This window comes from Podarcis gaigeae (assembly GCF_964106915.1).
Source record: "Podarcis gaigeae genome assembly, chromosome: 17".
Taxonomy (NCBI): domain Eukaryota; kingdom Metazoa; phylum Chordata; class Lepidosauria; order Squamata; family Lacertidae; genus Podarcis; species Podarcis gaigeae.
The window spans coordinates 23,440,224-23,645,645 of record NC_139694.1 but is presented as its reverse complement, the minus strand read 5'-3'; the positions used below and the strand labels follow the sequence as shown (position 1 = coordinate 23,645,645).

General features: G+C 43.7%; 4 protein-coding genes and 2 long non-coding RNA genes across 11 annotated transcripts; 2 read left to right on the top strand and 4 right to left on the bottom strand.

Moving 5' to 3' along the window:
* The first annotated feature begins 9,764 nt into the window (after positions 1–9,764).
* TEK (TEK receptor tyrosine kinase) lies at positions 9,765–57,017 on the top strand. Its single transcript, XM_083718488.1, has 23 exons — positions 9,765–10,202; positions 23,704–24,015; positions 27,533–27,643; positions 28,082–28,234; positions 29,856–29,987; positions 31,531–31,671; positions 32,546–32,677; positions 33,986–34,140; positions 34,746–34,896; positions 36,592–36,747; positions 38,512–38,646; positions 40,377–40,670; positions 42,767–43,063; positions 43,724–43,890; positions 45,300–45,510; positions 47,071–47,181; positions 49,181–49,371; positions 50,580–50,693; positions 51,329–51,399; positions 53,462–53,502; positions 54,944–55,040; positions 55,658–55,757; positions 56,629–57,017. Exons 1-23 carry the CDS (start codon positions 10,130–10,132, stop codon positions 56,701–56,703), a joined length of 3,420 nt encoding a protein of 1,139 aa, XP_083574614.1. The 5' UTR covers positions 9,765–10,129; the 3' UTR covers positions 56,704–57,017.
* Positions 57,018–57,802: 785 nt separating this feature from the next.
* On the bottom strand, positions 57,803–78,597 carry LOC310834637 (RNA exonuclease 1 homolog). 2 transcript variants are annotated; one of them, XM_083718549.1, is made up of 16 exons: positions 78,256–78,597; positions 75,884–77,217; positions 75,399–75,494; positions 74,530–74,737; positions 73,219–73,361; positions 72,035–72,172; positions 69,225–69,339; positions 69,009–69,068; positions 68,400–68,549; positions 67,827–67,940; positions 66,267–66,340; positions 63,858–63,968; positions 62,912–63,027; positions 61,902–62,040; positions 60,561–60,681; positions 57,803–58,302 (listed from the first exon to the last, which is right to left on the bottom strand). In XM_083718549.1, the coding sequence occupies exons 1-16, from the start codon at positions 78,422–78,424 to the stop codon at positions 58,211–58,213; spliced, it is 3,180 nt and encodes a 1,059-aa protein (XP_083574675.1). In that variant the 5' UTR covers positions 78,425–78,597; the 3' UTR covers positions 57,803–58,210. The 2 variants fall into 2 exon arrangements, with proteins under 2 accessions (XP_083574675.1, XP_083574676.1); XM_083718550.1 differs by having other exon boundaries at positions 75,399–75,491; positions 78,256–78,569.
* Positions 78,598–80,172: 1,575 nt separating this feature from the next.
* LOC310834889 (uncharacterized protein) lies at positions 80,173–90,173 on the bottom strand. The gene is made up of 7 exons (XM_083719380.1): positions 90,006–90,173; positions 88,592–88,711; positions 86,632–86,721; positions 85,142–85,207; positions 84,021–84,086; positions 81,935–82,106; positions 80,173–81,211 (listed from the first exon to the last, which is right to left on the bottom strand). The coding sequence occupies exons 1-7, from the start codon at positions 90,133–90,135 to the stop codon at positions 80,545–80,547; spliced, it is 1,311 nt and encodes a 436-aa protein (XP_083575506.1). The 5' UTR covers positions 90,136–90,173; the 3' UTR covers positions 80,173–80,544.
* A 120-nt stretch (positions 90,174–90,293) lies between these two features.
* Positions 90,294–93,448, top strand: LOC310835293. The gene is made up of 3 exons (XR_014559517.1): positions 90,294–90,374; positions 90,805–90,828; positions 92,573–93,448. It is a non-coding gene; the product is annotated as an uncharacterized lncRNA (long non-coding RNA).
* Positions 93,449–94,809: 1,361 nt separating this feature from the next.
* LOC310835331 lies at positions 94,810–153,857 on the bottom strand. The gene is made up of 2 exons (XR_014559561.1): positions 153,606–153,857; positions 94,810–95,586 (listed from the first exon to the last, which is right to left on the bottom strand). It is a non-coding gene; the product is annotated as an uncharacterized lncRNA (long non-coding RNA).
* MOB3B (MOB kinase activator 3B) lies at positions 94,810–193,021 on the bottom strand. Of its 5 annotated transcripts, none has more exons than XM_083719922.1 (4): positions 192,523–193,021; positions 141,299–141,867; positions 107,876–108,078; positions 94,810–99,173 (listed from the first exon to the last, which is right to left on the bottom strand). In XM_083719922.1, exons 2-4 carry the CDS (start codon positions 141,714–141,716, stop codon positions 99,144–99,146), a joined length of 651 nt encoding a protein of 216 aa, XP_083576048.1. In that variant the 5' UTR covers positions 141,717–141,867; positions 192,523–193,021; the 3' UTR covers positions 94,810–99,143. The 5 variants fall into 5 exon arrangements, with proteins under 5 accessions (XP_083576048.1, XP_083576051.1, XP_083576050.1 ...); XM_083719925.1 differs by having other exon boundaries at positions 141,303–141,867; positions 192,523–192,830; XM_083719924.1 differs by lacking the exon at positions 192,523–193,021 and adding an exon at positions 192,175–192,259.
* Positions 193,022–205,422: the final 12,401 nt, after the last annotated feature.

Below are 205,422 nucleotides of genomic sequence, written 5' to 3'. Positions count from 1 at the left end.
CATCTATATAGGTGAAGAGGGTGGCTAAGAAAGGTGCCCACCAATCCGCCTGTGCTTTTATCATTTCTGGCGTAATGCCGTCTGAGCCTGGGGCTTTGGCCATTTTCAGTTGGTTTATATATGATTTCACTTCAGTTACTGAAACAGGCAGCCATTTAGCCAGTTGTTCTATATTATAATTCCATAGTGGAGGTTCAGTGTCCTCGTACAAAGATTGGAAGAATGAGACCCACAAGCTAGGGGAATTTGTGAGCTTAAGGGGGAAATAGCTTTATGGATGCCAGAAGCTACCAGTTTCCAGAATAGTGTCTGATCTTTTGCTTTTGCCACACTAATTAATTCTAGCCAACATTTTCTGGTATAGGCTTTCTTTTGGTGGAGTATTAGGTCTTTATACTCTTTTTTTAGGGCACGGACAGCAAGATAGGCTTGATGTCTGACAGAATTTTTGGCTGTCAGGGCAGCTTTGTAAGCATTTTGCAGGGCTCAAAGCAGGTGTAATCAAACCAGGGTTTATTTGATGTTGTTGGTTTAGTTGGCCTTTTCTCTGTGGTATTAAAAAGATAGGGTTTTAATTGTTGGAGCAGGCTCTCATACTTGGAAACTGGGTCCTCAGGATTATCCCCAAAGCCAGTTAAAATTGTATGGAGTTTTTCAGAGGTTTTTCAGTTTGGAGTCAAGTGCAGGGGTCCATTTGACTCGGCAACCAGGTCACTCTAATGCGGTGATCTCTGCAGGGTATACTGTTCTCAGGAAGGGTGACTCGTTTAATGGAGACACCTGGAGGTGCAAAGGGAAATGGTCCCCCTCTACGCTGACATAATCCACTGGCAGATTATTTACACAGAATTTGCCTTCCAGACCATATTGGACACCCAATAGGTTTTATTTTTTTGTAAAGTGAATTCACGTGTACCATTTGGTTAACTTGAGCAAACTGAGAGCACTATTAAGAAGCGAAAACATACATATATTAGCCAATTTCCTGCTCAACCTGGTAAATCTGTTGCATTCTGGGTTTTCTTTCCTTCATATTACAATATATCTAGATAAGACACAACAGGATTTGTATAGGCCTGAATCTGTTATCTAGGGGAAATTCCCACTAATATCTCTTCCTTCCTTTGGGGGCGAGCTTTCAGTTATTGCAGTGAGAGTCTTTTTTCCCCTTTTTTTGCTGAGGTAAAGTTGGTGTCTAATATCCTCACAGGCATCTTCCTCGGCCGCTCGGTTTGCCCACTGAAATCCCTTCGCGTTTAAAACAACACGTTTTGATGAACGATGGAAAGAACCCACCTACTGAATAAACATAAGGAATGAAATTCGCTTCTGCTCTTCTCATGGGCTCCTTACAACATAGCACTGCTTTTGCAAAATAGCATGGGAAAGTTCACCGGCTTTTGTTCTGTCCTTTGCAGGACTTCTACCATAAACAAAACCCTGCCTGTAGAGTTATATGTTCCTATTTTCTTTTCCCATGAAGCTTTTCTCATTAACCTATAGGTACTTCAAGACTGACTGTCCATTTCCTCCCTCAAAACTTCCCTCTGAAAGCAACAGGTTCTGAGGTGCTAGAAACAAGCAGTTTTGTGTCAGTGTAGCCATAAACCCCAATTTTGGATATAGTTATCTGCATAATATTTGAGACAGGAGAGAGGGGAGGAGTTGCTCCCCACAAGGCTTGCCCTACTTCTCCCCATCTAATATTTTCTCTCTCTGATATTTAACATGTGGAACATAGTTCATCCCCTCATCAGAATATGCCCCCCTATTAATTTACCCCACTCTCCACCTGGCCTGCATATATTGCTGTGTAGAACCGCATATATGTGAAAGGATGTGTGAAAATTCATATATTTTAGCTCTGGGCAGCAAGAAATAGACAAGTTTACAAATTTCTGTGTGTGACAAATTCTAGAGGGGCCATCCTGTTAGGCTGCAATGGATTGTGTTGGGTTGTTTTGAAAGTCCTTGCACCACGAGGTGGAAAAAAAAGATGCCCTCTGTCCTGTCCTGTATTTTGCCAGAACAAAGATGCCAACCTCAAAGGCTTAGGAAAGCAGTGTCTACTGCTGCAGCAAACTGCTGGGAGAGGACAAGAAAAAGCACTATGGGACTCAGTAATTTTAGATGACTTAATGGTCTTATTCAAGAGGTGCTCGTTAGAAGGTGATGTGTGGGGATATTTTTCCAGCCGGAACGCTTTACTAAGCATTCATTCTGATTTGTTTGCAAAGAGGTTAGACAATGTTGTTTCAGTCAGTTGATGTCCGACTGCTTTCCAGTGCCTTTTCCCACCTTATCACAGAAAAATCTGGGCATTGGAAAGGTGGGTTTGTGGCCTCCTAGCACCAAATCAGCTGGAATTGCACAAGCTGAATTTGCTGGTATGCAATTGAATCCCACCCCAAAATAGGAACAAGTATTCGCTGCATTTAGTAGTAGTAGTAGTAGTAGTAGTAGTAGTAGTAGTAGTAGTAGAATTTATTACCTACCTCGCTGTGGTCTCAACCCCACTGAGCCTCTTGGGCTTGCCGATCGTAAGGTCGGCAGTTTGAATCCGTGCGATGGGATGAGCTTCTGTTGCTCTGTCCCTGCTCAAAAGTACGTCAAATTGCAAGTAGATAAATAGGTACCGCTCCGGCGGGAAGGCAAACAGCGTTTCCATGCTCTGTGGCTTCCATTATGGTGTCCCGTTGTGCCAGAAATGGTTTAGTCCTGCTGGCTACATGACCCGGAAAAAGCTGTCTGCGGACAAACGCCAGATCCCTTGGCCTGAAAGCAGAAATGGGCACCACACCCCACAGTTGAATTTGACTGGACTTAACCGTCTGGGGGTCCTTTACCTTGCCCACCATTCATCCAAAGGTAATTTTTTTTACAAAAGAGCCACATTTTAAAAGGGTGTGAGATGTTGATCAGGTCAACCAAAGGTCTGGTTAAAAAGGAACATTTTTGCCTGGCGCCTAAAGGTGTTTAATGAAGGCGTCAGGAGAACTTCCTTGGGGAGAGCATTCCACAGACAGGGAGCCACTGCAGAGAAGGCCCTATTCTCCTCGTGTTGCCACCCTCCGGACCTCTCGAGGAGGAGGCACATAAAGGAGCGCACATAAAGGAATATGATCTCAGGGACCGGCTAGGTTCATATGGAAAGAGGCGGTCCTGAAGTATTGCAGTCCTGGTAAAATGTGGGTTTCTGTGACCTGTTTCCGTGGAAGGCAGCAAAATCTGATTTCTGGAGCTGTATAAATCTGAATGTCAGTTGCCTTCCCCACCCCTTCCCCTCAGCTTTCTAACCAAATCACCTCAAAATGCCAACTATTAGTCAAATCTCATTCCTTCCAAATGATAGAAGAGAAGCATCTATGCAGGATTTACTGGGCTTTGGGTCGACCTTGAACTTTAATTAATGTGTGTGACTCATCAGCCACCAAATTAGTAATTCTCTTTAAAAGATCTCAGAATTTGCCCTTGTAGTTCCAGCCTTGAAATTTCCCAGAAGTGTCACATGAAGGAGGTCTATCGTTTGACCTATCCGTTTATCATATGCATGCAAATTTGATGTTTAGGTGGGGTGGGTGTACATCGGAAACCATAAAGTCAGTTTTGCAACTGGGCACATTGCAAGAACTTGATGTGCCAGTGAATTGTTGTGTACAGAGGTGGCCATTCGAACCAAGAACAATGTTGAGACATTAATCAAGGAAGTGCCAGGAGAGCATAAATGAACGGTTTCCAAACCAAACATTCCTTATTTTTGCATTAAAACGGGAGAGGGAAGAATGAGAAGGGAAGGACGACGTGTTTCGCCGTTTTACAGAGCTGAGTTCAAATTCCAGCCTTGAAATGACACGCAGCATATTTCCAAAGCTAAGTAGCATCCGGCTCTTATTCACAGCCGGCTGCAGGACAACCAAAAGCAGTAGTTGGAACTACATAGCCATGAAAAAAGCAGTATTTTGGCTAAGAAACAAAAAAGGGCAGCCTAGGTTTTCTGAGCACAGCTCTTCTCCCCACCCCTGTTTTTTTTCTTTTGCAAAATGTCCTCTCCACCAATTTACTCACCCTTTACATGGCAAAGGCACTTAACTCTCCAACATTTCTCCGATGAAAATAAGGAGGTCCTATTCTATTATTATTATTATTATTGTTGTTGTTGTTGTTGTTGTTGTTGTCAGGGGTTCAGGAGCAGAGACACAGGAGATGGAGCAAATGGAGAGCGAGGAGGAGGAATCCGAGGGGGGTGTAGGCAGTGACAGTGGTCAGAGAGATTCCACGAGTCTCTCCAGCGAATCGGAAGATTCACAGAAAGGAGCGCCGATGGCCAGGGCAAGGGGGGTGCCAAGGGGGAAACCCCAGAAGGAAGGGGCCAGCGGGGACTCCCTGAGCAGCAGTTGGAAATCAGGACCAGCTTCCCCACCAGAGCGCAGTGGGGGGGAGGAGTCCCAGGCATCGGGACCAGTGTTCTCACCACCAGAGAGAGGAGATGAGTCAGGATTGACCACGCCTCCATCGGAGAGCGGGGAAATGGTCAAGAGGAAAGTCACAGGCTGGGCGCGCGCGCCAAGTTCAAATGTACAGGCGAGCGGCACAGCAGGTAGCCCGGATAGGGAGCCAGGTCCTAAAGCCCGCCGGAAGGAAGGGCAAGACTCAGGGGGGTCAGCGTCAGAAGAGTCCAGGAAGGAGGAAACCCCAGGGGGCAGAAGGACCCAGAGGAGGAAGGAACAGCACAGGAGGTGGAGCCGGGCTAGGATCTTAAACTGGTGCGGAAGGGATAGTGACTCAGAGGGGACTTCGCCGATCTAGAGTCAAGACGTAGGGCTGCACGCTCTGGGGTTTGAAATGGAAACTAAACTTCAATAAAGACTTTTGTACATTACATCAACCGGGCGTTGGTCCTCTGTGAGCTGGGACCTAGAGGCAGCTCTGACAATAATTATTATTATTATTATTATTCCTCACCCATCTGACTGGGTTGTGCCAGCCACTCTGGGCGGCTTCCAACACATATAAAAACATAAGAAAACATTAAACATTAAAAAAAACTTCCCTATACAAAGCTGCCTTCAGTTGTCTTCTAAGAGTCGTATAGTTACTTATCTCTTTGGTTCGGGAGTCACATAATTCCATGACCCATTAAAATAGGGACATCCCTTCCATGCCCTTCAACATTTCTCCGCTGAAAATCGGGACGTCCTAAGGAAAAGCAGGACATTCTGGGATCAAATCAGAAACCGGGATTCTGTAAATCTGGGGCTGTTCCTGGGAAATGGGGGCACTTGGAGGGTCTGCAGGCAATGTGTCCTTTTCCTCCACCATGCCACTGATGTAATACAAGGGTTGCCAGTACAGTAGTACCTTGGTGCGCACCGATAGCCATGTTCAAATATATAAAAGGATGTCACATAGAGGAGGGAGAAAGGTTGTTTTCTGCTGCTCCAGAGAAGCGGACACGGAGCAATGGATCCAAACTACAAGAAAGAAGATTCCACCTAAACATTAGGAAGAACTTCCTGACGGTAAGAGCTGTTCGACAGTGGAATTTGCTGCCAAGGAGTGTGGTGGAGTCTCCTTCTTTGGAGGTCTTTAAGCAGAGGCTTGACAACCATATGTCAAGAGTGCTCTGATGGTGTTTCCTGCTTGGCAGGGGGTTGGACTCAATGGCCCATGTGGTCTCTTCCAACTCTATGATTCTATGACCCCTCTTGCTCTCCAGGCTTCAGTGAAAGATTGCATTCGACCCATAGGACGCACACACATTTCCCCTTCATTTTTGGAGGGGAAAATAGTGCATCCTATAGGGCGAAAAATACGGTAATCCGTTCCAGACATCCGTTCTTAAACCGAAACCGTTCTGAAACAGAGGCCTCCCACCGCCAGTGCCCTTCCACTGTTTGGCTTCCGTTCTTAGACCGAGGTAAAATTTGCAATCCAGGACACTACTTCCAGTTTTGCGGAGTCCGTAAACCGAATCTTTCGTAAACAGGGCTGTTCTTAAACCGAGGTACCACTGTATAAGATGAAAAACAAATAAATAAAACCTGCATACAGCAACAGTGTTTTGTGTTGAGCAGGCTACCATGATGTAAGTCATGGGCCCCGCCTGCTAGCCCCTAAAATATCACCAGTTTGCTCATTTCTATATATATAGGGTGCCCACATTCTGCATGTGCAAATGACTTTAGATACCTATGAGGTCCATAAATTACCATACAGTGGTACCTCGGGTTAAGTACTTAATTCGTTCCATAGGTCCGTTCTTAACCTGAAACTGTTCTTAACCTGAAGCATCACTTTAGCTAATGGGGCCTCCTGCTGCTGCCACGCCACCGGAGCACGATTTCTGTTCTCATCCTGAAGCAAAGTTCTTAACCCAAGGTACTATTTCTGGGTTAGCGGAGTCTGTAACCTGAAGCATATGTAACCTGAATCGTATGTAACCCGGGGTACCACTGTATAGCATATATTCAACACAAAAAACAGCAACAATTTGTTGTTGACAAAGGACAGCTGGACATATAAAGGGCCCCATTACCTTCAGTAGCTTAGGGCCTCATCATACCTAAATCCAGGACTGCCCTGATGCAACATATGGACCAAGCGCTCAATATCAAAACTGGCTCAATTTGACCGGGCTCCATTTTTGCTACCTGCCACCATTATGCTACCTCCCTGGCCAACAATTTCTGCAGGGCCAAAGGTTCCCCATCGCTGGTATAACCCAGTTGGCCTTATTATTCTTCCATTCTTTATCACCTTCTCCTCCTTCTTGGCTGAGAGCAAGAATGAGCAACCGCCTTGTAAACTGTCCATCTTTATTTCCTCTTAGGCATACTGAGGAATACTTGCTTTTTTTTTTGCCCTGGGGAAACTTGGACAGAAATAGGATTCTAGGGCACAAGCATTTCTCCGAGCTCTCGAAAAATCTGCCTTTTGTTCTCTTGTGGCTTTTGGCATTTGTTACTGTTTCCAAAGCAGGATATGCATAACGCCGAACCAAACTTAGATTCTTTTAACTTCTCGGAGGAGATAGTAACAGGAGGAAATGAGCTGGGATAAACCTCTTGGGTCCTCTTGAGTTATGCCGTGCAAATGGAGCATCGCATGTGGGTGTCGATCCTGCAAATTCCACCCGCCTCCCCACCAAAATGCAGTTTATGGGTTTGCAAAGCTCCATTTAGATTCAGCTAAGGGCAGGTTCCCAAGCAGAATAGTGCATAGTTGTGGATTCTCACAACTGTTTACTTCCTCAAAAGCAAAAACTTCCATTACATAGATTGACTTGTTCACTGGACTGACTTACATTCTGGTGGCTGAAAAAAAAAACCCACTCATAGGAAAGATTACCTGTTGTGCAAAAATTCTCCTCTGGAGTACTTGCAGTTTTTTTAAAAAAAATAACAACCCCTTTAAACAACACAACATCAATCTTCTTGAAAATAGAAATATGCTCACTGAAACAGACTGCTGCCCATTAATAAATTTGTATGCAAATTCAGCAGAAGACACTCCAGGCGATTTTTAACGCTCTTATTTAGCAGATCATTAGAATAATTCGGCGACTTCACAGCTCAATATTCTCATGCTTACACAGAAATATGTCCCACTGTGTTCAGTGGGGTTTATTCATTAGTAAGTATGTTCATGATTCCAGCCTTTGGCTTCGATTCTATATCCACTTATTTGGAAGTAAGTTCCGCTGGATACAGTAGGACTTACTTCGGTGTAAATGTGCATGGGATTGCGGTTTTAATGTGTATTTAACCTCCCAGTGTCATTGTAGCATCAGAGAATGCTATTTGATGTTGACCTAAAAGGAAAAATGGAACTGATCTTCTGAATCACCTCCATCACTGAGGGAGGAAGGGGTGTGTAGTGGGTGCGGTGTGCCTTGGGTGTCATCCCTGGGGGGGGGGGTGACATCACCTCCCCACCTCCTGGGATGCTCGCCCCACCCCTACAGGCGGCTAGCCCCACCCCCAGGTCATAGCTGTCAATCGTCCCTTATTTGGCGGGAAAGTCCCTTATTGATGATGTCCCTTAAATTTCCCGGGTTTCAAAGGAAGCAGCTCCTCTCCCTCCCTGCCTGCCGGCCAGGGAGGAGGGAGGCTCCAACTGTGTTGCTTGGCTGCGTTGCTCACCCAATAAGGAGTCTAAGAACGACTGGGGGGTGGAGCTTGCATGCCTTGTGCCGATCAAATTGGCCGCGTTGCCTGGGGACTCGGCTTTGCTCAGCGCTTCCCAGCGGAGTGGTGACGGTGGTTTTCCTTGCTGCATCCCCTTTGCCGGGTTGCTGCGCTGTGGGAACCACCGCTTGAGGCTGAGCTTTCTGCCTTTGGCTTGGAGGGGCTCAGAAGTTGAACATAACAGTGTTAGGCAAATCCCTTATTTGGGCTGCTGATCCCTTATTTTCGAGGCTGCTGGTCCCTTATTTTCAAATCTGTAAGTTGACAGCTATGCCCCAGGTGCACAGCATGTACATAGTTCCAGGTGCCTGAGCAGCTAGCGCTGCCTCTGACCTCCATGTCCCCAAAGCATCATGTTGGAGCAGTTTATAGACGTATCTGTTTGGGAGCAATATATCCAAGATTTGCTGCTCTGCCCAGCCTACAATTCAGGCGAATTGCTGCACTCCCGTCCACCCCAAAGCAGACATATCCAGAGAAAATAAAACCAAACCTCACCAAATTAACAGCTTAATTCTGCTCACCCAAAGCCAACCAGTGCTGCTTAGAAACATCTGGCAGCTCTTTGCTTATCACATGTGAGCTCAGTTCTCAGCTGGAAATGTAGCCCGGGAAGAAACTGAGAGGAGGCAAAATGGGATGGGACATCTGTGAAAAGAGCATGACTGGCAGATCGGAACAGTGAACAAGACCCTCCATGCTGCAACATTTTGTTGCAGCTCTTTGTCTCCTTTGCTAATCTCTTCAGCGTGGGTAGGCAAACTAAGGACTGGGGACCAGTCGCCTTCTAAATCCAGCCCATGGACAGTCCTGGAATCAGCATGTTTTTATATGAGTAGAATGTGTCCTTTTATTTAAAATGCACCTTTGGGTTATTTGTGGGGCCTGCCTGGTGTTTTTACATGAGCAGAATGTGTGCTTTTATTTAAAATGCATCTCTGGGTTATTTGTGTGGCCTGCCTGGTGTTTTTACATGAGCAGAATGTGTGCTTCTATTTAAAATGCATCTCTGGGTTATTTGTGGGGCATAGGAATTCGTTCTTTTTTTTCTTTCCAAAATATAGTCCGGCCCCCACAAGGGCATCTTTGCTACATTGCTTTCTAAACAGCGTGAATGCTGATCTTACTTCTAAGGTGATGCACATCAAACCACTCTCCCCTCCCTCCCCTAGCCCTTAAAAAAATCAATCTCACACATACACCCCACTCACTTTTTCCTCTCAGGTAGCTGAAAAGCTAAGAACTGCTAAGTATGGTGCCAGCTTTGCTCTTACAGAACCTGACCATCAATGAGAACCCTGGGGGATTCCAGATCAGGTTCTGGAGACTTGAATGACCCCTGAGAACCCAGAAGTTAGCCATTATAAACAGATAAATCAAGAAAACAAAAGGATTTTTTTCCCCTCTACCCCACCCTAAAAGCCTTTTATGGGGGCCTGAAAGTTTGAATAGTATCTCTGGGAGTAATTAGAAGAGGAGGTGGACTGGCACATTTTCACATACCACACATAGGCGGAGGGGCTTGTTATTCTCTTAATTCTTCCTATTAGAGGATGTACCTATTGTTTCTGACAGCGCTGGCCGTGACCTGCTGGGGGTTCTCAAAGTGCAGTCCTCTTTCCCGCTCCCCAGAGCCGCAGATAAGTGTTTAGATGTAGGAGATGGATGGAGCTCGCAGAGAGCCTCTCGAATCCTGCCGATGCATAATGCCTTTAAGATCCTGCCTTTCCCCATCCTAATCTACAGAGGAAACAGGAAAAAGGAACTTAAAACTCCCTTTGCTTGCTCAGACAGCCACAGAGTTTTGTTCTAGCCCACTCTCGGTCTTGCAGTTAACTTGTTGCTTCCTGGGCCAGCGAGCATCGCACTGACGATGCAAGAAAAGAGCAACGACTAAGGGGTCTTTTACCACTGAAAGGGGCATCTGTTATTCCGTGAACTGGATGGATATACTTGGCAAAGCAGGGACTGTTTTGCCACTTCTGGTTTTCTGCGGGTTCAGCTTCATGCTTTCAGGTAAGACTCCTTCAGTTACTCGGGAGGGTCTGTCAGAGGATGTCAGTGAACTTCTGTAATGCACCAAGGAAGGGTCAGATTGCAAAATCCTTTCCCTTGTCTCTTTTGATCCTGGAATCATCTGTTCATTGTGTTCCAGAGAAGTCACCCGGCTGTGTTCAGCTTGTTATGACGGAATCCTGCCTGTCACATTATTATTTTTTGAGAATTTGTTTCGGAGAGGGTGCAGGCAGATAACTTTGCAGGTGTTTGCTTGAGTCCAATATACATTTTAGATAGGTGTAATAAATCCTTTTGATAATGATATTGATGACGATAATGCAACTGTTCCTAACTTGGTTCAGAAGTAGCAAATCAACCGTCTGAGAATTTGCTTAGTAAAGGACTCTCAATTTTGTTCCCCGGGGCATTTTGCAAATAAATTTGACACACCTACAATATCAGGGTGTGTTTTTACTTTTGAAATCTCTCATTACATCCCTTTCACTTAGCGAATCTAGGCACTAATGGGGTAAAACATTGTTGTGATAGATGCATTTAATGTGAGTGCTTACATTACAAACGGATTTAAATCACTTCTTAATGGCAGAGTTAGCATCCATTGTTTATATAGATTTGTGAGAACTGCAAAGTATGGCATTTATTATAATTAGTGCTTGGCAATTAAACGCAAGCTTTTAATGCCTGGAGATGTTTTGCTACTTCAGTCAAAGATGATAGTGATACTTAAAATGAGAAAATGTAGCTCGTTCCCTTTCCTTTTCCTTTTTCTCTGTTTATCGCAAGTATTGCTCACTTCCCTAATCTCCAGGCAGTCTTTCTACACTGCAACATTAAGGCTATAATCCTAAACAAACTTGAGATGGGACCAATTTTATACTCACTCAGGAGTAAGTCCCATTGAATTCGGCTTTTTAAAGGAGCTGTTTATAGGGATGCACTGTAAGGAAAGCTTTGCGAAGCAAGGCAGGTGGAATAAGAGAAGTAGAGAGAAACTTGTGATAACTAACATGTTGACTTGGGTGGTCTGGGTTCAAATCCTCCATAGCCATGGATTCACTGGATGAGTTTATCCAATACATTTTTACTTATCTCACTGGTCCATCCGTACAATAGGAATGAGAGGAGCCCATTGCACAGTATGCTTGTGAGGGTAAATAAGAAGGGGAGGGAGCAGGTTTTTTCACACGCCATCACTTATTGCTAACCATTTACACTGGAGGGTTGATGCCCAAATCATTGCCGTGTTTATGATATTTCTATTATGTTCTAGTCCCCTCTGTTAAAAAGAATACTTGCACGTTGGTTCAGGAAATTTGAAAACCAGGTTGTAAAACATGCTATAAATAACATAAAGTTTGTGAATGAGTCTAGAGGTCACCTCCAAAAACTTTCTATTCAGTTCTTTTGGGAGCAGCAAAATCTGTATCTGATGAACTACTAGAACAGCCCTTCCCTAACTTGGCGCCCTCTAGATTTTGTTGGACTCCAATGGTCAGGAATGGTGGAATTTGTCATCTGGTGCCAGGTGGGCAAAGGCTTTAGAGTACTACAACATCACCCCCACATTAGCTTCATTGAGCGTCAAGCACTTGAAGAGAAAACACAGCAGAAAAGTCCGTAACAAATGCTAACCTTCACACCTGTCTGAATACACAGTGGTTCCGCAAGTATGGCCTTTGTGTAAATATCTGTACAATGGGTACAGTCCAAGAGAAAATGAGAAGAATTTCAGCTCGTTAAAAATCAACAGGTTTAAATATGCCCGGCTCTTAGCTTGCAGCTTGCTTGGTGATTCACAAATGAGTTAGGAGAAGCTGCATCTAGAGAAGCCTCAAATTTATTCAGGCTAAAAAGTTGCTATTGAACAGACGAGAAAGCAGAGATCATAGGAAGCTTTGTGTCATATTAGGTTGTATGTTAAAACGTTACAGATGACCAGCTGCCAGCACATAGAAATCCCATATGTCTGAACAGAGGTCAGTTTTAGAGAAAGGAAGTGCACTTTTTGAGACTCCAAGGACAAGAGTGGTCAATTTCCACCAGGGAGAGCTGGGTTCGAATCCTGATCAGCAGCCATGAGGTTCATTGTGTTACCTTGACCAATCACTGTGTCTTTCTCTCAGCCAAATGTACCATCTAGGGGTAGTATGGTGATAAAAGCAGGGGGGAGGACACACCCCATTTTTCCCACTCGGTCCTCTTTGGAATAAATGGAGGTTTATTTAGTTTTTTTAAGTGAACTTAGCACACCTGCAGCTCTTTATATAAAACAACAACAGCTACTGTACCCCTTCTGCTCCCCCAGTGAGAATCTTTTCTCTTGTATGATGAGCAGCTGCCCTGAAGATACTCATTTTGGTAATTGTCCCACTGGCTCTGTCCTTGAAACCTCAACATTTAGCCCTTAAAATTACATAGGCATAGGTGGGAATGGGAGAGGAATGAAGGCAAGGAGAAACCCCAGCGCTGAAAACCCGCCAATCCACAAGGCTCAGCTGCTTTAGGTGTGTTATGTAGCCACACCCATCTCAATAGATCTGTCAGCTTTCCCGCTTTTGTTCAAGTGTGATATCATGTTTCCTGGGGCGAGCCGTGGAAGACAATGCGAATACGCCTTCCTTTAGATACAACAGGCGGAGTCCAGGAAAACAGTATTGACATTCCCCCAGAGCAGGAGAGGCAGGAGAGTCAATGGCAGAGCTTTTAAAACTCGCTTAACCTTGCCCCCAAGTGGTGGTGGGGAAGGAAAGAAGGGAGGAGGTCTGTTGCGGGTGTTGCCACAGCCGAGAAGGCGAAAATCAACTCCACCCTTGTTCCAAGGTGGGGACAAGGCCTCCGAGCATGGCTGCCAAAGAAAGTGCTTTCCCTCCCTTTCCTTCTGTAACCCCATAGATCTGCCAAAAAAACTGCTGCTGTAGGCAATACACGAAGGAATGTTTTCCCCATTCCTACATAGGTGTAACTCCGATAAACAAAAATGCCCTTAAATGCCAAGTGAAGCCATTATGTGAAAGTAACAGAATGCAAAATCTACCAGCATAGATAAAGGTAAAGGGACCCCTGACCATTAGGTCCAGTCGTGGCCGACTCTGGGGTTGCAGCGCTCATCTTGCTTTATTGGCCGAGGGAGCCGGCGTACAGCTTCCCGGTCATGTGGCCAGCATGACTAAGCTGCTTCTGGCGAACCAGAGCAGCACACGGAAACACCATTTACTTTCTTGCCGGAGCGGTACCTATTTATCTACTTGCACTTTGACGTGCTTTCGAACTGGTAGGTGGGCAGGAGCAGGGACCGAGCAATGGGAGCTCACCCCGTTGCGGAGACTTGAACCACCGACCTTCTGATCAGCAAGTCCTAGGCTCTGTGGTTTAACCCACAACCCTACCCGCGTCATGGTTTAAACTTCGTATGGCACAACATATAGCAATATTATTATTACTAGGATTTCTTATCTGCCTTTCACCATAAAGCTGCATTCGAAATTAGCCAGGCGCCAGGCGCATTTTGCACCTGGCTGTCGACCACCTGCAACCAAGTGAAGATGCCTGGGTGCCAGGATAGTGCCTGATGTCTCCACCATCTGGAGTCGCATGCCTGGGGATCCTAGGATCTGGACTATTTCCACATACAGTCAAATCTCGGTTTCCGAACGTAATCCGTTCTGGAAGACCGTTTGGCTTCCGAAATGTTCGACAATTGAGGCGCAGCTTCCGATTGGTTGCAAGAGCTTCCTGTACTCAAGTGGAAGCTGCATCGGACGTTCAGCTTCCGAAAAATGTTCGAAAACTGGAACATTTACTTCCAGGTTTTCTGCGTTCGGGAGCTGAAATGTACCAAAACGGAGGCGTTCAGAAACCGAGGTTTGACTGTACCAGCAACACATCCTGCAGAATTCTATCCGTTATATTTTATTGGCACAATCCGAATGAATTTTGCGAGCTAAAAAGTTATACAGTGGTACCTCGGGTTACATACACTTCAGGTTACATACACTTCAGGTTACAGACTCGGCTAACCCAGAAATAGTGCTTTAGGTTAAGAACTTTGCTTCAGGATGAGAACAGAAATCATGCTCTGGCAGCGCTGCGGCAGCAGGAGGCCCCATTAGCTAAAGTGGTGCTTAAGGTTAAGAACAGTTTCAGGTTAAGTACAGACCTCCGGAACAAATTAAGTACTTAACCTGAGGTACCACTGTATTGAGAAATACAACTTTCTAGCCGTCCGGCCTCAAAATGGCAACGAGGCATTCCGTTTTGGCAACCCTAACCTTGGGTTTAAGGAGGGTTTAAGGAGGCATTTGGCGCCTAGCTTATATATCTGAGTTTCTAACCCTGCCATAAAGTCCCATGATGTTCCAGGGAAGGTTTCAACAATATAAATATACATTTGAAAATCAGTTTAAAAATGTACACACACACAAATAACAATCAGAATAGGAGAGCGTGGCTTAAAAATGCCTTTCTTGGGTGTCCTAAGTTAAGCAAAAGAGGTGGGTATTCAGCATATGAAAAAAAACTATGCAATTGCATTACCAGGCACACCTCTGTGAAAAAAGAAATTCCACAGCTTAGGGGCTGCCACAGAGACCGCCCTCTGCCCACCTCAACCCTCTCTCACATTTCAACAACATTTGCTTCCTGTATTTGATAGTGGTGGGAGAATTAGGAAGGCAAGGAACCAGAAGTTGTGACTAAGCAAAAACAGTTACACTTTAGCCATCTCCGTAAATGAATTATGTGAACACAAAAGGTAAAGGTAAAAGACCCCTGGACAGTTAAGTCCAGTCAAAGGCAACTATGGGGTTGCGACATTCATCTCGCTTTCAGGCCGAGGGACCAGCGTTTCTCCACAGACAGCTTTCCGGGTCATGTGGCCAGCAGAACTAAACCACTTCTGATGCAATGGGACACTGATGGAAACCAGAGGACACGGAAACGCCGTTTACCTTCCCGCTGCAGTGGTACCTATTTATCTACTCGCACTGGCGTGCTTTCGAACTGCTAGGTTGACAGGAGCTGGGGCAGAGCAACGGGAGCTCACTCTGTTGCGTGGATTTGAACCGCCAACCTTCTGATCAGCAAGCCCAAGAGGCTCACTGGGCAGTCATGCCCCATGCATTGGATATATGGACCTCTTTGTGCATAGGCTTTTGTATAAGTCTTGCACCATCAGTAATCCAGCTTCCACTGAATATTTCATGTACAGAAAGGTCTGTATTAACAAGGTTCCCCTGCTCAGTTGTCCACACTCAACACACAGCAGTTGGGGGGCAGGAAAGCCACGCAACACCAGGGAAAGGCAGACCCATGGTGCATTGCATGTCAGCTCCCTCGCACATGTAACACAACAAGGCAGCTTATCTTTCAGCCTGATCTTAAACCTGCTTACAGAGAAGTACAGTATACACCACTGTGTTCACCGAGACTTACTTCCTAGTAAATGTGCATAGCATTGTAGCCTTAGACAAAACAACAGCAGACTGGGCAAACAGACTGGGCAAACTATGACTCAGATAGACACCCTTGCACAATATATTCATATTGCATATCTCTATTTTATAACGGTACAGTGGTACCTCAGGTTACATACACTTCAGTTTACAGACACTTCAGGTTCCAGACTCCGCTCACCCAGAAATAGTACCTTGTGTTAAGAACTTTGCTTCCGGATGAGAACAGAAATCGTGCTCCGGTGGCGCGGCAGCAGCGGGAGGCCCCATTAGCTAAAGTGGTGCTTCAGGTTAAGAACAGTTTCAGGTTAAGAACGGACCTCCAGAACGAATTAAGTACCGTATTTTTTGCTCTATAAGACTCACTTTTTCCCTCCTAAAAAGTAAGGGGAAGTCTTATGGAGCAAATGCAGGCTGCGCAGCTATCCCAGAAGCCAGAACACCAAGAGGGATTGCTGCTTTCACTGCACAGCGATCCCTCTTGCTGTTCTGGCTTCTGAGATTCAGAATATATTTTTTTCTTGTTTTCATCCTCCAAAAACTAGGTGCGTCTTGTGGTCTGGTGCGTCTTATAGAGCAAAAAATACGGTACTTAGCCCGAGGTACCACTGTATATGCCATTTTTAAAAAATAGTATGCAACGTTTTCCCTCCTCAGAAAACGTTAAATACATTTTTTGAAATCTCCACATGTCACAAGGCTATTGGACAAGCAATTCTCTCTTAATTTTGCTCAGGGTCACAAAAGCACCACAGGCCCATGGGTAGGGGGGTTCAAACAAGACATTAGTAAATTTAACGAATGCATGGGGGCGGGGGTCACAGAGCTGCATGACCCTAGGCCTTCTCTCACCAGGCACAATGAAAAAGTCCCACACATATGGCTAACAACCAAAGGGAATCTGTGTGTGAAATTATGCACAGAGCCCCCTCCCACACCCTCCCAATGCATGATGGGTAAGGGCACCACTAGCCTATGTGGTTCCTCAAGCCCCCTCATGCGTTCTTTCGATGCATGATACGCAGTTTTTGACAGTGGCTTTACACCTCCTCCCTTGGGTAGTTAGCAAAAGGGTATTGTCTTGCTTGCTTCAAAATGTGGTAAGCTAACCCTACTGTATTTGGGAGACCACCCTGCATATTCTGTTGAGTGAAGCCCAGGACATATGGTCCACAGCCCTGTCTTCCTGAGGGACGCGGGTGGTGCTGTGTTCTAAACCACCAAGCCTCTTGGGCTTCCCAATCAGAAGGTCGGCGGTTTGAATCCCCGCGACGGAGTGAGCTCCCGTTGCTCTGTTCCAGCTCCTGCCAACCTAACAGTCCGAAAGAACGCCAGTGCAAGTAGATAAATAGGTACCACGGTGGCGGGAAGGTAAACAACGTTTCCGTGTACTCTGGTTTCCGTCACGGTGTCCCGTTGTGCCTGAAGCGGTTTAGTCATGCTGGCCACATGACCCAGAAACCTGTCTGTGGACAAACGCCGGCTCCCTCGGCCTATAGAGGGAGATGAGTGTGCAACCCCAGAGTCGTCCGCGACTGGACCTAACAGTCAGAGGTACCTTTACCTTTACCCCTTTCAAATACAGTTTGATGGGCGTTTCCCGTTTCAAATTGGTTAATCTTAAAGGTGTCACACAAAACTGTTAACACGGGACTCCCAAAATGGAAAATGATTATTCCCCTCCCCTAAACTTTCCTGTATCGAAATTGGTTTTGCTTGTAACTTACTCAAAACTTTGATCGTTACCCTAAGTGGTGATACGTTACAAAAACCAAACCTTTGACTGGACTTAACTGTCCAGGGGTCCTTTGCCTTTACCTTTTTACCTCCTGACAGCACCACTGAAGGTACAGGTTGATTCAGCTCAGTGCTATTTTTCTAGAAAAAGAGGGGCTGGAACCAGTGGCGTTGTCTGGGGAAGGCCAGAGGGGCAGTGGCCAAGGGTACATTTGTAGAGGCATATTTTACTCTTTGCTGCCCTGCCAGCCCCACGCCACTTTGCAATGCCGCAGGGCTGGCTGAGGAGGATGCGACAAGCATGTGCCCTCCCTCTTCCGGCCGCATGCCTGTTGCAACCTCCTCCCACAGCTTTTCAGCATCACAAGGCAGCATGAGTGTGCCCTTTGGGTGGATGTGAGTTCTGCTCACCAAGGCCTGCGGGTGGGAAGGGGCGCAGCGCGGCCCCACTCGGTGGTGGGGAGCTGGCGGCAGCATGGGGTGGGCACAGGCTCCATTCACCCTCCACACTCTGAGCCCTGCCACCTGGATACGCGCACCCCCCTGGGCACATGGTAGGTGCCCACAATGCCCACATGCCACTGGGCAAAACTCACTACAATCACCTTCCTTGTTCTCTTATAATGGCAATGGTGCCCACCTGAGAGATGACGGAAATGCATTCAGGTGAGTTCAGGTGAAAAGAAGGCCTGGTTGGTCTCTTCAGTGGACAGCAACCATATGAGAATAATCATACTCCAATTTTCTGGATCATGGATTGGCTATATTATCTACATATTGACAAAGTGGCAGAAGAATACCTTTTTCAGATTGGCTCAGACAACTGTATCTGTTGGGGGGATTTGAATATTCTCTGAGGGGGTTCTCAACCAGCCCATGCAAGAGTTTCTTTTCAAGTAATAGTAATAATAATAACTATTATTATTATTATTATTATTATTATTATTATTATTATTATTAATTTCTACCCCACTCATCTGGCTGGGTTTCCCCAGCCACTCTGGGCAGCTTCCAACAGAAGATTAAAAATACATTAAACCATCAGTCATTAAAAACTTCCCTAAACAGGGCTGCCTTCAGGTGTCTTCTAAATGTCATGTAGTTGTTTATTTCTTTGACATCTGATGGGAGGGCGTTCCACAGGGCGGGTGCCACTACCGAGAAGGCCCTGTGCCTGGTTCCCTGTAACTTCGCTTCTCTCAGTGAGGGAACCACCAGAAGCCCCTCGTCGCTGGACCTCAGTATCCGGGCTGAACAATGGGGGTGGAGATGCTCCTTCAGGTATACAGGACCAAAGCCATTCAGTTCCGCGCCAACACTTTGAATTATGCTCAGAAACGTACTGGGAGCCAATGCAGGTCTTCCTAACAGGTGTTATATGGTCTCAGCGGCCGCTCCCAGGCACCAGTCTAGCTGCTGCATTGTGGATTAGTTGTAGTTTCCGGGTCACCTTCAAAGGTAGCCCCACGTAGAGCGTGTTGCAGTAGTCCAAGCAGGAGATAACCAGAGCATGCACCATTCTGGTGAGACAGTGCGCAGGCAGATAAGGTCTCAGCCTGCGTACCAGATGGAGCTGGTAGACAGCTGCCCTGGACACAGAATTGACCTGCGCCTCCCTGGACAGCTGCAAGTCCAAAATGACTCTCGGGCTGCGCACCTGGTCCTTCAGGGGCACAGTTGCCCCGTTCAGGACCAGGGAGTCCTAAATCTCACTGGTTACTCAGTTTTGTGGCCTTCCAGTGCCTTAATTGTGGTGCTACAGCAAAAATGCCCAGTAGGTCTCCCTACACAACAATTCACGTGTATTTTACATGGAAAAGTTAATGTGAATTATTGTCTTGCATTGATTTTATATGCATGCCCAGATTGGGAGTATCATGCCCAAGTTCAAACAATTTTATCCATGAAAATAGGGGTGGGGACGGGCTGTGTCCCTCCATATGTTGGACTACATGTCTCATCAGTCCCAGCCAGCATGGCCTGTGGTTTGGAATGATGTGATTTGTAGTGCAACAACATTTACTTGAACTTGACCTGATGCTTCAAAAAGTGACCAAACCCTCCCCTCTCAGTGACACCCGTGAGACTTAGGCAAGTCACGTTTAGATAAAGTAATGCGTAACAATCATTCTCTAATTTTATGAGGTACAAGGTAAAGACACGTTGATTTCCAGTAACAATTTCCAGTACACAAAAGTACCTAAAAGCCTAGAAAGCAAAACAATACCAGGAGAGAAAAAATATAGCATGCAAAAGGAACTAAGAGCAAAAGGAAATGCTGTTTGCAACCTTGCTCTACTTTGCAAAATCAAGAGGCTACACAAGAGGCGAGCTAAATAGAGAACTGTTTCAATGGGGGAAAATAATAATTCAAAAGCCCTGTCTGTTATCTCTCTTGGAAAGTACACGGTGAGTTGTAATCTGTTCCGCCTTCCATACGAAGCTGATAGGGAGGAAATGTGCAGTTAGAAAGGAAACTTAATGACTATTCTGTGAAAACATGTCAACAGTTTCTTAGGCAGCATGATTGAGTTCCATAATTTTATTTTGTGAGTTGCACGTGCGCACACGCATACACACACACAAACATGTTTTTTATTCTGGTTGGGATATTTTCTGAGCTTAAGCTATTTTCACACTGGAGGCAAATTGGTGGACATATGGGCAATGCTCTCCATTATTAATAGGGAATACTGCTTGACCAAGCATTGGCAGTTTGTCCCTGGTATTCAAATAGGGGGGCATAGGCATGGTTCTCTCATTTGGTCTTCAGCATTACCTGCCGACAAAGTGAACTGGTGTGTGAATCAATCGGCCAGGTTTTCTGTGACCGAATGCCTCAGCTCTGCCAATCCCAAATACGGTACTTCCTAGGAAGTGAGCAGAACATGTGGGCATACTGAGACAGAAACGGAGTCAGCAATCTCTTTGGGTGAGGGACATCGTCGTGTGTTCTGGAACTGGAAGACAAAAAGAGTGGCAAATTATACTTCGAGAAGCAAGTGGTTTTCATATAGCGCCACAATATGCGTGGAACATGGAACCTCAACAAGGGGATCAAGGTCAAAGTGCTAAAACTGGATAATGGCCTTGAATCTAGGTATTCAGTGAACTGGTTTCCATCACGGAGTCCCATTACGCCAGAAGCAGTTTAGTCCTGCTGGCCACATGACCCGGGAAACTGTCTGTGGACAAATGCCAGCTCCCTCAGCCTGAAAGCAAGATAAGCGCCGCAACCCCATAGTCACCTTTGACTGGATTTAACCACCCAGGGGTCCTTTAATATAATAATAATAATTTATTATTTATACCCCGCCCATCTGGCTGAGTTCCCCCAGCCACTCTGGGCGGCTCCAAATCAAGTATTAAAAACAATACAGTGTTAAATGTTAAAAACTTCCCTGAACAGGCTGCCTTCAGATGTCTTTTAAAGATAGGATAACTACTTATTTCCTTCACATCTGAAGGGAGGGTGTTCCGCAGGGTGGGCGCCACTACCGAGAAGGCCCTCTGTCTGGTTCCCTGTATGTAACCTTACCTCTCACAATGAGGGAACCGCCAGAAGGCCCTCGGTGCTGGATCTCAGTGTCCGGGCTGAACGATGGGGGTGGAGACGCTCCTTCAGGTATACTGGGCTGAGGCCGTTTAGGGCTTTAAACGTCAGCACCAACACTTTGAATTGTGCTCAGAAACGTACAGGGAGCCAATGCAGATCTCTCAGGAATGGTGTTATGTGGTCCCGCCTTTACCTTTACCTTGTACCTCATAAAATTGTTTCATCAGGTAAGATGTGTAGCTGTGGCATGATCTCAAATGTGATTCCAGTATTATTATCAAGCTGTGGTGCAGACCCTTCAAGTGTCCTTTTCCAGGCACAGGCCCAGATTTACAGAAGCTGCCCGGGTTTCTGATTTGATCCCAGGATGTCACGCTTTTCCTTAGGACGTCCCTATTTTCATCAGAGAAATGTTGGAGGATACGGAGGTGGTTGGACTCTTTCATTCAAATCCTTATTCCTCAAGTGGCAAGTTGTCTTCATAGAGAGGTGAAAGGACAGAAAGAACGGCTGGTATCAAAAGTCTGTTTGAAGGAGACACAGAGGAACTTCAGCATTTTGGAGACAGTTGTCTCCTAGCTCTCCCTGTGGGTTTGTTCTGAATTCAGGTTGTTTTGCTCCACGTTCCTGATAAAATCCCAACGCGCAAAACATATGGGATAAATGAATGAGTAGGACACCAAGTGACATGTCTGAGCTTGCTAGCTGGCTGAAGTGAAATAAAGGTATTAAAGCAAGACTGCTGCCTTGGAAGCCCCCTAAAATGATGGTATCTTTCCCATGGGCATCAGAGTGGCATTGAGCATTTAAAGTTGCAAGCTTTTTAAGAGTGTGGAGTCTGGAGCAGGAGAGATACACACAATGCACTTCAGTGCTCTCAGGTCAACATATTTTAATGAAGTGCGTTAAAACAGCTGCCTGCTAAACAGCTGTGTCATGTGCACAAATATATACAGTCGTACCAGTTTGCAAACATTCTTTGCAAACCAAATATCTGATGTGGCTTCCACAGCTTCCAACTGGCTGCAGAAGCTTCCTCCATCCACTCGGAAGCCGTGCCTTGGTTTCTGAACATTTCGGAAGTCGAACGGACTTCCGGAACAGATTCCATTCGACTTCCGAGCTGCCACTGTATTTCAGCTTAAGCTTTTTCCAGCATGGCTATACAATGATTGGGAAAGTTTCAACTCATGAAGGTTTTTTTGCCTGAGATGCAATTCAGAAGGGCACATTAACCCTGTAAGAAAGGAAGGAAATGTTTTATTGCAGGCTGGACTATGGTTACATTAACGAGGTGTTAACTGTGCTTGCAACGAACCATTTGCACACTGTAGGGTTCATTTTAGAGGCTGGTGAGAGCCAGGGCGCTCCTCACATCGTTGCAGCTTGACTTATCCCTGGGGGGCGGGGGAAGCCAGCTGGCAATTTGGCACACAGGAACTCCCCAGCTTTAGCCAAATGCAGCAGGAGCCAGGGAGCTCCCCAAATCGTTGCCACTCATCCGAGGGCAGGGAAGAAGAGAGGTAATGCCACATGCTGGAACACCTTCCTCTTGGCAGCAGAAGCAGCGGGACTAGCCGATTGGAAGGTCGGCAGCTTGAATCCCTGTGACAGAGTGAGCTCCTGTGGCTCTGTCCCAGCTCCTGCCAACCTAGCAGTTCGAAAGCACACCAGTGCAAGTAGATAAATAGGTACCGTTGAAGTGGGAAGGTAAACGGCATTTCTGTGCACTCTGGTTTCCATCACGGAGTCCCATTGCGTCAGAAGTGTTTTAGTCCTGCTGGCCACATGACCTGGAAAGCTGTCTGTGGACAAATGCTGGCTCCCTCCACCTGAAAGCGAGATGAGCGCCACAACCCCATAGTTGTCTTTGGCTCGACTTAACCGTCCAGGGGTCCTTTACCTTTTACCTTTTTTACCTTTCAGATGCCACAAGGGCAAATATATTGAATCTTCCATCCTGAATTTGCCCCATTGCTAGTAAATAGTAGGAATAAACCAGCAGCAAAGAAGACTTTAAGAGACATGACTTCAATAAAAGAAGTATTTCCATTAACTTATGATGAGAGGCATTTCTTTAAGCGATCATTTCTCTAGAAAGCATTAATATATTAATCGACTATGCATGTTCTTTTCCAAAGGCTTTCTTTGTCCATTAGGTAATGCATAATTATCTGTTCAAAGAGTGTGATTGTGACAATCTCATTGGGAGTGGCCAGTATAAGTGTGTTTCAATGTGCTCCAGTGGAAAAACGCTGATACATAAATGTGCCCTGCTCCCTTTGATAGAGAGCCAAAGTGCACATGTTAAAAACCTATAGTAAGCTCTGGCTTTATTCATATTCTGCATCCTAGCGCATTACTTCTATAACTCAGGAAGCTCTTTGAAAACTTGGCCACACTTAGTAGGCCTATGGAGGGTCCACTGTGCATACACAGAGTGCAGCTGACTCTAAACATAAAGGTGAAACCAAAGAGTAATCACATACTTTACTACTACCAGTGCATTCAAAATCACATATTAGCTGGAAGCACACTTGACATACCTTGCTGGAGCAGAGCAGGATCTCTCCAGAAACAACCTCAATTAACACAGACATTGCAGCAGAAGCCAGCTGTGCACAGTGCTGATTGGCAAGTACCTGTGATGTTCTCAAGAAAGTTTCGCCAGAACTGGAGCCGTTGGGCAGCTTGGTTAGAGAACGGACAGTGCTTTGAAAATTAATAACAACCAACTTTCCCCTTTCTTTGCCAGGTAATGTGGAAGGAGCATTTGACTTGATACTGATCAATTCCCTCCCTACCGTGGCTGATTCAGAGACATCGCTGACCTGCATCACCTCGAGATGGCGTTCTCGGGACTCGATCACCATTGGGAGAGACTATGAGGCCTTGATTGGCCAGCACCCCTACCCCCTGGCCGTGGCTGAAGACGAGGCGAGAGGGGCAGCCAAGAAAGTGGTATGGCCAAGGGAAAAATCCGGTGAAAGCATTGGAGCATATTTCTGTGAAGGAAAATTCAAAGAGAAAGCGATGAGGGTACATACGATGAAGATGCAACAAACAGGTACCTAATGCATTTCCAAAAAAAGGTGTGTCATGCTTGAAAATAGACTCTGAATAGATAAGCGTAGTTATCCACAGGCAAATATTAATTCTAAGTAGGATAAGTTGCTTCTCGTGGTACTTTTGAAGAGTACCAGTTTAGCTTTGGGATGGGAATGGTGCATTTTATCAAGGGCTAGAGGCCTAGCCTTGACTGCTAGCTCAGTTGGTTAGATCATGGTGCTGGTAACACCAAGGTTGCAGGTTTGATCCCCATTTGGGGCACCTGCATATTCCTGCAAGCTTATTTCCCTGAATTTGCATATTCAGATTTGCTGGACCCAGTCAGAAACAGTGCTGGAGCATCTAACAGTCTGAACAAAGAGGCATAGACCTAGGCTCTCCTCTAAAACAGAGAGACCAAGACTTTGAACTTTAAATTTGTAGCGGAGAGACTGAGAGACAGGGAAGGATGTACCCTCCAACGTTTCTCCAATGAAAATAGGGACATCCTAAGGAAAAGTGGGACCTTCCTGGAGCAAATCAGATGGATAATACACAGTCCTCCTCTACTCAGAAATTAGTTCAATTGAGTCAAATGGGGCTTACTCCCAGGTAAGTGGCAAAAGAATTGCAGCCTGGGTATTGGAAGACCAGACAAATCTTTAGACCGAGTCACCCCTAGACATTAAATTATAGGAGCTAGCAAATGGAAATGGATGTGATCAACACGAGCTCATCAAAGGTCTATGATAAATTAAAAGTTTTGAAGTAGAAGAGTTCTGAAACTTCCTGGAACCCTTGACAAAACTAAGTAGCTGGAAACCCTTTTCAGTTGTTGGAGTATTATGAAAAGCTTTGTTTCTGTGCTCCTTTGAAAGTTTTGGGCATGTTTCGGCAATGGACTGCATACTACGTTAATTATATATTTTTTTTCAAAAGGACACCAGCCCATCCTCCAGATTTTTTATCAGAGCAGACAAAGCTTTCCTTGTTCATTTTCTCGAAACAGGCAAGGAATTGTGTGTGTAGCTGAATGTCTTAATGTTTAGGACCAGAATAGAACCTCAGAATGATCTCGCTCTTCTAGCCTGAAAAAGACATTTTGCCATGTGTTCCAGGGGCCATTTGTCACACATCTGTTTTCTCCCCAGTAGAGTCTTCTGTGTTATATGTCCTTCCCATGGCCGTTCAGCAAAAATATATATAAATTAATGGTACTTTGGAAGCGACATGTCGTTTATTTGATTTAGCCCCATCATGTCAGCCAAAACCAGGCCAGCTTATCCCAAGTTTGCAAAGTGTGGAAAGTCCTATTCAGGCACTCCCATGATGAGGGACAAGGAGATCCACACACCCTTTGTCATCTGCTCTGCAAGAGGCTGGGATTACATTGGTAGCGAGGAGCACTGAATACTTCCACAGGTTCCTCGCACGATGGTTCCAAACATCTGCCTCCAGCTCGTTGATGAGCAAATATGATAATAAAAAAGAAAAATCACAAACTGATTGTCAGGGGACTGCCATCGGAACAGGGAAAGGAAGCAGAGGGGCAGTTGGGTTACAGGGAACCTCCGAAAATCTTGTGAAGCAGTTCCTCTTCCTGTGGTGGGGAAAGCCCCATCTCCAGTGGGGAAGAGGGGAAGGGACCAGAGGATGCTGCTGGGAGCCTCAGCACCACTCCTGGTCAAGCCGGCCAGGAGGGAAGCACGCCTCTTCCGTCACCCACCCTGCGCAGAGATGTAAAACGCAAAGAAGGAAGGAAAAGGCTGGGGGTGACTAAGTTCTTATGTTGGGGAAGGACCCGGAAACGACCACTCCCGGATTCTGCTAGCGATTGAGGCAGACATGAACTTGTGGTTCTGCACTGTAAATAGTTTTGCACCAAAATAAAACCTGTAAAAGACAGGTCGGAGTTCTGACTGGTTACTTGCGAGCAACCACCATTGCCATCTGACACTGATGAAGAAACGTGTAGACTTAAGACTGGGAGAACAGAAAACTGGGAGAGACCAGAATTGACACCTGTGCCCATCCCTATTTGGTGGTGATGGAAAAAGGCATCTTTGCCCATTATCCCGGAGAACAGCTGCTACTCAGAGTGGATAACAATTCATGTCCCTTCAATAACTCACTCACTCAATCTTTATTACGGTCCAGAGACCTAACAAATCATTACAAAACAATACACAATTCATACAGCCTACCTCCAGGTTAAACAAGCATTTTGTTTAGAATATATGGCTCGTTTGATCTTGCAACCACCAATAAAAACTTTGCCACTGTTAATGTTCTAACATTTGTCCAGTCTTCCAGTAGGAACCTGACATAGTGAGCCTCTGATTGTCCCAGGAAAAGTACCAGCAAGGGTAGTATCAGTTCAGCCCTGGTCTGCTCATACTTCGCACAATGCAATAAAATATGTTTTATGGAATCGATGTCTTGAGCACACAAGCAAAATCTGTCCTAGTAGGGAGCTCCTCTCAACCTGCCATCCAACACTGCAGAAGGAAAGACATTTAGTCTGGCTTTGGTAAAAAGCCTTCGATAGTTTGGTACTGTCAGGTTTTTAATGTAAGATGTTAACTTAAAGACATACCCATATTGAACTCCTACTGCCAGCAGACTACAGACTGTGTGTGATTGTGATCGCAAGTCACTGTGTGCATTACTTCAATAACAGCAGGTGCATTTGAAATAAATAGAGGCGGCAAAGAAACTGCTTCTGAAACAAGCAGGGGTGTTTTGGGACCACCGTTTCAAGGCAAGGGGAGGAGTAACGGCTGGGAAAGCCAACTCCAGCGAAATTTCATTGTGCACGGAAGTGCTTGTGTATATACCTCAAGGAACCTTTGTATCCTTGGCCAAGATGCTAATCGACATGTGATGCAAACAGCCCTCTGCTCCAAAGCCCAGTTATTGTTCCTCTCTGAATAGTGAGTTCCAGGCCATTTGTAAACTAATGAATTAACTCAAATATAGGCCACGAGCTAAAAATACGTTGGAACAGAGCCCACTAAAGAAGGTGGATTCCTTTCCAGTCCAACAATACTGTGAACCCAAGAGTTTGCAGATAAACTAAACAACACCTACAAAAGGACTAGGGCTTTGGGGTGGCTGGTTTGATGGGTGGGACTCAAGGAAGCCAAAAAGAAACATGTTTTATTCCAAAGTAATTTTTTTTGTTAAAAAAACTAACTAACTCCAAACAGCCTTCATAGATGAACCCTGCAAGGCTGGCTTGTGGAATCATTTGCAACAAACTTGTTTATCTTTTCTGGTGATCATTGCCAAAGTATTCATTGTTGTTATGCTTCCGCCCCCCGCCCCCCTTTCTGGAGGGTTTATATGAGTTTCCAAAAGAGAGAGCAAGCTATGGATTGAGGTGCCTCATCTTTTCACATTTAGATTGCTCCCCCAGTATATCACATTTCCACCTTCTGTTCTGAAGGACTAGCAAAGAGGTAAAGTTTATTAGAGCAAATGCACATTTCATTCAAACCTTTACCCCCCCCCCACCCTTTATTTTTTCATTTTAGCTACCTTTCTTCCAGTGGCTTTAACCATTACCACAAACCGCGGAGAACCTGTGGACATTCCCTTCATCAGAAAGGTTGTTAAGGAAGAAGATGCAGTTATCTATAAAAATGGTATCTACCTTTTTTTCCTGCTTTTATGGTTAACACGTGAGCACCTGTGTTGATATGATGCAGGGTTCAGTCTATGATCTGAGAAGACTCCTAGGTGGCCTCTTATTAAGGGTTCCTCAGGTGTCATCAGGTGTGGGGAAGGAGCAGGTGTATTGAAAATGATGAATTATGAGTGCATGTCTTAGAAAGGAGAGGCACTCCTTTGCTGGGTAAGTGCCTGTCTGAAATGAGCCTCTTATCTCTCTTGATATCTTGATTGTTGCTAGTTGAATGTGTGCTCTTGAAAAGTTTATCTTATGGGAAATCTCATGTCTGAGGTATGAGGCACCCTGAAGTCCTTCAGAGAGTCCTCACTCCTCTCCTTTAACCTGGCAAGCCCTTTTCCTCCGTCTATCTTCTGGTCAGTTATGTTTTTATGGGCTCTTCTCTCCACTACAGGGTCTTTCATATCTTCTGTCCTCAGGCACGAAGTCCCAGAAGTGCTAAAAGTGTCCTTGCAGAATGACCAGACTCAAGATTCAGCGGTGTACTCTGTCAGATACATAGGAGGAAGCCACTTCACTTCAGCTTATACTAGGCTGATAGTAAGAAGTAAGATTTGATCCGCTTCTTCTTAAGTTAAAACAACTACATACAGAAAGCCTTGGACTTGTGCACACAGAGGGCCTTCTCAGTAGTGGCACCTGCCCTGTGCAATGCCCTCCCATCAGATGTCAAGGAAATAAACAACTATCTGACTTTTAGAAGACATCTGAAAAGAACCCTGTTTAGGGAAGTTTTTAATGTTTGATGTTTTATCACTTTATTATTATTATTATTATTCTGTTGGGAGCTGCCCAGAGTGGCTGGGGAAACCCAGCCAGATAGGCTAGGTATAAATAATAAATCATCATTATTATTATTATTATTATTATTATTATTATTATTATTATTACACAAAGAGTTGGATCAGGACTTAGTTGTGCTTAGAGCAGACCCACTGAAATTAACGGGGCTGACATTTAGTTACGAGCAAAGTTGTGTGTTTATTAATTTAATTCGACTTTTAAACTTCCCTTCGTCCGATCTGAATCCCAGGGCGATTTGGTTAAATACTAATTAAGACACAGCAAGGTAGAAACGATGAACCGACAACCCAGAATTTAAAGGGGAAAGGGGAAATAACAGCTAGCAGAGCTGATTCTCTAGCTGTTGCTATAGCCTTTGTAATAATGGTAGTAGGTTGGCGCTGTGGGTTAAACCACAGAGCCTAGGACTTGCCAATCAGAAGGTTGGCGGTTCAAATCCCCACAACAGGGTGAGCTCCCGTTGCTCGGTCCCTGCTCCTGCCAACCTAGCAATTTGAAAGCATGTCAAAGTGCAAGTAGATAAATAGGTACTGCTCCGGCGGGAAGGTAAACGGCATTTCCGTGCGCTGCTCTGGTTCAACAGAAGCGGCTTAGTCATGCTGGCCACATGACCCGGAAGCTGTACGCCGGCTCCCTCGGCCAATAAAGCAAGATGAACGCCGCAACCCCAGAGTCGGTCACGACTGGACCTAATGGTCAGGGGTACCTTTATCTTTATATGTATCTTTCTTAGATGAAGAGCTGGAGGGGTGTAGAACTGGTACGCTGCCAGGTGAGGGAAATAGGGTACAGGTGGGTCCGATTTTGTAACTTGCGTGGCAAAGGAGCAAGTGATGGTTTGCAGAAAAAAGCCAAAACGTCAATGTTCTCTTTTTATTTTTACCGAAACCTTGTAGCAGGGGAGGCACAACTGATAGTTAGAATACAACAAGGCCAAGTTTAAATGGACAGGAAAACCCATGCTTGCTGGTTTGTTCTCTCACGTGTTCTTTCAATTTGTATGCCATTTCACCCCCCCTTAATAGACCCAAAGTCACACATGTTTAGGGGGGGAAAACATAGCTGTAAACAGTTACGAAGGAAACGTACGTGTAAGGAACTGTTCTTTCTGAATGCTTAATCAATATTTAAAAACAAACAGCAGAACACAACGTGGTTGATCTCAGAACACATCAACACCATAAATTTAAAACACATTTAAAAGCACTCCTAGCAGAGGAGGAAACAGAGCAGCGCTGGGTGGTGCTGTAGAAGCTTTTACATGAGACACCTGTTAAAAAAACCACAAACACCCACAGAGCGCTGTATTTGGCTCAGGATCTCTGTATTATTTCCCTCACTGACTCTGACACTTTTCCACGAAGGGTGTGCATCTGAAAAATGGGGACCCGACTGTAGCTCTCACTGTCCAGAGTGCAAGAACAACGGCATCTGCCATGAAGATACTGGGGAGTGCATTTGCCCCCCTGGATTCATGGGGAAAACGTGCGAAAAGGGTAAGAGACGTCGCAACATTCAAAAATGAAAGCATACGCTGCAGATAAAATCTTCCTTTCTCAAAAGTACAGTGGCACCTTGATTCTCAAGCTTAATCCGTTCCAGAAGTCTGTTCCAAAGCCAAAGCATTCCAAAACCAAGGCGCGCTTTCCCATAGAAAGTAATGCATAACAGATTAATCCGTTCCAGACTTTTTAAAAACAACCCCTAAAACAGCCATTTAACATGAATTTTACTATCTATACGAGACCATTGATCCATAAAATGAAAGCAATAAGTGATGTACTGCAGCCACACAATCAATCTATCAGTAGCTGAACTGGGTTCCACACAGTCACAAAAACAAAACAAAAAGAGCCGCAAAAACAAAAACACAAAATAAATAGCAAAAACAAACAGGCCTCAGTGTAACACTCAAAACGGAAGTGTGGCACTCAAAACAGAGCACGTTCGGCTTCCAAAAAAAGTTTGTAAACTGGAACACTTACTTCTGGGTTTGCAGTGTTTGGGTTCCAAGTTGTTTGAGTACCAAGGCGTTTGAGAATCAAGGTACCACTGTACAATACATTTTTTTCCAACAGGTAGAACGTTAACCTTCAGCCGTTCCAAATGTTCATGACCAGGCATAGGCAAACTCGGCCCTCCAGATGTTTTTGGCCTACAACTCCCATCATCCCTAGCTGACAGGACCAATAGTCAGGGATGATGGAAATTGTAGCCCCAAAACATCTGGAGGGCCGAGTTTGCCTACGCCTGGTCATGCCTCTGCTTGACAAATTGTTTGTTATGGAAATTACTGAGTTCCACATTTCATTCATGCATTCGCCTAGTTTGCGCGTCATGGTAAACCGTAAACTGTCCTTACCGTGAAGCAGCAGTGAACTGGTGCATGCTTGCTCAGTTGAATCTGCCCCTCTCCTACCTGTGGTGCACAGTCAGGGCCGGCCCACCCATGAGGCAAGGTGAGGCAAGTGCCTCAGGCGGCAGGGTTCACGGGGCAGCAGATCCAGCCTCTGAGGAATGCATTGCCTGCTGCTGTGGCGTATGCCTTGGAGGCCAGATCAGCTGCCTCATTGGCCACCATGACTGCTCTGCAGTGGCCTCTTGACAAATCTGAGTCTCCTCACGCCATTTTGTACCCAATGTAGATCCTTATTCCTGCTTTGTTTGTGATGTAGATCTTCGTTCCACCCTTGTTCCTGATGTAGATCTCTACTTGCCCTCTCTTCTCTGGTTGGGGAGGGAAGCTGGCACCATTTTGGTGTTCGTCTCAGGCGCCAAAATGTATTGAACTGGCCCCATGTGCTATGAAGAAACAAGCCAGTTAGCCCAGAGATGGAAGCAAGACCACGTTCCCGCCAGAGAGGAATGGCAGACCAAACTGATGGGCTTTGCGGAGATGGCGAAAATGACTGGGAAAATCAGAAACCAGGAAGACCAGCATTTCAATAAAGAAGGGGGCGGGATTTATAACTTACCATACCTTGCAGAGTCATAAGAGGGATACTTCATTGGTCTGACACTTTTCTTCTCCATTTACAGCTTGTGGAGAAAACAAATTTGGCAAGGCTTGCCAAGAGAGCTGTAAAGAAAAGTCAGGTTGCAAATCTTTTATGTTTTGCCTGCCTGACCCATACGGCTGTTCGTGTGCCTCAGGATGGAACGGACTGCAGTGTGATGAAGGTAAAATCATATACACGCTTTTACACTGGTGATGTGTGAAGGTGTTGTGGGGGGGCAGTGGGAGGGACAAAAAGTCACTTAAAAGCAGACTGTAGGCCAGATTGCTAGGTTTGTTTGTCAGACATTCAGAAACCAACAAGCCTGCTGTCCCAGCTATCTCAACCTAGTTAGCCCCCTAAAAACTCTGATACCCCATAATTAAATAAAATATACTCCCACAGAGACTACCTTACACCGTGTTTAAAACCAAAATCTCATTTGAATAGAAACTGTTTCTCAGGCAGCTAGACCTAGTCTTTATAACCCTGTACCTTCTTCCAGAAGGCAGAAGCTGAAAGAGATCATTTCCAGGGTGCACACTATCCTGCGCTATCTCTGCAGCTTTCTTACGGCACCTGGAAGCATAGATTTGATCCAAGGTGCTCATCTCGCTTTCAGGCCAAGGGAGCCAGTGTTTGTCCACAGTCAGCTTTCCAGGTCATGCGGCCAGCAGGATTAAACTGCTTCTGGCACAACAGGACACTGTGACGGAAGCCAGAGTGCACAGTAACACCATTTACCTTTCCGCCGCAACAGTACCTATTTATCTACTTGCACTGGTGTGCTTTCAAAACTGCTAGGTTGGCAGGAGCTGGGACAGAGCAACGGGAGCTCACCTGTTGCGGGGATTCGAACCACCGATCTTCTGATCAGCAAGCCCAAGAGGCTCAGTGGTTTAGACCACAGCGCCACCCGTGTCCCCAGTACACACAGAAATGCTCAAAGCAGATAACTCTTAACAAGCTGACGCAGTCACCTGATTCATGAGATCCAGAATGATCCTTTTATCTGATGCCACACGGTTAACTCTTATCCCGCCTGTGTGTTCTTGCAGGGTGTAAGCCCGGTTTTTATGGGCCCGACTGCAAAGTCAAGTGCAACGGCTGCAGCAACCGGGGAACGTGCGACAGCTTTAAGGGCTGCATCTGCCACGTGGGTTGGCACGGTCTGGAATGTGAAAAAGAAGGTAAAGCAAAGGTAACACTGTAGTGCAACAAAAGTCTTTTGTGCTTCGTACGAAGGTTGTTATCTCTCTCTCTCTCTCTTTGCCAAAACTTGCTTGCCGTAGCTCAGTGGCAGAGAACATGCTAATAGCTTCCAGCATTTCTCCGATGAAAATAGGGATGTCCTAGACTTGTCAATAATAAAACAAAACAAAACAAAACAAAACAAAACAAAACAAAATAATCATTTTATTATTTATACCCCATCCACCTGACTGGGTTGCCATCCACTCTGGGCGGCTTCCAACATATATAAAACCGGAATAAAACATTAAGTGTTAAAAACTTCTCAGTAAAGGGCTGCCTTTGGATGTCTTCTAAAGGCTGTATAGTTAGTTATCTCCTCGGCTCAGGGTTTGCATAACTCTGTACTCTCCAATAGGGACATCCTAGACTACTCTATTATTATTATTATTATTATTATTATTATTATTATTATTGGGGCAACCCATCTGACTGGGTTGCCCCAACCACTCTGGACAGCTTCCAATGTATATAGTAAAAGGGACCCCTGACCATTAGGTCCAGTCGTGACTGACTCTGGGGTTGCGGCGCTCATCTCACTTTATTAGCCGAGGGAGCCGGTGTACAGCTTCCGGGTCATGACTAAGCCGCTTCTGGCGAACCAGAGCAGTGCACGGAAACACCGTTTACCTTCCCACCGGAGTGGTACCTATTTATCTACTTGCACTTCATGCTTTCGAACTGCTAGATTGGCAGGAGCAGGGACTGAACAACGGGAGCTCACCCCGTTGTGGGGATTCGAACCACCGACCTTCTGATTGGCAAGTGCTAGGCTCTGTGGTTTAACCCACAGTGCCACCCGTGTCCCTTCTCCAACGTATATGAAAACATAATAAAACATTTTTAAAAATCTTCCCTATACAGGGTTGCCTTCAGATGTCTTCTAAAAGTTGTATTTCCTTGGCTTGGGGGTCGCATAAGTCCATACCCTCCAACATTTCTCTGATGAAAATAGGGACATCCTAAGGAAAAGTAGGATAGTCTGAGATCAAAGCAGAAACTTGGACGGCTTCTGTAAATCTAGGAATGTCCCTGGAAAATAGGGACACTTGGAGGGTCTGCTATCATAAGCTGATTAATCCAATTAAACCTATCAACCCTGGTTTCTTAGCTTCCTGGTTGCAAATAGGATAGCGTGTTTTTCCCCAAACTGAGCCAGGGATACCAGGCCAGATCCCTTCTATCTCTGGTGAGAATGAACAACCTACATAGCATGCTGTAAATTCTTTTATCTCCCTCACACACAGGTGCAGCAGATGAATCACCTGAGATAAAGAACTTGCCTGGCGCTGTGGAGCTCAATGCCGGTTCGGAGTTCAGATCTAGCTGCATAGCTACCGGCAAGCCACTTCCTACAAAAGAAGAAATTAAACTGATAAAAAAAGATGGGACGGTCCTTAAGGTAAGGTGCTGATCAGTTCCCTCTTTTGAGTGTGCAGGAGCTGTATTGTTGTTGTTGTTGTTTATTAGTGTACTGCCCTATACCCATAGATCTTAGGGTGATTCACAACATAAAATTACTACATAAAAACAGAAAATACATAATAAAAATAAAAGCTCATCCTGCACTTTTAATAACGGCATGGAAGAGAGGATTTCAGCAGATGTGACTATTAAAAGTGTGGTAGCCCTATCCTGCAGCATAGTGATTCCTCAAATACTGTGACCAAATAAACAAGATATCCTTTTAAGTGCGTTACTAAGCCCTCAGCTGATATGCAACATTCAAAGGCTCCATTTGTTTTTGAATGACACTTCCCACCCCACCCCAAAAATATAGAATAAAGCCCATTTGAACAGGCTCAAAATTCACCTAAATGAAATTTCTAGGTGAATTTTTGGAGTAACCTGCTTGGTCAAAATATCTAAGAAATGTCAAGGAAGGCAAAAAAGGGGGGAGGGGAAAAAAGATAAAAAAAGAGGTGTCAGTAAATCCAGTGAACTGTTATGAGTGAGGTCTGCACATGCTTAATTTAAATAATTTGTTTCTATTGTTTGCTGTTTTAGCCTAAACAAGTGGCAAATAGAAACCAGTCAGAAGTTACAGAAGCCACATTTCATGTTGAAAAAGTCCAGCCTTCTGATTCTGGAACATGGGTCTACATTGTTGAGACAGTGGCGGGCATGGTGGAACAACCTTTCCAAGTCACAGTTAAAGGTAACTGATAACCGTCTGACTTCAGACTTGACTACACCAAAATATCTCACCCAAATCAGTGCGGCCTAAGTATGCACTTAAATGATGTTGATTGCAATAAAAAGGTAAAGGTAAAGAACCCCTGACAGTTAAGTCCAGTCGTGAACGACTCTGGGGTTGCAGTGCTCATCTCGCTTTAGTGGCCGAGGGAGCCGGCGTACAGCTTCCGGGTCAAGTGGCCAGCATGACTAAGCCACTTCTGGCGAAACCAGAGCAGTGTACGGAAATGCCATTTACCTTCCCTACTTGCACTTTGAGGACTGAACTGCTTCTGGTGCAACAGGACACTGTGGTGGAAGCCAGTGTGCACAGTAACACCATTTAGCTTCCCGCCGCAACAGTACCTATTTATCTACTTGCACTGGTGTGCTTTCAAAACTGCTAGGTTGGCAGGAGCTGGGACCGAACAACAGGAGCTCACCCCATTGTGGGGATTCGAACCACCAACCTTCCAATTGGCAAGCCCTAGTCTCAGTGGTTTAGACCACAGCGCCACTCATGTCCCATCATTGATTGCAATAGGCATGCATTAATTAATGGATTGGTAAATCTTTGTTGATATTCAATGGTGATGCACCCTTAAGAGTCAGGTGTAGTTCCTCTGAGGGCAAGCCATGAGTTTTGCTGAAATGTTGATTTGAAGTAGAAAATGCCCTCAAAGAGGAGGAGGGAATTTCCCCCAGAATCCAGTCTGGTAAACACTATATGACTTTGGTGCTTGGTTTCTCATACTAATGAGAATGCCCAGAAGCAGAGGCCTCTGGAAATAATTTCAGTTGTCAAGGAAACCAAAGAACTGAGAAAGCAGTCAGCTAAATCTGACAGATGTAAATGCCCACAGATCTTAAAGGCCCTTTGAGTCTTGCCTGCATAACAGGACAAAATGAGTCACTGGCAAAGAAGATCAACAACAGTCACCCAACGTTGACTTGAGTACAGTTTTGGGTTAGAGAAGAACAGTAGCTTTCGACCAAATGACACGGAGAGCATTGCTGTCAGGGAGTCCGATCAACTGTAGGGATACTTGATTTTCTTTGGAAAGAAAAATGGAATGAGTATGAGAAAGGGAATGGGGAGACAGAGGGAGAAGAACCTTGCCTGAAAAGGAAGATGGGCAATCAGTTCAGCCATGATGGCCAATGGGAAGTAAATGACTCGGTCTCTTAGCTGTAGTGGCATTAGTCACGTGACCGAAATCGAGCACACCCTAAAATGCATCGCCAAACCTGGTGCTTGAAACCAGAGAGGCCTCTTATCCGTGGTGGCTGATGTCTGTTGGGTGTAAGGCAGGAGGTCAACAGTAGGTGGAGACAGAGCCAAAGAGAGGCAGAGCCAACTATAGATCGGTCTCCACTGCTCTCTAATGTCACCCGTTTCAAGAGCTGTTTCATAAGTTACCATTTCTGATGGGGAAACTAATCACTCTGTCTTGCAATGTATGAATAACAGGTTTCTGTAGATTCCATACTAGGGGCTCACATTCTGAAAGGATGTATCAGGACAAAATGACATGAGGATTACTCCCTCTAAGGCAGAGCAGCAGAATAAATATAATAATCGTATTCCTCCATTGCATGCCTCCTGATAATTTAGGAGACAGAAAAAAAGCTTCATTACTATTTTTGATGTTGTTAAACAATTCATCTTCTTGACCAGTTCTTCCCATGCCTCAAAAAGCTCCAACACTGGTAGAAAGAGGACATAATTTTCTCCTCATTGATACAAATGCTGATATATATAGCGGGGATGGACCGATTGTCTCAACGCAGCTTCTCTACAAAACCGCCAAATTTCAGTGGAAGACCTTGGAAGGTAAGAGTTTATCACAAGAGTTTCTGCTTCTTCATATAGGCCACATGTAGGCGCTACCATTGTTTTATTTCCCCCCAAACGATCTGGACACTTTGGTCAGTAGCTTCTGAGTATCATGGCTGCTTGCTACTTTCAGGATCCTGTCTTCAGCCACCAGTTGTGGGGGGACAAAAACTGGAAAGGGGGTTAGGGCACTCATTTCCTGTTTGTGAGCTTGTAACCACTGAAGACAAGACACTGATCCATCAAAGTTCTTCTTACAGTTCCATGAGGGAGAATTTTAGCAGAGGGTCTTCAGCCCCTCACCAGGCTACAATTCCCAGGATTCTTTAGGTCTACCTAAATGGCCTCGGTCCAGTATACCTGAAGGAGCGTCTCCATCTCCATCGTTCTGCCCGGACACTGAGGTCCAGTGCCGAGGGCCTTCTGGTGGTTCCCTCACTGCAAGGAGCCAAGTTACGGGGAACCAGGCAGAGGGCCTTCTCGGTAGTGGCACCCGCCCTGTGGAATGCCCTCCCATCAGATGTCAAAGAGAAAAATAACTACCAAACTTTTAGAAGACATCTGAAGGCAGCCCTGTTTAGGGAAGCTTTTAATGTTTAATAGGTTATTGTATTTTAGTGTTTTGTTGGAAGCTGCCCAGAGTGGCTGGGGAAACCCAGCCAGATGAGCAGGGTACAAATAATAAATTTTATTATTAATTATTATTATTACTATTACTTGAAAAGAAACTCTTGCATGGGCTGGTTGAGAACCCCCTCAGTGAATATTCAAATCCCCCCAACAGTGGCACCCACCTTGTGGAACGCCTCCCATCAGATGTTAAGGAAATAAACAACTACCTGACATTAAGAAGGCATCTGAAGGCAGCCCTATTCAAGGAAGTTTTTAATGTGTGACATTTTAAATTTTATTGTATCTTTAATATTTGTTGGAAGCCGCCCAGAGTGGCTGGGGTAACCCAGCCAGATGGGCAGGGTATAAATAATAAATAATAATAATATATTATTATTATTATTATTATTATTATTATTATTATTATTATTATTACCACCACTGATACGGGCTTTGCAGTGTTAAAATGCTGATGCAGTTAACCCTGGTTTGGGTCGTGGGCCAATGGTTAGCATCACACGTCGGTACACTGTTTGTGTTTAGCAGAGTGCTCGCAGTTGATGCGCCGCCTTGCCGTGGTTGAGGTTGCATTGGGGCCGCGCCATATGACCCCGCTGTGTGCGCATGCCCTGCAGCATGCGTGCATGACGTCAGTATGCCTCCTCCTCCTCCTCCCCCCCCTCCGTATTATATCTTTATTCATCACAATACATCAAAAACGGTCTCAACAAGGTTACAATTAAAGCACAAAACTTGTATTGAATCCCACAAAGGCGCTGCTTGTGGTATGTCCCCAGTCCTACCTCTGGCAAATAGGTTTTTACATTGTTCCCCAAAGCATTAAAATCTTTAAAATGCAGAGTCCAAGCAGAAAAGTCCCGATAATACTTTACTGAGCAACCTAGTTGAGAAGAAAGGAGCAAAGAGGTTTTGTCTTTCTTAGATCAGGTCCTGTACGTAGCAGGGAGACATATGACCAAACATACAGAGGAAAACTCCCTCAGAACTACACAGCCAACCAGAACACATGCGCCTCACTAAACATCACACAACCTTTGAGCAAAAGAAGTATATTTGTTTACAACTCTATCTTCCCTTATCACTTAGCAGTGCATGTAATTCTGTTGTTGTTCCTCCTTTCAAATGCAGTCACTGAAAGGATCTGGAAGTTAAGCGATCTGGAACCCAAAACAGAATATTCCTTCTGTGTCCGGCTGACTCGCAGAGGAGAAAAAGGCGTTGGGCATCCTGGGCCAGAGGCCAGTTTCACTACAGCTGCTGTTGGTATGCAGGTCTTCAGACCATTTTCATAAAGGGGATGCTCAATATCTTACAACTGTCTTCCTACCTGTGGCTACATTGTGCGCATGTACAGTGCTTCCTTGGTTCCCGAACGGCTCAGTTGAACAAATCGGCTTCCGAATTCCACAAACCCAGAAGTGAGTGTTCCGGTTTGCGAACGTTTTTTGGAAGCCGAACGTCCGCAGTGGCTTCGAATTGAGTGCAGGAAGCTCCTGCAGCCAATCGGAAGCCGCACCTTGGTTTTTGAACCATTCTGGGAGTCAAACGGACTTCCGGAACGGATTCTGTTTGAGAATCAAGGTACCACTGTATAGCCAGGTGCTTTTTTTCCAGCCAGAGCTCACTGGAACTCAGCTCTGGCACCTCTCGGGTGGGCGCAACTGCTATTCTGAGAGAATAAGGGAGAAAGCTCATGGTGAGCTCTGGCACCCCTTCTTCTAGAAAAATAGCACTGTGCATAGCCATTTGCATGTGGAAAAGGTATTTACCGGTACCTAAAAGCGATAAATTGAGCATGCTGGTGTGTGTTTTTAAAGTAAAAATAACAATAATTTGAATTAGAGCCATTAAAGAGTACATTGTATACAATCTCACGCTTTGTTACTGTGCCCTAGTGGCGTATCATGCTAAGTCAAACTGGTTTTGACCTTAAAAGCCTTAAACGGCTCAGGACCACAAAACCTCTTTCCATATGAACCTACCCGGACCCTGAGATCATCTTCCAAGGCCCTCCTTCGTGTGCCTCCTCCTCGAGAGGTCCGGAGGGTGGCAGCACGAGAGCAGGGCCTTCTCTGCAGTGGCTCCCTGTCTGTGGAATGCTCTCCCCAGGGAAGTTCGCCTGGTGCCTTCACTATACACCTTTAGGCGCCAGGCAAAAACGTTCCTTTTTCACTAGTCCTTTGGTTGATCTTACTGACATCCAATACCCTTTTAGAATGTGGCCCCTTTTGGAGGTTTTTTATTGGGTTGTTGTTTATAATTTGATTTTATATATTGTGATCTTATTTGTGAACCATCCTGAGAACTCCAGGTATAGGGTGGTGTATAAATTCTAATGATAATGATAATAATAATAAGAAATAAATAAATAAATAAATAAATAACATCCAGGTGTGCAAGCTCCTGGGGAGGAGATTGTGATAACTTTGCACCTCCTTCATCACTTTGCAGCTGTACAGAGCTGACCCGTGGCTTGGCTTAGAGTGTCATCCAAAACAAGCTTGTGGTTGAGCATTCTCCAGACTAACCAATGAGCTGCATTATTTCCTTGACATCTGAAGGGAGGGCATTCCACAGGGCAGGCACCACCACCAAGAAGGCCCTCTGCCTGGTTCCCTGTCGCTTCACTTCTCGCAGGGAGGGAACCACCAGAAGGCCCTCGGAGCTGGACCTCAGTGTCCGGGCAGAATGATGGGGGAGGAGACGCTCCTTCAGGTATACTGGGCCGAGGCCGGGTAGTGGTGGGTAATGGTGGTTATCTTAAATAAAAATAAATAACCATGATAGCTCAATGGGCTCTCAGAGGCTAAATGCTAGGGACACAGAGGAGGCCCTCCGCACCTTGCTACTGTGCTTTCTGGAAACCCCTGGGCAGCCATAGTGGGGAACAAGATGGCGGACCACAAAGGACTCTTGGCATCATCTTGGCAGGTTCTTCTTTTGCTCTGAGGGGTTCCAAGGGCATTAACATTCCTTCTCATGACTCTCTAAAGGCCTCCCTCCGCCAAGGGGCCTCTCCCTCGTTCCTAAAGGCACGACGGCGCTGACCTTCTCTTGGCAGCCGGTGGGGCAGCAGGTGGGAGAGGACGTCCAACTTGAAGTGCAGTGTAAGAGCGTGGATGATAAGAACGGGGGTTTCCCCATGACCGATCGGCTGGGGGGAAACAACTCCACCCTGGTCATCAAGAATCTAGAGCCCAGGCACCACTACAAGTGCAGAGTCCGTGTGAACAGCAAGTCCGAAGGAGAATGGAGCGACTATCTGGACGCGTGGACCTTCAGTGACCGTGAGTGAAGGGAGAGTCTAACAAGTCTAACACTTTGGATGACCTAGCAGGTCTCATTTGTAATTTGTACAGCATGGTCCACCCCAGGGCTGGGGAACCTCCTTTGCTCCTGGCATCGTGGATTCCAGTTCCCATCAGCCTCAGCCAGAATGGTCAATGGGTCAGGGAGGTCAAACGGCTCAGGAACGCCATACCTTTAAGGACCGCCTCTTTCCATAGGAACCTCCCTGGACCCTGAAATCATCCTCTGAGGCCCTTCTTTGTGTGTCTCCTCCACGTGAGGTCCCGAGGGTGACAACACGAGAACGGGGCCTTCTCTGTGGTGGCTCCCCATTTGTGGAATGTTCTCCCCAGGGAGGCTCACTGTTCCTCTTCAACCAGGCCTTGGGTTGATTACATCCAAGACCCTTTTAAAATGTGTTGTGGAAGCGGGGAGAGGGAGGTCATAGGTTTGTTTTTGTTTTTATTATGTATGTTTTGTGGGTTTCCCCCCTCTTGTATTTTTATGCTGTGAATCGCCCTGAGATCTCATAATAACTGAGTGCCTGCTGACACCTAGTGGCAGCAAAAGGCATTTCACGCTCCTCACTTCATTCACGCTCAAGTATCTTGAAAGGAAAATTTATTTCAGGAATTCACGGAGCTCATAATTATATTTCCTCACCAGGGCCAATACCGTTCCCTAACTTCTAAATCTGTCAATTGATGAAACGATTCTTAGGTACTTTTAATTTCATTATTAACTTGCCTTTTAAATCCACCAATTAATGCAGCTTAAATAACTTTGCATAGTGCCAAAACCTCAGCGGAGGAGGGTTTTCGGTTGTTGTTGTTTTTTAAAGAGACACTGATTTATCAAAAGCATTTTAAAAACTCTTTTCTTTAGCTTAAGAAGGTCCCAGGGAAGCTCACAAAATTACTTAGTAGGGCTTGCATCTACAAAGCATTTTATTCTAGAATAACTGGAGACTGTACTCTTGTTTTTGTCTACATAGTCCACACACAAGGTAGAGCTACTGCATCATCATTATTATTATTATTATTATTATTATTATTATTATTATTATTATTTTGCCCCTGAAAAGCATTTCTTGAGAAACTGGTTTCTTTCCTGGAACAACTGGTTCTGCATTTCAGACTGGTTCTGCATTAGCCCACATGTGAAACAGGCTAACACTTTACCTGCAAAACATTTGGGAGGTATTATCCCACATGAAGTTCTTGAAGATGTGTCAGAGTGCTTGCTGAAATCATCAGTTGAACATGCTGCATCCATTAAAAGTTAAAGAGAAGAACATGGTGTAAGATGCAGCTCAGGGGGCTGCGGATTAAGGAGTGCATCAATAGAAATGGCAGAACGACCTCTCCAAAAATAAAAATAAAATCTTTTGCAAGCTAGGGCTCACAGTATTTTAACAGGCTGAAATCAGGGGCAGCAACTATAGGGGGCAGAAGGGGCTTCGCTCGCCTTAATATTTGTGGGCAGGGGGCTGAGCCTCCCCAATATTGAGGGGGAGCGTACCCATCCCCCACTGCAGGGGAAAGCGCTCACACACCAGCCAGGGGTGGGACGCTCAGAGGGGTGCATGATGTCATGTGTATGATGTCACACAACTCCAGGCACCCTCAATGGGGGGGCAAGTCAGCACCCCTGGCTGCAATCCCATGCACACTTCCTCAGAAGTAAGTCCCACTTATAAATCTGGTACCTCGGTTCTTGAACGTCTCCATTGACAAACTTTTCAGAACCCCAACGCCGAAAACCCGGAAGTAAATGCTTCCATTTTCGAACACGCCTCAGAAGTCGAATGGCTTCCGCTGCGTGTTTTTCAATTTTCTCAATTGCAGATGCAGACCGCCCTTTGCGCCTTGGTTTTCAAACATTTCGGAACTCGAACGGTCTTTCGGAATAGATTACGTTCGAGAACCAAGGTGGCACTATATACTATTTTATTTGTTGTTGCCAAGTTTTGAACTCACAAGGCCAGCTCAATTCCTGAATCATTGCGAGTGATGAAAACAACTCCACGTGACTTTTCGTAGTGGATGCGCAGTGTGATGCGAAACAGAAGCTAATACACTTGTTTCTTTGCTAGAACGTCCCCCTGCACCTGATAACTTCACAATTATAAATGTCACCGACTCCTCGGCTGTCATCTCTTGGTCGACTGCGGTCGGGCATTCCATCTCCTCCATCATCCTCAGCTACAAAGGCCGTGGCAAGACAGAGCACAACCACATCGATGTCACCATAAAAAACACTACCGTCACCCAGTACCACCTCAAGGGTCTTGAACCAAACACCGAATATGTGGTTCAGATAAGGGCACAGAACAACGTCGGGCCAAGTGATAATCTTTCAGCTGAACTAAAAACCCTCCCAGAAATGAAAGGTTAGTTTTAGCAGAGATCAGAACATCTCATGTACCGAGCAAGTTTACGCATGTTTATTCCAAATGAATTGAGTCCCAGCAAAAGCTGCAAAATGCATGTTGTGGTTGATAGGATTTCCATGGTGATGCTTTAACTGCTGCTGTTTTGCCATTTGTGTGTATGTGGCTTATGTATAATTAGGACATTATAGACCCTAATTTCCCACGAGCAGAACTTCACTCATGCGAATGGAGGCAAACTCCTTTGCAGAACTTTTATCAAACTTTACTGCCTGTGGTCTGCAGTTATGCTCTCAATACCGATGCTTTCTAGAGCAGGCAATTGGAAATAGAATATTGTCAGCACTAGATACAAAGACAGGGTGTAAGAAACACAAGTTAAAGCACCGCAGGAAAATTATGCAGTCAGGTTGAATGCACTGTTCGGACCCACTTCTGCCAAAATGGATTATAGGCAACAATCCAGAAAACCTAAAGTCCATTGAAGCATGTGAGTGAGTCCCTTACATCCCTCTGGTTTCATAAAGGCATCTAGCTTTAATTAGCTCGCACCAATATTCCCCTGCCTTTGATTTTATGTAAAATTTGGGTTCTAGTATTTGTCGATGAGGTACTGTATTCAACTTCTTTTGATTTATTATTTTATTTTAATGCATATAGTTCCCACAGTTCCATTTGAGCACAAAGGAGGGAGAATGCTACTGATTGCTATCTTGGGCTCTGCAGGGATGACCTGCCTGACAATTCTGCTGGCCTTTTTCATCATGCTGCAGCTAAAGCGTGCAAATTTCCAGCGGCGAATGGCCCAGGCCTTCCAAAACGTGGTTGTAAGTCCTTTGGTTTTCCTTGAGGATAGATCTGCGAATGAGGCATTAAGTAAAGAGTACACACGGGTGGCACTGTGGTCTAAACCACAGAGCCTAGGGCTTGCTGATCAGAAGGTTGGTGGTTCAAATCCCCGCGATGGGGTGAGCTCCCGTTGCTCGGTCCCTGCTCCTGCCAACCTAGCAGTTCGAAAGCACACAGTGCAAGTAGATAAATAGGTACCACTCCAGCGGGAAGGGAAATGGTGTTTCCGTGCACTGCTCTGGTTCGCCAGAAGCGGTTTAGTCCTGCTGGCCACATGACCTGGAAGCTGTCTGCAGACAAACGCCAGCTCCCTCGGCCTATAGAGCGAGATGAGCGTGCAACCCCAGGGTCATCCACGACTGGACCTAACGGTCAGGGGTACCTTTACCTTAACCCTTTCAAATACAGTTTGATGAGCGTTTCCCATTTCAAATTGGTTAATCTTAAAGGTGTCACACAGAACTGTTAACACGGGACTCCCAAAATAGGAAATGATTATTCCCCTCCCCTAAACATTCCTGTATCAAAATTGGTTTTGCTTGTAACTTACGTAAAACCTTGATTGTTACCCTAAGTGGTGATACTTTACAAAAACCAAACCCACTGACAAATCACCAGATGGGTGGGCTGCACCTAGTAAAAATTAGGAGGAATTATACCAATTCATGCAGATATAATAAAAGTAACCAGATATAACAGGATTCATTCCACACAGGTATTCCTGCAATGCAGGTTCATATTCCCTCTGGAAAATCTTTGCCTACTTTCCTTCGGTCAGTTAAATTGACTATATGTTTATGGGTGCTTTTAAGCCAAGGAAAACCTATTCTGCTGCACACCGATACAAGTGGTGTTTTTTAACTCATTTTAGAGAAACTTCATCTTCACAGAACAACACCACTTCACACAACAAGATTACATAAATATGCTTTTAATGCATCCCGTTCTGAGTTGTTATCTTCTTCTGTAAAAAGGTAAAGGTAAAGGTACCCCTGCCCGTACGGGCCAGTCTTGACAGACTGTGGGGTTGTGCGCCCATCTCACTCAAGAGGCCGGGGGCCAGCGCTGTCCGGAGACACTTCCGGGTCACGTGGCCAGCATGACATCGCTGCTCTGGCGAGCCAGAGCCGCACACGGAAACGCCGTTTACCTTCCTGCTGGTAAGCGGTCCCTATTTATCTACTTGCACCCGAGGGTGCTTTCGAACTGCTAGGTTGGCAGGCGCTGGGACCGAGCAACGGGAGCGCACCCCGCCGCGGGGATTCGAACCGCCGACCTTTCGACCGGCAAGCCCTAGGTGCTGAGGCTTTTACCCACAGCGCCACCCGCGTCCCTATCTTCTTCTGTACCAACCACTAAATAGTGTTTGCCTAACTTTTCCCCCCAGAGAGATGAGCCAGCTGTGCAGTTCAATTCAGGAACTCTTACTCTGAGCCGGAAAGCCAAAAATAGCCCAGAACCCACAATCTACCCAGTTCTGGAGTGGAATGACATCAAATTTCAGGATGTGATTGGAGAAGGCAACTTTGGCCAAGTTCTCAAAGCACGAATCAAGAAGGATGGCTTGCGAATGGACGCAGCCATTAAAAGGATGAAGGGTGAGTCTTTGCGGGAGCCTCTTAAGGCGGCAAATCTGTAGGAGAGATTTGAAGGTTGCTAATACCTGGCCTCGAATCATGGTCTTTTAAATGTTGGCTTAACGGGCCAACCGTATTATATGCAAAAGCATGTAACAGAGCCTGGATGCAGTTCTTTTTTAAAAAAGTGGGAATGAGAAGAGAAGCAGTAGGATCAGTTTTTTATGACCATTTATTAATTTTCCAAAAATATAACATCAAAAATAAACATAAAACAACAATATATAAAGAAAAAATGAGAAAAGAAACGAAAAGAAAAAACCATCATAATAAAAATATTTAAACCATAATTTTTGCTTGACTTCCCTCCCCTCCCCTCTTAGTTTCATTGTTTAATGCTTGTTCATGCATGTCCTTATAATCTTAATAATCCATTTTTTGGACCTTGTTCATCTTAACACAAGTGAGTTTTTAAAAGTTACACTAACGTAAACATCTATACACAAAGCTTAAAAAGTGGGCATGAAACCTTTACCCCCTTTTTTATTATTCAAAGTCCTCTTTCTGTCTGTAGGGTCTGGATCTGCTTAACCACTTCCCTGTGGGAATATTGTTTGACATAGCGGGCTCGCCAACAGCTGAAAATCCGCATTTTTCAAATATGTTTTGTCCATCGTTAATGGGAAAGCAAATTTAAACTTAAGAAAAATCAACATGTCACCATTCCAGCAGGAACATCATATGGTTCTCCCCCCACCAAAAAAAAATAAAAAATTGGAAGGTGCAAGTAGCATACTGTACAAGGAGGATCAAGGGAGAGCGTGGATGAGCCCAGTGTCAAACAATTCTTATCCCACGCTTTCTAGCGAATCTTCCCCATCACTTTCCTTACTGTAGGAAGTCTATTTGGGGAGAGGGGTATTGAGCAAGAGGGTCAACCTGAACTTCTGGGCATGTGACCAAATTTCACCTGGAAGCACATTTAAAAAACACCGTATTTTTCGCTCTATAGGATGCACTCAACCATAGGATGCACCTTGTTTTAGAGGGGGAGAACAAGGGGAAAAAAATCTGCCCCTCGCTGCTCAGCGCCCCTTCAGTGAAGCGGCAGGAGAAACGGAGCCCCTTCCATTTCTCCTCCTGCTTGGCTGAAGGGGCGCTGCGCAGCTCTCCCTCTCTGCTGAAGCCAGGAGAGTTTTGCTCTCCTGGATTCAGTAAAAGGAACCCAAAGCCTAGAGAGCGAGAGGGGTCGGTGCGCACCGACCCCTCTCGCTCTCCAGGCTTCAGCAAAAGCAACACGAAGCCTCCGGAACGCAGAGGGAGCGCCACCTCTGTGCTTCGGAGGCTTCGCGTTGCTATCGCTGAAGCCAAGGAGCCTGCATTCGCTCCATAGGACACACACAGATTTCCCCTTAATTTTGGGAGGGGGAAAAGTGTGTCCTATAGAGTGAAAAATACGGTAAATTATTATGACATACGGTTTTGTGGGCTAAAGCGCATTTCATCAGGTGCATTAAACAAACACATGGTAAGCATTGTAGGAGTAACTGATGCACAGCACTTTCTTTTTTTAATTTGCAGAATATGCCTCCAAGGATGATCACAGAGATTTTGCTGGGGAACTGGAAGTACTTTGTAAACTTGGACATCATCCCAACATCATCAACCTTTTGGGAGCATGCGAACACCGAGGTACAATGCTTTTCAACATACCAGACAATGAAAACCCAACTAGTTTAAAAATGATTTCAAAAATACAGAAAAAGAAGTAGGATAAAAGAGGGAGAGAGAAACGGAAGAAAAAGGAGGAAAGGGAAATAAAACAACAACAACAATGTTGTGTGTGTGTGTGTGTGTGTGTGTGTGTGTGTGTATACACAGAGCTCTCAGTCACAATTAAATCTACATTCTGAATCTTCCCAGCTCTCACCTGCCACAATGCTTTTCTATAGGTGTTTGTTTTAAAGTTCTGTGGCTACATTTGTTTTAAAACATATTCAAAATAGGATCAGCTGGAATTTGTGCACAGGTAGACAGGTTGCACAATTTTTTAAACACAAAAAGGCATGCGCGCGCGCACACACACACACACACATATATATATATATATTCCTGTTTGATGATATGCTTCAGGCACCACACAAACACAAAGGCAGCTCTTCCAGAATATGAAAGCACAGATCTTCAAGAAGAATCCTTTCTCTCTGGTGAGGACTCGAAAACTGTCACTTGCCAAAGCAGAAAAGGCTCTTTCTTAACCAGTTGTGCTTCTGAGAGTGGCAAGATGCATAGCATATACACTGATGCAGAATGCCTTGGGTGGACAGGATCATATGGAACGAGGCAGTCTTCCAGATATCCTGGCCTCAAGCTTTTGACGGCTTTGTAAGAAAGAAGCATCCCTTTGAATCCTGCCCAGCAATGAACTGGGAGTGTTGCTGCTTTTTGCCCTGTTTTAAAGTTTCAGCCAGTGCAGTAAAAAAAAGAGTAAAGGTAAAGGACCCCTGGACGGTTAAGTCCAGTCAAAGGTGACAATGGGGTTGCGGCGCTTATCTTGCTTTCAGGCCGAGGGAGCTGGCATTTGTCCACAGACAGCTTTCTGGGTCATGTGGCCAGCAGGACTAAACTGCTTCTGGCGCAACGGGACACTGTGAAGGAAACCAGAGCACATGGAAATGCTATTTACCTTCCCATTGCAGCGGTACCTATTTATCAACTTGCACTGGCGTGCTTTCGAACTTCTAGGTTGGCAGGAGCTGGGACAGAGCAACGGGAGCTCACCCCATCGTGGGGATTTGAACCACTGACCTTCTGATTCTCAAACTTAATCCGTTCCGGAAGTCCGTTCCAAAACCAAAGCGTTCCAAAACCAAGGCACACTTTCCCATAGAAAGTAATGCAAAACGGATTAATCCGTTCCAGACTTTTAAAAACAACCCGAAAAACAGCAATTCAACATGAATTTTACTATCTAACGAGACCATTGGTCCATAAAATGAAAGCAATAATGTACTTTACTATAAAATAAACAGTATTGTAGATGATAAAAATTTAAATTTATTCTTACCTGCACTGATGATAGTCATTGGATGGGAGGCTTTTATCCATTTCCACAGTCACACAATCAATCAATAAATCCATCAAACAGTAGCTGAACTGGGTTCCACACAGGCACAGAAACAAATTAACCGAGAAAGCCTCAAAAACAAAAAACACAGAGTAAATATCAAAAATAAAAGCACCAAATATAAGCTCCAAATATCACCTCAGAACACTGCAATCAGAAATGGAAGGCTTGAATGGAAGGCGACAGTAAAAACGGAAGCTCAGGACTCAAAACGGAGCACGTTCAGCTTCTGGGGAAAAGTTTGAAAACTGGAACACCTACTTCTGGTTTTGCAGCGTTCGGGTTCCAAGTTGTTCAAAAACTGAGGTGCCACTGTATTGGAAACACTGAAGGCAAGAGAAGTTGTGGGTAGGATAGGATTTGCATTAGAACCTTTCATCCTGCAGGGATAGCATAGAGAGAACTGAAAACCTTTGGTCAGCTTCATTTGGGGCTGGGGTGAGGAGGGGGAAAATGCTCTGGGCCCCCCAAACCCTTCAAGAATCCCTGCCTCCAAGACTCCTAAATTTGGAAGGCCAACATTTTTCGCACAGGCTCTCTGAACTCCTCACTGTTTTATGCCAGGGTACCTCTACCTCGCCATTGAATATGCTCCCCACGGAAACCTGCTAGACTTCTTGAGGAAGAGCAGGGTCTTAGAGACCGACCCGGCCTTTGCCATTGCCAACAGCACAGCCTCCACACTCTCCTCACAGCAGCTACTGCACTTTGCAGCGGATGTGGCCCGGGGGATGGACTACCTGAGTCAAAAACAGGTAGGTTGCTTTGTTTCATTTTGCTAATGCAAGTTATTTACCGAGTCTTCCACTAGGGTTGCCACCCATCTTGTGTAATATTTCAATGTAAAAATGCTATCATGGAATCGATATAGGATATATGAATCAATACAGGATACAGTTTTGCTGATTCTCCCTCTGTCTCTCTGCCCCATACTCTCCAACACTTTGAAGCCAAAATCCAGGAGGCCATCTTGCTGGGTTTTTTTGTCGCGAGAGCACGGTGCCCATTTTCGTTGCGATTTTGCACCGTGCTCCCCACACTTGAAAAAAGATCTTTTTTACACACAGCACCCACATATGTGACTTTGGAGGCACTGCACGAATTCACATGCAGTGGGAGAAAGCACTTTGGGGGGGGCAGGGAATTGCACCACGAAATCGCACGAGATCATGGGAACCCAAATGGCCACTGTGCTCTTGTGATAAAAAATGGGTTGTCCCAGTCTGGGACACTAGCAAGGTATGCAGTCCCCCACTCCGTTCTGTCCTGTATTTTGCCAGACCAAAAGTAGCAACTCTATCAGCGACGGGGGTGAGGAAGTCCGTTGACCTACTTCCTAGGTGCAGTAACGCTGTGGGGCACTGTCACCTCCCGCCAGAGCCCCCTGACAGGAACTGCTCGGCCGGTGGATTCCTGGCTCCCCTCTGACGGCCGGGGAGATTGAATACTGCCTGCCTGCCTAATTGGCCAATCACACGCAGGCATATGGATTGTAAGCTGGAGGAAGGGAGGGCCTGACTGAGCCTGCAAGCTTTACTCAAGTCTGGCCCCCCTGCATTTGAATAGCCTGCCTCTTCCCCTACAACAGGCATAGGCAAACTTGGCCCTCCAGATGTTTTGGGACTACAACTCCCATCATCCCTAGCTAACAGGACCAGTGGTCAGGGATGATGGGAATTGTAGTCTCAAAACATGTGGAGGGCCGAGTTTGCCTGCCCTACAACAACCACACCTCTCATCATCCCTGACCATTGGCCAGGCTGTCTAGTTGGAGTTCAGCAATATTTGGAGGGCTACAGGTTCTGCGACCTCATAATTACCAGCCAAAAGCCCGTGAAGTATGCACAGGGCTTAAGTTGCAATAAGCCTTTGCAATGTGTGATGCACACATCAGAAAGATAGGACAAACATTTTCTATTTTGGGAAGAGAGAGAAAAAGCAGCAATGTTTTTGTTTCCTTTAGTTTATCCACCGGGATCTGGCAGCAAGGAACATCTTGGTTGGAGAAAACTATGTTGCGAAAATAGCAGATTTTGGACTGTCTAGAGGCCAAGAGGTTTATGTTAAAAAGACAATGGTAAGAAAGACCAAATTTGTCAGCTATGTTTCTTGCGCAGAGGTAACACCTGCCCTTTGATATTACCTGTAAAAAAATGAAATTCCTCTTCAGAAGCAGCAGAAATTAAAAATGGAGCTTCCTATAACATCTGAGAGGACAAAGGCTGCAGTCCTGTTGAAACTACTGGGACTTAAGCCTAAAGTCTAATAGTTTAGGACTGGGACAGTGGACAGTTAAGGGGGAAGTTTTCAGCTTTTGCTATTTTTAGATTTCACCCATTCAGAGTTGGAGAACCAGCTGCTACATGTGACAAAAGTTGAGATGAGTTTTGCATTTCCACAAACGTCAGAGTTCATCAATGCAGGAGCAAGATCAAAGTGCAAACTTCACAATGTACAGATTTGAAAACCTTCACCACTGCCACTCTAGATGCATCCCTGGTTCTCTTGTGCATGGGGGAACAACAAAAAACAAACACGGGGGAAGTATCCATCAATTTAAGGGCAGGGAGCCAGTCTGCAAAGGGCTGCTTACAAAGAAGTCTAACTATAAAAATGAAGGGGAAAGCCATTCTGGGTTAGGGGACTCTGGTAATGCATCAGAACAGAACTGTTGTGAGAGGCTGTAACACCATTACAAATTCATTGTTCTAGGGAAGGCTTCCAGTGCGATGGATGGCGATTGAGTCCCTAAATTACAGCGTGTATACCTCAAACAGTGATGTGTAAGTGACTCCGTTTATGTAGTTTCTGACTCTGTGATGCTGGGATTTAAAGTGACCTTCAGTAATGCAGATGCATTGGAAAGGTGGGATAAAAATTCATAAATAGATTTGTAACAATACAGTGGTACCTCGGGTTAAGTACTTAATTCGTTCCGGCGGTCCATACTTAACCTGAAACTGTTCTTAGCCTGAAGCACCACTTTAGCTAATGGGGCCTCCTGCTGCTGCCGCACTGCCAGAGCACAATTTCTGTTCTCATCCTGAAGCAAAGTTCTTAACCTGAAGCACTATTTCTGAGTTAGCGGAGTCTGTAACCTGAAGCGTATGTAAAATGAAGCGTATGTAACCTGAGGTACCACCATACAGTGGTACCTTGGGCTAAGAACTTACCGTATTTTTGCACTATAAGACACACTTTTCCCCTCCTAAAAAGTAAGGGGAAATGTGTGTGTGTGTCTTATGGAGCGAATGCAGGCTTCACGTTGCTTCTGCTGAAAAGGGATAGATCCCTCTTGCTCTCCTGGCTTCAGGGATAGCCTCCCGAAGCCTCCTGAGCAGAGGGTCACCCCGGTATGGCTCCCCTTCATCACATACACAGCCCAACAAGACAGTGACAAGAGTCCACCAACAACATACGAATCAATATGGCTAACCCGATTCAAACACACACACACCACTCACACACGAAGACCAAGTTCAGCACAGCCAATCACGAACAAACAACCGCACTGTAGGCCAACCACAATTTCTCTCACCACCAAAGGAACAAAAAGCGAATAGCAAAGAGAACCTGCACAAGCGACACTGACACAAAAACCCACACATACATTAAGCAAAATAGAAATATCGCCTCCCGACCCCACCCCCACCCACCATGGCCCCCTCCACCTCTTCTCCCCTTTTTTCTTCCTAATGTAACCCTAATGTCTCAAAAAATGAAACTGACCTATGGAAAATGTAACTTGAAAAAAGAGACCAAGAAAACTTTAATAAAATGTTTAAAAATAACAATAATCTGCCTTCATGGAATTCAAAATTGTAATGCAATGGAATGCAATTTTTAACAAAATCAATATGGATATTTAATGCCTCAGGCCACCTGATTGAAGCTTGTGGACCACTGGCAGCCCACAAACCGCAGTTTGGGAACCCTGTGTTAGAGGTTTTAAGCAGAGGCTGGTTGACAGGTCTATCTGAGACGCTGTAGCAATGGATTTTCTCCATTAGTGGATTAGAGCATGGAGAGGTCCTGTCCTGGTCTAGCATATGATGCAAATGGGAACATATATTCCATTGGTTACCTGGACATTCCATTGACTTGGCTGGGACCAACTACCATTGGTCTCCTTCTCTAGGATAGCATACAATGTTTGTCAACCATCACACTGTTAGCAATGGTTTTCAGAGCAGAAGTTGAGCCTTTAAATGCTATGCAAGTTCCCTGTATCAGCATGTTTACAGAAAGGCAAAGGTTTTACATTTTAAGAAGCGATTGTCCGATTGCGTCCTTTTATTTCTATTACTTCTGCTTCATTTCTTTTAAAATAGATGTGTTCATGCCAGTTTAACTGGAAAAAACCAACTTATTTTCAAGCACATTGAGGTTTATTTGTGGTTTTGTATTTAGTTGTCTTCTTCATAATAAAAATAGGGAAGGGGGAGGCAAAATGAATTTTTTTTGTAATGGCACAAATATCTTGGACCTGATTTTAGCTGTAATAATTATAGGTGTGTGCCTGTTTAACTAGCACTAGATATTTTATAATACCCAGTACTTCTAAATACAGTGGTACCTTGGTTTACAACCATAATCTGTTCTGAAAGTCCATTTGTAAAACAAAACAGGTTGTAACCCAAGGCGTGCTTTCGCCAATGGGGCCTCCAAAAGAAATTTGTTCATAATAAAAATATATGGTTTGTAATCCTAAAAAAGGTTGCAAACTGGGACATGTACTTCCAGATTTGACGTGTATGTAATCCAAAACGTATGCAAACCAAGTCATATGCAAACCAAGGTACCACTGTACAATTGTTACAGCTTTTCTTTTTATTCTTTTCATAGGTGGTCATATGGCGTGCTATTATGGGAAATAGTTAGCTTAGGTAAGTAATGTGTGTGCTTTTGGCATCATTATTTTGGTTAAGAATATGAGAACAGCATAGCTGGAGCAGAACAAGGGTCCATTTTGTCCATTGCAGTAATTTCTTTGCTTACATCCAGCAACTATTCTTTAAAGATACACTGTCTTTGAACATGGAGATTCAATTTAGCTAGAATCGCTCAGTGGCAATCACTGACCTCTTCACTATGAAAGCCAGCAGGTCTTGGTACGTTTGAAAGGGTGAAACTTTATCGTGCCAAAATGCAAGAAGCCCCAACTGTATTGGCATCCTGCTAGCTTTTGAAGACACACCTGTCTCTCTACCCGAGTCTCTCCCGTTTTAGTTGCTGTGTTGTTTTAATTATGGACATTCATAATGTTTGTGTAATTGGTTTTTATACTTGTAAACCACTAAGAAGTCTGTGAGCACTATGTAAATTCTTAATAACACAGCTAAAGCCCTTTGTGAGAGTTCTCGGCCATATATGATTGACGAAGTATAATATGGAGTGACAAAAGGATACAAATCAGTCGTTATTCAAATCCATCAGACCTCAGTGCCATCACTATCTCTGGGGGCAAGGAGTTCTGTAAGCAGATTATGTATTGTGCAAAGTGTTTTCTTTGGTCAGTTCTGAAGCTACTGGGTGACCCTGATTGGCTTAACCCACAACTACATATAGTATTTTTACCAAATACATGGTTACTGGGCTTGGTGCAACAGTTGTTTAGACCATGCCTAGACTAATTACCTATTGTGGTTTCACTGCTAACTGTCACGGTCCGGTTCACAGGCAATCAAAGTCCCGGCTGGGGGCATCGGGACCAGGGACAAGATGGCGGGGTGGGAGCAGGAACTGGGGTCCAGAAGCCAGGAATCAGGAAGCCAGGAGTCCGAGGGTCAGAGAGCCGGGAGTCAAGTAGCCAAGGGTCCAAGTGTCAGGAAGCAAGGAGTCACAAAGTCAGGGGTCTGAGGATCAAGAAGCAAGGAGTCAAGGAACCAAACGCAGCAAGGCAGGGAACGTGTTGCTGTGGCAAAGAGCCGAAGGGAAATGCTGACCTTATATCCCTTCCCGGCTCTTGCCACCAGCTGCTGTGAGTTACCAATCGGCCTCATCTGTGTGGCCGCACCTTGCCTCTTCAGAACAAACTTAGGAAGGCCCCAGGCCTGCAAAGTCCTACTGGTCACAGGGCCTGGCTCCTGCACACACCCCTAACAATAATACTGTACTGGCCTGAATATAAGCCTCACTCCCCCCCCCCCCCAATTCTGACCGTGAAGTTAAAGTGCAGCTTATATTTGCGACCTTACGGTATGCAGCCAGGAACATGGGGCAAACAGTGCCAAGATCGTGGCAAAGCGGTGCCCACCCTGTGCATAGTCCTCCGTCCTCTCCCCCAAGCATCCTTAGGACACTGACCTGTTGAATCTTCTGTTCTAGGAGGGACACCATATTGTGGGATGACTTGTGCAGAACTCTATGAGAAACTACCCCAAGGGTACAGACTGGAGAAGCCTCTCAACTGCGATGATGAGGTGTAAGTAACTCAATCTCACTAGATGCCCTTTTCCCCTGTGCCCTCTTTGGCTGACAACCTCTCTTAGAAAATGCATCTGTCATTGACAGGTGTTGAATATGGGGCAATTTGCTTCTGGTAAGTTAGGAGATGACTCCTAGAATTAATTATACTTTGACCAATTTAGTTTGGAAAGCAGAAGGAAGTTGCTAACCATGAAAGAAGTTGAAGTTCTAGAGTGATTACCCTGGAGCAGAAACCACAATTTCATCTGTCAATTGATTGTGTTCACAGCTTTGCTGTTTTGATAATGTTTCACATAGGTCAAGAGAAAGCTTCATGCCTTTCCCTACACACACCTGACCTACTGTTTCTCTTGCTTTAAGGCCTGTTGAAATGACTTGTGAGGGTTTTTTTTTACATCTTCTTTTAATAACAAGACCGTTTGTCCAGGAAAACCTCCCCCAGCCTCTTGCCATTCGTGTTTCTACTCCAGGGACATTGGAAAGCCTGACTTTTCTGCTTTTTGCTATCACAATCATCGCCTCCCACTTTTAAATTTTGGGCTGCTTGCTGTGGATTTGTAGAGATTCAAGTGCTGTAATGACCACCTTCTTCTTCTTCTTCTTCTTCTTCAGTTATGACCTAATGAGACAATGCTGGAGAGAAAAACCTTATGAGAGGCCATCATTTGCCCAAATACTCGTATCACTGAACAGAATGTTGGAAGAAAGAAAGGTAAAAGATGATCACGGTTGTCAGGTTGGGGTCAAAAAAGCATTACTCAGCTCCCCAGCTCACAGGTCTGCTTGGTTGCCACTGTAAATCGTTCCCCTCTGGTCAGCTCCTGTCCCATGTGAAAACTTTGCACGTGTTTGTTTGGCCATATTCACATATGATTCTTCACATAAAATGCGATGAGTTATTTGGGTGTACAGTCGTACCTTGGTTGTTGAATGCCTTGCGACTCAAATGTTTTGGCTCCCGAATGCTGTAAGCCTAGAGGTGTTCTGGTTTGCGAATGTTTTTTGGAACCCGAATGTCTAAAACGGCTTCCAGTTGAGTGCAGGAAGCTCCTGCAGCCAATCGGAAGCTGCGCCTTGGTTTTCGGATTCCATTCGAAAACCAAAGTATGACTGTACCTAGAGCTGCTGTACATCACCAGGTTCTAAAGGAGACTTTTGTCAGATGGTCTAACCCTTGGTCTGCAGCTTATAGGTTATGTCCTGACATAGGAGGGTCTGATCAGCAGGAGCATCAACAGTATCTTTTTAAAATAGGTTTGCTTTTTTAAGAGAAAGAAAAAGCATCAACTAGGGCTAGGATACCTGCCACCCGACAATTGTTGTTGTAGTCCACGATCAGGGTCAAAGCAACTTGTTAACCAAACAACAGCTGAAGGTCCTTGGCATAAACTGGTAGCCTGGCATAAACTGGTAGCCTAAAACTGTTTTCCAGTCGTGACCAGTGCAGCTCTTTGTGACACATTAGGGATAAAAGGACAGTTTGGGCTTGGGAGCTGGATGTTATCTGTAACACAGAAAATTTCTATGCATTGCTGAGGGCAAAGAGAAAATATTGAGCCTATTCTTCTTAATTGTAATTCCAGACTTATGTGAATACAACCCTGTATGAGAAGTTCACCTATGCAGGCATTGACTGTTCTGCGGAAGAAGCTGCTTGAGATGGAAAATCTTCAGTTATTTATCGTTTTGAGCAACCTCAAAGGAAGGTGAAATGTGCTGATGTACAAAACTGCATAGAACGCTTTCTGTACAATACCTTCTTAGCTATATACACACTTTTTGAGTGAGTCCTGAATCAGTATGCTGTAGGAATGTGTATGTATGTGTGTACATAGGTATGTTTGTGTGTTTATGTGTATTGTGTGCATGTGCACTATATATATCTATATAAATCTTTTGTCTGCCTATACATGCACTCACACACACATACACCTTTTGGAAAGTGACTGAAATAAATACATTTTACATTTCATAGACTGTTATGTATTTTTCCCCTATAATGTTGGAATTTACTGCAAGCAATATAGTCACACTGCATACTTAACCTCCGCCAATCCTGTGAGCCACTGCAAGCAAAACACAAAACACGGTAGGAATGTAAAGGAGACAGTGATTTGTCATGTATATTTGTGTTGTAGTACGTGGTGTTCTTTCTGCACCCATCTTCTCAAATATTGTATATTTGCTTATTTTCTTATCAAATTTTTATCATGTCCCTCCCTGAAGGAGTCCTGCGTGACACACACATGAATAAGAAAAAACCATTTAAACTTCTGAAAACAGTTTACAACTGCTTTAAAAGAATCATAGGTTATTTCAGGATTGGCCTTTAACAGACCTTCTAGCCATCAAATATATGGGGTGAACAGGAATGTTTTTAGATTCTTCCTAAAAGTTAGTGAGAGACTTGCTCCAGTCCAGCTTGGATGATCCAGTGTTGTTCTCCTAGGCTCACTGGACTAACTAGCTAAATATTTTAAGTAGTGCTGTATGCTCATCTCAAGCTGATATATACAACTGAGAACTGGAACATAGACTTGACAGAAATTTCAGTAATGGACAGCCTTTGACTCTTTATTTAAAAATAAAAATTACATTTTCACTGCTGCCTTTAATCTCTAATTGCAATTTAACTTACTTTGTTCCATAAGATTAACAAATAGATCAAAGCCATAAAGCAGTGACAGTGACAAATTGCTTACCTATGGCCACCTATGCAATTGCTAGAGAGATCTGCTAACCAAATGAATGGACTGCATGTTTAACATTTGTTTTATTTATATCAGCTTTTTTGAGTTTTTATTTCAGCAGACAATGACAGCCAGAAAACAACTTTTTTGCTTAGGACACAGAGAAGTTTCATAAAGGGAAAATAAGTACAGGATTCTTCATAAAAAGAAAATAAGTACAGTGTTCTTTCCAAACTGCCAAAATTGGGAAATGTTCGCTGTTTACATTAACAATTCTGACTAGCACAAAGCTCCCATAATCAACTCTAATATTATATTGAACAAAAATATCATAATCCTGAATAACATTAACCCAAACTTCCAGCAAAACTAACTAGTGCATATACTTATCACAGTACTTTGAATTAGGACAATAACAGGGGCAGAAAACTCTTTTCACTAGGCAATGATGAAGAAAGGCTGTTGTTGCAAAGCATCAATATCTTCTGCCTTTAGTATCCTCTTTTACTTTCCAAAGCATAAGTTCCATACAAGCAGTTGCATCTTCACTACAGTTATGACCACCAACTAGAAAAAAAATAACATTCATGAATATGTATAGTATTTAAAAGATTAGAAAGTTGGCACTGAATATTTAACATTAATGGTTGTAGTAATAAACTCAAGTACTGTATTTTTCACTCTATAAGACACACCAGACCATAAGACGCACCTAGTTTTTGGAGGAGGAAAACAAGAAAAAAAAATATTCTGAATCTCAGAAGCCAGAACAGCAAGAGGGATCACTGTGCAGTGAAAGCAGTGATCCCTCTTGCTGTTCTGGCTTCTGGGATAGCTGCGCAGCCTGCATTCGCTCCATAAGACACACACACATTTCCCCTTACTTTTTAGGAGGGAAAAAGTGAGTCTTATAGAGCAAAAAATACGGTATTTGCATTTGCTTCCAAAATTACCCATTAAAAGAGCAAGTTTGAAAATTATCTTGAAGATAATGGATCGCTAAGGCAGTCTGTACACTGTCTCCTCAACGCACATTCTTTCCCTCATAAGAGTTCTGGGCACTATAGTTTGCTCCTTGGAGCTGTAATTCTGGGAGGGGTAAAGTACAGTGCCCATAATTCTTTGAGGGAAAGAATGTGCAGCCAGATGGGTGGGGTATAAATAATAAAATTATTGTTATTTCAAATGTGTACACAGCCTAACTGTATTGAGGGTGGATAATAGTATAGAAAAAATGTCACAGTGTTACAGAAGAAACTTGAATAGGTTTGTTTCAAGGTTTCATATTTCAGTCACACTACAATATGATCTAGATCTGTCACAGAATAGGACCCATGCCCAACTAGATCAAAAGCTGCCAACTGGCAGCTGATACTGCTGGCACTTGAAGCAATCAGACACCTTTCACTCCAAAGTATTAGTTTTGTAAGGAAAAGCAGAGGAAAGTTTACAGATGCAAGAAACAGGTAGTACACATTTTAATGCTACATCACTTTTGGATTTTTTAAAATAAGCATTTGTATGCAAGGCTATGCCCAAACATACGTGTTCCATAACAGCAGATCATTCACTATTTAGAACTTCATGTGTGATTGGAGCTCGTCAGTTCATAAGAATTTGTTTGTGCAGCAAAATACACTTCAGGGCCTAATACTGAAAAATAGCATAGCCCGTAAAACAAGTGCTAGATAGGCTTTGAATATCTTTTCTAGGGCTCCAAAAGGGGCAACTCAGAAGGTACAGATAGCCTTTGGCCCTCCCAATGTTGTGGGACTCACTCCCATCATTCGTCATGCTGATTGAGCTAAAGAGAGTTGTAGTACAACAGCATCTGGAGGGCCACCAGTTCCCCACTCCAGCTCTGAATCCTGAAGAAAGGCTTTTGAACTCCTGATGACTCCAGCATTACATCGTAATGGAGCAACTGTAAAGTACATGTGTGATTATATGCCTTATTTTTCTGTAACTGTAACCCCACGAGACTTAAAAAGACAACATGCATTATGTATAGGTGAATAACTCACCATCTATTTAGAACGGGTGAAGATGCTTTAATAGCATGACAGTGCTGCAGTTGAGCAAAGATTTATACAAGCTAGACATGAAACCACTAATACTATTGCAATTTTAGCAGTGTAGCTCTTGAAAATGATGAGAGGATTGAAAGCTGTCTTCTGAGTGATATTTGTTCTAATAGTACATATTCTCTGTGCATTCTTCCACTTTCTAGCTCAACTTACGAATCCTACAAGAAGTTTATGTGTAATCCCATACATCTGTAGTCTTAATTTACATTTAAGATCTTAAAATCACTGAGGAAACCAGCTAACTTACCCTCTGCTACGGCATGCCTCTGGCCAAGTTTTAAATGTGTAGTATCTGTGTGATTAGTTTTAATGATACCAGGGGAAGTCACATGCCACTAGTTTCTTGAATTAAGGAAAAGAGGACAGCTTGTGAATCTCTTCTAATACACAGCCCATACTATTTAATTCTTGTGAACTTACAGCTGATTTTTAGATACACATGCTCATAACTTAAAATAAGCAATTGAGATATGATTAACATGTGTGAATAGACACCAGAGACCTGACATCACAGGGAGAATTTCATGTCATTCAATATCACCTCAGAGACAGTTATTTTCAATGCAGTCAGTTCACACACTCAGCTTCCAGTGATCAAACAAGGCACATGACCAATCCAATCCTTATTTTGGGAAACTGGATCAAACTGGAAAGTCTGAGTGACAACATAGCTATTGCTTGCTTCTTGGTTCTTCTCCATTAACTGTAAAATACATTGTCATTTTCGTCAGGTCTTACCATTATCTTGAATAATTCTTTGGAGATAATCAGCCATTAGATTTCTAAGTGCTCTTTTATGAGGCAGGCCTAAACGATGAGGAAAAACTACGGATGTATCCACAATCTTATTATGAAACAGCTGGAAAAGAAACAAAGCTGGATGATTCAGTGACACTTCAAACTGGATTGTGTCATGCCACCTAAAATATTCTTGTGGTTAAAAAACACGCTATCGCTTCAGTTAAAGCTTTAAGACCCTGATGTTGGGAAAGATTGAGGGCACAAGGAGAAGGGGATGACAGAGGACGAGATGGTTAGACAGTGTTCTTGAAGCTACAAACATGAGTCTGACCAAACTGCGGGAGGCAGTGAAAAGACAGGAGTGCCTGGCGTGCTCTGGTCCATGGGGTCACAAAGAGTTGGATACGACTAAATGACTAAGCAACAACAAAAACCGCATCACATTAACTTTTTCACACAGGGGCCTCTGAGCCACAGCAATGCCATTGGGAAGTGGTGAAAAGGCTGCAGCTACCTTGTGGCACTATTCCCATGTCTCTCCAGTAGCATAGCATCCAATGGCTGGGAAGCCCTGACCATTCTGAGGGTGAAAGGGCAAGGTACTCTCACAAGGGTTTGGATTTTGGCCCAACATGGCATTTTAACTAGATTTGGGGGAAGGTTATAAAAGGCCTCATACTACACATCCTAGACTCTTTCCTGGCTAGCAAGCTACACAACCCATCCTCCCATTCTCTGTAACATGTTTACCATAGCAGTTCTTTCTCAGAGCATAGTTAAACTATGGAATTTGCTGCAACAATATACTGTGATGATGACTAGCTTTGCTTATTTTTAAAAAATAGTCAAATTCATCAAGTATGCAGGCACCCATCAATGGCTATTATTCATGATGACTATATGCCTGTATGTCACCTCTAAGACTAGAGGCAGTGTGCTTATGAATATCAGTTGCTGGGGAACAATTGGTCCATTTCAGGATATACACCTAGTGCCAAAACCTGCTGAAATCTGTAATCAAAAAAGTTATGGCTTCTTTAAATTCCAATACTCCTATCCTGTTTTATTGCAATTCATGTTAGATCTACCCTCACCCACACCACACCAGTGAACCTGGACCCGCAAAAGAGAGAGTTATTGTCCTCATGTTCTGTCTCTGGGCTTCCCAGAGGCAGTGGGGTAATCACTATGGGAAACAGAATGCTGCACTAGATGGTATAAATCCAGGAGGGCACTTCTGTGTGCAGTATTAGACAGTACACAGAAGTTAAACCTGAACAGGTTTTAAGCAAAACATTTCAAATCATTTTAAATATATTATCATCCTGTATAATTTACCTTAAGAGCAAACAAATCATTCTCTAAACTATGTCCAATTAAAATTGTGTCTGCACTAAACAAGTTTAACAATATTGCCTGCACGTCCCGAACTGATGTTACAGTACTCTTCATGTCTTCTGCCGTCACTCCAGAAAACCTAACGCAAATCAGAGTGTCAAGGAAGTAAAACAATAGGGAGACAATATTTTAGAAATACCAGATTCACTTATCTCACAACTGATACAACTGAAGACTTTTGATTTTCCTCTTGGAATGAAAGATTTGGGGAAGGAATCAGACCATGGCAAAGTAATAACATTATCTGTCTATTATTTGTCTGAATCCTATTCTCTGCTGGTATATATTTTACCTACACTTAATTATTACTTATAAAATTCAATTAAAAAATAATAATAAGTAACTTAACTCCAGAGCCCTGATGCACTTCTTATAGAAATACTACAGCAAAAAGCAGTGACGCTATACAAGTACCCCATGGGTTATACATCACTGACAGCATTCACATGCAATGCTAATCAAAAATCCTGTCTTAATGAGCCAAGTTATGCACAAGGACAGCCTCCTCCTTCTCCCTTTTATGCACGCAGCTGATCAAAGTTGGGTTTCAGCACTTAAATAATAGCTTATCAGTTACACGTGAAGATTAGAATCATAATTTGTGGATTCAAAACAACTGAAGATATTAAGCCAAACACAGCTTCATAACCTAGCTTGATGTGAAGCCATTTGCTATTACACTTAGGAAGTTACGCTTTAAGGTATGCTTAATATCTTGGGTTGATTAGAAACAATATACCTGGGTTCACATGATAAAGCACTAAAATCTGGCTCGTTCAGTTGCTCACACAAGGGGAGGAGTGAAGCAAATGCAAAGGAGCCCTATTGCACTCACATGTAGCTCATGCAGAGTCCGACCTATTCTCAGGATTTCTGGTTTTCTGTTGAGTATAAACACAGTTACTTATCTTCAAACACTTGATGTTTTGGTGTTTGAATAAGACACATACCTATTATTAAAATCTATTATTTCATTATCAGGCTTAACAAACGTGTCATAGATGATGTGAAGTGAAGGATCAACTACTGTCACTCTGGAGAGTTCCAATCCACGTGTTGTGTAACACTAGAAGAGAAATGTGTTAAATAGAATTTTCCATAATTAAGTTTAGTTCCTGATTATGTTCTGAATAAACTGAAATGAAAACTAATCTAATTTTGAAATGGTGGAGATAGGTGAACACATCTTTGCTACTTTGCAAACATATTTTTTACATTGAAAATCATGGCAGTGCATGGTGTAGGTATATACTAGAAACTTTAAAATCTAAAAGTAACATTTTTCTCTGGGAAATTCCTAGAAATTCCTGTCAGCTATTATGATAAAAGATGTTTTCAATTCATCAGTTACCTCTTAGTAAGCTACTTGATTACCCAAAAGATTATACTGTTAATTTACAATGGAAGTTCTACGTCTTTTATAAGAAATTTCTTACACTGAAAGAAAAATACATAGGTAGCTGCATGTAAAAATGTGTACTTGTTTTTGCTAAACAATCCTATATATCCTATACTCTTTCCTATACATCCTGTACTTTCTATACCTAGAGAAGGAATGAACAAAAACAAAAAGCCACTAATATCCAACCCCCAGAGAAGTATATTGCCAGGATTACATATTTTATTTAATTTCAAAATATTTAAAAAGTTTTTGACCCATGCTTCATCATGTAGCAACACTAGGGTTAGATACAATCAGAATAAAAACCATGAAAATAGTTCCCAATCACAATTCAGAAGAGCAACAAAAGCAGGTGCATTTTATGAGGCAGTTTTTCCTTCTCAAGTCAGCCTGTCCTGTCCTGACAAATAACATCTGTCCTTAAGTCATACTGCTAAGAAAACACAATTGCACTTTAAATTGCATTTTTTTAAAAGGATCCTAACTTAGCATACCATTTCACAATCTAACGCAAATACACCATGATTTCCATCAAGTGGAGGTGGTTTGATGAAAGTCTTCACAAAGCCATCTATATTTTCTTTTCTGCCATCATGAACATGGAGCTACAAAGCACCAAGGAATATTCAAATTAGTTTGAGAAGTGACATATTTTCAGTAACTTTTAATTACTTAGCATTTCCAACTTCCCTTTCCTGGAAATTCACCTTAGAAATTTACTAAGTATCTTTTGGAAGTTTATAGACTATTTTGTGAGGCACTTGATTACTGGTTGATGTCAAAGAATATGAAGTTGAAATCCTCAGCGTTCATTATCTGTCTTTTAAATTTTAAATGCTACTTCTTCATGCATTTCAAATGTTCATTTTCCCCACACAGTAACCAAGATGAGGGAGGCAAAAAAATTAAACAGAAGACCACAATCTAAACCTTAAGACAGAAAGCAAAACTATTACAGCATCGGCCACTGGTCCATTAAGATACAGATTGTTTTAATAGCAGGACCAAGTTCCAGAAAGTGTAAACTAAAGTGTCCCTTAGCATGTTCAACACTGCTTTTCTCTCTCAAATTTAAATTTAAGGAAATGAGGACCGGCTTGAACCCCAACACTTTTTTAGAACCAGTTCCATCTTGTTTTCTAGCATATTATGCTATCATAAGAACAGAATTCCCAAAAACAAATTAAAAATCTACCCCTATTCTCATCTACCTTATAAGAACTTCAGAAATGCATACATTTTTGTCCTTCTGCCAAAGACTACACTTACACCAATATTCAGTTCAGGAAACTGCTTCTAGGGCCAAGAAAAAATTCAGAGCACACACTACACCCAGGCAGCCCAACTTTTCATACCAAGTGGGCCGCCAGCGTACTTTGATATGGAACATGCAAGTGGCATACTGCAGGGCAGGAAGCAAGGCCGACATTTGACACCCATCTCCTTCCCAAAGCTGGGAAAGCACTAATTGGGCTTTGGGAAGCAGGTAGGACAACTCTAGGACCCTGTCAAAGCCTCCTTCCCAAAGCCCAGAGCTTTGCTTACCCAGCTTTGGGAAGGCAGTGGGAGAGCTGCATCACAGGGTGTGTGTGTCAAATGTTGCCAAGGGTCACAAAAAAAAAAGCCATCAAGGGCTCCATGTGGCCCTTGAGCTGCACATTGGATCACCCTGCTCTACACAAAGGAGGAGGGTTGGAGCTTCTTGGAAGGAAACTTGGTCACCTATTTTGCTCTAGTTCTGATAGGTAACAAGACTAACAGAACAGCTGTATCTGGAATTCAAGAGGAGATTTTAAAACTTTGTCTTTCATGCTTGACCCTGCCAATCCCTCTCTGTGTAGACAGCCAATCAGTGGCTATAGGCAGGTTGCTGCAAGCAAAAGCTAAAACAAAATCCTGAGAAATATATATGCTGTGAAAAGTCTGAGTATACACAAAATGTATCAGGTGTTATAACAATAATTAAACAACAAACCAACAACACCAGGACTGGCTTATGAATATAAAGAACAATTTTACTAGAATGAGTATAAAACCTCATAAACCACAAGACAATGAAGAAACTAAAGTGCAAAGTGCATAACCAAGCCTGGAGATACTCATAAACATAAAATGTGGCAGTGTCTCTCATGTTGCTATACTGGTTATGTATGCGATAAGAATGTCTTAACACATAGTTCACTGAAGACAAAAGGTACTCACAGGCACAGTTATTGAACCGTGTTGAGTGATTAGCATTATGGACTGATGAAGCTTGCTACGAAACCTGGATAATATCCAGAGAACAGGTCTCATCTACTTGGCTTCAATTGATCATTTGGCTTTGCACTTCCAGCTAACGGCTTCTTGAAGAACGCTTTCTGGCAACTGCTCCCACGTTTGTGGCTTTGTGCTTCCAGTGAATGGCTACAGTTGTAACCTCGGGTTACTTACGCTTCAGGTTACATACACTTCAGGTTACAGACTCTGCTAACCCAGAAATAGTACCTCGGGTTAAGAACTTTGCTTCAGGATGAGAACAGAAATTGTGCTCCGGCGGCGCGGCAGCAGCAGGAGGACCCATTAGCTAAATGGTGCTTCGGGTTAAGAACAGTTTCAGGTTAAGAACGGACCTTCGGAACGAATTAAGTACTTAACCCGAGGTACCACTGTATTTGTTCCAGCTGTGTTAAGACATTCTTATTTCATACATAACCAGTATAGCAACGAGAGAGACAGTGCCACATTTTATGTTTATTAGTATCTCCAGGCTTGGTTATTCACTTTAGTTTGTTCATTGTCTTGTTGGTTTATGAGGTTTTATACTCATTCTAGTAAAATTGTTCTTTATATTCATAAGCCTGTTCTGGTGTTGTTGGTTTGTTGTGAAAAGTTTGAGAACAGCAACTGGAGAGTACTCTCACCTTTGCAACCTGGCATCCAGGAGATCCTACCACTCCTTCGCAACAACTGTAACGTGTTTCCAAACCACCCGGAACTGTTACAGGGTAAGTAATAGGAAGCAGATGAGTAATTTCAAATCAATTCTTATCCTAAAAATTAAAATTTTGATCGACTGTACTGTGAACTATCAGTTATCTTCTTATCCTGACTTGGTTCACACATCGCAATCAAATAATTAAAATAAACAATGGTTTAATGTGAACAAACAAGTTGATGCACACTGCTGAAATCAGAAAAAAAAATTCCCTTCACTGCTGTTAGGAAACATACCATACTTTGGTTTTGAATCATGGTTTGTTTGGAGAAAGAAACTACAACCCCAGGTTTTGACAACACAACAGTCTGTTTCCTGGCAGCAGTAATACTGAGGGATGTGTGAAGCGCCCATAATTTTAGCAGCATACACCAATACACTTTTCATTTACATTAAACCATAATTTATTTTAAATATGCAAACCAGAACACTATGGGAGCAGCTCTGCTTAAAAAAAATATCAGTTTAACAAAACCAAGTTGAATTCCGAGGATCAAATATACATGCACTGAAGAAAGGGATACTGAATTGGATTTCTAACTATCCAAAGAAATTATAGTTTTATTACAAATGTGTGTATCAGAGGCAATATGACTAAATACTAACTACTATGTGCAATATGCATCTGAATATGAGTTGCTTGATTACTTTATATTTCCCTTTGCTTTAAATTATTTTATTTTTCATATGTCATCTTATTATATTATTATTGGTTCTCTAAGACACTTGTGTAAAGTGACTAATAAAGATAATATCAGTAACAATACAAATGTGTGTCAGTTTCTCTCAAGAATGTAGCTATACTGAGAATATGAAACAACAACCTTATCACCCATCATGTATTTTACTAAAAAGAGCAGGAAAATGGAGGTGAGGTACTGTTCAAAGTCAAGCATAAATAGCTGAATATAATTTATTAGTTTTAAGTACACTACCTACATGGGCTCTTTTGGTGGTGGTGACAGTCCTGGCATTCGAAACCACCATTTAGGAAAGTTGGAAGAAGCATCAGACCTGGATGTTCCTCCCTCAGCTGCCAACTTTGGTTTAATTTAATCACCATCACAGCATCAGTTTTGTTAGATCTGAAATGGGGCACTGTGTTGTGATGTTGGTTTATTAAGCATAATATTGAAATCAATTCCAGTTTAATATCCTGGCTACTAAAATACTAAGTCACAGTTCTCTGTATTGTTATATATTGAAACAAGCATGAAAAACCATGTGTGACAGGAAGTGGTGAGAATAACACAGACTCAATGTTTGCTCCTTGCTTAAGAACATTACACCACAAATTAGTGCAAAGTCTGTATCTAATGGTAAGTGATTGGCGGCATAATAAGGAAAAATGCAAGCAAAACTGTTTTTAATCCATTGTTAATCAAAATTTAACTTGCTGGCCCTGCTTCAGTGGACATTACCTTAGTAGTCTCAAACTCACCGGCATGTCCAGTCTATGTCTGGAGAGACAGGAGTTTATCCTTACCTTTGTGCCTTAATACCCTGCCAGAATGGTAGCTGCATTCTTCTTTCCGAACATGCCTTCCTGATGAAGTTACAGTATATATTTCTCCGCATCGACAACAAATTCTTCTGGAAGCTGTAACCAGTAACACAATCCAGTAGTAAGCCAGAATTGAGACCTGCACTTACCCCAGAAACCATTTTAATCATCAGAGATAACTGCAAGAAATCTAATAGATTTGGTTCTCATTCACATTATCAGGCAGCAGAATTGCTAATACTTGTGTAATTACAGATCAAAATAGTAAAACTTTGGTAGGAGTAATTCAGATATATTCCAATTATGCATGGAACAGATGGATAATCATCCAAACAATATTAATTAAGTTGTTAAATTGATAGTTCAGGAGCAGAAAAATATATAGTTGTACTAACCAGGATGACTTGATTCACAGTACTGGCAATGAGTGACACTTACAAGCATTTTATTGTAGCACATTGTGGATGAAATCTAATGTTGGAATGCATTTTTTGAACAATATAGGAAGATTTTTCTGATGGGTTTCGATTTTTCATGCCATTCTCACTTACTCACAGTCAGATAAAGCTGCTTTTATGGCGACACTGCATAGTACAGCACTGCCAGGTTTCTCAGGATTTGGTTCAGGGAAGCCATTTTCCTTCAACTGTTCATCAGTCAAAGCATATTCTTTTAGAAGTTTATAGAGAGTAATTCCTGTAAAATCTTAATCACCCCAACAAAACAGTTAAAAAACTCTGAAGAGCTGCCATTCAGATATTATAACTATCAGAATTATTTTCAGATTTAACTTATAGGTAGTCAGTAGCAGCTAGTTTTTCTTTGGTTAAGTTTATATATGCTGTGAAACTTTACAAATTCATCCTAAATATATGCCTTTTGTCATAGCATTTATTAAATTTATATACAACCTTTCATTCAAAGATCTCAGCACTGTTCACAGCATAAAAATACAAAAAAGAAAAATATATAATAAAAACAAGAATAAAAACATTTTGAAAGCACTGAATTTTTTCCATTACTTTTCATTTTTATTATAAGCAAGTAATCAAAGAGTATTAGAACTAGAAAAAAGTAGCTTTTTATATTATAAGTACTTCAGTTGTGAAAGAATTTTAATACTTTGTGCAAATTATTCAAAGGACAGTAATAGTTTTATTTTACCATTTTTTTCTTCTTTTCTAAAGCCAGTTGAAGTAGTGCGTTTATTGTCTGAGGGCTGGCCTATACAAAATAAAAGCACAGATGTCTCACATTTTTAATGCGAAGTTATTTCTACAAACAAACATTGTATGTACGTAATTTAAATGTGCTTAGAAGAGAAATAAAATTGGTCCATTGTAACTACCAGTTTTCCCTTCCCACATCATTGGAACTTACCATTTGCTGACACACTGCTATGATCCCTCAATTTTTTAAGCTTGTTCACAGCTATGCTCAAGTATATATTTTTACTACCACAACGGTCATATATTGCTTTTTCTTCTTTCAATGCCTACATTAAAAAGAAAAGTGTGTATGATACATACTGTAAATTGCACATCTACCCTGCACTTCGTCCCCTGCAATAGAACAGAGTATGTAACGGGGAAGAGCATCCAAACAAATAATAATAATAGTAATAATAATAATAATAATAATAATAATAATAGTAATAATATGCTGCCCTTCTGACTGGGTTGCCTCAGCCACTCTGAGCTGCTCCCAACAGAGTATTAAAAACACGATAAAACATCAAACATTAACAACTTCCCTAAACAGGGCTGCCTTCAGATGTCCTTTTTAGTGGTTCTGTTTTTATACGTAAGCGACTTTAAGTCCTATTAGGGGAAAAGGCAGGATATAAATAAATATATAATAATATATTATTTATATCCTGCCTTTCCCCCTGATATATATAGAGAAAGTGGCATTTAAAGTTCAGTGGTCACAACTCAAGAGATCCATTTCAGTTGCACCAATTTAATGTTTTCATTCCCTCCATCACAAACGGCTTTTAAAGGTATTCTGGTTTTCATCAGTGGCTTTCTGTGTGGCACTGATGTGTGCTTGCATGCAGTTTGAGAAACAAGTTCAACACTCCACTAGTGATGTACTGTAAATAGTCCTATAGTTTTGCACCGCATTAAGTGTTTAATTGTGATGGTCTCACAACAGATTCAGAGATAAGTACAATCACCATATCCGCCTTCAATTTAAATTCAGAATTTATTTTAAATCAGATTCTTTATTGAAATCAATTATTTTCATTCAAGAAGATTGCGTTAGTTGATTTCCTGGTATCTCCAATTTAGGTTTCTTTTGTTAAATATGCAGTAACAATTTAATAATATATAATGAGCGTTCTATTCTTAGCCTTTTTATTACTAAGGAATGTTTATTTTTCAAATACTGTTTGGAAATAGGAATATTGATGGGTGACAGATACATTTAGTAAAGTAATTAAATATTAAGAATGAACTTTTACTTTTTAGGACAAATCCATAATGAATATAGAAAGTCCCCATCACTTCTGCCCATAAAAAAGGAAGATCTTCTAAATTTGCCCAGCAGACCAATAGGTTAATAGAAAAGAGTGGAAGCATCTGTAATCAAAGGAATTATTACCAGATTAAACCTTCAGTCATTTGCAATTTTCAAAGAACTTATTAATATACCATATTTGCCCAAATATAAGCCACACTCGATATATAAGCCACACCTTTAAAATTGGAGAGAAAAAAGAAAAAGAAGAAGAAAAAATACAAAAGACGAAGAGGTTAAAACAGTAATGATTAAGTGGGCCAAAGATTTTGGATATAATATTCAATTTGATGATTGGATAAAACTGTGGAAGGAAGGAATGAAATTCACTGCCTGTACTACGATAAAAGAAAATGTTATGAAAATGATATACAGATGGTATGTAACACCAGTAAAGTTGGGTAAGATGTATAAGGTTAGTAATAAATGTTGGAAATGTCATGAAAAGGAAGGAACATTTTACCATATGTGGTGGGAATGTAAAAAGGTGAAAAGTTTTTGGGAAATGATTTATAATGAGTTAAAGAAAATGTTAAAATATACATTTGTTAAAAAACCGGAAACATTCCTATTGGGAATATTAGGTACGGAAATTAGAAAGAAGGATGAGAAGTTATTTTTGTATGCAGTAACAGCAGCTAGAATTTTGTTGGCCCAGAAGTGGAAACAGGAAGAAATGCCTACGAGAGAAGAATGGAGGATGAAATTGATGGAATATGCAGAAATGGACAAATTAACAGGCAGGATTAGAAACCGACGAGACCAAAGATTCACCGAGGACTGGAATAAATTTACAGAGTATATAAAAAATGTATGTGATGAACAGCTAACGTTTGTTTGTTTGTTTCCAAGAAGCTCTGTGAAAATAACTGATAGAAATATTGTTTAAAAAATATGATAAGATTAAGAATGTTAAAGTGCAATATAAAATTAGGAAATGTGAGCAAAAGTGATAATACGGAGAATTGTCAGACATGCTGAGGGAAGTCTAAAAGATGTATTTGAAGAGAAGTGGATGTTAAATTTTGGTGGAATGTTTATTGAAAATTTAATAAAAATTATTACAAAAATAAAATAAAAAATAAAATAAAATTGGAGAGGGGGGAAAAATACACAAATATAAGCCACTCCATTCCTCACTGCTCTTGGCTGCATACTGGGAGTAGCAAGGAATGGAGCTGTGTTGCTGGCGGCCTTTCCCCTTCCTCCCTTGGCGGAGAGGATGGAGGAATATGTACTGGGCGGGCGCTGTTTGACGCACGCTCCTGGCTGCATATCGTCAAGTCGCAAATATAAGTCGCACTTTTTAATTTTTCACAGTTTGAATTTGGGAAAAAAGTGAGGCTTATATTCAGGCCAATATGGTACCAGTTAACACTGCAAACGTCTGTATGTTCACCTAGAAACAAGTCCCATTATGGTCAAAGGAACTTTCACCCCAGTAAATAGGTTTAGGATTGCAGCCTAAAACTGCAGTACACTGCAGGCTTCATTAGGAGCAAAAGTCCAATCAAAATAAATGGCATTTACACTTGAGTATACACACACACAGGATCACACTGCATGTTATGTTTGCAACAAAGCACTCAGCACTTATTTCACATATCCACAATTCATATAACTGTCATAAAAAATAAATTACATTGTTTTTTAAAACTACTGCAGACCTTGTCAAAAGCTTCATTGACTGTTGCACAAACTTTCAAGAATTCTTCCAAAAAAAAATTGACATATCGTTGCCTTGTGTCATGTGGTACTTTGGATCCCAGCTCAGCAATCACAGGAGGCCTTCTCCGACTTGATGCCTGAAATGTTAACTTATATTTAACTTACTACGTGCATGAATTGAAATAACATTCCTAAACTTATTGAAAAGTATTGTTTTGGGTAAAAGAAAAGGATTCTAAATCACTGAAAAGACTTCTGAACAAATACCTTATTATATAGCTACAAACTCTTCTCCCTCAAATCCTATCCCCAAAATTGCAAGAGTATGGCAAAGTCAGAATATTTTTCAACAGCAAACTATCTCTCTAAATATACTGTATTGTGGTGGTTTGTGCACACTTTAAATCCCATTGGCTGCATTCCCTCTTTGCCAGCCCATCAAGGTCAGCAGGGCCAAAAATGAGTCCTGGCCTACTCTCACACACATGCAAACATGGACATGGACATACACCCACCCACACACCCATTGACCTGGCTCAAATCTGAATGAAATCAAAATAAGCACTGTTTACTATTGGGTCACAGCACACAGGAATGGAGGACTATCCTTACACAGATAAACAACCTACATACCAAAAATGTTCATACTAGAATTAGGCTTGAACAGTCTTCAGTTTATGTCAAAGTCTAAACAACACATTGCAGTGAAGAGAAGGGGCTGTAGACTGGATGGGAAGGCTCTATTGGTCGCCTTCAACCTACAAACCACCTCTGCTTTACTGCATTGATTTTTAAATTAAAAAAAATACTATTAGGACATCTCCATTTCAAATTAGATTTGTATGGCACTAGTGTGGTGTAGTGGTTAAGAGTGGTAGTCTCGTAATCTGGGGAACCGGGTTCGCATCTCCGCTCCTCCACATGCAGCTGCTGGGTGACCTTGGGCCAGTCACACTTCTTTGAAGTCTCTCAGCCCCACTCACCTCACAGAGTGTTTGTTGTGGGGGAGGAAGGGAAAGGAGAATGTTAGCCGCTTTGAGACTCCTTAAAAAGGGAGTGAAAGGCGAGATATCAAATCCAAACTCCCCCCCCCGCATATGTCCCCCAATAACTTCTTAATAAATTTTACTATAAACCCAGAAGCCTTTTACTCTATTTTAACACAAAGGAAAATATGAAATACCTTAACTGGCATGGGAGTATTTTTTTTTACAGGATAATTGGGAAGTCTACATGGCACTGATGTTAATGCGTTTCCAGGAAGTAGTACATTCACTTGGCCAGTGCTTGTTCCAACAGGCTGAACTTCAAACACATTTAAACAAACTGAAATAGACAAATATTGTGTAGTTTGAAGCTTCATTTGTAAATGCACTTCACATAGCCAAACTATCTTCTTAAACTTCATCTGGAAGCTGAATGATTACAGTAAATGCCAGAGTGACCACTAAGGCAGTCACATGGGATGAACAGCTTTTGTGTGGTGACCATTCCTTGCCACAGGTATGACAGACAATACAACTTGTCATGTGATCACCTGAGTTTGCTGAAGGTTTCGATGCTGCTGGTTGATAATACTAGCCTTCCAACAGCTTGCTGAATATGTGTACCGGCATTTATTTTACATATAACAGCAATTACTGGTACATAAAGCAAAAAATCCCTTAAAAAAGGTAAAGGGACCCCTGACCATTAGGTCCAGTCATGGCCGACTCTGGGGTTGTGGCGTTCATCTTGCTTTATTGGCCGAGGGAGCCGGCGTACAGCTTCCGGGTCATGTGGCCAGCATGACTAAACCGCTTCTGGTGAACCAGAGCAGCGCACGGAAACGCCGTTTACTGTCCTGCCGGAGCAGTACCTATTTATCTACTTGCATTTTGATGTGCTGTCGAACTGCTAGGTTGGCAGGAGCAGGGACCGAGCAACGGAAGCTCATCCCTCACACATCACTAATTCTATCAAAGACACTAGGGGGAAAAAACAATCCAGTTCTGCTTTGGAGAAAACAAGTATTGTAAGATGCAATGTAGACTTTGAAATGCACGGGGTCATTTTTCCACAGGGTGCTTTTGTACAGTGGTTACCAATTGTGCACACCTTCTTGCAATCACTTCATTTAAAGTCACAGATACCATCTGTATACACACAGGTGGGCATGTTTTCAAATAGCATGGAACAGTGTTCTATTCCCTTTCCCCTTCATGGCTAGGGCTGATGTGAATTGTTGAAAACATCTGGAAGACACCATATTTGTCTCTCACAGATTCTAAGCTATCAATGCATGGACACTGGCTGTTTTGATGAAACCTGATCTGAATCAGAAACCTAGGAACAATCAACTACTCATTCTCTACACACCCTGCTGTTGGTTTCTTGGTCTGGGGGACTGGGAAGCAAATTAAAGCTAAATTTTATGAGATCTTGTTTTAACTCACACAAACCCTCGTATGAAACTCAACAAATATCAAAAGTGTAATATACTACTTAGTCATACCTATGGGGCCCATGCTTTGAATCTGAGTAGCTGGTATTACAGATGCAGTTCTCTTTGGGCCACAAGTTGCAGCAACAAAAGCTTGACCACTTTTAACAGCAGTTGTTATTTGTGTTGCTTGCTGCTGTGCTTGCAGTATTCTGGAATGACAGGTCCGCTGTGGAAGAGGTGCTTTTAAAGGCACAATTATTTCTTTAGTGGTATTAACCTGGTGAGTATTGAAGAATGAACAATTTCTAAATTCAGTAAGTGCAATACTGTATTTACTACCCTAAAGTTACACCCCAAGACTGTAAAGCAGTATTTCCATCTCTTCATAAAGATAAATGGTCAAACAGTTTTGTCACTATTTCAGTTACTATCAATACCATTCTGTTAAAAGTAGAGCACCTTGCATCAGAAAACGGTTTGTCCATTAGCAATTTGGACCTGTTCACCAATGTATCATTTGATATTTTGTCACTTGACATCTTAGTGTTTGGTGGCTCTTAACTTTAAGGTGATATGCAAATTGTATCTACAATCTATTGATGAAACAAACACAAATTAAGTCAACATTTGGAATCGTAGTAAAGAGAGGAAAATGCAGAGATGAAAATGCAACTTAGAACCTGCCTGACAGGTTTAACATGCTTTAACAGACAAAGTGTTAGTACCTCATTTAAGATATTAAGAACTGTTTCCCACACCACCGGCTGTATCTAATGATACTCCTACTCACAGTAGACCCATTGAAATTAATTAACATGACTAAGTTAGGTCCGTTAACTTCAACAGGTTAACACCACTTATTTGCCATTAACCTATATCCATGTTTACATAATGAAATACTAGCAAATGTTTCCCCAAACTGCTAGATTGAAACTCACATCAAATTTTGCAGTGTGTGCAATTCTTCTCTTCTGTCCAGGAAGCATACTTGTCTTCAAATCTGAGTCTACGTCCGTTTGCACTGCAAGTGCCTGCTTTTTTTAAAGAAAGGAAAATAGCCATACACAAACTGCAAAAACAATTAAGATTGTTGTTTATAAATTATAAAATTACAACAAATTACAGTTTGTTTTCATGATACTGCAGTTGTGTAATGAACTGTGGCTTCCTGAAACTTAAAAAAAGACTTTCAGAGGATGGAAATCCAAAGGCAATCTTTAATATTACAAAATACAAAGTACTACTTTTTCCCCTAGCTATTAGCTGGAATTTTATCATCTGTTAATTCCAGATCCTCACCAAGTGAATATGCATTGATACACCCCCAAAAAAGTGCTGAATGGTCAGAAAAAAGATTAAATAGAAAACAATTTGTGTCTGCCTTTACAAGGAGGAAGGAATAAACTGAGAAAAGCAAAATTACCTGCTTTGCTAATCTTTCCTTTTGTGCTTCATGTTCAACATACTCATTGAAGATTCTCCGACATTCTTCCATAGTATCATCTGATTCAGAAAGTTCATTATCCTCTTCAACGTCATCTTCTTCGGAAGAGTCTAATACTATTATCTCATTTTCCTTGGCATCCTTTTTCATAGTTTTATCAGTACAATTTTCGCCAGTTTTTTCAACAAATGTGTCCTCACTCAAAACTGGAACACAGCTTCGTTTAATAGGCAATGTATTGCTTTTTCCATGTAGCTGAATACTCCATTTCCCAAAAGGTACTGGATCTTTTTTAGAGCTTTCTTGTAGGGCTGTAACTTTATCTTTTGTACTACCTCTAGAATATAGGTTAGTAGGAGTTTTGTTTTTCAGCAAAGTTTTATGATTACTAACCTCCTCAGTCATATTGCATGCTTTAACAGAAATAACATTCAGTGACTCCTCCTTCAAGATTTCTTTGTTCATTTCAAACTTCATCTGAGGAGATACATTATTGCCTTTAGTAGCAGGGTAATATTTTGTCCGAAATTTGCTTCCTACACTCAAAGCACTCGCTTTGACATCTGCTAAATAAGCACTTTCTACTGCTGAAATTTTTATTTTACTTTTATTTCCATCACTTTGATTAACACTATGCAGGCCAACAGTGATGACTTCTGATCTTTCTCCCTCTAAATTTTTTAAAATATCTGATGTTCCAGAGTTCTGAACAGTTTCTAAATTAGCTCCAAAACTCATCTCATTTACTTCTCTATTCCACTTTTTATAGGTCTTGCTTATTCTTGGTTTCTTTGATACATTCATTGGTGGGGCATCTATTATAAGCATATCATCATCTGATTCCTGGAGATTTATTGGTGAAGAACTTACTGATCTCTTCCTTGGGGATCTGAATCTATTTTCACCTGGAAAAGTTTTTATAGATGCTTGTAAATCACTACAATGAGAGTGGCATGTGTCATTTTTATCTACTTCCTTCAAAGAAGACCCGAGATCTGCAGAATAATTGAGTAATGGGTCATATTCAAGATCAGTAGCTGGACAGCTATGGTCAAGACTATATTTACTGGACCTTTTAGATTCTTTTGAGATTGAAATGGCATTATTTTTTACTTCTACAGGACTATTACAGGCATCACCTTCATCAGAGAAAGATTTATTTCCTTTGTTGTGATTTGTTGCAAGAATCACATTATTTTTGAAATCTTGCACCCAGTCGTAACAAAATAGTTTCTTCTGCTCTTCAACTTCAGTCTTGAGTGATTGAATTGCTTTGTTGATCATTTCTAATTCTTGGATATTTTTATCAAGACCTGTTGATTAAAAGAAAGTTTTATAAATACCATAGCCTTAGGTTATACACTAATAATTCAATTATATGTAAACAGAGCATTAAAGAATACAATTACAGAACTTAGCCCGAACTCTTAGTTCTGTCATCAACTATTTTTGAAGGCCATTGGAATACTTTATTGCTTTAAAGCGACACACGATACAAAAACCCAGCACATCTAAACCATGTGCGTTGTCTCTAGGAATTACTCAACAAAGACACTGCGAAGGAGCCAAAGTGAATGAATTTTAGGGGTGCCTAAAGAAACCATATCCCAAATCACCTAAAAATAATGCCATGGCAACACAGGAACATAGAAATAAGAACTACCAAAGGAAGTTAAAAAGACTATTAACACAACACCAGGGCCAGATTTAGGTCTGATGAGGCCCTGTAATTTTTAGGTCCAGCTGTCCTTTATCAACAACAAATTGTCGCTGTTTTTTGTGTGTTGAATATATGCTATATGGTAATTTATGGACCTATAAGTATCTAAAGCCATTTGCACATGCAGAATGTAGGCATCCTATATACAGAAATGAGCAAACCTGTGATACTTTAGGGAGCGGCCAGCAGGCGGGGCCCTTGACATACATCATAGGAGCCTACACAACACAAAACACTGCTGCTGTATGTAAGTTTTATTTGTTTTTTATCTTATATTTTGGAAATGTACATCCAGTTGTTGTTTTTTTCCCTTTAAATTTTTTTGGGGGGTCCTAGATAGCTTGTTTAGTAAATCCGGCACTGCACAACACAGATGTCGGTAATTAAAAAGGGCCTATTTTCAATTTCATTTCTCTGAACGAGGAGACACAAAGCAAGGAATATCGCTTTTTAAAAGCGCAGGCTGGGATGACAACCCTTGATATTTTATCCGGCTCGTGGGGAAGAGGCTCCAGTTCGGGGAAACTTTTGTGGGGAAAAGGCGGGAACGCACGGTTCCCGGAGGCTTGAGGTAAAACGCGCATTTAAGGCCCGCCGTCCACACGCGCCAGCGGCTGCTCCCCTCCCTCACCCTGCGCGGAAGAGCCGCTCAGCGGCCGCGGCTGAGGGAGTGGGGGCTCCCCTTGAAGGCGGCGACGGCGCCGAAGGGCCTCGTGTCTGTACTGGCAGTGGGGCCGCCGGCACCCGCGGGCGTCGAAGGGGCAAGGGAGGCTCCTGAAGTAACCCGCCGAGGGGAGCATCCCGCCTTTTCCCGCCTCCCACCACGCCGCCGGAGAAAAGGCTACTCAACGCTCCCGGATAAGCCTCGTTCACGGGCGAAACCGTTGGAGGGGGCGGGGCGAGGCCACGCGCCGCTGCTACTGAAGCCCCGCCCCTTTTCTTTCTTTCTTTCTTGCTGCTGCTCCTCCCGCCCTCATTCCCCAAAGGCGCCACCTTATAGCAAGCCCCACCCACTTTCGGGGCGTGGCTTTCGCAACTGTGTTTAACGGTCCCCCGAGAGCGGTTTAAGGCACGTTGCTTCTGATTAAGCCTGCCTGAGGTATCAGGCCCCCTGCGCATGCGCCCTACTGGATTTATTCAGGCTGGGCGTTTCTGTCAAGGGTCTCGGTTTTTGGTGCTGGGTTCTATATAGCTTGGGAATTGTGGTTGGCTAGAGGTGCTGGGAGTTGTAGTTTGCTTTCGTTCTGGGTAATGACAGGGCAGGCCTCTTTGGTCAGGGAAAAATAAAGGACATAATATGTGACCCCCCCCCCCAAATACATAGTGTGGGGTAATCTGCCTTGTATAGCTAACATGCTTCTATCTAATTAATGCATGAAGGAGTTAACACCATAGAATAAGTTGTCCTGCCAGGCTTACCTGTGCTCTGACATACCAGGTGTAAAACATGGCTTCCCCCCAAAAATCCTGGTAAGTGTAGCATGTTTAGGGTGCTGAGAGTTTTTGGGAAATCCTATTTCCCTCACAGAGCCACAATTCGCTGGGAAGAGAGATTGTTAAACCCCTCAGAATTCTTTGGGGAAACTATGTTTAAGGTGGTAGAATACTGTGTTTCATTATGCATATTAAAGTTTATTTGCTCAATGTGTGTGGTTGAAGTGGGTCTAAGGTTTTGCTGTTGATGAGTTGATTGCCCCCCCCCCCATGTTTGCTTATGTCTGTGTTGAGCAGGTGAATTTATAGAGAATTACATGTGCAACATGTGGTAAGAAACATGCAGTGGAATTTGGTTGCAGCATTACGTTGTGTGTTTTATGCCATCCATTTGGATGGGTATGCACTTGTTGCTGGGAGTAGTAACCTGAGCTGGCTTCCAGGGAACAACTGGGAGCCTTAAAGTGCTCCTGATTGTTCCCTGGCCTGGGAGCCTTAAAGTGCTCCTGATTGTTCCCTGGCAAGGGAAGCTTGCTGGCCGTGCTTCTTGTAACTGCTGATCAGCCAACTGGCGGTGACAGCTAGCCTGCAGCGACCATCTGCATTATGGCATTCCCCCAAGGGAACTCTATCACAGCTGATCCCAGCAGGCTTCCTGTAAGCACTGAATTTTGGATGTTATTTCAGTGGACAATCAGAACCACACAGAGGGTTTCTCGCTTGCTGCATACGCAGCCTCCTTGCTTTTAATCACATCCCTTTTTACTGGCATGTCAGAAAAAGCTTCAGTAGTTAATTTTTTGTAGGTTAGGTTGCTGAACAAGCCCAGTAGAAAAGTTATGAACTCCACATAGGGGAGACCCCATACTAATGCTGTCTTTCGGGAAAGAATGCCTTGCTGATTTCATAAATTTCAGGATGCATGGAAAGAGGTTTCCTATAGCTCCATACCGTATTATTCCCAAACCCCACAGAAACCTGTTTTATTCCCAGGATCAGTTAACACCAGCAAGGGGACCTAGCTGACTGTCCTCACCACCATATTTAGTGACTTCTGCATTAGTCTGACCGAAAATAGCCATCAAGTCTACATCTTAATGTAGGGGAGACGAGATTTCATTCATATAGTTGATTTATTGTACAGAAAATTTATTCATGTAACGTAGCCTTATGTGGCTTTTGCCTTGGCTAGTGATTCAAAGCTTTATTTATTTATTTTCCCACATCATAATATGAAACTATTCCAATGTCTCTTGGGAGTACGTACTTTCTTACACCACTTTTTTCTCACTAAGCTCAGCTATCAATACCGTTCCAGCACGCCTTCAGATCCCTGTAGTCCCAACTTCCTTGTTGGTTTTCTCCTCACTTCAGAATCTCAATATTCCTCTCTCTCTCTCTGAATTTTGTACGGAGCAGCCAACTGTGAAGTTAGTAATCCAGATTTCTTTCCTTCTTTTTCAAAAATCATCATCAACATCAGGATTTAACCTTGTGGTGGTGGTGGTGGTGGTGGTGCTTCTGGGCCACTAGTTGGTGGTGGGGGAGCAGCTCCAGGCTCACTTGGTGGAGGTGGAGGTGGTGCTGCTGGGCCACCAGGTGGTGGTGGGGGTGCAGCTCCAGGTTCACTTGGTGGAGGTGGTGGTGCTGCTGCTGGGCCACCAGGTGGTGGCGGGGGTGCAGCTCCAGGTTCGCTTGGTGGAGGTGGAGGTGGTGCTGCTGGGCCACCAGGTGGTGGCGGGGGTGCAGCTGCAGGCTCACTTGGTGGAGGTGGTGGTGGTGGTGCTGCTGCTGGCTCATTTGGTGGCGGTGCTGCTGCTGGTGCACTTGGAGGTGGTGCTTCAGTTGATGGGGCTTGAGAGGGTGCCACTATTTCAGATGGTTCTGTCTCTCTAAGCCTGATTGACTCTAGAGTGCGGGCTGATTCATCAGAAAATGATGACACCTCATCTACTGAGTGTACAACAGGATCAAATGTTAGCATCCTTGAGGGTTTAGCCACCGAGGGGCTCCGTCCTACTGATCTTGGTCCAGACTCGTTCCATATCAAGCTCTCAGTTCTAGACATTGCAGATTCGGATGGATAGCGATGGAAAAAGGATGGCCCAAATAGTGCTTGATTTTCAGAAGAAGTAAATGAGAGCTCTGTGAAACTGGAATGCAAAGAGGGTGTTGATTTTGTGTCTGCTGTTTCTAAGGATCTCAGGGCTGTGTCACTCGAAATACCTTCCCACGTGGAAGACACTCCCATGCACAGCATTTCCTATGTAGGTTTTTCCACAATGCAGAACATTTGCCTGCAACCTACATGGTCACCTGACAAACAGTTGCTTTACCAAGCCACTTCCATGTGGAGATGGCAGCATGCAGGCATATTAGGGGAGATGCGAAAAATGTATGTTAAAAAGGGACAGGCAGCTTTTTGCACCTAGTGGCAGGGCCATGCCCCCCTTTAATATCAGAGCAAGAACATACAGGACCTATAAGTATAAAGTTGCAAGATGGAGTGTTCCCATTCCAAGATTTGAGTCAGTTAATCGTGTACTGTATTCCGCCTTCCGGGATACTCCATTCCATTGCTCTTCCTCCCCTGCCCCTATAGCAGTTAGCCACTGTTCTGCGCCCACTGAGCATGTTCTGTCTTGACTGAGTTGTTTTGCCTCTTCTACTACAAATTAGGTTTTTTTGTGGGGGTTTTTAAAAAATACTTCTCTAAACCTTTGGATTCCCCCAAGCCTACTGATGCCTTCCTCTTGTGTGTGGATGATGCCATTTTGGCTACACAAGGAACCACATTTAGATAATGTGTTGACTATTAATACAGAATATACAGATGGATAATTAGAATTCATCATTTGTGTGATGGGAAGACTTACCTAATTCTTTTGCTACATTGGTATATAGTCATACCACAAAGCATTGTAAGCAATATTAAAACACACAGAGTTGCTGAGGATACAGCCAACAGTATCTGTTCCCGGGGTCGTGGTCTTTCTTCTTCTTTGGAGACAAGTTGTATGCGCTTCTCAATCTCTGCATTGTCTGAAACTTAAGGCAGGGCAGTTGTTTAAAATTAATCAAATGGAAACAGCTGTTTACCTTTAAATCCACTAAATTGCTTACCAAATTCTGTGTGATCAGCAAGAATTAAAACAATACATGTTCACTTTATCAAGCATTATTTTTGCTAAATGATGGGGGGGGGGGAGAAAAAGATGTGGGACCAAGCATTTTGTTGTTGTTAAATTAACTGAATTACAAGTATCAACAGATTCATCGGCATAGCAATGAATGAACAAATGAATGGAAACCAATTATTCACTATATAAGTAAGTTATCATGATCAAGCTCTGAATATAATTATATAAATATATGTTGAAAACTGCTTATTGTACATCTTTGTATAGGTCACTGTTTTATCTGCAGTTGTTGCCATTGTTGCCTTTGTTGTTATACTGTAGATTTTCTGAAGCCAGCCCAGACTGGAAAAAAAATAATCCTGAAAGATTTAGCTTATAGTGGTTCTCCAGGCAATGGGTATTCCACTATGGGGGAGCAATCCAAAAACACTTTTGTGCATGCATTTGGACTTGGTGCACAGATGTCATAGAGAGAAGTGTATTCTTGGTTTATCTGAGAGATCTTGACAGCACATGTTGAAAGTATATGGGCAGGGCTGCAGGAATCCTAGATACCTGATCCTCTGGATAGAAAATTCCAAGGGATTTGAAAAAGTAACCCAGTTTACATGTCACAGTCTACCAGGTGTCACTAATATTTTTTGACTAGCAGGCAGATTTTGAACTTTGAGAGAGTGTTAGAGTACCTACCAGTCACAAAATGACTGCCATGGAGGGGGCATGGCATAACAAAATTTGAGAGACAATCACTCCCAACAACTTTATGCACATACTATGGGAAGCAGTGGCGTAGTGTGGGGGGTGCAGGGGGGGCCGTCCGCACCGGGCGCAACATCTGGGGGGGCGCTCGCACTCGCAGCTCTCTGCCCCTACCTGGCTCACTCAGGGTTAGGGGGCGCAAATTACTTGCCTTGCCCCGGGTGCTGACAACCCATGCTACGCCACTGATGGGAAGTCAGCTCTGTCTTAATGGTTCCTAATTATGGAGATTATACACACACACACTCACTGATGCTGTTGTCTAGTAACAACAGAGAGCATTCCTCAATACAGTGGAACCTCAGTCGTCGAATGCTTCAGAAGCTGAATGCTTTGGTTTTTGAATGCCAACAACCTGGAAGTGAATACTTCCATTTTCAAACACGCCTCAGAAGTCGAACAGCTTCTGAGGCACGTTTCTCCATTTTTTCAATGGATTTTGCCGACCGGCAATTGCGCCTCAGTTGTCAAACATTTCAGAAGTCGAACGGTCTTCCAGAACGGATTACATTCAACAACCAAGGTTCCACTGTACAGTACTGAGGAAAATATATAAGATAACCACACCACTCTCATTTCACAGAAATCATTTAGAAGGTACGTGCACAATTTGCCCCTTATCTTTCTTTCTAGGAGAACTTGAGACCTTTTTTTTTTTTTTTTGTAATTGAAAACTCAGTCTGGGGCACCTGCTCAGTGACACACTACTGCGGGTCACAGGCTGGTGACCCCTGCAAGTAATCCATAGTTGATGTTTAACTGTGAATGTGCTGATCTGGTTTAGCATCATGTTTGATGTAGGGATGGGTTCTTTTGCTTTAACAAATCATTATCACCAAAAGAAGCAGCAGCAGTGGCTACAGCTCATAGTTTGTTTAAGGCAAAACATACCACAATCTCTAGGCCAGAAATAAAGCTAAGTCAAAGCTGAATCCTTGAAAATTTAACTATTTTTCAGCTCTAAATATAGGCAATACAAAATGTTCATCTCTTGTGCAAATGTTATGTAAGGTAAGATCATATGGCAATTTCAGGTTTCACCCCTGCTAAATTGTGTCCTTACTTGGTACCGGTTGGAAAAAGAGATCTTTTACTGGACTTCTGTCAAAATCTTCATTAAACTTTCGTCCTGTAATAAAAGTTAAGAATGCAATTCAATTAAAAACAAACATTTAATTTGTGCAATACTTCTTATGTACATAGTTCAAGCAAAGCTAATGGACTGTCCATTATGTCCAAGCCAGGGATCATGGTTTCTTTCTTCAAACAAATTGGTCAGTAATTCACAGCTAACCTTTAACTATGGTTTATAATGACATGCAAATGCGATCAGTGTCAACTCTTTTTACTGATTCCTGAAAATCCACAGGAATCTTCCCAAAGGGGCATGGGGGCAAAGTATATACAGGCAACCCTTCATTTATGTGGGGGTTAAGTTCCAAGGCACCACATGCTTAAATAAAATCACGTATATTTGAAACACCATTGAAAAAGCCTGCAAACACCCCATTCCACCTCCACCCCATTCTGCCCCCTTTTGTGACTTTTTAGATCACTTCCAGACTTTAATGTGATAAGTGTTAGAAACTGAGATATGAAAGCTAGGAGCTGAATGGCACCATAAACTTAGGTTATGGGCGCAACAATGGAATGTCTAGGCGTGCTTTTTTATAGCAAGAATACAAAGCTGAAAATGAATGAACTGCAGCTGAAATATTATGTTCGTTTTTCACATGGTCTAGTCCTTCCCCTGCCCACCCCCTAAGGTTCTTAAGAGGGTCTCTTCTCCAATCTTCAGAGAATAGCTGGAAGTTGGGAGGCAGAAAAAGGTCCTCCTTTCCTTCCACTCTGCAGTTTTAATCTGAAATCTTAGGCACAGGACTGTGCCCAAGGCTCAGAAACTGCTCGCGCTTATGAAATTCCCTGTTGCAAAATGCGCCTAGAACAATGGGAGTTTCAAACACTGGATGTGATGTGTGGTCACACACATGTTGAATGCACATAAATGGGGGGTTGCCCGTACCCCAAATAAATAATACATAGCAAGCATCAGAGATTAGGCCTAGGTGTTCTGGTAGCTTTGGTAACTGAACAATAGTGAGACCTAAGTAGATATGGCCTCTGAAGAATTATTTGTACAGTTGGATCACATGGAAGTTTCTCCACAGCTAACTGTGCCCTTACCTGGTACCGGATGAAAAAGGACATCTTCTGGTTGATTTTTATAAACATCTTCATTCTTTGGTGGTACTATAATAAAAGTTAAGAAATATGTGATTTGGTTAAAAAAATAAATCAGATTCCTTGTTCACTAATTTCTTATGAACATAGGTCATGGGGTAGTTAATGAACTGGCTTTGTGCAATGTCCAAACTTGGGACCGTGGTTTGTTTTGCTCAAACAAATCACAATCAGTAATCCAAACTGAGATTGTGGTTTCTCTGAAACAAAACAAACAAATCCCTAGTTGATTCATAAAGGTAAGTGGTCTCTATCTCTAGATTGCAGTTGTAAAGGGTAGGTGGTGGTGTGTATTGAGTCAAAGGATTTTATATCTGTATTATTATTATTGTCTGTATTTGCATTAGAGTAAAGTAACTGCCTTTTGGTTCCAGAGAGTACAGCTACTATTGGTTCATTTAAGCTGCTGTATTTGGATCCTCTGTCTTATTGGTTTCCTCCAAAAGGCAGGACTGTGATTGCCTGATATTGTTCCCTCCAAAATGTATCCTTACTAGCTAGTTCCCTGTCCCTATAAATGTAGCTCTCCCCTCCTCAGGTCTCAGTCTTGTTTGCTTTAATAAAGAAGTGTTACTAGAGAACTCTCTCCAGCATATTATGTCAAGAGAGCTGAAATCACAAACCCCACGTCATAACAGGTGGGAAGAAAGGGCAGTAACTGAATGGGCCCCTCCTCCATGCTTTTCCCTCTAAGAGAAAAAAAAGACCGCTATGGGAAGAGTTAAACCTCTCCCCTCAGGGCAGGAAATGGTTAATATGCCACCCTCTCATTGCAGGTGGAGATTCCAGACAGGAAGGGGTTAAGCCCACCCACCCCATATAGGTAAATTTGGGATGTGCAGCCCACAGCAGTCCTAGAGTCAGGGAAGTGAGGCACTGGGCCTTGGGAAGGAGCTGTGAGAGCCCTGACAGGGTCCTAGAGCCCTCCTACCTCCTTTCTAAAAGCCAGTTAGCACTTTCCCAGCTTTGGGAAGGAGATAGAAGGGCTATAGGACCCTACCAAAGCCTCACACTTCCCTCCCCAAACCCAGTGCCTTACTTACCTAGCTTTGGGAAGGCTGCATGTTGTCAAATTTTGGCTTTGCTCCACCCCCCTCCCACTGCGTGACAAGACAGTGTGCAGTCTATGGGCTCTGTGTCCACTTGGTATAAAAAAAGAAGCAAAGCAGCCCAGAACTATGTGTTCACAGTAAACCAAAGTTTTCAATATCCATGGTTTTACTGTGACATGCAAATGAGGTCACTATCAACTCTTCAGAATTTAAATTGGTTCCTGAAAATCTAGTGATGGCTCCCTGAAAATGTAATTATGGGCCATGAAAATGCACTTTTTGTGCAAACCAGTAACTATGGTTTATCATGACATGCAAATATGATATGTAAGGTTGGACCACATGGGATTTCCAGGCTTCATCACAGCTAACTGTTCTTACGTGGTATTGGATGGAAAAGGTGATCAATGGATAGACTTTTGTCAACATCTTCATTATCTTGTAATCCAACATCTTCATGATTCTGTGGCCCTATAGTAAAGTTAAGAACTGTGCAATTCAATTACAATTAAGCAATCATTTAAAAATAAGCAATCCTTTTGTTTCTAGTTAATGAACTGGCTTAGTATTATGTCTTAACTGGGGATTATGCTTTCTTTTACTGATGAATGATCAGTAATCTAAGAATTAATATCAGCTACAGATTGTAGTTTGTTTGAGGCAAAACAGACCACAGTTCCCAGCTCAGACATAAAGCTAAGCCACAGATGTTGTTTTGTTTCTCTCGCATACTAGCAGGGAAGAATAAAGTGGCCCAGACCCAACAAATACATTGCCAACATTTTTCAGCAGTAGTACCAATTCCTGAAAACCCAGTGATGGCTCCGTGAAAAATTACATGGTTTTTCCCAGTCCTAGATATGGGCAATACAAAATGCACATACATAATGTGGGTTCACACACAAATTTCAGTTTTAAGCACTGCTGAACTATGTCCTTACCTGCTGCTCAATAGAAAAAGACACCTCTGGATGGATGTTTGTCAACTTCTTCATTATCCCATACTTCTGTAACAAAGTTGCAGAAGTATGCAATATATTTTAATGCACCCACCGCTTTCTTTGTCCATTGTTTTGTTATGTACATACAGTAAGCCCACAACTTTCCTGGGGTTCCAGGAAAAATGCCTTTGGCAATCCCACCTGCCGCTGAACCCAGTGCATTTTGATTATATGCAATTTTGGCTTTAGGCATGATCCCCAGAACATAAACCCCACGTAATTTGCAGGCTTACTGTAGTTCTTCGTTTTCTAAGTGCAGACATAGCCCTCTTCCCAGTGTGAAGAAGAAGAGCTATGACTTTGGCAGTACTCTCCTTATTGTATAGTTTGGCTGTGCAAATTCCAATATCAGCCATGAAAGACATAGATCAAGGAGAATGAACAACTGGAGCCTTGTTGTAATTAAAACAGTGCCATTATTATTCATTGGTACACAAGTGTAGAGTTTTGTTGCTCATGGCTACACAGCATGCAGAAGCAAACACTTGAAGTAAGAAAGAGGGGTTCTTTTGATTGGGAGCTACACTGAAGACCAGATGGAGCATCTGTTACCACTGCCTACTCCATATGAAAATGGAGGTCTGCCATTTTCCAGAACTAGCTGTTTCCTAGTTCTGCTGGATCTCTCAGTGGCCTTTGATACCATTGACATGACATCCTTCTGAACTGTCTAGAGGAGCTGGGGACACTGTTATACATTGACTTTATCCCTTGCAACTTGTTCATGCGCTGTGAATTTATACAAATCTTCTATCCATTTGTTGAAGAGAGCCACATTATTTTCCTTCCAGTTCATCAATACTAGTCTTTTTTCCATACTGTCCCTTAGTTAGATTCCAAGTACTGGGAATATAATTCAAAAGGATATTTTCCTCTGCAAATTTAATGTTTTTCCCTACAGTTGCATTAATCATTTCTGCTACCCTCTCCCAAAAATATATCAATGTGGGACATTGTATGAACATAAGTTTTAAAGAAGCATTATCATCTCCAGCAGCTTAGATAGCCCTTTCCTAACTCCAGTAAATTCAAAATATAATTTTTTTGTATGCGTCTTAGTCTAAGGTCCAGAAACACCCTTGTTATAGAACTTAGCACAGTTTCCCTTTGCTTGGTTGAGATTGACATCCCTAATACGTTATTCCATTCGTCCCTTAATATCTGCATATCAAACTGGTTTGCTGTATAAACATTTTAACAAGGTGACAGTGGGGTATTTTTTGTTGCATAAGTGTTGATCAGATGTTTTAATAACCCTGGTCCTCTGAGGCTGTAAAAGTTGTTGGTCTTTTGCCTTATAATTCTTTTTATTTTTAATAAAGAATAATAAGAAAGTTTACCTTCCATTATAGAAGTCTTATGTACAGCAGGGTGTATGATGATGTGCTTCGTACTTCCTGCCTCCTCCTCCTCGTTTGCTTTCTTCTCATGATTTATCCGAATAATAACTTTATGTTTCTCTAGATAAATAAGATACATTAAAAAAAATCACTTTATTCAATTATGGTTGAAAGAGCAGAAGCCTGCTATGAATTCTTCATCCAAACCCAACATCAGGCCTTTAAACAATACTCTGAGACAGTAGTCTTCAGTTTTTCCAGACCTTGGATCTACCTTTAACCCAAACATGCATTCGAGGACCCATTTCTTAATGTTATACCATATACTTGTAGGTTTGTTAGTGCTAGCGTTGCAACCCATGCCTTAGATCAGGCCATGCTCTGGCAGTGGGTCCCAACCCAGCAATTGAAGACCAATACTCTTAAGAGTGGGGTTGGGAACCTTTGGCCCTCCAGGAGTTGCCAAGCGACAACTCCCATCAGCTCCAACTCACATGGGGGTAGTGGGAGTTGTAGTACAGCACCATCTGGGGAGCCAAAGATTTCTCCAGCCCGGCTCTAAGATAATTATAGAACAGGTTTATATGTTTCAAATGGATTACTCTTAGTTTATGAGTATTAATCCATCAGAGGTCTGCTTGAGGCCACGGAAACCAGTGGACTAACTTCTGTGCTAGATTCAGTCCATTATGGCTACATGGAACCTCCAGATTTAGATATACCAATGAATATCAGTGGCTGAGGAATGACAGCAGGGAAGGGCAACTGCCTTCATGGTCTCACATGTGGGCTTTCTAAAGGAATCAGGGTGGTCACTGTGAGAAGTGGATTTGCTGGCCTACATCCTGGTCCTGAACCGGTGGGTTGCAGACTGATCCAAGGTGAGCTGCAATAGGAGCACTACCACTATGCAAATATATGCTTAAAAGATTTAAGAAGTGGGTCCCCAAATGCAAGTTTGGGTTAAATGTGGGTCCTGGGTCTGTAAAGGTTGAAGGCATACCTGGCCTATATGGAGCTATGGTCAGATCCACCAGGGTTCTTCTCATATTCTTAACATGACTACAGATGGAGACAAAAGGCAAATAATAGCTGTGGACAGGAAGACAAGGTATCCAGCCACCAACACACCCCAAATCACTGAATTTTGTTGCCAGTAGAGTGGTGTCAGAAATTAAAGGGGCAGGAGCTTAAAATAGTCAACAAAGTACACCAAATATAATAGAGAACAGAAGAGTCCAGCTGAAGAGAGGTTCTGAGTGACACCATACAGTGATTATTGTCTGATTATTGTCACTTTCATTTCCTCCCCTCCCCCCCGGCCAGCCATTGTTTGTGGTTTTGCAGCACAATAGTAGTGTACAATAAACATCATGTTCTTAGATGAGGCATATAGCTTTCAAAGAGATCATACCTTTAGTAGCTCCTGCAAATATTAATGATGATAAAAAGATAAACAGTAGCAGATTCATAAGGGAAACTGTCCAACGTCTCAAATCATTCTTCTGGGCGAGTCTCACTCTTTCCCTGCTGGAATCATTCATGTTGCATGCTGTAATATCTCATTATGACATCACCATGCCCTTTAACCTCACAATGAACCAGCTGGAGAAGAATGGAAGACTGGGCATTTTGCAGAGTTAAAACAAACACATCTAACTTGGATCAATTTCCAAACTACCCAGAATTCTTGGGAGAGGGGGATGTGCATCAAACGTACTGTAAATGTACAGTGCATGCGCAGCTTAAGTGTACAAGCAAAATCCCTGAAGGACAGAATAAAGTAAGGCTTATGAAGGGTGTGGTTTGAGGTGAGGGTGTGTGGCTGAGGCCAGGAAGTCTTCTGGGGGCCAGAGAGGCCTAGGGCGGCCTGAGGTTCAACTCTGACCATAGGCAGTGTTGTCAAAAGTATAATAGCTCAAGCTTCCTTGGAAATAATTGTTTCTGTTCATCCAGGCATTTGGCTTTGATTTGGGTGATAATCCAAGTATGTATTGCTATTCATCTTTTACTAGGGTAGGGTAGAATTGGTCCATATGTTACTGAAGGATGAGCGCTTTCAGTCAATTGTTATTTTAGCTTTTCGGTACGCTTGATTTTTTGTTACCATTTATGCTTTAATAATTGTATTGCTCTGAGACATTTTTGTACTAAGTGATAAATAAATGCAAATAACAACAATAACAACAACAGTAATATTTTCTTGCTTCCAGTGTTTGTCTGCTGCTTGTGATAAGGTAAAGGATTCTGCATATGCTCACAACTACTCTTCTTTTTAATACTGTTACCCATTTCCAGAGCTGATCCCAAGCATTTAAATGTGTTCTAGAGCTGTGCTTTGGGAAATCCTACTCAAAATAAAGCCTTTCAGAGAAGTGGGGCAGGGAGGGGAGGAACAGGATGAGGAAACAGGTGTATACAAAGAGGCATAGGGGCAAGGAAAGGAGAAAAGTGAAAAATGAAGGGGGAAGGGAAACAAAATGATTTAGGGTGTGGGGTAGAAATAGTGGGTGGGAAACAGGAAAAAGAGGCCAAGAAGGAAAAGCAAGGTCTGGGTCAAAAAAGTATATTTAAATCAACTTTTTTTGGAAAGGCCAGAAAAGAGAGAGTATTGTGTGGAAATTAGGCACGACAGGATTAGAAAAGAATGGAAGTGCTCAGATAACTTAATGCGAGAAAAGGGGAGAATGAATGACTGTGAGGTACTGAGATAGTTTTTAAAATGCAAAGAAGGAGAGGAAGAAAGGAAAAAGAAACATTTGGCACACTGAAGCATTTGGCTAAGAAGGCATTGACTGACATTTGTTTAGCAAACCCCGCTTTAAACACCACCCCCACCCCCAAACTACCATCATGGGGTAGAGTGCAGGGGCAAATACAAGAGAGCAATCTCCCTATCTATAAAATAAAATGTTACAGGGATTGGGGGGAAAGTGAAGGCAGGAAAACGACACTTCTTAAACCTAAAGCAAAAGCAAAAGTAATTTGTACGCCCGGCTATAAATGTCCAGCCCACCATTTGTCTGCACAAGGCAGACCTATTCCTGAGGGTTGCTTCAGATCCAGTCCTTGGCCAGCAGCGGCTGCTGAAGCATGCCAGCTTGGCTGGGAAGAAAAGAACAAGGGACTTTGGGGGGGGGGGGGGGGAGAAGGCAAGCAGCCACCCCCTGTACCACGTTAGTTAGCCCAGCTCTGCCTCAGCCCAAGGATGGAAACAGAATATTATTGTAAGCCAACCTGTGCAGTGTCAGACAAGGACTGGGGAGACCAGGGTTCAAATCCCCATCAAATAACTGGGCATAGCTGTTAACCTTCCCTGTTTTTTTGAGGGAAATTCCCTTATTCCAGCGCCATTTTCCACTGCTATTCCGGATTGTTAGATATCCCATAGACTGTCCCCGGGACAGGTGAGGCTGCTGATCCCTTATTTTCAAATCTGAAAATTGACAGCTATGTAACTGAGTAACCTTGGGCTAGGGTAGTTGTGAGAATACTATAGGGAGGAGGAGAGGCAGGCAATGTAACCGAAGGAGCTGTCTGAGCTGCCCTGGAATGATGCAAAAGGAAGCTGGAACTATTTGTCCCTCTTGCTTTCTTTGGTCTGGAGCTAAAAATATTACCTGTTACACGTTCTGTGTCTTTAGCTATATCCTGGAATGCAGCAAATAAAAAAGTATTTCCCCTTCGCCATACAGACTACAGTTCAGCCACTAATATCTTGCTCCTTTGAGAGCCAGTGTGGTGTAGTGGTTCAGAGTGGTGGACTCGTAATCTGGTGAACCGGGTTTGATTCCCCGCTCCTCCACATGCAGCTACCTTGGGCCAGTCACACTTCTTTGAAGTCTCTCAGTCCCACTCACCTCACAGAGTGTTTGTTGTGGGGAAGGAAGGGAAAGGAGAATGTTAGCCGCTTTGAGACTCCTTCAGGTAGTGATAAAGTGGGATATCAAATCCAAATTCCTCCTCTTCTTCCTTGGGCAGAGGCATCATGCAGTTACTAACATCCTACAGAAAGGGCTTCTTATGCGGTGGTGCAACTTTTCTGGATCGCATCCATCTCCTGGAACCTTCTTGTTTAGGGATGCAGGCTGAGTTCTAGGGATGCCTCTGTGCGTGACACTGAGATGCAGACCTCATAGATGCGAAAGGTGGCAAAGGCACCAGCCACAATGCAGCAAATGCCCACGATGTACCACCAGTTGAAGGCACCAAAGGAAACCCCATTTAAAATGCAGTAGATCCCAAAAGAGATGGCAGCAATGACAGAGATTATCTGTAGGCAAACAGGTGGGTCACTTCCTCTCTCTTGCATAGCCAGGTCAGCAAATTAAGTCTTTTCCAAGCTGAAATGATCGATGATTCTGTGTTCTGTATTGTGTTGTTTTTTAAAGTTGCTGAGAGAAGTGAAGTCTGACTACTGTGGTGTGCTCATGGTGTGTGCAATATATATTAGTACTTGGCTAGAAGGATTAAGGTTCTGTAGGCATCTTATCCTAATTTCCAATTATGTTAAGTGGTCCACAATCCATCTGATTCCATTAAGCATCTTAGAATGCACAATATCTTAATTTATTTGGTGGGAATAAGATGCACATAAAAACTTGGGTAGCAGAGGGTGGAGAAAATCAGCAAAACTGTTTTGTTGCTCCCATCTTCGACACTGGAGGGTTCTCCTTGGGCAAAACATCTGAGGAACTTCAGTGGTAGTTTAACTATTATATTAGCGTCATTTAAGTTAGGGAATGATATTAGCGTCATTTAAGTTAGGGAAGCTCAGACTTCTATAACAGAAGTGCAAGCCATGATTAGCTTACTACGCCGATGCTGGTAAGATGCTCCTAGAAGCTCCCATTTTTATTTTTTGTTGGTGCTGACCTTTAAAGCCCTAAATGGCCTCAGTCCAGTATATCTGAAGGAGCGTCTCCACCCCCATTGTTCTACCTGGACACTGAGGTCCAGTGCTGAGGGCCTTCTGGCGATTCTCTCACTGCGAGAAGCCAAGTTACAGGGAACCAGGCAGAGGGCCTTCTCGGTAGTGGCGCCTGCCCTGTGGAACGCCCTCCCACCAGATGTCAAACAGAACAACAACTACCAGACTTTTAGAAGACATCTGAAGGCAGCCCTGTTTAGGGAAGCTTTTAATGTTTAATGTAATACAGTATATTAATATTTTTTTGGAAGCCGCCCAGAGTGGCTGGGGAAGCCCAGCCAGATGGGCGGGGTATAAATAATAAATTATTATTATTATTATTATTATTATTATTATTATTATTAGGTGCTGGGTATGGTTCCCTCCTCCCCATTTCATCCCCACAACAACTCTGCGAGGCAAGCTGGGCTCAGACAGTGACTGGCTCAGTGAGGCTTCCTGGCTGAGTTTCTTGGGGATTTGAACCTCGTCCAGCACGAACCACATTGGCTCTCCAACCAATCTATGCAATAATATGCCTGTTCAGGTCAGATGTCCTTCTATGACAGGGAGAGAACATGCAGCAGTATCTTACAATGGAGGTAACTTGTGGGTTGACCCTGATTTTAGGTTCTGAATGTGCGTTCTAAGGTATGCTCTGTTCACACGGGGGCCAGAGAGACTGGTTGACGCTAGTTGTTACTCATCGCACATGGAGTTATATATCCATAACTCCCTTGCTGCAGTGTCCTGCTAGGGAACGTAATGGCAGATTAACTGCTTTCAAACTCCTTGCGCGCCATTGCTGGTACTTTCTTTTGATAAGCTCCTGAGTTTCTTGGACCAGTCTGAAAAGTATTGCAACAGATGAGGAGGCTCATCAGTTTGCTCACAGCATGAATGAATCTAGCTAGCTGGGTTAGATCCAGACTTAAGTCATATGCAGAGTAAGCCCACTGGAACAATGAGACTTAAGTTACTCATAATTTAAGCCACATTGGTTTTAATTAGTTTAATTTAAATACGACAACGTCTTGGATCTAAACTGCTCTTTTTACTGCTGGGCTGTTCAAGACATAAATCAGGGCAAGCAGATTCCAAGAAAAATGTCTGACTCTAAAACTTTTTCAACATTTTTAATTAAAGTAAAAAGGTAATGGTACCACTGATCATTAGGTCCAGTTGCGGATGACTTTGGGGTTGTGGGCTCATCTCGCTCTATGATGCAGATGCAGAACACCTGTTGGGTTGTGCTGCTTTTTGTGTGATATTTCAGTTGTTTAAAAGCATGAATTATGATTGATGCAACTTTATATCATTTTGTAAAACTCATTTTATTTCATTGACAGCATTGGTCTCATCATACAGTTGAACTCTTAATTTAATCACACACATAACTAAAATATTCTGCAAATGCATTGACTTTGACACTGCTAAAGCCCACAGTGGTAGAATTTGATCAGTTGATGGGGCGGAAAAAGAACGATGTAATCTAACCAATTACTTGCTGAAAAACGTTAACCCTAAAAACACTACAAAACAAACCATAGTCTTTGTCTAAATTAGTGGAGGGGAAACTTCCACATACCATCACAGACCAGGTAAGACACATTACCTGTGCTCCTTGGGAAACTGTTCCGACATAAAACTATACCCACTTCAAACATCTGAACAGTCAAAAAGAAGCAGCATTATTTATCAGTTTCTAATATCTGGTTTTTGCTGGGTTCTCAAAACAGAGTTGGGAATGCATGACAGACGGAGTTTCTATGCCTGTGTTTAATAAACTGTTGAAATTTCAGGCCAGCCATGTTTTATTCAAAACTTCAGAAGGAGAAAATCAGTTCATAGTGGCCACCAGATGTTTTGCCCTACAACTCCCATGATTCCTGATCACTGGCCATGTTGCTAGGAGATGTAGACCAAAACATCTGGAGGGGACCAGTTTAGGGAAAGGCAGCTGCAAAGCATATGTACTCACCTTTCACTGTCCGTAAAATAGAATGCTCCCAAAATATTTTATCATCATTAGGGTGAGCTGTTTAAGATCCAGACTTAGCTGCATTGTTACCTTCTGTAGATTAATCTGCGAACAGGGACCCCAGGGCATCTGATAAACTCCCATCAGTTTTATCTTGTATCCTGGGACATTAACCGTTGTGAAATTCAACAGAGATCTCTGGCCAGTTTGCAGGCTTTGAGCCCTCATTTATATGGACTACTTTTGAAAAACTGAGCTTCCAGTGCATCTTCTACCACTAGGAACCATGGAGAGCAACAGTCGATCCCACCCACCCAGAGTAGTGGCTTAGAATTTGGCCGCTTCACGCCTTACAAAGCAACCCTGTGCAATGAGACAAGAGCGCTTCACCAAATTGTATTAAAGCTGTCCTGTTGCCTCAACGCTCTTCCAAAATCTTACCCAGAGTGGTTCCAATCAACCCAATCAGGTCCCTGTTATTTAATTCCCCTGGGATTACATGTTAAAATAAATTCTAAATGCCAGGTTATTAAAAGAGACAGACACAAAGAATTTCGTCCTCAAAACATAAATGTGCCATCTGCTGGCATGGTACCATGGGCGGTAGGTTCAGGAAGTTGAGTATCCAAAACATTGCTTAACATATGGAAGTTGTCAGCTTGCTCTGATCCTGGCTTAGGTTTGAAAATTCTTGAAATAGCAGAAAGTTAAACCAGTAAAGTGTTGTTGTTTTTTAAATGGAAACAGTAATCTTTACCACTTAAATCCTGAGTGGTAGAAGTGGGGTAGCTCATTCACTGTGTTGTGTTTAAATGTACAATGTTATTGTCAGGACTGAGGTTAGGGGAAACTGGTTCTTACCAGTTTGCGGTAGAAACCACCTCTACCTAACAGTGACGAGATTTGCCCTTGTGACATCACAAATCCATTCCTGTAGCACTTCTGCATATTATAAACCTTCATCTTTAAATAGAAAAAAATATTACACTGATATTGTGATTCAAAACTTCACATTTTTGTGTTAACTGTAAAAGTTAATATTCAGACCATATGGGAACAAAAACATGTGCATATCAAAAATAACTTTGTGCAGATTCCCAACATCTTTTGATGCATGTTATGCTGCAAGGTTAATACATGCTGCCTCGTCCCATCAATATTTTTAAATCTTCGCCTCCTGTGGGATTAGTTTCCAAATTATTGATTTTTAAAAAGTCAAAGAATTACCAGTTAGTCAAAGGACAAATAAATTCCAAAGCTATTTATATGATCAAAGACTGGACTAAATTCCACAGAAGGCACATGGCGAATTCTACAGTACTCCTTTCGTTTTCTAAATTGCGTCTCTAAAACTGTCAGTAAACACTGGTTAATAGGCTTAGCCGTGGATATCTCTTGGCTGTTTGCTGATGTCACCAATATCAATTTCACTGGCTAAGACTGGGTGACAATTCATCTGTTTACTAAGCTTTGGAGTGAGGGTATTTTATCAGACACCAGACAAAATGGAATGAGTCTAACATCATCATCTTAATCGTTATTCTTGCAACATTCAATCATTATTCTTGCAACATTCAACAAGGAGTTTGTTTTTCATATTACGAGAAGGGATAAAATTAGGAATGAAGGACAGCAATCGGAAGAACAAGTCATGTACATAACCACTCCAGTCAGCCACACATGCAACTTATCAACTACAGATCTCTTGCACATACAAAGTGCATCGCTTTTTAACAAGCACTAGGATGCCGCCTTAAAGCCATGCTACTTTTATAGTTTCCTCAAACAAAGGTCTCCTTTCCCCCACTCAACACTGAAACCAGTATCACACTCACACCAACCACCAATTTCCTGGTAAGTGAAGTGTCAAGAAAGAAAACACGAACGTTTTAGTAGAAAAATAATTGAGGCACAGTGGCATTTCGAAGCATTTGCCAGGTCATCTTGAGTAAGGTAAAAGAAGATCTAGAAAGCTGCATAGGTGATCACGACATGTACTATGGTCTCATAGTGTAGCTCTCACTGAATCACTATAATTGCAGTTCAGAGATGGGTGTGCGCAAGCCAGCTCTCTGAAAATGCCCTACAAGTCACTGATTTCAATAAACATGGTGCAGCTGAGTGACGCTTATAGGGCTAACAAATTGGAATTCTTTATGACTCATATTATCTCTCTCTTTCTGTCACTCAGAAGTTGCCACTGCCTTCCTTTTTTTAAATAACAGCAACAATAATAATTCTCCCTAAGTCAGGAACAGGAATTTGTGGCACTCCATATGTTGGACTACAAATCCCATCAGCTCCAGCCAGCATGGCCAATAGTCAAGGATGTTGGCAATTGTAGTCCAATACCTTTTAGAGGGCCACAGGTTCCCCATACCTGCGCTTTTTGTTTCCTTAGTGGACTCTGCGTGGACACACAAACTGCCTTCCAAATTCTGAAATGTATTACAGTTGTACCTTGAATCCCGAAGGCCTTGCAAGTCCAACGTTCCGGAAGTGAGTGTTCCGGTCTGCGAATGTTCTTTGGAACCCGAACGTCCGGTGCGGCTTCCGATTGGCTGCAGGAGCTTCCTGCAGCCAATCAGAAGCCGCACCTTGGATTCCAAACGTTTTGGAAGTCGAACGGACTTCCAGAACGGATTCCGCTCAACTTCCGAGGTACCACTGTGTTTAATCCATGAATCTCATGCATCAGAGCATTCTCTATGGCCTCCTTCCAGAAACTGCCATTGCTATTCACTAACATGAGCTGGAAAACGTGTGTGTGTGTGTGTGTGTGTGTGTGTGTGTGTGTGTAAGATTTGGCATTTCTTTTCCCGGTTTGAGTGAGCCTGTTGCCAGGGGAAAGTAGAAAGCCCCCACAGTTTTTATCTGGGATCTCAGGACTGTGGTGATCATTGCAAGTGGTTTCAGGACTGAGTTAAGGTCTGTAGGTAACAATCCTGTATGTAGCACAGGCAAGAAGCACACACACACAACTCATGGTGTTTTGAAAGTCGCCACCTTTCTAAGGCATGACAGTTTCAAGTGGAAAAAACAGTTTGTCTGTTCCACTAGGCAATTGGCCACTTCCCTACCTGAGCTCTGGATAACAAAGATTGATGCCTAAAGTATCAATCTCAGTTTCTGGGGTGTGTGTGTGTGTGTGTGTGTGTGTGTGTGTGTGTGTAATGCACATCATCTCTTTTCCCTCTTTTAGGCAAAAAACAGGCTGACAGATTCTCTGCTGAGGTCTTTAACATGTACTGTACCCGACAACAATGTATTTATAACCACAGTTTAACAATAGTTGGTTTTGAAAGTACACCGAGAGACCAAACTTGCAGTAAAGCTTTAAGAGCAGGAAGGTGGACGGAATCGAATTGTAGTCTGACAAGTTCCTCCTCACTCAATTCAGGGAATACGGAAAAAAGAGTCATTTTGTCCTTTCTTTCCAAGTCATCCACATCATTCCAAGGAGGTACTGAGCAGCATTTTTAGGGTTAAGAGCATACACAACTGTGGGAAGGTGTCTGTGAAAGCAATAAACTTCTGTCCCTGACGGTTCCTGCTTTTTAAGGATTAAAGGAGGCAAGTTTTCCCTCTGAGGGCTGGCGTGTCCTCTAGGTCTTCTTTAGTTAGCAGGAAATTGTGTTTTTCGTTCATTCAACAGTGGTTCTTCAATGACACATCCGGGCTGTCATCTCTTTCTGTAAAACAATGGAAGCAGTTAAAGTCACAAGTCGCTCCTTTAAACATATCACAAATCTGGGCAGGTTTTTGACACCAGCAGCGGTTATTCTGTGCATCTCTACAGCGCTGGGGAGCCAAGCAGCAGGGCGTCTGCTGTGCATAGAGAAGGCACCATGTTCAATTCCCAGCATCTCCAGGAAGACTTGGGAAAGATTCCCGTCAGAAATCCTGGAGACGTGTTCCTAGACTGTGTCAACAAGTAGAGAAGAGTCTCAGGCCTTGGGGGTGAAACACAAATAGGCTCAAAAAAAGTTCCCCAATCCCATGCTGAGCTAAATGGACCAATGATCCGGCAAGGGGCAGCCATTTCAGGCGGGGGTTCTGTTTCCGGCAGTGTGGTGTAATGGTTAACAGCGGTGGACTCGTAATCTGGTGAACCGGGTTCGCTTCCCTGCTCCTCCACATGCAGCTGCTAGGTGACCTTGGGCCAGTCACACTTCTCTGAAGTCACTCAGCATCACTCACCTCACAGAGTGTTTGTTGTGGGGGAGGAAGGGAAAGGAGATTGTCAGCTACTTTGAGACTCCTTCGGGTAGTGATAAAGCGGGATATCAAATCCAAACTCCTCCTCCTCACATGCATTATCAGAGAGCATATAAGCACCCCTTGCCCCATGACACCCAGCCCCGCTCCCATTCTGTGTTCTTCCGGGTCAAAAAGGACCTGTGTGTCGATTGAATACGCCTAAAATAGTCACCACCTGTATTCATAACATTTTTTGTTTGTCTTCTCTCTGCCATCTTCAAGGGCAGTATCGGGAACCAGCAAATTCTGGTGCTACCCTTTTATCATTCTGACAGCTCTAATGGGTTGCTTAATTTCCTAATCTTCTGCATCCTACCTTAAAACAAGGAAATTAGCTGCACAGATATCAGGCAAAAAGCATTTCAAGATCATACAATGGGATTCCTAATATGCCAGTAACCCCTCGATGGAAGTTAGTTTTCCATCAGGGAGTGGCAGCTGATGGAACTGCAGTCAAATCTCCAATGGAATGGGATTGCACCTTAAGTGGGATAAACTATAGGTAACAAATAAAGAAATATCAAGCAGTCCCCCCCCCCATTTTTTTAAAAAAATGTATTGTACAAGTCAGGCAAAGAAAATTCAAATTTTGTTGTTTGCACTCCCCACTTTGAACTCAAATTAAAAGCCAGCTTCTAATCTAACCTTAAATGGGTGAATTGTAGGGCCTTGGTTGTGACTTGCAATTCCCCAGCTGAGGCTGGGAAGGAAGAGACATTTTTGAATTGGCACCATTTCTTAGAGGGCTTTATGCCAGGCTTTGTTGTTGTTTAGTCATTTAGTCGTGTCCGACTCTTCGTGACCCCATGAACCAAAGCACGCCAGGCACTCCTGTCTTCGTTGTCTTTGTCCATGGAGTTTTCTTGGCAGGGATACTGGAGTGGCTTGCCGGTTCCTGCTCCAGGTGGATCACGTTTGGTCAAAACTCTCCACTATGACCTGTCCATCTTGGGTGGCCCTGCATGGCATAGCTCATAGCTTCTCTGAGTCAAGCCCCTTTGCCACAGCAAGGCAGTGATCCATGAAGGGGTTTGCTAGGCTAGGGCTGTGCAAAGGCACAGGGACATGGGAAATTGCCCTAAAGCAAGTTTGATCACTGGGCCGTTCATCTAACTCAGTAATAATGTCTACAACCAGTCAGTCTGTGGCTCTGGCTGAGGACATTCCCGGATGTGCCTGGAAATGCTGGGAATAATAAGTATTCCCAACCTTCTGCCTGCTCTGCTACTGATCTACGGACCGGCTGAGGCCAGCAGCAGCCCAATAAACGTCCTGTATTTGCTGCTTGAACAGGACTTCCAAATACTCCCTGATGCCATGGCTGGTTGGCCTGAGCTTAGCTTGGTGGATCTACAAGTTGCGCAGGTCTGGTTTACAATGTCTGAAGACTTAGGACAACAGGGAAAACAATGTATTTTGCCTTGTAACCACCACAATACTAATGGATGCATGTAAAGTCACAGAGCTCCTTCTTACAGGTAACAGTGGCATTAATATATGAACCAATATAATAAAACCAAGCTGGTCCTCAAAAGACACATATCAAGAGTCAAAAGCCAGGGTTAAGTCTCTGTGGGGAGCATAGCTGTCAACTTACAGATTCAAAAATAAGGGACCAGCAGCCTTGAAAATAAGGGATCAGCAGCCAAAATAAGGGATTTTCCTAGCACAGAGGAGGGGATTTTCTGAGCCCCTCCGAGCCAAAGGCAGAAAGCCCAGCCAGCAACCAAACAAAGCCTCAAGCAGTGGTTCCCACAGCACAGCAACCCAGCAAAGGGGACGCAGCAAGGAAAATCACCGTCACCTCTCTGCTGGAAAGCGCTGAGCAAAGGCGAGTCCCCAGGCAATGCAGCCGATTTGATTGGTACAAGGCATGCAAGCTCCACCCCCCGTCATTCTTAGACTCCTTATTGTGTGAGCAATGCAGCCAAGCAACACAGCTGGAGCCTCCCTCCTCCATGGCTGGCAGGGAGGGAGGAAGAGGAGCTGCTTCCTTTGAAACCCGGGAAATTTAAGGGACATCATCAATAAGGGACAGCAGCGGGACATGGCGCTGGGATAAGGGACTTTCCTGCCAAATAAGGGACGGTTGACAGCTATGGTGGGGAGCTTCACAGTTCATATTTGCAGACAGTGAAAAACTGGAATTGTTACTGCAAATAAGAAGCGACCGAGTGTGGGATTTCTGAGGAATAGTCGACAGACTTGCTGAATGATACTTTCTGATCAGGGGTCAGCAACCTAAGGCCCATGGGCCAGAAGCAGCCCGCAGATGTCGTTTGACCAGCCCACGAACCGTCCCCGAACTGAGTTGCCCGCTACGCTAAACCGGTGCAGTGCTGCGCTGAAAATCGCACCTGCGCAGATGTTGAAAATCGTGATCCGACCCATGGAGGGATCTCTGCGGGACTGATCCGGCCCAGGCAAGATAAACCTTGCTGACCCCTGCTTTCTGATGTTTCTCAAATGGGCAAAACAGATTCAAGCATCAGCTCCTGTTTGTGTTATTTTGACTTCTAGCCACTAAGCGGCGCCAAGCCTATTGCTGTGGCTGGGAGATGAAACTTGATGCGGGACTATTTTTAACAGTACAGCCTTCCAAAGAGAGATGAATTACAGGTGGTTACTTGCCCACTTTTCCAAATTCCCTGTTTGATTCAAAGGTGCAGATGCATCCTGAATGTGGATGTTGGAATTGAACACATCTGCTCCACAAAACAGCTTTTGGACCACTCCCGGCCTTCTCTCCCAATCATTAAAAGATGATCCTCTGTGAGCTTCTCTGTTCTGAAATACCCTGGGATTACAAACAGTAGAATATCTGGAAAACAATGCCCTGCAAAATTGCTTTTGCCTCACTCACTCTAGATCCTGTCCCAGGCTCAAATGTTTATGATCAAAGTACTGCTAACTGGTTATCCCAAGCTCTGAATGCGAAAATAAACACACACAAAATAAGATTCCTATTTGGTTCTGTATCTGGGTTAAACAAATGCTGTCTCAGGTGTATTTTTAAGATGTAGGCATCTTAAATCCTTGAGTTTGTAAAGGTTTGACTAATTAATATGGTCTTTTAAACTCGGGGGGGGGGGAGGGATTATTATTATTTTTTGTTACTATTGTAAGGCATTTTGTGTTTTTATCTTGTAAGCCGCTCTGTGATCTTGGGATAAAGGGAGGTACAGAAATTCAATTAATTAATTATCATCTCTCCCTTTGCTGCAAGTGCACTAAAGGACCATACCAAAGTACCCCTCTCTTTTACAGCTTCCGAGAGATGATTTATACAGAATGAGATGAATTTTCTGCCTGTGCAACCATTGCCTAGGAACCAAGTGTAATGGTGTGAGTCTATTTATTTTTTTAAAGAAGATTAAAAAATGACCTAGACAGCAAAGCTGTCATTCACCACTAAGTCATTCTGATACATGAGTGTCTTCTCTGTAGTTTTTATGCCTATAAAATGGAGGAACATCATCTACCACTTCAGGTGCGAAGGGTCGGTCTCGATCCTGTTCTCCAGAGCATCTGGCTTCATATCTCAGCATTTTGCCATAGCTTAGGCTTCCGCAAGCTGGTACCCTCCTCACATTTTAGTTGCAACTCACATATGTGGGACACACATGGTCTACAGCATGAGTAGGCAAACCAAGGCCCGGGGGCCAGATCCGGCCCAATCGCCTTCTAAATCTGGCCTGCGGACGGACCAGGAATCAGTGAGTTTTTACATGAGTAGAATGTGTCCTTTTATTTAAAGTGCATCTCTGGGTTATTTGTGGGGCTTGCCTGGTGTTTTTACATGAGTAGAATGTGTCCTTTTATTCAAAATGCAACTCTGGGTTGCATTTCCAAAATATAGTCTGGCCCTCTACAAGGTCTGAGGGACAGTGGACCGTCCCCCTGCTAAAAAAGTTTGCTGTAAAGGTAAAGGGACCCCTGACCATTAGGTCCAGTCGTGGCCGACTCTGGGGTTGCGGCGCTCATCTTGCTTTATTGGCCGAGGGAGCCAGCGTACAGCTTACGGATCATGTGGACAGCATGACCAAGCCGCTTCTGGCGAACCAGAGCAGCGCACAGAAATGCTGTTTACCTTCCCGCCAGAGGATGTGCTTTCGAACTGCTAGGTTGGCAGGAGCAGGGACCAAGCAACGGGAGCTCACCCCGTTGTAGGGATTCATTCCCCCCCCCAAATATAGTTTGGCCCCCCACAAGGTCTGAGGGACAGTGGACCGTCACCCTGCTGAAAAACTCTGCTGACCCCTGATCTACCGCAGTCTCATCTTCCTAGAAGGCATCCCCAGAGAATCGGGGGGGTTCTCTCCCAGCCCCACCTGAAGATGCCAGGGGTCTAACTTCTGCATGAGAAACAGATGCTCTGCAGCTGGAAACATCTGAATTGGAAGCAGACTAAAAAGCTGCAATGCAACAAGATAACTCAACTGTCTAAGCAAACCCGTGAGCCTACACAGACCCAAATGAAAAGACTCTGTGGGCTTGTGAATGTTTGCAATTTCAAAACAGAAGCAGATTTTTCCTCCTCGTTTAAATCATTCCGTGCCCATAAAGGCCAATCAACAAAGGCACCAACACAAAGCCGTTTGCTAAGTGAAAAACAAACATGGCACACTCACATAATTCCAAATGCCAGCATTCCAAAATTACAGTCCCATATTTAAACATCCAATTAATTATGAAAGCAACGTGGACGTGAGGGAAAGCTAACCTGTGCACAGATTTTCAACGTGCACGGAACTAAGCAGCTGCCTTGGTATTTAGCCATCAAGAAATGCAAAATGTTCCCTTTTTAATTATATACTTGTTGCAACCTGAACCGAGCTCTCCTTAGATCTATGAACATGGCAACAAAGATTTAATGGAGTAGATTCCTGCGAAAGTCTGAAGGAAATGCTGCGCATTTGCCTGGATAGAGGACGATATAGAATGGGTGTGTAAAAACGTTGGCTCTCTAGATGTTGAACTATGACTCCCAAAACCCAGGGCCACTGGCCATGCTTCTGGAGCTGACGGGAATTATAGTTCAGCAAGATATGGAGAGCGAAAGTTCCTCACACCTGATATAGAGGGTGCGTGTGTGTAGAAAGTAGCTTACTGTATGAAGGTAAAATGCACATCTCAGGCACGCAACCTCTGGACCATTGCCCAGAATGACATTTGGCTGGGACTAAAAGTGACTCCACAATAGTAACACGAGCAGCCACTCTCTGTGGCTCTTTGCAATTCCCTGCAGAAATACTTTGAGCAATATTCAACTGAATTAGTGCAGTTACAGTAGAATTACCTCTACGAACCAAACCCTAAATATGCTCCAAAACAGATTTAGGGGGAACGCTGGGAGATTTCTCATTGCACAACGCTACGATGAACTTTGTATTTGCATATTTTATTTTTGATATATTTCTTTCCCTGAATTCCTCCAAGCACACACGCCAACTGAGGGAGGTGGGTAGCACAAAATGTGGTGATTACTCCTATTTATAAACATAGAATCAGTATCTGGCTGAGCTGAGGCTCACGTTGTGCGCAGCTCATGTGCTATAACTGCAGCACTGCCCCCAAAACCTTGCAGAACCGGTCAGCAAGACTCTCAGTACAGTGGTACCTCGGGTTAAGTACTTAATTCATTCCGGGGGTCCGTACTTAACCTGAAATTGTTCTTAACCTGAAGCACCACTTTAGCTAATGGGGCCTCCTGCTGCTACCGCGCCGCCAGAGCACAATTTCTGTTCTCATCCTGAAGCAAAGTTCTTAACCTGAAGCACTATTTCTGGGTTAGTGGAGTCTGTAACCCGAAGTGTATGTAACCAGAAGCGTATGTAACCCGAGGTACCACTGTACAATGATGCTCTTCCTCCATCAATCCATGTCCCTGTTAGCATTTTCCACCTTTTCCCTTCACCTGCGAGCTCCGTCCATAATCACATGGTCCCCCCCCCCATCCATGCAACACATATCTTTGATGTGGAGATTACTTAACAGAACATACACACCCCTTGACTGTAGGAAAAACTCAAAGAGCGTTCAAAGAAACCTCTCAATCAAGCCGCCATCATTATCAAATTCCCGTAATTAACGCCGGAAGGCAGAATGCACCAATAATGCTAAAAATAATGAAATGAACTTAATTTTCTTTTTTTTAAAAAAAAAAAATCTCACAAACAAGGGGTGAGGGAATTGCAGTCATGGCTTGGAGACTGTGGACTCTCTTTGCTTGGCGGTTTTTCTGAGCAGAAGTTGGATGGCCATAATAATAATAATAATAATAATAATAATAATAATAATAATAATTTATTTATACCCCGCCCATCTGGCTGGGTTTCCCCAGCCACTCTGGGCGACTTCCAACAAAGATTAAAAATACATTAAAATGTCACACATTAAAAACTTGAACAGGGAATGTCAGATGTCTTTTTAATGTCAGGTAGTTGTTTATTTCCTTGACATCTGATGGGAGGCATTCCACAGGGAGGGTGCCACTACTGAGAAGGCCCTCTGCCTGGTTCCCTGTAACCTCACTTCTTGCAGAGAGGGAACCGCCAGAAGGTCCTCGGAGCTGGACCTCAGTGTCCAGGCAGAACGATGGGGATGGATGCATGTCCTGGATGCTTTAGCTGAGATTCCTGCATTGCGGGGGATTGGACTAGATGACCTCAGGGGTCCCTTTCCAACTCTACAATTCTGTGATTCGCAGTTGGAAGCCAAAGGCACACAGAGCATGCCTGAAGTTTTCTGAAACTCACTGGGCTCAGTAAACTTACTTCTGTTCACTGGGAAGCTCCCTTTGTGAATCCTGCCTCCCCACTTTGTAATTGCTCAACAAGCACTAGGAAATCCATAGAGACAATAATCCTGTTCTTTATTTTATTCTCTCTCTCTCCCGTCCTTTTCTAGGAGGGGATGGGAGAGCCTCTTAGAAACAAAAGGGAAAAACCAGGACTAAATGAGTGAGCGACAAGTTAATAATTGAGCAGTATTTAGCATCGCATAAAAAAGATTAACCTTGCCGGGTCAGTTTCATGGGTATGGAGGGACACACTTGGAACAGTTTCGTTCTTAAAAGACTGGCTTGTACTACGCAAATACTAATATTTTGAGACTTCCCAGCACTTGAGCAACAATGTGCCTCTCTCACGAAATGGCTTGCCTCAGAGGATAAGGTCTGGTGGGTGTTTAGACTTGAATATATCTCTCCCCCCCCCCACCCCAATGCCCCCTGAACCTTGAGATAAAGTTTCAAAGTACGCGTTGGGTACATAAACTTGGGTGTACATTCTCAGGCCCTTTGCAACCACGTTTAGATTTCCACATAGCTAGAAGGTCCAACGAACAGGTGATGTAGTCGTTTGTTTACTTTATATTTTTAATCAAATATAAAAAGTTAGCTGCTTGGTAGCGTCTTGCTTTGGCAACAAAAAACCAGAATCTGCTTTCGAAACACTCCTTGCTCTTTATTATGATTGATTTTTCTTCCTCCCCCGAAATGCAACTCCATTACATTAATTAAACTTAGCAAAGCAATCAACTACAACCTGTAGATTGTGCAATTGTAGCTGGATTCGGTTAAAAGCCAACACACTGCCGTGTGCTCACAGGGGGGAAATTATTCATGCCGTACTTAAGCAATATGATGTGCAAGCTTTCTTACACAGATGGATTGGAGGGATGGAGAGACAAACAGGACGACCCTTCTGGGTTGAATGTAAAATCGATCTTGATACTCCCAGCAGGATCAATCCAATTCTGGAAAGACTTACAAGTCCCGGGGGAAATGAAATTACATCCGAGGCATGGGTCAGTCCCATCACTTCCCTTCACAACAAAATACACCCAAGGAAACCGACAGAAAACTGGTAGGGCTCTATTGGCCCAGGAGATCTGCAGGATATCATAATCTGGGAAGCCAACAAAAACAGATCTTTGGTTTCTTCATTCTGCCCTGGAACTGCAGAACTGAAGAGAGACACATTCTCACTTCTGTCACCAGTGAGAAATCAAGGTCCATGTTGAGTGGAAGACTGGCCTGACCAAAACCCTTGACCAAGGAAGGAGCAGCTGCCCCTGTTGGCTTTGCATTTCCCTCTGCGGCTAATAAATAAATAAAGCACTAAACACTTACCAAAGGCTCCAGTTCCTTGCGGTCTATGAGGGCGAGCTCCGTCACGAAATAATAAAAGTGCTTGTAACAGGTGTTGACGTGGGCCTCGGCCCCCATGATGATAATGCGGTCAAAGTGGTGGATGTAGACGTGGACAAAGACCCGGAAGAGCCGGCACAAGATCTTCTTGCAGATCTGAAGGAAGTTCTTTGGGAACGGCACGCCTGGGAACGGAAAAGGAGAGGAGGTTGAGATCTCCCACCCTGTCATGTTGGCGGTTGTTGTAAGTATAGGGAGGGTGATCCGATGCACACAGCGAAGAGAGGAAGCTCAACGCTGCGCACAGGGAATAAACAGCCCCTCAACAGTCACTCATAAAATTGCAACACCAAATTATCCCCAACGACTGAGGGGTACCCAATCAGATTTGTAGCCATCTATACTAACCCACCCAGCAAAAGAGGGGTGTCTTGGTTGCCCCCACCGCAACCCGTGCTCTCCATGAAGGAGAATACGCTTTGCCAACTGGGCATCCAGAGATCTCCATGCGGTCGCAATTGGACCTGAGCAGGTCGCAAAATGCGCCTGGTACCTGGCTAGTTTTGAACACTGCTTCTATAACAAAGAGGACAGTGCTCCTTCAGAAGTAAATCAGCCATGAAGCACAACCAGTTCTCCAAAACAGCCTACATATATTGATTTGATTTCAGTCTATTTATTTATTAGATTTGTATAGTGTCCTTCATCATAAGATCTCAGTGTGGTTCACGGAATAAAATACAAGATAAAGACAAGTAAATAAGTAAAGCAAAACAATTTATATTTGGGTAATTTACATTTTCCCACTTATTTCTTTATTGTTATTATTGTTATTTAAATTTGTATACTGCCCTGTGCCGCAGATCTCACAACATAATGGCTCCATTCTTCCCACTGTTAAAAATCCACACTGGCATATAGTCCATATGCACTTAATAATTCCTGGTGCGTTGTTGCAAAATAATAATCATGATTTAAAAAAGACTGAAGAAGTAGCTGAAGAAGACGACGAAGACGAAAACTTATACAATAATCTCTAACAGCGGAGATCAATTTTAATAAAAGCACGCACAGTAGGCAGACAAAGAAGGATAAAGACATTAAATTAGATCACTGAGCTGCTGTCATTATTAGGAGAAGAAAAGATGCTTGGTGGAATTTCTGAGCTAGCAGCTACTTGCTGAAATAGAAGAAAAGAATTTACTCCTGGATGAAGTAACTGGCTGTAGTTCAAGCAGCACTACTGACTCAGCCAAGATCCAGTCTCTGAACAAATGAGAATGACAGAAAGATTTGGTTAACCTGGAGTTTACAATCCTGGGGGGGGGGGCTCCAGCTATATTCCGTCCCCCCCTTTACAAATTGCCAAGTTATTACACAACAGATTTGCGAGTTTTCTAGCCACGCACTTCAGGCTCCTAAAATATCATCCTCGCAGATGTGGTGGCAGGCCTGGAAAGAACCTGAAGCTGATCTGATTCAACTTCCAGCCCTGCGGCTGGAGAGCTCATGCAAGCTGAATCCCATTCACACTGCCACAATAACTCCTGCACTGAGTTGTGCACGTGGATGCATGCGTTTGTACAAGTCCGGATCTTTTCTAGGATGGACAACAATCTAGAGCATGGGTGGGCTGGATCTGGCCCAATTGCCTTCTAAATCCAGCCCGCTGACAGTCCAGGAATCAGCGTGTTTTTACATGAGTAGAATGTGTCCTTTTATTTAAAATGCATCTCTGGGCTATTTGTGGGGCATAGGAATTCGTTCATTTATTTATTTTTCCAAAATATAGTCCAGGCCCCCACAAGGTCTGAGGGACAGTGGACTGGCTCCCTGCTGAAAAAGTTTGCTGACCCCTGATCTAGAGGGTAGGCAGAAAGTAAAGTTTCAATGTTCCATAGATGTCTTAAGAGCTGATGTACACATTATGGATGGGGCTTTAATTGCTCTCCAGGCACAATGTGCAAAATGGAATGTTCAGTGTGGTAAAAAAAACCACACAACCAGTTTAGCAGTGGTTGCGAGTTTCTGGGAATGGGCCATAGGTAGGTCCTAGAAAATCAGAGAGCGCTCCCCTTGTGCATATTGTGATACACAGCTTCCCATGCTCTTTGTGTAGTTTAACCTCTGGTTTACTAGTGTTGGAGAGCTCTACAGCAACCTAATGCTTGAGACAAGCAGGAGTGCTGCCATGGAACTAGACTGGACAAGGATGAAGAAGGGAAAAATGGAATGTGTCCTTCACAACTAAAGTAATGTTGGTCAGCATGCACTGATCTACACACATAAAACAAATTCATGCACAGGCGTCTTCCAAAAACCCAACCCAAACCCCAAAAGTCCCATGGAGATCGGCAAATGGTAATGGAGCCAGGATCGTGAAATCTGGAAGCCCCTAGTCATGAACCGGCACATGGGGTGTGGATACAGATTCAATCGTTCTGACTCAAGGAACGAGGCAGTTGAGCAGCTCAGCAGCTGTATCCATGACTGAGCAGCCCTATTTAGGATCCATGCTGTTCACCTCAAAAAGGGGAAGGGGCTAGAAAAGGTGCCCTAAACATAGTCTGCCTCCCTTTCCCCCTGTCTGGATTACCGTGCCCAGTGGGGTCATCACCTAGCGGTTGTAAAAGACAATTGCCCGCCCGGAAACCAATGTCCCCACTGTGGAAGGATGTGTGGATCCAGAATTGGCCTCCACAACCACTTACGGACTCATTGTTAAATCCGTGTTTATGGAAGCCAATCTTACTCGGCTTCGAGTGATCGCCAAAGAAGAATGCACATGGCTTTCTAAAGAGTGAGGACATAGCCATGGCTACGGTGGGGGGCTAGTCAGGTTTTTTGCCTCGGATGAAGCCTCAAGACGGGCGCCATCGAGGCCCCCACCCTGTGTGTGTGTTTATGCAAATGTGCATTAAGGTGCCAAATTGGGTCTTTGACCTGGGTGAAATGAAGCCTAGTTTCACCCCTGGGTGGGGCATAAGACCTGGGTCCAAAGGAGTGGTTCCCAATCTTTTTTTTTGGTTATGCCCCACCTAAGCATCTCTAAAATACTGATGCCCCTCCCCCCATGACAAATAATAATTATTTTTCAAAAAGTGAACTCCTATTCATGTGGAGGAAGCCTAAAAGGCCATAAACTTGGTCTGAACAAGCTTCCAAATTGCCCCACTTAAAAATGAAATTGTCCCCCTGTGGAGCGTGTGCCCCACATTGGGAACCACGGGTCCACCACTGGGAAACCCTTGTGATATTATTATTATTATTATTATTATTATTATTATTATTATTAATTTATATACTGCTGTATACCCAGAGATGTCAGGGCGGTTCACAGAACAAAAGCAAAATATAAAACCACAAAATATATAACCAAAATAAAAACAACAACCCAAGAAAAGCTGATGTTATGGAGTTAGCATAAATTAAGATCTACTTCTAAAGACACCCTGAGGACTCGTTACATTATTATTTTTTTGGTATGGATTATTATCCTGATCCATCCATCGTTTTTCCGTTACGGAGAAGGGCGTTTCATTCATTCGGTTTTCTTTACCAAATCACAGAGCGCCCTCACCTCTAATGGAGAAATTATATGCCTTCAGCTGTGATAAACACCGGCTCAGCAAAGGACTGTGAAAAGCAGCTCTAATGGCCTTAAAGCACAGAGAGCCGCTGTCAACTCGTGGAGCAGTCCTTCATTTGCGCTGCCCACATCTCTCTCTTGAAAAGCCCCCTTTCAAAGCAGATTTTCACAAGGCGATTCGTACAGTAGCCCTGTTAATGCAGATATATGTTATCCCTTGGGGCCAAGCTTGACATCTGGAGCACAGCAGGAGATGGGCAAATTTGTTTCTCAGTACAGTGGTACCTTGGTTCGCAAACACCTTGGTACTCAAACAACTTGGAACCCAAACACTGCAAACCCGGAAGTAAGCGTTCCAGTTTGCAATCTGGCCCTATTGCATCGAACTTGGCCTCATTCCCACTATTTGCCACAGTTCCTCAGATTCCCTTTTTGAGGACATGACAGAGATCTGTCCTACATTTTCTGAAGCTAAGGTGTTCCAACTTCTCTGCAATTTCCTTTCCCTCTTTTACCATGCCTTATTAAGAAGGGGGGGGGGGGGAGAGATAATCATGCAAGCAGAAGTCATTTGAAATTATTTCTAGCTAGTCCATAGCACCTGAAATGCCTCAAGCTAAAACCACAAACATTTTTTAAACCACCTGTGCTATTTTAAAATAGTCACTTTTCTAGGTGCTGCCTATTCTTGGGCATTCAAAGCACGAATGGATCAGGGTTTGCATATGCACCAACAAGTTTAAGCAGGGATCAGAATTTGGCAGCCAAGGCCATGTACTTTGCGTTATAATGAAAGAAAATGCACCAAGCACATTGCCCAAGAATTTGAAAATTTGGAATAACTGAAGGTCAGAGCAATTGCTGGCCTGTAATTCTTTTTTTTATAGAGTAACTGTGTTCTTCCCTTACATACAGCTGGCTACATGAAGCTCAATGTGCATGCACATTAAGCTACACAAATATCAATACCATCGTTGCCGTTCCTCCTAAAAATACAGAAATAGAGAGGGAGGAAGGGAGAAAGGAGTTCAAGAATTAGATGTACACCGTTATGTCTCAGATATGTTTAACATATGCTCTCTCCAAAGCCTACCAGGTACCATAGCTGTCAACTTACAGATTTGAAAATAAGCGACCAGCAGCCTTGAAAATAAGGGACCAGCAGCCAAAATAAGGGATTTTAGTCAACCAGTTAAAAGGGACCAGATAATTTTGGAGAGCAGCACTGGTTTTTAGCCCTTCGTTTCCAGAGGTTGCTGCTTAAGACACCAGCCGATGAAACACTGCATTTAAATAACTACAAGCAGCAACCACTTTTCGCGCAAAACGAAGTCCAAGCTACGAAGATGCTGCTGCAGTTCTGTATCTTTTCTCTCGTGCTCCATCTGCAGCTCTCAGTTCCATCAGGTGGGGCGGGAGGAAGGGGGGGGGGAAATAGCGCCCAAAGTAAACCCACAGATCAGACCATCTATGCTAGTCTACCACTACAAATCTATGGGAGAAGCGCTTGCGGTCCTTCCTCCGCTTTCCCCCTCTATGGTTAGCCCTTGGAACACCTGCCCCGCGCCTCCTCCTCCTCCTCTTCCTCCTCTCTCTGAACTGCTTTCTCTAGGGTTGCCATCGCTCTCCTCTTATGGCTCCTCATCAATTCATAGACCATGCCAGGCTGCCCATCTCATTCGGGTCCTTCGGCGGCACAGCCACAGTACGGCCTAGCGGGAGCAGCGGTGACGGGCAGAGGCGAGACCCCAGGCAGAGACGCTCAGTTTGGCGGTTGCGAGGAGGATGGTGGCGGAAGGACCCGAGGCTCCCTCCAGTCCTGGCAGGGAGGGGTTCCCAGGGGCCGAGGGTGGTGAGAGGAGGCCGGAGGGGGGCGAGCCGGGCAGCCAAGCAACACAGTTGGAGCCTCCCTCCTCCCTGGCCGACAGGGAGGGAGGGAGAGGAGCTGCTTCCTTTGAAACCCGGGAAATTTAAGGGACATCATCAATAAGGGACAGCAGCGGGACATGGCGCTGGGATAAGGGACTGTCCCTCCAAATAAGGGACGCTTGACAGCTATGCCAGGTACAGAGAATTTATGGCCAGCAAAGCAAGAAACATATTCAAGGGGTGAGGAATGGGAAAACAATCTGTTAAGAAAAAGGAAAGCCTTGTCACTGATGCTGGGAATTTTTCATATGGTTTCTGAAGTCTCAGTAATTGTTTGCATGTTATACTGTTACATTTCAGTGGCTTAACTGGATTTTATTTTATTGGATATTTTCAAATTTGCTTTTCTCGGCCGCAAAGCAGGCCATGTATTGAAAAGGACTTTTTGAACTGCTTTTCTGTTCCTGGAATTTCCATGAGTTGTAAAGCCCAATACTGTTTGACCCGACAGACCAAGGGTACTTTTTTGGGAATCACCCCTCACTTTGAAAATATGGACAAAGAGCCCTAAGTTGTATTGGCTCAAATGTATTCCTGCAAAGAAAATCCCCTCAGCCTGAGTGGTTGCATCCAGTGGAGGCCCATTTAAACTGATGGACCTGATATACGTATATTGTACCCTATATTTTGCATGCCATCGTTACTTGGCCAGTATCATAGGGGACTTTTACAGATTATGCAATAATGCCTTAATATTTTATGGGATCTTCTCACACTGTCCATTTCCTGTACAATAAATGCACATTCTCTGCACACAATTAACACGTTTTCCCTTGAATTAATGTTTCGTTGCAGAGATAGCTGTCAGCAGACTTTATTCTGCAAAGGCAAAGGAAAGACCAGGGCAACCAATCTCTTTCCTGTACATTTATAAGCAGAAATGAAGCCCAGCGGAACCAAAACATGGAAGGAAAGCGTGCGCTTGGGGGGGAAAAGAAAAGAAACCCTACTCTGTCATTTCCAAATCTAATTGCAACAGTCTTTTACTGCTGGATAATTACAAACCAAAGGCCTTTAAAGCCTCTGCTTTCCAAAATGTTTGCATTTTTATCTGCCAAAGAGTCGTTATTGCTTCCTGACAATAAAGAGACCAACCTGACACCCATTTCCTTTAGGCAACTTTGCATTCTCAGGAAAACATAAATGGGTCCCTCAGCCTAAACAGCAAACCAACCGAGATTGTGATTCTGAGCACATTTACTGTGCAATTCAATTCCTAAGGAAGTCCCATGGAAAACAACGCTGCTTTTTTCCTTCCTGGTTCCCAGCCACACAGGTTTCTTTTTGCAAAACCTATTTTTTAAAAAATGCAACAAATTAATTGGGATGCAGCAAATATGTAGGCATTGTAGCAAACACAGTAACTCATAAAAGTGGGATTGCATTGAAGCAACAGAACAGCACATTATGAATATCTACATATTTATGGGGTTATTCATATCATGTGCTATGAATGGTTGAAAATCTTTCCGTTTCCTAGCTGGAAGGAATACAAAAAATACCAATAACCAGACAGTGTTTTTAATTCTGATGAAGAAACCTAGACACCTTTTCAAAGCCTCACAATAGCTTCGCTTGGATCCTGTCTAGACTTTCATTAACTGCACAAAACATACATAAGCTCCCTAAACCACAAAGATGTACTATCACCAACCAAAGATGTCGTCTCATTCACACCTGGGGGGATGTTTGAAAGAAAGCCTTTTGCCCCCCAGAGGTGAGGAATAATGATGTTCCTAGTTTTCACCAATTTCATTTCCTTCCTTGTGGGAAGCTTTGGATTAGCACTGAAGCCCCGCCCATTTCTGAACCATGAAACATTGGTGGCACTCTGCCAATCTCACTGACCTGTCTCCTTCACAGATGTGTTGAGGCTGAGCTGCCAAGACATTGCTCCAGTAAGCAGCCCATTTTTGCAAATAACTCTGTCCCAAGCTGGGCTCTCTGCAGATTTGACACACACCACAACTGCCTCATTACGCAAATCATGTTCAGAATACCACAACACACACTCCAGCTGTGAAGTAACATTATATTATATATAATAAAACTGTAATTGCCGTATCAAAAAATTACAAAGCACAGTTTGTGGTGGCATTAACATATCATATTACTACAGTGGTACCTCAGGTTAAGTACTTAATTCGTTCCGGAGGTCCGTCCTTAACCTGAAACTGTTCTTAACCTGAAGCACCACTTTAGCTAATGGGGCCTCCCGCTGCTGCCGCGCCACCAAAGCACGATTTCTGTTCTCATCCTGAAGCAAAGTTCTTAACCTGAAGCACTATTTCTGGGTTAGTGGAGTCTGTAACCTGAAGCGTATGTAACCTGAAGCATATGTAACCTGAAGCGTATGTAACCCGAGGTACCACTGTATTAGCCTTCTATATGTTTTTATTGTCGTAAAGTCCAAGGATAGTCAAACCAATAGTGTAACAAACAAACGAATGCAAAGGCAAGTTTGTTTGTTATACTTTTAAGACAGGACGATGCAGAAGGAAGATATCAGTATGAAATGGCATTGCCAACAGGAACTGTACATTGTAATAATTGAACTTGACTATCCTTGGACTTTAAATCAGTAAAAACCCTTACTTAAAAACCTCTATGGGAAGTCTGTAAGAAATACCCCTCACACTCACAACCCAGAAGTTCTGAAGAAGTGTGCATGCACACAAAAAGCTCATACCCATAAAAAACTTAGTTGGTCTCTAAGATGCTACTGGACACTTTTTTAAATTGTTTTACTTATTTCGACTGCATCAGACCAACACAGCTACCTACCTGAATCTAGAACCCAAAAATTGACATTCACAGATATATATATATATTTTATAAAAAATGAGGCAAGGACTTTGGCCAAATGCCACACTAACACAAAAGTCGCAATCGCCAAATTTGGAACTTGCCCTGGAAAGGGATTTCATTATTTTTTGTCTCCCACGAGTTCATTATTTCAGTGAGCTATAAATCCCTCAAGAGAGTGTCGCAACAAATTCTCTAGCCGTCCTCAATTTAGCTGTCAAATCTCCTCCCGTGGGCCATACTGGGAGAGCGTCTAACCTCATCATCCCCATTGCCTGCCTGGTCAAATAAATATTTTAAAATGGCCTTGGCAATCGGTGCAACTCAAACAAGGCTAGAGATACAAGAAGTTCTCTGGTTATTTAGAATAATTCACTACCATCACTGAGCATATCTGAACAATTTTGCAGCAGAAATGTGTGGTCTGACTTCGCGTGTGTCGGAGAAGGCAAGTTTAACGTTTAATCAGTCTTTTAAAAAATAAAATAAAAGGGGGGGAGGGGAAGGAAAGGGCTACTATTTTTAAAACAAGGCCTGTGTATTCAGAATCTGAGCTCTGATCTGCATCTGTGAGTCACTGATCTCAAGCCACAGAAGCCAGATGGGTCGTTTTATAGGTACTTCTAGTACCCTTAAGATGCGGGTGGCGCTGTGGTCTAAACCACTGAGCCTCTTGGGCTTGCCGATCAGAAGGTTGGCGGTTCGAATCCCCGTGACGAGGTGAGCTCCTGCTGCTCAGTCCCAGCTCCTGCCAACCTACCAATTCGAAAGCACGTCAAAGTGCAAGTAGATAAATAGGTACCACTGTGGTGGGAAGGTAAACGACGTTTCCATGCGCTGCTCTGGTTTCGCCAGAAGTGGCTTAGTCCTGCTGGCCACATGACCTGGAAAACTGTCTGCGGGCAAACATCGAGATGAGGCCGCAACCCCAGAGTCGTTTGCAACTGGACTTAACTGTCAGGGGTCCTTTACCTTTAGTAGCCTTAAGACCATTTTGCAGCTCGGTGTTTATCCTTGAGATTAGGGGAGGGGAAGTAGCACTTTGCCAGCTAGGTGCTAAAACAAGCAAACACATCTGCTACAGCCTGTTGGTAGAATTCAACGGATTGATTTTGGGGATGGTAGTCTTTGCATGCCACCTTATAGTCTATCACACTGAAACATATCACTGTTCCAAATGTTTTGGGCCACGATTATGCTGACTTCCTTTTAGACTTGCTTCACTGCAGAAATTTCCTACCCCTGATTCTACCGTGTAAGAATAATTGGAATCACAAGACGGTCGCCGACAGCTGCAATGATTTCCGATCAACTTCGCCGAGCCCAGGTGAAATATGTGATTACTATGCATTGATCTACCAGTGGTCTGTCCGCATTGCAATTTATTTAATTGCTCCCCGCTCCTCCCCCTTTCTTTGCCAATTCTTCTTGGCCCTTATTATGGTAACGCGCCATAAAACTTCAGCTGGCTATAGGTCAACCTTCAGCATTGCCACGCTTGCAAAACAGCATCGATACTAAAAGACATCACTGTAATCAGACTATCGAAAGAATAAGAAAACGGTAGCTAAACCGGGAGAGGATCCAACGCCCTGGCCTTCCTCGACAAAACGGCTGGAACAAATGCAACGGGAGCTCACCTCCCGAACCGCCATCCTTCTGATTGGCAAGTCCTAGGCTCTGTTGTTTAACCCACAGCACCACCCACATCCCCTAGCCCATTTGTAGAAGGAACAAATTGCAAATATCACTTTAGCTAACGAATACTGCTGTTGCATTATGCAAATATATGCTTTTTTCCTATCGAAGGAGCAGTCAACTCAGTCCATAAAGCGTGAGACTCTTAATCTCAGGGTTGTGAGTTTCAGCCCCACATTGGGCAACGCATCTGTTGGCATCAGTCTGTCTCGGGAGGAGTGTGCCTTCATTGCGGGGGTTGGACTAGATGCCCCTCGTGGTCCCTTCCAACTGTACAATTCTATGATTCGAACATAAGAGAACTTCCACAGACTAAGTCATGCATATTATTTGTCCAGTTATGGCTACCCAATACTTTTAACTAGAAATAAAAATATATGTTCCACCACTGAGATAGGGTCACTTCCCTGTAGTGGAAGGAGCTTAAGGTAAGTTAAAGCAATGTATGGAAGATAATAATAATAATAATAATAATAATAATAATAATAATAATAGGTGATCATTAGATATGAAAACTGTGCAAGAAATTCTCATCAAGGACTTCCGATTCCACCCAGTGAACAGTTAATGGTAGAGAGAGTGAGACACCTAAACCCAAGGGCAGAGTTGTCATACATCTGGAATTAAATGTCCGGGAAAATGGCAAACCATGTCAGCAGTGTGGATTTTGGGGGATTTACTTTAAAATAGCTCAAAAACTACTACATCTTCTTCCTTTCTTTTTTTTCAGATTTTGCAATAAAAAAAAAGCTCAACAACTTTGCTAAAATGCCCAACAATTTTTGCGTTCGGACGTTCACTCTTTGAAATATGGCAACCCTACCCAAGAGTAGAGCGCGCTAAGCCATCACACGACTCAGAAAGTAAAGCTAAACGTTGTCTTTATAAATTGTGAACTCCACTGCCCTGAGGAGGAACTGCAGTACAGTACAAAAATGTTTGTAGTCTCTTTGGATAAAACAACAGGTAGAAATGAACGATTGAACCAACATGTAGATAGATGGAAGTCAACTCTCTGCCCATGAAAAGGTGAGCAATGCCAGTAGCATCTGCTGCCAGGATCTGAAGTTCTCTTAAACAGCTTACTGAATACAACGCAGGAAGTGTTCTGAATCATAGCGTTGGAAGGAATCGCAAGGGTCACATAGTCCAACCCCTGCAATCTCGGCAGGAATTACCTGGGAGGAATTAAATCATTGCCAGGATTGCAAATAAATATTCACATAAAACTATAATTGCCTAGAACAGCATGTATCTGTGGCCGAATGTTATTCGGAGCGTGAGCACTCCGTACTGTGTTCTCTCTTCTTATAGTCAAGGTGATCCTTGACACCAACTTTAAACGACTGTCATGGTCTGGTTCACGGGCAATCGAAGTCCCAGCTGGGGACGTCGGGACCGGGGGCATGATGGCAGGGTGGGGGGAGGAATGGGAGTGCAGAAGCCAGGAGTCAAGGAGCCAAGGGTCTGAGGATCAGGAAGCAAGAAGTCAGAAAGTCTGGGGTCTAAGGCATAGCTGTCAACTTTCAGATTTGAAAATAAGGGATCAGCAGCCTCAAAAATAAGGGACCAGCAGCCTTACCTGTCCTGGGGACAGTCTACGGAATATCTAACAATCCAGGATAACAGTGGGAAGCAGGGGTTAACAGTGCTGGACTAAGGGAATTTCTCGCAAAAAAAGTGAAGGTTGACAGCTATGGTCCGAGGATTAGGAAGCAAGGAGTCACAAAGTCAGGGGTCTGAGGATCAGGAAGCAAGGAGTCAAGTAGCCAAACGCAGCAAGGCAGGGAACGTGTTGCTGTAGCAAAGAACCAAAGGGAAATGCTGACCTTATATCCCTTCCCAGCTCTTGCCGCCAGGTGCTGTGAGTTACCAATCGACCTCACCTATGAGGCTGCACCTTGCCTCTTCAGAACAAACTTAGGAAGCCCCAGTCCTGCAAAGTCCTACTGGTCACAGGGCCTGGCTCCTGCACACACTCCTGACAACGAGATCCTTGGGAAAAGGGCTGCTAATTAAAATCTTGCTAGAGTTGGAAGACAATTAGGAGTGAACAGATGATTCTTGGGCATGCTGGGAAAAGCCTGCCCTGCAGCATCAGCAGAAGGAATGCAAGTATGACATTATGTGCCCAAAGAGGTAATTAATTAAGCGCTTGGATTTCAACTAGCTCATTTCAGCTAGTTGAACTGAAGTTCTGCACTTTATATTTCCTCTTGAGAGAGCTTGGAAGATTTATTTCTGCTTCACAAAATTGGCTGAAGTGAAGATGATTACCCCTCTCTATTTCTTTATGTATTAATAAAAGTATTTCTATACTGACCTATCACAAAATGCATCACACTATAAAATATCGTGTGTGTTTTTTAAAAAACAAGCAAATAGATAAACCAGGCATCTCCAAACTCGGCCATCCAGCTGTTTTGGGACTACAACTCCCATGATCCCCAGCTAACAGGACCAGTGGTCAGGGATGATGGGAACTGTAGTCCCAAAACAGCTGGAGGGCCCGAGTTTGGGGATGTCTGAAATAAACTATACCTTATGCGGAATGGTTGAAGGAGCTGGGCATGTTTAGCCTGGAAAAGAGAAGAGTGAGCCGTGATATGATAAGCATCTTCAAATATGTGTCACATGGAAGAGGGAGCAAGCTTGTTTTCTCCCGGTCCGGAGGGCAGGACTCGAACCCATGGCTCCAAGTTACAAGAAAGGAGATTCTGACTAAACATCAGGAAGAACTTTCTGACAGTAAGGGCTGTTTGACAGTGGAACGGTCTCCCTCGGGAGGTTGTGGGCTCTCCTTCCTGAGAAGTTTTTAAGCAGAGATTGGATGGCCATCTGTCATGGATGCTTTAGCTGAGATTCCTGCATCGCAGGGGGCCGGAGTAGACCAGGGTTTCCCAAACTTAGAGGCCTCCAGTTGTTTTTGGACTGCAACTCCCATCAGCCCTAGCCAGCAGGACCCATGGTCAGGGCTGAATTGTTAAAACCAAAGTTAAAACAATAACCATCTAATTGTGTTCACAGTCAGTATGAGAAGAAGCAATGATCTCTAAGGGAAGAAAGAGACCAAGAATGTACAGAGTGACACGGGAAAATAACTAAAGACACCTCAAACACACAAAATAACTGTGTTTCAGCACAGGTAAAGATAAAGAGACCCCTGACCATTTGGTCCAGTCGTGGCCAACTCTGGGGTTGCAGCGCTCATCCTGCTTTGTTGGCCAAGGGAGCTGGCGTACAGCTTCCGGGTCATGTGGCCAGCATGACTAAGCCGCTTCTGGCGAACCAGAGGAGTGCACGGAAACACCGGAGCGGTACCCATTTATCTCCTTGCACTTTGAGGTGCTTTCGAACTGCTAGGTTGGCAGGAGCAGGGACCGAGCAATGGGAGCTCACCCTGTGGCAAGGATTCGAACCACCAACCTTCTGATTGGCAAGTCCTAGGCTCTGTGGTTTAACCCACAGCGCCACCTGTGTCCCTTGTGTTTCAGCATAGAGAAAACCAGATTCATAAACCGACTCAGCTTCAAGGAACGCTTGTTCATCTTTATCAACTGACTGCCAATGTAATTTGTGCTCTTACCTCTGCTGCCTCCCCGCCTCCCATCCCATAAATATTTATTTCAATATCTAATGTTCTCATCAATAAACCAACACTCTTCGGCTGCAATCCGAAAACACGCTCAGCCGTGAGTAAGCTGCATTGAAGGCCACGGAATTTACTTTCGAGTAAACGTGAATAGGTTTGCGCTGCTAGTGAGACACCACAAGAAACTGCCAAGGGAACAGAAAACAATACAACCAAGCAATTAGGCTCCCTGTTCTAAATTGCTTCTTCTTTTCACAATACGGTAAAAGAAGCAAACTAATATGCAAGAAATAAACAAAGGAAGTAAAGAATGAACAGAAAAAAGGGACTACAAGATCCTCCCTCATCAGTATATCTTAACTTTCTAAATGTCAACTTTTTGATAAGCCCTTGCTCAAATGCTCAAGGTTATTATCACACTGGTCACTTTTCGCTCGGAAACTTCAAAAGAAAAAAAATCTTCTTTTCCTTCTTCAACACACATACAGACGCAGGATCTGCCTATATAAAATGAATGGAAGGAGGTTGACAACGTGTGTATTAACTGCTGAGTTCTCATAATCACAGGGGAAGCTGGCATCTAGACCAGCAGATGACAGAAAAGATAACAAGTAAACCCTTCATTTCCACATTCTAAAGGAAGATTCCCACCCACTTCCTACCCATCCTGGTTTTTTTGCAAATGCACCATCACTTGTTTTAATGTTTCCAGCTCACGTGCGTATGGCAGTAACAGCTGCTGCTTCAAAGTGAGAAGCCAGATCAGTATCAGAGCAATGCCATTGCCAAAATTACTAGTAAATATAGGGTTCATTCAAATAACCGATTGCTGGTTGTCAGATTTCTTAACACGGGTGCCTTTCTCTTAAATGTAGAGAAAACAATTAAAACATCATAATCTCTCCCCCACCCCAAACACCACACACAATCTAACAGACTTTAAGACACGTAGTAACTTGCAAAAAGGAGAAAAGCTGGTACTCATGGCAGACATTTCCCTTTATACCTCTGGCATGTTCTAAAACAAACATTTGGGAAGGTGATCAAGCTGTTTGTGGACTGCATCAGACGACAGGGAGGAGTTGCATGTCTGAACATTCCCTCCTGGGAAAACAGGCTTCACAATACACAGAAAACAATAGGGGAGGCCAATGTGAGAGCCTTTCTGTCTAATATCTAGTTTTCTATATGCAGTGGGTTATGCGACTTTCTGAAAATTCCCATGTAGAGTTTATCTGCATGGATCCGCCCCCCCTCTAAATTCCCATCTTTCTGCTTTGGCTGCCCTGACATGGTAGTTCATTCTGTTTCCATGAATTTCCCTTAATTGTTAAGTTCATATATCTGAGCTTTCACGTGACGCAATAGTGGAAGCTCAGGGCTCATTCCTGTGGTACTTGCTTCCGGTGGGGAAATTCGCTTGCAAACAATATGGAAATGGGTGCTGAACTTGTACAATATTCCACTATACAGTGGTACCTTAGTTTTCGAACATAATCAGCTCCGGAAGTCCGTTCAAGTTCTGAAACATTCGAAAACTGAAAGCCTCAAAACGCAAGTCTCAATACGGAAAACTCAAAACGGAAGCCGTGTTTCTTGTTCGACTTCCGAGACGCGTTCTAAAACTGAGGCACTTCCAGGTTTTCGGCGTACGAGTTCTGAAACATTTGACTACAGAGGCGTTCAAAAACCGAGGTACCACTGGTTCCAAAAAGTGGCTTTTATTAGTTCAGGGGTTGCAAATGGACTACTAGGTCATCTGTTCCATTTCCCAACTTCCCAAAGCAAATTTCAGCATCATCCCTCTCGCTTTAACCACAGATAAATGTTGTGTCAGCAGCAATATTGGCGTTTAGCAGGAAGGCAGAAAAAAACCACAGGTTCCAAGGGTCAGATTTTAACCGCAGTTTTGACTCATGTGCTTGCGACAGGCCCAGCTCTCTTTGTTTACAAAACACAGCCTTGGAGATCTCAGATCCGAATCACTGCCCAGCAACAGGATGCAGGGGAACTCGAATTCCTATCATCTCTCATCATTGGCAAACCTGCCTGGAGCTGATGGGAGTAACACCTGCAGGGCCACCCAGTCAAAAACCCGCAGAAATGCACGCAATACTGTTTCTACCTCCTCAGCTCCTGTTTGCATCAGCTTAGGGGCTCTTCCACTTGTTGCATGCCGAGAAAGCATGGGTTTATGGGTTTAAGTGGTTTCCCACTTGCCCCACACTTTTTAGGTACAGGTCCAAGTGGGCTTGCCTTTGCCCTGCCCTTTTCCCTGGAAAAAACGGCTCTTAGGATAAATATTGGAACAAGCAAACATCTGCAGAGAACCCAATTGCCATTTGCTCTGATTTGGCACCAAACTACAGGCTTCCCCCGGGGGAAAGCAGTGGGGCAAATGGAAATGTAGATCCGCCCTTATCCTGTCCCACATTAAACATGCTCACATTTCACTGGCTGCCAGGATTGGACACCCTCCCTTTCTGAACGAAGAGCTTCTCACTGCAAGCAAACATGGCAGCGGCATCCATTGATTTGGGCGAAGGGGGTGTCCACATAGTTCGATGGCTCTGTCTTTTTCAGATGCGGTAGACATTTTGGGTTATGCCTCATGCCCCGAGGCAGCCATTTTGTGGCAGGCGTCCGTCTCAAAAATCTCAAAACGTCACATGTGCTTGGGTGACCCCTGCACTCTCCTCGTTTCAAAGGATCCCCAATCGGGGGGAGGGGGAAGAACTACTGTTATCGGGACTGTAAAACATTCAAGCTCCAAGCCGTCACTGCAGGGGCCAGGTTCCCTGTCCAAGACTCCCAAATCTAACATTGGTTGCCAATGCAAGGCTGCTTGGGGGGCTTCACACAATCCACTCCCGTTTTACGAGTTCCTTTAAAAAGCTCATATAACCCTGTCGAAATGCTGAGACATTAAGAGATGCTACCCAGACGGGATTGATGCTAATCTTCTTAAGTTGCCTAGAGTTGCGACCAGCGATGACGGAGGAGGCCTAATGAAGCTCAGAGCTCAAAACAATGCATCATTATTAGCAATTCAGAGGAGCGGCCAAATGCCATGCCTTGATGAGGTCAAACTGCACAGAAATCACTAACAAAATAGCTGCAATTTAGACAGAGCTTCCAGTCGTCTTGTTTTCAAGCTGATTATCACGCCAAGACTGGTTTCATGATAAAATATTCAGCTGATACAGAGTCTTATAAAACAGCTACAGGGTTTTTTGCTTTTGCTTGTTGTTTTTAAATGTGTTTAGCTTTAAAGCTTTCGTTTAAAAGCCACTCTGGGCAGCTCTACACTTTCAAGCTGTGCCCCTGAAGGACCAGCTGTGCAGCCTGGGAGTCATTTTGAACTCATAGATGTCCACAGCGGTTAATTCTGTGTCCAGGGCAGCTGTCTATCAGCTCCATCTGGTATGCAGGCTGAGACCCTACCTGCCTGGGCACTGTCTTGCCAGAGTGGTGGATGCCCTGGTTATCTCCTGCTTGGACTATTGCAGTGTACTCTACGTGGGGCAACCTTTGAAGGTGACCCGGAGACTACAACTAATCCAGAATGCGGCAACTAGTCTGGTGACTGGGAGTGGCCACCGAGACCACAAAGCACCGGTCCTGAAAGACCTACATTGGCTCCCAGTATGTTTCCGAGCACAATTCAAAGTGTAGGTGCTGATCTTTAAAGCCCTAAATGGCTTGGCCCAGTATACCTGAAGGAGCGTCTCCACCCCCATCATTCAGCCCAGATACTGAGGTCCTCCTACAAGGGTCTTCTGGCAGTTCCCTCACTGAGAGAAGTGAGGTTACAGAAAACCAGGCAGAGGGCCTTCTCAGTAGTGGCACCCTCCCTGTGGAACACCCTCCCTTCGGATGTCAAGTAAATAAACAACCATACAACTTTTAGAAGCAATCTGAAGGCAGTCCTGTTTCGGGAAGTTTTTAACGTTTGATGTTTTATTATGTTTTTATATGTGTTGGATGCTGCCCAGAGTGGCGGGGGGCAACCCAGTCAGATGGACAGAGTATAAATAATAAAACAATTGTTGTCATTGTGATAGGAATTTTATGATTTTAGATATATGGCAACGTTCATAACCACATGTACATAGATCAGCACAGGAAAGCCAACCTGGAACCATTTTGATTCCTAAACTGAGCAAATGTTTCTCTGCATGGTCAAAATGGAAAAGTCTCCCCATTGTCTCTTTCCTCACAAATCCTGTCTTAAGGACACATTTAAGATACAAGGTGTGAGCCTGTGACCTGGCCCAGGAAATAAGTATTTTACCACTACAAAAGAATGGCCAGGCTCCCCAGGAAATCCAATCAAGTAACCTGCCAGACAGGAGATAAACAAGGACAAGAGAAAAACAACATTTAAATTTCTGTGATGTAGGTGGGATGTATCTGAGGGGTGGTCTTAGGTTACACCCCTTCTGTGATGTATGCATAATGTTTCTGGGGGTGGTCTTGATCTACAGAATGGGAATTTCAAAAGTCTTTATAAGCCCTTGCACAGCAATTTTGGGGGTCCTCTTCCTCTCCTGCGTGTGAGGGGAGCACCCTGTTGCAACAGATCAATAAAGATCAAGCTTACTAGCTGCTTTGCTTCTCAATATTCTCTGGTTGGCCTCTGTTATTTTCTCCTACCAATAGGGAACCTATGTAAGGACTCTATATGGGCTCTTGGATACCCCATAAGGGAAAAGGGCATATTTTTATTTACAACATCATCATTTAGTTTCATTTAAGTTGTGCAGGGTAGCAGTCATACTGTGGTTCAGATCCTGAGTCCATCTTGAAGCCGATCACACTTTTGAAAGCAAGTGAAAGAGGAGAGCGCAAAATATGGTTTGAAGCTCAACATCAAAAAAACAAAGATCATGGCCATTGGTCCCATCACCTCCTGGCAAATAGAAGGGGAAGAAATGGAGGCAGTGAGAGATTTTACTTTCTTGGGCTCCATGATCACTGCAGATGGTGACAGCAGCCACGAAATTAAAAGACGCCTGCTTCTTGGGAGACTTAAGCTTGATCATCTCTCCAAAGCCACGACCTGTCGTTCTTTGTGAGTCAAGTCCATGTCGTTCTGCAGATACAGGTCCTTCCTGGGTCAACATTACCGACCCTCTGGGAAGACGAACGCCTGGAAAGCAGCACACGAAATCTCACCACCCTTAAATATGCTCTCTGCAGCAGCTGCTAGAACAGCGTGAAAGACCGGACCTCTCATGTTGTGTGGTTAACATAGATTCACTAGAAGAGGCAGAATTTCAAGTTCTGAACGTGTCTGAGCAGCCGCTGTTCAATGAAGTGGCCATGTGAACTCAACTCATGAGTAGGGAGGATGAAGCACCATGCGTCAGCGGTGAGGTGTATCTGATTCACTTCTTTCCTAAAGATATGCAAAGCACTTCTTCTAAGTGCTTTTCTTGTTTACCCATTTAACTTTCCGGGTCACTTTCAAAAGTCCTCAAGGAATCACCTCGGGATTTCACTTCACAACATAATGCCTCAAGGCTCACACCCTTACCTCCACCCCCCTCAAAAAAACCAAAAACCCGCAAGCACATGAATACACACCAGGGTAGATAAAAATCAATGATTTTTTTAATTTAAAAAGCTGTTTAAAAATAGGATTTTTTAAAAAAATTAAATCGGATTGTTTTGATTTAAATCAGATTTTTTAAATAAAATGCTTTTAAAAGACAGTTTTCTATTTAAGTTACATTATAGTCCAAAGGCTATTCAACAGGAAGTAAGGATTTGTTTTAAGTTTTTCATGTGTGCTAAAACTCAGTCTTAAGTTTTGTTTTTTAAAACAAAACAAAACAAAACACGTTTAACCACGTCAGTTAACAAACATGGATACATATGCTATAATGTTATTGCTTTAGTTAAATAAATTGTTTAAATTGTTACTAATGATTATTTTCCTCCTTCTAGTAAAGTACAGCAGAAAAGTTGTCCAGATATAAACAGATAACTTATTAAAGCTCACAATCATTTCATAATTACCTGTCTATGTATTTCTAATAGTATAACCAAATCAGTCATTTTTTATATAACTGTAAAATCTACTCAGAACATTATTATTCCAAAAATGAAACCTTCCTCTGGTTGTAAATATTAAGATTATGCCAGCAAGATTGAGTCTTTCTGGAAAAACAATGATTTAAATCAAGTCTTATTGACTAGTGATTTAAATCTATTTGATTTACATCAAATCCACCCTGACACACACTAAAACAGGGATGGGGCTCCTCCAGATGTTGTTGGTTTCCAACTTCTGTCAGCTCCCAATCAGCATGGTTTGTAGGATGGTGGGGTTTGTAGTTCAGCAACTTCTAGGGGGAAAGTGGGTTCCCCATCACAGCATCGAAAGGAATCCATTCTTATCAACAAAGATGCGCTTTCCAAAACTCCCACGGATGTTTGGAAGAAGCTGATTCTTTCAACTTATGAAAGTGCCTTCAGTATCAAAGCATTCTTTCGGGTTTCCTGGTGTGACAGCTTATTTTAAGTAGCCGTGTGGGGTTTGGGGTCTGTATTTATGTGAAATAAATGGATAGCATACTGCAAGAGATGGGTTCTCTGTGTTGTTTTTGAAAGGGCCCAGCCAGTCGTGAGCAAGTAAGCCCTAAAACTGATTTAAGGGGCCCTGCAGCATCCTGTTTCTCCAATTATGAACAGGCAAGATCCTCTAAGGCAGGTATGGCCAAACTTGGCCCTCCAGCTGTTTTGGGACTACAATTCCCATCATCCCTGAGCACTGGTCCTGTTAGCTAGGGATGATGGGAGTTGTAGTCCCAAAACAGCTGGAGGGCCAACTCTGGCCTTGCCTGCTCTAAGGACTCCAGCTTTACAGGTGACCATGCAAAATGGGGGTGGCTACCCAAGGGACGCGGGTGGCGCTGTGGGTTAAACCACAGAGCCTAGGACTTGCTGATCAGAAGGTTGGCGGTTCGAATCCCCGCGACGGGGTGAGCTCCCGTTGCTCCGTCCCTGCTCCTGCCAACCTAGCAGTTCAAAAGGACCTAATGCTCAGGGGTCCCTTTACCTTTAGCCCAGGTTTGCCACCAACATCTGGTGCAAGCATGACCTGCAAAGAGCCTCTTTCACTCTCCTGGTCACCCATGAGAACTAAGAATCAAAACTTTCAATATTTCCTAGACAGTGGGGAAGTGTTTTAGCCTCAATATCAAAGGTATCAATGGACCTTACACTAAAAAAATTAGGATGCATTTTAATTGATTGCCTGAATTGATGTTAGCCACTCTGAGCCCGGTTTTGACCGGGGAGGGCGGGGTATAAATAATAATTATCATCATCATCATCATCATCATCATTCTCATGGGTTTTTTGAACAGAAACTCACAGGAACTGAGTTCCCCTACCTATTTTTTAAATTAAATAATTGATCCCCGCCAAATATATACCCAATGATTGAGCGAAAAATCCATCTATATCTGTAACCCAATAAAGTTGTGGCCATTTCTAAACTAGATCACCGTCTGCTTGAGTTTCTTAATCACATCTTACATTTAGCCTGGGGTCGTTGGCACTGCGATTGGGCATGAACCGCTTCGTGGTGAGTTGTTCCACCCTTTTTTTCAAGAAAAAAGCACTGCTTATACTACAAAAAAACAATATTAGGAATTTACTGGACTCCTTTACGTTTGTATAAAAAAGGACTATCTAAGGTAGCTTCCTGCTGGAGAAGGGACAAGGAAAGTGCCCCTTTGAAACAAATGTACAATGTTCTATATTTACTAAGTGTTGGGAGAAATTTCTGAGCTGTATGATTCTACAGAGAAAGTTAAAACTTCCAGCAGAGAATATTCTTTTTAATTATATACCTATTGTATGGAAGTTAATGGAACAGCGAAAATGGATTCTACGTGCTCTAATGGTGGCCAATTGATGGATTGGAAGAATAAAGATACAATACCCTTTAATCAACGGATTGACAATTCAACAACACTTGCAGTTTTCTGAACAGACTGCTTACAGATGGAGACTTTGCTTGGATAAATATGACATTTGGAACAAGTCTATACAAAATATAGTAGGCTATTAATATCTACATACACTAGTGGCCAAAATTCTGGAAACCTTTTGGGAAAAACTATTTCTGAGGTTTGATGGCTCATAACACCATTTATTTATTTTTTGGACTAATGCCATAAAAATATGTATCAATGGAGAGATAGTTTAATGAAGAATGTAATGCAACAAAGTTTGTCCAATTATCTGTATTCTATCAAAATAACCAGAAAAGGGAGTGTTTATAGAAAGCCAATCAGGTGTCATCTTGTTTTTGGCACCACTTTTTTTTGGAGTAATACCATAAAATTACATATCAATGGTTATGGTATTTCTCAAAAAATAAAATGGTGTTATGAGCTATCAAACCTCAGAAATACACTTGCCCCAAAAAAGTTTCCACAATTTTGGCCACTAGTGTATGTATTACAATAGTCACATATATATTTATATAAGAATTTATGAGAATATATTGCATTGTATTTTTGCATTTCTTTCTTTCTTTTTAATGTATCACTTTATTTCTTCATAATTGAAATTGGTGTTGTTGTTTTTAAACCACACACCTAAGATTTGTATCCAAGGAAATGTGGGCTTTTTCGGGGGGGGGGGGCCAGATGAGGTTAGATCCACCCCTTGCTTTTTTTTTGGCTACAAGGAATACTGGCATGCAAGAAAAAGTTGGCTCTGCAGTCAGCAATGGCCTGGATATGAACCAAAACAACCCAAAGCACATTCCTGACAAGACAAGGTTGCTATAGGTGAGTGCCCTGTTCTGTTTTAAAACTCCCAGCTGTGCTGAAAATGCCCTAAATAAAATGCACACTGGTTAATTATCTTTAATGGCAAAAAGTATGCTGAAACAGAAGTTCGTTTGCCATGTGCCGCTATCCACAAACCCCGGGCAGCCAAAATGGCACATTATGCAATGGTCTGCTAATTACGTGAATCCGGCATGTCGATTGGCGCATTTCCTAGCAACTGCTTGGTCTTGCTTCTGGGTTAGCACTGCACCAGTTGCAAAGAAAAAAAGCAAGCGAAAGGATACTTCTCTGTGTTAGACCCTCGGCTGCGATGCAAGCAAGTTTGCCAGCCCAGAGCAGAAACTCTTCAACAAGAATTTGCCTGCCTCTGCACCCCACCGTTACCTCTCTTGTGGGGCACGTTTGCTGGCTGAGGCATAGGATACTGGTTTCCACAGTGCATCTGGACAGGCAAGGAAAAGAAATTGTATTCTTTCCAAGGAGAGGCACTTCACACATGCCCAAAGCTACTCAGCAGTAGGTGTCAGAATTTTTGCAAGTGAAAACCTACCCTGTCCTTAATTCAAAAATACAGTGCTACCTTGGCAGTCGAACGGCTTGGCTCCCAAACAAATCGGCTCCCAAACACCACAAACCCGGAAGTGAGTGTTCTGGTTTGCAAATGCTTTTTGGAAGCCGAAGGTCTGAAGCTCCTACAATGAAGTCTCTCAGCCCAACTCACCTCACAGAGTGTTTGCTGTGGGGGAGGAAGATAAAGGAGAATGTGAGCCGCTTTGAGACTCCTTCGGGTAGTGATAAAGCGGGATATCAAATCCAAACTCCTCCTCGTTCTGTACGTGGGCTAAATACTGAGGAAAATGGGGGTGTTTCTGGGTTTTATTTTCCCTAAGTCGAAACACGATAACAAGAGGCCCTCCCGGTCGTATCAGGGACCCCACAAAGCCTCGTGCCTCTGTACCTTGTAGCTCTGCCTTTCCCTACGTTCCTATGTTTCCTGACGCCCACTGAGTTTGCAAGAAGCGAGTCTTGTCTAAAGCGCTGCCTGCAGATTATGGAATTCATCTGCGCAAGGCTAGAGCACCAATTAAACATGAAAGGGTGACGCGATATAAAATGAAGCGGGGTGCTTGCCATTTGCCAGATGGTGGGACGTGGAAGAAAGCAGTCGGCTGGGCTGCTGAAATTAGCTCTTCTGCTGTAGCTCCATCCCTCGCGTTTTTAACCTCTGGCATCTGCTGAGCTGCGCTATCTTGTTCCTCTTCCAGCAGGCACTCAATTGTCAGCCGAGACAAGCGCCCATTAAATTTACATAGGTCTGGCAAAAGTGATCCCCAGGCGCAAGGAAATAGCAGGCAAACTGGTTCAGCAAGAGTGAGCCGTTTCTTTGCAACCCCCCATTGCACATATGCCTTCCTCACCGTGTCTTCTCTATTCTTCCTCATGGAGTTCATTGCAAAAACCGACCCTATTCCCACGCCAGGAGTTTGGCAGCAGAAGATCTTCAGCCATTCCTTTCTGCCTTCACCCAGCAGGTTTTGGGGTGTTTTGTTTAAGTGTCAAATGATTTTAATAGTTTCAGAGCCTTCTCTGAATTACCATTTTAAGGGGGGGGGGTTGTCTAGTGTTGAGACAACAATTTTCCTCCCCAATTTTGTGTGACAAAATTCACCCTATACCAAAGGGGAGAGGGGGAAACATTCGGAGACTTTGAGGGCAACGGCACACAAAAGCTCATACCAATAACAAACTTAGTTGGTCTCTAAGGTGCTACTGGAAGGAATTTTTTTATTTTGTTTCAAGCAAGGCAGACCAAGCTGTAACTAACACTCTAATGGCATTAAGGTTGCATTCACACGGCTGTTGACTCTGTTTCCTGACGCTTCCCTGTTTGCTTCCATATTCTGTTGGAGCTTTCGCACAAGTATAAAAGCCACCTGTGGAAATCTAATGGAATAGCTCTCATTTCCAAGGAATAATAAATGAAATAGGATAAATCTTGTGTTAAATGCAAAGGGGTGTGGAAGCATTGCAATCTGTTGGAAGTGGTTGCTCTGGCCACTGTCGTGGATAAAATCCCACCAGTAACAATATTATGTTAAGCCGTAATGGCATTCCCAGGTGCACAGGTGCTGGTTTGCACCCAAATTTGGGGGCCCAAGGCAGGGCTTTTTTGTTTTTAGGAGGAACTCACAGGAACTCAGTTCCAGCACTTCTCATGTGGTTTCTGGCCAGTGGGTTTTCCTGGTGGCACTCAAAGGTACTCAGTACCAGCGCGCGCACAGCCAATGTTAAAAATGTGGCACTTCATGGTGAGTTCCGGCATCACTTTTTCTAGAAAAAATAGCTATGATCACTGCATGAAGAGGGAGGGACCCACTGTGTTTTTTCCATATGGAAAAACCGTTTGCATGCATCAGAACAGCTGCCATGCAGGAGGATGAATCACTGACAAATGTTGAGGTGTAGCATTTGCAAAAAGGCACACATGCATAGATAAAACACATACTTGCTAGTTGCTATGTGAAGGAAAGCGGCTTCTTGTCGCTTAATTAATTCAGTGGTAAGCAAGCTCAAACTTTCCAAAAGGAAATTTTATAATTGGCTCCAGTTCTTTACTTATCTGACACACATCTATCTTTTCAGTTTAGCAAAGTAAAATTTGGTCCACTAAATCCAGACAGCTCACGTGAGGCTGCTGGGGGAAGTTAACTGTAATTAGACGTAATGATTAAATAGTGTTGCGACATCTGGTCTTAACAAATACTCTGGCTTGTTTCATATAACAGAAACGGGGGGTGGAGGGTAGAATGAAAGCATATAGCTTCTTGTTCCAAGACAGGAGATATGGAACTTGGATACAATGAGAGGGAGATAGAAGGTGTTCTCTTGATTCGGAATAGGCTCCTCACAAATATAAGGCGCTGACAGAAACTGCTTCAGGGATAAGACAACGCAGCCTGGCATTATTAGCTATCGAAATGCACAAAGGCTTCAGTGTTGATTGGTGAACCCAAAGACAGTGTGCGGGTTGAATTGTCATGAATACCATCCTTGATCAAGGGAACAAGAGGAGTCAAACAGCTGTAAGGAATGTTCAAGAAAAACAGACATCTCCTCCCACCAGCAGAAGATGGTGTGGGAATGTTCAGGGAGGCAGGAGAGGATATATTGTTTATTAATATCCTTCCTAACTTGCGCTAGCAAGTTCTAGAACTTCGCAGAGTTTTGCATTCCCCTTTTAAACATACAGCAGGTAGCTAGTTGCAGGCTTGTTTAAGCCTCTGAATATTAGGTTCCTGGTAAGTTCCCATATATCCCTCTTAAAAGAATAGACACGCCACAATCTTGTATAAAGTATATAAAGGTAATTTACTCACATTCTGTTCACAGTTGGATCGCAGAAGGCAGACTTAGTTACAAAGTATATACACGTGGATCATGGGGCACTGCTGAGATTTTAAAGCCCAAAGTCCACCACTGCTGAAATTGCAACTTTATTATGAGTGTTCCTGTTAGTTCAGGGTTCAAGAACCGCAGGCTGAGGAGCTAAATCCAGCCTTCCAGACTTCTCCGTCCGGTTCTAGGGAGGCCACACCATCTTTCCAACAGCCACACCTCATTGCCCTTGCTTCATACCTTCCTTGAGTATTTTGGCCTGGCCTGAAATGTGTCCTGGGCTCAGTGGAGGATAAAGAGCTGGGAATGTGCACAGCAAGTACCCTTCTGGCGCTGTGGTCTAAACCACTGAGCCTCTTGGGCTTGCCAATCAAAAGGTCGGCGGTTCAAATCCCCGTGACGGGGTGAGCTCCCATTGCTCTGTCCCAGCTCCTGCTAACATAGCAGTTCGAAAGCAGGCCAGTGCAAGTAGATAAATAGGTACCACTGTGGCAGGAAGGTAAACGGCATTTCTGTGCGCTCTGGTTTCCGTCCCAGTGTCCCGTTGCACCAGAAGCGGTTTAGTCCTGTTGGCCACATGACCCAGAAAGCTGTCTGCGGACAAACACTGGCTCCCTTGGCCTGAAAGCGAGATGAGCACCACAACCCCATAGTCAAGTTTGACTGGACTTAACCGTCCAGGGGTCCTTTACCTTTACCTTTTTACCTACCCTTCTGCACAAGAAGCCCACTTCCATGGCATCAACTCCAGCCAAGGGAGGGGAGGGAGGAAGAAAGAAAGAAAGAAAGACAGGCCCTCTTTGTCCTTGCCTCCAGATATTTAGTTCCTGGGGCAACATATTGTTCCTAGTCCACATAACAAAGGAAGTACTTAATAGACCTGGCTGTTTACCTAATGGAATAAAATGGTTTGGCCATTTTAACTGTCTTCTTTTCCAGGTTCCAACTTTATAGGGGTAATCCCCAATATCACCCAATCCCATAATACTATCCATCATAAGGCACAGAAGAATGAGAAGGGGGGCAGCTATTTGTCCAAGCAGGCTTGGGCTTTCCCTGAAATTGTTTCCCACCCCTTTGCAACCGACTCTTTAACCAAAGCCCTACTTAACTGCGTTCCTTGAAATCCTCCTCTAAATACCGCGCATGGATGCATGCAAAATTAAAGAGGGTGGCTTTAATAAGATTAACCCAGAAAACATCTACGGCTTCTGTGAATTCCTCGCCGACTTTCCTGTTGCAAAGTCCCTTCGCTAATGGAGCACAAATCCAGCAAACAAACACAAACGTGCTTCCCTAAAAGAATCGAATTAGGGGGTGTTGCATTGAAACACCACACAGCATCAAATTGTAATTCACTGTTAACAACTAGGCACCCAGCCACACAACTAGACCCTTAAAAGTTACCACGTTGACCCATTGTGATACACAGTCTGGGAAAGTCCTTGCCTCTCACACCATCCACTGCAGCGGGGGTGGGGGAAGTCCCTTTCTAGAGACAAAGGAGCTGCCACATCCATGAAAAGAGGAACAGGGACAGGTGAAGCAAATGGGCCTCAGGGACAGGTCACCAGAAGGTCCCAGCATCACCAGGTAGGAGAAACTCCTGCCTGGACAGCTCCTGCCATTCCATGTAGGGAACACTGAACTAGATGGAACTTCCATGGTACCTCAGTTTACGAACTTAATCTGTTCCAGAAGTCCAGTTCTCAAACCAAAACTGTTCTAAAACCGAGGCGCACTTTCCCTAATGAGGCCTCCCACCCCCAGTGCCCTTCCACCGTTTGGCTTCCATTCTTAGACCGAGGTAAAGTTCTCAAACCGGGACACTAGTTCAGGTTTTGCGGAGTTGGTAAACCGAATCGTTCTTAAACCGGACTGTTCTTAAACCTAGGTACCACTCTATTGGTCTGGTTCTTTAGGCCTTGCAAACCCCAACACATGGTTATTGTTTCAACCTCCAAATTGCAGATTGAAAAGAGTACTGCTGGGTGGGCTTTGCAAGCTGTGGGGAGACTTGGAAACCCACTAGTGTGGTGTAGTGGTTAAGAGCGGTAGTCTCGTAATCTGGGGAACTGGATTCGCATCTCTGCTCCTCCACATGCAGCTGCTGGGTGACCTTGGGCCAGTCACACTTCTCTGAAGTCTCTCAGCCCCACTCACCTCACAGAGTGTTTGTTGTGGGGGAGGAAGGGAAAGGAGAATGTTAGCCACTTTGAGACTCCTGAAGGGGAGTGAAAGGCGGGATATCAAATCCAAACTCTTCTTCTTCTTCTTCCTGCTGTTTCTCATGCCCCACAGGGCAAGGCTCGCCACAGGGGCAGGTTTAACCCTCAAACGCCACTCCCGATAGTCATTTCTCATTAATACCTTTTTGAATCATTAGAAACTCAAGATATACAGTAAGCTAGGCGCCGCCGTGGCTCCTCAAACCAAGGGTGCAGTTGTCAAAATGGAATGTCTCGTTGCCACATTGGCCACAAGGTCCCTATCCCTGATTGATGAGGCACATTTGGTGACGACTTGTACATTTTATACAGTTGTACCACGAGTTAAGAACTTAATTCGTTCTGGAGGTCTGTTCTTAACCTGAAACTGTTCTTAACCTGAAGCACCACTTTAGCTAATGGGACCTCCCGCGGCCGTAGCACAATTTCTGTTCTTATCCTGAAGCCAAGTTCTTAACCCGAGGTACTATTTCTGGGTTAGCGGAGTCTGTAACCTGAAGCGCCTGTAACCTGAAGCACCTGTAACCCGAAGTACCACTGTAATTCCCAAGGCCAATGGCCCACAGAGAACTTTACGGCCACTTCCTTGGTATAAGGCTTTGAGGACCAATTTGGCAGATTCTGCCGCCTCATCACCCTGGCCGCAACTACTATGGCATCCAAAATGACGCCATGCCAGGTCATGGGTCAGATATTTCCATGCCAAGCCCTCTCCTTCCTAAAAAAAAAAAGCAAAAAAGCACACCCTTTCGAGGATACAGGAGGGGCACCCTTCCTGTCAACACTTTCCTGGTCATCCCCGCATTGAGCTCAGTGAAATCAGGAATTACAGTGGTACCTCGGTTTAAGAACAGCCCTGTTTACGAACGATTCAGTTTACGAACTCCGCAAAACCGGAAGTAGTGTCCCAGTTTGCGAATTTTACCTCGGTCTAAGAACAGAAGCCAAACGGTAGAAGGGAACTGGCGGCGGGAGGCCTCATTAGGGTAAGCGCACCTCGGTTTAAGAACAGTTTCAGTTTAAGAACGGACTTCCAGAACGGATTAAGTTCGTAAACCAAGGTACCACTGTAAATCCATTATCTGAAAGTCTCACCAGCCTCTATCTCTTTGCACTTGCAACAGCAGGGCTGTGCTTGTGAAATGAACACGGCAGTATTCTCCTGCAAGATAAACAGGAGTTTCATTTACCCAAAGAAAGAAATGATTAACAAGTGACTTGATCACTTCTGAGAAATGATTTATAATGAGTTAGGTGAGGAGTGAGGGGGAACGATGGAGGTAGTTTTTGTGAAAAAACCAGTAGCTTTTCTTTTAGGTAAAATTGGTGGAGAAGTACCTAGTGAACAGTGGGGGGGAAACTATGTATGTATGGGGAAAAGGAGGAGTTTGAGAAGGAAGTGCTGAAAAGGTTTTCACCAAATCCAATAAAACTTGTTTCAGTTTAGATGTTTTTAAAAAAACCAAGATGGGGAAAAGGAGTGTTCTTTGTGATTTTGCAAAATATACTCATTAACTGAAGTACTACCTGATGCTCAATTAACTTCCTAGTTTTCAAATGACGGAAGATTTTTACAGGTATTTCTGAGCACTTGGGAGTCAAAAGAAAGTAATTCAAAGCAGCTGCTGTTGAGATGTTTCATTCCGAATCTGCTCAGCAGTGCCAGACAGAGGATGATGACACAGGTGGGTGTCCTGTTCCCCCCAAAAAACATAAATCCTGGCTAGGCCCATGCTACAGACGTGCCTTTTAAAATAGTGGCACTCTTGTTTGCCCAAGGCTGATGCAGGAACTCCTTCCCCTAGCTATTACTGCTGCCTTCAGAGATGAAACAGACTCGAGGGAAGAGGAAGCTGGCAGGAGATTATGTATTGATTTCTTTGTTCTTGGCTTTTGTCCTGGAACAAGACGGAGCAGGCTGGGAAAGATACAGTTCCTTAAAACTACTCATTCTGAAAGGGGCAGCAAGGAATCAATCTCTCACAAAGACACTACAGGGATTTAGGAACAAAATGAAGCAGGCAATTGCTTAGGGAGACCGCAAATAATATTCCGGAAAATGTTCCTTCTTGCGTAGAGATACACCTGCTTTTCTTGAGCGTCTTAAGTATGGCAAATAGCTAGGAAATTCACTACAAAATAGTTCAGGCACATATAGAGGAGTTGCTACTGCCCCTTATAGGCCCACATTTAGCACATGTGGGGCCTTTGCCCCGTTCATTAATAATAATAATAAATAATACATTTTATTTATACCCCAGGCTCGGGACGGCTAACACCAGTAAAATTACAATAAAAACATAATACAAAAATACCCACCAATTTAAAATACCGGTTAAAATGCAATTTAAAATGCAGCCTCATTTTAAAAGGGGAGGGAAACATAAGGGTCAGACTGAGTCCAAACTTAAGGCCAGGCGGAACAGCTCTGTCTTGCAGGCCCTGCGGAAAGATGTCAAGTCCCACAGGGCCCTAGTCTCTTGTGACACAGCATTCCACCAAGTCGGGGCCAGTACTGAAAAGGCCCTGGCCCTAGTTGAGACCAATCTAACAACCTTGCAACTTGGGACCTCCAAAGTGTTGCCATTTGTGGACCTTAAGGTCCTCCACGGGGCATATCAGGAGAGGCGGTCCCGTATGTACGTGGGTCCTAGGCTGCATAGGGCTTTAAAGGTCAAAACCAGCACCTTAAACCTGACCCTGTACAACACCGGGAGCCAGTGCAGCTGGCATAACACTGGATGAATGTGCTTCCAAGGCGAGGACCCCGTAAGGAGCCTCACCGCGGCTTTCTGCACCAGCTGGAGTTTCTGGGTCAGCTTCCAGGGCAGCCCCACGTAGAGCGAGTTACAATAATCAAGCCAGGAGGTGACCGTCGCGTGAATCACAGTGGCCAGATCAGGGTGAGAAAGGTAAGGGACCAACTGCTTAATACGGTGGAGATTGAAAAAATGCCACCTTTGCTGTGGCTGCAACCTGCGCCTCCACGGAAAGGGAGGCATTGAAGGTTAGTCTAAGATGTCTTGGTCGCTGAGAATAAGATGGGGCTTGGTGTAACACCTACTGCTTTCAGAAGCACTGATCCTTCCATAAGTAGCGTTAGAAACTCAGATATATTATCTAATCACCAAATGGCATCTTAAACCCAGGTTACGGTCGCCACAATAGAATGTAGAAGAAGAAGAAGAAGAAGAAGAAGAAGAAGAAGAAGAAGAAGAAGAAGAAGAAGAAGAGTTTGGATTTGATATCCCGCCTTTCACTCCCCTTCAGGAGTCTCAAAGCGGCTAACATTCTCCTTTCCCTTCCTCCCCCACAACAAACACTCTGTGAGGTGAGTGGGGCTGAGAGACTTCACAGAAGTGTGACTGGCCCAAAGTCACCCAGCAGCTGCATGTGGAGGAGCAGAGATGCAAACCCGGTTCCCCAGATTACGAGACTACCGCTCTTAACCACTACACCACACTGGCTCCCTCTTTTTTTGGCTGTGGAATTTATCATTATTATCCATATCATTTCTATGCTGCTTTATATTTTTAAAGAACAGATCTCAAAGCAGTTTACAAACACATTAAAACATCAAATAAAACAATCCCAAATAAAAGAAATTCAAGCTTCAAGGAAAACCTTCCAGGTCCTTCTCCAAGCGACAGTTTGCTTTCCCCAGTCGCCAACCTGGTAATCCAGAGATCCACAAATGGTCGCCATTGGACCGGTACCAGTTGCAAAACGCGCCTGGCTAATTTCTAACAATGGAGTTTGTTGCCTTTCCCATCAATGCACAACAAAAAGAATCAGAGCAATCACTGGGAAACAGAGCTTCCACCTGTTCATCCAAACAACAGAACATTTCTGGCATTTCCTTGTAGCTTCTGCTATCTGCAAGTGTCTCCTAACAAATCCATCCAACAAGCCACAAGGGCATGAACATCCCACCTGTGAATCGTCCTTCTCCCTAACACACTATAACATATTTCTGATAAATCACAGTACGGTTACTCTACACTTTGCCAAGTTACATAGACATTAGTCTAAAATTAGGGCCCGGCTGATTTCTAACACTGGCTTTCAACACTATTCTCAGAATGTAACCCCAGTGTAAGTTGAGGGTCACATGTATATCCATGTAAATGGCAAAACTCAACTTTAAAGGTACTTAAAAAGGAAGGGTAGCTAGGTCCATAAAACTCCAAAACCCACAGTTGGGACAATGCTTATACAGTTATACCTTGGTTTTCAAACAGCTTAGTTCTCAAATGTTTTTGACTCCCAAAAGCAGCAAACCCGGAAGTGACTGTTCCGGTTTGCGAACTATTTTTGGAACCTGAACATCCGACAGGGCTTCCATGGCTTCTGATTGGCTGCAGAAGCTTCCTGCAGCCAATCTGAAGCCGTGCTTCGGTTTCTGAACGTTTTGGAAGTCGAAGGGACTTCCAGAACAGATTCTGTTCGACCTCCGAGGTACAACTGTATTGAGACAAATCAAAATGTCCCCCAAAGCATGGCAAACATTCAAGTTCTCCATACCTTTTTATCAACCAAGTGTCACGGGCAATCAAAGTCCTGGCAGGGGATGTCAGGACCGGGGGCAGGATGGCGGGGTGGGGGCAGGAACGGGGGTGCAGAAGCCAAGAGACAAGAAGCCAAGGGTCCGAGGGTCATGAAGCAAGGAGGCATGAAGTCAGGGGTCCAAGGATCAAGGAGCCGAAGTTTAAGGATCAGGAAGCAAGCAGCTCAAGGCAGGAAGTGTGTTGTTGTGGCCAAGAGCTGAAGCGAAATGGTGACCTTATACCCCTTTCCAGCTCTTGCCACCAGGTGAATTACTTATCTGCCTCACCTGTGCGGCCGTGCCTTGCCACTTGAGAACAAACTTAGGAAGGCCCCAGTCCTGCAAAGTCCTATTGATCACAGGGCCTGGCTCCTGCACGCACACCTGACACCAAGACCTTACACCAGCTTTTTGGAACCCTGCAGATCACTGTGACAGGACTTCTGGCAACCCATCTGTCGCTCATGTGGTGTCACAGTGACATCACATGACCAACAGGTGTGTCCCCCCCCCCAAACCATCAAAATCCCTCACATACCTCTCCTTCGAAGCCGGCTTTCCATGCTTCTTTAGGTCTTGCAAACCCCACCACACGGTTTTTGTTCCAACCTCCGACTGAAAAGAGCACCGCTGGGTGGGCTTTGCAAGGTGTGGGGAGACTTGGAAACCCAACGGAGATTCAAATAAGGGATGTGCGAGGGATTTTGAAGAGTAGGCCGCTGGTTGAGCCAAACACCATATCGGACAAGTCTTAAGAGGACCCTGTTGTGCGGCATGCGATTCTTAAGACACAAGTGTAAACTTACCTACACTAGTAGGGAATATGTCCTCGTTGTTGATCTGCACCTCAATCCAGTCCATCAAAAGATTCATATACTGGGGTGCCGGCAATGCCGTAGGTTTCTTGTACTTCAGATCGTCCTGCCACCGATATTCATATTTTGGGCCCCCCGACATCACAGGGCAGGTCCTCTCCGTACAGAACTCACAGATAGTTCCATAGATCAAGTTGATCCTGTTGAAAAAGTCCACCACGTGAACCGCTACCCAGTCATTTAGATCTTCTCCACCAGGCAGCTGGACAGCTGCTTTCAGGTCCACCCCAGAGTTCAGCGAGGCCTGCGCTCGTTTGTGGAGCTCAAACCTCTGGGTCCCGGGTTCAAATTTCCGTTTGGGGCGGAATGTCTTGTCCTTGTTAAAAACTTGTTTGAGTGCAATGGACATGTCTTATAGTCTTCAAGTTTCCTTATAGCAGGCAATCAGGCACTAGAATACCCTGGTATATCCAAGGTAAAAGTGGTCTTCAACAGCGGCAGGAGGTCCTTTGGTCCACTAGCTCTTCCTGCTGAATGTTCTCCTGGGAGACTTCATGGTCCTGAAAGTTCAGAGACAAAACGTGAATGAATAAAATCTGCAAGTTGGTGGTAAATTTGACATCCACTCATTTGCTTTTTGTTTGCTTTTACCTTTACCTGCAAGTCTGCCGGGGTAAAAGTGTTGTTACTTAATAGGTTTATGCAGAGTTACACCCATATCAAGAAGCCACTTCAGATAGCCAGACAAGCTTCAGTCTCTTCTCCCCAACCCCCTTTCAATTAAACTGAGCTCTACTTGAGGGCTGCGGTATTTCCATTTCCATTCCATGCGGGTGGCGCTGTGGGTTAAACCACAGAGCCTAGGACTTGCCAATCAGAAGGTCAGCAGTTCAAATCCCCGCAACGGGGTGAGCTCCCGTTGCTCGGTCCCTGCTCCTGCCAACCTAGCAATTCAAAAGCACGTCAAAGTGCAAGTAGATAAATAGGTACTGCTCCGGTGGAAAGGTAAACAGTGTTTCTGTGTGCTGCTCTGGTTCGCCAGAAGCGGCTTAGTCATGCTGGCCACATGACCCGGAAGCTGTACGCTGGCTCCCTCGGCCAATAAAGCGAGATGAGTGCCGCAACCCCAGAGTCGGTCACGACTGGACCTAATGGTCAAGGGTCCCTTTACCTTTACTACTTGAGGGCTGCCGGTACTTTCGTCCCGTATATGCTACCTCACTGCATCCCAAGGATGCCAAAAGGTGGCTTGCATATCAACAGTATAATCAGGGTGGACTCGATTTAAATCACAAGTCAGCAAGTCTTGATTTAAATCATTAGTTAGTTAGACTTGATTTAATTTTTTATTTTTTATTTAAAGAAAGACTCATTCTTGCTGGTTTACGACCAGAGGACAGTTTCATTTTTGGAATAATAATAAATTATCAGAGTAGTTTTTACAGTTATATCAAAAACTACTGATTTGGTTATACTATTAGAAATACATAAGACAGATAATTATGAAATGATTGTGAGGTTTAATAAGTTAACTGTTTATATTTGGACAACTTTTCCACTGTACTTTATTGGAAGGAGAAAAATAATCATTTCCTTAATAACAATTTATTTAACTAAAGCAATAACATTATAGCATATGTATCCATGTTTGTTAACTGATGTGGTTAAACGTTTGTTTTTGTTTTTAAAAGAACAACTTAGACTGAGTTTTAGCATACATGAAAAACTTAAAACAAATCCTTATTTCCTGATGAACAGCCTTTAGACTATAATGTAACTTAAACAGAAAACTATTTTTAGAAAGATGTTTCCCCCGAAAGCATCTTATTTAAAAAATCCGATTTAAATAAAGAAACTTGATTTAAATAAATAAATAAATAAATAACCTCATTGATTTTTATCCACCCTGAGTACAATTAAGAAATGGAGAGACAAGAGGCTGACTCTGTTATACTGCCCGTTTATAGACTGGAAAAACAGCTATAAAAATAAGGACAATAAAAATAAGCCAGAAATTACAGTCTCTCCCTTTTCCAATGCATCTTGACACATTAAACACAATAAGGACTGCTGATCAGTATCTCATTATGTCACAGGAACGGCCCCGTAGTGACTGCTAGCCTATCAACTGCCACCAACGTTAACTTTTCGTTTTCATTTCAGGTGGTGGTGCAAGAGAGGTGTCTTTGCAACATCAGAGCCTTGCACATATAGCAATTTTGGTTGTGATGCAGGTATGATTTGGAGATTTCACCAATGGCAATAGGGGGTGGTCTGCTGAGGAGTGTCAACTGAAAGGGAGAATCTGGAAACTAGAAGTAGCCGGTTTCATTCAACTTCCCGGCTTGTCCACTCACTGCTTCCTAGTTTGTGATTTGCCTAGACTTAAAGACTTCCAGCATGTTCCATGTTCTCTTCTAAATCAGTTGGTGTGGCAAGGCTGTTGGGCCACTGCTCTGCATAAACTCAAAGTACATATTCAACACTACAACGATGTGTTTTAGGGGAAAGCTGTATTTCAATAAAAAGGTTCCCTACTGTATTTCGATAAAAAGGTTCCCTACTGGCCACCTCATGAGAAGAGAAGACTCCCTGGAAAAGACCCTGATGTTGGGAAAGATTGAGGGCACAAGAAGAAGGGGACGACAGAGGACGAGATGGTTGGACAGTGTTCTTGAAGCTACAAACATGAGTCTGACCAAACTGCGGGAGGCAGTGGAAGACAGGAGTGCCTGGCGTGCTCTGGGCCATGGGGTCACGAAGAGTCGGACACGACTAAATGACTAAACAACAACAACTGTTACTCATCTTGTCACCAAGAAACTCTGATAAACTTCTGAAGACTGGAAAATTGTTGGACTGGAAAGATCTCAACTGCTTTTATCAAAACAACAGCTGTGGGAAAAGGCACATGAGAACCATTCAGTTAGAAAACTGCACCCCTCCTCTCTTTCCTCCTTGTGTAGAAAAGTATTTTTAAAACTCCATGATCATCTGACTTTCATGGGATTCTGTGGTGAACCAAAGCCTCTGAGATCATTCCCAAGGCTTTCTGCGGTCATCTGCGATCAAGTTTTCAACTCAGGAAGCAACACAGAAACAACGCCTTTCTTCTGAAAATGCCATGAATGCCCCGCTCCGCCTTCCTCTGTGCAAACTTGGGGTCCAACAGTTTCCCCCGAGATTGTTCCCCAGATAATTCCTCAAACTTGGGAAATGTATTTGGCTGCAAGCTAAAGTCTGCAATCAATTAACGTAACGAGAGAGGAGAAAGGGAATATAACGAAGGGCATTGGACTGGGTTTTTGTGTGTGCCAACATCACCAAAACCACGGGGTTAAAACAGTTTCACCAGTTCCCCATCAAGGAATATGGTGCCAGATTTATGGTTCCTTATCAGGATCCTAGAAGGGGAAGAAATAGAGGCAGTGAGAGATTTTACTTTCTTGGGCTCCATGATCACTGCAGATGGTGACAGTAGCCACGAAATTAAAAGACGCCTGCTTCTTGGGAGAAAAGCAATGACAAACCTAGACAGCATCTTAAAAAGTAGAGACATACCCTTGCCAACAAAGGTCCGTATAGTAAAAGCTATGGTTTTCCCAGTAGTGATGTATGGAAGTGAGAGCTGGACCATAAAGAAGGCTGATTGCCAAAGAATTGATGCTTTTGAATTATTGTGCTGGAGGAGACTCTTGAGAGTCCCATGGACTGCAAGAAGATCAAACCTCTCCATTCTGAAAGAAATGAGCCCTGAGTGCTCACTGGAAGGACAGATCCTGAAGCTGAGGCTCCAAGACTTTGGCCACCTCAGGAGAAGAGAAGACTCTCTGGAAAAGACCCTGATGTTGGGAAAGATGGAAGGCACAAGGAGAAGGGGACGACAGAGGACGAGATAGTTGGATAGTGTTCTCGAAGCTACCAGCATGAGTTTGACCAAAGTGCGGGAGGCAGTAGAAGACAGGAGTGCCTGGCGTGCTCTGGTCCATGGCGTCAAGAAGAGTTGGACACGACTAAACGACTAAACAACAACAACTAGGATCCTTTGCAACTGCTTCCAACTATCTCAGTGCGGTCAGGAAAGTTGTGGGGTTTGCATGTTCCCGCCTCTCTAAGATGCCAAGAATTCTTGCATTGTTCCAGCACAAACACCGCTCCTGATCTGTGCAGAACCTTACTGCCAGCCTACAGGACCTAATGATGTTGGTACCAGTCACCTCTTCCTTCCTTGAATGCCAGCTTTGTTTCAATGTCTCTCAGATGGTGGCCAAGGTCTGCACCAAGTCCATGCCTGAGGCTCAACGGAGTGGTCCTCTGCTGGCCCAGCTTCTCCTCTATCTGGACAGGGATAGCCTAGCCCATGGGTAGGCAAACTCAGGCCCAGGGGCCAGATGCGGCCCAATCGCCTTCTCAATCTGGCCCACGGACAGTCCAGGAATCAGCGTGTTTTTACATGAGTAGAATGTGTGCTTTTATTTAAAATGCATCTCTGGGTTATTTGTGGGGCATAGGAAATTGTTCATATATTTTTTTCAAAATATAGTCTGGCCCCAGAACGTCTGAGGGACAGTGGACTGGCCCCCTGCTGAAAAAGTTTGCTGGCCCCTGGCCTAGCCATTGTTGTCTATGTTCTCGTAACCTATAGGTTAGATTACTGCAATGTGTTATATGTGGGGCTGCCTCTGAAGATGATTCGGACACTTAAGTTGCTGCAGAATTCAGTGGCCAGGTTGCTCACCGGGGCAAGGCAGTTTGAGCATATAACGCCAATCCTGGCTCGACTGCACTGGCTGCCAATTAGTTTTGGGGCCCAGTACAAAAGTGCTGCTTCTGACCTGTAAAGCCTTAAACAGCTCAGGACCGCAATGCCTCAAGGCCTTCCTCTCTACATATGAACCTACCCAGGCCCTGAAATCTGAGGTCCTTCTTCGTGCGTCTACTCCATGAAAGGTCTGGAGGGTTGCAACACAAGAACGGGGCCTTTTCTGTGGTGGCTCCCCGTTTGTGGAATGCTCTCCCTAGGGAAGTCCGCCTGGTGCCTTCGTTATATAGCTTAAGGCACTAGGTGGAAATGTTTCTCTGCAACCATGCCTTGGGCTGATTAGCATCCTATCTGAATGCGCTTGGCTGATTTAACATCCATTTGGATGTGTTTGTGTTCTTGTTTTTATTATGTACAGTGGTACCTTGGTTTACAAACTTAATCCATTCTGGAAGTCTGTTCTTAAACCAAAGCATTCTTAAACCAAGGCGCGCTTTCCCATAGCAGCGGGGGTCTCAATTTACAAATGGAACACACTCAACAGGAAGCGAAACATGTTCTTAAACCAAGGCAAAGTTCACAAACCAAAACACCTACTTCCAGGTTTGCAGCGTTCTTAATCCAAGTTGTTCGTAAACTAAGCTGTTCTTAAAGCAAGGTACCACTGTAACCTTTCCTCTACCATCACTGGAGATTCAGAAGCACATAGTGAACATGGTAGAGAGGGACAGGAGCAACAATTATGCCAAGCTGCAGACCGTAAAACAATATATGCCATTATTCAAAAAAACCATGTACGACCTGGCACCTCCTTCCTCCAGCAATAGAAGGCAGCTATTGTGGTGGCACGTGTATTGCTTGGCGAACGAGCTTGAGTCAGTTTTGAGAGGGATAAATTAAGACCTTTTATGCTAGACGGTTAAGCCTCATTCAACCTTCCATTAGGAGGGGCAGAACAGATGAGACATTCAAGAATTCAGCCAACAACAGCCCCCACCCCTTGACAGATAAGAATTTATTGCCAAAGTAATGTTTGCTTCTTAACCCTTTGTTCGTAGCCCACTTCGCCTCCCATTTAAATCCAGATGAGATAGGAGGTTTCTCCTTGCTCTGAAGTTTCGGAAAATGCAGATGGAGGCAGCGCAATGGCATAGACAACATATACAGTGGTACCTCGGGTTACATACGCTTCAGGTTACAGACTCCGCTAACCCAGAAATAGTGCTTCAGGTTAAGAACTTTGCTTCAGGTTGAGAACAGAAATCGTGCTCCGGCAGCGTGGCGGCAGCAGGAGGCCCCATTAGCTAAAGTGGTGCTTCAGGTTAAGAACAGTTTCAGGTTAAGTACAGACCTCCGGAACGAATTAAGTACTGAACCCGAGGTACCACTGTAATAAGAACTGCAAAGCTGACCAGAATATATAAAACGAGAGGCTCCATCCACATCTTCAAAGTGAAGATGAACCCACGTTGAGAAAACTCACTCTTAGCAAACATTTACTCTACCCTGCCAATTATTTATTAGAGATAAAGGAGAAGGTGTGCTTTTTTTAATCCGTCTGCTCAATGGCAATTCGATCTCCACTAGTTTAAATAGACAGATATTTGAAATGTTCCATTCACAGGCTAAATACTAAAAAATAAAATACCGGGTGGAAGGCCAGAAACTCTGATTTCTACAAGAGCTGAGCTGATTTTACCAGACATTTAGCAAATCCTAGTTTGGTTTTTTGGGTTTTTGCAGAGCCAAAAGAGCATTCATCCATTATATATAGATCATTTCCACAATGGATATAAACTGGCAAAGGAGGAGAGACCTTGGCTGTTAAATGCAACAGCTTAACCTAACAGAAGTCTGTGATAAGCCACTTCTAGATTCCAAGGGGTCTAGAGAGTATATTGAGGTGGGGCTCAGCAGAAATCACACTCAGTGGTGACTAGTGACTATTTGGTCTAGCAGGATGCAAGGCAAGGAGGCCAACAGTAGAAAGAGCCATAGCCGGCGCTTTTTTCCTGCTGGAATGTGCCGGAACACAGTTCTGTCAGCTGCCTTGTGCCGCCATCTTGTGCCACGCCCCCTGCCTTGAGTGTACGTGCCCCAGAGCATGGTGGGAAGTGTTGACGACGCCAGCACCACAAGACATGCCAAGATAGGCGACGTTGCTAGGCTGCCCATTCACGTAAAAACAAATAAGGCAAAATTATCACTGCCAGATCAGGCACGGGCGCCCAGTGGAGGATGGAAGGCCCTTCTGAGCCAACCCCCAAAAGGCAACGGGCTGCAGGAAAAATCGACAAGGAAAGTGGGATGGTTTTACCAATCAGAAACAGCAAGAAGTGGGCATTTGGGGTGGGTAGGGGGCTCCGGAGCCAATAAAACAAGGAAGCAGCCGGCTAATAGGCAAGTGTGGGCAACACAGCCGTTTCGGAAGGGTTGTGCTAACTGTGTTACTCAAACTATTTGCGATGCACCGATCTGAGTGCTTTGTATGACTGAAGGAGGGGGAGAACATGCCAAGGCAAGGAACAGTATGTGCGCATCTCGCTCCCTGCTAAGGAGCGAAGGCGCCAAATCTCCCTATAAGATGGTGTAACCTGGCATCTTGGCACGTGATTTTGGTTTCAAGATGGCGTCGGTGTCTGGGTTGGCGACTTGAGGCGGTGAGTTCCGGCACTTTCCCCCCTAGAAAAACAACCAATTTTAATTTTGCCACCGCTGTCCTCCCTATTGAGTTCAACCATAGGCTCCCACTGAGCCTAATGAGGAGGAAGCTGACAGCCAGCTTACAACCTCTGGAGTAGTTGTAAATAAGAAACCGGGTAGGTACAGGGGTTGGTGGAACAGCGTCCCATTTCCCCAAATAGAAGAGCCTCTGCTACTTGCAATTCCCACCTGTCTTGGCCAAAGGACTCCTTTCTGCCTCCTTTTCGTACCCCAAAATGTAACTCCGTATCCTGGATTTCACACAAGGGAGTCTGGATGCTTCCAAAGGACCTTTTTCTTGAACATTCATCCTGATTTGTTTGCAGGGAGGTTAGACAGCATTCTGTCACACCATTATCCCACACTTTCCGCTGCATGTTCCTGCCAATTTCCCTATTGGGAAATTGATATTTTGTGTTATGTACTGAAGTTCTCACCCTGGGCCAGCAGGGGGATACTGTAGATAGTTTTCACTCAGGTCCACATATGCAAATAAGGGATTGAAAGTGACGTTCAGTGATTGGATAGTTACAGAAAATGGTTACTGTTGCGTTCTAGGGGAGCTCTATATAAGCAGGCTGGCTGAACCCTTTAGTTCAGTTCTGTTCTGGCCTGTGAATAAACAAGAGCTGTTTGAAGAATCGTTGTGTCGTCTGATATGTTCACCAACAACTTAACATTTTGGGGGACTAGATTTGTTGAGCAAAAGCTCCAAATCTGCTCGGATTGCACAACATGGATTTGCTGGCATGCGGTAAAATCCTGCCTCAAAATCATTCTTTTTAAGCTGGAGGTCTGCAAATCTGCCATATATATATATATATATATATATATATATATATATATATATGCAGGTTTTGGTGTCCTCGGGTGTCTTCCCGTGTAAAAGTTGGGGTGTCTAGGCGACGTTTCGACGAGGTCTCACTCGTCATCTTCAGGCTGGTGCTTTCGGCTTCTTGTTACTGGAACAGAGCGGGATCTCACCAGATCCAGAGGCACACAGAACGCCAACACCAATCAACCACACCAGACCCAAACCCAGACCCTCTCCACAGATGAATTACTGACACCATCCAGTAGCCAATCCATGGTGGCACCTCCGGATGCTGCACCCCCCTGCAATCCCTACACAGATCTGGCTGACACAAGCCACAAAACCACAGCTCGCCCCTATACACGAAGCCAAGCCAAAGCACAACTAAGTGCAATACAGCCATCTTCTCAGGAAAACTCTTCACAAAGTTCAAGAGGTCAAGACACAAAGACTTTAGCAACTAATCCACACCTAATGACCCACCTAAGTGGTACTCAGGATATCACTCAAGAAATCACTCAAGGTATCTCTCAAGTAATTAAGGAACAAAAGAAGAAAAGGCACACTAGCCTGGGAACTTCCTCTCTGCCCAGAACATTGGAGGCTAGACACCACACCCCCTCTACAGTATTTATAGGAACTCAAACATTGAGATCCCGCTCTGTTCCAGTAACAAGAAGCCGAAAGCACCAGCCTGAAGATGACGAGTGAGACCTCGTCGAAACGTCGCCTAGACACCCCAACTTTTACACGGGAAGACACCCGAGGACACCAAAACCTGCATTCCTGTACCCGTGAAAATCTACGAAAGCAAATATATATATATATATATATATATACACACACACACACACACACACACACATATACACGCAGCGCTCATTAAAGAAACTTTGAGAGAGGAAGTGCAGAAAGCAACGCTCCGCTGGTTCAACGCTTCCTCTGACAGCTTTTGTCAAAGAGAAATGGTATCTCAGAGTTCAAAGGAATCCCTCTTAAGCTTTTACAGCTCGAGTCTGGATTGAGAACACTGCTGGTTCCCCTGGGGGAGTATCTTAAAATACTTTCTGTCCTCCACGCTTGGGTTACTCTTGCGGGGCTGCGGTGTCATAATTGGCATGAGGTTGGCTGCCGTAATCCTGCACTTCACAAAAACAAAACAAGCTTCCCAGCCGTTCCCACGGGGATAGGGTTCGTCTCAAATCCTAGCGACCATCATTGCAGTGAGAGAATGTTTCTCAAGTGCTGATAGACCCCATGACCTGTAATGTTTGTAAGGAGGGCACAGAAAGAGACTGCGCCATGAATCCAGTCTCCAATACAAGTTTGCTCAACGTCCGTTCCCCAACAAAATTCTCCCCAAACCCACTTCGGAGCGCTAACCTACAATTTAGTTGTGTACAGACTTGTCATTTTTGCCGGAGTAACCTACTATTAAGTTGGGAGAAAATAATCTAAATATATCCACTTCCCACAACACGGATGTAAAACACGGCATCAGATTTGGCAGTCCCTAACCCGCCTCGACATAATACCTTTTTTTGTGTGTGAGAGGTTTCAGGAGGAATCTGACACAATGCAAACTTAATCTGAACAAGCGGGTTTGTAAAAGAAGGCTGTTTGGCGTGGGAAAGAGAGTGCTAGGTAGTGCAAGCTTAAGTTATACCTTTGTCTGTTATGGTTATAGTTATCAAGCCAGAACCAGAATAGCCAGGACGGGCCCCAAGATGCTCTCCTTCCTGCTACAAATCCATATGCAGAAGCCAAATGGCAAATGACTCTTCCTTCAGCGCCGGGAACACTATGATGTCCTCAGATGCCCCTGATCAAAGCAGCAAGATCGGTACAGAGATGCAGGACAAGAACTGCGACACAAACAGCTGCATTCTCCAGCAGAAGGGTTTTCTCAGGGAACTGAGGAGGAGCAACTGGTTTGCGGGCAGTTGCTTCACCCTGCCTAAAGATAGGGCCGGCACTGAGAACAGCCTCCAAAATGTTACTCAGCACGGCTGAGCAACATTTACCTTTGCCAATTAAAAAACAGCCCTCATCAATTAACTACCTTTTTACTCTACCAACCAAAGTCATCTATTCTGAGCTTCTAATAAATTTATTACAGTCATTCAAGGCTGGATTTCACCAGCATGGTAATATAATTCCTTAGCCTTGGTAATTTGGTATTCCAATATGGAGCTGGGCTGCTTTCGGTTGCTTGCCTTCCCAGATGGTATATCTGTGAGTTTAGAATCACAGACTCTTAAATCCTTATAATGAAATCCTTATAATGCTCAAATACAAATTAATTAAAAAAAAACAAAGAAAAGCCCATTCAAGTTCCAATACCCCCCCTAAAGAAACCCACAATCAAAGAAACCTCTACGACAAAACAGACTTAGAATACCTGATCTCACAAACCAATTCCTTTCATCCTTGTTTATCACCACATTCCAGAGTACGTGACTAATAACTTAGAGGATGATTCAGTTATATAGCTTATTTATCAGCCGCATCCTCCTTTTTATCCTCCGCAATCAGCACTTGGCCAGATCTACTCAATTTGTGTCTGGATTAGTCCATACCTCCTTTTTCTTTTAACACACGCAAATCACACGATCCTCCATGGCTCTCCGACTCAACTCAATCACATCGCTTGGCGCTTATGCTGTTCCCCAACTCCCACACATCCATGTGCACGCTGGGACTCCTCACACAGGGGCAGGTAGCATATTTATGACAGCATGGGGGGGAAATTCCCAGAAGTGGCAACCATAAGCTCTCTACCCAAGCAGGTCCTGAAATCGGCACAGTGCTACTCTCAGTTGCACACTTGCAATGTGCCTCAAATAACACAATTGTAGTTAGCCTGTGCATACACAGAGGCAATACAACTGCACGAGACTTAGATCTAGGAAGACTTTTCCGAAACGAGAAATCCGAGAGATGGAGAGGTTGGAAACAACTATTGGATACCAGGCCTCAAGTCACACAGAGAGGATTTCCTGGTTCTGGGCTGCTGCAGACCTGCACGCCACATCCACGCCAGAACAATATCGACAAATGAGCAAGGAGATTTCAACACAAGATCGCCAACGGGTAATAAGTAACCCTACCTGTTTGGTTTTGATCCGCCACATCCCTCTGCCAGCTTCATCACACTAATTCTCCTATTAATGGGAAGATGAAATGAAGCAGTTTCACACCACCGGGGCATGAAAAATACCGAAGGAAGCATTCAAGTTGTCATCTTCTTAAACTGTGACATGGGTTTGGTTTCCAGAACGCTATCGCATGTCGACACCGATACCAAGCGAGAAGCCTTGCCTAATCCAGGGATAGCAACACAAGCAATGTAACAGGCTGCATGTAACTATGTAAATTCTTTTTAAACGGGATTCAACAGATCGTATCAAAATATATGGTTGTATCGACCAACTTATCATATAAACAAAACATATTATGAGAAATTAAAGTCCAGCAGATTGATCAGGAAATACAATTATCCTGGAATCCTTGTCTTATTTTCTGCATGTGCTATTCTTCCAAGTTCTTTGTCTGATACCTGCATACAAGGAACGCTAGTATTCTTAAAAGCATCTTCAGTAAAAAAAATTCTGGGGGTATGCATACCTGTAAACATTTTGTGAATCTTTGCACTTTTGTCCATTTACTGTATTTATTTATTTATTGTCCATTTACTGTATTTATTTATTTGAACTATAAAATGGTGGTTTTCTTGAGTACCCCTAAACAGTTTTTTTAAGGAAGAAAAAGCACTGGGTATATCAATATATTGTCCAAAACCATTTTGAAGTCCATATCCTGATATCAGTTTTATAATTTTTGACTTGGCGTACACAGTGGTACCTCTGGTTATGAACTTAATTCGTTCCGGAGTTCCGTTCTTAACCCGGAACAGTTTTTAACCTGAGGTGCACTTTCGCTAATGGAGCCTCCTGCGGCCACCACGCCGCGATTTCCGTTCTCATCCTGGGGCAAAGTTCGCAACCCGGAGCAACTACCTTATTTTTTGCTCTATAAGACTCACTTTTCCCCTCCTAAAAAGTAAGGGGAAATGTGTGTGCGTCTTATGGAGTGAATGCAGGCTGCGCAGCTATCCCAGAAGCCAGAACAGCAAGAGGGATTGCTGCTTTCACTGCGCAGTGATCCCTCTTGCTGTTCTGGCTTCTGAGATTCAGAATATTTTTTTTCTTGTTTTCCTTCTCCAAAAACTAGGTGCATCTTGTGGTCTGGTGCATCTTATAGAGCGAAAAATATGGTACTTCCAGGTTAGCGGAATTTGTAACCCGAGGTACCACTGCATTGTGAATCCCCCCCCCTCTCGTGTGTGTGTGTGTGTGTGTGAGAGAGAGAGAGAGAGAGAGAGAGAGAGAGAGCGCACTATACAAAAATCGCAATGTGGGAAAAACCGTGAAGCCAGTCAATGCTTCTACATAGCTCCATCCTTCTTTCAGACATCGTGATATATCAGCGTATTGCAGCGTTTAGCTGGTGATACATTGCAATGTTGAAAACCAGATATTGCCTGATCCACCACTGTGGATCTCTCCTCACAATGAACAGGCACAGGTGGGCATGGTTTGAGGCCACACTCAGCTCAGGCAGGATGATAATTATTATGCTTTGGCATCTCAAGGGCCAAAGGTTCCCCCATCTTGGCCCTCGAAGATTCCCCACAGCTGAAGTTCAACGTGGAAATAATATTTGCAATGGGCTATTTTATCCACAGGTGGATTTTTAAATGGTTTTAAAAATCCCCAGGGCATGTTAAGGGGCCGTTATCTGAAAGCAGCTTTCAGCAATTGCGTTTCTCCCCAAACAACTGCCTATTGCTGCTGTTCCTGCACTAATCTAAAAATCCTGGCATGTCTTAAGTGGAAGCTTATCTCGGATCATTAGAAACAGTACATTGTGAAGCAGGCTTTAACAAGGATGTCCGGAAGCATGGGTGACACAAAAGACACACACACAACTTGCTTCATAATCGGAACGGAGGGTTTGTATGCAACAAGAACATTATAAAACGGTGACGAGTTTCTGCGGAGATCAACTCCGTCTATGAAGAAGCCAAACGCTGCAATCCCATAAAAAGCGCCAGCAGCTTCCAACACGATCCCTTAAGTTCAATAATTAGCTGGAAGCAATTCTAAAATAAGCACTTCCAGTAAAAAGGCTGGGCTCTTCAGCAGCTTCTAAAAAACCAGAACAACCTGGCATTCGTTAAGAAGTCCACATTCTCCAGAATCCAGTGCAAGGATTTCATTTGCTTTTCCAAGCCATCTGGAAAAAACCACACACCTGACCTTCAAGATTGCTAGTTACCATCGGAAATCTGGGGGGACTGGTCTCCAATATTATTATTATTAGTGATAATTTGAATGTTTTACATTTGTTTTATTGTGCTTTTAAATTTTGTAAGCCATCCTGGGAATTTTATTGAAAGACTGGGTCAACTCCCTAAAATATAAAACACCGTTTTTAATAGCATGCGTTACTCTCATTTCATAGCATTTTTAGTGTGTGTGTGTGTGTTGTTATACTATATATTGGTATAAAAAGCCCTTTGGCACTCCTAAGTAGCCTCTGGAATTTAATATAAAGGAAGGGAATGGAAATCAAACTTCCGAGTCAAATTTGGCTCAATAACTGGACTGGAAAAACCTCATCCTCGTCTTAAGATTACAGTGGTAGCTCAGGTTACATATGCTTCAGGTTACATACGCTTCAAGTTACACACTCTGCTAACCCAGAAATAGTGCTTCAGGTTAAGAACTTTGCTTCAGGATAAGAACAGAAATCAGGCTCCGGGGGCGCAGCAGCAGCAGGAGGCCCCATTAGCTAAAGTGGTGCTTCTGGTTAAGAACAGTTTCAGGTTAAGAACAGACCTCACGAATGAATTAAATACTTAACCTGAGGTACCACTGTAATATTATTCCACTGTTCCTTACACAAAGCAGTTTACTGGCTGTCCATGACTTATACATTAGTGAGGGAGGGAGAAAAACTTTTTTATAATTTTATAAATTTTATTCATGTTGCTTCTTATTTGCCTTGGCCGAAACTTAATTCAGCCACCATCTCTACCAGCCTCTCTGATATTGCCAACAAGCCCAGACAGTGGTTAATGGCTGCTGGCACTGTTCCTGCCAACGTCTACATCAACCGCAAGGGGGAAAATGACGCCTGTGGATACGATTAACGAGGATCATATCTGAATATTGGCATGCTAGTAAACTTGTTGCCAAACGAATTTGCTGCTTCGAATTAGGACACTGTATTTGGGAGATGGTTTCGTTACGGCGGCCGTGCTATTGGGTTATCCTGTGTTCCCTTGTTGTCTCCTCGATAGTCCCAAACAGATTTTGCAACAATTGGGCTAGATCCAGAGGGAAACAGTCATGGCTTTGCAAATGATATTGCCAATAAACGGTGCACATGCAGTCTGCAACAGAGGCCACATCTATTCAAGGAAGCTGAGCCTCTATAAATTAGACTGTCAGTTTGGTGCATCTAAATTTTACTAGCCTGCTTTATGCTGTTAGCCATTTGCTGACCTGGCCATGGTTTGGACAGTTATCTAAAAATCACCAGTCATCTGCAAGAGGCAGGATGGAAGCCAAGAAGTGGCCCTTAATCTCTTGTCTTCAAGAGCATAATAATAAATGTTGTGATTGTGGCATATGGGCGTGGAAATAGTGCTCAAAATCCATACAGAAATCCAAATAAGACGTGTGTGTGTGTGTGTGTGTGTGTGTGTGTGTTTTAAGTGCAGCACTTATGAAGGCGAACCTGAAAATCGCATGAAATGGCTGCAGGATCCAACCCCTCTCTCAGTTGAGGGGGGTGAATGGAAGTTGCCAATTAATTTATTCCAAAGGGAATAAATTATACAAGGCAAGGGCATGCAGAGAAGTTCAGATAATGTGCACGTTTTGTAAAACAGTAAAGGGATCCCTGACCATTAGGCCCAGTCGTGACCAACTCTGGGGTTGCAGCGCTCATCTCGCTTTACTGGCCGAGGGAGCCGGCGTACAGCTTCCGGGTCATGTGGCCAGCATGACTAAGCCGCTTCTGGCAAACCAGAGCAGCACACGGAAACAGTGTTTACCTTTCCGCTGGAGTGGTACCTTTTTATCTACTTGCACTTTGACGTGCTTTCGAACTGCTAGGTTGGCAGGAGAAGGGACCGAGCAACGGGAGCTTACCCCGTGGCGGGGATTTGAACTGCTCACCTTCTGATCGGCAAGCCCTAGGCTCTGTGGTTTAACCCACAGGGCCGCCCACGTCCCTTTGTTTGTAAACAGTGAAGAACTTAAATTCTTTTGACGCGGAATCTGAGTATCTTTTGTGTTAAAAATTTATTTACTTAAAGCATTAAGTCATACAAATGCAGAGAGTCAAAAGCTGTGTTAAGTAGGCCTGGCGATGTATTAATACATCGTCCAAAATCGGTTTGAAGTCCACCTTAATGATAATGGTTTCATAATATCTGACATGGTGATAAATCGCGAAATCACAACGTGTGCCTGTGCTATGTAATAAAAAAATCATGATATGGGAAAAACCGTTAAGCCGGTCATCAGTTCTGTGGTGATTTCTGCTGCCCCTGTCACTCTGTACTATAAAATAACAGTTGTAACAACATGTTAAAGGTAAGTAAAAATGGATCAGTTTTAGACCCCTAAGTAGTAACAGTTGCCAGGACACATCCTTATTTCAGATATCGTGATATATCGGTATATTGCGATGTTTAGTTGGTGACACATCACGATGCTGAAAACCAGTTTATCGCCCCAGCCCTGTTGTCAACTATCTTCTACCACTATTTTTGTCCCTGAAGAGGAAAACTTCTTCCCTGGATGAGATGGGAAAACAACTCCCTGTTTTGCATTCTGAGAACTAGAATACAAACTTCAAACCTGAGGGGGGTGAAGTTTCACGAGAGTGCTCAGAATTCTGCAATGCTCATCATGCCGTGAAGATATCTGTGAAACCTTCCCCGTGGGCCTACAGACCCAACTTTTGAGGGAGACAAGGAACCACAAGGTGAAACTGGTTTTATTTTGTAACGCAGACAAATCCATAAAGTGCAGCAGTTTTCAGGAGCGTGAATGAAAATTATGGCAGGTCCTTTTTCTTGTAATGAAGTTAAGCATCTCCAAGGCTCCCTGTGGTCTAAAACAAAGGGCTGATCACCACTTCTAGCTTGTGCACAGTGCTATTTTCCCTAGAAAAATAGGTGCAGGAACTTATGATGAACACCTCCCTCGTTCTCTTAGCATGGCAATGGTGCCCACCTGAGAGGTGAGTTCTGGCTGAAAAAAAGCCCTGGTTACATAGAACCATCTTCAAGAATTTACAAGAGATTAAGGAAAGTGGGGCCTGGCAACTTGAACCGAGCTTCCCAAGTCATGTAGTGTCCATCAAATCAATTTAAATCACGGTTAAATCACAACTAGTTAGTAAGACTTGATTTAAATCCTTTTTTTAAAGAAAGACTCATTCTTGCTGTTATAATCTCATATATCTTATATAATCTTAATATTTACAACCAGAAGGAGGTTTCATTTTTTGAATAATAAATGTTCAGAGTAGTTTTAACAGTTATATAAAAAACTACTGATTTGGTTATACTCTTAGAAATACATAGACAGGTAATTATGAAATGATTGTGAGGTTTAATAAGTTAACTGTTGATATTTGGACAACTTTTCCACTGTACTTTATTGGAAGGAGAAAAGCAATCATTTCCTTAATAACAATTTAAACAATTTATTTAACTAAAGCAATAACATTATAGCATATGTATCCATGTTTGTTAAATGTTTGTTTGTGGGTTTTTTTAGCATACATGAAAAACTTAAAACAAATCCTTATTTCCTGATGAATAGCCTTTGGACTATAATGTAGCTTAAATAGAAAACTATCTTTTAAAAGATTTTTCCTCCGAAAGCATTTTATTTTAAAAATCTGATTTAAATTTTTAAAAATCCCCCCCCCTTTAAAAAATCATTGATTTTTATCCACCCTGGTAGTGTCAGAGTCTTCAAGGGTTGAGGACCAGTCAGGGTGAAGCTTAAGTTGCCTGGTCCTCCTGCATTACTGAAAAACTAACTGGAAGTCCACAAACAGCAAAGGCCAAAAGGCAGCAACCTAAGGGCAGGTTTGAGCTTGACATTACCCTATTCTTCATTTCAGCCACACAAAAAGTTCAGGATGCTTGTCCTGCAGGAGGGGTCCCTGATGCAGGGAATTTCTGGGATCCTGCAAACTGAACTTTAGCAGAAGGATGACTTTGTGGGGAAATCTGTCACATAACAATTGTGATTGCCCAAGTACCATTTAGCCAGGCGGAGAGCTAGCTAGACTTCATCCGAACAATATCTTCCCAGACAGAAAAGAAAAGAGTGCTTAGAATTAGCCTTGGTAAAAGAGCAGCTTGGGAACCCCAGACTCACATAAATGTAAAAGGATTAAGAGAACACCTTTGCTCCAAGTCTCCATTTCTCACATTTTTTCCCTATCCTTTATTGGCCTTTTAGGGTTTAATTTTTAAGGGGGAAAGGCACTTTATGGCTTTTTCACTCAGCTACAGACATAAACCACCTAAAAGCTTATTACCTGCTCCTGAAACGGTTAAAAAAAACCAGCACACTTTTAAAGAAGTAAAAAAAGTATTGCTTTTCACATCCATCACCAAAGCCCAACCTGCCCTACCCGATAAAAGAAAGAATGTTGTTTAATTGGGCTTTTGTAGGGCCCTAAAGTGCATAGCCGTGTTCCATTCTAATTAGATTTTTTTTCTTCCTTCCTGAAGCTAGGTCTCTGGTTTTGATCTTGGAAAGACACCTCCTTGAAGTTATATGAGGGGGAAAGGAGCCTCTCAACTTCCTAGAAGCAGGCAGGGGCACAGCAGATTTTATTTTTAAAAAAGAACATTCCATTGGACAGCAAGGTGTTTGACCCTAATGGAATGGGGGAGCCAGTCTGCCTGCACTGGATACTGGGGAAGGATAATATTTACTCCAATGAACTACACGGGTTACAAGCAATGCACTTTGACTCCCAAGAGCGGCCTTCTAATGCTCGCTAGTTTATAAAGTAACAGTTCCAACCCATAACAGATTTCTGTAGTCTTTCAGGTAAAAAGGTAAAGGATCCCTGGATGGTTAAGTCCAGTCAAAGGCGGCTATGGGGTTGCGGCACTCATCTCGCTGCCAGGCTGAGGGAGCCGGCATTTGTCCACAGACAGCTTTCCAGGTCATGTGGCCAGCAGGACTAAACCGCTTCTGGCGCAACGGGACACTGTGACGGAAACCAGAGTGCATGGAAACGCTGTTTACCTTCCCGCCGCAATGGTGCCTATTTATCTACTTGCACTGGTGTGCTTTCAAACTGCTAGGTTCGCAGAAGCTGGGACAGAGCAATGGGAGCTCACCCCGTCGCCAGGATTCGAACCGCAGACCTTCTGATCGGCAAGCCCAAGAGGCTGAGTGGTTTAGACCACAGCGCCACCCGCTGTAGTCTTTAGCAGCAGCCCACAATTCCACTGGTCATGGTGAGCCTTAGCTTTCCTCCTCAGCTTGCGGACATTGCTTAGTGACAGGGTAGCTGCTTTCCAGGTTCAATTCCTAGCCTCTCTAGGCAGGGCTGGGAAAGACCCACCTCTGAAATCTTGGAGATCTGCTGCCAATTAGTGTAGACAGTAATCAGCTAGATGGAGAGTAGCAGTTCCTAATGTATGTTCCCCAAGATAGGACGCATTGCAAGCTGGAGAGAAAAACGGGGGCCTGCAATTCGGGTATTTGAAGTGCCTCAGCACCTAACAGACCCAAATAACCCTATGGAGAATCTTGGAATCGTAGAGTTGGAAGGGACCACAAGGATTCATGTCCAACAGGTAGATCATGATCTACCAGTAGATCACTGGACATCTGTGGTAGATCACTGGCTGCCCCCAACAAAAGCTCAACAACTATGACTTGAACCCCCCAAAAGGGGGTAGATCACTGCAAGTTTTTAACTCTGAGTAGATCACAGTCTCTTGGGAGTTGGCCAGTCCTGATCTAGTCCCACCCCCTGCAATGTGGGAATCTTTTGCCCCATGTGGGGCCCAAACCCACAACCCTGAGATTAAGAGTCTCACGTTCCACCAACTGAAGAGGGCAGGAATCGCCTCTGTTCGTTGTTCCTAGCTCCACTGTCAGGACAATCCAGCAAATAATTCCAGACTCCAAAATGTGGAGCTGGAGTTTGTCCCAGATCTCGCGCAGAGGCAGATGTCCTGTGCCAGGAGGCAGGTTGGGTCTTGCCTACCGCAAGGATCTGGCTTGGCTAGGAAGGTAAATCAAGATTTGTGGGCCTAAATAAAATGTCGGTATCAGGTCAAGGGGCAACATCAGCAAGTGGGGCACAGGTGATAACCTCAATGGGTGGGTGCCCACGGGTGGAAGCCCAGAGAACCGATTCCTCAAATGGTATTTTATTCCCAGTGACTGTTCTGCAAAAACCCTGCAATCACAGGTGGGAAATTTCTGGGCTGCTCCTGAGCACGGCAGAATAATTAAAAAGCTGTCAAAAGCAAAATGTAAATATAAATGACACTATAATCCTACACATTTACATAATCTGACAGTTTCTTCAACAGAACTTAGCATGTAGTAAAAAGCGTTCAGGACTGCAGCTTAAAGGTATAATCCTATAAATGTTTATTTAAAAGTAATTCCTACTGAGTTCGATCTCCGCAGCAAATGCAACTTAAATCACATTTGTCCAAATACACTTGCAGCCCATTTCCTAAAATGACCTGTGGATCAACTGTTTTGAGAACTGACGGTTTTTATTTTTATTTTTTTTTTTTTTTTAAGCTTTTATTTTCAATGCAAAATCGTAACAAAAATTACAAACATTGAATACACAAAAACGAAAAAACACACATCTACAAAGCAAAACCATATCATAACATACATAAACATAAATTGACTTCCTTCCTTTGTTCTAAGACCTCCAAAGATATTTACTCTTACTGTATTGTTGTGTCTAATTAGATTACTTCCATCTTTATGCTTTTTTACATCATTTTTCTTGTTCTTTAACCCTGTAAAGCATCACTCATTACATACCAATATACTGACTCCAGAACAATGTTTTTTCATATACTCTTTAGCACAACCCCATTCTTTTAATAGTTTCTGGTCCGATTGTCCCCTTATGTAAGCTGTAAGTCTTGCCAGATTTATGTATTCACAAAATTTAATTTGCCAATCTTTCACTGATGGAATTTTTCTGCTTTTCCAGTTTTTAGCTATAAGCATCCTGGCAGCTGTTGTTGCATAAAGGAATATTTTCCTTTGATTTTCGGGGATATCATTTGTAATTAAACCTAAAAGGAATGCCTCCGGTTTTTTACTAAAAGATATTTTAAACATCCTTTTGAGTTCTTCATAGATTTCATTCCAGAATTGTTTAATGGGTCGGCATTCCCACCACATGTGGAACATTGTTCCTATTTCTTTTTTACATCTCCAACAGGTATTCGATTTTAATTTGTAAATTTTTGCCAATTTTACTGGAGTTAAGTACCATTGGTACACCATTTTCATAAAATTTTCTCTTATTGTATAACATGCCGTGAATTTGATGTCATATTTCCATAATTTCTCCCATTGATCCAGCCGAATTACATATCCTATATCACATGCCCATTTGATCATAACTTCTTTTATTTCTTCATCCTTTAATTCCCATTCTAATAATAAATTATACATTCTGGATATATATTTTTTTGAGTTTTGTAATAATACTTTTTGTAATTTTGATTCTTCTTTTTCAAATCCTATTACTTTATCCTGGTTAAATATTTGTGCAATTTGGTGATATTGAAGCCATGTGGTACAGTATTGGGTCACCTCGTCATATGGTCTTAGTTTTAATTGGCCCTGTTCTTCCTTTAGGAGCTGCTGGTAAGTTGCCATTCTTCCTGTAGTATTTTTCTTTTTAACTGATATTACTTCTAGCGGTGAGACCCACCATGGAGTTTTTGGTTCTAACAACCTTCTATGTCTCACCCAGACCTTGTATAATGCATTTCTAATTACATGGCTTAGAAATTCTTTATGGACTGCCACTTTGTTATAAATTAGATAGGCATGCCAACCATATCTATTGTTCCATCCCTCCAAATCCAAAATGTCGCTGTTATCCAATTTGATCCAATCCTTGATCCAAGTAAAGCATGCTGCATCGTAATATAGTCTCAGGTCTGGGAGTCCAAAACCTCCCCGCTCTTTTATGTCAGTTAATAATTTATATTTAATCCGTGGCTTTTTGCCTTGCCATATAAATTTTGTTAAGTCCATTTTCCATTTCTTAAAACAATCATCTTTACCTATTATGGGAATCATTTGAAAAAGGAACAGAAGTTTTGGTAAGATATTCATTTTAATAGCCGAAATTCTACCCCAGAGTGTTAATTTCAGTCTTGTCCAAGTTTCCATTTCTCTTTTTGTTTCTTCCCAAATTTTTTTATAATTATCTTCAAACAAATTTATATTTTTCATTGTTATTTGTATGCCTAAATATTTCACTTTTTTTACAATTTGTAATCCAAATTTTTCTACCAGTTCCTTTTTCTCTTGATCTCCCATATTTTTTACCATTAGTTTCGTTTTTTCTTTATTCAAAGCAAAACCTGATACCCATCCAAAGTTTTCCATTTTTTCTAGAGCCTTTGCTATGCTTTCCTTTGGATTGGCAAACAGTTGGCAAACTGACGGTTTTTAATGGCGCCATGCTGTTTTTATTGTAATTATTGGTATGTTTGAAACAAGACTTTTTAATATCTGTATGTAGTTTTAATTCTGTTAATGTTTAATTGTTTTTAATTATTGTTTTTTCCGTGTTTATAGTGATTCTTGTTTTTATCTGTAAGCTGCCTTGTAATATATAAGAATAAGAATGGTAATAAATAATAAACCTGGCAACGGGTACAGATGAAAATAGAACCATAGGGAACACAGATGTCAAAATGCTGACCAAGGTCTGTATTAGCAGTAGAATTCAAAATCTAACATTTTGCGTCTGGGAACTTCTTTCGTCTGGTAACAGGCACTGGGCTAATCCAGAAGGATACCAGAAACTCTGTGGGACTTCAGCCATTTGGATGGTGTCAGCTCTGAAACTGTCAAGATACAAAACAGGTTTGAGTTCAGAGCGAAGGTTCGCAGGAGTCAGCAAACATTTCCAGCAGGGGGCCGGTCCACTGTCCCTCAGACCTTATGGGGGGGGGCAGTCTATATTTTGTGAGAATAAATGAATGAATTCCTATGCCCCACAAATAAGATGCATTTTAAATAAAAGGACACATTCTACTCATGTAAAAACACACTGATTCCCGGACCATCCACAGGCCGGATTTAGAAGGCGATTGGGCCGGATCTGGCCCCTGGGCCTTAGTTTGCCTACACATGGTTCAGAGTAATTGCACATGTGGAATCAGCACATCTGATCTCCAAACAGCTCCACGCATGCTTAATTTTTTGAAGGACAGGGACAGACCTCTTAATTTTTTCCTTTCTCTCTCTCTTTTTTTAAAAAAATATATAGTTAGACTTTTCAGCTGTACAACTTGGCATGTAAAATGTGGCAGAGTGAAACTTAAGGGCAAAGTCATCATCAGTGGGAACTGCAACAACAAAGCAACCATTTATGGTTTAAATTCCTTATCTCCTCCCGCCGACTCCATAAGGAAGGAAGAAATCAGCAATTCCACCTGCTAACTTAGAAACACAGGCTTCTTTTTTAACTTCACTATCTCCAATGGCATTTTAACTCCATTTGCCTTAATTGCAGTGGGATCACAATACCATTGCAATGAAGGAAACAATGCGAATGTCCTTCCCAGGATGGACCTACAGTATCTCCTTTGTTGCCTCATTGTCTCCTCCGTGTGCAGGAGAGGTTTAAGGTTAGCTTGGTTTTATAAGGTTAGCTCAGCTTTACAGGCCATCTGCTATATTATCCTGCACAGCAGATAACAAGCACAGGAGACGCGAAGGAGCGGCTACCCTTTTTTTTAAAGGAGAAGGCAGAGCTTTCGAAGTTCACAATGTACACGCCACAACGGCTTTCGTCAGAAGCAGCTGCATGAAAAATAAATGGCACACTTTCGCCTTTCCCCACATTGCTCCGAGCCGTCAGATGAGCATGCAAACCAAACAAACCCTGGCTCAAGCTGGCCACGCCTCCTCTTCTTTTTAAATTTCTTAATAAATGATAAAGGCAAAGGTAAAGGGACCCCTGACCATTAGGTCCAGTCACGGCCGACTCTGGGGTTGTGGCGCTCATCTTGCTTTATCGGCCGAGGGAGCCGGCGTACAGCTTCCGGGTCATGTGGCCAACATGACTAAGCCGTTTCTGGCGAACCAGAGCAGCACACGGAAACGCTGTTCACCTTCCCGCTGGAGTATACCTATTTATCTACTTGCACTTTGACTTGCTTTTGAACTGCTAGGTTGGCAGGAGCTGGGACCGAGCAACGGGAGCCCACTCTGTCGCGGGGATTTGAACCACCGACCTTCTGATCGGCAAGTCCTAGGCTCTGTGCTTTAATTAATAAATGATACAGAACATTGAACAAACAAATACTAAAACAAAATTAAACTGAAGAAAATACATGTACGCCCTACATTGAAAACATAAACCCTACGTACCCCCGTGACTTTCCTCCACCACGACTTGACTTCCTTTAGCTCAAGTTTAAATACTATCGTTGCATTCTTTGGATAATATAATCTCTTGTAGCCATTTCTAATTATTGTTCTCACTTGTACTTTACATACTTAATCCACACATATCAACATATTCTTTTTAGAGGAGTGTTTTTCCATGTACAGTGGTACCTCTGGTTATGTACTTAATTCGTTCTGGAGGTCTGTTCTTAACCTGAAACTGTTCTTAACCTGAAGCACCACTTTAGCTAATGGGCCTCTCGCTGCCGCCGCGTGATTTCTGTTCTCATCCTGAAGCAAAGTTCTTAACCCGAGGTACTATTTCTGGGTTAGCGGAGTCTGTAACTTGAAGTGTATGTAACCTGAAGCGTCTGTAACCCGAGGTACCAATGTACTCCTCAAAGCAAAGCAAACCAACCCTGGCTCAATCTGGCCACGCCTCTTCTTCACACTCAGAGGCACCAACATGAGCAGAAGATTTGTGGGGTATCTGACCATATTACACGCACATGACGTGTGTGTGTGTGTGGCACGAGGACACCAGGAAGAGCCAAGGGGCAGAGCTGAAAGCAGCTGCGGCTACAGAGCAGCTTCAATGGCTCCTCCTCTCCAGTGCTCAACCACCACCACCACCACCACCAAACCTCCTCCTCCTCCTGCCGCAGGGCTGCTTCCTCCCCTATCCTTCCCCTCCGCGGCAGGAGTAGGGGGAGAGGAAGCCACCAGCCACTGCCGCTGCACCACACACAGCTCCGTGGTCAACCTCATCCTTCCCCTGCGGCTGCCACCGGCCCAGGGCAGCTGGCCCACTCCTTCCCCTCCACGGCAGGAGCAGCACGAACCACCGGTCACTGAATCCACAACCTGCTCAGCTTTGCGCTTGGCCTCCTCTGCCCCTGATTGTTCTCAACACTGGAAGGGGGGGGGATATTTTATAGGGGGGCGAAGGGATCTGGGCCCTTAGAGTTGGCACCAATGTTGCCACTGGCTCTTGTCTCTCATTCCTCCTCTGGTTGAGGATAGCGCCTCGTTGCTTGAGATGGAAGGATGCTGGAAGCCTTCTGTGTCAGACATCTGGCTAAAGGGCATTTTGGTTAACTTTCCCGGAATAGAGCTAGCAGTGAAATAAACATCTCTTTTGGTCCTTTAACTTTTCTACGTTTTGAAGTTGTTGTTGTTATATTCATACCCCACCCATTTGGCTTGCTTTCCTCAGCCACTCTGGGCGGCTTCCAGCAGAATTTAAAAACATAATAAAACGTTTAAAACTTCCCGGCACAGCACTGTCTTCAGATGTCTTACAAAAGTTGTGTAGCTCTTAATCTCCTTGACATCTGATAGGAAGGCATTCCACAAGGAGAGCGTTAATAATAGTAATAATAATTTGCAATAATATTGTATGGTTTTGAATCTTTCTCAATTTTATGGTAACCTGCTTTCGTTTTCTTGTTTTTTTAAAAAATCAAGTGGTGTATACGTTTCATGAAATGAAAAAATAAGCCCCATTACCAGACAAGACTGTGAGCCTCAACCAGCAGCATTCATCGGGCTGGTACGCTTGTCTCATTTGCAAACGTGAGCTTGTAACATGACTGAGAAACATGCAAACAGCCTCTTTTTTTAATGTTGCACTGTCTTTGCCCGAAGCTGACAGCAGCTACCTGCAGACTATCTGGGTGTGAATCATCGGCGTCTGAAGATGGAAGAAGGCACACCTGGATACCTTGCAGCCCTTTCTTACTTATTTGGCACAAACAATGCCTTTCCTTCGGGATGAGTCAAAACCCATAGACCAAGAGCACATGAATTTTACACCAGAGGGCACGGAGAGACTCAAACTAGACCCAAATCTTAAAACTCTCAAACCGCTGCAAACGAACCATTGCGGTCGAAAGCGTCAGACTGAATACATCGAATTCAGGCCAGCTTTAGAAACACACAATATTGCAACATCCGACCCTGTCTATGCTAAGTTAGGGTCCCAATCCGTTCAGCTCAATATTGACTGACAGCACCTCTCTGGCAGTGTTAGAAACTCAGGTATATAAGCTAGGCGCCAAATGGCTCCTTAAATCAAGGTTGCAGTCGCCTCGTTGCCATTTGGGGGGCGAAACGGCTCGAAAGTTTTATTTTTCAAACGTTGGACTGACTGTGGTTGATTCTCACTTGAACCTCTGGCTAGTTCAGATGAAAATATTGAGCCAGGCATCGTCACCTGGCTGCAAAGCGCACCTGACACCCAGGGAATTTCGAACACTAGGCCTACCCAGGGGTGAGAAAATGAGCCTATCTTGCTTGGGTGCTTGGAAGGTTGGCGGTTCGAATCCCTGTGTCACGGTCTGGTTCATGGGCAATCGAAGTCCCGGCAGGGGACGTCAGGACTGGGTGCAAGATGGCGGGGTGGGAGCAGGAACGGGGTTCCAGAAGCCAGGCTTCAGGAAGCCAAGGGTCCGAGGGTCAGGAAGGAAGGAGTCACGAAGTCAGGGGTCGGAGAATCAAGAAGCAGGGAGTCAACAAGCCGAGGTTCAAGGATCAGGAAGTAAGAAGTCTAAGGCAGAAAGCGTGTTGCTGTGGCAAAGAGATGAAGGGAAATGCTGACCTTATATCCCTTCCCAGCTCTTGCCACCAGGTGCTGTGAGTTACCAATCGGCCTCACCTGTGAGGCCGCACCTTGCCTCTTCAGAACAAACTTAGGAAGGCCCCAGTCCTGCAAGTCCTACTGGTCACAGGGCCTGGCTCCTGCACGCACACCTGACACCCTGCAACGGAGGGAGCTCCTGTTGCTCTGTTACAGCTCCTGCCAACCTAGCAGTTCAAAAGCACGCCAGTGCAAGTAGATAAATAAGTACCACTGTGGCGGGAAGGTAAATGGCGTTTCAGTGCACTCTGGTTTCCGTCACAGTGTCTTGTGCAACCAGAAGTTCTGCTGGCCACAAGTGCAACCAGAAGTTCTGCTGGCCACATGACCCGGAAAGCTGTCTGTGGACAAACGCAGGCTCCCTTAGACTGAAAGAGAGATGAACCCCATAGTTGCCTCTGAAACCGTCCAGGGGTCCTTTACAATCCCATTAACAGCACACACAGAGGCTGCGATTTTAAAAGCAACAGGAGATGTAAAGCCATGCTTGACATGGAGCATAACATGCAATTTCTTTTACCTTCTGGTTTTTAATTTATGCAATTATCATCGTTAGGCATAACGTGCAGTTTGAGTCCCATGTGTCACTAGCTGCAGGTGCAGCTTTCCACCCCACACTCCGCTGTTGTCGCAGATCCCATTCCAATGCCACAAAACTATCTTGAATCACTTATTCTGCAGCCAACTTCCAACCACTTCCTTCATCAATAAAGGCGACAAGGGCAGGGGATCAATTACCAAGGACTAACAACCCGTGTAAATATCACTGGGACCAACGTAAGTGGCGACAGCCCTGCATTTACTGTTCCTTAATTTTAATATTCATGTCTTAGCGACAGAAATGTTACCTGTTTGTGACATTTTTACATGCCTTCCCAAGCGTACAATGCTTAAGGCAGCATTTTTTTAAAAAAGGATTTTAAAGAGTCAACATGTAAAACGCACACGCTCTTCGCTAATTGAACAGTAAGGCGTTTCAATCTACAGTTGGCATCCGTCTGGCTCAAGAGACAATGGAGTGAGCTTCCTGGGGGTCAAGCCAAACCGCCGGGGAATCGCAGCGCCAGCTGTGGTTGCAAAGATCAGGAGCTTGTAAAGGGCTGCTTCCTGTATCGTTTTTGCTGCATCAGTAGCACTGAAGTGACCCCTCTGAGGTGCAAGTCTGGGCAGTGTGTATGGAGGTCCTGGGGGTGCCCAGACAAAAAGAGCCCACACTCTCGGCCTCGCTGGTGTGGTCCAAAGGAAAGCAGAGCAATAGGTTTGGCACCAGCTTGGCTGAAGGAGTTGCGGGAAGGAGGTGTACACGGCACCACTCAACCATCCTTGGGACTCCCACTTTGTGTAGGGCTTACTCCTTAACCTTTTCTTCTCCAGAATATGCCCCCCGCAAGATAGCAGTTACAGATATTTCCTCAGGGTTTATTCCTGAAGCCTCATGAATCGACATAGCTGCAAGGGTCAGGGTTGGAGTTTTCCACCTCCCAGATGGGCTACTTTTCAAGGTGGATGAGCCCCATCTGTATCTATAGTAATAATAATAATTTATTATTTATACCCCACCCATCTGGCTGCCCCCCCAGCCACTCTGGGTGGCCTCCAACAGAATACCAAAATACAACAGTCCATCAAACATTAAAAGCTTCCCTAAACAGGGCTGCCTTCAGACGTCTTCTAAAAGTCTGGTAGTTGTTTTTCTCTATGACATCTGGTGGGAGGGCGTTCCACAGGGCGGGTGCCACCACCGAGAAGGCCCTCTGCCTGGTTCCCTGTAACTTGGCTTCTTGCAGCGAAGGAACTGCCAGAACGCCCTCGGCACTGGATCTCAGTGTCCGGGCAGAATGATGGGTTTGGAGATGCTCCTTCAGGTATACTGGACCGAGGCCGTTTAGGGCTTTAAATGTCAGCACCAACACTGAATTGTGCTTGAAATTATAAAACGTGGAAGGTTGGAACAACATCCCTGACAGATAAAAGGCTCTGATTCCTCTACCACTTTGCTACATAGCCATAAAGGGGGATTGATGTATGAGGTCTAGGCAATACAATCTACTGGGAAATCTGTGTTTGGATGTCATATTGCTTTATATTAAATAGCGATGGCTAAAAACATTGTCAATTTCTAACAGCAATAACTCTTTACCATTACATGTTATATAAAATAGAATTGACCATTAGAAGCCATTCTGTGTAATAATAATAAAAAAATGGGAACAAAATTATGGAGTTCTTGTCTCCATTCTAATGCCCCAGACCTCATTTAATAAGTTATCAGACAGTTTTAAGTTTTAAGGCTTTGTAAGAATGTTGTCTCTTGGGACATAAGGATGTGCCTTACACCAAGTCAAACTGTTTGCCAATCTATTTATTCTAAGTAATTTATATTCCACGCTTCCACAGAGCACCGCACAATAAAAACAACAACAACAACAAACAGAGCAGGCCAGCACAGCTATCCAAATATCTATTTGGCCAATTAAAAAGAAATTTGAATCACCCTCCTAAGAAGCAGCAGAATGAACCAGCAAATGAACCTGGGACTTTTTGCATGCAGTGCTTGGGCTCTGCAACTGATCTAACAGTCCCTATTGGATTTGGTCAGCCACGAGCCTATTAGCCAAATCAATGCAAACCTTCTTCCATGTATGAACAGCTGACCCACTCAAGTAGCCACTAGTCTGGGCACAAAGCAAGAGTTTATTTTTGTTCTGATCTTTCATCCTCTGGGAACAACACGCTAGGAAACTCTGATAGGAAACTCTGGCCCTTGTGGTCTCTTCCAACTCTATGATTCTATGATTCTAATAAGGCGCCTAGTTGGGAGCCTGTATTCTCTCAGGGATATATATCTGGCATGCTCATACAACATCATCTTAACTAGATTATTATGATTTTGTTCCTCCCCTACTCCTCTTCCCCCAATACCTTCCCCTGATGGAAAGTTTTAAGAAAACAGACTGCCGTCCAGATGCTGTTAATTGGTGCAAACAGCAGAGCATCTAGAATCCCACACAGATGTCTAGCCCTCCTCCAGTTATGTTGCGATAAGCTCCGTTGAGTGCTAATTTTATTGGCGTCCAAGATGACCACTTTGCAGATACGGCAACGGGGGACCAGCTGCCTAGCGACAACCGATTTACAACGTGCTCAAACAGATGGCAGGAAAACGCAAGCCAAGGGCAGCGAGACACGGCAACACACACCTGTGCAAAAGCATTTGGGATCTTGTCCAATTCCACACCTTCCCCCCAAAGAGGGTATCTGATTCTTTCAGGTTTCTAAAGCTATATTTAAGATGCATGTTTTAAAAATGCAGACTTGTTTTACTGTATTTTTCCATGTATAAGACTAGGGGGGTTTTTTACCCCCCAAAAAAGGTTTGAAATTGGGGCTCGTCTTATACATTGGTAGTGATTAGGGGTGTTTTCTTAATCTGGAACCCCCCAAAATAGAGAGCGTCTTATACATGGGGGCATCTTATACACGGAAAAATACGGTACATCTCAAAGCTTTATTAGTAATAAATATCTGAAATATCTTTCATATTACAGTCGTACCTTGGATCCCGAACGCCTTGCAAGTTGAACATTTTGGCTCCCGAATGCCGCAAACCCAGAAATGACTGTTCCGGTTTGTGAACTATTTTTGGAAGCCAAACATCCGACGAGGCTTCCAATTGGCTGCAGGAGCTTCCTGCAGCCAATCAGAAGCTGCACTTTGGTTTCCGAACGTTTTGGAAGTCGAAAAGACTTCCAGAATGGATTCCATTCAGCTTCCAAGATACGACTGTACTTAAATCATGAACAGCCACTTCCCAATACTTCAGCATGACTGAGAAACGACTCAATAACGACTCAGCACCACTTTGCAAAGTTTAGCGTTACGATAATGGGGAACAAAATTTGCCGACAATCCCTAATACTTGGTAGCCCATTCTTGCCTCCATCAATGGACTTCCATAAACAGATTGCACACAGACCAAGGGGCATGTATACTTGCAGGGCCACCCCAAGACTTTTTGCTGCCTGAAGCAGAATAGCAAACGTCTCCCCTTTTCCCCACAAGTCAAGGTGAGGAATATCCAAGACCAGTCAAGACCTGACACACCAAATCTCACAAGCCACCTCTTTGTGACAGAAAAAATATGCAATAATAAATCGAATAATAGGTTTTATGCACTTCTGTGATGCCCAGAAACCAGCTATCTCATCCTTCCAAATGGTAAGGCCACGCTCCGAAGGGCTCCCCTCAGGGGATGGAAAGTTGGACATTTGCCATGGCCCCCAAACCTGCAGAGGACTCCTTGCCCCAACAGTACTTCCATTGCCACTTTGCACTGAATATCAAAGATCAGACCAGCCTCAAAGAATCCCCAGTTTCCAAGTTCTTTCTGGTCTAGGTTAGAGGGGGGCCATTGACGGCGCTGTGGGTTAAACCACAGAACTTAGGACATGCCGATCAGAAGGTCGGCGGTTCGAATCCCCGCAACGGGGTGAGCTCCCGTTGCTCGGTCCCAGCTCCTGCCAACCTAGCAGTTCGAAAGCATGTCAAGTGCAAGTAGATAAATAGGTACCGCTCCGGCGGGAAGGTAAATGGCGTTTCCATGCGCTGCTCTGGTTTGCCAGAAGCGGCTTAGTCATGCTGGCCACATGACCCGGAAGCTGTACGCTGGCTCCCTTGGCCAGTAAAGCAAGATGAGCGCCGGAACCCCAGAGTCGGTCATGACTGGACCATGACTGGTCAGGGGTCCCTTTACCTTTACTTTTGCCTTTATTGAGGGTGTTGGACCACAGACCCCCCCCCCCAAAAAAAAACCTGGAGACAGCATTGCCAATATTGAGCAAGGCACAGACACCTTTATGCACCAGGTGGACAATGAGCTGGTTGGGAGCAACCGTTTTTCAATTACAGCCTGTGTTATAAGCTCCAGGTAAGGTCATAAGCATTATTCTGACCTCTGTTAGGTGAGTAACCTCCCTGAAACTATTCAGCCATTAAAATCGTGGTGTGGTTTTTTAATGATCTGACCCATTTTGCTCTCTTTTAATGCCTGAGACGATGTGGCCCAGCAACGACATACTTAAGTAATCCTGTTTCACCATATGGCCCTAGTCATGTGTAATGACCCAAGTCAGCTGGTCGCTTAATTTGCCCTAGTTATCTTTCTGAGCCAACAGACAACGAGATGCTCTGCAAACAGGCGCTCTGGGATTTAACAAGGGAGACTATCTTCCCGTAACTGTTGGCGTTACTCAAACTTGTAGCACAACACACATTCACGGGAATGAATAAATGTCAAACATGAGCAGATGGGATGTACAAAAGACGCTTCGTAGTTTTATTACTGTGATTATTATTTCAGGAAATGTAATTTACAAGGGATGCTGTATCAAAACAGGAATCTTGGTTGGCCACTGTGAGAACAGGATGCAGGAATGGATGGACCACTGGCCTCATCCAGTAGGTTCTACACATGTTCTGAAGAGTTCCCCCATGGCTCAGATACAGAGGACTCTGTAGTAATTTTCCTCCCCATATTTGCTATAATGCTATTGTCTTTTCCACTAGGATTATATGCCAATGTTCCTAAACTACATCTATTCTGGTGGCTTCTCTTTCCTTTTCCATTTCATTTGCCACAACGATTTGAGCCAGAATTGGCAAACCGCTCATTAGTTTTTCTGCACATTTCCCCCCAGCAGGTCCCTTGGAATTATTTAACAGTCAGACTTGTAGGTTAAACAAAAAATCAATCCCAATTACCTCTTTGATCATTACAGGAAAACACTTTGCACTGCTGTCTTATATGCCTGAAGTCTGTATTCTTTGCCTGATATTGCCTGTTCATGCCTATTGCATTAGCATTTTTTAAATACCCCCCCCCCCAACTCTGGGATGCAATAACACTGTAGTGAGAAATTATTAAAATATCCTTTAAAAGCTACATCAGACGATTAAGTCATATTCATTTTATGAATGCGATCGTACAATCAATTCTGTGAAATTATTCATTCCTAAGTCTTTCTATATTTGTCCTTGCAGGGCAATACAATATAAAAATGAAAGATGTTTGCATGAATTGGTAAGATTCTCAGCTGTAGGAAATATAATAATAAACACAGAGACACATGTTACAAATTTTAAGACAAGAAATTCAATTTCAAGAGGCATAAATGGCCCGAGTAACGATTCCAGAAGATCTTCTTCCACATCTAGTAGCTGTTTCAAGTTTTGTACACAGAACTTTTAAACACAGAAAAAACAATCATAAAAAACAATTAAACATTAACAGAATTAAAACTACACACGTATATTAAAAAGTCTTCTTTCAAACATACAAATAATTACAATAAAAACATCACAGCACCATTAAAAGCCGTCAGTTTTCAAAACAGGTGACCCACAGGTCTTTTTAGGAAATGGGCTGCAAGTGTATTTGGACAAATGTGATTTAGGTTGCATTTACTGCAGAGATCTAATTTGGTAGGAATTACTTTTAAATAAACATTTACAGTGGTACCTCTGGTTACGTACTTAATTTGTTCTGGAGGTCCGTTCTTAACCTGAAACTGTTCTTAACCTGAGGTACCACTTTAGCTAATGGGGCCTCCCGCTGCTGCCACGCCATCGGAGAACGATTTCTGTTCTCATTCTGAAGCAAAATTCTTAACCCGAGGTAGTATTTCTGGGTTAGTGGAGTCTGTAACCTAAAGCGTATGTAACCTGAAGCGTATGTAACCCAAGGGACCACTGTATAGGATTATACCTTTAAGCTGCAGTCCTGAACGCTTTTTACTACATATTAAATTCTGTTGAAGAAAGTGTCAGATTACGTAAAATGTGTAGGATTATAATGTCATTTATATTTACATTTTGCTCTTGACAGTTTTTTAATTATTCTGCCGTGCTCAGGAACAGCCCATAAATCTCCCACCTGTGGTTGCAGTGTTTGTGCAGAACAGTCACTGGGAATAAAATACCATTTGAGGAATCAGTTCTCTGGGCTTCCACCCATGGGCACCGACCCACTGAGGTTATCACCTGTGCCCCACTCGCTGAGGTCGCCCCTTGACCTGATACCGACATTTTATTTAGGCCCACAAATCTTGATTTGCCTTCCTAGCCAAGCCTGATCCTTGCAGTAGGCAAGACCCAACCTGCCTCCTGGCACGGGACATCTGCCTCTGCGCACGAGAGCTGGGACAATCTCCAGCCCCACATTTTGGAGCCTGGCATTATTTGCTGGATTGTCCCGACAGTGGAGCCAGGAACAACGAACAGAGGCGATTCCTGCCCTCTTCAGTTGGCGGAACGCAAGACTCTTAATCTCAGGGGAACCATTTTTCTAGGGAAACCATAGTTGGGGATCCAGTGATCTACCACTGATGTCCAGTGATCTACTGGCGGATCACAATCTACCTGTTGGACATGCCGGGACTAGACGAATCCTTATGGTTCCTTCCAACTCTACGATTCCAAGATTCTCCATAGAGCTGTTTGGAGATCAGATGTGCTGATTCCGTGTGTGCAGTCACTCTGAACCATGGGTAGGCAAACTAAAGCCCGGGGGCTGGATCCAGCCCAATCACCTTCTCAATCCGGTCTGTGGACAGTCTGGGAATCAGTGTGTTTTTACATGAGTAGAATGTGTCCTTTTATTTAAAATGCATCTCTGGGTTATTTGTGGGGCATAGGAATTCGTTCATTGTTATTTTTTTCAAAACATAGTCCAGCCCCCCACAAGGTCTGAGGGACAGTGGACCAGCCCCCTGCTGAAAAAGTTTGCTGACCCCTGGTCTATACAATACTCACACTAAGTCAAACTAAGGAAAGTTTTCAGAGATTATAATTTGACAGGAACTTGCAAAGCATGTGCAGCCAAAGTAATCTGGTGGTTTAGTATTTATTGTTCCTTGACACAGAACATATACTTTGCATGAAGAATGTTCCAGGTTCAATTCCTGGCATTTTTGCCTAAAGCAATCAGGTAGGAGGACCATGGAACATCCTCCATAAAACAGCCTCTGCGCATCAGAGAAGATTATGGATCATGACAATTTTCAAAAATTTCTTCTTCCTTCTTATATACAGTGGTACCTCGGGTTAAGTACTTAATTTGTTCCGGAGGTCCATTCTTAACCTGAAACTGTTCTTAACCTGAAGCACCACTTTAGCTAATGGGGCCTCCCGCTGCCACCGCGCGGCCAGAGCATGATTTCTGTTCTCATCCTGAAGCAAAGTTCTTAACCCGAGGTACTATTTCTGGGTTAGCGGAGTCTGTAACCTGAAGCGTCTGTAACCCGAGGTACCACTGTATATATACAAAAAGCACAGCACAAATAATTCAAACGCTGGCTCCTTTAGTCATAACTCTGGATAGAAAAACACACTCACTTAAACAACAGTAATTATCCTCGTCACAAATGCCGGAGGCGATGCCGCACAAATTAAGAGCGCTGTCTGGGTCATTCTGTCTAGTATACGTCTTCCTTATATACTAATGCTTAGCATGCTCTTAATCACCCGACCCATATAGCTGTGCACAGTCATCATGAAACATAAGAAGTCATTATGTCACTCTTGGGTAGCATCCAACCTGCGCATGTGCTTGCAATGGAGGGAATTAAAATACCTGTAAGTGAGAATTTAGGGACGCGGGTGGCGCTGTGGGTAAAAGCCTCAGCGACTAGGGCTTGCCGATCGAAAGGTCGGCGGTTCGAATCCCCGCGGCGGGGTGCGCTCCCGCTGCTCGGTCCCAGCGCCTGCCAACCTAGCAGTTCGAAAGCACCTCCGGGTGCAAGTAGATAAATAGGGACCGCTTACCAGCGGGAAGGTAAACGGCGTTTCCGTGTGCGGCTCTGGCTCGCCAGAGCAGCGATGTCACACTGGCCACGTGACCCGGACGTGTCTTCGGACAGCGCTGGCCCCTGGCCTCTTGAGTGAGATGGGCGCACAACCCCAGAGTCTGGCAAGACTGGCCCGTACGGGCAGGGGTACCTTTACCTTTACCTTTTAAGTGAGAATTTGAGGAATGGAAAAGGGGCTTTTCAGCACCATTTGCAAATCAGTGGTGTCCAAACTTTTTTCAAAGAGGGTCAGATTTGATGAAGTGAAGGGCCGTGAGGACCAACCGAAGGGCCAACCAAAGTTGTTGACCTTTTCAGTAGGATTGAAGTTGTTGGGGTTTTTTTTAGGATTGAATTTGTTGAGGTTTGTTTTAAGATTGAAGTTGTTGAGGTTTTTTTAGGATTTTACCCCAGAAAATAAACTGCCACAGATTAAACCAACCAGCGGGCCAAATTAGGCCCCCGAAATGGATTTTGGACATGCCTGCAGTAGCCCAATTGAGAAATGCTCCATAGTTAAATGCTCCACTGGGCCAAATTTAGAAACTGCACTTGCACAGCTCTCGTCCATCTGTTTTGAGGAGACACAGACTTAGCATGAATCTGTATAAATCCCTTTAATATTGATTTGTTTCCTGCTCTAAACGCTCCCAAGGACAAAAATGAACCCCCTTCCACTTGGGAAGGAAGGCATTTGGTGAATTGGTGTGTCTAATTCTATTTCCCACCAGGTGGCTGAGCTGGTTGAATGTACCCAATGTCTTGTGCCCGACGGCTGCAGACTGTGGAATGAAAGGTTTTAAAACAGCAAATTGATGACAACACCGGTATAACAAAAATGAAATCATGGTATTGTGAGTTGGAAGGGACCCCAACGGTCATCGAGTCTGAACCCCTGGCAATGCAGGAATCTCAGCTGAAGCGTCCAGGACAGATGCTTAAAAACCTCCAAGGAAGGTCCACAATCTCCCGAGGGAGACTGTTCCACTGTCGAACACCTCTTCCGTACGTTTAGTCAGAATCTCCTTTCTTGTAACTTGAAGCCATGGTTTCAAGTCCTACCCTCCAGAGCAGAAGAAAACAAGCTTGTTCCCTCTTCCATGCGACAGCCCTTGAGATATCTGAAGATGCTTTCCTATCTCCTCTCAGTCTCCTCTTTTCCAGGCTAAACATATCCAGCTCCTTCGACCGTTCCTCATAAGGCTCGGTTGCCAGACCCTTGATCATCTAGGTTGCCCTCCTCTGCACACCTTCCAGCTTGTCAACATCCTTCTTAAATTATGCTGCCCAGAACTGGACACAGTATTCCAGGTGTGGCCTGACCGAGGCAGAATAGAGTGGTTCTATGACTTCCCTTGATGTGAAAATCGTCATGATGGACACAGGGTGACCGTTGCTTCTGACATTACATTTCTCTGCACATACTTTGAAAACATGTATGGAGAAATGGGGAGAAAATGGCCAAAGATGCATGGGGAAGGAATGCGATGAACAACTTGCACGTTGCTCCAAGGACTCTTTGTCGCTTGCACATTTCAAGCTAGGGCCCAGCCCTTTCGAAATTAAAGCATATTCCAAAATTAAACTCAAGGGAGCTGCAGAAAAAGTGAGCCATTCATGTTCCTTTTTTATCACATCTCCTCTTGCCTAAATTCATGATTAAGTGAATATTAGCATAGACTGAGGAATCACAGACTGTACTTTAGTATCGGTCCAGGCACCCCCAAACTCGGCCCTCCAGATGTTTTGGAACTACAATTCCCATCATCCCTGACCACTTATCCTGTTAGCTAGGGATGATGGGAGTTGTAGTCCCAAAACATCTGGAGGGCCGAGTTTGAGGGTGCCTGCTATAGTCCCTTATTTCAACATTTTTGTCTTTCCAGACTCCAGTTCTGAAGATTATACTTCCAAGAAGCTGGACTACAGACTCTCAGTACCCTCCCCAAACTAGAATTCCCAAGCTTCTTTAGGGGAAGCCAGGACACTTGAGCCGATATAAAACTGCTGTTTCTATCTTATTTCTATCTTTATTTTTTCTCTCTCTCTACCTTCATCAAGGTGCTCAAGATAAAATGGTTATCTCCCCCCACCAACCCATCGCCCAATGTTATCCTCACAACAAAAATCGTGAGGTGGGTTAGGCTGAGAAAGTATAAATAGCGCAATACTGCCCACTGAGCTTCATGGCCGAGTAAAGGTTCTACTCGGAAGTAAACTTCACCAACCGCAGTTCAAAGTGAGTACACATCACTCTGTAAGCAAAACCTACTAAGGATCTACAGTAAGCCACTGTTGAGTTCCCAACTCCCATTAGCCCCAGGAAGCATGGCCAACTGTCAGAGATTATGGGTGCTGTAGTACATGGTTAGGCAAACTAAGGCCCGGGGGCCAGATCCGGCCCAATCACCTTCTCAATCTGGCCTGTGGACGGTCTGGGAATCAGCGTGTTTTTACATGAGTAGAATGTGCCCTTTTATTTAAAATGCATCTCTGGGTTATTTCTGGGGCATAGGAATTCGTTCATTTCCCCCAAAAAAATCTAGTCCGGCCCCTCACAAGGTCTGAGGGACAGTGGACTGGCCTCCTGCTGAAAAAGTCTGCTGGCCCCTGCTGTAGCGTAACAACTTCTGGAGGGACACAAGTTCCTCACCCATGCTTCAGCCAGACCTATAGGTAACAAAGGTAAAGGTAAAGGGACCCCTGACCATTAGGTCCAGTCGTGGCCGACTCTGGGGTTGCGGTGCTCATCTCGCTTTATTGGCCGAGGGAGCCGGCGTACAGCTTCTGGGTCATGTGGCCAGCATGACTAAGCCGCTTCTGGCAAACCAGAGCAGCGCACGGAAGCTCTGTTTACCTTCCTGCCGGAGCGGTACCTATTTATCTACTTGCACTTTGACGTGCATTCGAACTGCTAGGTTGGCAGGAGCAGGGACCGAGCAACAGGAGCTCACCCTGTTGCAGGGATTAGAACCGCCGACCTTCTGATTGGCAAGTCCTAGGCTCTGTGGTTTAACCCACAGCTCCACCCGCGTCCCTAGACCTATAGGACCTTATGTTAAATCCTGGTTAACTGCGTCTCACTTGAGATTAATGCACAAGCAACTATAAGCAGAGAAAAGACCAGCCCAGGCAGGGATTTAAATTATGCCCTTCAAGTTTTATTAAATTATACCCACCCTAATTCCTGTTTGAAGAGTTGCTAAGTTGCCACCACTTAGGCAGCTGGGGCAATGCAGTAGGAAACGAAGCAGTTTTCGCTTTTTGACCAGTAACAGAAACCTGAAAAGTTAAGTCTACAACAGAGATACCGTAATTCACAGTCAAATGGGCTCCCTTAGTGGCTTCTCTGTGATACAACAATAACCTAAGTGCATGTAGAAAGAACAGAACAGCCTCTTACAACTCAAGTGCCAAAGACAAGAAAATAGGAAGTTATTAACTGGCTAGGGACCAAACATTGTTTTAAAAATAAAATAGGAAATTGAGACCTCAGTACCTGAAGGAATAGCTGTTACCACCTCAGTCTGCCCCCTGTCAAGAAATAAAAAATGGAGGTATTTTCCCATGAGCTATCCAAGAGCATTTAAGGTAACCAGAGAAAAACCCTTTGCAGTAGTGATCTATTGCCAATCCTGCTCAACAAAGGTCCATCATGCCCCCATTTTGCTTTCTCTTTGGTGCCAGGAAAACAGTTCCCTATTCTCCCAGTCTTCTGGGTTTTATTCTAACCAGTTGTCTTATTGACCGCTTTAGTGTGATTTTAAGATTAATTTTATTGTTATTTTAGTGTTCTCATTAACTTGGAACAGTTTGCCTGAATAACAGCATTATAAAAGTATAAACTAAACAACGAATAAACAAATAAGGACCTTTTAAGGATGTAGACATATGAGATGGGAAATCTCTTCAGATTTCAGGAAAGAGCTAATGCTGAACTCTTGTTTATTTTCTAATTCTAAGGCGGCACTGGAAATTAATTTAAAATATTATAAACAGAAAGAAGAGAAAAAGAAAATGTGCACTCTCTCTCCTCTCCTCTCCTAGGAAGGGCTACGGTCACTTGAAACTTTGCTAAGTTTTCTGTAAGAAGGTAGTAAAAAACAAAACAAATCAAAACCTCACATTTTAATTAAAACTCATTGAACGAAACTGAAAGCAACCAAATCATGTTCCTCAAAGGCATTTGGAATCTTGAGGGGGGGGGATTCATATCATGATTAATACAAATGTCTCATGTTGAATGAATTCAGGATGGCAGATTTTTATAGGTGTTCCGAAATATATTTAAAGAGACTCCAGGAAGATAAAGTAGTTATAGCCATTGGTTCATCATGGGCTTCACTACTGGTGGGAACGGCTTAAGCGTTTGTCTCGTGCTGGTGCTCTGCGGCAAACTCGCGCAATCCAGCCCCCTTTCCAAATGCCCTGTGCTCCACACCCGGTGGAACCAAATGATCCAGACCAACTTGAACCATCTCTGCAGGACGGCTGGACAATTCCCTCTGCAATGCATATCTGAGACAACGGACTTCAGGTTCCCTCTGAAAGCTCTCAACGCTCTGGAGAGCGACAGCGCCGTCATCATCGTCCGCGAGGTTCTCCAGCAGAGCCTCAACGTTCTCGGCAAAGACCATCCTTGCGGCGCCTGGAACACGACGTGTCTCGAGTCCTTGCAAAGCGACCTTTACCAGCAAACCAAACAGCTGGAGGCGTGCACAAAAGAAACACAGGGAGGAAAGCTGGCAAATTCTGCCAATGGGGCACCATCTCCTTCACCCATGAAAGTCAAGCGATACTTTCAAAGAATGAACAGTTTCCTAGCCGCCAACCAGCAGAGTCGCTGCGCCTGGGAGCTGGTCCACCTAGAACTGAAAGACTGCTTTTTGTTCATAACCCAGCTTCTCAACAAGCTAAAGGAGTAAGGTAATATTATTTAAGTAATGTTTTCAAATACCTTGGCGTAAGAGCTTGGGGGAGTGCAGGGAGAAGGCTTAAGGTTAGGAGAACTCTGTATTTATTTATTTATTTATTAGTTAGTTAGTTAGTTAGTTAGTTAAGAATATTCTCATACGATGCTAAACACAGGGGAACTCTGTTGGAGAAGTCCCACTGAAATGAACAGAACTGGTCAACAGGGATGAATTGGAATCCCATTAAGTTGGAAGGATCTTATAGGTAACCTATAACAAAAGTTCCTGGTAACCTATATTGACGTATTAATACCCCAAAACCTCAAATATGCTCTTTGGAAACTAGCCAGGAGTGGTTGTAGCATCCATCTAAAAAAACAGCTAAAGAAGTCTCATTTACAGCAATTTTAATTTAAAAAAGTGAAGTGATGACTGCATAGTATATCAGATATTGCAGCGTGAAGATGAAAGAAAATCTAGTTTTAATCTACAGGTGGGCATAAGGAATTAAAAGCTTAGCAACATATAATTAAAATCACATCCAGTATCCTGAATGTGTACAGTTCCCTTCTTTCGCTTAAATCTTAGTATTTACTCATGTGTAAGGTACATTTCAACATGAAAGGTCACGGCTAGTGTAGAAAGAACAAATACTTTTGGGGTTTAATTACAGATAAAAATCTGTAATTTTAAATCAGCTTTTAAAAAAAATAAGACAGATTTTGTTTTCTAAAAATATATTATAGTGTGTCTATTTTAATATATAAGGAGTCTTAAGTGAAATTCTGAATGCAGAACAAATGTGCTGAAGCCTACAATTACAAAAGACTGAATCATTACTGTCTATCAAACACCACATTGTGAATTATTGTTATTATTAAAAAATAACTTAGTGAAGGAAGGGAGAGGCAGCAAATTCAGGTTCCAATATCAGCAGTGCCATCTAAACTGGGTAGGTGAACCTCCCTGCCTTTAAGTACACAACACACACACACAAGCCAGTAGTCCTTGTTTTCCTGGGTGACGGATAGAGCGAGAATGTGCTTTCCTCCAACTCAGGGCAACTGGGAGTAAATAAGGAGTAAACGGATGCGCTGAAAGATTCATAGAGAACATGGGATCCTACCCACACTGTCTACATCTGTGGTTCCCAACGTGGGGCGCACACACCACAGGGGGACAATTCAATTTTTCAGGGGGCAATTTGAGAATGAGTTATTAACAGTTAATGGCCTTTTAGGCTTCTTCCATAGGAAGAGGAGTTCACTTTTTGAATAAGAAGAATTATATGTCACGGGGGTGGGGAGATGAGGATTTTAGAGATGCTTAGATAGGGCATGGCCAAAAAATGGTTAGGAACCACTGGTCTACCTGATCTGAACATGATTGCTCAGACACAAGCTGGGGAGTTTTGCTTCAAACGGAGGCACAAAGAGAAATCCTTTTCCATTCTCTCCCGATATCCCTTAGTTTCTTACATCCCCACCACATATGTAGGAAGGTCCGCTCTGCTTCTTGGCATTTCCAACACATTTTAGATCCCTTTTTTATACATTTTAACCAATTCACTCAGGGTGAAGTCACTCACTCTTGTTTTACCTATTTTTTCCATTATTTGATTTATTGATTGATCTTATATACATCCTATACCCGGATGTCTCAGGGTGGTTCACAGCAAAGATCAAAATAACAACCACAATATATATAATCAAAATAAAAACAACCACCCAATAACACACATCCCCCCCCCGACAAAAAAAGAGCCACATTTTAAAAGGCAATAGCGTCTTTCTCTTTGTTCTGGACGTTTCTGAACACCTGCAGCCAAATTCTGTGCATTTTGGTCGGAGTAAATCTAACCATGTTTGGAGAGGGGTCTTTCTTCCCAGACAAAGCAGCCCCGGATTGGAAGCTTAGCCTTAGAATCTTAGAATTGTAGAGTTGGACTGGACGCAACGAAACAACCACACCACAAACTGGCTTATAAGTATAAAATCAAATTTACTAGAATAATAGCTAGAATAGACATAGACTTGTAACCATTCAAGCAACAAACTTACTAAGGTACCATGTGCAAAACAAAGACTGGAGATACTGTAAACATAGAGTGGATAAATGTACAGTGGTACCTTATTGTTCCTTGACACAGAACATATACTTTGCACGAAGAATGTTCCAGGTTCAATTCCTGGCATTTTTGCCTAAAGCAATCAGGTAGGAGGACCATGGAACATCCTCCATAAAACAGCCTCTGTGCATCAGAGAAGATTATGGATCATGACAATTTTCAAAAATTTCTTCTTCCTTCTTATATACAGTGGTACCTCGGGTTAAGTACTTAATTCGTTCTGGAGGTCTGTTCTTAACCTGAAACTGTTCTTAACCTGAAGCACCACTTTAGCTAATGGGGCCTCCTGGTGCCGCCGCGCTGCCGGAGCACGATTTCTGTTCTCATCCTGAAGCAAAGATCGTAAACTTAAGCACTACTTCTGGGTTAGCGGAGTCTGTAACCTGAAGCGTATGTAACCCGAGGTACCACTGTACAACTGTATCTTAACAAGTTACATGTGCAATCAATAAATGTTAAACAGACTGGATAAATGAGCCATTCAACAAGTAGCATAAGTCCAATCACGGAACGGCAACCCCATGTCGCCACAATGGCAAAGGTAGCACACTGGAGAATATGAAAAAGCTTCTCAAAGCTGTTTTTCAAAGATTGAACTGGATGAGATGTTCTTCAATGGGTCTTGAGTTGGAAACACAAAGCCGTGTACATGGATCAATCACAGGAAGGCAAATCAAAGCCACCACACTGGTGAGAATAATAACACAAGTAAGCAAAAGGAGACCTGCTGTCTGGATATATTACATGTTTCGCTACACGCTTGTTAAGATACAGTTGTAAAGAGGGACCGAACATTTTTCATGTATGCAACAACGGCAGCAAGGATACTTATCACTAAGAATTGGAAAACTCAAGATCTACCCACGCTGGAAGAATGGCAGATGCAGCTGATGGACTATATGGAACTAGCTGAGATGACTGGCAGAATCCGAGACCTGGGAGAGGAGAGGGTTGAAGAAGATTGGAAGAAATTCAAGACTTATTTAAAAAAACATTGTAATTTGGTTGAATGTTAAGAAAGGATGCTAGATCATAAATAATTGTGCACCACTAAATTAGATAATTAAAAGGATAAAAAAGTTTGAGGAAAACTTATAAATCTATTGGAGAACTAACAGATTATATTTAAATGAACCTGACACAAGACTGTAAACAAGATGATAAATTGTGGGCAAGAATTGACAACGATGCAAATGGGAGCGGGAGGTGTGAGGGAGTCCAAAGATGTTAAGAAAGTATGTTATGATATATGTTATTCTGTTTCTTTATCTTTGAATTTTTATTCAAAAATCTTAATAAAATATTTATAAAAAAAAGATACAGTTGTACATTTATCCACTCCATGTTTACAGTATCTCCAGACTTTGTTTTGCTCATGGCACCTTAGTATGTTTGTTGCTTGAATGGTTACAAGTCTATCTTTATTCTAGCTATTATTCTAGTAAATTTGGTTTTATACCTATAAGCCAGTTTGTGGTGTGGTTGTTTTGTTGCATTATTATTACTGTCACCCCATTTGATACTTTGTGTATATACTTTGCAGAGTTGGAGTGGACGACCAGGATCATCTAGTTCATGTGTAGGCAAACTAAAGCCCGGGAGCTGGATCCGGCCCATTCGCCTTCTCAATCCGGCCCGCGGATGGTCCGGGAATCAGCGTGTTTTTACATGAGTAGAATGTGTGCTTTTATTTAAAATGCATCTCTGGGTTATTTGTGGGGCATAGGAATTTGTTCATTTTTTTTTCTTCCAAAATATAGTCCGGCACCCCGACAAGGTCTGAGGGACAGTGGACCATCCCCATACTGAAAAAGTTTGCTGATCCCTGATATAGTTCAGGGGTCAGCAACCTTTTTCAGCCGTGAGCCTGTCCACCATCTCTTGGACCATGTGGTGGGCCGGACTATATTTTTTTTGGGGGGGGGAATGAAAATGGGCTGGACTATATTTTGGGGGGGAAATTGAAAATGGGCTGGACTATATTTTGGGGGGGGAAATATGCCCCACAAATAACCCGTAAATGCATTTTAAATAAAAGCACAAGTTTTACTCATGTAAAAACTCCAGGCAGGCCCCACAAATAACCCAGAGATGCATTTTAAATAAAAGGACATATTCTACTCATGTAAAAACATGCTGATTCCCGGACCGTCTGCGGGCCGGATTGAGAAGGCGATTGGGGCGCATCCGGCCCCCGGGCCTTAGATTGCCTACCCCTGATCTAGTTCAACCCTCCGCAATGCAGGACTGTTTTGCCTATTGTGGGGCTCCAACCATCAATATGAAGTTGCTTCCTCGCATGTGAACATGGGGTCGTCACAAACAAATCTGCCTCTTTTTCCTAAGCAGGCTTAATTCTGCTCTGCAAAAGGCATGTTGGTTGCAAGAGCAAAGGTTTAACGATTAAGCTCCTTGGTTATACTAAAGGCTGTATTTAGTTGCAAACCATTATGCGAAAGCAATTAGTTGGCATGCATGCTTATCCAGCAAATATAGGAATTGCAAAATGGGAAACCTGATTTAAGGCTAAAGTCTAAATCATGTCTTTTCCCTTGGGATCTTTCAAATCACGTTTTTAAAAATCAACGATTCAAAATATTTCCACTGTCCTATATACCATATTATTGTATGGTTTCCTGTTCTTTAGAGTATTAGTTTTGTATCTGCATTATTCTTGGCATTTTTAAAAGCATCGTTTAAAAATATATACAGTCATACCATGGGTTACAGCCGCTTCAGGTTGCGTTTTTTTGGGTTACGGACAGCCAAAACCCGAAAGTACTGGAACGGGTTACTTCCAGATTTCGGCGGTCGCGCATGTGCAGAAGTGCTAAATCGCGCTTTGCGCATGCGCAGAAGTGCTGAATTGTGACCTGCGTGTGCGCAGAAGCGGGTGGCGAACGTGCATCCCGCATGGATCACGTTCGCAACCCAAGCGTCCACTGTATAATTATAACATGTGATATTTATAGAGCACAATTGTTCAAAGCACTTCACGTAACTTACACCAGGGTTGCAGCATTGTACAACTGTTGCGTGTGAAGACCCCCCAAAGAAAGACACAGTTGACACCAATATTAGTTGAAGGTTATTGGCATAATTTTGGCCACAGCTTTATTGATTACAGAATGTGAGTGGTTTGCTTAGGCATTGGTACGACTAGCTGTGCCTACACCTCTGGCAGACCAGCACTGACAACTGGACATAGGCAGAAGTCAGTAAGGGTAAACATACTGGGGGAGCGTTGGTCCTACCACAGATGCAACCTCACCCCAAAATGCTCCCAGGTGCTCTGGCGTGGCCCTAATCCTTGGAAGGGGATCGGACAAAAGCATGGCGAGCCCCTGGATTCCTTTAATGGAATATCCTATCGCACATTGGGAGGGGCAGGTATGACAACCTACCCTACCCTCTACATTGAACCAATGCCTAACCACCAAACATTACAAAATTATGGCGATTTGCTACGCGGCAGGCTAAACCCAAGTGGCACCAGCCAATCAGCCAAATGGGAAAATTCCTACTGGGCCCCTGCCCCAAGAACAGACGACCCACAACGGCATAGCAAGGGCATAAAGGTAAAGGTAAAGGAACCCCTGACCATTAGGTCCAGTCGTGACCGACTCTGGGGTTGCGGCGCTCATCTCGCTTTATTGGCCGAGGGAGCCGGCGTACAGCTTCCGGATCATGTGGCCAGCATGACTAATCCACTTCTGGAGAACCAGAGCAGCGCACGGAGATGCCGTTTACCTTCCCGCCGGAGGCGTTTACCTATTTATCTACTTGCACTTTGATGTCTGGCCCCAAAATGGCAAGTAGACGTTCCGTTTTGGCAACTGCAGCCCTGGTTTAAGGAGCCATTTGATACCTAGCTTGTATATCTGAGTTTCTAATAAAGAATAAAGATGGTCTTTATTCTTAATTCACTGAAATAACGGCACTAATGCAAAAAATCCCCCACCTTTTCTTTTCCCCTAGGAACAGGTGAAAGAAGCCCTTGCTCATCGATTTGTTACAAGTTACCTCAACGAGGATACAGCTTCACCAATTCTATTTTTTTTGCTGCCGCTGCCACTTCCACCCGCTTTGCATTTACAGATGAACAAAAAAACAACAACAACCAGGCAGACAAGTTAGTCAACCAAATCATCCTCTGTGCCATTTGTTTATTAATTATGTGCGGACATTAAGCATTTTTATAGCATTTCTAATATGCACAGCGCTTTAAGAATCCTTGGCTAAACTGAGTCTCACATGCAAAAATCACAACGCTGGAAAAACCGTGAAGCCAGCCACTGCCTCTATATAGCTCCATCCTTATTTCAGACATCGTGATATATCGGTGTATCACGATGTTTAGCTGGTGATATACCACAATGTTGAAAAACTGGTATCTGCCAGGCACAATGGAATCACAATTTAGAAAGGCAGCTACAATCCACAGAACACAAGGGCTTTGTTTTGTTCCAGATTGTTCAGTAAGTCTCCTGGTGTTACAGGGATTTTCTTCCCTTTAATTCTGTAACCAGTAGACCTCTAGCCAAACGCACAATTTGCCATCAGTCTAAACTTAATACGGCTTCGCAACAACCCGTCCGATCAGTAGAACCACACGACGTTATTTCGTATTTCGGCGGTTCGCTCCAATCAAAGAGCTTGACCCATTTTACTAAATATCTGTAATTTAAACTTGGTGAAGCAGAGAAGTATAATTTCATTCTATGCTTGCTTCATTTTTTAAAACTAATCTAAATCAGGGATTTGTTAAGTTTTGGAATGACTCACAGCTGGGTGGAGTTTTGTTGTGGGAGAGAAGATGCTGAGAAAAAAGAAGGAAAAGGCCATTTGGGCACGTTTCGATTCCAAGCGAAGAAAACAAGTTAGTAGATCCATCTCCTACGAGACACCGGGAATCACAGTGATATGTTTCGATATGCCCACCGACAGACAACATGCCAGTGAAGCAGCAGGCAGGACTGAACTCTCTGCTCATCTTCAGAGGTCTTCTTCATCAGCAGGAACGAACCACACAGCTCTTCCATCTTTGCACATCGCCCTGTGAAACGGCCTTACGGACCAAATTGGACCCCCCTTGCGGGCCAAAGTTAGAGGTCATCCTCCGTGTGCTACATCCCTGGTTTATTTAACGAATTGTACGTACCATTAGATTGAAACAGAACCTCTAAGCAGTTTACACGAAATAGTAAAAATACCTTTAAAAAAATGACAAAAATTAAAAACATTTTCAGATACTTAAAGCCAGCAACCAAAGAGCTTAAAACTCAATCAACAACTGCATGTCCGGATAAAAGGTAAAGGGACCCCTGACCATTAAGCCCAGTTGTAACCAACTCTGGGGTTGTGGCGCTCATCTCGCTTTACTGGCCAAGGGAGCCGGTGTACAGCTTCCGGGTCATGTGGCCAGCATGACTAAGCCGCTTCTGGCGAACCAGAGCAGCACACGGAAACGCCGTTTACCTTCCCGCCGGAGTGGTACCTATTTATCTACTTGCACTTTGACGTGCTTTCGAACTGCTAGGTTGGCAGGAGCAGGGACCGAGCAACGGGAGCTCACCCCTTTGCGGGGATTTGAACCGCCAACCTTCTGACTGCCAAGTCCTAGACTCTATGGTGTAACCCACAGCGCCACCCGCGTCCCACATGTCTGGATAGGCCTGCCCAAACCAAAATGTTTTAAGGAGGCATCCCAAAAGAGAACAGCAAAGGCATCTGCCTAATGTCAATAGGCAAGGAATTGCTAAGTTTACATTGTGCCACATACACACACACACAAAACGAGCATTACACGGCACCAGTTCATCAGATCCAGTGGGCTACACTCTGGCCCAAACCAGCCAAATTATTTTATTAATGCAGTCATACCTCTTGTTACATTAGCTTCATGTTATGTTTTTTCAGGTTGCATCCCGCAGCGACCCAGAAGTACTGGAAAGGGTTACTTCCGGGTTTCGCCGCTCGCGCAGAAGTGCAAAATGATGTCACGCGCATGCGCAGAAGCGGCAAATCGCAACCCGCACGTGCGCAGACGCGCCGCTGTGGGTTGCGTTCCTTTCATGTTGCGAACGGGCCTCCGGAACGGATCCCGTTCGCAACCAGAGGTACCACTGTATTATTTATTAAATTTGTACGTATAACCAACAAGGGAAGGCATTGCCACCCCTCTGCTGAATACTGAATGCGGCGGTTGGGAGGGGATTGAAATCTCCACCCAGCCTCAGTTTTTCGTTTTGAGGGGCGCAGAGAGAAGTGAGATTACGCAGCAGCAAACAACAACAACAACAACATCAGCAAGTGATGTTTTCAAAAGAACTAATATGGGTTAATTAGCTTTGCACGCCTGCAATGTATATATAGCATTACGACACAGCTTGTCACATCCGCTCTGGGAGAAATTCAGACTCCTGCGTAGGCTAGTCAAAGGCCTGTAATGACCACTCGTTTTTCAATTCCACATTTTCGCAATTAAAAGCAAATGTCACCGGACACCCATGATTACAGAGAGGTCCCCAGGTGCCCTATTTGTTTCGCCCTCGCTGGAAAAAACAAGGATGTGGCCTGCCCCACGACCTGCCCAGCAAGAACAACAACAAGGCAACTCACCTTCCACATTTGCCAAGCTTTAGTCGGAAACCCGTCGAGCTGAACCGGCCTCCTGGACTGCTTTTCTGACATGCAAACGGGCGCCTGGGATCGACTCAGCCGTGGCTCTTGCAGCCTCCAGTTTACATAATAACCGTGTGTCACTTCCATTTGTAATGAGCTTTGCCCGAGAGGTGACAAACAGGTCACCAATCCCTGGACTTCAGCTCTGGGCATCCCCCCCCCCTCGCACCCGGAAATGAAGGGAGGGGGCTTCCATTTTGAGATTCCCGCCTTGTGGCTGCGCAGAGGCGATGGGCTAAGAGCTGTTGCGAAAAGGCCTTCTTCACCGGCCCTTTTGTCAGATAACAGAGACACCCTTGTGGGACACTCACGTTTCCGGCTTTCCCCTCCCTCCATAAATACAAATCCAACCTACTTTGAAGCAGCAAACCTGGAATAACCAGTCCCCCTCAAGGCAGCAAAATCAGAGCTCCCTTAAAAGCACCAGGCAAATCCCTTAAGCAGGGAATAAACAGACAGCACACTTGGCCACTTGGGATTTCGGCTCTGCACAAATCCGTATGTTTGCTTTCTTCCCCTTCCTTACCGAATGTGGTTCAATGCATACTTCAGCTTTTCAAAACCAACCATCCTCGGGGTTTCCTTTTTAAAAAACAACAACACATGGTTGCTTCCAAAAAGGGTCCTCCTTTCTGCTCTCTTCATCTCCAGATATCTAACTTTTAAACAATAGGATAAACAAAAGCCCTTTGTTTCTGTGGGTGACTGGGGTATGTGTGTGTGTGTTTTAAGAGAATGCTAGGAATCTCTGAATGGGGTGCAGGAAGAAAATAAAAAAGGGGGCCGTTGAATCCTCTGTGTGCCTGGTGTTTAAAATGTTTTTTAAAAAAGAAAAATCAGAGAAGGAAGAGCGAAGGAAACTTTTCTCCCCACCCCCCCACCCCCAATGCAATAAAGGGAGAGGCTGAAAATCCAGATGTTTGACAGAAGACCCAGAACAGCTCCCTGACTACAAATCTCCAGCTTCCCCAGCGGAGGAGAAAGGAATCTTAACTGCAACTCGTGGAATGTGGTTGTGTCACTAAATTGCATGTGGGTTGTGTTTCTCTCCCCCCACCCCCCCACCCCGCCGCAAAAAAAGTAAAGTAAAAAGTCCAAGCAACAACCAGTTGAATGGGATTGCACAACAAAAGTCACAACAGGCGTTGCTATTTCCCCTTTTCCCCAAATATCACCAAGGGCTGGATTTCTCCCCCCCCCCCTTTAACACACACAGATATCGATCTGCTTCAAGTCGCATTTTTTTCTTCCACGCGCACTTATTTTCTCGAACCTCCTTCCAGCCAAAAGGGAGCCAAGAGGGCAAGAGGCGAGCGCATGACTGCAACGAGGCAAGAAAGAACTTCATTTTTTGTGCTCGCTGTTGCTACAGGGTCTTAATTCAAACCACTGTGCAATCGCTCCGAGAAAGGGGGGGGGGAGGGAACAGAAGGCACGAGCTCTTTGGCGGGGGTGGGGGGGGGAGAAGAGGTCGGGAATGCCCAGCCCTTGGATCACTGAAATTGCACCACTGGAGGGGTGCATTGCTGCACACTCTCCTCGCGAGTAAAGTTCAAAAGTCACCTCCGAGTGAAAAACATGCAGAGAGAGGATGGAGGGGGGCACACCGGCCGCTCCTGCCCCACGACCCATCTACTCCTCCACCCAACGCTTACTCGGGAGTAAATGAACACACAGCACCGAGCAGCCGTGGGACTTGCTTCCCGGGGGGAACGAGTTGGGATCTGGCTTGCAATTTGGCTGCAAACGGAGGAACGGGGGGAGGCGCGCCAAGTTTGCGCGCACGCACACATTGTTGCACAATTCAAGATGCGCAGCTTTCTCCTCCACGCACGTCCACCCCCCCACCCCACCCCATCTCTCTCCTTCCATTCCGGTGCAAGGATCTTAAGCGATCCCAAGTGGAAAGCGGAGGAGGAAGGGTTGGGTTGGGCAGCCCCCCCCCCGCAAAAATAAAGCGATCCACGTCTCCTCGGGGGTTTACCTTGTAAGCCCGCTGGCGGCTGTCTGCGATGGTTTCTCCTGGCGCTCCCTTCTTTCTTTGCGCACCCGCAAATCCAAGGCTTTGCGGACGGGTGGAAACACAAAAAAGAAAAAGCGCACGCCGAGTCGGTTCCAAAAGAGGGGGATCTGGCCCTGGGAAGGCGGGAGGAGGGGAGGGATCTATTGCACGGGGCCAGGAGGCATGGCGCTCTCCGATCGCCGTGCCACGGGCGGAGGAGCCGGAGAAGAGCCGCTGCTGCTGCCGCGCCGACGTCCACCCTCGCCCGGGACTCGGGCGGCCCTGGCGGCTGAGCAGGGAAAGGGCCGAGGCGCAACCCCTGGCGGACGCGGCCGGGCGCTGCAGCCCGAGCCTTGCAAGCGCCGGGGGCGGCCCGGGGAGCGTGGCTAAAGCCCCGTCCCTAAACGGAAAGCCTGGGGTGCCTTAGAGCTCTCTAGAAGTGTGGGATTGGAAAGCGGGGTGGGGGGGTGGCATGATGGGCTGCGCACCCCCTCCCTAAATCAGGTGAATAAATAAAAATACAGTATTCAAAAGCAGTGCTCCCCCCCAAAAAAATTTTTTAAAGGTACTCTCATTATCCTACTCATATTGAAATATTGCCTCGCAGTGCCGGATTTACGCATAAGCTAAAGAAGCTATAGCTCAGGGCCCCACTCTCTTTGGGGGGGGGGGGCAAAAAAATAAAGGAAAAAACAACGGGATGTACATTTCCAAAATATAAGATAAAAAATAAAATAAAATAAAACCTACATACAGCAACAATTGGGACGCGGGTGGCGCTGTAGGTAAAACCTCAGTGCCTAGGACTTGCTTATCGTAAGGTCGGCGGTTCGAATCCCTGCGGCGGGGTGAGCTCCCATCGTTCGGTCCCAGCTCCTGCCCACCTAGCAGTTCGAAAGCACATCAAAGTGCAAGTAGATGAACAGGTACCGCTTTATAGCGGGAAGGTAAACGGTGTTTCCGTGTGCGGCACTGGTGCAGGCTCGCCAGTTGCAGCTTCGTCACGCTGGCCACGTGACCCAGAAGTATCTTCGGACGGCGCCGGCTCGCGGCCTCTTGAACGAGATGAGCGCACAACCCTAGAGTCGGTCACGACTGGCCCGTACGGGCAGGGGTACCTTTACCTTTACCTTACAGCAACAATATGATGTAAGTCAGGCACAGGCAAACTCCGGTTCTCCAGATGTTCGGGACTACAATTCCCATCAACCCTGACCACTGGCCCTGTTAGCTAGGGATGATGGGAATGGTAGCCCCAAACATCTGGAGGGCCGGAGTTTGCCTATGCCTGATGTAAGTAGCAGGCCCTGCCTGCTAGCCTGCTCTCTAAAATATCACTTCTTAATTGTATTTCAGTTCAACTTTGATAAAATACATATTTTGTTATGTGCAAATGGCTTTAGATAGCTATTAGGTCCATAAATTACCATATAGCATATATTCAGCACAAAAAAACAGCGACAATTTGTTGTTGACAAAGCACAGCCGGACATATAAAGGGCCCCATTACCTTCAGTAGCTGAGGGCCTCATCAAACCTCAATCCGGCCCTGACAATGAGGCCAAACTTAGATTCGCAAAATGTTTAGGGGCATGCGTACCCCCAGGAAGAAAGCACTGCTCAAAAATATAAACAGACACAGGAAAACTGCACTGGAGGGGAAAAAAAGAGAGGAGGAAGCCCTGGTAAGGTTTTCAACAAATGCAAGGAAACTTGTTTAGTTTAGATTTACAAAATAATAATAATTTGAGATGAAAAAAATGCCTAGGTTCCAGCTCCCTGGGTTTCCAAGCACCCACAAAATTCCCCATGAAGGGCCACCCACAACTTTCGGCGCCAGGACCATGCACGCTGCAGGTCCCCGGGCCCCCATGGTTGTGGGGGCCAAGCTGGCACTCCTGAAAGAAGGCGTATAATTTTGAAGAGAAATGCAGGAAATGCTAATTTTTCAATTATTTTTCAAAGGACTGAAAGTTTTGACAGATTTTTTCTGAGCGCTGGGGGGTCCAAATAAAGTAATTTAGCACAACTGTTGCTGAGACATTTCATTCTGAATCTGCTGGACAGAGCCAGACAGAGGGTGGTGATGGGTTGGCAGATGGGCACCCTGCCCCCCCCCCAACATAAATTCTGGCTACTCCAATCTGTGGGGTCATCTAGTCCAACCCTCTCCAATGTAGGAAATTCTTTTGCCCAGTGTGGAGCTCTCAAACCCACGACCCTGAGATTTGGACACCCTGGTCCAAAAGTCAGTGATGGGAGCACATGGGAGCTGGAGAAATTGGCAATGCTTACGCAGCCTTGCTCTGTAGAGGGAAGAATTTCTATGCAATAATCTCCATTTCTCTAAGGAACTCTTATTTGGGAGTAAAGCACGACAGAATTTTAAAATAATTTTTTTTTTTTTAATTTGTAGACTAGGCTGGAACTCAGTTCTGGCACCTCTCTGATGGGTGCCATTGCCATTATAAGAGAACGAGGGAGGTGTTCATGGTGAGTTCTGGAACCTCTTTTTCTATAAAAATAGCACTGGCTAAGACATAAGAGTCACACCCAATCCAATTCTCCTTTCAGGCAAGGATTTCCCCCTTGCATGTTTAGACCTTTAAACCTCCCCCTTAAATAAATTCAGACAGGACTCAAATTTTGGTTTGGTTTTTGGCAGAATTTAGGCCACAACTTTATTGGTTACAGAAAGTGACCGGTTGCACTTTCACATAGGCTCTGGTTCGACTAGCCCCCTGCCATGCAGGTAGCGCTGACCCAGGGCACCAGCATAGGTCAGGCAAGGGTGAACACCTGGATAAGCGGAAAGCTGGGAATGGGCTATCTCTGCCACCAAAATGCCCCCCTGGACTCAGGCACAGGCACAACCCCCTCACAGGGGTTGACCAAACCAGTTGAGTCCCTGGATTCCTTTAACAAAATACCCTTCACATAGGGATGGCGAGAGCGTTCTTCCATCCCTATCACCTGAACCAAAGCCTATCTGCAACCTTACAAGTTGTGACGATTTGCTACGCGGCAGGCAAAACCCAAATGGCAACAGCCAGTCACCCAAGTTGGGAAAATTCCTGCTGTGCCCCTGTCCCAATGACAGATGACGGCATAGCAAGGTCAAGCGCAAAGCCCTAAAAATAGGGAGAGGTGGGTGGGTGATGCACGCACTGAAAGAGAAAGCTCTGGGTCACATGCATAAGTGTATATAGGTCCCTTGATCTGTTTAGCCTGCGTCCCATTGGCCTGATTGAACCCTGCATCAAGGGACCTACCAGTCGGGTGTTGTGGCTATCCAAACGTACCCACCCACAACACAGGGTTAGGTTGCCAGGTCTCACCGCAACACGTGCCCTCTTTAAGGGAGTACCCGATTTGTGCAACAGAACTTCCCCTCCCAACCCTCCAAAGCAGGGTGGAGTGGGGGAATAACACTCCAGTAAATGGCATCATTGCTTCTGTGGCGGAAATAAACAAGTCCCAAGGCTGCCCTTGCCTCCATTCCTGCTCCTCTGCACCGCTGTTTATTGTCACAAGGGTTGTGAAGTGATAGCAAGTGGTCCAAGGTGGGTGATCAACACCTCAGATAATAATCCCTTGTCACCGCCATTCTTATGGGCTTGCATCATCAAATAATTACGGGTGGCTTACAGATAATCTGTTTACTGAACATTCTTCCTGATTTGCTCAGAGGGAAATAGCTGTGAGAAGGGGTTATAATGCAGAACCACAACTAAAAGCACGGGGCCAGAGAGCCGGTTCTGGCTGCTTCCAGGAGGGCCAATTCACTACACAAGGGGCAGCCTAGCATGGTGTCCTCCACATTGTGTTGGATTACACCTCACATCTTCCGTCACCATTGGCATTGCTATCTGGGGCTGATAGGATTTTGAGTCAAATACTGTATCATCTGGAGCAGGGGTCAGCAAACTTTCTCAGCAGGGGGCTGGTCCACCGTCCCTCAGACCTTGTGGGGGGCTGGACTATATTTTTTGGGGGGGAAATGAACGCATTCCTATGCCCCACAAATAACCCAGAGGTGCATTTTAAATAAAAGGGCACGTTCTACTCATGTAAAAATATGCTGATTCCTGGACCATCTGTGGGCCAGACTGAGAAGGCAATTGGGCCAGATCCGGCCCCCGGGCCTTAGTTTGCCTACCCATGATCTGGAGGGTACCGCATTTGCTTATCCCTGCATTGTGCATACCCTCCAACATCGTCATCCCCAAAACAGGGACATGCTTGGATGCAAACAGAATCCAGGATGGGCTTCTGCAATTCCAGGATGTGCCACTTAAAATGGAGCAGTTGTGGGGAGTATGCATTAGTCTGACATGAAGTCTGGTATGGGTTGCAAGCCTAGTAAATGTTATTCTAACTAAGGTTGGGTCAACTCAGGCCTGTAAAAACGAGCAAGTCACTAAGGTCCCCATAGCTTTCCAGGATGTCAAGGCATAGAACAGACCCACAACACTTCTCCCATGAAAATACTGTGGTACCTCGCAAGACGAATGCCTCGCAAGACGAAAAACGCGCAAGACGAAAGGGTTTTTCGTTTTTTGAGTTGCTTCGCAAGACGATTTTCCCTATGGGCTTGCTTCGCAAGACGAAACATCTTGCGAGTTTGTTTCCTTTTTCTTAAAATCGTTAATACCAGGGTGCATCCGTGCTTCGCAAGACGAAAAATCCGCAAGACGAAGAAACTCGCAGAACGAATTAATTTCGTCTTGCGAGGCACCACTGTAGAGAAGTCCTGGTCAATAATAAATTATTGTCATTATTATTTATTTTATTTATACCTCACCCATTTGACTGGGTTGCCCCAGCTTCCCACATATATAAACACATACCAAAACGTTAAACATTTTAAAAACTTCTGTATACAGGGGTGCCTTCAGATGTTTTCTAAAGGCTGTATAGTTACTTATTTCTTTGGCTAAGGGGTCGCATAGCTCCATACCCTCCAACATTTCTCTGATGAAAAGAGGCACGTCCTAAGGAAAAGCGGGACATTCCAGGATCAAATCAGAAACCGGGACGACTTCTCTGTAAATCCAGGACTATCCCTAGAAAATAGGGAAATAGGGAGGGTGTGATAGAATCTGGTTCTGGAAATGGTAGCAAGCAAGACGTGGTCTTAAATAGAAGCCTGGGATGTAGAAATTAAGTCAGTGAAGTTTTCCCCACTACCTGCCTGCAGGCTTGGAAAACCTTCATTTGCTAAGTTTCTGGATGACAGGCTGCCATTAAAGGGACAGGAACAGAGCCAGTAAAACAAACAAAAGCTAAAGGAGTTAGCTCCTGCTGACTCAGAATTTAAGCAATATTATAATGAAAGGCTGCAGCTCAGAGACAGTGTGGTACAGAACAGGATTATGCTACTATTAGTTTATGAAGGATGCAAGCTATCATGCTTATTTTTCACTGTTTCACTATTGAATAAGTGAACCCAGTGCTCCTACACTTCCAAAAGCTGAGGCTGATGTTTGTGGTCAAAGATGTATTGAAGCAAACATCAAAGCAGTTTCTTGGAATTAGTGGAGCTATTCCATCTCGATTCAAAGCCAAAATGGGAGTGTGGCTCAAAAGAGCTTTTCAACCAGTGTTTTAATTACGAGCGGTTATCAGTGCTATGTACCCAAAATGCCAAGATAAAGAAACATCACCAAGAAGTGAATTAAAAAATCAGTTCGTGTCTTATTTGTGGACTCCAAAAGACAACAGGTTTATTTCTCTCTCCATAGAAGTGGTTTGGTGAAAATGAAGCCAAGGAGACCAAGCAAACAAGCATTAGCATCCTAGATGCTTAGAAAGTGAATTTTAATCTGTTAGTATTTTAACTTTTATATGGTTTTAAGCATGGCTGAAAATTTATCGTGGTTTTATTGTTTTACCTTTTAAAAAAAAACACTTTGAGGGTTTGTTTTATGAATCAAATAAGCAAAGAAATGTTTAATTTTGGTGTTCCTCAGTTCATATTCTTCAGTGCAAAACTGCCTTTACTACCATGTCAGATGCATGATTATGTATTCTTAACATGCTTGATCAGCTTTTGGATCAAGATTTCCAACACTTGTCCTGCAGACGTCCTCCAGCATTCTTTATCAACCAAAGCTCCTCAGAATACCAGAGAACAAGGCCATCCTCATAGAACCAGATAGGACACTTGGGAGCAATCATTTTAATGGCCCTACACACCTTGCTGTTCATCAGTAAAACAACATCTCTTGTTGTACCTGTTTATCACATGCCAACTAGGAAATTCCCAGGAGCCATCAGAAATCCATCAAGATCCATCATGCTCAAAGTCCTTGTGCATATACGCTCCCACATTTCTCCCATGAAAATAGGGATGTCCTCTTCCATCATAATAACAACACTAATGATTTTATTATTTATACCCCACCCATCTGACTGGGTTGCCCCAGTCATTCTTGGCAGCTTTCAAATAATAATAATAATAATAATAATAATAATAATAATAATAATAAACATCAAACATTAAACATTAAAGAACTTCCCTATACAGTGGACGCCTGGATTGCGAACGTGATCCGTGCGGGATGCACGTTCGCAACCCACAGCGGTGCGTCTGTGCATGTGCGGGTTGTGATTTGGCGCTTCTGCGCATGTGCGACTGCCGAAACCCAGAAGTAACCCATTCTGGTACTTCTGGGTTTCGGGGGGGGGTGTGCGTAACCCGAAAAAAACGTAACCTGAAGCAGCTGTAACCCGAGGTATGACTGTACAAGGCTGCCTTCAAATGTCTTCTAAAGACTGTATAGTTCCTTATCTCCTTGGCTTGGGGGTCACATAACTCCGTACCCTCCCACATTTCTCTGATGAAAATAGGGATGTCCTAAGGAAAAGTAGGACATTCCGGGATCAAATCAGAAACTGGGACGGCTTCTGTAAATCCAGGGCTGTCCCTGGAAAATAGGGACACTTGGAGGGTCTGCTTGTGTTGATATACAGAGACCCAAACAACTTGGGTCCAGAATAACTTAAGGATCACTGAGCCCTTGTATCCCAATCTGATCACTGAGATTCTCCAGAAGCTGTTCCCTGTTACTGAGGCCCAACTGATCTCAGCCAGAAATATGAGGCATAGCCTATAGTGCTGTCAGTCCTATGCTGTGGAACCCTCTTTCAGCAGAAATCTAACCATCATTTTCACCTTTGACTTCCTTGCATATCTCGAAGACCTTTTCATGCTTACGTTTGCAGTTGTTTGAAATTTTATTCCGTAGCCAATAATTTTAACATTTCTTCTGTATTGCTTTTACATTATTTTTAACACTGTATGTTTTACAAGAAAGCGATATATAATTATAATTAAACGAAGTAAATAAAACAAGCGAGAAAGCAAAATCTCAGCATCAGACGGATTGACCTGTGGTTCCTTTGGCCACTGACTTCAGCCATACTTCTGAAGAGCAAATATTCATACGGTTAGTGCGGTTTTTTTCCAAGGGGAAAAAAAATGGTGCCATGAAGTTGCTTCAGTAAGTGTCACACGTTTAACATTTGGGGGGAAAGGTGCCGGTACTGCATACCTCTGAATACCCCCAGGGGGAAAAGGCCGCTTGCCAGAACCCACCTGAGGAGTCAAAACTGAGTACCTGTGAGTACCCCCTGAAAAATAAAGCTCTACATACAGTATATGTATGGGGTATACGCCTGTGCTACCAGTCTAAGCCATGCATTACTCTGTAGAGTCTGGCTAGCTCTCTGTTCCCCAGAACATCAATGCCTTTTCCCCAAGATTTGGAGAGAGGGACATCTAAACCTCAAATCGCTGTGGGAAACTTAGAAAACTGGCAAACATACTGACTCAACACCACACAGACTTTAAAACATACACACACCCCTGGTGTTTTTAATAATGGTTTCATTTTTCTCTATGTGGGAGCTTTAAAAATTCAAAGCACTCAGTAATCCATAGTCCCCGCTCATAAATTTATGAGATGGTCACAACCTCCTCAGCTTGTTTGCATTACCATATATTTTCTAATGAAAACCAACTTCCCATAAGAAGGGAAAACACAACCATATATATGATTCCAGTGGGAAAATCCTTTAAACCTGAACAGGAAGGAAACTGCCTGGGCTCCAAAGGCATTTCATACCATTCTAAGACAATTGCCTCTAAAGCCAATAAGCTTTCATAGGGGTAATAAGCCGAAGAAAGGGTTATTTAAGGCATCCTGTAGATTTAGAAAGCAGGGATATTTACCTTTTGTATACTGCAAAGGAAATCTTAAAAACAACATTGTGGAAGAATTAACGAGTGAAGCAAGCTCTGCACTCGAACAGCGGGTTGGCTGCTTTCAGTCACTTTTTAAAGGCATGCATGGGTCAAGATCTCTTAGGTATAATTCATCTTTGTTAAGCACTATGGAGTATGGCTGCTTGCCCAAGAACATAAGGCCCTTGCTGGATCAGAGGAAGGTTTGAGTGGTCCAGCATTCTTTGCAAGATTCCTTCTTCTTTTGCAATCACTCGTAACCGAGTAAGATTTGTCTTCCATTAACACAGTTTTAACAGTGAGTCCGTAAGTGACTGTGGAGGCCAATTGTGGAGCCAGACGTCCTTCCACAGTGGGGACACAGGTTTCCGGGTGGAAGTGGATCCCGGTGAGGGTTTGCCAAGCATGCCTTCCTCTTAGCTCGTTTCTCCCTTTTTGTCCTGAATTTGAGCATCTTCAAAGCCCATGACACCTTTAATAAAGGCTGTTCTCCAACTGGAGCGCTCACAGACCAGTGTTTCCCAGTTGACGGTGTTTATACAACATTTTTAAAGATTTGCCTTGAGTCTTTAAACCTTTTTTGTTGACCACCAGCATTATGCTTTCCATTTTAAATTTGGAATGGAGTACAGTGGTATCTCGGGTTACAGATGCTTCAGGTTACAGACGCTTCAGGTTACAGATTCCGATAACCCAGAAATAGTACCTTGGGTTAAGAACTTTGCTTCAGGATGAGAACATAAATTGTGCGGGGGCAGCGGGAGGCCCCATTAGCTAAAGTGGTACCTCAGGTTAAGAACAGTTTCAGGTTAAGAACGGACCTCCAGAACGAATTAAGTTCTTAACCGGGGGTACTACTGTAATTGCTTTGGAAGACAATAATCAGGCATCCGAGCAAGATTCCAGGGAGTTACTAACTAGCTGTTTGAAAATGGTCATTGATCTATTGCTCACTCACAATATACCTTCTGCCTGCCCTTTATTCTTCATTCCAAATCAGAAACATTAAATAATCTCAATACTTCTTCACCCTAAGATCTAGCAGTCTAAGTCGTCCTCTTCAAATGTACTAAGCAACAAGTGCCAGCCATGAAACACATACACAAAAGATTAAAAAAGGCTGCCTCTGTGCTAAATACGGAAGCTCAAATATTTGTTTCTGAGGAAAAAATTGAAGCTTGACTGCAACATCTCCCGCCTACTGTTGAGGTTTTCAGAGACAGGCTTTGACACAAGATCCAAATCCCCTTTCCCAACTTCCCCCCTAATGTAGGGTTGCCATATTTCAAAAAGTGAAAATCTGGACATAAAAGTTCTGGAGGTGTTTTTTTTTGGGGGGGGGTGGTTGTTGAGGTCTGCCCTCCCCCGCTAAATCTTCTAGATGTTTTTACCAATTTTCAGAAATTCCCTCATATAACAGGGCTTTCTTTTATTATCGTGAGCAAACGAAGAGATTCTCCTGGAAAACACCCTTTGCTTTATTATGTCATTGTGAGTTTTGTTTTGGTGGTGGTTGTTTTCTCAGCTGACTGTTTCACAAAACGTCATGAGAATAATGTGGTTCAACCCCATTAGTCATTTCATAGTTATTACAGTAACACACAGCGACACTAACCTGAAGTGCAGAAAAACATTATTTCCATTTGCCCCATCCATATGAGCATACCAGAAGAGAACAGGCATTGGATAACACAGACTGGTATTCAAAGCTCGGCTGAGAGAAATTCCAGTACCCACTCTTCTGCAGAGGCAAAAAGAATTATTTTTCACTCAATGACAGAATGGTCACTTTTGTTCTGCATTCTGAATCAGGGCCCTGCCTCTCCACCACCACTGTTTCAAAACAATTAGGGCACCCATGGTTTGCTTTACAGAGAGCAGCACAAGATGGCGACAGCCGCAGTTCCCTGGACTGTGGACCTGCTTTGTGTCAAATACCTAAAACAGCATATAAAGACTTTCCAGAAAGCTGGAACCTTAACTGAGGGACACAGGTGGCGCTGTGGGTTAAACCACTGAGCCTCTTGGGCTTGCCGATCAGAAGGTTGCTGGTTCGAATCCCCACGACGGGGTGAGCTCCTGTTGCTCGGTCCCTGCTCCTGCCAACTTAGCAGTTCGAAAGCACGAAGTGCAAGTAGATAAATAGGTACCGCTCTGGCGGGAAGGTAAACGGCGTTTCCGTGCGCTGCTCTGGTTCGCCAGAAGTGACTTAGTCATGCTGGCCACATGACCTGGAAGCTGTACGCTGGCTCCCTTGGACAATAGTGCGATGAGCGCTGCAACCCGAGTCGTCCGTGACTGGACCTAATGGTCAGGGGTCCCTTTACCTAGAACCTTAACTAGCCCTTGCCTTGTAATTCCTGTGAGTACAAAGAAAGGCAGTAGGCCCACTGATTCCTAAATGTAGGAGCATGCAGATGCAGCTGCCAAAATACCACCCTTCCCTTCCTCTTAAAGGATAACACTTGCACATTCATAGATCAGCTGTCTCCAATGCCTACTCTATTCTTTTAAAACTATGTTTGTATTGTGCTTCTGCACTCTGGCCCGGAGTGGTGGCTAGGAGGGGAAGCAGCAAGCAGAGGGAAGGAGGAAAGCCGATGGATGGACCAAGAGAGGAGGAGGGGAGGCAGGGCAGAGCCAACCCCAATGGCAGAGGAAGTCACTGGCAGAGCGCTAAAGGCAACAAAAAGCAAACTTTTCGAGTTTCTGGTCCATGGTGTCTTGCTGCTTCAGGGCTGACAATGCACCTCCTTGCCAAAGACTAGGTTCACCTCTGAAAATAAGAATCGGCCTTATACTGAGTGAAAACCATTGGTCCACCAAGGACCAGTATTGTCTCTGTACTGGCTGGCACTGCTCTTTGGAGTTTGAAGCCAGAGTCTTTTCTCAGTCCTAGCTGGAGACAGCAGGGGCTGGAGCTGGAACCATGTGCATGGAAGCTGTTGAATAGTGGGTAGACATGGCAGACGACACAGCGATTTCTTCAAAGCAGCTCTTTATTTTGTAAGCTGGAACAGAAAACTGAACAGCAAACAGCTCAGCCGGCCTGCTTTTATAGGCAGCCGGCTATCAACATTGTAGCAACAACCCAGGGTTTCCCGCCTAAAATAACTGACGTGGACCTGAGTGAAAACTATCTATAGTATCCCCCTGCTGGCCCAGGGTGAGAACTTCAGTACATAACAGAAGCCTTTGTTTCTCTCTGGACAGCCTGCGAGAGGAAGCCAATGGGAGGACTTGAGCAAGCACGCTGCCATCTCAATCATGTCTACTCCAGAGTATGACCTGCTGAGTTGAATAGGGCTTACTCCCAGGACTGCAGCCTTTGGAAAATTGGGTTCAGAGGGCGTGCATGTTGCTTTTTTATTTTTATTCAAAATTATAACAACACATATTATCCAAAAACATCATCCTTGTTTCCACCCCCATTTCCCCCCCCCCCCACAAAACCCACCCACCTCCACCCCCTGACTTCCCTCAGTTCCAGTCTTTGGTTTCTCTAAGAATGGTGTTTTCTGCATGTTACAAAGTTGTAGAGATCCTCAAACTATTTAGCTGATTATCATCAATAAAGTTTGTGAATGTTTATTCAAAACCTGCCAAGGAGTCCAGTTCGCTTTGTTGCGTCTTCAGATACTTTGTAAAGGGTTCCAATCATCCTTAAAGTCACAGTTATCCTTGTGCCGTAGCTTATGTCAGTTTTGCCAGTTCTGCATAGTCCATAAATTTTTCTTGCCATGATTCTTTAGTTGGGGTTTCTTCTTTTTTTGTGAATAAATTTTTATTAAATTTTACACAAATATCTCCAATCAAACAATTTCCCAAATAACATATTTTCATCTTTTGAACTTCCCTCAGCTTCTCTGACAATCATCCGTATTTAAATTTTTGTCTACACATTCCTCAAATTTAGTATCGCCTTTATAGCCTTATTTGCATTATTGCAATATTCCTTATTTTTTCACAAAGCTTCTTTAAAACCCACTAGCATTGTTTGTTCATCACATATACTCTTCAAATACTCTGAAAATTTTCCCCAGTCCTCAATGAACTTGTGATCTCGTTGATATCTAATTTTCCCGGTTAGCTTGTCCAGTTCTGCATAGTCCGTTAGCTTCATTCTCCATTCCTCCAGAGTCGGTAGTTCTTCCTGCTCCCATTTTTGGGCCATTAATATTCTCGCTGCTGTTATTGCATACGGAAAAAGTTTACAGTCCTTTTTATTTATTTCATTTCTTGTTATTCCTAAAAGGAAGGTTTCTGGTTTCTTTACAAAACTATATTTCAACATCTTCTTTAACTCATTATATATCATCTCCCAGAACACCTTCACTTTCTTACATTCCCACCACATATGAATAAAAGTTCCTTCTTTCTCTTTACATTTCCAACACTTATTACAAGTTTTAAACATTTTTGCTAATTTAACCGGTGTAATATACCATCTGTATACCATTTTCATTTAGTTGGGGTTTCTTCAGTCTTCCATCCTTGTGCTACCAGAACTCTCGCGGCCGTGTTGCTTTTAAACTAACACCCGTCACAAAACATATATCAGAAAAGCACACAATTGTTCTCAAAATATGGCAGCACCTCCTGTTATTTGTAAAAAATGCAAGTCTTTCTACAGC

Bases quoted from the DNA above. Each gene is read 5' to 3' on its own strand.
- LOC310834889 (XM_083719380.1), bottom strand. From the start codon at position 90,135: ATGAATGATTCCAGCAGGGAAAGAGTGAGACTCGCCCAGAAGAATGAT. The intron at 88,712-90,005 runs GTATGATCTCTT...TTATTTATCTAG, and splicing joins ATTTGCAGGAGCTACTAAAG to AGAAACATAAAGTTATTATT. The intron at 86,722-88,591 runs GTAAACTTTCTT...ACTTTACTATAG, and splicing joins TAAGACTTCTATAATGGAAG to GGCCACAGAATCATGAAGAT.
- TEK (XM_083718488.1), top strand. From the start codon at position 10,130: ATGGATATACTTGGCAAAGCAGGGACTGTTTTGCCACTTCTGGTTTTC. The intron at 31,672-32,545 runs GTAAAATCATAT...GTGTTCTTGCAG, and splicing joins CGGACTGCAGTGTGATGAAG to GGTGTAAGCCCGGTTTTTAT. The intron at 45,511-47,070 runs GTGAGTCTTTGC...TTTAATTTGCAG, and splicing joins AGCCATTAAAAGGATGAAGG to AATATGCCTCCAAGGATGAT.
- LOC310834637 (XM_083718549.1), bottom strand. From the start codon at position 78,424: ATGCTCCCCTCGGCGGGTTACTTCAGGAGCCTCCCTTGCCCCTTCGAC. The intron at 73,362-74,529 runs GTATGACTAAGT...TGTCTATTTCAG, and splicing joins TCAAAGCATGGGCCCCATAG to TTTGTTTAAATGTGTTTGAA. The intron at 72,173-73,218 runs GTATTTCATATT...TTAACATTTCAG, and splicing joins ATACTCCCATGCCAGTTAAG to GCATCAAGTCGGAGAAGGCC.
- MOB3B (XM_083719922.1), bottom strand. From the start codon at position 141,716: ATGTCCATTGCACTCAAACAAGTTTTTAACAAGGACAAGACATTCCGC. The intron at 108,079-141,298 runs GTAAGTTTACAC...TTCCGTTCCCAG, and splicing joins CATATTCCCTACTAGTGTAG to GCGTGCCGTTCCCAAAGAAC. The intron at 99,174-107,875 runs GTAAGTGTTTAG...ATTGTTTTACAG, and splicing joins GCAAGGAACTGGAGCCTTTG to AAAGAGATGACAGCCCGGAT.